Source organism: Plasmodium malariae (assembly GCF_900090045.1).
Source record: "Plasmodium malariae genome assembly, chromosome: 7".
Lineage (NCBI taxonomy): Eukaryota > Apicomplexa > Aconoidasida > Haemosporida > Plasmodiidae > Plasmodium > Plasmodium malariae.
In genome coordinates this window covers 928,374-1,166,838 of record NC_041781.1, presented here as the reverse complement: position 1 = coordinate 1,166,838, position 238,465 = coordinate 928,374, and the positions used below count along the sequence as shown (strand labels likewise).

The window sequence follows — 238,465 nt, the reverse complement described above, 5'->3', positions numbered from 1 at the left end:
TTCTGTTTTATTTTATTTCATTTTATTTCATTTTAATTTTTTTTTTTTTTTTTTCTAATTAAAAATATCTTAAAAAAGCCGTTTATGTTTTTTTTTTTTCCTTCGTTACTTAAAAACATTATTTACTCCTGCTTGATGCTTATGGGATGTGAATTCCTGTAAAAACGAAAAAAGATGAAACATAAAAACGCGAATAAAGAAAAAGAAGCCAACAATAAGTTGTAACTTAGCGTAGTTCATATATATATATATTTATATAATATGGTTGCCAGGTACGAATATACCAAAAAAAGGAAATTATATTATTAGTAAAATTTGTTTAGCTTAATATCATTCGCATTGCTTAAATGCTTTTATATTATCCGCGTTGTTCATATATTTTTATTTTGTTCGGGCTGCTCACTCTATTATGCTTGTCATTTCAATTAATAAAATACAATTGAGAGACTTTCGAAATTTTTGCTATATTAATATAAAAAAGAAACATACCCTTTTGTAAAAGCATTTTAAAAGCTGAGTGTTCACCTTTTGTTTTGAACTGTTTATTCATATATATTAACAATTTGTGTATCATCATATTCTTTGCATTAATTACGCGCAGACCAAAATTGCAATAGGTAATCTGCATATATTAAAAAAAAAAGACCTAATTTTTAAAGAAAATTGAAAGAAAATTTTTTTTCATATTGTATAAATACAACATCCACCCCCAAAAAAAAAAAAAATATTGAAAAATGTAGAATGTAATATGAAAAATGTAGAATGTAATATGGAAAATGTAAAATGTTAAATGAAAAATAAAATATAACATATAAAATATGAGTTGACAAAATTAAAAAATTACAGAAAAAAAGAGGAGACATAAAATTTAAGGAAGATGCTTATTCTCGTTCTAACGAAAGCACATAAAATGGCAATAAATGAACACGTTCAGGTGAAATATTATGAACAGGCAGGTATATATGGCCACGAATAATATGCTCATAAATACACACATACACTTGCATGTACATATGTCGGTTTGTGAATTTGTCAATATGTACGTGTGCCGATAAGCACATAGATCCATGGGCCCAAACGCACTCACATTTATATATATATATATATATATATATATATATATATATATATATATACAGGTCAAGCTGCACACGTGATGAAGCTCAAGTGAAACAGCTTCAATTGTAAAATTTGCGAAATTTCATTTTTACGAGAGACGAATAAAAGTTTTCCTTTTGGTGGCTACTCCATACATAAATGTTCAAATTATTTTTCATTTCTTTAACTAGGTCTTTTTTATTAAAATTTCTTTTTTCATCACGTCCATTAATCCTGTAATGAAAGGAAGTTTTACAATTATTTGGGCCAGCTGCTGCATTAACTCTATCTTGTACTTTTAAAAATTCTATGTACAAATTAGCCGCATGACAAAAATCGATACATATAAATTTCTTATTAATGAAGTCGTAAAATATGCTAGAATTAAATAGTATCTTTTTATATTTAAAAAAAAGATATAATATATTTTTTTTTTTTTTTTGTCTTTTATTATTTATGACCATGTTCATAATATTGTGAAAAGTATTTATTCGATGATTTAAAAAACTGACATACGCAGTGTAGTAAAATTTATAAAATGAATAATGTCTTGCCCATTGTACACTTGTATTTATATTTTTGATTATTTCATCATATATTGTAAAGGAACGTAAGTTTTTATTTCTCTTGTGTATTATAATATTACATTTATTAAAATGATTTCTTGTAAAATAAAACATATATAAACAATTATTACACACCATCAAATGTTTACCTCTGTTGAAGTTGTAATATTGACTTTTTGCACAACTGATATGCCGCTTTTGGTCTTTCCTTATTAATAACTGGGGAGCTTTTTTCATCCGTTTTCTTTGATATAAGTTTACGAATATATTTAAAAAACTCGCATTCTCTAAAAATATAGTTAACGAATTGTTATAATTATATTTTTCTTTTGGTAATATATCATTACAGAAGATAATGCTACAACATTTCCCTTCTTCATTTATTTTATTATATAAGTGTCCTTGTATATCTTCATCAGTAATATTAGTATTAATTAAATACAAGTTGTCAATAATTTTTTTTTTTTCATAATCAGCCAAAAAATGCAGTTTGGGTAATACTATATATAAAAAGTAGTGAAAATAAAAATAGCTAATTTCGCTCGTCGCAAAGTGTACTACTACACTTTTCTTCAGCTTCTTGGATCTGTTCTTCTTCTCATTTATAATTCTTTTTTGTAAACAAAACGCTTTTTCACAATTATTAAATAAGTTGTTCTTTTCGGATCTCTTCTTAAAAAAATTTGCTTTATTACAAAGGTGTAAAATGATGTACAAAAATACTCTGCTGAAGTGATGACTTCCCTTCAAATGGTCTTTATATATCCTTATCATGCTGGAAGCACTTCACATAATTTCTTCACCTGAGCGCAAATCCTGCCCGTAATACATGTACCTATACATATATTCAAACGTATATAATAGGTATATACATACATATGTAAATATATACATACATATTAATCAGTTTTCAGAAAAGGCTGTTCGTTTTCTGATTCTCCTTCTCTATCATTCCCTTTTAAGTGAGTTCTATTTTTTTAAAAACGCGTCCTCTTTTTTCCACGCACTCGTGCTATTTAGAAGATTGGTAATAATCATGCAAAAAAAATAAGGTGCGCTATTTATTACCTGTACAAGGGAAACAAAAAAAAAAAAAAAAAAAAAAAAAAAATTCTGAACAGTTAATCTTTTAATTTCTAAGAAATTTTGACTTATTTTGATGCGCATATTTTATATGTACAAATTGGGGAAAATTTATTGTATTTCCATTTCATTGCTAGAATTGATATTTTCAGTTGTATTTATTTGAGGAGATATAAGTACATATACACACATACATACGTACCTACAAGTACATGTATATGTAAATGTATATACATACGCATACGTATTGGGTTGTATGTATGTACATATTATCCTATAAGCACATATATATTTGCCCACACACACATAAACATCTGCTTATATTCATATAAGTGCATTAGTGTCGTAAAAATGAACCAGCTTTTTTTCCTCGTAAAGGTACTTTTTTTTATGTACAGCCTCAGTGCAAAAAGCATAAGCAGCTTGAAACACACGAAAACGAGTCTTCTTTTTGTACACACAAATCAAGATCTCCTTAACAACGACACATTAAATATATTGCGGAATAAAACAAATATACAAAATAAAAAAAAATTTTCCAAATTCAAAATATTGTCATCGGGAAAGGAAAATGATGAAGGGTTGCATTACCAGTTAACCCCAGAAAATGTTGAAAAGGTATTAAATTTAATAAGACCAAAATTACAAATAGATAATGGTGATGTTGAATTAGTAGACATAAAAAATAATGATCTGTATATCAGGCTGCTGGGGAATTGTGTTACTTGTAGCTCAAATAGTGTTACTGTTTCTCAGGTTATTAAAAAAACGTTAAAAATGTATATCCGGAATGAAAAAAATGAAGAGCCAAATGTATTAATAACCAATTTTGATGAAATAAATAAGGAAAATGTGCAGAATTGTTTAAATGATCTAAAGCCATATTTTGATTTTCTAAGTAAGTTCGTAGTTAAATTAAACAATCATTACATTCATACTTAACTGCCTAAGTCAAAGTTGCTGGAGGGGCAACAAGGGAAAAATAGTATTACCTCCTTAAGTGTCGCTTTTTGAAAGCGTTAGTACTGCAGCATGGGCACACGCCCACGTATATACGTGCATGTCCATATATATATATATATATATATATATATATATATATATATATATATATATATATATATATATATGTGTACATATACATACACATATACATATATATGCAACGTAGCAAAATGCGTACAGGAGGAGCCACGAAAAAAAGGCAATTTAAAACATGGTCAAATTAAACAATTACAAATTGCTATTAATTTTTCTTATCCTTTTTTTCTTTTTTTTCATTTATTGCAGAAGTGGAAGTGATAATTAAAAATGTGGTGCACAACAAGGAACAAATTAACAACTCCATTTCCCTGTTGTTCAAAAATGTGGACAACGAAAGTGAAGAAGTAAATATACCATTCAATATCAGAAGCGAAATAACAGAAAGACTAAAGCAAAAATTCCCGTCATTGACTGTTAATTTTGAAAATTAAAAAATGTCCCCTTTGCTATGAGGCACTAAATGTTGCAATAGGGGAAGTACTCTTTATTTTTTTTTTTTTTTTGTAAAATTTGATTTATATATAAAACGGTGCAAAATGTTGACCTATATATATATATAAAACGGTGCAAAATTTTGACATACACATATAAGGGTGCAAATTTTTGACATTTATATAATGATGTAAATTTTTGACATATATATATAAAACGGTGCAAAATTTTGACATATATATAATGGTGTAAATATTTAACATATATATAATGGCGTAAATTTTTGACTTACATATAAAACGGTGCAAACATTTAACGTTATTTTCATAAGAAAAATATGTACAAAAAAAAAAAGGACTATGGGGATCAGAAGGAAGAAAAGTCATAATGAAATACGCAAAGATATAAGCTATAAATGAGCCTTGGTAAAAGCTAAATGGAACCCCATAAATCTATGTACATCATCGTAACATGAACGAAGAAACGAAAGTAGTAGTTACAAGCATAAGAGCTCTGGTTATCGGGACTAGGTCATGCAGATATGAGTACCAACTTGATTGTATTTTGTTTACCCCGTCAAATTGTTATGTTTTCAGGTGGCCATGTATGAAACTTAATCCGTTTATGTTTCAAGTGCAGCAAATCTGAATTGAAGTATTTGTCTTGATAGAGTTCTTTTGCATTATATCTATTCTTTTCTTGTTCTTTTTGAAAAGCATCTAAAATTTTTATTAATTGCAATTCTTTCTGCTCATTGGTTAGGATGTCCCAATAACATTTATGAATATTGACAACATTATAATTTAACTTTTTAAAAATTCGATTTTTTAATGAAATGATACCATTAATTAATGGTCTGTTCATACCAATCGGGTGAAAGTAGTCATATTCAATACATAAATTTAAAGGCTTGTAAAAGTGAGATGTAAAAAAACAATGCTGTTCATCTATTTTTCTTCCAACTGATAAATTAATAAAAAAATTTTTTAGATGCAATTTCTGAATGATGTTTTCCATTTCTAGTTGAATTTTTTCCGAGCCTTGATTTTGAGCAGTTATTAAAATATTGTCTAACCATTTCAAATGTAAATATTCTTGAATAAAAAAAGGAATACTTTCTTTTATTTCCAACTCGTTACTTGGTTTTTCAATATCACAACAGTACAATGTTATATATAAAAAGTATTGTACCCACCCGCTCTCTGATATATTCTCTTTTGTTAAGGACATACATGCGTTTTTTAAAACCTCAGGTAAGAAGCTACTTCCACGAGTGCTACCCTCATCACTGATGTTATTGTCAGAGCTACTCCTTAAAGGAAATGTATACAAATTATTTATGACTAAAACGTAGGCTAATAAGGACCAACAGAAATTTGTCGTGTCTTTCTTCGCTTCTTCTCTTCTTTCATATATATTGTTCATTACATTTATTATTACATTATAGCTCCTTGATAAGTTGTTAACGGACCCAAACTGTATATCCTTATTTATTAATCCTAAGTAAGATAAGGAAAAACTAACCATACACAATGTTGGTATTCGGTACTTCTCTATGTTCATTTCGATTATTTCTAAAATAGTAGGTAGCATAAAATAACATCTATAATCTAAGCAACACATAGCATAAAGCAATCTTGGGCAATGTCTAGCCTTTATTAGCTCTTTCCGTTCAATTAAATCATACACCAAGTATTTAAACAGCTTCAGCTCATGTATTGCCTCTTTATCCTTAACACTCCAGAAGGAGTTGAAGCCGAATACATTAGCTAGCTGGCAAAAGCATCTGACTAGCCAGTTGTAATTTGGATAATCCTCCTTCTCAATGTACTCCTTGTACAGCCTGTTAGAGGAAAAGGATGATTGAAGCGTCAGTGCGCACCGTGTACATGTATATTACATGCTACCGTAAGTATACATACATATATATATATATATATATATATATATATATATATATGTAAATGTGCACGTATGTATGTACGTGGGTATAAAGCAAAATGACCACTAATACGAATTACGCAGCACAGACTAACAGTAAATATTAAAGAAAAAAAAAAAAAAAATTCATAGGACTTACCGCAATATTGATCGAGGATTCGAATAACATTTATCCAGTTTTTGAAAATAAGACGAAAGGAAATTTTCTGGAGGTATAAAATCAAAAAGATCAATTTTTTTTTTTTTTTTGGCTTTGTCATAATACTCTTTTGTTAAAAAAGAATTTTTTATAAGAGACTCAGTGGCAATAAATTCTATCCTCTGAAAGAAGAAGCTGTAACCTCCAATTACACTTTTCGCTATTTTTACATTCATTTTATTTTTCTTTCATGCTTTTCATTTTGTCATTTTTCTTATTAACTGAGCTCTAAAATTATATACATAAGTATAAATTATAAAGTACTGTATTAAATTTACTGAAAAAAAGTCGAAAATTAGTTAACGTGCATACTTCAACAAATTAAAAATATATACACATAAAAATATACTTCTGCTGTATTAGCATGAGTACACTCATATCATTTTCCTGGTATTATAAATAGCACACAGTATATCTTAACAGGATGTAAAAGATGTAACACGTGTATTCTTCGTAATAATAATCTTAAAATGGTTAGCGTATATTTCTACAAAATAGCAAAGTCATTTTTTTACGTTATGTGCAATGTTTGTTCGTAAAGAAATAAAAAGGGGAAAAAAAAAAAAATTTACAACATTAAATTATTGCAAAGTTACAATATTACAAAACTGCAAAATTGTAAAGTTGCAAAATTGTAAAGTTGCAAAATTATAAAGTACAAATTACAAAGTACAAATTACAAATTATAAATTACAAATTATAAATTACAAAATTATATTCTGATCAAGTCAGGTAAATCAAATTTTAAACGCGCCAAAAAAAAGGGTCAAAAAAGGGAGAAAAATGAGCCAGAAAAAAAAAATACAAGCATACGTGAATACATACGTACATACGTACATACGTACATACGTACATACTTACATACATACATACATACATACATACATACATACATACATACATACATACATACATACATACATACATACATACATACATACATACATACATACATACATACATACATACATACATACATACATACATACATACATACATACATACATACATACATACATACATACATACTTACGTACATACATACATACGTACATACATACATACGTACATACATACATACGTACATACATACATACGTACATACATACATACATTTACAAATTTACATTTGCACGTTTACATTCGCATATGCATGTTCACCTTTGCGTAGACTTCAAGCAGGAGCTACATCGTTCTAACTTTTTTTTTAGGTTAACATATTGGGAGAGCCATAAGTGCAATAACAAAGATTAACAATGAAAAGCAAAATTGTATACGACCTAATACTTGTTTAATAAATATAATTATGTATGAATAAGAACATAGCGGGATTTCTACAAACTTTTGATCGCTTCTTAAATATGAGAAATGGGAATATAATATTAAAATTGGTACGGTTTAAAATTTTTCATTTGTCATTTTTAACTTTATTTTTAACTTTTTTAAATTTTAGATTTTTTTAATTTTAATTTTATTTAATTTTAACATTTTTTAATTTTAACATTTTTTAATTTTAACATTTTTTAATTTTAACATTTTTTAAATTTTAACGTTTTTTAAATTTTAACTTCTTTTAATTTTTAACGTTTTTTAAATTTTAACGTTTTTTAAATTTTAACTTCTTTTAATTTTTAATATGAGCATCCTTGCAATTTATATCATTTTTTGATGTTTTTTTATTTGTTCTTATTTGCTTATAATTAATTTGTTCATTATTTTAGCATCATATTAATTACATGTATATTATGGCACAATAATATAATTTCCATTTCATTATGGACTTTATTTTATTTGCATGTAGTGAATAGCTATTTTACTTTTTTCAAAAAAAATAAAATATGAGCATCCTGTTATTATATTATTTTTGTTTTTATATAAAATAATTTTTATGCAAAAAAATATGCTTGAATGTACTTAAAGGTATTATGTTATTTCGTCCGACAACTAATTTGTTAATCAACGGACTCGATCGTCTATTTGCCAAGTGGACGCTTTATTTGAACAACTGTAAAGCGCTTTTTGTTTGATTTGTTTTTCATTTACGTTATACCTGTCCTTGTGTTACATGTATATATATGCGTGTGTATGTATGTACATGTATATGTACATGTATGTGTACATATATATATATATATATATATATATATATATACATGTGCATAACACGTACTTATGTTTGCCTTTTTCGCTCTTCCTTTTTGTGTATATTATAGAAAACATGAATGACCTAAGTTGCTACAATTCACTGGGGGGATATCCCATTGAAAATTTACTAAAAAATTTCAAAGAAAAAAAAAAGTCCATGGAAAGAAAAGATGTAGAGAATAATGTTGAGTACTACGTTGGAATATTATCAAGTATTAATTTAAAACTTGTATACAATAATAATTATAAATTAATTTTGAAAATTTTGCAAATATTGACAAGTAATGACATAAGTGTAGAAACTATAGTTCTAGATAGAATTTTAACTTGGTTAAATTTAAATTATATATTAGAAAAAAATGATAAGATAAAAATAAAAATTGTCAGCAATATACTATCTCTAATTAGTAAGACTGGAAGACCCAATTTAAATGTAAACATTTTATTTAACATGCTGTTTGATGCCGTTATTCTGCTTATACGAAATTTCTGTAATATAAATATGTATTGCATTCGGAGGAAGGTGGTCTACACACTGGGTAGTGCTGAGAAGCGGAATGATGAAGGAGCTAACGGGGGAAACGATCATCAGATTGAGGAACAAAATGATAGACTAAGGGATGGACAAAGCGATGACGAGAATGATTACAAACGTGATAACGAATATGATGATGATGATGCAGACCCAAGTAGGCTGGGACAAGCTCCGCAACGCGTGCGATTAAAGAGAAAACGTAAAAAAGGTAAACAACTGCCAATAGTTGATAGAAACTATAAAAAGGAGGTTAGCCCACTGAATGTTACAAATTTTAATAAAAGGAGGAAAAAGGGACAAGATAATGTTGAACAATTCTGCTCAAGTGAGAAAACATACAACTCGAACAGTAGAATACACGATTTAGTTATATATATAAATAATATATTTAGTTTATATTTTAGAAATTTAAAAACGTCATCGGATGATATAAAAATATATGCCTTTTACAATAATTTATTTGCATTGTACTGTTATGTATGTGATTATATAGAGGCTGTTGGGGGTCCACATGGAAGTAGGTACGTAGGACGCACCAGTAATGTCCGTACGAGTAATGCACGTACCTCCCTTATTGACAACTTATACCAGATGAAGTTTAATATAAAAAGAATAGTTGTTATGAGCATAGAAAATATTGATGTATCTTATTTTAAAAATATATATTCGTCATACATATGTAGTAAATATAGGTTTAGAATGAATTACTCCTTTTTAAATTTTTCAGAGAATGAAAAAATAATTGAAACAGTTTATTTACTTTTAAATAAAATATCGAATGATAAACCATGTTTTTCTTTTGATTATGAAAGAAATAGCCTTAATTGTTCATTTAATATAACACAAAATAAAAAAGAAAAATTAAGATATTTTTTTAAAAATGACAAAGAAATGAATGAGAGATACAAATATCTAAATATTTCAAAAATTAAAGGATGCATTAAATGTTTTATCATAATAATGAAATATTTTTTTATGACATATAATAGGAAATCTACTTCACCATATTTGGAAAATTATTTTTTTTTATTTTTATTAATACCGCACTTCGAATTAACCATATATACAAAATTGTTAAAAAATTATTATATGAAATTATTTAACGCTAATGTCTTTTTTTATAACAGAGGAAAATGTGTTCACAATACTGTTACAAATACGATACAGCAAAACACAGATGGTACCTGTACTGCAAATATAATGAACAAGTCGAAAAAAAACAAAATGGAGGAAAAGAAAAAGGGAAAAAATGATAATATCATGCAAGTAAATGGAGACATCGGTGCTTCCGTGGACTTAGAATTAGTTCGAAACGGAGAACGTGAAGAAAAGAGTGAAACAGATTTAGAAGTAACCACCATAGCTGTAGATGTAGAAGCAGAAGCAGAAGCAGCAACAGAAGCAGCAACAGAAGCAGCAACAGATGCAGCAACAGAAGAAGATGCAAACATGACGCAGAGTGCTATCCGCACAAAGGAAGTGGAATATTTTAAAAGCATTAATATGAAAATACCGTATTCCTTTTGCCATTTTGAGGAAGATATTGATTTAAACCAAAATAAAGAAGTGTATAGTAATATACACATTTTAATAGACTACTCTAAACTAATTTATAAATTTTTAAATTTTTTAAAAAAAAAAAATATTATAAAAAGAGATATATTTCTATTTGTTAATCTAGCTCACTTTGTTAAATATATATTTGTATGTTCAAGCATTGCATATCTTTCGCTGTATGAAAAGAATAAACAAACTATAAAAGAATGCAAAGAGAATAATAATGGTCAAGAACATATTGCAAATTCAGGTGATAAATATGAAAAAATGTACATAAGAGGAAAACCACATCTATTATTATACAACTACAAACTAAAGAATGTTTTTAGCACATGTAAAAGAAATCGAAAAAGAGGAAGTAACAATCATAATGATGATAACGAAGTAGTTCACCTTTTCTGTTTGTTCAACAATAATAGGCAAAGGAAAGGAAAAAAAAAAGGAAAACTTGTTATATATATAAACTATTTAATATACACTTGTCTAGTTAATCTAATGAATATAGTATACCTGGAAACAAGCACTCGTACTTTTATCTTTTCAACATTCTTTTCATTTATTAAAAGGATAAACAGTTACAGTAGATGCACAAATATAAATGTATTTACAAGTCATTACATACTTAACATGAGTAACCACGTTATTAAAAATATAGTATGTTCATATATAAACACATCTAATTTGAATAAGCTGCTAGAGTTTCTACATAATCATGTGGTGAGTGGGGGCACAAACGAAAAAAAGAGGAATGAACAGAAGGCGCAGCAACAGAAGCAGATGCGGACTCAGCAGAGGAATCCCGTGAGAACAATTAAATTTTTGCTAACCCCAGTGTTTGTACACGTATTCAGAGATAACATGGACAAACTGATTGACCAATCTATAAACTTTTTGTGTTACTTCGCTGAACTATATGAATATCACATAAAGAATTTGGACAATTTATTAAGTCAAATTTTTCTTTCTCTGAAAAGTAATTTGAATCCTACCAAATCGATCGAAGTATTGCATGTACAAAATGGTCAACAAACTTCAATGCTGTATCCTTCGACGCACGCACCGACGTATACAATGCAGCCGTCCGTGCTATCTTCTCCTGCAGGTGGTAATGAGGAGGATCATTGTTCATTCGCTAGTTTAGTACAAAAATATAAAGCTGCATTTGTAAATATTGAAACGATGGAATACATATTATGTTCCTACCTGATGTGTATTTATAAGAACAATATAAACAATAGTCTGTTAAATTTTATTAAGAAAATAACAAAGCTGTATCTACAGAAGAAAAGAAATATAATTATTTTCCATGAAGAGATTAAGGGAAATATTATTAATGTAAATTATTATGATTCTTTCTACAGTCTTTATATATTTATTTTTGTTAATTACAGTATAAGTAGACTAACCATGTATACCTTGTTAAATAGTTCGACAGATAAAAGCATAAACACAGGCACAGGCACAGGCACAGATATAGACATAGACATAGACACAAACACAGCTAAAGAAAATATTCGAGTAATAATAAATATGTTAGAGAACTGTTTTTATAATATTGAACAAACTTACGATGAATATGTTAAGGATAATACAGTGTACAAATTTTTTGACCTACTACAGATCCTTTTGGAGACGATGTATTTCTATATCTACTGTGATGAGGTGCACTTGACAGGTAACAGCTAGCTACGACTAGCGAGTGTAGGGGAGGGTACATGAAAAGCGGACAACACTTAATACATACATGTATACACATATATACATATATATATGTTTGTATATGGATATGTTTGTGTTAGGTCCCGTACCCCCTGCCCGTTTGAACAAACACAGTGTTTGTTTACAGAACGGGCATAGGATTGTGTTTATGTTATCTCTATGGTATGTACGTATATTCGTATATCCCTCTGTATGTGCTACGTACATTTGTATATCTGTACATATTTCTATGTCCGGTCTTCTACATAATTTCTTTTTTTTTCAGACAAGAGAAAACTTCTTACTTACCTGCAGGAGCTCACGAACGTGTTGAAGAAAAACGCCCTTTCCGAGTATTCATATGTAATGAAGAAGAGAATTTGCAAGTATATATCGTACTTCTTTATATACAATTACATATACTTAATGAAAAGATTTAATCGAGAAGAGGAGTTAGAAAATGTTTACTTAAATTTTATAAGCATTTTATTTATTGATATTAATATAATAAAAAATGAACGAGATTATAGCTTTTTTTTTGAATTCTTTTCTATGATTCAAGATAAGGAAAAATTGTGTAAACTATTTGCTGAACTTTTTACGTTGCATTACATTTTACTTATAAACAATTTAGAGCATAATTTTAGGGAAAAAAAAAAAGAATTAAAATATTATAAAAAAAGGTTTGACAAAAGGAGGGAAGAAACATGTTTAACAGCATATGTTAATAAGTTAATTAAAAAGAATAAAAAGTATATTGTTAATAATAAATGGTATGAGATATTCAATCTGAGTAATAAGGTGATTGTAAAGCAGGAAAATTATTTTGAACATGTTTGCACTTATTACAACGAAATGATGTTAATATTTTCTGAACGTTCAGAAAAAATTAAAGTGCCTTTCGACATATATGTAAAAAAAAATAATAATAAAAAAAGTAAAGATGATAGTTATTTAAATAAAGATGTATGCATTTTAAGTAAATTATTTTTATTATTTAATGATATAGAAAATATGGAAGACAATTTATATACACTGTTATGTAAAATTTTCGAAAATTTTAAAAATTATAATATTTATTATGAACATATTTTGATTAATATTTTACATTGCTTTGTTAAGAATTTACATTCTATAAAAAGAAGAGAAAACAAAGTCACATTTTCTCATTTTATAAAATTTTCTTTTAATATTTTTAAAAAGCAGTTAGAGTATATATCAAACAAAAGACATATGAGTAGGAAAAATTTACTTGTTTTAAAACTCTTTTTTCATATCTTTTTCATTTTTATAAATAAGCAAGGTGAAAGAAATGATGAGAAGGAGGAGAAGGAGAAGGAGGAGGAGGAGGAAGAAGCTCAATTACATGTTGAACGACCATCTGCCGAATTCTGCACGTGTACTCAAAATAGTAAAAAATTAACGAAAAAGGACGAAAAAGGGAAAGAGGAAATTCCTCAAAAGAAGAACACATTACACTATTCTAGCAGCGATTCTGATGCTGACCACTACAACAATACGCACAGTAATGTAGGAAAGAAATGTAAAAGGGAAAACTCGAATATGGTAAAAAATAGGAACAAAAAAATAAAAAATTGCTTTATTTTTTTTATCAAATATTTTTTGTTAATTCACGAAAAGCTATTGACAGAGGCAGAAGAAAAAAAAGACGAGGTCACTCTAGACGAGGACGACATATCGTATCTCATAAATCATATACAAAAAAGCAGCGATAGGAGGGGCAGTAGCAATGATAGAATCATGGGTCCTTCCGTCCGCAGTGTACAAAACAACTTCAATAAATCGCTAAAAGTTTTTAAGAAGTTTGTCAAAAAGTTACTACTTAGCAGTACTAACAAAAACAGCGGTGTCGTACCAATAAATATTTTCTTTTTAGATTTAATAGAATATATATTCGTATCGTTTTTAACGAATGGAAAGTTTTCCATGTATTGTAACAATCCAGTTCTTCGAAAAATTATTAAGACTCTTCAAAACATTAAGGTCCATCGTATATTCTGTCAAGTCAATGACGAATGCAAATTTTTTCTCTACAGTATTTTTATTTTGAAAATTTTCAATATGAAACGGGAAAAAAAACAAAGAGATCAGATGAACGGTGCAGTAAGTGATAAGATAAATGGAGCTAAAAATAATACAAACAAACTAACGGACAGTATATATGAACGCACTGGCGATAACGAAGATGTGCATATCAGCTTTTCTGCAAATAATAAAGAGGGGGAGAAGGTCTTGCTAAAAATAGAGGAAAAGAATAAGGAATGTAAAATGAAAAGAGGGGTGAGGAAAAATAAGGATATAATCAATATATCTAATTTAATTATTTTCTTTAAATTATTTTTGTCTGTAAATTTAAAGAACGTTATTTACAATTTTAAAGAGGAAAATAATAAAAGAAGTTGTATAATTATATACGATTTTATATTTAACTATAACAAGATATTAGTAGAATGTGATCATATGAAATCAGTGTATATATGTTTGAAATACAAAAGTGTAATTCAAAATATATGTAGTATACTAGATTATTTATATGAAGATGTAGCACACATATTAATATATATCGATAACGTTATTATTAAAACATATAAAGAGGAAAAAGAAATTAAAAACTTCATATACCTAGCAAACATATATATAATGACATTAATATATTTTGTTTGTAACAACAAGAAATTTTTATCACTTATAATATTACGAAAACAGAAATTAAATAACATTTCTCATTTTACTAATATATACATTCATTTGATTAAATATGTTGACGGGCTTTTAGACAATGCTTACATATATAGTAAAACGCAAATAATTTTTCTTTTATTTCATCTCATTTATAAGCTGTCACAACTTTTATCCTTTGTCTTCCGTAAATTAAGGATATGCTCAATAGGTACTTAACAAAAAAAAAAAAAATTTACACAGTTTTATTATTATTTTTTTCTCAGCCCTTTACGCATAGCGCTGAGTATGGCATCGTATCAGCCACCGCAAATGCACAAAATGTTTTTCAATCATTTTCCAATCATTTTCCAATCATTTTCCAATCATTTTTCAATCATTTTCCAATCATTTTCCAATCATTTTCCAATCATTTTTCAATCATTTTTCAATCATTTTTCAATCATTTTTCAATCATTTTATTTTCACTTTACAGACAACAGTTATTCATCCTTCCTTGTCTTTGTATGCAACTATTGCAGACTCTTAATCAAAACAATGGATATAATGTAATAAGAAGAGGCATAAAAAAGGGAAAGAATATTTTATAATTGTGCAGTACGAAACTGCTGTTATGATTTTTTTTTTTTTTTTTACGTGTACGTATCTATGCATACAGGACATTTATGCGTAATTTTAATTTATTTATTTGTTATTTTTATTTTATTTTATTTATATTTTATTTATATTCTATTTATATTTTATTTATATTTTATTTTATTGTTCTTTCTCCCCATAGGAAAAGGCAGATATTAAGCAAAAACGAGAGCGATGAAAAACTGGAGATCAAGGGCTTTATAACTCATTTCTATATTTTAAATAATGCTAATTTATTTGAACGGAACAAGTTTTATTTATATTTACTGAATCATCAGCTTTTTGCAATTCTTTACGAATTCTTCAGCATAAGTAAGAACTCATATATGTACGCGTACAGGCATTCTTGCACACATACATACATAATACGATTTCCACGCATGAACATTTGTGAAAGCGGAAAAAAAAAAAAAAAATTGCCACACGTCATAACAAACTTTTTAACTTTTTTAGAAAAAAACGAGCATGTGATAAACTCCCAAAAAATGATTGTTGAGATTATGAAGAAGAGCGGGTATGCAATAAAGTTCTTGTGTTCATATTTGGACTCAGTGTTATACCTTGATAGCAGGTTAAATTTAAAATAACTTTGCGGCAGTATGCATTCATACATATATGCAAGTATGTTACATACATATAAATATATATATATATATATATTTATATATTTTTATTTATACATACTTGTGAATAGCGAAGATGCGCATACAATAATATATCGGGCTTGACGAATATTCACATGAATAAATTTTAACTATTTTGTTTAATTTTTAGGATAAATAAACTATTATTGCGGGATGCAAATTTTCTTTTGTTGCTTTTAAAAAATAATAAAAATTTATTGAACTTATCGAGAATTGCCTTTCCTATATTAATTAAAGTTGTTGAAATTTATGAATTAATTTCTAAAAATTACATAACAAATGAAGAAGAATACGAAGAAAAGAAAATCCTTAAAAAGATTTTTCAAATTAGTTTATCAATACTTGATGATAGCTCCATTCAGTTTTCATATTCAGCGCTGAATGAAAAAAGGAGAGAAATTTTTAATTCCCTGTCCAGTTAGGCTATTTTTTTGAAAAACATAATACTGCTTGACCTGTTAATAAAAAAAAGAAAACATAAAACGTAATAAAATAAAATAAAACTTAAAATACTACAAAATAATAAAATAAAATAAAACTTAAATAAAATATAACAAAATAATTAAATTATGCACAATAAAATAATAAAACACACGTGTACACATATATGCATGCATTTCAGTTGGAAATGCATTCCCCCTATTTGTTGTTTTCCCCCCTTTTGTTGCTTTAACTGAATAAAAATCCAAGGAAGCTTTTTCTCATTTGAGTTATTCTAAGAAAAATGAAAAATAACAAACATGTGGTAAACAAATGAAAATAGAAGTAAAATAAGGTAGTACAATTATATAACGGTGAGAAAAAAAAAAAAAGATGGTGGAAATTAATGAAAAAAGCGGACGTCCAATATTTTTAATATGAAAAATGATTTAAATTAAATATATAAAAAATACAAAATGCAGTAAAGCTTTATATATATATATATATATATATTTTTTCCGCCTTACAACGAACGTAACATTTTCAAGAAGAATGTTCTCCTTATAATCAAAAAAAGCAATATGTCCTATTGCTACATTAAAATTTAGCATGCTATTTTTCTTATTTTTTATACATATTTCAATTTTACATTTTTCCTTATATATCTCTGAAATTTGCTTATGAAGAATACTTTTCGTTTTAAATTTTCCTAGAGAAAAAGAAAAAAACAAGGACAAGCAAAATGTGAAAAATGGGGAAGAAGCACAGGATATGGTCATCATAAAATAATGAGTGAAAAATACAAACTAAATGAATTACAAATGAAGGATAAGAAAACAAACCTGTGTATTTTTTTATAAAACGATCAATTTTGTACTCGGTCAATTTCTTTTTAATGTTGAGTTCTCGCAAAATGTCTAAAAATGTTTAGAAAGGGGGGGGTATATTTCTGTATTTTAATTTTGCACAACCATACATGCATGCATACATACATACATATATGCCTAAACGAATTATGGCAATTTCTCATGCACATTTTCCATAACATTTTGTATAATATCAAAAAGGATAAGTAACTGTAGTGTAGTACTTTGTTTCTTGCTATTTTTTAGATAGCTGTTTTTGCGTAGACACATATTGGTGTTGTTTGTTTTGGGCTGAATACAGTAAGGTAAATAGTATTTTACATAATTTATGTTATTCAGTTTTTTGTAATTCGTTTTTGTATGTGTTAAAATTTTGGTCTGCTTCTCAATTAAATTTTCTTCATATTTATTCAAGTCTTTTTTTTTTTTTTCTGATGATAATATGTAATCGTTGATATCACACATAAGGTGTTTTCTCTTATCAAAATTTTTTTTTAATTCGTCTAAAACGTAATTCATGTCAAAGTTTTCACAAAATAAGTTCATTTTGTTGTAATTTATTTTCCCATAATTCGTATTGGCGCATTCAAATTTGTTGTAATTCATTTTATTGTATTTCAGTTTGTCGCGATTCATTCTGTTCTAATTTTTTTTTTTTTTTTAAAACATATTCTCTACTGGCTATTTTTTTACTTTCAAATTTAAGCAGTTGTGTTCTGCACGAGTAGTAAGAAGAAAAGAACAAAGATGAAAGCGTGGATTAAATAAAACGTATTAAAAAAAGAATATGCCATTGATACAAAAAATAAGTAAAAAAAAAAAAAAAAATATATATAATAATAAAAAAATAAATAAATAAATAAATAAATAAATTAAAAATGAAAATAAAAATAATGAATATGAGCTTATAGTACAAAAACATATATAAACTGGTTATAAAAGAAGTAAAAATGAATATGGCACAAGTTAAAAAAAAATATGTTTATAAAAGTGTGTAAGAGAATGAATAAAATATTTAATAGTTCAAACGTGAACATTCAACTACTTCGTTATTTTATATTATATTTTGTTTTATTCTGTTTTATGTTATTTTATTACAGTTTATTTTGACATATAATTTACTTGTTATATGGTATTTTGCTTTATTTTGCTTTATTTTGCTATATTTTGCTATATTTTGCTTTATTTTGCTATATTTTGCTTTATTTTGCTTTATTTTGCTTTGCATTCCATTCCTTTGCTTTTTTTTTTTTTTTTTTTTATTTTGTTTATTCTGTATAACTTCTTATTTACCATTTATAAAAATGAGGAACATAAAATTATCATTAGGGAAATATGATTTTATACAATTCGTAGCTTACATTTTTTGCATAATTTTAGTAAGCGAAAAAAAACAAAAAAACAATGCATATATCAAAAAAATAAAACAATAAGACACTAGCATAAACATGAGTTCCTATTTTACATAAAAACACATATAAACTCATGAGGGACAAACACCCAAATGCTCAAATTGTATCTGTACAGATTAATAGCTTACTATTAATTTTCTTATTTTTACTTGTCAAATTTTCTCATTTTTTTTGTAGTTCAAGGGAGTTATAATAATGTAGAACAACTTAGATGCATATTTTTATTTCCCATCTGTCTGTAATTTTTGGTATTTATGACGGTAAAAGTGTATCTATCTAGATATCTATCTATCTATATATCTATATATCTATCTAGATATCTATATATCTATCTATCTATCTATATATCTATCTAGATATCTATATATCTATCCATCCTTTTATTTTATTTAATTTTTTTTTTTTTCATCATTTTTTTGGTGTTATAAAAATTACTTATGTGTATTACTAAGTTGAGGCTAACAAGTGCTTTGAAGTGGAAAACGATGTAAAAAAAAAAAAAAAATATTGCCTATTCAATATACTAGAGTAAAGCTTTTATGAATTCTTTACTTGTTGTGAACGATGCTTCCGTTCGAGCAATGAGTCTTTTAAAAGAAAAAAAAAAAAAAAAAAAAGAACTGCGATTCATTTCAGAAACATCCTAATGAATATGCTGTTAGAAAAATTTCCCTTGTAAATTATTTTGTATAAAATGGTATTATATGTATACCCTAGGAAGTATACGAATTTATCTTTTTTCTTTTTTTTTTGGTTAAACTTTGTAGGAGAATAACTCTGAAGGCATGCACTTCTATGTGCGTAAATGTAATTGTATATGTATATGTATTATATATATATATATACACATATATATAATGTTTGCAATAAATGAATATAATATTGCCTTTTTTTCCACTTTTGCAGGAATACGCGAAACCATTTTTTAATCATTACTGTGGATGATACATTTATAAAAATTTTTATACGCTACTAAAACAGCCTGTACATATTTTTATTTGTTCCTTTTTATTTTTTTTTTTTTTTTTTTTTTTATATCCTTTTATGTCGGTATGTTCGAGTTATGTGGTTTCCGTAGTTTCACGTCTATTTATATGTTTTACTTTTGATGCTTATGCTTATTCAGAAGAAGAGTATAACTCAGTGTGTTATATGGCTGATTACAGAATTTGCTAATTTTTAATTTGTTTTTTATCTCCTTGGGGGTACTCCAAAAAAAAAAAAAAAAAACTAAATCAACAGTTCATCATGACAATCATTATGCCAGCATTTTTTTTTTTTTTTTTTTTTGCAATGCCTAAGCTTTTATAAAAAATCGTAATTATACATTCATAGAATAAAACTTCCTTTACCCGAACACAAAAAGGTAACAGAAATGAGTAAATATATTCACACACGAACAATTGAGTATGTACGTACGTGTGCTTAGGTGTACATATGTATACTTAGCTGTAGATGTGTATACATAGCTGTAGATATATATACTTAGCTGTAGATATGTATACTTTGGTGTAGATATATGTACATAAGTATATACGCATATCTTAAGCGGCCTTGGCCTTTTATAACAAGCAAAAACCAAGCCAACTTGACTCAAAGAAATATATCATAGCAATTAAGTTAAATTCATAAAAATTTATCGGAGTATTAAAAGAGATAAGGTAAAGAAAAGAAATAACTGTATGAAACAGCGAAAATTGTACTCATACTAACGCACAATAAATAAAAGAACGAAAAAAAAAAAAAAAAAATAAATTTAAATGAACGATCAAAATAGCACCTATCGCTACACTACGCTATACGTACACATATTTTGTATAACCATAAACAGCTTTATAATTAACGCCCAAAGATAATTTTTTTTCAAATTTGTTTCCCTTTAATTTGTTGTTATTAATATTTTTATTATCATTATTATCATTATTATCATTATTATCATTATTATCATTATTATTATCATTATTATTATCATTATTATCATTATTATTATCATTATTATCATTATTATCATTATTATTATTAGAATGTACAACATATATAAAATTAATTTAATTTTACACGTAAAAATATATCAGTGAAAGAGTGTTATATAGTGTGAAGGAACAGAAAAACTATAACATTCTCTTTTTTTTTTCCTTTTTTTTTATTTCCCCCAATGCTTACAATTACGTGAAAGGTAGGAAACTGTAATTTTATTATATTTTATTATATTTTATTATATTTTATTTTATGGTATTCATTTATTTTTTTTTTTAATTATGTATTTTTACATCTTTTTCTTTTTCTTTTTTTTTTTTTTTTTTTTTTTTTTTTTATCTATTTGATTAATTTTTTTTAAAAAGAAAAAAAAATACCTTGCCTTAAAAAAAAAAAAAAAAAATACAAAGTGGTATATATAATAATATAACATGAGAAAAAAAACAAGCATAGATAAATGTAAGGATATACGTACGTATAAACATAGGTAGTATATATATACATACGTACATAAACAAAGTGGAAAAATTATAAATTATTTAAAATTTGTAAGCATATAGATAGAGTGAGATATAAACCAAGTGGGACACCTTTTTAGTTTTTCATTCTCAGTTTATTTAAAATACTTAAGAAATTAAAAATTTTTTTTGAGGAGTTCCATATTTAAATTACAAATAGCAGCAATTCATAAACACAGGCTTCATGTATTTTGTGTATATACATATTATATGTATTCTTCTTAAAATATATGTTTTATATATGTTTGTATCTATAGTTCTTTTAAGCATAAATTCGGTAGGGGCATTTTGGCAATTCACCAATCCATTTTTTGGAAAAAAAGAAGAGCAATATATTTATAGATTTTTTCCCATAAAAAAGAATATTGTATTTGTGTAAAAAAAAGATACACACTGTATTTTTTTTTTTCCTTTTTTTTTTTTTTTTTTTTTTTTTTTTTTTGTAAAAAGATATTTTTTTATTTAAAAAAAAAAAAAAAAAAAAAAAATGACAAATATAGCTAGGGAACTCCTAAAAAAGCAATTTCTAGGTATTTTTTTTTTTTTTTTTTTTTTTTACGTGTAATCTATTTTTCTTTTGAACATTAATTTGATATAAGTGAATATATATATATATATATATATATATATATATATATATATATAATACATAGGTGTATTTTTTATGTGTTTGTATTTTTATATATATATTTTTTTTTATATGTATGCTAATCTTTTCCCATATTCTACACATGTTCAAATGCACCCAGTGCAACTTGTGTACATGTGTATATATATGTACATTTACATCTACAACTCTACGCATATGTGCGTACGCAATACATATATACTACAATCTTATTATGCAAAAACAGAATTAACACGAGATCATAACGCCGGTTTTTCCGTCGGACTAGTAGACGACACAAATTTCTTTGAATGGAACGTGTGCTTTGAGGGCCCTAAAAATACTCTATATGAAGGTTGCAAAAGGAAAAAAAAATATAAAAAAATATAAATATATTAAAATATGAAGGCATGAAAATTATTTTTTCACAGTGCAGTTATTATTATTCATTTGTTCATCCATTCATTCGTGCTTCCGTCCATCCATCCATTCATGCTTCCATCCATCCATTCATGCTTCCATCCATTCATGCTTCCATCCATCCATTCATGCTTCCGTCCATCCATTCATCCATCCATCCATCCATGCTTCCGTCCATCCATCCATGCTTTCCATCCATCCATGCTTCCGTCCATCCATCCATGCTTCCGTCCATCCATCCATGCTTCCGTCCATCCATCCATGCTTCCGTCCATCCATCCATGCTTCCGTCCATCCATCCATGCTTCCGTCCATCCATCCATATATTTGTTTATTCATTTCATTTTTCCCTGTTGAAAATACTGGGAACAAAAATAAACAAATAGCCTTTTGCGCACCATTGTAATGTACTATGTGAATCCATCTATATGTACGTCTATCTACATATATATATATATATATATATATGTATATATGTATATGTAGATATATGTACATATACATACATACATGTGTAAATATGCTTATGTGATAGTGGGTCGGATGCATGAGAGTAAACGAACCTTTCCTTTTTGTTATTGTAGGAGGTATATACAATGCTACCCTCTCATTTCCTTCGGATTTTCCGAACCATCCACCTCAAATGAAATTCACTCAAGAAATGTGGCATCCAAATGGTTTAAAATTTTTTGCGAATATTGTGCATTACTTTCTGTACATATATTTACCCATATTAGAAGGGGGTATCATCTATGTAGAACTACATAGATTCGAATACACACCTACTCGTACATTAGTGCACATACATATATACACATGTGTAACTCCATATGTACAGCACTACTCGACTTTTCCCAATTTAGTTTTTCCCGATGGAAGAGTATGCATAAGTATATTGCATCCCCCTGGTATGGAAATAACTATAGACATACACTAAAAACTTTTATAAAATAGAGATATGGATAGCACCACATATACAAGTATTTACGCACATACTTATGCACTTATGTGTGCATATACTAATACAGATTTACCTGATGTTCGAATTTTTTTTTTTTTTTTTTTTTTTTTTTTTTTGTCGTATTTTAAACAAAACAGGAGTTGACATATACAATGAACAAGAGAAGCCAGAAGAGAGATGGAGACCAATATGGTCAGTTGAAGGTATTTTAATTAGTGTAATTTCAATGTTAAATGAACCCAATCTAGAATCCCCTGCTAATGTAGATGCCGCGGTACGTTTTCTATTTCACAAGGCTGTTTATTTTGTTCATGCACGGTATATGTATCCTCGATATATGTACACATATATATAAGTATATTATTATTTTATTTTATTTTTTCTCCTTATTTATGAATAAAACAAGAATATTTTTGTTAAAATGTGCAAGTGTTTATATGTAATTTTCCTTATTCGTTTTACATGCAATATGTTCTTAGTGTTTATATGCGTTCGGATCATACACAGACACATATGCATTTACATAAGCTTATACTTAAGCTTATACATATAGATATCTATGTCTATATATCTGTATATAAATATATAAATATATATAAATATATACATATACGTATGCACTTACCCAGTTAATGTGCAAAAATGGCACATACATACAGTTATGCATATATGTGTGTACCTGCGTGCGCACATATAAACGCTCATGTTTTCTTGCATTTACAGGTACAATTAAAAAACAATCTAAACGAGTACAAAAGGAAAGTTAGAGCTCTTGCTCGAATGTGCTAACCGTAAAATGGCAAAGCTAAAATCAAACAGTGCAAAAAGAAGAAGAAAATTCATTTACGTTACCTTCTTATAGTGCTATACAGGTTCACGAAAGTCCATACATATGCAAATCTTTACATACATACATACATACATATATATATATATATATATATATATATATATATATATATACATACCTACGTATATATAAGCGTTCATACACCCACTCACGTACACTCTTTTAAGCGGATAAACTTATGATACATTACAAAAAAAAAAAAAAAATTATTTAAAAAAAAGTTTTCTAAAATCTTCGTTTGTCATGGGACCCGTTGTTTCATCCGTCCTTTTGTCCACTGGTACATTAGTATTAATGGACTTACTTAAATTAATTCTTTTTTTTTTTTTTTTTTCTTGAGTAGCCATTTCCTTTTTATAATATATATATGGATTTTTTTTTTTTTGTATGTGTTCTTCAGTTGTGTCTACATGTAATTTTTCATTCTCCTTACCAACCACTTGCATTATTGCTTGATCAGTTTCATTTTTTTTAATTTTATTATCTTCAAAAAATTTAGATATTAGAATATTTCTACCATCTATAATAGAATCATTTAGTATTAAAGAAGATGTTGCATCATTAGCATTTTTAAAAGTAATAAACGCATACCCTTTATTTCTTTTAATGTTCTTCTCGGACACCTTCTTACTTAAGTATATATTTTCTATTTCACCTATCTGTTCAAAAAAATGTTTTAGTTTATTTTTTCTAGTATTATAATGTAAATTCTTTACTACAATGGTACAGCTGTTTTCTTCTCTTTTCTGTTCTTCTTTCAACTGTTTACTTTTTTCCTTTTGTTCTTTTATTTTTTCTATATTATATATTATCTTTTTCTTAATTATTGGTATGCAGTACTGTAAGCTAAAGTGAGTATCCTCTACTCTGCACTCTTTTATAGTCTCTACACATTTTATAACACTCTCGTTATCCTCCACCTCTAGGTACCCGTGTCTACAACAATTGCAAAAATGATAACATAGATGTTAGTTGTCAGCACGTATAAAGATGTGCATAAGTGTAAATGCACAAGCATATATCTACATAATTACACAAACGTATATGTACATAAATACACAAACGTATATGTACATAAATACACAAACGTATATGTACATAAATACACAAACGTATATGTATATAAATATATGTACCTATAAGTACGTAGACATATACACTTATGTGTATATATGTACATACACACTCACGTACACACTCACGTACACACTCACGTACACATCGACGATCAGCTCTTCATTGGGCACGCGAATTTTATCGCTTGGTCCGATGCCTCGGTGCTTACTTGTCAACGCCTTCCCCCAGAAGCCTAATATCAGTTACTCTAACAGAATGATTCGAAAAAAAGTGTAAAATTTTTTCTTTTAAGTTTTCCTCATTTTGAATATCGCATTTTGTAAATTTCATGAATAGCTTTTTTTCTTCATATAAGGTTTTCTGTGGTTTAGATATCGATGTATACAGATTTACATTTTTTATGGTAAAAGTTTTATAATTTTTTACATTGCTATCTTGTAACATATTTATAAAATTATTTGCACTTTCTTTGCTATCAAATTCTATATAAGCAAATCTTCTAGATACTCCTGAATTATTAAATACAATTCTTGTTTCTACATATCCATCAATATTTGCAAAATATTCTTCTAAATCTTTTTTTGTTATATTTTCTTTTACATTTTTAACATACAATTTATTTTCTTCAATCATAGTGAGATCATTTAATAGTGCACTCTTATCTTGTAAATTTTGTATTAAATAATGCTTTGATTGTCTACTTTTATCTTTATTAATACTATACGAGCAAATGCCCTTTTCATCAACCTGTTCGTCTTCTTCGTCCTTCTCAACTATTAATTCATTTTTTATATAATTATTTAACTTTCTTTCGTTTTTATTTTTGTTTTTATGTTTATTTAGTTTATTCCTCTTAGCACCGATGCTGTTATTGAGGGCTTCTTTATTTTGCTCACTCGTATCAATAGCATTGTTGCTATAGTACGCTTCCTTATCTTTGCTCTTTTTATCTGCACATTCGCTGTTTTCCTCTATTCCATTTGCATTCTTTTCTCTGGAAAGATTATGTGCATTACTAGGTACTTCTCTCATTCCCTCCTTTCCTTTGGATGAAGCTACCAGTTCATTTTTATTAAAATCATCAAATACGTAAGTGCTTTTTCCTCCCTCATTCTTAATATCACTATCTATCCTTCTTCTCTTACTATCAGAACTTTGATTCATATCTTTTCCCCTTCAAACGTTTTAGAGTGTTTTGTTGTGTACATATGGACACAAAAAAAAAAAAAAAAGGAAAGATGTTTAATGTTGATAGGGAGGGCTGGGGGATAATCCATAGAATTTTTTCTTCGTCTTGTTTATGTTTTTTGCCTTATTGGCTTTATTTGCTCTGTTGGCTTTATTGACTTCAATAACTAAAATGACTTTATTGACTTTTTTTTTTTTTTTTTTTCTTGTTTCCTCCGTTCCTTTATTTATCCCTTTTTTTTATTTTGAAAAGCTGGAAACAAAAGCATTTACTCAAAAAAATTGTACAAATCGAAAAAAAAAAAAAAAAAAAAATTGACATAAAACTATGGTACACAAAGAGTAACACCACAACAAGTCTATTTCACATAGCGCGGAAATATATATTCTTAAAAAGTTCAGCATATAATCGTGATCCTATGCACATACATATATACGTACGTGTTATATGTGTATACGCATGTTATGCCCTTATGGCCAAAATTCATTTTCTACGTACCTTGTGAAGGAGAAACATTGCACCATTTCTTTGCTGATATTTTTCTATTATTTTTTTTTGTGCACATTTTTTACCTTTTAAAATGAGCGAATTTTCTTGTACATACGGAACATACGTATTGTACAGGTATTATATAAACATACAATAAGTACATACGTAATGTACATGAATATATACATATACATAAGTATATGTTAGATATACGCTTACATATATATATATACATATATACATATATATATATATATATTTTTTTTTTTTTTTTCTCCCCCTCTCCTCTTGTGGCATTATTTTTAAGGCATGTAATTCATCGAACAAGATAAAAACATAAAATAATAAATTATGGAAATATTTATCACGTGCAATAATTTTAAGGGTAAAGAATTTTATTAATTAGTTATAATAGAGTTCGAACCTTAAATGTAGAAAGAGAAAACATAAACGTAAATGCACAGTACGCCCATACATACATTTATTCGTCCATTAGTCCATCCAACATATATGCAGTGCTGAAAAATTATAGAAGTATCTCTGTGGGAGATGTTATTCCTGCTACAGTACGTCCGATGCTTCATTAAAATTATTTATAGCTTTAAAAATTAGTATATTTTTAAACTCACCCTTTACATATATATATATATATATATATATATATATTTTTTTTTTTTTTTTCTCCACTTTCGAATTACATAATATTAAGGATAAGAAAACCATTTGACTATTCTTTAAAGAAAAAAAGAAACAAAAAAGAAAAAAAAAAGAAATATAAAATATTGAATATGAAATGAGAAATATAAAATATTGAATATGAAATGAGAAATATAAAATATTGAATATGAAATGAGAAATATAAAATATTGAATATGAAATGTGAAATATAAAATATAGAATATGAAATGTGAAATATAAAATATTGAATATGAAGTGAGAAATATAAAATATTGAATATGAAATGAGAAATATAAAATATGAAACACTACATTGTAGATATCCTTTTTATCATCTTTCTTGTCAAGCTTCCATAATTTTTAACAAATTAAAAAAAAAATTTGTGAGAAAAGAATAAAAATCCAATAAGCATAGTAGCTACGTTTAGCAGAAGCTACTAGTTCAATAGGGACGTCTGGAGAAGGCATAGAAGTATAAGCCGAAATAACAAATTTTGTTTGTCCAATTTCGCACCACGCTGAGCGAAGTAGGGGCCTATACCTGCATAATACACACACGCAAGCGAGTCCAAGCCCAAGCCACAGCGCATGCACACGCACAGATACAGGTATACACAAGCACCTATATATATGCACATAGCTCCATAAACGTACGCCTGTACACATCTGTTCATATTTGTACATAGAGGCGGAGTTATACAGGCACCTACTCAAAGAGACAGGCTAAAAATTTCACCCCTCTTCCCCTCATCCTTCCTTCCACCGAACGTATATATAAGAGAAAAATGGCTAACGGATGGAAGGCAGAGAAAATTTTTGGTGATATAACATCATATACATATGATGATATAATATGTATGCCAGGGTATATTGATTTTCCGCTAAATGAAATAGATCTATGTAACAATTTAACTAGTACCATATCTTTGAGAACACCCATAATATCATCACCTATGGATACAGTAACAGAGCACAAAATGTCCATTTCGATGGCTTTATGTGGAGGACTAGGCATTATTCATAATAATATGAGTATTGAAAATCAAATTGAAGAGGTGAAAAAGGTAAAAAGATTTGAAAATGGGTTCATATTTGACCCATATACATTTTCTCCTGAACATACAGTATCTGATGTACTTGAGACGAAGAATAAAGTCGGTTATAAATCATACCCTATAACAGTAGATGGAAAAGTGGGTTCTAAATTAGTAGGAATAATAACAGGGGTTGATTATTTATATTTAACGGATAAAACAAAAAAAATTAGAGATGTAATGACAACAGATCTAGTTACTGGTAGCTATCCAATTACTTTATCAGATGCCAATAATATTCTTTGCGATGAAAAGAAAAGTGTATTACCAATTGTTAATAACAATTTTGAACTTATAGCTCTAGTGTGTAGAAATGATATGCATAAGAATAAAATTTTCCCACATGCATCTAAAAGTAAAAATAAACAATTAATTGTTGGTGCTTCAATATCAACTAGAGAATATGATTTGGAAAGAGCAAATCAATTAATTAAAAATATGATAGATGTTATTTGTATTGACTCGTCACAAGGAAATAGTATATATCAAATTGATATGATTAAAAATATTAAAGCAACTTACGCAGATTTACCAATCATAGGTGGAAATGTTGTTACATGTGATCAAGCCAAAAATTTAATTGATGCAGGTGCAGATGTTTTACGTATTGGAATGGGAAGCGGATCAATATGTACTACACAAGATGTATGTGCTGTTGGTAGAGCACAAGGTACTGCCGTTTATCATGTTAGTAATTATGCACACACAAGAAATATTAAAACTATAGCTGATGGTGGAATTAAAAACTCAGGGAATATTGTCAAAGCATTGTCTTTAGGTGCTGATTTTGTTATGTTAGGAAATTTATTAGCAGCAACAGAAGAAAGTTGTAGTGATTATTACTTTGAAAATAACGTGCGTTTAAAAATTTACAGAGGTATGGGTAGTATGGATGCTATGTACAACAAGAGCTTTAATTCGAAAAGTAGATATCTAGTAGAAGAAAATAAAAATGATAACAGCAATGAACCACATGAAGAAGTAAAAGTGTCTCAAGGAGTTTCGGCTAGCTTAGTTGACAAAGGATCCGTTCTAAACCTAATTCCTCATCTTGTAAAAGCTGTTAAACATGGTTTCCAAAGTATGGGAATTAGAAATATACCAGAACTTCATACGAAGTTATACGCAGGGGATCTCAAATTTGATATAAGATCATTTAATACGATAAAGGAGGGCAGAATTAGCGATAACCTTATATTCAGTAACAAAAAATTTTCCCAATAAAAAGGTGGAAGTTTAATCATAGGACTCTTTTTTTGATAAATACAGGACTTTTTTTTTATAAGCATATCACTTTTTTTTTTTTTTTTTTTCTTTTTTTTGGCGGAGATATGTGCAAAAAATAATATTTACTGGTTCTGACTGTTTAGTTAAGCTTGTTCGTGTGCATATGTCTACAAGTGCTCATTAGGCGGTACCTTTATCAACTGCACATGGTTTCATTTAGTTAAAAATAGCGAGCGTGATTAACGTGAAGGTATTTTCGACTACTCGTGTTATTGTTTACCTTTTTTTTCATGTAATACATAAACGTAATTGATAAAATATTTGAATTCGGTAAGCCATTTTCCCCTCTTAACACATTTTATTCGCATATATCAGCAATTAATCACAGCGATATCTTAGTTTTGATTGGCTTAATTTTCTTTTAATTTATAAAACGTGTACCTTGCAGCATGTAACATATATGTAACATATAGTATAAAATGTGTAACATATCATGCATAATTCATTAATTTAATTTATTTTATTATATTTTATTTTACTTTATTTTATTTTACTTTATTTTATTTTACTTTATTTTATTTTACTTTATTTTATTTTACTTTATTTTATTTTACTTTATTTTACTTTATTCTATTTTATTTTATTTTACTTTATTTTATTTTACTTTATTTTATTTTACTTTATTTTATTTTACTTTATTTTACTTTATTCTATTTTACTTCATTTTACTTTATTTTATTTTACTTCATTTTACTTTATTATATTTTTGGAATTAAGTGTTGTTTATATTTGTAACAACATTTATTTGAACTGCTACTCCTTAAAACATTTTTTTTTAAGCGGTGCGTTGAAATGTACATATATGTAATATTATGTGCATAGAGATATATAACTTGGCTTCATATTTTTTTTTTACCCACAAAATCGTGGGTCATCAATCTTTATAAAATATTCAATATAACATGATCATAAAGAAGAATTGAATATTGATAAGTCACCTGTGCAAAAATAAAGTATTTGCCATTTTGTTTCGTTTGAAAGAAAAAATATGAAATGCCGCATGGTGAAAAAATTAAGATGAGTAATTTTTGCTTTTCACATTTTTCACTCCGTTTGTTTTGTTTGCTCATTGTTTGATTATCCGTCCGTTTATCTGTCCGTTTATCCGTCCGTTTATCTGTCCGTTTATCCGTCCGTTTATCTGTCCGTTTATCCGTCCGTTTATCCGTCCGTTTATCCGTCCGTTTATCTGTCCGTTTATCCGTCCGTTTATCTGTCCATGCATCTGTCTGTTTATATGTCCATTTATTTTATTATTATTATTTTTTTCCCTTTTTATGAAAATTTTGAGACAGAATAAATGTACACACATTTCTCCGTTTAGAAAAAGACAAGACACATCTTACAAAACTGAAATGCACACTTTTCACTTCAGTGCATATTTGTGCTTTGTTAATATTTAATTGCGCTTATTATTAATAATTTCGAAAAAATTGCTTAAAAAGAAAAAGCTTCTACACAATTGGCACAGTATGAAAAAATAATATATTTTCAAAGTTATATGTACAAATTTTTTTTTTTATAATATACCACTTGCACTATTTTCTGTGTATCATTATCAATATTCATTGGTTAAATATAATACTTAATTTTTTAAAACTACTGTCTTATAATTTTTGGTATAAGACTGCGGGCATTTGTATATATGCTTGATGTTATATTTTATTAAAGTTTCATAAAATATGAAAATAATGAAATAAAGTAAAAAAGGATAAAATAAGGCAAAAAAGGATAAAATAAGGCAAAAAAGGATAAAATAAGGCAAAAAAGGATAAAAGAAGTGAACGGAAAAAACGACGATGCGCACAAAATTTGTTTAAAAAAAAAGGGTTACAAATTAAAATAAGATTATTTTAGTATAAATTACAATATAAAACAATTTTTAAATATATGGAAACTACTAAAAATGTTCAAAATAAAGGAAAGGAAAGGAAAGGAAAGGAACGAAAAGTAAGAAAAGAAAAAAAATTGGAGAAAAAAACAAATCATACTTCATAATATTGATTCATATTATTACAATTATACATTTTAATTTTTTGGTAACCAAAACAAAGTAAGAACACCTGGGGTGTGCCTGAATGTGTACATATAAATGGGCGTATAATACATGAACCTAAATAAGCAAACACAGGTGTATTCATCTACACACATAAAATTGTATACATGTACATACATATACATACATATATATATATATATATATATATATATATATATATATAATATACATGCTGAGGGAAATATGCTTAAACAAATGAATGAAACATACACAGCAATGGTGAGCAAAAATTCCATAATTCAACGGGGTTTAACTATATTAAATATACGAAAAAGGGATGAAAAACTAATATGGTCTAATAACGCAATACCATAATGTTAATAAAATTATGAACAAGCAAGAAAAATTGATAATGCAACACCTTTACATTTCTGCCATTTTAAACTTTACAAAAAAAAAAAAAAATAATAATAAAAATAGCTAGCTAACTCGCCATTATATTTATTCATCCATTCATCCATTATTTTTTTTTTTTCCCTTATTCCTCTTCCCTCCATTTTATTCACCTTAGTTAATTAGTGATTTGCTTTTACCATTTTATCAACCCACGTATTAACATAGCTTATTAATTTTTTGTAATACATTTCATCATATTTATAATATAACGAATTCGACGGAAAAAATATGGAAGAATTTTCAGAACTTTTTTTATCCAGATTTTTATCAAAATGTTTCATAACATTTGTGTCAATATGATCATACATCAAATTGATATTTTTTTTATTTATAAAAATAATTTTTTTTAATGTATGATTATCAATAAACATATTATACACGGACCATACCTTTTTAAAAAAGGAAGGAATGTTTATGACATATATTCTAAATAAAACATCCGTGTAAAATTCATTAAAAATGTTAATAATTTTTTTAATACAATCAACACTTAGCATATTATTTAATTCAAATTTTAAACAGTCTACAACTATTACCAACTGTAAGGTAGTCTCATCAATTTCCTTTTTTTTTTCAAAGTCATTATTATCTAAGGTATTGATTTCTTGGAAGCATTTATTATAATTGATACTATTTACACACATATCAACATGATATACCAATAATAAAAATAATTCGTCTTCTTGCATATTTAATTTTTCCTGTATGCGTACATACATCATTGGTCTTAGTTTTTTATCATAACCACATCGAAAAATATTTGTCTTCATTAAAATATTCTTAATTTTTGAGGGATTAATAAAAACAATGCTGTTATCGCAGTTGCTGTTAGAGTCTAAACTGTTTACAGTGATGAAATCTTTGGAACTATTGTTTATATCACTGGTATTTATACCGCTGGCGTTTGCACCACTCATATTTGTACCTCTACTGCCCATAGCGTTATCGCTGTTTATGTTACTACTTGTGTTTGAACAATCCATCTTGTCTGAAGTATTTTTATTGTTATTAAAAAGTTTGATACTCATTTGTCTCCATAGAATAAATTTAATTATTTTATTCAAGGATTTTATCATATTATAATTATAAGTATCTAGGAACCGTATTATTGTTATATCACTCACAAAATATAAATCTTTGTAGAAAATTTTTAAATATTTTTTTTCATCATTTTGTTGACTATTTGAAAAAAAATTTCCTAACCAATTCACACTACTTTTAATATCATTATACGTGTCTTCTAATTTATTTCCTAATGCTAAACCGATGTCATTATTTAATAATTCGTATATTTTTTTATTTTTTTCTTTACTTTTTGTATTCCCATTTTTTGCGCTCCCATTTTTTGTGCTCCCATTTTTTGTGCTCCCATTTTTTGTGCTCCCATTTTTTGTGTGCCCATTTTCTTTACCCCCCTCTTCTTTATCACTATCTTCATTATCCCCCTCTTCTTTATTCCTTTCCACTTTTATTGATTTTGGACTTGTATTATCTATTCTTTTTTTATTTGTATCATTTATCAAATCATTATCGGTGGCTGCACGTGGAATATTTTTTAACTTATTGTTATGATTTTTAAATGCTATACCATATAGTTCTTTTTTTAATTTGTGGAAAATATCTACTTGTTCTTTTTTTCTATTATATAAAGCAAAATTTTCATAATTTACATTATTTTCTTCTAAAAATTCAATTTTCCCGTTTTTAATTTCAAAATAGTCTTGTCGTTGTACAATATCTGTACCTATATATTTATATTTCTCTTCATCTTTCATATGTTGAAAATCATAATCTAAAAAATTATCTAAATTCATATTATGCTTATTTTCACCATATGATGCTTCACTGTTATTACTGTTTTCAAATGAAGCAAAACTATCGTTGTCATCCATTTTTTGATGAAGAAAAAAAAAAAAAAAAAAAAAAAAAATATCAAAACAGAAATGAAGAAAAAAGAAAAAGAAGCAAAAAGGAATTATGCAAAATAACAGATAAAAGGGTAAACAGAAAAAGGAAATAAAAGGAGAAGGAAAAGTGAAAACAAAAATAAAGATTAAAATGTACAAAGAACGGAAAAGGAAAAAATATCCACAGAAAGGAAAAGTTTTTTATTATACATTACGTTATTTTAAATTTTTATGTTACAGTCATTTCTTATTATATTTCTTTTTTCTTATGGTTCATTTTCATTAACATTATGTGCAGCGATTAAATGTATTTCTCCTTTTTGTGCTTAACATTGCTGCAGTGAATTTCGTTTATTTTGGTATATTTGTTTATTTTGGTATATTTGTTTATTTTGGTATATTTGTTTATTTTGGTATATTTGTTTATTTTGGTATATTTGTTTATTTTGGTATATTTGTTTATTTTGGTATATTTGTTTATTTTGGTATATTTGTTTATTTGGTATATTTGTTTATTTTGGTATATTTGTTTATTTTGGTATATTTGTTTATTTTGGTATATTTGTTTATTTTGGTATATTTGTTTATTTTGGTATATTCGTTTATTTTGGTATATTCGTTTATTTTGGTATATTCGTTTATTTCGTTTATTTCAGTTTTGCCTCATTCTTCTTTCTTCTTTGCTTTTTCCTTTCCTTCTTTGGCTTATAAAAAGGGGTTAAATGCAAATATATAAGCTGTGCTGGCGTACGTAATTGAAATGAAAAGCTGACTAAAACAAATAATTCATAGAATTGTCACACTGTATACATATATATAAATGTGCGTATGGACGAATGTATGTTTGTACTTATGTACATATATGTAAATATGTATATGTTTGTGCATATGCATATGTTTATGCGTATGCATATGTATGTACGCGGATGTATAAATTAAATACGAAAAAAAGGCTCTTTATGTGGAATTATGTAAGTAAACTTTCATACGTTTAACAAATAAAATGAAGCCTCAAATTATATGTATAAATTATACAATTCCACAATGACAAAGCGTTTATTTTTTCCTGTATTTATTTCCTTATTTATTTATTTATATATTTCCTTATTTATTTCCTTATTTATTTCTTTATTTATTTCCTTATTTATTTCCTTATTTATTTATTTATTTATTTATTTATTTCTTTATTTATTTCTTTATTTATTTCTTTATTTATTTCCTTATTTATTTCCTTATTTATTTATTTCTTTATTTATTTCCTTATTTATTTCCTTATTTATTTCCTTATTTATTTATTTATTTATTTATTGTTTCGTTTTTCTTTAAAAAATGCTAAACGCTTAGAACAAAATTTGCAAGAAGAAAAAGAAGGAAAATTTCAAAAACTTAAAATATCCTTTTTTCGAAGTCAAATGCATTTTGATTTTGAATGTTCATAAATATTGTGGTCTAGAAAGTGAAATTAATTAAAATACGTACATACATATGTACATATATATATAACGCATATACATATATGTATATATATGCATTACTACTATTATATATACATATATATACGCTATTGCACACACAGAAAAAAGATAAAAAAAGATAAAAAGAAATAAAAAAAGAATGAAAGAACGAAAGAACGAAAGAACTAAAGAACGAAAGAACTAAAGAACGAAAGAACAAAAGAACTAAAGAACGAAAGAATGAAATAACGAAAGAACGAAAAAAAAATATGGCGTACTCTAAACACGCAAAGAGAAAGCCTTATATTTATAAAATTAAAAATATTGTTTTTTCTTTTTTTTTTTTTTATTAATAGCAAATTAACACAAAAAAATAAAAAAATAAACATATATTAAAATTTAAATAAAACGAATTTAGCAAAACGAATTTAGCAAAACGAATTTAGCAAAACAAATTTAGCAAAACGAATTTAGCAAAACAAATTTAGCAAAACGAATTTAGCAGAACGAATTTAGCAAAACAAATTTAGCAAAACAAATTTAGCAAAACAAATTTAGCAGAACGAATTTGGCAGAACGAATTTAGCAAAACAAATTTAATAGAGTGCATATAATAAAATAGTTTACATAAAACTCAATAAGCAAAATAAATTAAAATGTAGAACTACAGAGGAGAGAAAAATTGTTTGCCACTGAAACATGTATATTTGTGTATATATGTATATACACAAGCATTACATATATATTTATATTGTATACATTTACGTACCGATGTTTATTTCACGTGTTCCATTTGGGATAATAAACATAGCGTCAGATGTTAGGAACGGTTAGTTATATAAAATGTTTTTATTAATATTTTTAATAAAATTATTGAAAAAGGGTATGACGAGTAAATATTTATTTTAGGTGGCGCTTGTTGATTTTCCCATTTATGTACATTTTACATTCGTAATGTGTGTAGTAAAAAAATGGGGGTTACAAATACATGTTTCTGTAAATGCATATTCACGTTTACACATACGTGTACGTATATATATATATATATATATATATATATATATATATATATATATATGTATATATTTATACATACGTATATACATTTATTATGCACCTCTACCTTTATGCACGAACTCATATATCCACACCATTATGCGAACGAAATAAATTACAACAGACCGGTTAAAGAATAACTCATAATTTAATTTTTCACTTTCTTTTAAGGGAATGATATTTTATTGTTAAACTAAGTTTGAAGTTGGAGGAGGAGTAAAGAAATATGTTTAAGTATTACAGAACGCATGTATAAAATTACACAAAAAAAAAAAAAAAAAAAAAAAAAAAATTTAGAGACATGCGCAAATATGCCGTAAATGTGTATGCAAATACGTAACTGCGTACGTGAACGTGTAATATCAATATTCAGCTTCTAATATATGAACATGCAACTATGCAATGAAATACATGTATACGTAAACATGCAAGTAAGAAATTAACGCTTCATAAGAATACACAAGTTTTTTGCCAAATTATTTTGGGCTGTTGTGTAAAGGGAAAAAAAAAAAAAAAAAAAAAAAAAAAAAGAGCAGGGAACTTGAAGCTGGGTTTAAATTACGAATTCAACATACTATTGTATGGTAAATTGAAAATACTTCCGAATGAACTTCCATACATTAATATCTGTTATGTGAGTGAATTTTGAAAAGAAGCTTTTGTTAATGTTACTGCCATTGCTACTGCCACTCATGTAAACCCCTTGAATGCGTATTATGCATTTGAATATGTTAACAAATCTGCGCATTACGAGCGAGTTGTACAATTTTTTTTGAAGAATAAGACGCAAGAAAGACAAGTATTTATTCATTTGTGTACCAAAGACATAATTGTTATGATAGTAATATTTATTTATTTCCATTTGAGAAAAAAACATTTCACTATTCCATAAAATAAAATCAATAATTTGCAAATTAAATTTTTCTTTATTTTCATTACAATGAGTTAAAAAAATTTTAAGGAATATTCTAATATCCTTAAAGTTGTAAATATAATTATTCACATTTTTATAAATATTATCTAATTTATTATTTTTATAATTTTGATATTTTTCATTACTCGTGTCGTTGTCTATCTGCGTCTTTACAGTTAGATGTTCTATAGCTTTCTTTTTTTCGTTGTCCTTTTTTATTTCATCGTTTTCTCGGTTGTTCGTCTGGGTATTTTGCGGCTGGTCCTGTTGTCTATTTGATATGATCTCTATTTTTCTGTATATGGAGTAGAAGAAAAAATCAGCAAAGCTTACCACGTGCTCATTCGTATGGTCCCTTATTAATCGAAGAATGTTCAGAACGTATGTATGCGGAAAGGTATTGAACTTTTGCATATCCCAGTTAAAGAGAGTTTGTATTATCTGTTTCATCCGTGTTGTTAATAATTTGAGCACATCATAATTTTCACAATTTAAATTTGTCAATTTTGCAATATTAATAAAAAAAAAAATATCATAAATATTTTCTAAATTTAATGCATTAACAAAATGGTGAAGAAGAAAAAAGAATTTTCTCCATACTTCTGGTAAATCAATTGCAAAGAAAGATATATATTTAAACGATTTAATGATAATATAAATATCGTCATATAAATAATAGGAGTATTGATCAATAAAAGAAAATATATTCGTTTCTACTAAATCATATGCTAGGTCAGTAACTATGCGAATCACATCAACATTTTTGTAAAATAATAAACTTAATAAATATAAATTATATATAAATTTCAATAAATGGACATTACGAAAATTTACATATATATGAATATCATGTGTAAAATCATACAGGAACTGACTATCCGAAAAGGCCCTTTTGTTCAATATATAATTCTGTTTATATAATTTTATATTTCTCCTCTTTTTCAATGCTTCCATTAATGTAACAGAGTGAGCATTATTCATGTTAATGGAAGAATCCCCTTCACTTTCACTATGACTGTTACTGTGAATTACATTGTAAATGGCATGGTCATCATTATACTTATCTGTGTTGTTATCCCATCGGTCATCACTGCGTTCCTTATTGTTAATATCTGGTGGTAGAATGTTCCCTCTGTTACTGTTGCTCAAGTGGTTGTATGTAGAATGTTCATCCTTGTGCTTCCCTTTTTCCATCCTTGTCCCTACTTCTAACTGTGCTGCTTCACCCGGTTCTTCTGCTTGCCTTCCTTTTTCCCTTATTTTCAACGTTTCAACACCGCCTGTGCTTACAGCACTCCCTACCCTGCGTATGGTGTAGGTCCTATTTTTAAAAAAGATACCATAATAATCGCGCAAGATCATGGCCCTTCTATAGTTGAATATAAAAAAGGACAGCACTTTGTTTATTTGGAAATCTTGGAGTAAACTTTTTCTATGCAATAATTCTTGTTTACAACGAAACATGATATCCACTTTTGCATGTTTAAACAAGTCGAAATTGTAAAATATGGCTAGTAAATCATCCACATGGAACAGATTAAAATTATTTATAAATATGTGTAATAGGTGAATAACTATATTGTCATTTTGATTAAATTTAGATATCATTAAATAATGCAGAAATTGTGCTAAAAAGTGTAGATTTCTTTTTTTTTCTTGAATGTTTTGATATTTTAAATAGGAAAAATAATTTTCTTTATTTTTCTTTTGATCTTTATTCTTTGCATCATAAAATAAGGTGTTACAAAATTGGCTATCTGACTCTGTGCTATCACGTATAATAAAATCTGCTATTTTATTTATATCTTTCTCAAAATAATGATATAATTTTTTAAAAACAATATTATGTACATATTTATATTTTATTAACAATGGTACTAATATTTTAAAATGACCAAAACTTAAGTTTGACGATTCAACGGAATTTTCTTCCAAAAAATTAAATAATCGATCCAATATAGACTTGTTAATTTTTTCATGTATATGATTACTAAAATATGTATATTCATTTAGATAAGCCAACAAAATAACAAACGAATCGATGGAACACAAATGAAAAGATTTAGATAATATTAACAAAAGCATGTTGTATATATTTAAATTTATGTAAAATACTTTTAAGCGGTTCATATATTTTATTAAAAAAATTATATTTTTATCATTAAGAATTAATGTCCTCGGCTTGTTATCAATACTTATTAACTTCTTCTCGTTAAGCATATATAAATAATACTTTAAAATCTCTTCAAAAGAATTAGTTAAATAAGCAAATCTTCTGTCATATATATAATCACTCACATTTAAATTACGCAGTCGGTATATATACATAAAAGCATACATAATATTAATCATGTTCATATTTTTATTTTCCTTAAATAAGTCCAAAATTACACTAATCTTTTCACTTTTTTTAATTTTCTCATTTATTCTTTTTACTTCATCATTCACGCTAAACATGTCTATGAATTTGTTCCTAATGAGTTTATGTACATCCTCGCTCGTTGCATAATTCTTTATTCGTTTCTGTACATACGCAATGAACTCTTTGTCATTCGGTCCGTCACGTTGGAAGCCACTTCCGCAGTCATCTTCTCCCTCACTATTACTATCACTTCTACTATCACTTCTACTATCACTTCTACTATCACTTCTACGATCACTTCCATTTTCACTTCCAATTCCACCATCCCCCTGAGCGTCAGCGAACTCCGTTTCAATCTGCTGCACGTAGTCGCTTACGAAATTATCCCTTTCAAGGTGAAACTCCTTCCTTATATTCTTCAAAAATTGAATGCTCTCTAGTTTTTCCCTTATAATGTTTTCCTTTTCATTCGCTCCTTTGTCAGTGATAGGAACTGGGGTAACTTCTTCAAATATGTTTCCCGTTTTTTCCTCATCCTTAGCTTTTTCAAGAGTTTTTGACTCCTCATCATCCGACTGCAAATCTTCTCGACCGAAATGCTTGTCTCTTCTTCCTTTGTAAAAGGAATCAGAGAAATCATTTCTATAATCATTCAAAAAGTTATTCATCCTGTTAATATCAATACGTTCGACTAATTTCTCTTCATCCTCTTTTAACGAAAATTTATCTTTATAATCTATTTTTTCTTCAAGGAATTTTTTCTTTTTTAAAATTCTATCATAGTCATAACTATATTCCAAAGTCATTTTTTCATTTTGTTTTATTTTTTCCTCTTCAATAGCTTTCTCTTTTTCTATTTCTTCTTCAGTTTTATTTTTAACAAGGTTAGCTACACTTCTAGGATCATTTTCATAATTACAAAAATTTATTTCTAATAAATCCTTTTCTGTTATTAAATCCATTTCTTCTTCTTTTTTTCTTTCCTCTTCTTCCACTTCTTTTTCATCATAGTCACTTTCGTTAAATATCTTATCAAGTTCCTTGAAATATTCATCATAACTCTCTTTTACTTTTTTCTTCCTTCCAAAAATTTTATATATCTTTCTACATTTATTCCAATAATTATTAATTAATGGAAAATTTACAAATGCGTTACAATAATTTTGATTTAATTTTGCACAACAGATACTCAGTACGAGCAAATATACGACGACAATAACAACATTTGCGCATTTTAGCATTTCCAGCTTTGGCCTTAGCTAAGCATATACATACATACAAACATGCATGCAAACAAACATATATACATACAAACTTATATACATACAGACATATATACATACAGACATATATAAGTACACCTATACACATATTCATGTGTGGGGGTATAATTGTGTATACATATGTAAATACGTACATACGTACATATATTTATATATATATATATATATGTGTGTGGGCATGTGTACCTGCTAAATTGAAACGCTACTCACTAGAGGCTAATTCCTGCTGGAGCAAGCTCACTTAAATATGTGCACCAAAGATGAGCTTCTCTTCATACGTACTTAGCCTCGATCATTTTACCGTTCCTAGGGTTAATTACTCGTATTTACTTGTTTTTCATTAATTTTACTTGTTTTTACTTATATTTACTAATTTTTCTTTCTTTTTTTTTTTTTTTTTTTTTTTTTTTTTTATTTGTTCTTCCTGCGCACAACCATGAGAAATGCCATGAAAATTCCCTTGAGGAGGAAAACAAATAAATCAATGTTGCGTTAAAAATTATATAAATGTTTCATAACAGCCCTACGAATATGCTAATATTCCTATTTTTGGAGTTAGCGAGCAGAGCATTTTTTTTTTTTTTTTTTTTTGCACATTGTGTAAATTTTTTTTTCTTTTTTTTTTTTTTTTTTTCTATATCATTTGTATCTTTTTTTTTTTTTTCTATTGCATTTGTATCTTTTTTTTTTTTTTCTATTTCATTTGTACCTTTTCTTTCTTTTTTTTTCTATTTCATTTGTACCTTTTCTTTCTTTTTTTTTCAATTTCATTCGTACCTTTTCTTTCTTTTTTTTTCTTTTTTAGTTTTTAGCCCATAGGTGTACCTCACATTTTAGCATGTCCGTTGGGATTACGTATGCCACTCAGAGGTTGCACAAATGCTTAATTTATTTTGAATATTTTTGAGAAAAATTAGTATATATTGGACATGTACAATTGTAACAAAATGGTAAAACAGTAAAATGGTAAAACAGTAAAATGGTAAAATAATAAAATAATAAAATGGTAAAATAATAAAATAAAAATAAAAAAGAAACAACATCCCCGAGGGGTTATAACTATCTTCAAATAAATACGTAATAATAAATATTGAAAGAACGACAGTATAAAATAAGAGGAGTACAAAAAAGGGGGGAGTATCAAAAAAGGGGGGAGTATCAAAAAAGGGAGGAGTATCAAAAAAGGGAGGAGTATCAAAAAAGGGGAAGTAATAAAAAAGAGAAAATATTAAAAATAGGAAAGTATTAAAAAAATGACCAGAAAAATATATGTGCAGGTGAGAAAAAAAATCATCATTTAATAAAACACAAATTTTTTCGTCTTCTCATCATCAGCTGATTAAACAACCAGTTCATCGAGGTTTCTACTCCAAGCCCTGTTTTGGATGAGCATTCTACCAAATGGCTTTTTGAAAAAAAAAAAAAAAAAAAAAAAAAAAAGAGAAAACCGTGTTACGTTGGAATGGGAGCGCAGACACTAATTTGTACACACACAAATACGTACACACACATATACGTACACCCACATATACGTACACACACATATACGTACACACACGTACATTCACATATACATATATACTTAAACATGCTAGAATATATATGCGTGCGTTTATAAGACCACCCTCGATGAGTAAGTAGTAGCCCACTAGGAAACCTGTTCCTGCTATTCCTGCATTTCCTTACCAATTTCTATCGACAATTTGATCAAGCTTTAGCTCACTCCTAACATGTTGTAGTAACATACAATTTTTTTTGTCTTGTTTACTTGCTATTATTAAAAAGTCTTCTATATGATTATAATCTTGTAGTATTTTATAAAATCCTTTTCTCGCTGCAAAAAAAAAAAAAAAAAAAAAAAAAAAAAAAATAAAATAAAATAAATAATATAAATAATATAAATTAAAATAAAATAAATTATAATAATATAAATTATAATAAATAAAAAAAATCCGTTAAACAACAATGTGGAAACAAGACTTTCAGTGTCTCTGTTAATCCCATGCAAATATCTTCACTGAGTAATTACATTATTTCGCACTTACAGCTTATCATATGTAGTGTGCTATTTTTACATATATAACAGTGATCAATGGTATATATGTACATGTGTTTATGTATATGTATATGTATATGTGTATTTATGAATATATCTATGTATATGTGTGTGTATTTATGAATATATCTATGTATATGTGTGTGTATTTATGAATATATCTATGTATACGTGTGTGTATTTATGAATATATCTATGTATACGTGTATATATATCTACATGTACATATATCTTTTAAACCTATTTTTAGTCTTCCATGATCTGACAAATCGATGAAATAGATAACGGCATCCATATCTAGCCTGTTAATAGACGCCTGAAGGGAAAAAAAAAATAGAACACAGTGGTGGATATATATCAAAATGTAGATGGTGGGAAAAGTACGTACAGAAATGTTATGGCCAATAGGTAAGTGGGTAAATTTTTTTTCTTTTTTTGTTTTTATTTTTCTTCCTTTTTTTTTTTTTTTTTTTTCGTAATACATCATCTTCTATGCTATATCGAGAATCCCATATGATGATCGAAAATTCTTCAAAGTCTATTTTTTCAACAAAAAGACCTAAAAAAAAAAATAAAAATAAATAAATAAAAAAGAGACGTAAAATACACACGCATATGGGAAAATGGATTAAAACGAAACGATATATATGTATACTTTTTATTTTACTGCACGAACGAACCTTCGGTTGGCTTTACTTTCAAAAACTTATTGTGCAATAAATACTTGACAAATGTTGTCTTTCCACTTTGCGCAGGACCACAAATTCTTATTTGAAAAATTATTTTTTTATTAAAAAATTTATTACAGCAATCTCTAAAAATTGATGATATTGCATTACCCATCATATATACACATTTACATAAGTAAGAGCAAAAACCGATATTTTCGAATATGTTCAATTTTTCTCATATATATATGCCCAATGAACATATGAACAAAATATGTGGTATGCTGTATTAATTTGAGCGTTCCTGTTGCATATTTTTTTACCAAAATATTTTCAATTTTTTTTGTTCGTTCTTTGAAATTTTAGCTCTACACATTTATTTTGCTATTATTTGTTATATATTATTTTTCTTTATTTTGCTCTCCTTTGTTTTATTTTGTTCTCTCTTGTTGCTTTTTATTCTTTTTATTCTTTTTTTTTTTTTTATGCTCCTATCAGTTACATTATTATTACTATAACTGTGGTTATTCTACTATTCCTTTGGGATGACTGACAAAACCACTATTGTTTTACCAATTGTTTCTATTTTTTGCTTCCCATGTAATATATTAAGAAAGACTTTAACAAGAATTAGTTTCAGTACATGTAAATAACCATTATATGCTATATGGAGAAAAAAAAAAAATAAAAAGTCTACAACATTAATTGTCAAAAGGGGAATATATATATATATATATCCACACATATCAAATAAATTCGATAAGGCGAAAGCATTGTGCTTTATGTAAAAACTTTTATATGTTTGTAAATATACACATATGTACATCATTACACACATGCGTACGCACATACTTATGCTGATATATACGCACATACTTATGCTGGTATATACGCACGTACTTATGCTGATATATACGCACGTACTTATGCTGGTATATACGCACATACTTAAGCTGGTATATACGCACATACTTATGCTGGTATATACGCACATACGTATGCTGGTATATACGCACATACGTATGCTGGTATATACGCACATACTTATGCTGGTATATACGCACCTACTTACACACATGTTTTCTTACACACTTATGTAATAGCATTACTCTCTCTTTTGCATATTATACCTGTATATATGAATAATATAACATCTTACGCATTCCTCGACGGAAAAACATAATTAAAAAAGTAGGTATACATAGCAGTGTAAAAAAAAAAAAAAGAAAGCAGTAACATCCATCATCTTACATAAAAATAAAACCAGGATACAAACATATGTAAACCTATCTACACCTGTGCATATTTAAATAATTGCACACATATAGGTGGAAGGGTAGGAAAAGAAAAAAAAAAAAAAAAAATGAGTAAAAACAGATAAAAAAATAGGGAAGAAAGAGGTAAAAAACTGGAAAAAAGGGATAACAAAATTGGCAAAAATGAGGTATAAAATGGGTAAAAACGATAAATTGGCAAAAACAGGTAATCATGTGTTATGCACATTTAAAAAATGGAGCGGTTTCTACAAAAAAATTATGTAGAAGTTATATAAAAAATAAGGAAGACCAAAACAAAGGAAATAATGCATATTGGGTAAATTTAAAAAAGAAAAAAAAAAATATACATATATACACAAATTTATGTGTACGTAATAGTACGCATAGAGTTATGTAGAACAATTATTGCAAAACGTGGAGTAATTAAAATTTGCTATTAAGTCAGCGAAATTAAAAAACTGTATGTTCATAGAAATAATTTAATAAATCAAAATAGTAGAAAGCAATAAAGTTTCTTTTTTTTCTTTTTTACTAAATAATGCACAAAAGGAATATAAAAATAACTACCTATAATTCTAATTGTCCAAAAGTAAACGAAAAAAAAAAAAAAAATAAAAAATACTACATATATGCAATGAAAATTAATTTTTTATCATTTTTCCTATTTAACTGCACGATGTAAAAAAAAAAAAAAAAAAATAAATAATAAAAATGAACTGAAATACAACATAGAAAAAATAGTATGTTTTAACCGTTTTCTTAATTCCTTTTCGTAGCTTTTCACCATCGACTGAAGTTAAACTGAAGTGATTTACTAGAATGCTTTTTAGATCTTGCTTTTTCCCTTTTGTTTTTTTTCTTTTTATTTTTTACTTCTTACTCTGTACTCTTTGATTATTAATTTTTTTCTTTTTTTTTTTTTTTACCATTTTTCCGTATGCCATTGCGCGCACATATACTTATTTAATATTAAGATTTTGTGGTGAAGGAAAATTAAATAAAAATTAAAAAAAATAAAAAAATCTAAAAAACAACAACAAAAATAATAAAAATGATGAAAAAACGTGTTTGTTATAGGTTTCCCCCTGTGTGCATTAAATTGGGTTTCACCTTTTTCTTTTTTTTAAACAATTTCTATTTATATAAAACTTTCCTAATTATCTACAAAATGATGCTTCAAATAACATTGCAAAAAATTTCATTTTTTTTTTTTTTTTACCTATTTATGGTATGATATGTTATTAAATATACGCAAAAAAAAAGAAAAAAAAAAAAAATAGGTATAACGAAAAAAAAAAGGAAGCAAATAGACTAGCAAAAATGTGTGCATATGGAGTATTCGTACATATGCAAAACACTCACACAGTAAGCATATCCAGTACAGCACGAATAACGCACATATACATGTACATACCATTCACCTACTAATCAGCAGGTGAACGGATGTGCGAATGAAGAACGAATAAATGGAAGATGAATAATCAAAAGGGCGTGAAAAACATAAGTGAAAATGAAGTATCCCCCCATGGAAGGAGGAATAATTATGCCCCCTTTTTTTTTATTTCAAATGTTAGTCCACTTATTAAGATCTACAAGGAGTAAATTCGATAGGTTTTCAACGTCCTGACCATGTAAGCTATATTTTTTTAAATTTTTTTGAAAGAATTTTGAAAGCTGATTTTTTAAATAAAAATTTGATAATGAGTGAGAGGTGAAACTGTTCTGAAAAAATACATTCAAGAAGTTACTTCTTTTCATTTGAGATAATTTTATATTTTCCTCTCTCTCTCTACTACTTGACGCGAAGTTTGCAAAATGGGAAAAATGCGCATTTGCTACTTCCTGACTGTTCAGGTAATCCTTCCCATTATTACAAAAAAAAAAATCCAAAATTGACAACATTAAAAGTTTAAAAGGTGGGGAATATTTACCGTCCTGTTTCAATTCATTACAAATCTTTTCGTAAAATATAAAGAAATTCGTTTCATTTTTTAATATACGAATATTATTTTTAATTAGTGTAAGCATAGATGACAAAAACATATAGGGATATTCCTCAAGGAAAATTATATACACCTTAAGAAGACACGATAAAATACTTAAGTCTACATCAGCTGTGTTCATACTGTTTCTGTTTTTTCCAATTTCAGTATTTTCCATATTGTCGTTATACTCCCCTGTTCTTGCACGATATGTTTTGTTATTCTCGTCTGTTCCTCTAATATTGTTATCTGTAACCTGTGGATGAAGCACATCTTCCGGTGGAAGCCCGCCCCTAGGATGAATCATATTGTTGTTTTTCTGCCTTTCATCCAAACTTTTGCACGTCATTGCTAAATACATTAACACTAAGAGAGATTCAGATAAGATTTGAACATATGCGGAGTTATTACAAAGTGTGTACAAGAACTTATTGCTAAAGAAATTTTCATAAAAACGTACAACTATTATTTTTGGAAATGACTGAGTAATATTAGTTAAAACAAAAAATTGGGAATACGATATTAAAGAAGACATTATCAAAGGGAAGTATATTTTTGCGCTATTATAATAAAATTGCTGATTAGTTCTTTTTAATTTATTAAGAAGTTTTATATATTTATTTTTTTCACTTCTTTTTTCAAGTAAATTATATTCCTCGTTTACGTAAATGAAAAAATGAAAAGTACTTTGGATTTCATTCTTTAAATTTACTTCATTATTGCAATCAAAAAATAGCTTTGGGAATGCTTTAATTATGTCGAAGTAGACAAAAAGGGAAATTACATTATCCTCTTCGATGGTGTTCCCTTCATCAGAAGTGTTACCCACTTCATTGGTGTTTTCATTACGATCGTTCTTTTTTCGCTCAACTGAGTTACTACTCTGTAGGGGAGCGGGCATTCCTTTGCTGCAATCATTTTGAGTGTTCCTTCTATAAAAGAGGTCATCCTCAACCATCTGCTTGATGTTTACTTTTTCTTTTTCTTTTCTAGCTCCATCATCTTGCACACTAATATCAACCTGGTTCTTTTTGCTTTCCTCCTTTTCTACCTTCTTTTCATAAGCATTTAAAAATTTTAAAAGGAGATTCAAAGTATACTGTAAATGAACATGAAATGTACATAAAAATATTCGTATAACTAGAGCCACTAATTCTTCCGCTTGTATTCCTTTCAAGAAGGTGTGAAAAAAGAATAAATAATTTTTACCACTCACATCTACAACTATTTGATTTTTTAAAAATACATATAACAAATACTGCTTATTATTATTACACTTAACTTTGTTCTTAAATAAACGATTGTTTCCTTGAATAACTGAACCCTTCTTTTTATTGGAAATTAAATAAAATAAAATCTTTATTAAAGCTGATAGCGATATAATATCTTCATTTTTGTTAATATATAATGCTATAATTTTCCATAATTTTTTTGCAATATAAAAAAAAAAAGGGTTTACGGATGAACTCATATAAAATAGTAGTTCAACGGCACTTGTACATATTTTGTAATTGTTTAGAGTGTTGTTCATAAAACATTTTAGTTGAGATATAATAATTAACGACAACAACTCATAAGGGAAGCAAAAATATTTATCTACGTGTATTCCTGCGTCACTTCCTCCTATCTCTGTTCCGTCAACCTTGTTAAGCGGTTCTTTATGTATTTCCTTATGCAGCTCTTTATACCGCTCTTTATATTGCTCTTTATACCGCTCTTTATATTGCTCTTTATACCGCTCTTTATATTGCTCTTTATACCGCTCTTTATATTGCTCTTTATACCGCTCTTTATATTGCTCTTTATACCGCTCTTTATATTGCTCTTTATATCGCTCTTTATATTGCTCTTTATGACAATCTTTATGCCATTTTTTACTACTAACATTACAAACGCTGCTGACCAGAACCAATTGCAACTTCTTTACAAATTCCACATGTACCAAGCATTTTCTAAAATAAACAAATTTATATTTATCGTTGGTTATCTCCTCCATTATGCTTATGTAAATAAGGCCCAAAAAGTTTAGGAGCATCATGTGGGATGGAAGGGCGCCCCACCTTTGTCCACTACTCTGTATATGACGATGATCACATTTGATATCACAATGTTTGGGAAATTGAACCTTGGATATATATTCGAACTTCGGTTCATCGCAATTCCCCCCTTTCATTTTGTAGTTACCTACTTTGCTACTTTCATAATAGTTTCCTTTCCCTTTGTAAAAATAGGTATATATTGCTTCATTAAATCTTCTCTTGTCTCCTTCAATGCTCCTTTGTTCTGTATCCCCTTGATGAGAAGCATGTCTTAGCAAATTTGTATCATTAAGTGGTACACCGTTCGATAATACTTCTCTCCCCTCAGCATAGAGTCCATCTGGACAGTATAAAATTCTGTTGAATGAAACAAACTCGTCAAATTTGTCATACTCGTCAGACTTATTACACTCATGAAACACTCCCACATCCTGCATCACCATCTTTAACCTATTTGCCATATATATGTCCAGTTTCGTTATTATATCATTAGGGCAATAGGGTAGCATTGAAAGAACAACTTGCTCAATGGATTTCATGTATAAATGAAACTGATCAAAGACAGACACGCCCGTTCTCCTCCCCATATCAATACCCTGTTTTGAATATCCTTGATATATTAACAATAATTTTGTGTATTTAACAAACATGTCAAATATGACATATTTTATTTTTTTTAATACTAATTGGAAATCTCTCCGTACTTTGCATCTGTTCTTTTCTAGCCCCTTTCTAAATTTTACCCATATAAAACAAAACATGTATTTGAAAAAAAAAAAAAATTTTGTTATCTTCTTTTCAAGGAATATAAAAATTGTTATATGTTTGTTAATATTTTTGCCCTTCATTTTTTCTTTGTAGCTGTTTAAAAAGCTACTGTTCATATATAGAGGAGCGTCCTCGAAATTGTGCAGTTTGGTATTCTCTGCATGTGTTATTAGGTTTTTACCCACCTTTCCAATTTTTCCATCTGGTCGGTACTTCTTCCCCTCTGCTGCTTCTTCCCCTTCTGTTGATTCTTCCCCTACTGCGCAGCAGAAAAATAGGAAAATTTCGTTGTTAATACGGTTCGTCTTTGCAATAATTGCGTAAAACAAGGAAAATAGCTCATAATACGTTTCCTCATAATTGTGTAAGTATTTTTGAACATGAGCATGTTCGGACTCTATACATATGTCCGAATATATTTCAAAAAAGAGATTCTTATTATGTAGGTATTTACATATCTGATCAATAAGTTTATTAAAACTTTTATAAAATAACATAGTTTGCTTTGGCGATTTTTCAATTTTTTCATTATAATATAAAATCATCACATGGGTAGTTTTTAATATATCTGTAAAAAAGTAGTTTAAAAATAGTATGTCATTCTTTTTATATAAACATTTCATCAATCCAGTGAACATTTCGTTAAAAATGAGAAATATTTTTTTATAAATCGTCTCGTTCAAATAATGTGTTATTTTCATTGCTTTCAAGAGAACACACAAACTGTTTTTCAAGATATTTAAATTCATGTTTGTAGTTTTTATTTTATAAGCATATATATTTTTTTGTCCTATTTTGCCTGCACAGTTCATGTGGTTCATGCTGCTCACACAGTTCACGTTGTTCATGAGAGCATTCTCATTTCTGTCACCTCTCAGTAAAACAACATTTTCTTTACAGGAGCAAATGAACATACAATTGAGTAGGTTTATTGGATCATCCCTTATCTCTTTGTGATATTCGTAACTACTCTCTTTCTTAATATCAGAGCAATTTTCAAAAAAGTCGTCGCACCGTTCCTTTTTCCCTTCATCCGTGTAATGAGTGCTGCTTATTAATGAACTATGCTCCTCTTCTATGAGATCTTCTTTCTTATAGCAATGTCTTTTATCCACGTGGCTGCATTTGAGTATGGGTTCGTCAACACTTTCGTATCTACGTATGGGCTCGTCAACACTTTCGCATCTACGTATGGACTCGTCAACACTGCCGCATCTACGTATGGATTCGTCAACACTGCCGCATTTACGTACGGGCTCGTCAACACTGCCGCATCTACGTATGGACTCGTCAACACTGCCGCATTTACGTATGGGCTCGTAAGTACCTTTTCCTTTAAGTATAACTTCTTCAGTACCACCACACTTAAGTATGACTTCATCAGCATCCCCGCATTTAAATACCTCCCGATCAGTACCTCCGCACTTAAGTAAGGCCTCGTCAGCACCGCCACACTGAATTCCCCTCTCGTTAGCACCACCATACTTAAGTACCTCTTCGTAGAAGTCCTTTTTCACTATGATCATTTCACTTAAATAGCTAGCACCCTCGTTTTTGATACTTATGAAAAAGTTCATAATATTTTCTGTAAGGTTCATACAATAGTTCAACAATAAATTTAACAAAGAGATGTAATTACTATTATCATCATTTATATATTTATGGATGCTACTAATTTTTTCCTCACATATATAATTTAATTTATAATTTAAAAAAAAATTGTGTAAGAATTGTGTACTAATTTTATTCTCTTCTTTAAATGTATCATATATATCTATTAAAAAATTGGTTAGATCAAATAGGATATAGTATATCTTACTGAGTTCAATTAAATTTAACTCGTTGTACGAAGACAACAATGATTCAAATAAACTTTCATTGGTAAAATTAAAAGAGATACATAATTGTATTATATCTAAGGAGTTCACCTTTTCAAAAATTTTTTTAGAAAAAGTGTAATCGTCTGAAGCGTTATATTTTGTAGCATAACGGTAGTAAGAAAAAATTAAATTGTAGTATTTGTTTTTCTTTTTCAAATTATTTAAATAAATCATTATATTTTCAACTATATTTGCAAATGCATTTTTTTCATTGTATATGTTATCAAACAAGTACCCTGTACTTTTCACTAAAGTCACGTGTTCATCTTCTGGGGCTTCACCTTCATCTGCAGCTACGTCAACTATGTTAACTTTTTCACCTTCAACTTTTTCACCTTCAACTTTTTCACCTTCAACTTTTTCATCTACAACTTCCTCATCTACAACTTCCTTATCTACAACTTCCTCAATCGCAACATCCTCATCTGCAACATCCTCATCTGCAACATCCTCATCTACAACTTCCTCAATCGCAACATCCTCATCTGCAACTTCCTCATCTGCAACATCCTCATCTGCAACATCCTCATCTACAACTTCCTCAATCGCAACATCCTCATCTGCAACTTCCTCATCTGCAACTTCCTCATCTTCAACATCCTCATCTTTTTCTTTTTCCATTTCTCCTTTGTGCGGAACATCAAGGAAGTAGTTGCCCTCCATCCACATAAAAACTTTGCTCACACTTTCCTCATTATTTTCGCTATTTTCGTTGAACATCATATATATATAGCACAATGCGCATCGTTCAAAAATGGGGGGAAAAAAAGGATGAAGCAAAAAAATATGAGCATATATATATACATGAATATGTATATATGTTTATGTACATGGTACATGTACGTACGCATATATATGTATGTATCTATTTATACATGTATATGTAAGCATCAAAATGGAACTCTAAAAATGCTCACAAAACACTTAATACATTTTAAAAAATCCTTAATTTAATCTATATATCGCATTTGCATTTTTTCATATTTCCTGAGAAAAGAAATTTTTACCTAAAATTTTATGCAAATTATTTCCGTTGTTAACATGTTATGCGAAGAAAATTTCTTTTTTCGAAATAGCAAAAAATGGCTAGTTAAAAAAAAAAAAAAAAAACACATACATATATATATATATATATATATATATATATATATATATATATATACATACATACATACAATACATTTATACAAAATAGGTACACATATTTGTACAAAATAGGTACACATATTTGTACAAAATAAATACACAGACTTGTACAAAAAAGAGATGATATTTCTTTCATTAGTAAGAGGATACAAAATACACATTTCTATTGTTTTTTTTCCCTCATTTATTAAGGAGAATAAGCAAAATATACATCTGTGTTATTGTTAATATATACATACAGCAATACGAACACACACAGTTACCAAGTTTTATTTTGTTGGTCCCTTAAAACCTAATTCAGAGTAACCCCCCCACCCCAAATGAAGAATGTTAAGTTGTTTTCATTCAATATATAAAAAAGAACAAAAATGGAAAAAAAAGGGAAAATGAAGAAATGATGAAAGGGAAAAATGAAGAAATGATGAAAGGGAAAATGAAGAAATGATGAAAGGGAAAAATGAAGAAATTATGAAAGGGAAAAATGAAGAAATGATGAAAGGAAAAAATGAAGAAATGATGAAAGGAAAAAATGAAAAAATAAAAAAATAAAATAATAAAATAATAAAAGCATAGAAGGATAAAGGAATAAAAATACAAAAATACAGATAGACGAGCGTTAACATTTTTGTTCTATTTGAGTCTCAAAAATTTACGTGCGCACTAAATTTCTATAACAAGCTTTTACCAAATGAGAAGAGCTATCACAAGATAAACCAACACCACATAAGATAAAATCAGAATAACAAAGTACATTACGTTCTGCGATATTCATTTTACGAAAAAATGTAAAATACATAAGTTTTAAATATTTTATTTTTTCAAACTCACTGTTTCGTGGTTAATATGTGAAAATTTAGCAAAAGAAACATAAAACAAGCACAGACAAGCATAGACAAGCATAGACAAACACAGGCAAACACAGGCAAACACAGGCAAACGCACACACAAAAAAAAAAAAAAAAAAAAAAAGATATGAAAATATATATAAATAAATAGAGAAGCTCCCAATATGGAAGATGATAAAATAATTCATGAAAAATCGAACAAGGACATTTTTTTTTTTTTTTTTATTTTATTTAAAAAAAAATATATAGTGTTATATAGATACATACATCCATGTATACATAGGCAGGTCTTCTGACGAACGCGTATACAAAAAGGAAAAAGCGTAGTAACAAATACTAACATATTTGATCAGTGGATAAAATGGGGTTAAGTCTTAGTAGAATAGTTCTTCATTATTAACACTTATTAAGTTTCCTACGTCATGTTGAATCTACGAAAAATATACATACAAGCAAAATGCGTACAAGAAAAACAAATGTAAACAAAGTACATGAAAGTAGTAAATGAAAGTACGCCTACACAATTACATTACAACATACGGGATATGGCAATATAATGGTAAAATTATTTAAATATACTCTAACCTCAATTAAATCGTAAAAATTTAGTGATGGTATTTTAATTACGACTAGCGGTTCCCTCATGGAGTCCATAGAAACTGTGTAGAACAAGATGAAAGGGGCATGTTCACACGGGATAAACCATACATGTGTATATATATGTATATGTGTGTGGGTATGCACGCTCATCTGTGAACAGAGAAGCAGGCTAACATATGCACCCACGCAAAATGAGAAACAGGAAAACTTGTTCCAGCGGGTAAACACGAAGAAAATGTATGGTTTCATTAGTTACCGTCTATGTGCGTGTTAACATCAAAAACGTGCCCTCCTTTTTTCGAGTTTTGTTCTATGCCAGAATTATCATTTTTTTCCTCGTGGTCATATTTAACGGACATTTTTCGGTCTATAAAAATATATAAATCAGAGAAAGCAAAAAGCGTTATGCAAAAAAATTTTCTTAACATTGTTCAATTTTTTTTTTTGTTCCTTTTGAGTATCACTTTTTTTAAGGTATCCCCTTAACTCTTCTTTAATTATTTTGGATAAATTTGTCTGTTTGCTCAATAAGTTTTCTAGGTCTTTTTCTTTTTCATATATTTTTTTTATATCAATAATATTTTCCACTTCATCCTTTTCTTCATTATACTCATTATTCAAAAGGATTTTCATTAATTTATCTCTCTGCTCATTTGGCAAATGTGCAGAATAATCTTTATAGTATACATTAATCGGACGATGTATTACTTTCGCGTTTAGGTATTTGTTCTCATTAAGTGAGCCCAAAAGAAAAAACGAGAAGAGCAAATAGAGGGCGGTCATTGTGCTTTTATTTATAGTAGTGTGTATGCATATATATATATATATATATATTTTTTTTTTTAGCTAGTTAAAGTATCTGCAAATAATTGACACTTATTTTAAAATCTTAAATTTTAAATTTAAACATATACGCGTATGACAAATGAGAAAAGGAAAAAACATTGCACGGTGTAATACCTAAGGGAGGACGCTCTTCTAAGAAACGTTCTGTTACTGATATATTTATTTTTGAATTATATGGTCTTAAAGGACAGCGTATGTTTATCGAAACACAAATATGTACAACCCTTTGCAGTTATAGATGATAAAATGTTTGGTAAATGCCGTTTTTTTTTAAAAATAGCAAATAGAAAATAAAAAAAAAGCAGTATTCCCCTGTTATGGATTTTCATACAATTAATCTGCGTGATAAGTTGTGTATGTACAAAAAGGGCGAAAAACAGACAAAAAAAAAAAAAAAAAAAAAAAAGAAGAAATGGAGAAAATAAAACTTCAAGTAATATGAAAAAGTAAGAAAATAACGAAAAAAAGGAAATTTTTTTTTTTTTTTTTCTTCTTTTTTTTTTTTTTGTGTGTGTACAAATTTGTTTCTTTTCCATGTTGTGGATATAAGACCAATTTAACCTTTCGCCCAAAATGATACAATTTGAACCATGCTTTTTTTTACTTTTTTTTTTTTTTTTTTTTTTATTATAATTAATTAGCATTTTCTCAATTCTTTGTCTAAATAATTTAAGTTGAACTCTCACTGTATGTTAACCTATTCAGCTATGATACCACACCTTCTTAAACGTTTGATCAAAATATACTTATTTCAAAAAATTATACACAGTTTATCCTCTTTCCGCAAAATGCACAGTTAACAAAAAATGAATTGAAGCAACAAAGTCTCAGTATGATCATACGTTAACATGAACAGCAACGTGAGGAAAACAAGCCTTTAATCTCAAAAAGGGAAGCATTATATATACATACGTACATACATACGTGCATGCCTATATATATATTATATGTGCATGTGCCAGCTCATACATGTATATATAATTCTTTCATGCACTGAAGTTTATATCCTTCCTTTGTATATAAAATACCTTAAAATTTAATGCTGTGAATTAAAAAAAAAAAAATGTAAAATAAAAAAAAAAAAAATTCCTCGTTTAGCCAAACATGTACCCTTTATATTATTTTATACATGAAATTTTTTATTTTGCTAAATGTTAAGATAATTGCATAATATATGGAAAACAAAAAATTTGGAAATAAGGAAAGTAGATGAAAAATAGTGATAGGTGTGGGTTGAAGTGAAATGCAGAAGGGAAAGAGAAGAGTACAGTAAAAATTAGATCCATTTACGAATAACCACTTTAGCAATATTTTCAAAAAGCAGAATGAACAGAAAAATTAGGAATAACGAAGGAACGAAGAGCACACAGGAAAAGCAGTGAAATACGCAGCAACTGTAGTGAAATACTTAGGGGAAGCAGTGAGATATATCGGATATTTAACTTGCCCCTTCTTTTCGCTTCCCCCTTTTTTGAAGCTCATCAGTAATGTATGTGTTAACGAGGCAGTTTAGTTATATACTCTATTAAGATGACAAAATGGGGTTTATGGCAAATGCTTATGCTAATTATTATGGTAATATTTCACCTTGAGTATGGATGCTCAGTTAAGATAAAAAATAAGCTCATAGTAAGTAATAGTAAAAGGGAGAAGGCAAAAAAATTGTCCTATTCAAGGTATTTTATAAATAACTTTTTCCATTTAAAAAAGAAGTGGAAAAAAAGTGGGAATGATTACTTTCGCATATTTAGGGGAAGCGGAACAACGTGCTCTTACGAATGGGTTGAATCAGATGATAATATAGAGGTGAAAATAAGATTATCACCAGATGCAAGTCCAGGTGATATTCAGTATAGTTTAAAGAATGATTATATATATGCAAAATTGAAAGATAAACCACAATGCTTAATAGAAGGGAAATTAAAAGGGTTTGTCGATACAAATCTATCTACATGGTTTTTAGAAAAACATGAAGATTATTGTATATTAAGTATAGTTTTAAAAAAGAAACATAGAGGGATGAGTGAATGGGTAGGTGTAGTAGAAAAAGAAAATATTTTACATATATCATATGATAATGCATCATCAACACATGATGACAAGAATTCTATATCACAAAAAAGTGTAGAGGAAAATGAACTATTACATACAGAATATTTCGAAAATGCAAAATATGATGATGTAAACACCTTTTTGCTCAATTGGGCGAATAAAAAGTCATATAACCAAAATGAATTTGGTATACCAGTAATGAAATTAAAAACAATAGTTATGAACAATAACTATGGGATAGAAATTCTCATATCAGGATATGATTTAAAATGGGAAGCTGAAGATAGTCTAGTTCTAAAGTTAAGTTCATTTCAAAATGGAATAGTGTTAAATATACATAGAGGTAAAGTTGCTAGTGGTATTAAAGGACTACATGGAAATATGGTTAGTTATCTTGTAAAAGATTGCGAACAAAGAATTATAAAAAAGCTACAACATGATTTAAAAGGAATTTTCTATTTAAATCCTACTTCTAAAAATGTGGAAAAGATGATGCATACGCACTCACCTCAAAGTAATTATAGTTACATTACAGAAGAAGGTGGTACCCCAAAACATATCTCTATACATAATGATAATGTAAAGAACTCAGGTGAGGAAGAGGAGCAAAAAAGAAAAAATAAAACAGAAAATATAAATAGTTCAGGAAATTCAGAAGAAAATTCAAATAGTAGTGGAGAAACGTATGATAGCAGAATAAAAGAAATACAAAAAGATTCCCCAGAAGAACATTTAATAGTTAAAGAATTAAGAATAAACTCAAAAGTAAAATTAACATGTGATGATAAATCGAAAGAACCTGAATTTATGAAAGATTGGTCAGAAGAAAAAAAAGTAGAATTTAGAAGAAATTCCGTTTTACAGTTAAAAGCAAATTTAGAATTATCTCAAGAACAAAAACTAACTTTGAAGTTAGAAGATTATATTAATTTTATGAAAACATCCTTTGATTTAACCGAAGAGGAATCAAAGATGGTATGGAAAAAGGCGGCTATCAAATCAGATGAACAGAAAAATAGAGAAAAATTTTATAGATTCACTGAAATAGAAAACTTAACCGATAAAATAAGTTTGTATAATATAGATGAATATTCAAATGCGTATGTGCGGAAGGAACAGGGAGGTACTGGGCATATATCTGATAGTAACATTTTGAAAAATTCAGCAAATAAAAATGATGAAAACAATGTAGATGTAACGGACAGTACGTCTAATGAAGGACGGGAGGGAAAAGGCACCTTTATAGATTTAAGTCCCTGCTCGAGCGGCATTAGTGATAGCAGTGTTAGCAGCTATGGCGGTAATATCAGTGATAGCGGCACAGATAACAACATTAACAGGCGCTTTTTTAATTGCTTGGAGAAGGAGTTGCTCGACCATAGCGATAAACCGAAATTAACACTTTACGAAATTTACATGAAGAGCAGTGAAGAGGAGAAAAACCAAATGAGAGGAAAATGGAAAATAAACGAAATGAGGTTAAACACATTAATTGAAGAATTACAATATTTAGAGGATGATATGATTCCAACTGTTTGTAATAATTATCGGGATGTTTTACTAAGTGATGAATATATATGTTTAATGAAAATTAGACTACAAGAAAACCCACCAAAGAATAGTGAAGAGAAAAGAATTCTACAAATAGTTAATTCGTTTGTTATGAGTTTATATGATGATATAAAAATTTTAATGGAACATGAAGAAAAAGAACATTTGAAAAAGATTCAACTTATATGTGAAAAGGCTGTACATGATGAGAAAGGGTTAAATGATTTTATTGAATCAATGAAACCTTTATTAGACTATGCATTTCTTGGATATATTAAACACGCTATACAAATTGAAAAAAAAAATATAAAAGCTCAAAATAGGGATTTTAGGGAACATCCTTCTGACTGGTTAATAATTTTGATGATTATACAAAAAGGAATATATTCTATTTTAGAAAAAGATATATGGCAGGATGTTATTAACATTACTACAATAATTTGTCATGAACAACCAAATGTAAGAAAAACTATTTTAACAACTATGCTTGCATCCATGCCAAAAGCTGATTGGATATTTTTTAAAGATATAATTAAAACATTGTTTAAAAGTGTTCAAGAAAAAAAATTAACAGCTAACCATTTTCCAAATTTTCCCCATATCCCAGAAGCTATTTTTCAATTAAATTTTGATATTGAAAGAATTTTACCTGACTGGTTCATACGAGAAATGCTAGACGAATATGATAAATCCATTGTTGAATTGATGAAATCCAAAAAACCCTTATTCTGGAAGATGAAAGAAACAAAATGGGATAAAAAATTTGTGCAAAATTTTAAGGAACAGCAAGTGCAAAAGTACAGGGAGTATGAAAGAAACAGTAGAAGTTGAACAAAAACGCATGTACTCGTGCGCGCACACATGTTGTGTGTACGTACATACCATGCGTGTATACTGTGTCTATGGTTATACTATGCTTACGTACGTACTACGTACCTGTAATCACATATTAATGAAATACCAAAATGAGAGGCATATAAAACATTATGGAAAAGAAATAATACCATTTTGACAATTAACAAAAAAAAAAAAAAAAAATTTCCTGACTTGTACATGTTCGACTAATAAAAAAACTCACACATATGAGGGTTACACATTATGCATTATACACATATGTTTATATATATATATGTAAATATATATGTTCCTATGTAAGTGTAAAAATAAATGAAGTCCTCCTGTTTTGTAAAAAAATGCAGAGCAAGAATGAAAGTCTGTTCAAAAGTGGAAGTACATTCCAAGAGTTAATGTACATGTGCCATATATTCTTCCGCGTTATGAGTACACATAAACACATATGTATATACATATATATACGTAAACATATACATATACATATACATATACAGACATATATATATATATATATATATATATGTGTATACATATTTGTATTTACATATTATGGTTTGTGTGCCCCTACGACGTTGTTTCCATTTAGCATTATGTGCAGGTAGGGATTTTTAAAAATGTTTTTGTATATAGGGCTTAAACACGTTTCGCCCAAAAAAAAAAAAAAAAAAAAGTAAAATATATAAAAACAAATAAAATCGAATAAAACTAAAAAAAATCAAACATAATTAAATAAAATCAAACATAATTAAATAAAATCAAACATAATTAAATAAAATCAAACCTAATTAAATAAAATCAAACATAATTAAATAAAATCAAACATAATTAAATAAAATCGAATAAAACTAAATAAAATCAAACATAATTAAATAAAATCGAATAAAACTAAAAAAATAAAATATAAATAAAATCAAACATAATTAAATAAAATCAAACATAATTAAATAAAATCAAACATAATTAAATAAAATCAAACATAATTAAATAAAATCAAACATAATTAAATAAAATCGAATAAAACTAAATAAAATTAAACAATATTAAATTGCGTAAAAATACATTTACAAACTGAAGAACAACTGTACATGTTATATTGCTTTCATCCTTTTTAATTATTTTTTTTGTTACTTTTTGCATTTATTTATTTTTTTTTTTTTTGTTTGTTTTATAACTTGATCCTAATTTTTGCAGTTACTTGTTTTTTCATACGAATTTCAAAAGATTATTTCAACGGTAAAGTGTAGATATACACTATTACCTTATAAAAGAGTAAAATATAATATAAAAACATACTATGTGACAATAATAAACTCAATGAACAAAATCAAATATATATCTTTATTGTGGAAGCACAATGCTGTCAATAATACAATATCGTGTAAACCTTATTCCAACAAATTAACTAAACGGCTGTTCATAAATGGAAATAATAAATGTGTGTAATAAAGAAAGGAAAATGTTTTTATACATTACATGCATCCCATTAATGATGAAGTACACATATGTCAAATGATCTAAAATTTATTTCAAAAAATTTAGAGAATTGTTATATGTATACCATTTTCTTTTCTTTTAATAACAGATAATAATAAATATGATATGTTAGATTTTAATAAAAGGAAAAATATTAAACAAGTAAAATGCTACAAATGTCACAGGGATATAAATGTTGACAATGTTCCGTTCAGCTGTCAAGTATGTTGTAATTTTTTCAGTATAACGCATTAGAATATTGTGAAAAGAGAGGATTTATAACGTTACAAAGATACGAGACTTATGTATATGTACATGTATATATGTATATATCCTTATGTATACATAAAAACGTGTCATTTCCAACATCGTTGTTATATTTTTTTTTTTTTTTTTTTCGATTAACATCCTACCCTTTTAGAGTTGTAAGGCGCTAATCAATGTCGATGTCTTTAAAATTTTTAACTTTTTTGAGCTTTTCGGCTTGTATGAAAATTTAAAAACAAATAAAATAAAAATTAATAAATAAAAATTAATAAAAAAATAAAAATTAATAAATAAAAATTAATAAATAAAAATTAATAAATAAAAATAAATAAATAAGCATATGGTAACAAATTAAACAATATATTTACCATTAAGCCACAATATTCAATACGTGATAAAATACACAAAATGATGATTAGGTCAAACATTACTTATTAGCTGCAATTTATGTGTAGTCATCTTACTTATATCTCTTTTTTTTTTTTTTTTTTTTTTTGTTCATAAGCAGAAAAGTTAGCTATGACTTAGACAAAAATTATTTAAAGAAAAAATTTAATGATATACAAAAAATTTACCACCCGGATAAGAATGCACAGAATTCCGAAGTAAACGCAATTTGTTACTGATAGCACATATACATGGCGCATGCTCCCTCACCACATGCATACATATATACATATATACTTATACTTAAACGAGTACACTCATATACACAAACTCTTTCATCAGCGTAAACACTTCTACCATGAGAACCCTCATGAATAAGAGTTTTTTTGTATAATGCATCGAATAATTTAATTATTCCTAATTCAAGCAATAATATTACAAAAAAAATGCATATGAAAATAAAAAATAAGTTCGTTATTACATTATAATTACAGTTAGAAAGAATAAATGAAGTCTCAAGTTATTTAAACAACGCATATGGAATTCTACTGAATGATATAGATCGGGCTTCCTACATGATAAACATTCAATATAACTACAAGGTAAACATGTTCAAGGATATATTATACATTTCATTTATGTATTTACAGTTTGGACTTTGCATTGTCTTTTTCTTTTTTGGTTGAATATTTTGCCCTTTTAACAAATTAAATATAAATATACATATGATTATTATTTTTTCTTTTTTTAAAGATACCTGAAGATGAGAATCTAGAGGATGAAGAATTTTTGTCTGAAATTATAAAGGTATAATAATTTTTAAAAATTTCATGCACTTATGTTCTTTTGATGTAAGAGCAGTCAGTTTTGCACTTATATACATGTTCATGTAAAACCTTGCTTGTTCATCCATATTTTTTTTCTATTTCTTATAAGATTAATGAACAAATAAATAAGCCTGAAATGGACCTTTTATTATTGACAAGGTAATAACAAAATAGGAAATATAATATTTATTCATTCCATTTCTACTAATTTTACCCATTTCAAATTGATATTTTAAAAATTGCCGTAGGGAATATAAAGACAAGTACGAGGATCACGTTAAAAGGATAAAATTACATTTCGAAGAAAAGGTAAGTCATAGGAGTCATCAATTTTGCGCATATAGGTGGACATGGAATTTTATATTAAATTAATTGGCAGCTATTTTTCTGCTATTTTTCCCCTATTTTTCTGCTATTTTTCTGCTATTTTTCCCCTATTTTTCTGCTATTTTTCCCCTATTTTTCTGCTATTTTTCCCCTATTTTTCCCCTATTTTTCTGCTATTTTTCCCCTATTTTTCTGCTATTTTTCCCCTATTTTTCCCCTATTTTTCTGCTATTTTTCCCCTATTTTGTCATTATTTTCCCCCTATTTTGTCATTATTTTTCCCTAATTTTGCTGTCATCCTCTTGTTAATTTTTTAGACGACTAAAATATATGCTTTTTTAAAAACATGTTCTCCATCATTTGTACATTTGTATACGTTTACTCTGTTAACTAAGCTGTTAGTTATATTGTTTGTACCACCACTTTTCCTTTTTCTCACAGGATTTTGAAAATATAGTAAATACTTTAAAAAAGTTAAAATTTATAAATAAAATTTTAGAGCGATTAAAAAATTTGTGAGGACGATGACCAATTAGAGTTATGTAAGGATTCCTCTTTTTTTTTATTTTTTTATTTTCTCTTCTTTTAATTTGTGCTTCATTAAATTTTTTCCATACTGCTTTATTTTTCAAGTTTTTCCTGTTATTTTATTCTATTTTATTTTCAATTTATCTTAGTCTTAATTTAGTTTTATTTTAGTTTTATTTTATACTTCTTTTATTTTATACTTCTTTTATTTTATACTTCTTTTATTTTATACTTCTTTTATTTTATACTTCTTTTATTTTATACTTCTTTTATTTTATCTTCTTTTATTTTATACTTATTTTATTTTATACTTATTTTATTTTATACTTCTTTTATTTTATACTTATTTTATTTTACACTTATTTTATTTTATACTTATTTTATTTTATACTTATTTTATTTTATACTTTATTTTGTATTTTTCTTTTTCCTTTGTTTGCGCACGCTTTGCCTGAAGAGTTTTTGAATTAACTCTTAAGCAACACAATCGGTATTTCTCGTTTTATATTAACAATTGTTTAGTTGAAAAAAAAAAAAAATTACAAAACGGCTAAAAAGATAAACGACAAAATGACAACGTTCCTCTTATTGAGCAGTCTTTGCAAGGGATTGTATCTGCTAAACTACTTATATTTTTAACAATGAATATTAAAAAATTTATAAGTTTAAATAAGTTCTTCAATAAAAAAAGCAGAAAAAATTGGCGTGGACATATAATATATATATATATATATATATATATAAACAAGCAATAAGATGATGTGAAAAAATTAAATATATCATGCGCCCTGTTATCAGGATGGGAATGGTATGCCACGTGTGTGTAAAAGTATATATACGAACTAGCTAAAAAGGTGCAATTTTTTTTTTTTTTTTTTCATGGTTGATAAAATTGTATGCCTATTTTTGTTTTTAACTTTATGAACAAGTTATTAACAAGAATATATTCATATATTGGTGTAAATGTAAACAAATGAAATTGCGGTTTAAATACACATGGGATGTAAAGAATTACACAAGTGAACACACTTCTTGTATCAGTGGTAAGGTCATCAAAAAGATGGAGCGGGTTCGTATAATTCGTACACAATAAACGACATACCAATGTATGTAAATATATATGCATGTATGCTCTTGTGAATAGCATATGCAGTATCAGGAACTCACTCTGCTGTTTAATTTTGCTCTTATATATACTTCCCACTTAAAAACAGTGGAAAAATAGAAGATGCAGCAAAATGTGCATGGAGCCCCAAAATAAAAGATACTCTATTTTTTCTGCTTTGCTATGTGTTCCTATAATGTCTACCTTATTTTCCTTCGTTCTCTCTTGCTCCATTCGCCCTGGCTCCTGTTACCTGTTCCTCGCTTTCTTCATTTTTCTTTTTCCGGAAAATGCGTTCCTCGCTTTTGTCATCTGAAACAGAAGAGAGCGGGATAAACTATAGCAAAGGATTCCATGAATATCTTACGTGCGCAGTTAATACGAATTGCACTTGCTGGTTTTGTTAAATATTTTGGTTGAGTATATTTCGATGAGCCACCTTAATGCTCCGTGTACACACAAGCCTAGCACAGCATCGTTGTAAACTTTTAGTCCATAGTATATTGGTAGTATTAAACAGAGAATGTATAATAAATAATTTTGAATGGTTTGTTTTATTATATGAAAAAAGCTGTTATTTGCATATATTGTTGAACGCTCAGATGGATGTGTTATAGTCTTTTCCATATTTAAGGAAATATTTTCGATGGGCGATTTACATATGATATAAGAAATTATAGATGAACTGTACAGATCTTTTATCAGCATAAATAATTTATGAATGCCGCTTTTTTGCTTACCACCGCTGCTATTACTGTAGTTACTGCTATTAATAATATCATTTTTTCTATCATTTTTTCTATCATTTTTTATATCATTTTTTATATCATTTTTTATATCATTTTTTATATTATTATTTTTGCTATTATATATGATTTTACGCAAGTTAACGTTATTACAGCCGCGATTATAAACATTACTGCCACAACTATTGCCATTACTACTGGCATCATTACTGAAATGCTTATTAGTGTCAGAATTGGCATTATCATCGCTTCCTTTATTGCCCATATTATTTATGTTACTATTAGCCTGCTCTGTTGCTACGTAGGATGAGTTCAGTCGATTCTGTTGTGTGTTTCCATGACGATTTATAATAATTTGTTCATTTGGTTTTTCTGGGTTGTCCATTTTCGAATCATTTGTCACTTTTTTAATTTTTTCAGAATAAAAATTCACAAAAAGAAATATATGATCATGTGCATATGTTGCCAATCCGTTAAAACATAATAAACATGTCTTTATCATATTAATTGTAATTTTTTTTTTTAAAACAGCCATATTTGAATAATATTTTTTTTTGTATTTGTTAAAAAGATCTCTTTGTTCATAAAAATTGTTTTCAGATATTTTATTTCTTATCACTTTATAATAATGCTTATTAAAATAAAATGAAAAATTTAACAATGTTAATGTGAATATGCATCCTATAATAACTTCTATAAATAACCTTAACATATCATTACTCTTACATATCATTATAAATCCTATAACACCCATTATATGTATACTTATAAGATAAGTAGCTACATTACTTTTAATATTACTATAATAATTAGTAAAATAAAAATTTAAAAATAAAATTGCATATGTAATATATAAAGCAAAACTTGCAATGGCATTAGTAAGATATACCTTATTTTCCACATTTTTCATAGCATAATAAGATATAAATATTCCCATAAGCATTTGACATATTTGTAAATATGTAATAAATTTTCGTATCTTATAAATTTGTCTCGGTATAATATATATAAAGCCAAAATAAAAATACATAATACTATGAACGATCAGATTTAGAAAAACAAAATAATGAGCATGAGACACCAGTTCTTTTTGAGAATATAAACAATATATAACAACACTTAAATGATGATAGAAATGTAAAAATGTTAATTTTTTTTTTTTCAAAACTAAAAATATTGTATCCCCATATTCTACAATTTTTGTAAGAGTAAATATTGCTATTACTGCTCTTGTTTCTGGGCTGTATTCATATTCTTCTACAATCAAATTTTTTAAAACTTCTTTATCATGTATAGCTATCAATAACGCTCCAATAAATGATAAGAAAGATAAGGTTAAATTCCATATTATCTTTATAAATTTCACTTCAATTGCATTTCTTTTTTTCATATAATTTTGGAATATTAAGATTGCGGGTATGTATATCAACGAAATCATGATTATGCTCTTTTCATACTTTTCCGCAAGCTCTCTTCCCTTCCCAGGTGTCCAGAATTCTCTATTTATAAAATTCATTTTAACAATAACAAAAAAAAAAAAAAAAAAAAAAAATATTTGCCATTGCATGTGCGAATAGTTTCTCCTGTTCAGAAGCATTCATGTATGTGAGAGAGTACGCATTTAGGCGTGTACGTATGAGGGTATGTACATATGTAGGCGTATGCTTATCAGATCACGTGCAAACACGTACAAGCTATACGTGTTGTAATCACTTTGTTCTGCCCAAATATACTGATTAACAAAAATTTAAAAATTTAAAAATTTTAAAAATTTTTAATTTTTTAATTTTTTAATTTCTTAGTTTTTCTTTTTTTTTTCAGTGTTGACAACTTGTGATATTTAAAATAATTTTTTACTTTTTGGTATACTTTTAATTTAAAAACGTATGACATATAATAGATAAACGGATATATGGGTAAATCGATATACGGATAAATGGATCACATATAAATATAAATATAAATATATATAAATATAAATATATATAAATATAAATATATATAAATATAAATATAAATATATATAAATATAAATATAAATATATAAATATAAATATAATTATATATAAATATAAATATAAATATATATAAATATAAATATATATATATATATATATATATATATATATATGCGTTTTTTTTTTTTTTTTTTTTTTTTGTTTACTCAACGTACGTTCTACGTAAGTATACGAAATCAAAATTTTGCCATTTTGTTATCTTTACCTTTACATGTTCAGGAAGAAAAAAAAGAAAAAAAAAAAAAAAAAATTCCCCTTTGTACTGTAAACTTTCGCACGTACCAGTTTGCATGTATGCGTACGAACGTATATGTACATATGTATGTTTGTAAAGGTAAATATAAGCAAGTATATATATATAAATAAATAAATATATATATACATACATATACATGCATGTACTAATAAATGGAATGGAAAAATCTGTATGTCCCTATAGTAATTTTCGAGGCTCGTTACGTTCTATAAAATGAAGTATGCCAATTTTTTTGTTATTTTTGTATTCTTTATTTTGTGGTGAAATAGTATTTATTTGACCCTTTGTATGTTGCAATTTCCATCGAAAATTTCAGCAAGTATTGTAAAGAAGGAAGAGAGAAAAAAAAAAAAAGAGAATAATAAGAAAAGCGAAAGGCGAAAGGAGTTAAGGGCAAAGAAAAAAGCGAAAACCCCTTCCATGATAAGAAGCACAACACCTCGCCGATCAAACGATATATGCTTAATCATTTTTGCTCATTTTAAGAGGGGAAATATAAAAACATAGATAGTAGCAATTTCAAATAATTTTTTGGAATGGGAGATTACTCATATATATACATTAATAATACATGTATATATGTAAGTGTACATATGTATACATATCTACACGTTTTATATAGTTCTTACAATGAAAAATTCCGACTTGCTTCGCCCGTCTGTTATTTTGCTTTTTTGTTATTCTTCTTATTTTAATGTACATCTCTCTAGGCAACAAACGTACAAAGTTTTTTCGATCTTTTATTAGTATTAGAGAAAAAAGTGCTTACCAATTTTTCTATGGAAGTGGCATATAAAGTAAGAAACTCAACATATATATATGTGTACCGTTGTAGTGGGATGAAAACTTGTGCACCTTTTTTATAACAAGCAATATATATCTCTATTTGCAAAAAGAAAAAGTGGAAGTAACTGAAAAATATACGAATGATTTAACGGTACAGTTGTGTACTCAGTATTTTACCTATTTTAAGTAAAAGGGGAGGAGTTTTACTGCACACGGGAGAAATGGAAATGTATATTTTTGCGCTTAAAAAGTGGAAGCGAAATATTAATATGAATAAAAATATAAATGTAAGTGTAAGTTTAAATTTAAAATTTTTTGAATATATATTTTTTTTCTTTTTGATTTTTTATTCCGTTTATTCGTACTCTCAGGAAAGCCCTTTTTACATATAAACTCAAAATCCGCACAGATAGGTGTCTACATATCTACGCATATATATATATATATATATATATATATATATATATATATACAAGTACATATACATGTACATATATATAAGTAAACACAAGGGTACGTGCGGGGATTTTTATAAAATATATACCTTGTTAATCCTCTTAAAAATACCCAAACAGTTCGAGCGCTAAGTGTAGGTAGTCTTTCCGTTGATAAAAACAAAAGAACAATATTGTTGTAACATTTAATCTGTTCTGTACATATCACAAAGGACATATGTACATGTATGCGCGTACGGTACATGTGTATACATATACGCACCTTTGAAGTTGTCGAAAAAGTGAAATAATTCAAAAATACAAATAAAAATGGTTGTAATCATTCCGCGTTATTATAAATTACACCAAAGATACAATGCTATATTATTTTGAAAAATAAAATATTATGAATGCATATGGTAACACACACTAGTAATAATTGCATTTTTAGACATAAGGAAATAATAATAAAATATAAATAAATAAAAAAAAAAAGAAAAATGAATTGCCATTTTGTGTATCTTAAATTTTAATCGTGTTAACAGGATAATATGTAACATATATCTTTTTTTCCGTGGAAACTCTTTTTCAATTTTTATTTTTTGTTATACATTTTTATATTTTTTCATAGTACAAAAAATTTTCTTATCGTATTTACGTTTGAAAAAAAAAAAAAAAAAATTTTACTACCATAAAAAGGCTGTATTTTTCTCGCACTTTTAAAAATAATTTCCAGTACATTGTTCTGTTTTAGCATTTATCTAAAAAATAAGCATTCTGTATATGTATATATGTTCGTGTTTGTGTATGTGTTTGTGTCTGTGTGTTTGTATTTTTTTTTTTTTTTTTTATTCTATTTTTCGTATTTTGGAAATTAAGAAGATTTTTATATACCCCAGTAGGTGTGTATTCCCCTATGTGCATATCAATATGGAAGTTTTATTTTTACCTTTTAATCGAAATTTTAAAAAGGCAGGAAAAGTGATATTAGTAAACGTTAAAGTAGCATTTACGCATATGTATACATGTGTATACGTATAAATGTATATATATGTGAATATATATATATATATATATATATATATATATATATATATATATGAATGTATTTATGCATTTTATTTATTTTTACGTTTTATTGTACCAAAAAAGTGCTACTCTTTTTACTTTTTATTATTAGTACACGTGTTTTGGTGTTAAGTATTATTTTATTTCATATTATTCTGCCTTTTTTTCATTTTCTTTATCTTTTACTTTTTTTTTTTGTTTTTTTTTGTTAAATGTGAAAAAAAGGAAAATATGGCATCTCCAAATTTTTCTTTTTCTCCTGTATTTTTTAAGCAATAAGCTAGGAAAAGATAAAACATTCCATTTTGTTTTATTTAATATAACATAAATTAATATATGCATATGCATATATGTATGTATATTTGTATACGTGTATATTTGTGTATATGCATACGTGTATATGTATTATATGCATACATATATTTTGTTTTTTATACTCTTCATACTACTCAGTTACATGCCGTAAAAGTTCTTCGTGTGTAATAATTTACTCAACACACTATACAGTCTAATTATGCTATACATATATAAACATGTTACTCCCATATGATGTAATACTGTGTTATATTATATCGTATTACGTTATATAGCGCTATGTTTTATTTTATTTTATTTTTCGCATATCTTCACTTTATGTATATTCTGTTTCGTTTCCCTATTTTTTACATTTTAAAGTGTAAAATATGCATTCATACATTTTTGTTGTCTAATTTTTGAGCAAAAATATTTAAGGAGATAGCACAATTGCACAACTTTGTTTTTTTTTCTTATTCTTTTTAAATTTGCCTTTCCTTTAAAAATAAGAAATTTGGACGTTGCACGTATATACAACTTTGGTTTTATATACATATCTTTGTAAAATTTTATGACAATTTTTGTTTTTTTCCATTTTGCATTATCCTCTTTTCTTTTTCCTTTTTCCTTTTTCCTTTTTCCTTTCTCCTTTCTCCTTTCTTCTTTTTTTTTTTTTTTTTTTTTTTGTGTCTCCTTCCTAATAACGCCTTTCTTCCATGCGCAAATGTAAACCATTTGTTTAAGATTTCCCTTACCTTTTTTCGTTCTTCTATTTTACTTTTTTGAATGTGAAAAGTACATACATTCATATGCCTATTTTTTTTGTATTACCTTATTTTTTTTTTAATATAAATTAAGGGAAACATGGTACATATGTAATATGTGAGTGTACCATATATCATGTGATTGATTGATTCTTTTTTTTTGTAAATTTTTTTTTGACATTTTAGCATTTTTTGCAATAGTGTTTTAATCGTTTAGTCAGTTTCGTTTCGCTTAAGTCGTTCACTTTTTCAACTATTGGGGCATATTGTGTTTCCGTTTGCTCAACCCTCTTTCAGTTAAGTCTATCTGCATGCGCTTCGCTTCCACATCTTCAAGTTTATCTGTTTATGTTTAATCTGCTTGGAAGAAATTTTTTATTTTTGAACTTGTTCATCTGTAGGTGCGGTGCTTTTTGTGGAATTTGTGTTTGTGTTTAGGTTTTTGCTTTTGTTTGTTAGTAGGACTGATACTGTCTTTGCTTCAGCTTCCACACCTGTCGCTATTAACACTTTTTCCGATACTCTCACCGCTGCTTCTAATTTTCTCCTATTTCCGCTTGTGCTTTTTATATGCTCTTATCTCCACTTGTGTGTCAAATTGGCTAGTCCGCTATGAAAAAACGGCTACAGAAAAAGTTGGGGTAAAATGGCGTCAAACGAAAAACATGGTAGTATAATTCATGTATTTGTTATAAATGATCTTAAAAATAGTAAAAGGAAAAGGAATGAAAGTTCAACATATGTAGAGAAAGATGCAGAGAGAGAAAATGAAGAAGGGAAAGAAGAAGGGAAAGAAGAAGGAGAAGGAGAAAAAAAAGAAGAAAAGTGCTCCGGAATAAATACTGATAAAAAGAAGCAAAATGAAGACGCGAATAATTCAAATTGCACTAATTTTAATAAACAGAAAAAAGATAAGAAAGATGAAATGATAACTCATAAAATATTTTATCCACAAGTAAAGATAGCTAAGGTAAGTTGTGGAAAATCTATTATAGGTTTCTTATCAGTAGTGGGTAAAATTTATTGTTGGCGTATAAATAATTTCAACGATTTTGATAAAAACGTCCCCTACTTATTATCAGATGGATTGTTAAAGAATAAAATTATACATGATGTGAGTAGTGGGTATCACCACATTTCTTTTATTTCAAAAGAAGGAGAATTGTTTACTTATGGAGATAATACATATGGTCAATTAGGAAATAATACAGTGTCAAGTGAAAAAGAGGTACCCTATTCATCGGGGGTTCCAGATAATGATTGTGCATTTAACCGTATAGGCAAGGTTACCAGCGGAAGCAGTGCAAACAGTGGAAAAGAACAGAATTTGAAAAGGTACAGTGTCCACAAAGTAGACGTTGAAAATAATATAGTTAAATGCGTGTATTGTTCAGAAAAGTATACCTTATACATAACCATTGATGGATTATTATACGGCTTTGGTATAATAAATGAGCATTTTATAAAAAGCAAAATAAATAGAAATAAAATAAATAGAATTTTATCAAAACCTCATCTTATACATACTAATAATATAGCTTTTAAAAAATTATCTATTGGTACAAATTTCATATTAGGCATAAATTTTAATAATTTTGTTTATTCATGGGGAGATAACACAAATAATGCTTTAGGGCATAACAACTGCATAGAATGTCTTGAACCCAGAAAAATTGAGGGTCTAATAAACGTTACTTTAGTTAGTGCAGGTAAAATTAGTTTATGTAAAACACTAGAGGAAGACATATATATATGGGGGGGGAATTATGGGAAAACACCCAGTTTAATTAAGAACAAATTTGATGATATGCATATTAATACTAATTTTATTATCGGTTTATGTGAAAAGAAAAATATATGGGTTAAAAACATTGATCAGTTGTCTCATGGCTATTATATAAATAATATAAAAATAGGTCTACTCAGTTCATACGAAAACTTAATTATCGGTGTAGAGAACTATGAACACGATGTTCAAAGGAAAAAGTCAAACGAGATAAAGGACACAAATGAACATACTAAGTCAATTGACGACCTTCTAAATGATGGCAGAAAGCAGGTAGGCACTATTACTGCATCAAGTGCTGAAACAGGCCCCATAGATCTTGTTAGTAGTACTAGAAGTGTTAAAACTGATAGCACTGTTAGCATTGTTAGCATTGTGAACGGTAGTTCAACTAGTGGTAACGGCAATGATATTAACAGTGGTAATGGCAATGATATTAAAAGTGGTAATGGCAATGATATTAACAGTGATAATGGCAATGGTAGTGGTAACGGTAATGATATTAACAGTGGTAACGGCAATGATATTAACAGTGGTAACGGCAATGATATTAACAGTGATAATGGCAATGGTAGTGGCGATGGCAGTGGTAATGGCAGTTATGATGCTCTTGCCGATTTGGCGAACAACATAAACACACTGAACGGCTACCTCGGTCAGAATAAGCTTACCGAGTTTGATAAGAAGGGAAGCAAAAATTACACATCTTTGGAAGAATATAATGTCGTTGTTGAGGAGGAGGAGGAGCGCGACGAAAATCGTATGAACAAGTCAGGTAATAATTACAGTCATAACGAAGAAATTAAAAAAAATAATAAAACTATTTATAATTATGAGTATAATAGGAAGAGAGCAACAGCAGAATACACTATACGTGATGAGGGGGAAGCTGCTATAGTAGAGAAAATATCATGCTCTAATAATAGCGATAGAGTTAATACACTATCACATGATGACACAAATAGTGGTATAATAAATGATAGCACGGGCAAAGGTAGTAATAAGGGGGAGAAGGTAGCACACAAGGAAGAGTCTAGGAGTAGTATCCCACTGCTGAATGTTGAGAAATGCTCAATGATTAGAAATATTGGTAATGTTGGCAGTGTTGGCAGTGTTGGCAGTGTTGACAGTGTTGGCAGTGTTGGAAGTGTTGGTAGTGTTGGCAGTGTTGGCAGTGTTGGCAGTATAACCAAAGAAGCAAAGAAGCAGTGCTTAGATGAGACTATCGTGGGGGAGGGAAGTATTGGTAATGATGGTAGCATCAACCGCAGCAGTGGCGATAGAAGCATAATTAACACCGTAAACGGCTTATTGAGCGGAGAAGGGGGGAGTGCAGAAGGCAGAGATGAAAGGAACGAAAATGCGGATAGAAGCAACATGTGTAAAGCAACGAAAATGGGCTGCCATGATGGGATAAGCTGTTCAAATGATGTTCATACAGTAGTAGATAACAACCATTGTCGGATTGTAAAATACAACGATAAGGATGAAGATAACGATTATGATAAATGTGATGATAATCATGGCGATAACGATGAAGATAATCATGGCGATAACGATGAAGATAATCTTGGCGATAACGATGAAGATAATCTTGGCGATAACGATGAAGATAATCTTGGCGATAACGATGAAGATAATCATGGCGATAACGATGAAGATAACCACAATGGCAATCATGACGACGATGATGACGATAACAATGATGTGTATAGGTTACACACGGAAAACGATTCCTCGGATAATATTAGGCAAAGAGAAGATATGGAAGAGGACGAATATTATAATGATGAATATGACGAAGATGATGATTTTTTGGCTACTAACTTTTACGGGGAACGACCTAGTAGTAGTATGAAAAATCATAAAAATGTTATCATAATTAATAATAGAGGAAATGAAAAAGATTTATATAATATCAAATCGTCTTTAAAAAAATTTCCTAGTAGTGAAGGAATTAAAAAAACAGTGTCCTTTTCAAACTATGTATATGATTTGGCTAAAAATAATTACGAATTGATAAACTTGAATTCGAACGATGAAGATAGTGCATCTGAGAGGGAAGATCAAGGGGGAAAAGAGGAAGGGGAGGAAGAGAACAAGAAGAAAGGAAATAGGGATACAAACGTAGAAGAAGCAGAGAAACTGGAAGAAGAAGAACGGGAGGAAGAGGAACGGGAGGAAGAGGAACTCGAGTTAGACAGGGGACAAAGGTACCAATTCCAGAAGCATGAAGAGAAGGAAAAATCGAAAAACTCGGTGAGCACTAGTAATAACTACCATATTCTTAACAGTCATTATGATGAGAAAACACAAAATATTAAAGAAGAAGATGACATATTATATTTTAACATGCAAAAAAATTGTAATAATTATAATGATTATTACAGAAAAAAAAGTGTTCATAAAGAGAAGTCAAATGTTATAGAAACTTTTAAAAATATATCAAAGGAGGAAGTAATTACAATAAATAACATACACAATACTATCAATTTTGATGAATCGGATAATGAGTATATAAACAGTGATATATATAACAAAAAAGTAAGCCTTATTAATGGGGAACTGTTACACTATCAAACTGACAACACACTAACACGGGTGCAAGATAACGTTAAACAGACTTGTGCTTATCATTATGGGGAGGTTAGAGAACGGGAAGGGAAAAAGGAACAGAAGGAGGAGAAGAATAAGAGGGTAACGAAGGAGGAGGAGAAAGGAATGACAAAGGGACACGTGGGAAAAGACGGGGAAGAAGAACAGAAAAACTCAGAGGGGAAAATAACAACAGTAACTAATAAAAATAATGAGGAGAGTAGAATATTAGACAGTAATATATCAGCAGAAATGTCTACTGAGAAGGAGGAAGGAAAAAATAATAGCACGAAAAGTGAAAGAGAAGAATATGAAAAAGAGGGGAAATGTGGGGGAGTGGAAAACTGCGAGTCTCTGCATAATTATGAAAAATCAAAAGGCGAAATGGAAAAGAAAGGAATGGAAGAAAAAAAATTTGTGTATAAAAAGATGAATGAATGTAACATTAGTTTAAATAAATTGCATAAGGGTTCTGACTTTGTAAAATTCAATAGTGAACGAAATACGGATGACGACAAAAGAGATGCACCTGTGAAGAGTAAACATGGTTATAGCATAATGAAAAGGTTAATTAACACGAACCATCCTATTATCAGTGTCATTAACAATAATAGAAGTTATTGTCTAGGGAATGATAACATGAGTTATGAAAATGTGCAGATAGAAAACAAAGAAAAAGGTGAAATTTTGGAGGATATCAAGCTTTTTGAAGATAAAGAGAATAGGAATAGTAGTACTACAAAAAATACGTTCAGCTGTGTTAAGGCGAATGATACGTATGATAATGTTGAGCATCCGAGCAAATACAGGTCTATGGATAATAGCACGTTTAGCGAGATGGTTAGCAGCATGCATAACGGCATGAATATAAGCATAAATAGCAGCATGAATAGCCGCGTAAATAGTAGGGTCCATTATTCAAAGACCCCCCCGAATGATGTTAAAGCTATGAAGCTTCAATCAAATGGAAGTAGAATTTTATTTGGTGAGCATACAAATATAAGGAGAAAAAAAAGGGGGGAAATGAAATGTAATAAATACTATTACCAAGACAGGAAGGAGTTCAAAATTATTTCGTGTTTGCGTAAGGGAGATGGAAGAATAAAAGAAAGAAAGAACCTTAAACTAAAGCATAGGATAAATAAAAAAATGAAAAATAGAACAAATAATAGAACAAATAATAGAACGAATAATAGAACAAATAATAGAACGAATAATAGAACAAATAATAGAACAAATAATAGAACAAGTGGTATATTTAAAGCTATAGCAACATGTAATAAGAACATGGATTTACCATATGGACATGAAGTACTACTAAGAAAGGAAAAAATGGACAATTTTAAAAAAAATGTTTCTTCCTTCAATTCTGCAAGTAGAAAAAGAGGGTATAATCATGGGGGGGTAAAGAAATGTAAGCTATTTTTCGGCAAAGAAAAATCTTTTAGTGATGTTAGCGGTACCAGTGGAAGTAGTGATGGTGATCCTACCATCTGTGGTAGTATTCCCCCCTTCCATAATGCAGTCTTACAGCTCGATGAAAAAACTTGTGTGATAGAAAAGAGCAATAATAGTAATATAACACATACTAACGAGTTAAGGAGTAAAATCAGGAATGACTTGTTATCCATTGTGAGTTATAATGATGATGATAGCTGTGATGAATGTGCTAATTTTAGTGGATGTGATAAGGATGAACATATTTTTACTAATGACCGAAAATATTCGAGCAATAGTAACCATAGTATAAAAAGTTGTAGTATGAAAAGGAATTTAAGTGAAAGTAATTTAACAAAAATGAGAAAGTGCAAAGAAGGAAAGAAAAAAATTTTAGTTAGTAATAAAGATAAAATATTACGAAACAGCAAAAATGAAAATAGCGAATTGAGTAATACAAGTATATGCGTAAAAAATGATAAGAAAGAAACAAATAAAAAGATAACAAAGATATTACCCAATAAACAATTCTTTATGCCTTGTTTAGGGGTGAATAGTTTAAATAAAAGTTATGCACAAAGTAATAACAACAAGAAAAAAGAGAAACAAGAAATATGCACTTCAACATATATGAAAGAAAATGCATTCTCATCTAACATATGTAATTGTCTAAGTGATGATAAAAATGTTTCATCATCTCATAACATAGTAAAATCGCAAAATGTGGAATATTTTTCTGACTCAGGTAAAATTGCAAAAAATTGTGATCATTGTACAGGAAATTTTTTAAATACCTGTCCTGTTAATAATATTTTTGATACACCACACAAAGGTTGTAAGAATAGTTTTTATGTTAGTTGTAATGATAGTTATTATAATAGTCGTTATAATGACGGAGAGTATAAAACGGAAGAAGAAACATATAAAGTCAATTTCTCATCATTTGACGAAATGAAAAAAAAAAAAAAAAAAGAATTAGTCTTTTCATTACATCATGGAAAAGCTAATAATTTGTGTAAGAATGATCTTAATTCTGAATATGCTGAAAAAAATATAAATAATAAAACAAAATGCACATTAGGTAGTGTGTTGAAATTGAAAAAGTTAAACAAAAAGGAAAAAAATGTATGCATAAATTTGCCAAATGTTTTAAATACTTCTTTTGAAAAAAAAGGAGAAATCATAAAGTTGTCTCATCTTAATGTGAATCGTAGTAACACAAATGATAAAACGAAATGCTGCAGAGTCACAGAGAACAATATGTACGATAGTCAGGAAAATAAAACAAATCATATTTGCAATAAATTGGTAAAAAAAAAAAGAAATAAAATTATGAATGAACAAAAATCCCAGCATTTGAAACATTCTAGCGAATGTAAAATTGCGGGTCATTTGAAAAAAGAAAATATGAACAGTTCATGTTGTAACAAAAGAGAAATAAATGATAAATATGAGCTACATAAGAAAAGTGGTGAACCAAGTTCTATTATGAAAAAACGTAGTAAAGCATTGGTCGATCATACATTTGTCAATAAAATTGCTAAAGGAGTCAAACAAAAAGGAAGCGAAGTAGAATGTGTCTGTAATAGTAGTACTAGTAATAATAAACATAAAGCAGGTAATAAAAGAAGCGTGAATAGTAGTCCTAGCTTGGACTTGTTAACCACTGTTAACAAAGGGGACAACCAGCATTGCTCCAATAGCATAAATACAATAATGAAAAAAAAAAAAAAAAAAAAAAATGAAACAAAAAAAATTGATAACATTCCAAGTATAGAGAAGAGTGAAATTATCGAAGAAAATGCAATTTGTTTAGAAAACATACACAAACAAAAATTGAAAAATGACAAAATGGTGCTCTTAAAAAAGCTGCAGCAAGAAATTAACTATATGAAAAATGATATATTAAGGGGAAAAAAGAACGTAGAAAAAAAGGAAACTATCCTCAATGTGAAAAAAGACGAGCAGAACAATTGGGAAGGTTTTTCCGATTGGATGGTGGATGGGTCTGCCGCTAAAACAGCAGATGGTTCTGTTTTCAAAATTGGGGATAGTATCGCGTGTGTTTTAAACCAAATGGTGGGGAAAGAAAAAAACATTTCACTTAATGTACCGAAATGTGAAAAAGACAAAAAAAAAAAAGATGATGAAATTGAGCAAAATATTTTGGTAAATATAAAAGAAAAAATGGAAAATAAGTTCAATCTGAAAAAAAAAAGACATAAAAAGTATGTGAAGCGAATTTCTAAAAGTATGAAAATTATTCTTAAGGAATATAATGACATCAAAAGGGAAAAGGAAGAAGTAGATAAAAAAAATGATTATTTAAAATTCATGTTAGAAAACACTGTTATAAAAACTAATGAAATGTTAAGAATAAATAAACAGTCTTTTCAGAATTATATAGATAAGATGCAGAAAGAAAATGTTTTCCTCAAAAAGGAATTAGACGAAGAATCACATCAACATCATTATGATTTACAGCAGTTAGTTAATAAAATAACAGATATGGAAAAAATAAAAGATTATATTGTCAATAAGAATGAAGAATGTAACAAGAAAATTATGTTTCTAACTGTACAATGTGATAAATTAAAAGAAAAAGAAGAGGAATTACATAAAATAGCTAATAATTATAAATTAAATTTAGAAAAAGAAAAAAAAAAAAAAAAATATATTTTAAAAAAAATTGAAAATTCAATTAAGGGAAGAGAAATAGATTATAACGAGTTAAAGCAAAAGCATCATGCTCTCCAATGTACTAATGATGAACTGTCCAAAAATAACACCGATCTAAAGGAAGAAATAGCTAAATTAAAAGGTCAGTTATGTGCTAAAGATAACATTATTAATAAAAGTATCGAAAAAATTAATGATTTGCATAGTAAACATGAATTATTAAAAAGCGAGTGCAGTAGTAATAAAACCATTGCACATGATGCTGTTACGAGGAGTGATAACAAATTATATGGTACAGAAGCACATGATAATCACGAGTATGATGGTCATGCATATGGCAGTCCTGTCTATATTTGTGAAGCCTTGGAGGAGTCATCTTATTTGGAAAAAATGAAGGTGGAACGAAATAAAATTTTAGATAAGGAAAAGGAGGTATTTTATGTCGAAGCGAAGGAAGAAGTAGTACTAGATGCAGATGTGAAAAAAGGAGGACGTAAAAAAAAGGGTCCTACGGACGACCAACTGACTAGCGAAAATGGAAAAAATAGCAGCATATGTGAAGATATATCAACAAATTTTTTAATTCTTTTAAAAAATGAACTCAGAAAAAACTGGGAGATTTATAGAGACAGTGATTCATCACTAGAATTGTTTTTGGAAGATTCTATTAAAGCAACTTTTGAAAATTTGGAAAACGGAAATGAGTCAAAGGAAAATGGTAAATTATGGGGTAAATTAATCGGTGTTCTCGAAAATTTTATGAACAGTCATACTAAAAATTACACTCAGAAGAAAACACAAAATAATGTATTCCATAACAACATTATGAATAACATTCTTACGAACGAGTCACGGGAGACGGATGATAGTACGAATGATAGAACAAACGACAATACAGTTAACTACACGAACAACGAAGATGAGGTAGACGTACACAAACAAACAAAAGATGTGTTAACTGAGGGAAATTTAAATAGCAGCAACAGTAATAATAGCAACAATTACAAAAACAACATTAACAAAGGTAATAATAAAAACTGTAATAATAACAAAGGTAATAATAACAAAGGTAATAATAACAACGATAATAATATCAACGGTAATGATATCAACGGTAATAATATCAACGGTAATAATATCAACGGTAATAATATCAACGGTAATAATATCAACGGTAATAATATCAACGGTAATAATATCAACGGTAATAATATCAACGGTAATAATAAAAACTGTAACATCGATTATTTAAAAAATGAAAAACTTAAAAAAACCGTCATGGAACAAATGGAAGAAATACTGTCGTCCTTGCAAAAAATAAAAGGAAATAACACATACGAGGAAAAAATGAATAAAAAAAATTGTGAAGAAAAAAACCATATAATAAATTATGAACAGGTCAGCACTAAAAAGAGTCTCAATGAAATGTCGTCACGTGCGAGTGAGGATAGTTCACTAAGGAACTTCCTTCATAAAAAAAATGTGATTGTAAACGTGAACAGAAACGTGAACAAAAATGTCAACAAAGGCGCGAACGAAAATATTAACAAAAACGTGAACGAAAATGTCAACAAAAGCGCGAACGAAAATGTCAACAATTACGTGCAGAAGAGTATGAACAGTGCATGCAAAAATGACCAATTTCAAAATGAAGGGAAAATTTTTTTAAAAAAGAAAACAGATAATAATAGTCAGAAAAAATTAAAAGAAATGTCCATTCTCGTTGATAACACACAAGTGATTACATATCCAGAAAGACGTAAAATTATTGAAACAAAAGAACTCAATAAAAACAATAAAATGAAAAATAAGGGTGAAGATAATGCAGAAATGTGTGTAGATGAAGATGTGAAGAAAGAAGGCCAATACGAGAATAGCGTCAAGGCAATAGAAAAGTGTGTGAGAAAAAAAAATAAAAAAAATAAATGCGCTGATAACAGTGATACTAATGACAGTAGTAAAAGTGAAAATAATAACGCTAATAATTATGACGATAATAATTATGACGATAATAATTATGACGATAATAATTATGACGATAATAATTATGACGATGATAATTATGACGATGATAATAATAAAGCTGAAAATTATGATAGCGATAATAAAAAGGATAATCTGGATTATTCCGACAAACCATATTTAAAAACAGAAATTACAGATTTGAAAATGAATGGTGTAACAGGAAAGAATTTAAAAGGACACTCAAAATACTACGCAAATGTAAGGAGTACAACAGGATTTAATTCTTCTTCAGTATGTAACAATGGCATGCAGCAGATGAACACATGCGATCCTTTGAAGGACGAGAGTAAAAGCAATAAAAGTACATTGGAAAAAAAAACATATTTAAAAGAAATCGATAATGACAATTTTTTGTCATTACATCAATATAAAGATATTACAAAAAATAAAAATGAAAAGTTTCAACAAGTGGCAATGCTCAAGGATGCAATTATTAAAGAAAAAAAGAATACTAGTAATGATATAAAAAATACAAAAGAAATAAACTCAAATGGTTTAAAAAATCAAGAAGGCATGAATAGCATCTCAAAAAAAAAAAAAAAATCATTCAATGAAATGATAGATAATATTTTTGACACATCAATTGACCATTCATGTTCAGTCAATGAAAATATGATAAATATTCAAAATTTAATTGAGAATAATATTAAAAACATTTTTAGTGCTCAAGATACATAAAATTGTTGTGTAAACAAATTACCAAAATATAGGAAGCTTTTTTGTGCGTTACACGGACCTAATGCAAATAAATAAAAATTCAAGAAGTTTATGCAATTTATACAGTTCAATGAATACCAGAGTAGGGTACTTTTTTGCCACTATTTTTTTAACATTTTTGCCACATTTTTTTGTTATTCTTAAAAAATAATATAAATTTTTAAAGTGTAAAAATTAATTTTGTTCTATTTTATTTTTTTTTTTTTTCCCAGTTCTTTTTGTAATATGATGAAGAGAAATAAAAGAATTACAACATCAAAAAAAAAAAATTCTGTTACAATATTTTCCTTTAAAAACTACATTTTTAGAACTATTTCTTTTTATAAAAAACAAACATTTGTAATTTTCAAAAATTTTCATTTATATTAAATTCCTTAACGAATTTTTTTTTTTTCGTCACACACAAAATTCGGTTCTGTCGTATAACCCATACAACAATTATGCAAAATTGATGTATACATACTTATATATATATATACGTACAGTATATATGTATATTTATATATGTACATGTATATATGTAAATTTATAAATGAACATATATATATATATATATATATATATATATATATATATATATAATTACCATGGCATTTTTCCTTTAAAGTATATTATACTATATTATGGATACTCTTTTTTAAAAAATCAATGCGATTTGTTAACATTGCAGTTTAACTGTTTAATCCTTAAAAAGTAAAAACACTACAACACCTTTTTTTTATGCAGTTTTTTTTTTTTTTTTTTTTATTTCATTAAAATGCAACAGTAGTAAAAAATATCCTTTTGAATTTTTTTTTTTTTTTTTTCCATTTTATTTTTAGTAATTGTATTTCCTAATAAATGGTTAATTTTTAAGTTTTCTTAATTTTTAATTTTTTTTTTTTTTTATCCTTTTAAATGATTTTAAATCAGTATGATAATATAATTTAAGTGTAAAGAGTAAAATTTCATTTAAAAGGTTGTATTTTTTGTTTTTAATTACACAAAAACTTGAGAAATTATAAGTACGTTTATATGTATATATATTTTAAATGTATGTATACAAAATATACGAATATGAACTAAAACAGGTTAAATAGTTTAAACAAATATGCAATATTAACCCTTTCTACTGATTTTTGTTTGTTTATTTGTTTATTTGTTTGGGTTTTTGCTTATTTGTTTGGGTTTTTGCTTATTTGTTTGGGTGTTTGCTTATTTGTTTGTCTGTCTGTTTTTTTTATTTTTTTTTTACGATTATTATTATCATTATCATTATTATAACTATAATTATCATTATCATTATTATAATTATCATTATTATAATTATCATTATTATTATCTTCATTATTATTACCATCATTATTATTATTATCATTATTATTGTTATCATTATTATAATAACTATTATTATTATTATTATTATTTTTTTTTTTTTTTTTTTTAAACTATTTAAATCAATTTAAAGCAATTTAAACAAGAAAATATTTATAATTTTTTTTTAATATTTTATAGAGCATATAAAATTTCAAATAAAATAAGACACCTTTAAAAATATGTACATATAATTACAAATTAATTTAAGAGTTTTTTTCCTTTTTACGATTTACGTCCAAATATTTTTCATTACATTTACATTTATTTTACTTTCATTTATTTTTTGTAATTTTATTTAATAAATTTTATGCATTTTAAATTGATTTATTCCAGTTAATTCCAGTTAATTCCTGTTAATTCCAGTTCATTTCAGTTCATTTCAGTTCACTTTAGTTAATTTTAGTTAATTTTAGTTTATTTTATTTTAATTTATTTTTTTTTTCCTTTTTAAAGTTACTATTGAAATAGTTTTTAACTTTTATGTATAATTGTTTTCTTGTGAAAACGCAGAAATAATAATATTATTTTTTTTACTTTAAATTTCAATTTGTGTTTTTACAAAATTTAATAAAAAGAATGTCAATGAAAAATGTAATAAATTAAACAAGAAACAATGGATGAAAATCAAACAAAAAATAAAATAAAAGTGTTAAACGTTTTCCAGAATGAAGGCATAACAGAAAAATTGCAATATTCCAATAAATTTGAAGTAGGAAAATGGATATTATACACAATTAAAAAATAAAAAAAAAAAATATTTATTAATGAACTTTTGATTATATAGACCATATACTTTTTATGACTTGTACATAATTTTTTATTTTATTTTATTTTAGTTTACATTATTATTATTATTATTATTATTATAATTTTATATTTTTTTTCTTTCCATTATTACGCATATGTAACAATTTTGAGTATTTAAAGTTGTCCATTCGTCCAATTTACTGCCAGCATATTACAAATGAGTTATTTTTCAGTCTGTGTGCAACGTATCTGTGTGTATATATGTGATCTCGTTTTAAATTTGTCCTTGCCTGTTCATATATGCACACATACATGTATGTATTTACACACGTACGTATATAAATACATATACACACGAATATATATACATTTAAACACACATATATATATATATTTTTTTTTTTCCCCTCCCTCTTCCCCATATTTTGGCTAGTTCGAAAAAGGAATAATACGCAATGCAATAGTTTCAACGAACATAAATAAATACACGAAACTGGAGGATAAGGATAAAGAGAGAAAAAATTGTATTTTATTTCGAGAACAGTGTGAATATTGTTTAACTAATTTTTCCATAAGTGGTCACCTAATTTTAACAAAAGAATCTTTATTATTTGAGCCTGATTTGAGAGATAAAAATGTAATTAAGGATGGATTTGGAACATATCAAATATTTATTGATTTATATGATATTTATGAATGTGCTCATATTGTTGTGCCAACAAAAGATACTTACTTATGTAATAATGAAGACACATGTGGTTTTATTCAAGTTTTATTAAAAAGTATTTATAGTAGAATGTGCAATGATTCTTTAAGTAAACGAAATAGTACTAACAAGTTATATAACATTAATAGTAATGAAGGAAATAATAATATGGATGAAATAAATAAACAAAAAAGTATATCATACTATAAATATATAAGCAAAAGTTTATCTTACGTATTTAATTTAGCCAATCCGTTAGTTCAAAATATATCATTGAAAGATTATAAAAATAATCAAATTGAAGAAACGAATTTTTCTACAGATATATCAAAGCAAAGTGAAAATAATGACAACGAAAAGATGGAGCATGAAAAGGGTGAAAGGGGTGAAAGGGATGAAAGGGATGAAAAGAATGAACTAATGAAAAGGAAAAAAAATAATTTCCATAATTTTGATATCACATCACCGAAGAATAATATTGTTGACCATTTACAAGATAGCGATTTAAAAATTTATCAAAAAATTAATGAAACTGATTATAGTAAGGTCATTTCTTCTCATCCAAGTATAACATATAAAAATAATTTAAATTTAGCTAATTCTAATTACTCCTTTAGGGATGAAGATAATTCAATCGTATTTGGAAAAACAAAAAGAAGATTATCGAATATAACCAAAGAGATTAAATCAAAAGGAGAGACGATTACTGCAATGGAAGAAGATATAAATAAAGATGATGAAGAAAATACATCTAGCGCAAGTGGAATATATTTAAAAAACGACCCATATAAGCAGCCAATCACAGTTAATATTAACGAATCTATTATAAACGAAGCTAGTGGTAACGACGTTAGCTTTAATAAAAATTTTAGTAAAAAACCATATCCTGAGGAAAACGATATGAAGAGAGCATCCGGAAAAAATGGCCACTCTATTGAAAATAATAAAAATGATGAAAGTGATATATATAATAGAAGTGGTAAAAAAAATACAGACACGATGAAGAGAGAAGAAAGTAGCAATATTCTGAACGCATCACAACCCTCGTATTCCAATAGATTAAAAAATATTTCCTTTGAGCTTCATAATAAGAGCATAAACAATGCATTGCATAATTATACTAATATAAATGATCATTTTAGCAATAAATTGGATGACCATTTAGAGAATGGTGAGTTAATGAAACGAGTACATAAGAAATATGAAGAGAAAAGTTTTATACTATTTAGATTTTTTAATAATAATAAGGCATATGAAACAACTACAAAAATAATAAAAGAGATAGATGAAGTAAGAAAGTCAGAGAATAAAATAAAAAAGACAATCACATCAGTACCATTCACATCGAACGAATTGTTAAGAAGTATTATTGAACAATCGTTAATTGCTAAGGAATCCAAAAAAAAATTGCAAAGAACGAATTCAATGAATGATATGAAAGATTTAAAATATTTAGACTTAACACCAAAATTGGAGTATATTAGCGGTTCTGTAAAGTTATTAAGTAAAGAAATGACCAAACAAATCAATTATTATTTACCACCTACCTTGAGCATTAAAATATGGAAATTGGCTTTTTGCTCAAGCATACATGGAGTATCCTTAAAAACATTATATAGAAGTGTTCTGAATAAAGGATGTGTAATATTGCTAATATGTGATATGGATAATGTTTTGTTTGGATGTTTTTTAGACAAATTACATTGTGATAATTGTTATTACGGGTCAGGAGAAAATTTTTTATTTACTTTCAAAAATTCATGTAATAAATTAAAAGATGGAAAAATAAAAAAAGTAAAAGAAGTTGATTGTAGTAGTACATATAATAGAAGCTCAGATAATTTATATACATCGGACGAAAATATGGAGTGTACAAAAAGGGAAAATACGTCCATAGAAACTAATGATATTAAAGTGTTCAATAATAATTCGTATTGTACAAATACACATGAAAAACTGTCATGCGATTTTGAAGATAATACACAGGAATTAACAAAAGGTTATTGTAATGAAGCAAGTGATGAACCTAGAGCTACTGTATATATAAATACATCCAAAACGTATATACACGATTATAATTATGATGGTGTAAGTTCATCTAAAGAAATTAGCAGTTTTAAAGCAAAAACCATAAATGAGGAGAAATTTAACTCATTCATGCATCAAAAAAATGATGAATTTTGCGATATTTCCACTCCGGATGTGGATAAATTGGAGCTAAACGAGCAGAACGACAGTAGCAGTAGTAACAAAAACTGTAAAAATGACTATTCTATAAATAATAATTGTGGAGATAATAATAAATGCGGTGGTAATAGTAACTGCGGTGGTAATAGTAACTGCGGTGGTAATAGTAACTGCGGTGGTAATAGTAACTGCGGTGGTAATAGTAACTGCGGTGGTAATAGTAACTGTGGTGGTAATAGTAACTGCGGTGGTAATAGTAACTGTGGAAGTAATAAAAAAAGTGGTGAGGGCATTTCAATTCAAGTGTATTCATGGACAAGTAGAAATAGTTATTTTGTGTACTCAGATGAGAGATCAATAACAATTGGGGGTGGAGATAACTATGCTTTAGTTATTAATGATGACTTATGCAAAGGTCAGACCAACAAAAGTAATACATATGATAACGATTTATTAACGCATGACGATGAATTTGAAATTCAATTTTTACAGCTATGGATATTTGATGACACTTAGTATAAGTTGCAAAAATAGGGGCCAAAAAATAGAAAGCACAGGAAGGGACCATATATTATATTTCTTTCTCTACCTATGTATGTAGCTATTATTTGATTTATTTGACAAGATGATGGACTTCATTAGCAAATCATTTGGATGATTCTTCTTTAGATGGATAACTAACACGACGTAGTTGGCACGTGTAGTTAATATAGCAAACAAAATATATACATATGTGTATATATATATATGTATATACATACACACATGTTTACATTATATGTATTTATTTGAATTTTTTATTCGTATATATAATGCGAGTTACCTATTATATTTTTTGTTCGGCTATCCTTATAAAATGATTATTATATGTGAATACCTATTTTTAAATATTTCATTTTTATTTTTTCTTTTCTTTTTTCTTCATTTTCGTTTTATGTATATTTTCCAAATTTTTTATAATACTATGAAAAAAACGGAAGAAGGCAAATATTTTTATTTATTATTATATTTTTTTTTTTTTTTTTTTTTTGTTAATAACGTAAGCCTCTTAAATTTTACCATTTAAATATGCATTTATTATTTCGTTTTATGCCACTTAAATTTTACTATTTAAGTAAGCATTTATTATTTCGTTTTCCTTTTTTTTAATTTATAAATTTTATGTTTAGTGAACATAAAAAAAAAAAACAAAGGAAACAATTTTATTAATTCGTAAATATTTAAAAAATTAATAACAAAAAAGAAAAAGAAGATAATTGAAATTGAAAATGAAATGAAGGGAAAAGAATAGCACTATTGTAAAGTTGTAATAACGAATAAAAAATATTTAAAAATTATATACATTTCCCAATTCAAGCCAAATACAGATGATATCCGAATGTGCACACATGTGTAATATAAGCGCATGTATGTACATATGAATATATATATATATATATATATATATATATATATATACATACACGCATTACATATATGCACATACGTACATATTCACCTATCCACATATTCAACCTATCCACATATTCAACCAATCCACATATTCAACCAATCCACATATTCAACCTATCCACATATTCAACCTATCCATATATTCAACCTCTCCTCATATTAAACCTATACACATGTCCACGCACACACACATTGTAGATACGAATAGCGGTAATTGATACCTAAAATACATGAACAAGTCAGAAAAAAAAAAAAAAAATTAACTGAAAAATTACTCAAAGTTAAATGCGAAATAACCACAAATTCAGAGAATAATAAATGCAAATTGAGTGAAGGTTAACTACAAATTAAGCACAAAATAATCGCAAATTAAGTCAAAAATAATAGCAAATTAGCTGAAAATTGCTCGTCCAACCCTTAGATGAGTTGCATGATGCTTAATGGCTAGCTCAAAATCACCAGACATTCCCATACTCATATGAAATTTTTTATTCTGAAAATAATTACTTACAATTTGATTATTTAAAAGTCTCTTTCTTATATTATTTAAAATAATAAATGAATTTTCTCGTGTATTTATTTCTAAGGAAGATATAGTCATTAACCCTTTAAATATTAAGAAATTGCAGTTGGTAATAATGTATACAATGGTATTTTCAATATCCTCATAATTATTATGTAACATTCCTGTCTTATTTGGATCATCAGCAGTTTTAATTTGTATCAGTACACGAATTTTTTTTAAATTATCACTATTATTCTGTTCATTTTCATTCATAATTTTTAAATAATTATTTAATAACATTGCTTTTTTTTGTTTATCTAATGATTCAATCATATACAAATTTTTTATATTTAAAACATATTTACATTTTTTTGATTGTAAATTACCTATGAAATGCCATTTTATTGTACCTGGTAACTGTTCAGATTTTTCTGCTAAAACATCAATAGAGTTTTCCCCGAAATGGTATTTTTTATCATAGGTGTGAATGTTGTTTATTTCCTCTATTCCTACATTCTTAGTTACTATTAATATTTTTGGTGGGCTAACAACAGAATAATTATCACATATTGCTTTTATCTTATTTTCCAGTTCCTTTAAATTGTTTAAGTATTTCATTACTGCACAGTGTTCATTTAAAATACCAAAAATATAAAATAAAATAAAAAAATAAAAACATAAAACTGAAACGTAAAATTAATGTGTGAAATTAAAACGTAAAACAGACTTCAAATTAAATCTTCAAATTAAATCTTCAAATTAAATCTTCAAATTAAAACTTCAAATTAAATCTTCAAATTAAATCTTCAAATTAAAACTTCAAATTATAACTTCAAATTGTAACTTCAAAATGAAACTTCAATTTTGTCTTGCGTTCCTGATGTCGGATAAAAAAATATACAAACCGCAAATAATAAAAAAATATACAAACCGCAAATATTAAAAAAATATACAAACCGCAAATATTAAAAAAATATACAAACCGCAAATATTAAAAAAATATACAAACCGCAAATAATAAAAATATATACAAACCGCCAGTTTAGCAAGGAGAATTACGATTCTTTTGAACTGTCAAATTCGATGTGATAAGATGTTTTAAAATTGTACGAAAATTTTATTAAATCGGTTCAAAACGAAATGCACTCTAAATTATTTATGCATTAATTATGGAATGGAGTAAACTCAAAAGGACAAATTAAGTTAATTTTGTACAAGTTATACATAATGTGTATACATACGTACATTCATGCGTACTTACATACACACGTACATTCATGCGTACTTACCTACACACGTACATACATACGTACATTCATACATATGTACATATATGCATACATAAATGTATATGTACATGAATTCTTGCGTGTGTTATATGTGCATTTTTTACCCATCTTTAATTGAACAATTTTTCCGCGCATAAATGTTAAACATATTATGATTCTGCAAACGCACTATTTTACAATGAAATCAAATATGAACATTAAAAAAAATTGTTACCACAAAAAAAATAAAAATAGAAAAAACCAAAAAGAAAAAAAAAAAAAAAAAAAAAAAAAAAAAAAAAAAAAAAAAAAATAGATAAAATGGATAAAATAGATAAAATACAAAATATAGAAAAGTAAAAAATTGAAAGAATATAATTGAAAAAAAAAAAAAATTTGCTAACCAGTGGCAGCCTTTTAATAAAGAAATAAATTGGAACGCCTATGTTAAAATGGGTGGGAGAAAAAATAATCATCAGTGTGCACATCTGTGTACATAGTATATATATATATATATATGTAATGCATATTCATATGTGGAATATTTAAAAATAAAGTATAGAACAAAAGTGAAAAACAGCTGTAATATGTCAGTGCGAGCTATGAAACTGTATGTGGGAGTGCAACGACAAAGGTGTATGTATAAACAAGTACACATGTAAATATGTACATACGCACGTACCCACGTACACATATATTCTTCTACGTGCCATACGGACTCGTGAAACATTCTACTTATACCCATTTGTATGACAAATATTTAGGCCATTTTTTCTTTTTTTGCCTCCTCACTGGTACACCTCGAATCGTCAAACAAAATTATCAACGTGATAATAAAAAAGCAAAAGAGCGATAAATAAATGTAAAAATAGAAAGGATAATTTTTTAGTTTTACTTTTTTACTTTTATCATAATGTAAAAACGATCTAACAGGTATAAAATATTCCAAGTTTAAAATATTATATCCCTTTCTCAAATAATAAATATGTAATTTATAAACCCCATGTTCTTTTGGTAAATTTATATATTTGTAGTACGTTGGACTGTTGATATATTTATTTGTATAAAAAAATTTTCTTGTTATAATTTCCATTTTAATCAATTCAAATTGTATGTCATTTTCTTTATAAGGTATCCAATAACTGTTATTTAATTCATATAAATCAATAGATATAAGAACAGAATCATCTACAAAAAAATCCTTTTTTTCTTTATCTCCTTTTTTATATAATTTAAAATTATTATATCTTAAAATACCAGTCATTTTTAAATTCCACTGAATTATATTATCAGCAAATTTATAGTTATCTTTATTTAAACTAAAAAATAAGTCTGAAAATATATCAGAGGAGGAAGAAAAAATTAAACGAAAATTATTTTCTAATTGAATGGATGATACTAATAACAAATCTGTTCCTTGTTTTCGTTTTTTCATAATATTATCATTCTTATCATATAAGACACATGTTTTGGGGCATGTTAAAACGTTTAGATAATATTTGTTTTTTAACAAAACAGAATGTGCTGTTCCTTTGAATAATATACATTGTTTTCTCTTTTTTAATATGCTTACTATTATGGGCGTATTTTCTATTATTTCAGTTGAATAAAAAGCTTTTCCCACTTTTTCTTTCCCATCAAAATATCCTCTTTTTAATAATATACTATTAAAATTATCATAAACGTACGAGTTATTTCCATGCACATTTAGGTTCAGTTCATTTAGGAAATCACTTGCAATTTTTCCATTCACTCGATTTAGGCTTAAAAATATATGCTTCTTCTTTTCTATAAATGATTTTACATAATCAATATTTAATTTTGTAATGATATCGTCATCCAGGGTATCCAATATGATTACTAATCCGTCATACAAGGAGTGGTCTATTTTTCCGAATAACTCGCTTTCTCCGTTCTTTGTTTTTCCATTCACACAACCCACTGCTTTGCCATCCCCACCATCCAGTGCTTTACCATTCCTATCACTCGTGCTACCCTTATCAATGTGAACGACCTTTTTCACGTAGTTTCCTTCTTTCCCACTTAACAAACTTAAAAAGCTCTTGTGTGTTACTTCTAAATTAGTTATATTCGTTATTACCAATAATTTTTTCTGGCTAAACTGTTTCACATTATTTTTTATTTTCCCTTCAATGGATTTTTTGTCAGAGTCAACAATTTCTAATTTTATTTTTCCACATACATATGTTTTTATTATTATACTGGCAAATGAGAAAAGTATTAAAAAGAAGTAAGCGCTTATAATTTTTTTTTTTCTCATCGTATATTTCGGCCAAAGAAAATAAACAATCTCATTCTACGCATATCTTTTTACTAGAGAAAATTTTGCCATTTCTGAGAGCATTAACAGAAGAAAGTATTGTCAAGGATTTTATAAAAAAAAGATAAAGAAAAAAAAAAGGAGGCAAGATATAAATAATTTAAATTAGAGAATATTAAACCGACAAAATTAATAAAAACAATTCAAATATCATACATTCAAAGAAACTATAATTTGGAATATTTTCGGAACCTTAATATATAACTTGTTATCATCTCAACTGAGGGATCTACAAATGTATCTTACTCGGAAAGGTAACACCCAACTCGTGTTAAAACATGTTGGCATCATGTACTTATGCATTTATGTACATATGTATATATATATATTCATGCAATAGTATTATATGTATATTTATTTATGCCCAAAACATATTCTGCCTCATTAATGCCGAATGTTATCACTTTTTTTTTTTTTTTAACTTCAATTTTATTTATTTATTTTTTTTTTTTTTTTTGGCTAGATAAAATTTAAAATTAACAAAAGCAAAGAAGTGGAATTGAAAAAGATTAAATCGTAAGAGCATACATAAAAAGGATAAAAACATAAAATAAAATAGAGTAAAATTTAGCAAAACTGAGTAAAATGAAGTGAAAATAATATTAATGATAATCACAGCACACTGTGTAAAAGGGAAAAAGTATGAACTGAGCTCTTGGCGAGTAAAAATATGGATAATTAAAAATTGACTAAAAACAAAAAACTAAAAAAAAATGTTTGTTTTTTATGAAAGTTATTACAGCAGAAATGAAACATAAAATGGTATTAATAGACTTAAAAAAAGTCAAGTGATACAAAGGGTGAATGAAATGTGGGAGAAAAAGGAAAAGTAAAGGAGGGAACTCGTAAAAACATACAACTCAGAGACGTGTTCTCATACTGTGTTTAAGAATGTAAACATATATACGCATTTATATATGCACTTAGATATGTATTAACGCACGTAATGATGTGTGCACTCATGCATGGTGTGCGTGAGTATTTTTGTTTGTATACTTCGTCTATTTTCAGATTTGTGCTTTCATTTCATTTCCCCTTTTTGGTACCCATATATTTTTTAATGGTAATACTGAAATTTCGCTGTATTTTGTTTGATAAAATCCTTTCTCAGTTCGTGAGGTGGAAAAATCTGTTTGATGTTGTGGCTTAGGAATTCAAGGCGTCGTCATTTGTTTTTTCGATTAGTATTTGCCATCGCAGGAGCAGGCAGGTGAGTATATATTCATATGTGCATGTACATGTACATGCACATGTACATGCACACATATATATACACATGTATATACACATGTATACACTAATGTGGACCCACCTATTCGCAACACGGAGAGCTTGCTTCAGGCCTGCACTGAATCGTGCCTCTTGATGACCATGGAATCTTCTTCATAAAATGAGTTAAAAAACAAAATAGACAAAAGTAGCGATACGATAAATGTAATAAATAAGTAGCAATAATATTTCATGCTAAGGAATTCTAACAATATGGACATAATCAGAGCAGCAATAAAAAGAGAGCTATATGAACAGAAAGCGGCTACACTTTTACTCTCCTTGGGAAATAATTCATAAATATGAGTCCATAAAATATGTCCAAAGCCTAAGGATAAACCAGTAAAATATATTGTTATAGCTGCTGTTATTACAAGTTGATTGAAAACGTTCGTAAATTTTAAAAAGTATGAACCAACTATACAAACAGATGCTATAGTTTGTAGTAGAAGTCCAGTTATTAATAAATCCTTCTTTTGAAAACGATGTGATAGTACAGTGACTACAATAATAGAGCATATAGCATATAGGCATATAAATCCAGTAGAAATAAATGTGTTTGCCATTGTAGAGGAGAAAATTTTATAAAATAAGAACATCTTGTTAAAAAATAAAAAGGAGCCACTAAATGAGTATAAATGGCATAGAAGACATGATGTTAAAGATAATTTTCTTAAATCTTTATTTTTAAAAAAATCATATATGGCAATATCATTACCTAGTAAACTTACTTCTTCTGTTTTTTTATTAGTGTGGTATTCTTTCTTTTCATCAAAATTTTTTGAGTTAATTGTTGTTTTTAAGGTTTCAAATTTATCATATTTTTTCGATTCATATAGATGTAATGGTGTATCCATAGTAAATACAAAATGAAATAATATTAATGCTATTATACTGAATATGATAGGTAAACACATATGTGTCTTATATAATAATAAAAGTACTATACGATTAGTCTTTGGATTTGAAAATCGTATATTTTCATAACAAGCTCCAAATATATAACTAATTAATAATCCAATGGAAAAAAATACTTGAATAATATATCCATAATAATTTTGATCTTCTTTTGGAGAATATTCAAGTACATAAAAACATACAGTAACAACTGAGCATCCGATAGCTAATCCAAAAAAGGCTTGAGAAAATAATGTTATAATAACATGAGGTGACGTATAAAATGTTAATGTACTTCCAATAATAAATAAATAGTGTATAGCTAACATTAATTTCCTTCTGTTTGCGTTCTTAAAATATAAAGATATAAAACATCCCAAAAACCCACTAATATATATCATAAAATAAAATGTTGCAAAGTACCATTTCTCTTTTGGACATCCTCTGTACCCATGCGGGCATATCTTCATATCATCGATCAACATTTTTCTTGCCAAGCTTGTTGAAGACAGACACAGGCTACAGTTAAGGATAGCCAGACACGCGTTGAAAATAACTTTAGTTAGGTACATCATTTTGTCGAAATGGGGGTACGTACAATGTGTTCCTATAGTAGCTATATATATAACTGTCCTTTGCTATATTTGTAAATTTACGAGCCGTAAAACTACAGTACAACGCAAATAGGAAGCTCGTAACTTTTTACAAAAATTGTAAAAATAATTTTGTTTTTTCTGTTGTCTTTCTATGTCTTTCAACTTTCTTCTACGTCTCTCTATTTCTTTTAACTTCAACTTCTTCCCCCTTTTTTCTCTTTTTTTTTTCCAGCCAATTTGTTATTGCTTTTTTCTCCTTTGTGTTGTCTCGTCAATTTAAGGAGGCGAAATTAAGTGAAGCGAAAAATGAAATTAATCATCAAATATTGTATACATGCGTGTGTTATTTGTGCGTGGATGTATATATATGTATATGTATATGTGTATGTATATATCTATATCTATATATATATATATATATATATATATATATATATATATATATATATATATATATATATATATATATATATATATATATATTAACCCGCTTCCTTTTTTTGTAAACTACTGACATCTCATATATGCAACAAGAAGAGAGTTAAAAAAATATAACAAAAGCAAAGGAAACAAAGTTGTAAAAGTGCGTAAACTGTATATTTATAAACAATTATACATGAATTAAAAAAAAAAAAATTATTATACACACGTATAGTAATAAAATAAAAAAAAAAAAAAAAAAAAGCATAAGACACGCATGGAATTTCAGCAAAAAAGACGCAATTACAGAAAAGTCGTAACAACATCCAATCTGATGTTGTACATGTAAGTACAACTACCCAAAAAAAAAAAAAAAAAGATCAATTATCTTTCATGTTGTATTTTTACCAAGTGCATGCATTTTGAGTGAACTGAAAAAGGGTCAACAAGAAGGTGTAAAAATGGGTACACATAGGGGAACATGTATACAAGCATATAAATGTATAAGTACATATACACGTACATATATAGGTACACATATACGTGTGTACGTATGCGCATGCACACGCGCACATAAATTTATCCGCGTTCATTTGAATGTTAACCAACTCATATTTTATTTTTTTTAAAACTGTCCTTTTAAATGAGATACATTTGTCTCTTAAAATTTTCGAAAAGTGGTGCTCATTACACAAAAAAAAAAAAAAAAAAAAAAAATTAAGTAAAATGAGCGAAAAAAAGATGAGGAAAAAAGAAAAAGCAAAAAATAAAAAGAAAGACAAATATATAACTTGAGGGAATGAAAAAGATATGAAATGAATACATTTATACGGAGTGAATAAAAACTAAATAAAAGTATGCGTAGGAAAAAAAAAAAAAAAATAAAACAAATAGAGAACACGAATGAAAAAAAAAATAAAACGAATAAAGTACACGAATGAAAAAAAAAATAAAACGAATAAAGTACACGAATGAAAAAAAAAAAATAAAACGAATAAAGTACACAGAGTGAATGAAAAATAAAACGAACAGAGAACGCGGATAAACAAAAAATGCACAAACGTACTCGTACAATATAATGGCATAACAATTTTATAGGTCTTCTGTTACGTCCTCTAAGAGCTCATCCACTATGTCTATTAACGTGTCAAGCTTGATAGGAAATAAAAGGAACTTCCTTCTCCTCAATTTATTTTCGCCTATGAAAAAGAAAAGGACAAATGTACAGTACAGTGTAGCACGACGTGGTTCGACACAAATGTTCGTTGGATAAATTCTTTAAACACATTATAGCGTTAATTAAACACCCAAAAATGAACAGTCGAACATGAAGGAGAGTTTCTTTTCCTCAGTCAAATTTTTGTATAACCTTTTGGGTATATAGCTACGCTTGGGTAAAAGTCTATTGTTTCATCGACCATATCATTTAATTTTGCATCCATTGTAGCTACTAAAATATCTTCGTATTTGTATTCCAAATGAAAATAATTTGCTACACTATTCCAAAAGGAGAAAAGTGGTGTGCATTCTTTACATCCCTCGACATGATAAAAAACTAAAACTATTTTTTCAGGAGCAAAAACAAAAGATTCAAAATTATTACCACATAATATTTGGAACTCTTGTTTTTCCCTCCTTTTTATAGCTTTCTGCGATTTTTTAAATTGTGTTATTTTATTGGTAAAAAAATCATCCAAAAATGTTGATACGTCATCTACTTTAATATTTCCATCTATCTCTTTAATATATTTTTTTGGTCTTAGGGAACTGTAAAGTATATCCATTGACGCGTTACTGTAATCCATAATGCACAACAAGTTTGCGTGGGTCTCTATCCCCAAAATGTCGGTAATTTCTTCGCTCTTCGGAAAGACAAACTTAACCTACGAAGGAAAAAATGCACACGGGGGGGAAGAGCACCCACATAGATACGTAAATAAATACATAATTACGTATATATACACATATGCATAAATACTTGTGTGTACACCTACACACATATATACGTATATGCATACATGTGCGCGGTCGTACGCAGCGAGAGGGAACCCTCACCATGTAGTGGGAGGCGGATGTCGAGGTAGTATTACCTGAGGGTTCGCTTTTATAACGCTATACAACTGGGAATATAAAGCATCTGAATATTCACCAGGGTATATATATATATATAAATATAAATCATTTTGCATGGGTTTAATTATTTTCCTACTATAATTAATTATAATGGGAAACTGTTTCATGTATTCACTAGCAAAATTTAAAATTTCTTCTGAGCTCCATATATTATTATCAGGTTTATAAGTATCTTTATATTTAATTTGGTCATTTGGAACAGTAACACCTGGTCCATTTGAAATATCTATTTTTGTTTCTTCTTCCTTTTTTACATAAACTAAACCAACAGATAAATTTTGCAATTTATGTGTTTCTCCAAAATGCACAAATTTATGTAAATTATCAGAACCCTTTATACAATATGCTATAATACTAGCATATCCTTTTTTCTTTTGCATGTCTACATATTTGTCTACATTATTTTCATCCATAATTTCTATTGATGGTACCGGTAATAATTTAAACCATTCAATTATATTTTCTTTTGTATATGGTTTACTAAATGTATATCCTTTTTCTGGATCAAAATCTCTAAATGTTAATATTTTTGGAATTGATTTTATATCAAAATTATCAGCTGTTTTTTCTAATGTTAATGTGTCCACATATACAAAAATTATATCTTCTCCTACCAACTCATTAGAAGCTTTAACAAATTCTTTGTACACATTTTTACATTTTAATTCTTTATTATTACAGAATAATGCTATACAATTGGATGTATGTTGACTGTATATTTGTAACTCTACATCATGCGTCAAGTGCTTCACATGCTTCACCTCCTCATCACTTATCCCCTCCCATATGGCACATTCCACATGTTCATGCGTAAAAATGGAAATAAAAAATAAACACAAAAGGGAGAAAAAATATACACGAAAAAAGGAAGTGGACTTCATTATCGTCGTTATCGTTGTCATCATCATTGTCAGTATCATCTTAATTTTTTTTTTTTTTTTTTTTTTTTTTTAATTTGAAGTTTCACAAAATAAATTCCTAATTTATGTATATACTAACGTGAAATTATTAATATTAGCCCCAAATTTTTCAATTTACATGATTACCAATTTTTTGCATATACACGTTTTTATAGCGCATGTGGCAAATTACTCATTAAGTGAGTAGAACACTAAATAGCACATCAAGCAAGTTGAACATCAAGCGGGCATGGCACTAGGTGAAAAACATATTAAATAAACAGTGTATCAACTGAGTTATGTTTTATGCGCTATGCGTTATGTAAAGGTTTGTCCAGAATGAGGATTCGTTTAACTAAATCAGATGTTCCAATTTTATTAATTGCTGTGAATTTAGTGACAAAAAAAAAAAAAATAAAATAAAAGGAAACAAGTTAAGAATTAAAGAATTAAAGAAACAAAGAAATAAAGCAGAATATGCACAAACAAGCTCAAATAGTAATTAGCACATTTCCTATATAAGCCTCTCTAAGTTGTAACAAGAAATAAAATTTCATTAAGAGAAAAAAAAAAAAAAAAAAAAAAAGGGGCAACATGAACAAAGGAACATATATATATACACATATATGAATTCTATCACTTTCTAATTTGATTATATTTTTATACTTCCCCATATGCACTACAAAAAATATCGTATCACATTTTTATCAAAGGTCATAATATTTAAAAATTACGAAATTTATTCTTTTTATTCTTAAAAGTTATTAATTGCTACGTCATTTAGTATAATTTTCAAACTCAGGTATACAAATATACATATATATATATATATTTTATTACGGTACATGGTATAAAAACATACTCCACACTAGAATTATGGGGATGTTGCACACCTACCTTATTTTTACTCTTTCTTAGCTGTTAATCAAAGTGTACATTTTGGTGCACCGATTTATAATTCCCCCTTCTTGCTTCCATTTCTAAGCCTATTACTACGGGCACTACTAATGTATTAGTACGCGCATTACTACAAGAATTACGTGTATTACTACGTTGATTCCTAATTTTATTTATATTTCTATTCCATTCCTATTTTTACTCGTATTTCTAATATATTTTTACTCCCATTTCGTTTTTTTTTTTTTTTTTTTTGTTTTTGCTAGAATTCAATCCAAAATAGCAATTTTTGTCTTGAAGTTTAATTTAATAGTTTTCACAAATCAGTAAATTGCAAAAAAACAAAAAATAAATAAATAAATAAATAAAAACAATACAAAAAATATTATTAACAAAATATTATTAACAAAATATTATTAACAAAATATTATTAACAAAATATTATTAACAAAATATTATTAACAAAATAATACTAACAAAATAATACTAACAAAATAATACTAACAAAATAATACAAAAAAAATAATACAAAAAAAATAATACAAAAAAACGTAAAAAATTATATTCAAAAAGAATTCAAAATTATAAAAATTAAGAATGGGCCAAGCACAGGATATGCCTTGTACAAATAAGGAAAAAATTAATAAAAAAAAAAAATAGCAGCTGGGATGAAAAAAATATTACATAACATGGATATGCGCATAAGCGGTTATTCACGTATGCATATAAGTATTTATGCATGTATGTATGTATGTAAGTAGGTAAGTGTACAGGTCTATGTGCCGTTAAAAATAGTATATGAACAAAAACGTCTTTTTATGCTCGTCTGTTCGATTAAAGATTTTCTGAACTTACACATATGAAATATCAAATAGGTAAGATATATATCTGCTTATGAACATATATGATATGAAGACATCGGAGTGTGTTTGAAAATAAATTTTTTTCTTTTTTTTTCTTTTTTTCTTCGCTTTCATATTATTAGCCATGATGGTAAACTACTTACTAAAATGATGACTCATTTTTATTCAGCGAATAGACATTATTTCTGTAGTCCCATCTTAATATACCTTTTTCACCTTCATCCCTTCCACTGCAAATATGTAAAAGTTGAGCTTCTCTTCCATCACTTCCAATAACAACTAAGCAAGGTACATCACTTCTTGGCCCTGATCCATAAAAAGGAACTTCATGAAAATTCATAATTCTAAAATGTTTTTTCAATATATCTGTTAATGGGTCAGCAATATCAATATATAACCAGGGCATATGCTTTTTGTGGTCTTCGAATGATGTTCTATCGGGGTCAGTGCTAACAAAGATGACTTCTATTTTTTGACGAGACCCTGCTTCGTTTATGGTTTTATAATACTGAATAGGTTTTTGAGGAAAAGTACAAAAAATTGTTTCATTGTGTATAAATTAATGTAAGTGAATAAAAAGGGGTAAAAAGAGAAAAATTTTATAAATAAGTCTTCAAGGCAATACACGAAAGAGGTTTTCTATGCAGGAACGAGCATGCGCAAGTTCGCATGTGCATATATATACTTATATACATACACGCGAGAAACACTTGGACATAGTACATTTTCGTGTATATAGTTTGAAAGATAATTTTATTTAAAAAGAAAAAAATTGCACTTGTGTATAAATTAAGAATAATGGAACAAAAAAGAAAAATTAAGAACCTGTTGTAAGAACGGTAAAAAAGCTCTACATTTGGGGTCACTTCCGTTTGAAAAAAACAAAGCAACTGATTTTCCAACTAAATGTTTCTCGTTTACTACGGTGTTGTTTATATTCTTTAATGATCCTTCGGGAAAAAGTATAAGATCTATAATAACAAAAAAAAAAAAAAATAAAATAAAGTAATAAAATAATAAAATAAAAAAAAAAAATAAATAGAAATGCATTTTTACTTAATTTCACCAAAATTTGTACAGTAGTAATATTCCACAAATGTAGCTATTACATTTTTTTGGAAAATTTATTTACCCATATCAGCATAATTAACAGCGGTGCTTACAGATTCGACATTTTTGTTATCCGTATTTTCTGATGTTCTCCTTTTTTCCGCTTGGTAGGGAGAGTTGAAATTTGCACAGGACATTTTGCAAGTAGGAAATAAAATGTGTTAAGAAGTTTAATGTAAAGGAAAAAAATGAATATTTTACGAAAAAAATGAAAAGAGGAGAAGGCGGAAGGGCGGAAAAACAAAAAAACAAAAAATTTCTGATATAACTAGGCATAAGATAACCCTAGGGAAATAATATTTGCCTACAAGATTGTTTTTAGGAAAAAAGACTTAAAAGATTTATTTGAAGTTTCAAATTTTTAATGTCAATTAGGAGGGTTGTTATTTTTGTTTTTAACTCTATTTATCTCCTTTTTTTGTTTTTAAAATATAATTCATTACATAATTATTTGTTATGTTATATTAAAATGTGTTATTTTATTTTGCTTCATTTTTATTTATTAATTTTGTTTTACTTTATTTTATTTAATTTATTTTACTTCAATTTGTTTTTACTTTTACTTTTACTTTCATTTTACTTTTTTTTTTTTTTTTTCTCTTATGTGCTTATTCAGAAAATACACGCTTGCTAACCAATTAATATGTTATGTACATAATTTATTAACAAGTTGCATAATATGACATTTTTTAAGTGTATTTAAAAAAAAAAAAGATACTTTATTTTGTTTTCCTGTCCTTTTTTTTTTTTTTACTAGCCATTTTGATACAATCATACGCAAAAATAAATGTCTGTTCATATATTTTTGTTTTTTTTTGGTAAAAAATATGAACAGCTCATGCTAAATAACTCTCTAATTTTCACAAATCAGATATATTCGTACATACATTTTATGTAACAGTATATACATAAAAGCTATAATACACATATTTTTAAAATCATTTTGATGTGTTGTTAAGAAATGATCAACTTTAAAAAAGTTCTCTATATATGTTTAATAGTTATTTACCTGAACAAGCAATACATATGTACATACGTATATATATATATATACACATAAGTACATATATGTATATATTAAGTAATATAAATATTATAAACATTTTTCCTTTTTTACATGTAAAAAGCCGAAGAAGTAAAGAACATTTTATAACACTTATGGCATTTTGGAAATTTTAATGTATAGTCTTTTTTGTCTATTTGAAAAATAAAGACTTAATATTTTCTGCATTTATTATTACTATAACAGTCGAAAAATTAAATGAAAACTAACCGAAAGAAAAAAAAGTATTAAGGGAAAAGAGAACACTTCTTTTATTGTTTTACAAAAATGCCCATATATTTGTGTTGCATAGGAACAAAAAATACTGAGGCTTACATTTGATATGGTTATATAACATGTGTTATTAAAAAAAAGAAAATGTATAAATCTCTTAAACCAGAGAGTCTTATTTTTTCTTCCATAATTCTTGAAAAACAAAAAAAAAAAAATTTAGTTGTTCGTAACAAAAACATCTCCCTTTTATGTTTACAATAAAAAATAAAAAAACAAACTATTATGTGTATGCTATTCCAGTATATTTTTTGAACTTGTTACACTTTTTAATTTATTGGAATTTTTTTTTTTTTTTCTTAACAAATAGAATATATTTTTGTGAAAATATGTAAAATCGAGTAATAAAAATAGTTACCCTTATTTAATAAAGTTCAAAAAAACAAACATGAAAAAAAAAAAAAAAAAAAAAAAAAAAAAAATTAAAAAAAATGCGACACAAGTTGGTTCAAGTGTTAATTTTTATAAAATTAAGAAAATATGAATTTCGTTTTTATTATTTTCCTTTTATTATATGATTTTCATTAAAGGATAAATGAAAAGAATTTTTATTGATATATAACTTTCTACGGAAAATGTTTTGAAATTTTTTTTTTTGGGTGTTCTCTTAATACATATTTTCTATATATAAAAGTTATATTTTTAAGAAATTTTATACGTGGGATAAATTTGGGGATCATCCTGTTTCAACTTAATTTTTTTTAACTTAATTTTTTATCAACCTAATTTTATTTCAACTTAATTTTTTAGTAGCCTAATTTTATTTCAACTTAATTTTTTATCAGCCTAATTTTATTTCAACGTAAATTTATTTCAACGTAAATTTATTTCAACCTAATTTTATTTCAACCTAATTTTATTTCAACCTAATTTTATTTCAACCTAATTTTATTTCAACCTATTTTATTTCAACCTAATTTTATTTCAACCTAATTTTATTTCAACCTAATTTTATTTCAACCTAATTTTATTTCAACCTAGTTTTATTTCAACCTAATTTTATTTCAACCTAATTTTATTTCAACCTAATTTTATTTCAATTTTTTTTTTGTTCTTGCAGTAAATACCCTTTTTAACTTAGTATAATAATGGTGCATGCTTACTTATGAATTATACAAATACGCATATGTTCATATATATACACAAGTGTACCAAATAACATTTTCGCAATTTCACCAAAGGAGGTATAAGTTTCCTATTAAAATTTCCATTTCCTATACTTTAAGTTTAGTTAATGTTAATTCTCCATTATGAAACACAATAAGTTATATATTAATCTCTGTCATTTTTACAACGTTTTCTAAATTGAACTTTTTTTTTTTTTTTCATAAGAAATTGTTTAAACCCATGTATATTTAAAAAAAGAAATTCCCAAAATAAAAAATGGTGGAAAATTGACCAAAAAAATTTCCCTATTTTACACTTGTATGTGTGTAAAATAATTTTATACAAGATTTATTATAAATTCTTAGATAATGTACTAAAGTTAAAATAGAAATCAAAAAAAAAAAAAAAATAAATAAAGACATAAAAATATATTTTTTTTTTTCAATTATAAACATGCCATGCGAAGAGAAAAAATTATATAAAGGGAAATTTTATTACTAAACTAACATACATTTTTATAAATATATATTTGGGTACATAATTTTTCTTCCCCTCTCTTAATGAAGGCGAAGATTTGATTGTGGAAGTACTTCCACCATATATTTATATTGTATATTATTAATTATTCATTCTGCAATACATAATAGTACAATACTGCAATACTTCAGTACTTCAATATTACAACACGTCAATACTGAAATACTACAATATGACAATACTGCAATACTACAATACGTCAGTACTGCAATAGTATTTTTTTTTTTTTTTTTTTTTTTTTTCTTCTAAATATGAATTTTACCCAAAAAAAAATTAGTACAACGTGTGACTAAGGTAACTGATAATTAAGGCGATAATCAATCGAGGAAGGGTTAACATAAAATAAGTTTATTTAATTTTTTTATTTTTTCATATTTTCATATTTTTTGAAATTGCTGCAAATAGATTGTTATTTATTTCAAATGGGGTGCATATAACGTGTGCGTAAGAACAGTTCTATAACCCTGACTTATTTCCCTCCCCCCCTTTTTATTACACACTTTTTAGGTTTAATTTCATTTATCAAAATAATAAATCACACTATATGTTTCATATCGGTACAACCCACATAGCCTAGTATATGTATACGTATATATACATATATGTAGAAGGATAAACAGAAATAAATGAATGTGTGGTTGCATACCTACACCCTTGACGTTCCTTTTTTTTTGAAAAATGTTCGTCATACAGGTAAATGTTAAATTCTTTAAAGTATATAATTTATATTCACTGAATAATGGGGTGAATTCCTTTTATTTATTGAATATAAATTTGAAAAAATAAAAAAATAAAAAAGGAAAAGTTTCACTTAAAATTAATACGTTGAACAATTTTGTCGAAATATGAAATGTGCTTTTTAGAAAAAAGCTAAAAGGCGCTGTGTCGGTGTAAAGATAAATATGTGTATATACATATATGTATATATATATATAAGTTAGTATGTATATATGGCCATGTAAACATGTATACATATGTACACGTATATAACCGTATGTCCACGTATGTTCACGTACAAACATGCATGCACACTTACGCGTTTTCGAAGGAATTGAGTTGTTCGGCCGTGAATACACCTTTTCCATGGACGGAATAATAACATGCAAACCAAAGAATTCAACTGTTGGACAATATTGTAAAAGTTATGAACTAAAATGTATAAAGTTAAGTTACTCTCAGTTTTCAGAAATATTAAATGCTATTGGAAAAATTTATAGACCAAACACTTATAATTTTATATACAAAAACTGCAATCATTTTTGTGATGATTTATTTGAATTATTAAGTGGGAAAAGATTATTTCATACGTTTATGTTTTATTCAAGATTAGGTAAAATATTTGGTAATTTCAAAAATGTAGCTTTGTGTGGTTATATTAATTCTATGGAAATCTCAAGGAACGATAAAACTTTATATATTTATGCTTTAAATTTATCAAAATCAATTCTCAAAAAAAATAAAAATAAAAGAGCTGTATTGTATATTAATGATATTAATGATACTAATGATTTTAGTGATATTGATGATATTAATGATATTAATGATATTAACAATTTTAATGAAAATTATCATCAAAATTATGTTACTACCCCTTTATATGTTGTTCCATATAGAACATATGCAAGTTATCCTTGTGTAAATCAAAATATATATTACACTGAAAATTTCGTAAATAACTCAATGGATGATTTAAATGATGGCATGCACAACATTTTCCATCATAACAGTCTATTCGACAATATGTATTTCTTTAGAATACGTGGAAACTTTTCAATGATATGAAGATACACCCATTCCTTTTAAAAATGAAGCATATCAAATGGAAAGACTTTTCATTTCAAGCGCAAAACTGTGTACAAGTGTGGGCTGACTGAAAATATTCTTACAATTAATCTAGCTCTCATGCCTATGCTTGAGCTTATATCTCTACCTATAATTTTTTCTTTGCACTTATGGTCTGTGCTTGACATTTATTTATTGTTATTTGCTTTTCGCAGTATAGAGTCCTATGTACAGGTGGAATTATATACATACATATGTACATAATATTTATTTTCCTTGAAGACAAAAAATAAAGTGTTGTGTGTGATATAAAATTAATACTCAAAATAACAAAGTTCTCTTACTCCTTATATTATAACTTTCTCGTACAATTTTTTTTTTTTAATTTATATTAAGTATTCACTAATGATCAATTTTGTTCACTTACGTAAACTTTATTAATTTCATAATAAATCCTTTTATATCATATCATATCATTTTAAATCATATCATATCATTTTAAATCATATCATATCATTTTTTTTTTTTTTTTTTTTTTTTTTCTCTGTTTCTCAAGATTTTTGAGAAATTTTAAGCACATTTGGGTATACCCTTGTGGAGCGTAATATGATTTACCCTTGCTTACGTAAGAGCAAAAGTATAGTTATTGCTCCTCCTTCGATTCCTATTAACCTGTTTTTATATAGATAGATAAATAAAGATACACATAGAAAATATGAATGTAGCACATTTTGCTTTTTACACAAATACGTTTACAGTCTCATTATTATACCTCCTTTTTTCATATGTAAAATAAGTGCCCTTTAAAAATTTACCTTAAAAATTAACCATATATTTCTCCTTTTATATATTGTCTTTTAATTTAAAAAAAAATAAAAAAATCTTATGCTATTCATTATAATAGTTTAACTTAAAAATAGGGAGTCTTTAAATGTTCCGACATAATGTAAAAATACACATGTATATATATACATATAAACATATACACATACATACACACATATACATATATTACTAAAAATAAATAGCATGTTGATTATTATATTATCACCAAATTGACAAGGTGGGTATATTTTTGTACATGTAAAAATACAAAATGGGGTTTACAAATAAAGAAAAAGCAAGTTTTTTTTTTTTTTTTTTTTTTTTTTTTTCTTATTTTTTACAATATTTTTGCAATTTTCAGCATTTTCCAAAATCAAGAACAAAAAAGAAATATTAGTTACAGTTATGTACATATTCAAACGAAAAAATGGTTTTTGAAGTTTAACTATAAAGTTGGGGGATATTTAACAATATTTCGCCTTATGTTCCATAATGTGCACCTGGATATATACATATACATATATAAATAAACACGAACATTTATGTTTTACAATGGTACATCCTTCCATATGAAATGCTTACAATTACTTAATTCGGGATGTATAAGCCCTGTCCTCTCCTCCTTCAGTGTTTTACAGTTTGAAGTGTACGAAGAATTTGAGAAAAATACATTTTTTTTGTTACTATATTATTATATTACTACATTGCTTTATTATTTTTTCCTTTTATTATTATATATTGTTATACTGCAATGTCGTTATGGTTACTTACTATATTACTTTTTTTAGTTGATCATTTTGTTACTACATATTTAGTTCGTTATTTTATCATCTTCCCGCTTTCCTTTATATATTTTTTTTTATTTCGATGTAAGCCATATATATACGAATATAATTCCAAATATCATTTGCATGGAAAAAAACTCAAACCAGGATTTTTTTTTACTTTTTTTTTCATTCAAATTTCTATTTTTCAATAATTCAAAACATTTTTCCAATAAACTCATTTGCTGTGAATCTAAGGTTAATGAAAATTCCTGTACATTTTCAAGTAATTTCTCTTCAGATTCTTTCTCTTTTGAATCTTTTTTTTCATTTTCTAAACAACTCTTTTCATCTTTGTTATCCTTTACATTACCTTTTAAATTAAATTGTGAAGAGATATCATTTTTTCTCATTTGTTGTAATTTTCTAACCAACCCTTCTCCTTTTGTTTTTAAATAATTTGTTGAATCAACAACATCATTTGATCTTTCAACAAGTATTCGGTTTGTTGATAAAATGGAGCGCATTAAATAAATTAACGTAGCATTCCTATCTGTATATGTATATGCCGATGAACATATACTAATGAAAAAAACCACTGGAAATAGCATCCTAAGTAATTTTATTTTTTCATATGGCAAAAGATATCCTATTGATGGCAACCAATCGAACGTTGTGTCATCTTCTATAAATCGAAATTGTAACTCGAAACAAAAACTAGCTATATTGTATACTAAAAATATCTTTAAAAAAAAAAAAAAAAAAAATTATATATTTATATATAAAAACAATTTGCATACATGTGCCATTAATATATTTCAAAGTCAGAAAAAAATATTAACATATGCAATATTCTTCATACGTAACAAGTTTCATAAATTTGTCTAATATTTCATAAAATAAGCGTTAAAAAAAAAAAAAAAAGTAAACAAATTAAAAAAAAAAAATAAAAAAATAGAAATGAAAAGGAATACAAAAGGAAAAAAAAAAAAAAAAAAAAAAAAAAAAAAAAAAAAAAAAAAAACGTAACAAAAAAAGATTTTTCAATCTTTTTATTCCTGGAACAAGTATTAATGTACCTGCCTCGCAAATTCTAATTTTCTTGGATATGATAAAAAATATCCTATTATGAAAAACATTGTGTGCTGAACTAGTGAAAGGCATATTAATATGGTAGCTGTATTGTCGTCTACTTCTCCTTTACAATGGGGAAAAATAAAAAAAATAAAAAATACAAATGTTCGACATCATACTAGATTACACTTACACACTGGCATACATACATATTAATGATAAAATAAAATAAAAAGGAGAAAAAAAAAAACAAGAACAAAAACAAGAACAAAAGCAAGAACAAAAACAAGAACAAAAACAAGAACAAAAATAAGAACAAAAATAAGAACAAAAATAAGAACAAAAATAAGAACAAAAATAAGAACAAAAATAAGAACAAAAATAAGAACAAAAATAAGAACAAAAATAAGAACAAAAATAAGAACAAAAATAAGAACAAAAATAAGAACAAAAACAAGAACAAAAGCAAGAACAAAAACAAAATATTTTAGTATAAACATCGAATAACAATAAAATGCGAAAAAATATTAATACTACCATTCTTATAATCCCCAAATCGATTGTAATTGCTTCTTCGCACATCGTCCGTCAAAATATCGTACGCTTGTTTTAATTTTATAAACGATGTATTCGCAGATTCGTCTGGATTTTTATCCTAAGAAATTCAGTTAAATGATGTTGAGATTAATTTACATAATTCGCTCAGTAGATCACAAGTACATACACACACAACATTATTAGGGGTTAATAAAATATTTTTTGTAATTTTTTTTTTTTTTTTTCCCCTTCCATCTGTTCATTTTCTGCGGTATGTTTTAATCTTACGGGATGGTAAATTTTAGCTGCCTGCCTATAAGCTGTCTGTATTTCTTGTTTTGTAGCATTTGGAGCGATATTTAAATAAGTGTAATAATTTTCCCTATTCCATGGAATTCCTTTATATAATAAAAAGGACAATATTAATACGTAGATGGCATACCCTACAAAGAAAAACAGGAAAAACATTTAAATTTTTTTTTATTCATTATCGGGAATAAGTACATATATGTGTTACTATGTAGAAGTACGAAAAAGTAAGTAAATAAATAAATAAATAGGTAGATAAATAAATAAATAAATAGGTAGATAAATAAATAGATAAATAAATAGATAAATAAATAGATAAATAAATAGATAAATATATAAATATAAATATATATATATATGTATGCACAAATGCATTATAACAGGAACTTCGCTGTTATGTTAATAAAGGAGAACATTCATTTATGCGAAAAAATGATATAAAAATTTATAATAGCGTTTTCAGGTCTATAAAAGCGCAAAGGGTTGAACATATGTACATATAAATATAAATGTATATATATTTAATCTTATTAATAAATTTAAAAATTAAGCATAAAAGCAATCTCTCTTTATCCTCAGGTATGCATAAAACATAAAAAAAAAAAAAAAATATTTCATTGCTATGATCAGGATAAAATTACAACAATGATTTTTATAACCCACAGTTTGCCTGAAGATGAGCTACATTTATTCATATAAGCGTAAATAGGTAATTATGCGTACGCATATGTAGACATATATACACATACATAACTTACAGTTTACAAAATATGCATTAACATATACAAGAAATTCAAATTTTGTTTAAATAATTAAAATATTCGTTCTCACTAAGTGAAATATAACGCATTTATTTTACATGCGCTGTACAGGCAATATTTATTAAAAAAAAAAAAAGCAGAGCACCAAAATATACAAAGCAGATATGCGAATGTAGGATGAATATATATATACATGTACATTCAAATATATATATATATATATATGTGTGTGCGTGTGTATGGATGCTTAGTTGTAAGCGCGTAAGCCCATGCAAGTGTTGTTCTAACTGAATTTTTGAAGAAATTTTATTTTATCGCTATTGACTATAGTAACTCCAACTGAAGATATAACTACTTGAAATATAATTTCGTTTAGCATTTCTAAGAGAAAATGAATTTTCCTATATTTTAAATTATTTTATTTAATATATTTTTTTTTCTGGTATATTATATTTTAGTAATAAAAGCTGAACTTTATTTTAGTCAAATTCATTGGCTAAAATTTATATTATTATAATTTAGCGGTCATTATTTAAAAGTTTACGTATATCAAAACAATTCTTTTCAATCATCAAGTATAACGTAAAAAACGATTGCTCGTGTATGTTATAACAGTATTTGTTAAGTGAATAGTATAATTATATATACGTGTATGTATATATACACAAAACGATGTATATATAATATATATATAATATTTATATATATTTATATATAACATTTATATATATATATATATATACTGTGTACATATTTTTTTATTTTTCTTTCCTCCTGGCAAATTTGCTTGTTTCCCCGCTTTCGTTGTACGAAAATATATACTGAATTTAACTTATAACAAATTAACGTATGAATTGTACTTTAATCAAAATTAAAATATACATTAATTAAAATACCAATTAATCATTATAAATTTAAAACTAATATATAAAATAAATAAATAAAACAAATATATAAAATATAATAACAATAAAACTGAAGCATTTTTCAAAATAATTTTGATGAATTATTAATTTTAATTCTTGACATGGTGTATGCATGAATCTTTTTTTTTTTTTTTTTTTTTTTTTTTTTCTTTAAGAAAATATATATATGGATAAAAACAAAAAAAAAAGCATTCAATGCAGTCTCACGAAATATTACCTACATACACATATACATAACGGCAAAAGATGAAGGACTGACAAGGAATATATAATATATATAATATATAATATATAATCCTTTAATATGAATATTAATTTCGTTAAGATAATATTATTATATTTAAGTGTAAAAATTAATTTATGTTAATGTTCCCTTTGCAGGTTTAAAAAAAAAAAAAAAAAGAAATTTTTTTTTGTATTTTACGTTAATATACTAAAGTATAATAATAATATACGAAAATTATTCAAAAATGTATTTAAATATAAATTTAATATTTTCTTCCTTTTTTTTTTAGTACCATTTACAATTTTTATAATTTATAGTAATTACACAGTATTTTAACATTTGTTTTTAAGTTAGTACATGAATAGGATGGCTGTTACTTGAGTAATTGTTACGTATACCGTGTAGCTGGTTTTTACCGCAAAACTGAAGCCAAGTTTATGTGGCTGGAAGTATATACAGTAGGACAGGTGTATATATATTCCTGTATGTATAATATATATATATATATACTCATGTATGTAGCGTATGCATACACATATACCGTATATGTATGGGTTTATATTTTTTTAACATATCCCCTGAATAAGTAACACATGTCCATAATAAGCGTTACCTTAAAACAGAGTTAGTACATTGAGTTAGTTTTAAAAAATTATTAAGCTTATTTTAGTATGGTTGAGGGTCAAAATTTAAATTTCCCTTATTTTAACTACCGCGGGAGGAACAAACAAGCAAATATAATTTTATTAATATTCCGTTCTGCATAAAATGGAATAAACTTTTAGAGTTAATAGAAGTTATGGTGTGTGCTGTTAGTAATTTGGGGGTAAATTTTGAAAATGTTAAATGGACATATTTAAGCATTTACGACAGCAAGGAATGGCTTTATTGTGTTTATAATTATGTATCACATAATATATTGGTATGATATAAATATGTATATGTATGAGTAATACAGGTAACAAAAATGTGCTATATAAGCAGAATTACAAGAGCTTCTCTGTACATTTATTCAGCTGTATATTTGTAATAATTAGTACTTAAAGATAAAATATAATTTCCATTATGTGAGAAAATTAAAAATAACGTATTATATATATATATATAATAGCACGCTTTAGTTTCATTAAGAAAAAGAAAAGGCGAATACATCCGCATTGATTTTTTTTTTTATTATTATTTTTTCTTCATTTAAAGCTTTTTCCTTTTATATATAATAAGACGCCATTGGATGGAAAAATATTATAGGAATATATTTTTTTTTTTTTTTTCGTTTTCCCCTATGAAAAGTTAGCTATAAGGAATTTCTTTTCAAAAAAAGGTTGAATAAGTGAGTAAAATAATAATATTAAAAAAAAAAAAAAAATAGTAAAATAAAAAGGAAAGAAATTTTTTTTTTTTTTTTTTATAATATTAAAATAATACACATAGGAATGATATAATTTTCCTATTTTCTACAAAATGCATTTTATTATTTTATTGTGATAACGAATATAACAAATATTAAAAAAAGAGATAACATTAGGTATCAAATGTGTGCTCTCATATGTACATATGTGGACAGCATAGAATTGATATAAGATTTGCAAAAATATTTATTGGCGTTAACGAAGATTATCATATAGCAATTTGTGTAATACCTAAAAATTTTCTAATTTTATGTACGTGTATAAATATAATAGAGTGTTAAAAGGAGAGAAGAAAAAAATAAATTGCTTTCTTACAAATAATTTAAGCAAGTTGATGGAGTAAACATATGCATAAATGTATATATACATATATAAGCATACGTATAAGCTTAATTATAAACATATATGTTTATATGTATATATGTACAATACGTACATAAGAACTGCCATATGGTAAAACAAAAAGGTAAAAATAAAAAAAAAAAAATTAAAAAAAAAATTAACCATGTTACTCTTTTGCAAATATTTTTTTCATAAGAGTGTAGATATATAATTATTTGAAAACATAATATTTTCCACATACATTTAAGTAGAATATTATAATTAACTCCATATTTAATATATGATAACGTTATATATACTCCTTTCCTTGCTACTCATATACATTTATTACATAAATTATTATATTCAAGTGGAAAGTACATACCTATTATAACTAGAATTAAATGGCATGAAAATATTATATGGATGATTTTTACATTTTATTATTAAACAGCTAATACGTTTGTGCTCCTATATTTATGTTATTTTATATTTCGTATGAAATATTACACAATACTATCTTATCGCATGAACACCCATCATTACACATACCACTATATGTATATACATATACATATACATATGAATATGTAAAAATAATAGTAATAATAATAAGGAAGCCCAGAAGAGTATGAGTTTAAGTTTGAAATTATATAGAACTACAAAATTTAAGGCAGCAATAAATATTTGCGTTTCATCTCTAGTCCTTCTAAAATTGTTATGCAAAAACTTGTAGGAAATAAATAGGTCCTCAGATTAAATACTGAAAAAAGTTAATATTTCCTGTTATTATCTTATTATTATGTATCATGAGAATTTAAAGAAATTATGTACAATATAAATAAAATATATGTAAGTACAAACATGAAAATGATATTATGATATATATATATATGTATATGTACACAATAATGGAACTTCTGTACTTATAAATATGTATATATTTATGTATGTGCTTACACATGTATATGAACGTATATGTACATATATGTAATATGTAGATTATGTTTAAAAATATAGTCATTTTTTATTTCTCAATTCAAAGGAAAGAAGCTATAAAAAATGAGCGCCGTCGCACGCAATGAAATATAAAACAATATATTATAAGTACACGTACATATATAAATATATTGCTTGTATATATTTTATATATATGATTTGTTCATATTACATGTACCATATGTACTTATATGTAATATAAATACATGTAATTTAAATATATATGCAAAGTTTTTAAAAAAGGAATGTATATAATTACTCGAATGAATAAACGAAAATAAAAATATTAGTTGTATAATTCCAAGTTAAAAAGTTTTATAAATCTGTATTACAACTGAGTATTTTTTATATTATAATTGCGTAAAAATATACCATTTAATATTATTATTATTTATTTTTTTTTTTTTTTATTGCTATCATTGCTACTACCTACTTTTTTGTTTTGTGGAAGCTATACATAAGATGTCAGTATTTTCACATGGCTCTTTTAATATTATGGCGAACCTGATCATTCACCATATTTACTTATGCATATTATATGCACATGGATATGTTCATATGTACTCATATACCTACAAACATACATAAATACGTATATACCTATATACATTTATACATAGTTGTATACCTATATAAATACATATGTATATATCTATATAAATACATAGGTATATACCTATAAAAATACATATGCATATATCTATATACGCATATATCTATATATACATACGTACATACCTACATACATACATACATACGTACAAACGTACGTACATATACATGTACTGCAAATAATTTTTATAATTTTAAAATTAATTTTTATTTTTTAATTCCCTTTTTTTTTTTAAAGCAGTGGAATCGACTCCTTTATTTATCGAACATAAAACAAAGTTCAATAAAGAAAAAAATCGAAAAAAATAAAAAATAAAAAAAAATAAAATAGGATTCTATTTCTCTTTATTAAACAATATAATTTAAAGCCCTCCTTGTGATTATAAAATTTAAAAGCTTTTCCCTTAATTTAATAACATATTTTACTATTTATAAATATATATAAATATATATATATATATATATATATATATTTATATATTTATATATATATATTTATATATACATGAAAGCATAAGAATATAGTAACTAAAAATGAAGAGAGATCGCTCAGAAAATTCCGTTGAAAACACAACAGAGCCCAAGCATACGTAAGCACATACATATGTACATACATATATATAAATATATACATATATACTTATACATGTACATATATTCATATACATATATGCTTATAGATGTATATATTTGTTATTTATCCATATAAATGTTATAATTAATCGCATACTTATATATGGATATATATGTTTATGTATCTATATCTATATATCTATATATCTATCTATCTATATATATATATATATATATATATATATATATATATATATATATACATATATATATATCTTTATATGCATATGAGAGTATTTACGTGCGTGTATGTATACATATTCGTGCACGTAATAATTTGTACGTTTATTTGTGCATATATGCGTGTGTATATAAAGAATTAATCCATGATAAGGATGTAAAAAACGTTTATATGCTACTTCTTGAAGCTTATACATATGATGTTTTAAATATAAAAAGAAAAATGAATTGATTAAATATTTTTTTTTTCCAAAAAATATGTCAACATATATATATTTAATATTATAACGAATACACGAAGAAAAGAAAAATCATTAGAGAGAAAAAAATAATTTTTTCATTATATTATATATATCACGAATTCCGAAAGGGGCACTGTTCTGTTTGTTGCATATATATTTTCCCATACATATGCATATATACACTTGGCTTAATGCACATTATATGTGTATATATACATGTGAGCGTATACATGCATATGAGTGTATGCGTATATGTGCATATGTGTATATGTACTAATACAAACTTCCCAAACTTATAACGTTGTCTTCTTTTCCACTCCTATTGTACAGCAAAATTGACAATGATGATCCATTAGTACCTTTTATGAAAGATTTTGAAGACAGTAAGAAAAAAATTTTTTTTTATTAAATAGTTATTAGTGATATGAAAAAATATAAATGGAAATGCATAACTAGAAATACAAAATTGTGTGTGTATGTATGTTTGTATGTGTGTATGTATGTTTGTATGTTTGTATGTGTGTATGTATGTTTGTATATATGTGTGTATATATGTGTGTATATATACTTACATATTTTTGTATTACTTCATTGCATTGTCATTTCGCGTGTACATGTACATTGCACATAATTTATGAAGAGAAGCTGGTGTAACGGTGCAGTATGCTCAGTTTCCCACAAAAAAATAATTGCATAACTGAACGAATAATTGAACGAATAATTGAACGAATGAATGAATAAGTACATGTAGTAGTTGGCTGTATCACGTAGGTAGAACAGCATATATGTACATTTTCATTCCCATGTGTGTTTATATTCTTTTTTAACATGCGTACTTTCCATTTTTCCCCTGTTCCTGCAGTTCAAAAAGATATTGAACAGCTAGACATAAAATGTGCGCATGAGCAAATGAACATACAGAAACAGTACGATGAAAAAAAAAAGCCAATGTTTGAAAAGAGAGATGAAATAATTCAAAAGGTACCTGGATTTTGGGCTAATACGTTAAGGAAACATCCAGCATTAAGTGACATAGTACCTGAAGATATTGATATATTAAATCATTTAGTTAAGTTAGACTTAAAAGATAATATGGATAACAATGGTTCATACAAAATAACGTTTACATTTAGTGAAAAAGCAAAAGAATATATGGAACCATTAACTTTAGTTAAGCATGTAACATTTGATAACAATCAAGAAAAGGTGGTAGAATGTACAAGAATAAAATGGAAAGAAGGAAAAAATCCAATTGCAGCTGTATCAAATAATCGATCAGATTTAGATAATGAAATGCCCAAATGGTCTTTATTTGAATGGTTTACAACTGAAGAATTACAAGATAAACCAGATGTTGGTGAATTGATCAGAAGAGAAATATGGCATAACCCTTTGTCATATTATTTAGGACTTGAAGATTTTGATGATTTCGATGTAGATTTTGACGAAGAATTTGATGATGATGATGAGGAGGAGGATGAAGATGATGAGGATGAAGAAGATGATGAAGATGACGATGATAAGGATGATGATGTTGAAGGAGATGAAGACAACGATGATTGAGAAATGTGTCTGGGTGTCACACACACCAACAAGGAAAAATGAAAAAAAAGAAAACAAAAGCAGGAGGAAGGAAGAAGGAAAAATAAAAAAATAAGGCATTAAAGAAAGTATAAAACAAAAAGTAAAAATGGATATACCAGATGAGTTCAATTCTATGTAGTCCATTTTGACTCTTCTTATTTTAATCCAGCTTTATACAAAAAAAAAAAAAAAAAAAAAACAATTTTTTTTTTTTCTTTTCAAACTGTTCTCATTTTTCCCCTTTTTACACACACATATACATATGCACCACATATATATATATATATAAATATATATATATTTATATATTTATATTTATGCGTATTTTATGCATATAAATATTTAATTATGATTTAAGAAAGAACTATTTATGTCTTTTCATTTTTTATTGAAAAAATAACTAATTTTATAATTTTAAAAAAGCAAAAAAAAAAAAAAAAAAAAAAAAAAAAATTATTCATTTTCACGTCTTTTTATTAGGAAAGAATTAAAAAGTAAATTATTTGGCGTTAATTTGGTGTACATATGGCATACATTTGACGCACATCTTGAACACACTTGGCATGTGTTTGGGGGTATATTTGGAGCACTTTCATATCCGTCTCTCCATTTGCATCCGTTGAGCATGTACGCATAAGTACGCGTGGATATAGCAATATCATACAAATATTACTACAAACACTTATTACTCTGCATACACATATTAATATACATATATACGCGCACACATAATTATATATTTTGGCTCCATTAAGCCACAAAAACTACATATACGCTGGACTGAAAAATAAAGAGAAATGATAGACCTTTATTTACGGGTAATGCTCCTAATAGCCTTAAACATCTAACTGCGCTATGCGCTTAATAGGTACAGTTTCTTTCCAAACTCAAGTGTATGATTATCCGTAGATTCTTCATAATTTGTTCTTTTAGTACAAGTGTAATAGTCTTGGTCATCCTTAATAACCTCACTAAGAAGAAGGTACTGTGTATAATCCTCTCCTGATATAAATTTGTAGGCTAATGATTTAAGATACTGACTTTCATTAATTTGTCTTAAGTCACTTTTTATTCTTTCTTTATATGGATCAACAAAAACACCTAATAATTCTTGTGGAATTATTAAACCTTTTCCTATATCTGCTATTAATTTACATATATCATAATTTATTTTACTATTAATATATGAATTTTTTTCATAAGAAGGATGGTTCATAATAAAATTTCTTAAATAAGCTGCACCTGTACATATTTTCCCACAACTTCTTAATTTTATAAATTCAATATATTCATCTATTTTATTTTTTGCTGTCTGTGTTAATGCGCCTTCATTATATTGTTCTTCAACATATTTGGAACATAAAAAGAATATTCCATTTTTTTCATTGAAAAATATATCGTATATAGTTTTTTCCTCTATTTCATTATCTGTTGTATCATAATTTAAATTTGTGCGAAAATAAAATTTTTCTTTTATTATAGCATCTCTGTGTGCTGATCTGAACAAATTTTCTTCTAACAAAGACATAGGAATATATAAATTAAGTCTTTTTTTTAAAATAAATTTAGACAAAACCATAATTAAAGTAACAACAGAAGCATTTTCAAAATCTGTTATTTGAATATCTGGTGTTCTAAATTCTACTCTCCATCCAATAGAGCTTGGTCCATTAAAATGATTATCAAGTATAGGTGGGGGTTTAAATCGGACACTATTCCAGTTGGTACTTTGAAAATTTTCAAAATGTTGATGGGATGAAAGTACTTTTTCTTCATAATCTTCTAAAAAGTTGAAACTATCACTTAGATATATACTGTTCATATTACTTTTTTTATTCTTATTTTTATCTACCACCACATCCTCTTTTTCCTTTTGCATTCTTGTATAAGTTGTTCTTTTCTTCCCTTTTTTAATTTTATCAAATTTTTTTTTGTTTTCTTGGGGGTTGGGGGGCATAGACATATGATAATCCAATCTCTTTTCAATGGATATAATGTCCTTCTCACTGTAAGATCCCTGAAATACAACCATTGGATCCCTTACAAATAAGGAAGAAATATGTCTTGATAAATAATCATCCACATTTTCTTTTCTTAATTTGTCGTATACATTTTTATCTAGAACTACATCTATATCATTATAAAAATAATAATTCCTTTTTAAAGGTAATTCATCTGATATATATAAAGATATTCCTGAATATCTAGGTTTGGATATATAAGCTAACTCTTCTTCTGTTCTACAATCCACACTATTTGAAATTACTCTCCATCTTGTATCTGTCTCAGTGAGATACCCGCCTAAATATGGAGTACATGCAGTAATGGCTAAAAATAAGGGTGCTATTACAGCTAGCTGATCATATACATATTTTGCATCATCAATTGTTGGAAAGGACATAGTTAATTGTTGGCAACACATGCTCATTCCAAAAAACATGGCATCTAAATATACATAATTTTTTATTGGATTTTTGCATATTTCTGAATATTCTTCAATAAATTTTCTATCATATACATATATATAATCTTCTTCATCGTCTATATTGCTAAACAAGCTATTTTTCATAGCAATATCCATTAAATTTTCCTTTTCATCTTTTTCTTTATAATTTAAATAGCTATCTATATCCTTTTGCTTCGTATCCATTCCGCCATATACAATACTACCATTATATTTTTTTTCATCTATTTTTAATTCTTTTTTTGAGGTAGTTTCTTCGTTTATGGATGCACTTAAGTGGTCAAGCGTGGTTTCACCACTTGCATGAACATTTCCCTCCCTCTTTTTCCTGTTGGACATGGATTTATTCCAAATCAAGTGATCCTCTAGAACATACTTTTTTTTTATTTTTTTAAAAAGTCTGTTGTCACTTTTGTCTAAAGCTAATTTCCAGTTATCCATTTGTTCTGTATAAATATCCATATAAATCGGATTAAAAGAAATAATTTTCGTTCCTCTTCTTTTTCTTATATTTTGTGTTAACGTGATATATCTAGCATGTGGACTTATCACCATATCTGTAATTAAACAACTATTACTATAATTGTTTATATTTTCTGGTTTGAATAATTCACATTCAAATATAGAATCTTCTTTTAACGAATTTATGAACATAGTCTGTTCATGTTCTTTCATTTCTTCGTTTCTTCCTTCTTTTTCATCTCTTTTTTCTTCTTTCTTAAGTTCCTCTACATGTATACATTCTCCTTCATCCGCATATATATCTTGCATTAATATATCATCATTTTTTTGACAAGTTATATCTGAATTTACAAAATGTGTTGATTTATTTTCATCCATATCAATTTGATTAGAATCATTAAAAGTAATTTTATATTCACTATGCATGTTTGCGCATTTTTCATTTTCACTATTTTTTTTTTCTATTTTTTTTAAATGAATGTTTTCTATAGCAGGTGGTTCTACCAAATCATTTTTATTAATCCTTTCATTTTTCTTTTTACTATTTTCCTGGTTTATTCTTTTAGCCATAAGAAGACTATTATTCAAAAGGCTGTTAGGGAAACATGGTAATGTAACTGCTCGAACTCCGCTGATTGCACTTAGAACGTTATTTAATTTACTTCTCCTTATTCTCATACAGTCCTCAACAAATGATGAAGAATTAATATCAAATTTAAAAGGTACGGATGGTGTCCCTTCAATCGTAAAGGATGAGTATTCAGGTGTCCAATGAGATCCATATTGACAATCAGTAACACTTTCTAAATTCATCATTTCATCAATTAAATCTGTAGCACATAAAAGAGCTGATGATTCTTTCAATGTTTCATCATTCCTTATAATGATATATTCTATTTCATCCCCAAACATTATATTTTCATCTTCTCGATCCTTATTACACTTGTATGTATGAACAAACTGCAGTATACCATACAATCGTATAAGAGATTTTACATGTTGCACTTCTTCCCAGCTTAATGGCGTTCCAATTTTGAGGAATCCCATTTTGCAATTATTTTGCTTTTATTTTGCTTTTATTTTGCTTTTATTTTGCTTTTATTTTGCTTTTATTTTGCTTCTATCTTGCTTCTATCTTGCTTCTATCTTGCTTCTATCTTGCTTCTATCTTGCTTCTATCTTGCTTCTATTTTACTTCTAATTTATTTTTATTTTATTTTTATTATTATTTTTATTTACTTATTTCTTCTTTTTTTTAAATAATTTCGCTATCTTTATAGAGTACGTGCACCAAAACCGTAGTTTTGTCATTCCATGCGCACATGTACGGTTTTACACGTAAATATATGCGAACGGGTGTGTATATATATATATTTATATATAGGCTTGTATGTATGTAAATATTTATGTGTACGAATGTGCGTGCGTATATAAATATGTATGTTTATGAATATGGTGGTGTATATAACTATGTATATGAATGTTCATGCTTTTTTTTTTTTTTTTGTATGCTCTTTAACTTTCCAGCTTCACCGCTGCGTTGATTTTTTATATTTTTTTTTGCCATGCGTTGTATGGTAGTGAAATTGATAAATTTTGAATTAACCTTATTAGGATTGAGATAATATTTATTTAATTATTAATTTTATTATTTTACTATTTTACTATTTTACTATTGTACTATTTTACTGTTTTATTATTTAATTATTTTATATTATATTATATTATTTTTTTTTTTTTTTTTTTAGAAACCTTATTTCTGTTTCCTTTTTTCCTTTTTTTTTTTTTTTTTTCTTATTTGTGCAGATCTTAACACTATACTGGGAAATTTTGCAAAATTTATTAAGATCACTCTTTAAAAATTCAAGTAACAAGTCAAAAATGAATATGTTCTATATCTGAGTTGCTTGAAATAAATTTGGTTAAAAAAAAATATTGCCATGTCATGTCGAATAACTAAAAAATTATTACTTGTGCAGGTGATAGAAATTTCAATGTACAAAAAATTTCAAGAAAAAGTAATACAAATAGGACATTACTGCTACAGTGTTAGGCAAATAATTCAGATATATGTACATATATATATATATATAAATATCACGTGTTCTCTTATGCGTTTATTGCAGTATGAAACATTTCTTCCTTTTGTATCTTTTATGTTTACATATTAATTATGGTAAGACTGTTTAACTCGGAGATCCGTTAGCAAAATATTTTAAATGCATTTAAACTATGTGTTTCAGCGTGACTATTTTTGTATGTGCGCGTAGATATACATTTGCACATATACACATTTAGGTACACGTACGAATATACGTATATATATATATATATAAATATATATATACTTTTCATTCTTAATTTGCTTATTTAGGTATAAATTAAGGTGAAATATTGGTTTAATGTGTAAATAAACAAGGTGATGCGGTCATGCACACTTAAAATTTTGAGATTTAAAAAAAAAAAAAAATATATATATACATATATTTATACAGTGTACATGGTAATCATAAAAAAGAACCTATTTAAAAAAAAAAAAAAAAAAATTATATCAATATATTTTAAGAATAACTAACCCATCATATATTTTTCTTTAATTTTTTATCTAATGGAGTGTTTTTCTCTTTTTTTTTTTAATTTTTAATATAAGTCTCCAATGTGTACAGAAAAAAAAAAAGGTGATCACAACATGTGTACAATAATAGGAACATAGTATATTAAAATGTATATATTATATATATAGATATATATATATATATATATGATATAAGATACAAGAGAAAAGTTTCGCTTTTACTTATATATAAAAAAATGTAGATAGAAAAAATTTAAGTTCAATATATCTCAACGTATGGAAGGAATGAAAAAAAAAGCAATAAAGCAAAGCAAAAATGCAAAAAGGCAAAAAGGCAATAAAGCAAAAATGCAAAAATGCAAAAAGGCAAAAAGGCAATAAAGCAAAAATGCAAAAAGGCAAAAAGGCAAAAAGGCAATAAAGCAAAAATGCAAAAATGCAAAAAGGCAAAAAGGCAATAAAGCAAAAATGCAAAAAGGCAAAAAGGCAAAAAGGCAAAGAAAAAAAATATAAATCCAATAATAAATTACTTAAATATGTTACAAAAAAAAAAAATATAAAAAACGAAAAAAGTTATAACAAAAACGAATTTTTAAGCAAAAATTATTTTATGAGTTAAGATTTTATAAAATATGCATAATGTATATATATATATATATATATAATATTATGGAAGCCTTGGGCTTTTTCTTTATTAATTTCAAACATATTACATAAACATCCATAACAAAAAAATGAAAAAAAATTATAATTTCTTAGTATAAATTATTATATTAATTCCTCAGACTGATATGTAATAAATATATTTATATATTTTGTATAAACTTGAATCTTGGCAAGAATGAATAAAATATAATTTATAAAATAAAATAAAATGACCTCAAACATTTAACATAACACTGTTATTTTATTATACAAATAAAATCATGAAAAAAAAAAAAAACATGTTGCTCTCAGAAAAAAAAAAAAAAAAATGGTTTAGTCAGTGCCTTTTTTTTTTTCTTTTGTTTTTGTTCTTAGTGACCACTATAAAACTATCCCATGTAAAAATTTCAAAAATTGTATTTTTATTTTCTTAACTGTGAGATTTTAAAATAAATATATACTTACATATATATTACATATATATAAATATATTGATGTATCTGTATTTTTTTTACTTCAAAAAAAACAAGCTTTATAATTATTTTCCTTTCAGTTTAAAGTGCTTATTTTAAGGAGTACATTGGACATATATTATTTAAAAAAAAAAGAAAAAGAAATATATACAAGTATTTTTTTTTTTTATATGTATTATATAATAATTACGTTAAAAAATTAAAGTATCTAATTTGTTTACTACCGCACAAGTGGCATAATATTATAAAAACCTTATATTATAAGCATATCCTTTTGTATATTTTACGTATGTATGCGCAAGATCATATATATATATGTGGGTATACAACTCATTAACAACTTGAAAGTTCTGTATTTTTATAAAATACGCGTACAAAAAAAACAACGCATAAAAAACACATTATGCAGATCACTGCTGGTCATCTGTATTTTATTATTAACTTAATCCGTATAAGTTTATGCCATAAAAAGAAAAACAAAAAAAAGTAAAGAAATGAGCTTAAAAAATATTAATATAAGTCAATTGTTTGGTGAAATATAAAACAAAACATTATTTTCCTATACAATATAATAAAAAAAAAAAAAAAGGAGATAAATATGAGCATGTAAAATAAGAAAAAAATATATTTTTTAAAAGTTATATAATTTAATAAGTGAGAAAAATATATGTTTTCTTTTTATTTATATATACATATACACCACTATAATTATATTTCGAATGAAGTTCTTTTTTTTTTATAACTGGCCCTTTGATATGGTGAACAATAACTTACGAGCTATAAAGGCTATAAGAAAAAGTAATAAATAATATGTGTATATAGCATAAGGAAAAATGTATAAAAAAATAGATAAAGTGCATATAAGAAAATGTAAACATGTTAACTCTACATATACGTGTTTCTCTGTAATCTTGTTTTAAGGACAAACAAAGTAATAGAATATGGTTAAAAATTTGACATCGTAAAATTGTCTATATACGCATGTATGTATTATATACGTGCGCGCAAATTATACTACAAAATAAAAAATACAAAAATTTAGTTCGCACATTGGCGCTAAAATGGTTATGAATAACACATATATGTATACATATATATATACATACATATCTATTTAAAGGTTTTAAAAAGAACGTAACATAACCTAATAGGAAGTACCAAAATAAAGGCTCATCATATTTTTTGAACACAAACAGTTACACAAAATAAAATACTTCTTTTTCATCTGCTTAAAAAAAAAAAAAAAAAAAAAAAAAATTGTACTCCCGTTTGAGGCCTAAAGGAAAATATGTAATTCCTTCAATATAAAATTAATACCATACAATAATGAAAAACTTGCGGATATATTATTCAGATTTATCCATCGAACTATTGAAAGTTAACAAAAAATTTTCAAGTAAATTCTTTTTTATTTTTTTTTGAAAGATTATTTTACATGTTTATAGTTTTTGTAAACTTTCCATTATATTCAATTTAGTATAACAAAGGTCAAAAAAAACAAAAATAAATAATAAAATAAAACATATTTATAAATTATGTTAATTATTTTTTTTCCCTCCCAGTTTCCCTGTTCGTTTTCAATCCTTTTTGAACAAGTTAAATGCAAATAAAACTTCTAAGAAGTTTGATCATAAGCATATACTTTATCTATTTCAAAAATCATGGTAAAACAAAATTGAACGAAAGAAGATATACTCTCGTAAGAGTATATTATTTTTTCATAGATAAAGAAAAATTTCATAAAAACAAAAAAAAAAAATTATGGTTTTATACAAAGGGTAAAAGGGATTTATTATATGGTTTTAATAACAATAGTGTGAATTACAAGAATACAATAAGAATAAATGGGAAAAAAAGAAAAAAAGAAAAAAGAGGAAACAAAGAAAGGAGAGAAAGCAAAGAAAGCAATATGACCATGTTAATAGAAAATAATGTCGATGAAGTGTTACGCCCATGTGAGAATGTATTTAAATTTGAAAACATAAGTACATGTTTAAATGATGCCTATCGAAAAGGTAGAAGTGAGGCAATACCTTTTATACAAGTAGCTCCTATGATTAATGTAACGAATAGACATTTTCGAGCATTGGTAAGAATTATAACGAAAAAAGCACAACTATGGACAGAAATGATAGTTGACAATACGTTATTGTATAACTTAAATAAATTAGACGAATATTTAGGTTTTAACAAAAATGAGCATCCAATAGTTTGTCAATTAGGAGGATGTGATGCAATATCGTTATCTGAAGCAGCTATTTTAGTAGAACAAGCAGGATATGATGAAATAAATTTAAATGTTGGATGTCCAAGTACAAAAGTAGCTAATAGAGGAGCTTTTGGTGCATATTTAATGAAAAAACCTGAACATGTTAGAAATATTGTATATGAAATAAAAAAAAAAGTACAAATTCCTGTATCAGTTAAAATAAGAACAGGTGTTGATGAATATGATTCTTTTTCTTTTTTAAAATCATTTATTGAAACCGTATCATCAGCAGGATGCAATCATTTTATTGTCCATGCAAGAAAAGCATGGTTAAAAGGTTTAGACCCAAAACAAAATAGAAGTGTACCCCCATTAGAATATAAGAAAGTATATGATTTGTGTAAATTTTATCCTAATATAAAATTTACATTAAATGGAGGTGTAAAGTCTATACAAGAAGCAGTAGCTTTATTAAATGGCTACATCCCACAGAGTAACAAATTAAATGGTGCTAATAATGGTAACAATAAAAATAATAATAATGATACTACTACAAGTACATTTTCCACAACAACTACCACGCCCACTACCACGACCACTACCACTACTACTGATAGTACTACTTCTACTAATAATAATAATTGTTATGATAATAATAATGATAATTACGAGTTAGTTGAAAATTATCATATAAATCCGTTATATGGCGTTATGATAGGTAGAGCATGTATGGAAAACATCACTATTCTATCACAAGCAGATACGTTGGTTTATAATGAAAAGGCTCCAAGTAGTGCATATAGTAGGAGATCAGTATTAGAAGCATATAAAGTGTATTTAGAACAGAATTCCATTTTTTATAATTTACCAAGTGCGTTTGAATTATTGAAACCTATTTTAGGAATACTTAAAGGGATGCCAGGTCATAGAATATTTAGAAACAAATTAGATGTATATATTAGAAATTACGCATCAACTATGCAGTGTTCTGAAATTTTAGAAAAAGCTATCATAGATGTTGATAGTGTTGCTCCTGGTTGTTTAGACTTACCCTTGAATGATTATAAAATGCAGCGGGAATACGTAAAAAATTTTTAACTATTTACAAATATGCAACTAGAAAAAACAAAAATAAAATAAAAAAATTAAATAAATAAAAACAAATAAATAAAAATAAATAAATCATAAAATAATAAAATAAGGTAAAAAAAAAAAAAAAATAGCCTCTCTCCTTATGTGTTTGTATTATATGGTATAGTTTTTCCTTTTTTCTTATCGCTCATGGATAAACCCCTTGCGAAATAATGATTTGTTTTTTAAACGTTTTTATGTTATTAATTAAAGTTTTACGATAAAAAAAGTCTTTGTTTATAATTCGGGATTAACACGTAAGTATGTATGTATGTATGTATGTTTGTATGTATGTATGTATGTATGTATGTATGTATGTATGTATGTATGTATGTATGTATTGAGTACCATATGTATTTTACTTGAGCTACGTTTTATGCGGCCTCATTCGTTGTTGTTAATTTGTTGCTAGTAAATTTGAATTGTCATTTAGTTTTATTTTATTCTTTCTTATTTTACTTTATTTTGTTATTTTGCATTTTATTTTATTATTTTGTATGTTATTTTTATTTCATTTTACTATTTTGTATTTTGTATTTTATTTTTATTTTATTATTTTGTATGTTATTTTTATTTTATTAGTTTATTATTTTATTTTTTAAGTTACTATGTGCTTTAAAAATAAGTGAAATATCACGAGTATCACAACAGATTTATTTTCGTCGTTCTGCTATATCTTACTCTGTTCGATTTTGTTTTTTCGGTTTAATTCCCATTCTTTTCAAATATTTTACTATATACTTCACTATATCATAATTTGTGTTGTATTCTCCTTCGTTTTTGACAACGTAATTATCATGAGATTGTTAAATTTTATGTGTTATTGATTTTTAACGGTCGTTAATTTTTAACTGCTAATTTTTAACTTCTAATTTTTGATTACTGCACATTTTTGATTACTGTACATTTTCGTTGACTGCCTTTACAATTTCGTTCGCTTCCATTAAGTATTCTTTTTGTAATGACCTACAAAAAAAAAAAAATAATAATAATAAATAAACAAATAAATCTGTAGGGCAGTAAAGCAACGAAACAATGGAGCCGTAAGCCAATAATTTATAAAATTTTGCTCGTAACACACAATAATAAATATGTATGTTCAACTGTCCATATAGTTCATAAAAGAAGAACTTTATTTAAAATTATTTCTCCTGCATGTATATTTTAATAAATTTATTAACAGGAAAAAAATAATGGCTTTATTCTTACGTATTTTTATTTAATCTGGAAACAACGGAATCCTCATTTCCATTTAAAGCGTCCAGGGTTAATCGTAGCACATTGGAGCTCTGTGAAGTTTCAAAAACATAACAGAACAAAATAAAACAAAACATAACAAAATAAAACAAAACATAACAAAATAAAAGAAAATAAAACAAAACATAACAAAATTGATTCAATGGAATTTCCATGCGTAAATGCATTCACATGTGCCTATGTGTGTGTGAGCATATATATATATATATATATATATATATATATGTACATGTTTATAGCTCAATACGCACGAAAAGAAATATTTTTCTTAATTTCCCCATATTTTTAAGAGGCTGATACCTTCTGACTATTCTCTTTGCACAATTTTAGTTTGGCAATTGTTTCTTCCTTGCTATTTTTACATACGGAATGAATCATATCGATTAAATCTTCAATATTTGAAAGGAGACTGCATTTTAAAAAGAATAGAAAACATTTAATACATAGCCATTATTGTAGTGCTGTGTATGAAATGGTATGAACAATGAAAGTATGAAAATTGATAAATAGTAAGTATTGTTAAAAACGATATACTTTAAAAAAAAATATGCAAATCGTGCATATCATACAGTTCATATGTGTCACTGTAAGATACATGAAAAAAACATCTACACAGTGTTTGTAAAAATAATGAAACACAAGAAACTTCATATAAACGAAACTGTTAAATAACAAATCAGGAGAGATGATGAGATGTTTAATCCTTAATATGTTCAGCGTTCACCAAATTATGACAAAAACGTACAACACTCACATTGCACACCTCTTAACATTAAATTGGAATACTTGGAAACGAGAAATGCAACAACGGAAAAAGTTTTTCTTTTTTTTTTCTTTTTTTTTTTTTTTTTTTTTTCTTTTTTTTCTTCTCACTTCTTCCCTTTTCTTTTCTTTTATATATATGAATTAATCATTTACAAAAGTGTAGATATATACCATATGGCGAAGGCATTTTCACAGAACAGCAGAGGGGGGTCAACATTGAATGTTACTTGCGCATCCATAGTTTCTTTGGTATCCTGACGGTGTATATTTTCTGAGTTATTATATAAATTTACCAACTCATTTGGTGTACCTTTTTGTCTTTTTGCAATTAAATTTGCCCTTTCAATAAGATTGTTTTTCCTCATTTTTATATCATCACTTGTGACAATTACCATATTTGAATTGCATTCCCTATATTTATCACTTGGGCTACTTGAATTATGCTCTACATCGGAATTACTATTTTTTCTACTCATTTTGATATTACTCTTAATCGAGTTAATTGATTTCATTTGCTCACTTGTTTTTTCATTTTTTTTCTCAGGTTTTATAGCTGTACTTAATTTACTTAACATATTAAATTTTTCAAAAATTTTCGAAAATTTGCTTTTTCCATTATTATCAAAAGCAACCAATATACTACTATCATCATTTTCATTACCGTCTTTTTTTGTTTCAGTTGAGTTTTGTTTTTTATATTCATTATTATGGCCTTCTTTGTTATTTAAAATAATATCATTCATATGTTTGCTGGACTTGTGTGATACGGGTGCCTTTACAATATTTTCTACTTTTGACTGTTTTTTCTCATTTAAATTTTTTACTTTTGTAGACTCAATATATGTATTATTGTTTTCTTCTTTTTCAGTAATCTTACTTAACGAAGTAATGCTATTTTTACTGTGCAACTGGACATTGTTATTATTCATATTGTCATTATTCGTATCATTAATTTCATTTTTTAATTTTGTACCACTTTTGTAAAGATTGCTCACGCCTTCATCTTCTGTTTTTTTTAAGTCAACTGATTTACCATACGAATCATCTGCTTTGTCATTTGAATCCACCAATTTACCATTTGAAGCGTTGTGTATAGTATCCATTTTCCCATATTGACCCTTTTCCTTCAAATCATTGTTTGGTATCTTTTTTGAAGTTAAATTTTCCTCTTTTGAAGATGTATGTGATGGTAAAGAAAGACCCAAATTGTTTTTTTTCTTTCCTTTTAAAAATCTGAATTTTTCTTTAACTTCTTCAAGAACTTCTTCTTCTTCCTTTATACTATTTCTTTCCATTTTTGAAGAATTCTTCTTTTTGGATCTACTGAAAAGCTTAAATTTTCTAAAACTAAAAAAAGATGTACTCTTCTTATTATTTGTATCACTTGAACTGTCACTTGTAGCTGAATTTTTTTTTTCATTATCCTTTTTTTTTTTACCCCATTTTACTTTCGCCTGTTTTTTTAAATTACCTAACTTGAAAGCGTGCAACCTTGTACTTTCAGGCGTCTTTTCGTCGCTCATATTGGAGCGGAAATGTTAATTATGTTTATTTTGCTAAAATGTGCTAAGGTGTGCTTTATATTTTTATATTATGCTATATTATGCTATATTATGCTAAATTATGCCAAATTATGCTATATTATCCAATATTGTGCTAAATTTTACTTTATTTCTCTTTGTTTTACATTTAATTTAAAAGCGGTTTGACCACATTTTAAGGAAATAAATTCCCTTTTACTATTCGGTAAAAACATACCTTTTAATGAATACTCAAAATTTTCCGTGTGTGGTGTAAAATGATAAAACGACAAGTGTTTGCGAAAAAAAATTATACAACAGATTATATATGCATTTCAAAAAGCAGAACGAACGAAAAAAAAAAAAAAAAAAAAAAAACAGTTAAAAATGTGTAAAAATTGTGTAAAAAAATAACCAAAAAATGAATAAAAAAATGAACAAAAAATGAATAAAAAAATGAACAAAAAATGAGCAAAAAATGAATAAAAAAATGAACAAAAAATGAGAAAAAAATGAGTAGAAAGTTCGTCAAAAGGATTAAAAAGGCGAACAAAAATTATTAAAAAATAAAAAACCTGTTAAAACAACGGTAACCATAGAATAATTCCTCTCTATGAATCAGATCTGTTTGTAACAGCTATAATTAAAAAGCATTTGAAACACCAATAGTGCTCCACATATATATGTAAATTTAAAAAAAAAAAAAAAATATTGCAGCAATAGTGAATATGATAATGCAACCATACTTTGACAACTACTAATTTATAATATATCATAAAAAATCATTTAGATATTTCTTTTTAGTTCATTTTTTTTTTTTTTTTTTATAATTAAAAATAAAGATAATTAAGGAGATTGGTTTCAAGTACCCACCTATTGTTTTTTTTTTTTTTTTTTTTTTTTTTTTTATTATATATATCATTCATATGATTTATATGATTTATATTATTCATATGATTTATATTATTCATATGATTTATATTATTCATATGATTTATATTATTCATATGATTTATATTATTCATATCATTTATATGATTTATATGATTTATATTATTCATATCATTCATACGATTTATATGATTTATATTATTCATATCATTCATACGATTTATATGATTTATATTATTCATATCATTTATATCAGTTATATCATTTATATCATATTAGGCATAAATTGATCCATGCACCACAAAATTAACACATTATAAATGAAATTTTTTTTTCCTTTTTACGCAAAGTCTATTTTGAGAAGTATGGACAAATTTGACACTTAAATTTTTTTTTTTTTTTTTTTTGTACATTTTGAAAGTTATTGTATTTATATTTGTACGTGATTCGTAAGAAATGACTATTCTTTATTGGAACTGAAAAGACTTCATATTTTTTTTAGATCTCTTGAGATTTTTTCAGTTTAATTCAGTTTTCTTCAGACTTTTTCTAGATTTTTCTAATCTCTTCCAATTCAATTACTGATGTGTGGGAGACGGGGAATTTTAAAAATTGGAATTTTTTTTTTTTCTTTTTTAACAGCTGAAACTTGTTACCGCTATCAGATTTTGCGCATGTAATTAAATATTATGAACAGGAATATTTTTTTTTTTTCTTTTTTTATTTCAATATTCTGAACAAGTCAGAATAAATGCGAAATGTATTTCGAAGCAAGTAAACCCGTCGGTATGTTCACACATCACCTATTTGAACGGCACACACCGCACAACATATGAAACCGTACGAATTACTTAATGCGCAGGACACTTTTACAGTGTTCCAGTTAAAGCGTTAACAATTAAATTTTTTCCTCAACTTCGAACTTTTCAATGTTGGACATTGTTAAAATATTATGAGTATGTGTGCGTAATGGATTTCACATTTTTTTTGCATTAATTTTTCTCATGAACAGTTTTTTTTTTTTTTTTCTCTTTTTCTTTTTCTTTTGGCTTGTTAAATTATACTACACAAAAAGAGAAAAAAAAAGTTCAAAGTGTCTCATTTTAAATGATTGAAGAAGAACATGTTAAATGAAAAAATGAGGAGCTTCAACAAATAGTAATCCTCTAACAAAAATACGATTCATTTTGCTTTGAAACATGTAATTATATAAATAAAAAAAAAGAAAAAAAAATACGCAAAAAGTTTGCAAACAGCTTAGCTATATAAAATATAGTCCATTATTTGCATTTGCAAAAATGTACCTAACAAGCAATTTCTTTTGAATTCTTAAAAAATAGAAAAATTTTCACGCATTTTTCAACGGTTATTATGAGAACTTGCAGAAATATCAATCATTATAGAAAAAAAAAAAAAAAAAAAAAAAAAAAAATAATAATAATAATAATAATAATAATAATAATAATAAAACAAAATAGAATCAAATTGAACAACTAAAAATATTAAGGCAATAAATTGAGTAGCATTTTTAAAAGCATTTACTGGGTAGCACAGTGTGGTACATTTTTCTGTACATATACGAAAAATAAAAAAATGAAAAAATAAAATAGAATAAAAAAACACAAATACGTTCATAATTTTTTCTTTCTTACTAAATAGCTTCATCATTTTTTATAATTATAGGGGAAATTTAATGTGAACTCTTTTCGAAGTTAAATATTCTAAAAGACATGTAACGCATTTTTTGCACTTAAATTGGTACACTTCCGTTTTGAAAATAATAAGATTGTTGACTTCGTTACAACACTGTACGCTACACACGGATAGGCGAAGTAAAAAAAATATGAATTTTAAACTATACATATTCTCACAGAATTAATAGTATACTTAGTGTTTTACTCCTATTTAGACAAAAAGGGGAAAAAAACAAAGCAGAAATGCACAAACGTAAACGTTAGTCACGTATAACCGCGAACATATGTACATATATACGCGAAATGTGAATTATACTTACTAAAAAATTGCTGAAAAGGTGTGCGTTTTCATGTACAAAATTAGAAAAAATTTTTGTGCATTTGTAGTTCATCCGTTTAGCATATTTAGAGTACGTGAAAAGGTTTTAATACCATAAAAATAGTGTGGCATTCGGGGATCAAATGGAACAGTAATATTTGTGTAATATATAAGGGGATGTACACATAGAAACATGGGAAATTGTCTGCACACATTTGTAATTACAAAAAAAAAGGTACTCTTATGTAGAGCCACCACGTAGATAAAAATTGCGCGTAAACGATCAGCATAAAATTGCATTTGCTCTTTCTCTTTCTCTTTCTTTTTTTTAAAAAATTGCTGACCACATTATATTTTCCTGGGAACTTTGAAAGATGAAAATGTGGGCTTCCTTCTAAAATTAACGCAATGTAACGGTGTGTTATACATTTTACTTTTATCTTTTGATTCCTGTTCAAGTTTATTTTCCATTAGTTCCTCTCTTCTTTCCAGTTCTTTCATTACTTCAATAATTCCCTTATCTCTTACTTCCTTCGAGATTATGGATGATGCACTTTGAAAGGGAACAAAACCTTTAATTTTTTTGTTGGTTAATTTATATTCATTTAATTCCTGTTCCTTGTCTGAATATGAATCATCACTTAGTATATGTTTCTTTGGGTTCACATTTGGATTAATTTTTTTGCTATTATAACTTTTCTCCTCCTGTGCAAATTGCGCATTCAAATTTTTTCGCTCATACAACTTTAACACTTGTTGAATTTTGTCTTTTGATCCTCTTATGTCGAAGCAGTATGAACAGCAGTAGGTTTCATCCTTCTGCGTATTTCCCAGTTCGTTGTGTGCGTTCCCTAAATAGTTGCGAGCTATATCATTACTGAAGTTATTTCCACTACCATTGCCGCTGATCCTATAGCCGTTACCACCACCGCCATCACCCCCGTTTCTGTCGCTATTTTTATGGCGTGTCTCCCCAAAGTAGCTAAGAATTTGGGACCTGATGCATTTTTCGTTAATGCACATATTATGAACGCATTCCAATTTGTACATTTCTTTTTCGAATTTTTTTTCTACATCGATATCATGCATATCCAAATTGGCGTAGCTACATTTTATGATATATGATAACTTCTCTACATCTTCTTTGGAATAATACAAATAACAAAAAGAAATATTTCCATTTCTACCTGACCTACCTGACTCTTGGTAATAATTTTCTATAGACTTGGGTAGGTTAAAATGTATAATATATGATACATCTTTTCTATCTATACCCATACCAAATGCTATGGTTGCAACTAAAATTTTTGCATTACCTTTAACCCATTTTTCCTGTATTCTTTTCCTAGCATTGTTTGTCAATCCAGCATGGTAACTCAAAGCTTGTAAACCTTTTTCTCTTAAATATTTGGATATTTCATCACATGTACTTCTTTTAAAACAGTATACAATACCAATTTTGTTCATATTTTTTTTTTCATTAATAATATCTAACACACTTTTCTTTTTTTCTATTTTTAATAAATCACTATATACTATGACGTATTTTAAATTAGGTCTATTAAATGGGGTTCTAACAATTCGAAGACTATTATTCTTATCTTGATTCAAATTTAAATTAAGTATAATATCATTTTCAACAGACTTAGTAGCCGTAGCTGTACAACTATATATCCTAACAAAAGGGCAAGTTTTCAAAACTCTGTTTAAATTCCTATAGCTTTTTCTAAACTCACATCCCCATGTACTAATACAATGAACTTCATCTATTGAAATAAGTGAAATTTTTTGATTCATATAAAGCTCTTGTATTAACATAATAAAATATTCACTTGTTGCTGTTTCGGGGGTAATGAATAACACTTTTATATTACAATCATTATAACTTTTTAACAAAGTTAATATATTTTCGTTTTCTTTTTTTTTCAATGAACTGTTAATAGTTTCAGCCATAATATTTCGTTTTTTTAAAGATAGTATTTGATCTTGAATTAATGAAATTAATGGACTAATCACTATACTGATACCTCCAATAAGTAAAGGAATAACTTGATATATTAATGATTTCCCTCCCCCTGTAGGTGTTATATTTAAAACATGCTCAAAATTCTTAATTGCATTTAAACATTCTATTTGTTTTGTTTTAAACTCATTAAAGGAGAAATATTCTTTCAAAATGGTTGTTGCTTTAAGGATGTCTATATTAGCGTATTTGTTTTTGTACTCATTTAATAACCTATTTGACATCTCATCCTCCTTATTATCAAATGTGCCTTCTTTTATCAGGTTTATTTCCCCCATGGTTTTTACTCTTTGTCCTCTTCGATATTCATGCTTGTAAAATTTGGCTATTTTGGCAGGTCACTATATGGGGCATTACGGGTTTCTTAAAATGAGTACTGTCAAGAGGGGTATTTACAAATTGTGTCAAATTGTAGCAATTTTTGGCAATTTATATAGACTTATATCAAATTATTTCGAATTATATTAAATTAATTCAAGTTATATTAAATTAATTCAAATTAATTCAAATTAATTCAAATTATTTCGAATTATATTAAATTAATTCAAATTATATGAAATTAATTCAAATTATTTCAACCTGCAACATATTATATCAAATTAGTAAAATTGTATCAAATAAGGTCAAATTATGTGAATATATATATATATATATATATATTTTTTTTTTTTTTTTTTTATTTTGTTTCAACCCAACTGCTTTATAAATAAAGGATGTAAAGAAAAAATTGTTCAAGGAAGCTTCCTGGTCATATGTTAATGAGAATGATTATATTTGAAATTTTATACCTCTGAATAAAGAAGTAAAAACAATTAAAAAAAAAAAATAAAAAATATTCCATATTTTACGGGCTATAAACATATATAAAAAGGATCATTTAATTGAACTTCATCATTTAAACCTATTCCGGAATTAATCGATCGTATTTTAGGGGACAAAAAGAAATAACAATTTTTTATTTTACGTACATTTTAGGTACCATTCACATACCAATTTCTCATCATTTACTTTTTCCCCGTTTTTAAAAAAAATAAAACAGAAAAGCGCAAATGTTGACTCTTGAAGGGGGCACATACCATACACCTGGGTATATATGCGGACATGTGTGAACTATGTATGTATGTATATGTGCATTATAGCTGTTTAATTTATGTACTTCTATAAGATATGCATAATTTTTCATTAACACAAAAAGAATGCTTTATAAAGGCAAAAATTCCCTTTCGTTTTCTTTCCCATTTATATACTTACCTGATTTGACTGATTTGTGGTACATCATTTTAAAGAAAGAAAGACTAACATGTTGTTATTAGGTATGTTCACTATTTACGTCATAACAAGTGGTACCTAGTCATTTCTTAAGATCAACGAAAAACAGTTAAGAGGGAGCAAGTTTCCTCAGTCATAATTTATTTTATAGTATAGCGCTATAACAAAAAGGACAGAATAGAATATCTTTTCTTTCGTACTTCTGTCTTTTCTTTTTTTTTAAAAAAGCTATCTATTTACAAGTTTTTAAGACCATGTGATATTTTCCTCTTTAAATTTATTAAAAACAGCATACTGTTCCCCCTCACAGATTAAAGGGTGTACAACAATATATAAAAAGAAAAAAAAAAAAAAAAAAAAAAGCAGAAATGCTTTTTCATTTTTTTTTTTTTTAGGAATAATAAAGAAAAATATATCATTAATGTCATTTTGTAGTTTTACTAAAAAATTAAAAAAAAAGGAAAAATTTACAGTTTTGAAAAAAAATATATTAATAATAAAATGAGAAATGTTACAAAATATGTAAAAGGCCAAAATAAAAAAAAAAAAAAAAAAAAGGATAAACTAAACAAGTTAATATATTAAAAATTTAAGGTAAATCCGTACATATATTGACACAAAAAGGTTCTGAGAATAATTGGTTACACTACTATCATCAATGGGGAATGCTCTACATATAGGCTAAAACAACAATAAAAATTATTTACACACTGACTGTATATATTATGTATTACATACATATAAACACATCTGCAAAAAAAGAAAAAAAAATATATAATCTTCTTCTGGATTAGCATATATTTCATATGCTTAAAAGACGCGTTCTGCCTTCTTAAAAGTGAACTAAAAAAAAAAAAAAAAAAAAAAAAAAAAAAAAAAGAGATAAAGTTTATTATCTCCCAGTTCCTTATTTTAATATATTCCTTTACAAATAAATCTTTACACTGTAATAGAAATGTATTTCAATATAAAACTACTTAACAGCATCATGTACATATTATTATTATGTTCATAAGTTGTTCAATAAAAAGAGGTGGTTATCGCTTCACATAAAGAATAGATTATATATGAAGGAATACCACCACTACAACCCCTCCCCCCCTATAAAAAATTAATTTTTTGCACAACAAAAAAAAAAAAAAAAAAAAAAAAAAAAACAGAGGACGAGAGAGACAGAAATAATTCCATAGTTATATTTCATAATAAGTATGGAATAATTTCTCTGCTACTACTCTTTGTGGCAAATCCAAATTGCATTATTTTTTTATTAAAGTAAAAGCAAATTAAAATTTTATTTATTCCAATGAGGATAATAATTAGAATTTTATTTATTCCAATGAGGATAATAATTAAAATTTTATTTATTCCAATGAGGATAATAATTAAAATTTTATTTATTCCATAAGGATTATAATTAAAATTTTATTTATTCCAATGAGGATAATAATTAAAATTTTATTTATTCCATCAGGATAATAATTAAAATTTTATTTATTCCAATGAGGATAATAATTAAAATTTTATTTATTCCATCAGGATAATAATTAAAATTTTATTTATTCCATGAGGATTATAATTAAAATTTTAGTTTGCTTTTTTTTTAATAAATAATTTAACCCTTCTTCCCCTTTTTCTAAATAATGTGCAATCTATTCTAAGAAAAAATATTTATTTTTAGAATTTATTTATAAAGGTACAGCGAATATCGATAACACCTCAAATATGTAGAGTTGCCATCTGGACCTTTCTAGTCTACCGTGTTCATGCCTGGAATGATACAACCTGTAATTGTATTCACGCAGAGTTAACTGCAACATGAAAACAAAACATTTTTTCCTTCAAAGAATATATTTAAAAAAATAAACCCTTTGAAAGAAAAACATGCCGATAGATTCCGACCATTAGTAAAGGAAAATTTTACAAGATAAATATATATGTATATATAATTGTCTTGTAAAATTTTCCTTCTTACTTCGAACAAATAATATAAAACGCTTATTAATGGGAATACATTCGGTGTGCGCACCACCAAATATATACTCATAAAACAATATGTAATATATATATTTTATTCGAGTGTGTGTACTTTTTCTTTTACCAAATATAAACCTCAAAATATATGCGTCGACCTTCATAATTTTGAAATTATATTTGAATAAAAGAAAAAAGTAGGTCTATCTCCTGGTCGACACGAGAGATATAATAGCGCATCATTAAGTACACCGATTGAGGTATATGGATCTTTCTGTTTTCTTAATTTAACAAAGAAAGCCTATGAGCTTCAAATGATTGCGCACTGTTGGTTGCTAACTTCCGCCCTAATCCAATATACGACCTCATGTTCGTGAATAATCACTACGAAAAAAATAAGGAATCAAACCATAAGCTATCGTTTTCTTTTCCCTAAATTTTTCATTATCGCAATTATTCAGTTACTAATGAGCACACAATCGGTTACTTCGAGGGTTCAGGGTGAGAATTCCTTCCCATGCAAAACAAGGATTTCCACATTCATTTTTTCTTTCCTTTTTATTTTTTTTTAAATATTTCTAAAAAGAAATATTCTCCCAAAAAAAATCTTCAAGAAAAATAGAACTACATCCCCTATATAAACAAAAACCACAAAAAAAAGGGATATCATTTGTAGGGGGGGGGGGCTTAAAAAAAAAAAAAAAAAACTAACAAACAAACGAAAAAACAGTAATACAATACAGACATAAATGACAAATGTACATGTTCATAAATAGTTATCAAAAGGTTAAAGACATTTTTACATAAACATACATACATACTGATGTAAACATAAACTAGTATTTACATATATATAAACATATGCCCGCATAACAAAAAAGTTCGTAAACACAAACATAAAAATACACAATGCGAAATGTGAAGACCAATCGATACACAACAAAAAAAAGGATTAACTGAGAGAGTAAGTACTAGAAAAACGTGACAACAAAACGAAAAATAATAAATTAAAAAGTCAAGCTAATAAATAGGCAAATAAGAATGAAATTAACAAGCATATATTAACAAACAAATGAACTAAGATATACAAAACACATAAGAAACAAAAAAATTATAAAATTAAACAAATGAACAATTAAATAAACAAATAAAAAATTAATTGGTGTACACAAAAAAAAAAAAAAAAAAAATTACAAAACAGAATACTATTTAAATAATATTTTAATAATAATTAAAATATTTTTAAATTTGTTTTTATAATTATTTATATAATTATTTATATAATTATTTTTATATTATTTATGTTAATTTATATGTTTTCATTTATTTATTCATTTGTATGCTCATTTTATATATTTTTTTTTCGCTTTTTAACGGGGCTAAAATTGTTAAAATTATTCTTAGCTGTAAGTGTATTGTGTCAGCATGCAGTTAAGGCAATATGTTTATGTGCATATGCTTCATTTTCTTGGCTATATTATTTAAAAACAGAAAAATACGTAAATAAAAGGATCAAGAATTAGTAGATATGTGTGCATGTATAACGGTTTAATTTTTAAAGCAATGATAGAAATAAAAATATGTATTTTTTTCTTTTTTAAAGTTAGCACCTTATGTTTCTATTATAATGGCTATGTGTTATGTATTCCTTAATTATTTTTGAACAATGCAGGGGGGCGGTTATATATCTTATATGTTTGTTATGTGTTACCCTAGCTGCAAGTAAACCCTTTTTCTTATTGAAAAATTATATACTGCATCTTTTCCGATGCTTCATATGTGATGAGCAAATAAAGATGCGGAAGGGTATTACCTCTCATTAAGTATAAGAAGAAAAAGAAGATGAAACTTAGAGTAAGCACAAAAACGTATGCACAATACTTCTTATATATATATTTTCATTTTTCTCTGTTGCATGATGTATTGTATGCTTGTTTGTTCCCCCACCCTCGACTAATATACTGCAAAACGGTCAGAGACAAACCATCACTGGAGTTAGCAGCGTAACCGAAAATTGATTACAGTGAGATGATTAATGCTCATTAACAGGCTCAAAAAAAAAAAAAAAAAAAAAATATATATATATATATATATATATAATATTTTTGTACATGTTAATATAATTCGAAAATGTGTTGAAATGGTGGAGCTTTTGCATTAAGCAAAGAAGAAGGGGGGAAATAATGCACCAAAAAATGATCGAAAAAATGATCAAAAAAATGAACGAAAAAATGGTCGAAAATATGAATGAAAAAACAAAATGGCATAAAGTGAAACATGGTAACACTGTTTGCAAAAATATGTAGATCTAGAAAAATTGCACATTAAAAAGAATAAATGCAAGTTCACATTTCTTCATTTTACATCTTTTTTATATAACAAATGGGGGGGTTACTCGACCCTGAAGACATTCTACAAAAAGTAAAAAAAAAGTCCATTCACACAAATATATACATATGTACGCTTGTATGTTCACACGTATGTATGTTCACATGTATGTATGTTCACACGTATGTTTGTGCACATGCATGTTCGTTCACATGCATGTATTTTCTTTCTCTCTTTAAAATTTGCCAATTTGTCCATCTTGTTGATAGTTTGTATCCTACAGTGAGGTGCCCCCTTAAAATGCCTTCACTCGTTCTCTTTGAATAAAATTAATTTTGATGAACAAATATAAAAAATAAAAGAGTACCATACAAGCAACAATAATTAAAATAACAAAATTGGTACAAACAACAACTGATATATTGTTGAAGGTATCTACTTCGAAAATTTTAATGAAAAAGTTAGGTAAGTAGTTCATGAAGCTGTCATAAAAGGGAGAAAGATCATCATTCTTAGAAAAAGATTTTACGTATTCTATATAAGTAAAGCGAGCAAAATAGGAATAGAATCCATTGTTTAAGACAGATGTTGAATCACGAAATTGATTCAAAAAAATGCTAAATACTTCAATGGGTGTCGGTTCAGTGGGGTCATTCCTTTCATTTATTATTATCGTTGCCTTAATTCCGTCTTTCATTTTTCTAATCGGCATGGCGTACATCCTTGGCTTGAGGTCGTGTTTCACGGTCTGCGTGGAGGAGAAAAAAAGGGGAAAATAAAGTAATAAAAGTAGGAAAAACGAAGTAAAGACGAGCAAAAAAAAAGAGCAGTTCGATGTTGATAGGATAGAAAAACGGTAGCAAAGCTATAGCAAAACGATAATAGAGCTAGCGCCTGCATAACCGAGTTTCCTACGCGTTAGTAAACGTGTGCCACGCGCTTGCATATGTTTCGCCTTTTGGGAAGTACACTATCAATGGTGGCCTTGATATACTCAGATATAGACCCGAACACATTTGTATAAAATTTTTCCTTTTTGGAAGCATCGTCCTCGTCATTGGAATGGTCACTGTCGAAATTACTGAAGATTCGTAAGCCTATTATAATTCCTTTGATGGGATGAAGACAATTATTTAATATTCGAACGTATGGAATTGGGCATAAACAGATGTAACGATTATTGGTTAGCACACATTTGCCTGGACCTTTACAAGTCTGTTGTCCATGAAGAATACATTCATTATTTTTTTCACATAAAAAACTCATGGGGTTTCTTGAGTAGCCTTCAATGCAAACGCATTTTCCATCAACACATTCTTCATTTAAATAGCAGAATTGTTTACTTTGTTCACAAAACGGATATAGACAATTTTTATTATTCCTATTTTTTTTTGCTAAAATATCACAAAAACATAAAGTTTGACCATTAAATTGAAAGAAATGACCTTCTGAGCATTGAACATGTTCATTATATTTTTTACTAATTCTATGATAGGTAACAAATTTTTTGCCCTGTTGTTTTATGAAAGCCCCTGCTATTGTAATATGTGCATTTTTTTTTATCTGATCATAATCTTTAAAACTGTAAGATATGATATTAATTGGGGTATAAGAATTTCCTAAAATGAAATATTCATTTACTATTTCTTCCTTTATATCATATTCATTATTTTTTGAATAATCTAATATATCAACTCTTTTGATTAGTGGTAAGATGAGTAGCAGATTACTTTTACTTATGTTTTCCATGGTACTACTAATTTTTGCTGTGACCACCAAATTACTTGTTTTATTTCCAGATGATATAAAGTGAGCAAATGCATAATTAATACATATTTTTGAGCTTTTTTTATAGAAATATCTATTTTTTAGCATATTATTTAATACTAATGGTATATCATATTGATCACAATATTTTTGGGGTTTTATAAAAACAAGTGGACTAACAACATAAAATATGTAATCAGGCCATGTAGATAGTAAGTACAAATAAGTTAATATTATCCTCGACTTATCAAATAAACATAAACCATTTTTCTCAAATTTTATATCTTTACATATGTCTATTAATTTTTCCTTTTCGAAATTTCTTGTTTTATAAGATATCTCTAAAGGGTCGTTAAAAAAATTATAATTTTTCATCTTTTCATATAACTCTGTATTACTTCTTTTTATTTTATTCATAAAATTCGACCTCAGTTCTAAATATTCGCTTACTACAAATTCTCCTTTTGGCTTGTTGATCATGTTTTTGTCACATAAGCAGCTATGGTTTTCAGCGGAAAAGTACTTCATTAATTCCTCGTTGTTGTTCAGACTTCCCTCTTCACATTTATCACCAGAATTGTCACAATGTTTTTCCGCTTTGTCTAGGTGTTTTCCTGTTTTTGCCATTTTTTCCGTTTTTCCCCCTTTCATGTTATTCAACCTTCCAAACTTTTCCAAGTTGTTTTCCCTGAGCGAATCGCTAATATGTCTAGTAAGGTTGTACTTTTCATATAAGTTGTATTTATTAAACAAGAGCACACACTCAGGTTCATATTGGGCAAAAGCGTAAAGCCTGGTGTTCCAGAAAGTGTAATACTTGGTAATATTGTGCGTATAATTTTTTATGAATATATTTTTAAAAATTCTGTATACATAGATTTTTTTCATTTCTTTATGGAGCTCACCTACAATGAATACTACAGATGTCATAAAGGAAACTAGAAATATTCCTAAGGTATAATGCTCATAAGATCTTATTGTAACATGAAAATCACCAAAATATTTATTATTAAATTTTTTTAAAAAGTTATTCTCCAACTCATTCATATTGCATTTACTTGTACATGCAAATTTTAAATAAACATTTTTATCTTCAAATGTTTCATAAGGGCTTAATGAATCATTTTGTAATGTTTCTTCTCCTATCATATTCTTTCTGGAACACAGTGTACCAGCTTTTTCTTCCGAGAGATAAGCAACTATTATTGCATGAAAAATATTCAAATGCCTCAGTTCGTAGATCAGTTGTATGTATATTGAATTTTCCTTTTCTAAGCAGAACATCTATTCAGAAAAGAAAAGGTGGAGCAAGCGTGCTTGAGGCATATAGAAGCGTAGGTAGTTTACACATACAAGTATGTAGTTTTGTATGCATGTATTTCTTTGGGTATATGCGATGTAGAAGCAATGCTTCTGTGTGTGGATATAACTATGCATGCGGTTGTAACTATTTATGTAATTTCTTTTTTTTCTTTTTCTTTTATACATCATTTCCAAAGTAGAGGATAATAATGAGGTACTTGATCAGCTTCTTATCTTCATTGAAAGGGATCAAATTATTCATCTCCTCGAGTGTCAACTTGATCTGCGTAGTTGCGTAATTGTTTGTTCACAAAAATGAAAATAAAAGTGCAATTAAAATGCATGTACAAATGTGATCATTGAGGAGTGGGGAGTAGTAGCCATGGGGGTATCCCACCTCCATAATGTTAACAGGCATACTAACAGGCGTATAAACAGGCAAGCATTCGTACACGCGCATACAAACAAACATACATATACTCATACTCATACACATACATATACATATACATATACATATACATATACATATACTCATACACATACATATACATATACACATACACATAGCATACACATACACATAGCATACACATACACATATACATACACAAGCACCCATGCACGCCCACACGCAAACATAGATGCCCATCTATGTGAAAAGCCCCCTTACGCTAGCTTCGCCCCCTTTACTTACCAACTGTGTTAATATTCGTTGACTTTCCTTAAACAGATTGTCCAGGTCCGTGTACTCATAATAATATTCATGTAAATCTAAAAGATTGACCAAAAAACTGTACAGCTGATAATTGTAACAGTTGAAATTGTATAACATATCGTAATGTGACCTCAGCACGACTATTTTTATCAACTTGGAAATATGTTTACCCCCACAATCAAATATTGCTTTGAAAAGTTTTGACAGTACATTTTGAAACCTCACATAATTATCAGATGGAATAACAAATATTTCGAATACATCCATTCTTTTGATTTTTTTTATATTACTGATATTCCCTACTTGCTTATTTGTAATTTTTTCAAAGTACATTTTAAAATTTGTTAATTCTTCATTTGTAAATGTACTCATTATGTTTAGTAGTACAGCCTCGAATGTTATGCTTTTGTGTAATGAATAATCTTTCATAGGATTATATCTACCAAATAATACATATTTAAATATTGAATAACTCAAATACAACAAATAGATGTTTGATATGATCTTGTTTTCTATAGAAACCACGTCATAGATTTTTTTGGAGTACATGGTGCTTCTGCGCGGTGGGAAAAATAAAACAAAAAAAAAAAAAAAAATATGAGTAAGGAAGCAGATGGATAATTCGACTCATAGGTGCATAAATGAATAAGTAAACGCTTTAGCAAATGCTTATGCAGTTGCTCCTTTAGAGGAGCCATCGCTTCGGTTCTTTTTCTGCGAATGGTGGAAACAAGCTCGCTGATTATAAGCCTCAGAGTAATAGTAAAGAGGACATTTTTATATATATGCCTTATATATATTCCTAGTATATATACATGTATATAATTATGTATATATATTCTAAGCATAGGTGCAGACGAAGAGACAGCATAGCTCAGACTGCCCACACACAGATGGCACAAGCCGAGGTGATAATATTGCACACATTTATTCGAATAAAAAATGCGCGCATGGTAAGTGTTGTATTGCACTGTATTTTGTCATGTTACACTGTGGTGTTCTGTGGCGTGTTGTGCCCCGTTATGTTGTATTTATTTTTTTTTTAATTTTTTTTTTTTTTTTTTTTTTTCTCACTCCCGAATGTAGGAGAAAACTTTGCGTATAGTTCGGACGTACAGCATTTTACTTTTCATGATCCAGCCTATTAAATTGTCTTTCATAAAAAAATGAGTGAACTGAGAAAAATAAGAATTGGTTGTCAGGAAGAAAAAGGGTATACTCAATTTCATAGGGTGACTAATGCCTCTAATATGATCAATTAGAATCAAATGTATTTCATCTTGATGATATAAAACTTTTAGTAAAAATACTTGATTATTTGCATCATTAGACATGTATATATTTTTTATTTTTTCATATTCTGTAATGATAGTATTATCATTTATATATGAAATAGCTGATTCTTTGTTGACGACAATAGGGGAACAAAAAATAATTTTTTTTAAAAATTTTATTTCATCATTAGCTATTAAAATGAATACATTATTATTTTTTAAATAATCTTTATTATTTAAATCTAATGTAATTGATATAAAATCATTAACTTTCTTTTCTTTATAATTTTGATGAAAGGAATAATATTTTAATTCAGCATAGGTCCCTCTGAACTTATCCATATGTGACAGTATATTTATATTAGTAAATGAGTTAACGAAAATAAGATTACTCCAAATTTTTTTTTTATTTATGTCTTCTTTAAATACATTGCATTCTTTTTCCTTAAAAACAAGATTTGGTAAATCTTTTAAGTGTAATATCTTTTTATTAGTAGATACAGTACCATAATTTTTCTCTCTTTCATTGCTTCCTATCACGTTCAAGTTTAGAAAAAAATTGTCTACCATTTCGCCATTTAAAGAATTACTACTCTTACTATTGTTATCGTTGTTAATACTGTTATCGTTGTTACTACTGTTATCGTTGTTACTACTGTTATCGTTGTTACTACTGTTATCGTTGTTACTACTGTTATCGTTGTTACTACTGTTATCGTTGTTACTACTGCTGTTGCTGATGAAATCATTATTGTTGTTGCTATTGCTGCGCACCTCTACACTGGTGCCACTATCGTACCGAAATTTATTCTTCCCTATTTCATCGTACGCATAATGTATTCTGTTCTCTTTTAAAAAATTTTGCAATATCGTATTTTCATAATTATTAAAAAAGGATGCATCATTTTCTGAACTTTTTTTCTCTCCTTCGTTATGCTTTTGGGTTGTCAACTCGCGTTCCTCCTCGTCCTGTCCACTGTACCTACTGTAGCTACTGCTCGTGTTATTGGTGTTACCACTTACACTGCTGAGAACGATTCCGTCATCATCATCTCCATCATCTGGGCATCTGTCGATATCCAGCACTTCCTCTACGAATGGTTCTACTTTGCCTGTTTCCTCGAATGAATCATTATTCGGAGGTAAATGTGGCAAATTGATATTTTCCTCCAAATTATAATGCGTGTCGATAATTTTTTTATAGTAGTTCTTGTAATCAACCTCGTCCGATTTGTTATAAATGAATGTGTATCCATATATACTTAGTAAATTTATTTCGTCGAGGAAGAGACAAGTTATACATGACCCAACGGCTAACTGTGGACTTATTTTAGTTTCAACAAAAGATTCTCTATTCTTTATGTAAGACAAATAATAATCATCATGAAATTTATAGGTGGAATTAAAAGAAAAGCTAAAGGTATTTTGAGGATCACACTCATTATCATAGGTATAGTATATTAAATGGTTGTATTCTTTCTGAACGCATACTATCCTATTATTTCTTTCAGAAGTATGTACAAGGTTTTTATAATTTTCATACTTTTCGTACTTATCGTACTTTTCATCTGTAGATATAGAATTAATAGTCGAATCGGATGGGTACGATTTTGTTTCTTCTATGATATTCTGATTAGCATCACTCTTGTTAGATGATACTAATTCAAATAATAAAAAAATGAAAATTGCAATTACCATCCTTGAAAGGTAAACAGAAATTTTTTCATACTGAGAACTGACAGTAAACCTCTTAATTTATTTTGGAAAAAAAAAAAAAAAAAAAAAAAAAAGAAAAAGAAATTTGAAAAGCAAAGAAAACCGTAAAAGGGAAGAGTAGTGTGATAATCTAACAGTAGGACATCATTTCCATTTATTCTATTTTGTTTGCTCTACTCTATTTTATTTATTTATTTATTTTGCTTATGTATTAATTTTGCTTATGTATTAATTTTGCTTATGTATTAATTTTGCTTATGTATTAATTTTGCTTATGTATTAATTTTGCTTATGTATTAATTTTGCTTATGTATTAATTTTGCTTATGTATTAATTTTGCTTATGTATTAATTTTGCTTATGTATTAGTTTTGCTTATGTATTAGTTTTGCTTATGTATTAATTTTGCTTATGTATTTATTTTACTTATGTATTTATTTTATTTATGTATTTATTTTTTTTTTTTTTTACATTTTTAAAGGGTGAATCTAATTAAAATTAAAAACGAGATAATGTATGTTTCCCCTTTATTTCCCTATACTTTCTATTTTTCCCACTTCCCGCTGGTACATTATGTACACGTCTGCATATGTGTATATATGTGTATGGGTATATAGGTGTATGTGTACTTATGCATATGCGTTTATATATGCACACTCGTTAGTAAAAAATGAAATGCCAAAGCGAAAACGAAAAAGGAAAAGGAAACAGAGATGTGCGTAGATTACGCTGTATTCAGTTATTGATGTTACCTATTTATAATATTGCCTAAAAGTGGTATACGTTTATGTGCATATATTTTGCGCATATATTGAGTTTTTACTGTTATTAATTGATTATTTATTAATTTACTACTATTGTTATTCTAATTTTTTTTTTTTCTTCTTAAAATAGACAGTTATAAGCACGGCTTAAGAAGGATAAGCAGCTAAAGTACCTTTTTTTTTACGATATGTAATCTTTTCTGTTAGTTTTAAAAAGATAAAATTATACCACTTGAGGGGAAAGGCACCATACCTCAACGGGAATAGTCATAATCATTATTATTTACAAATGTAGCAATGTTAAATATTGCTTTACATGTATCTGCTCACCTATTTTTTTTTTTTTTTTTTTTTCCTTTTATTTCAATTATGCAATATATGGTACATTCGAAATAACTGAGAAAATATTAATTTCTTATATGATCGATTAAAGTACTAGGGATAATTACAAATTCATTCCATTTATATTCCATTTTTCATATTTACCGCACATATTATTGTTTCCTAAAATGAAAAAAGGGTCTACCGTGAAAAGCAACGCTTTTATTTTTTTAAAAAGAATAAAAAGCAGATGATAAAAAAAAAAAAAAAAAGGATATAAAATAAAATAATACTAAAGTAAAAATGATGTATTTTAACTAAAACTGTTTTTGTATTTTCTTTAGTTAGTTTTATTAACTTTCCCAAGCCCAGATCACTTTTTAATGAATTATTCAAAACGTCAAGTAGTGCCCTACTTTTTAATTTATATTATATGAATGATACTCCTTTTTTATATATTATATATTTACATGTATACGCAGTTACCCAACATATGGATTTGAGAAGCACTCGAATATATATATATATATATATATATATATAAAATAACAATACATTATTTTAACTAGTCATATAATACAAAAAATTTCATCTTACCGTACGAAGATTAGCAAAATAAAATAAAAAATTAATAATTATTTGAACTTCGATTATCACCAGTTAAAATCAAGTTTTGCCGCTTTATTTATTTAATTTAAAAATACGAAAACAAGTGCATCCCACAAATTTATGAGAATTGCAGCACGCAGATATATAATAAGTTAAGAAAAGAAATATTTTTTCTTGCAGTTCTTATTCTGTTAATGTTTAACTTGCTACTGTATGTATTTACATGTATTTCTTATATTTATGTACCATGTATATATTATTTATGTGTTACATAAACAAAATTGTAAACATGTACCCTTGCTAGTTTATACATGTTTTAAATTTTTTAACGGTCATTTCGTGTTTTATTTATAGGCTTTTTATAATATTTAAAAATTTGTATTTTACTGAAAAAATAAGCATATATATATATGTATATACATACCTATTTTATGCTTCAGAATAAAGTTTTGATTAAAGTATAATTCTTAAAATAATTGCATTTCGTTAAGTTGTGAGGTACAGGTTACTTAGCTATTTGTTTTGCCCACGTACGTACATACATATGCACATAGATACATGCATATGTACATAGATACATACATATGTACATAGATACATAAATAGATACATACATATGTACATAGATACATACATATGTAAATAGATACATACATATGTACATAGATACATATGTACATGCATACATATATACACGTAGCATAAGTATACCATATATCTAACGGAGCTAAAATGAGCGTTAATCGCTACAATTTTAAAGCATTAAGTGCCATATTAAAGGATAAAATTCCTCAGCATTTTGACATTTTGCCACATACCAGTATCAAATGTATTATCCACCCCTCTGTTATATTTACAATCTTGGATGCATATTTAAGAAGAGATGAAGATCAAACGCATGTTATTGGTACTCTGATGGGGTCTGCCATTGACACAAATTTAATCGAAATTTCGGACTGCTTTGTTGACAAGCATTCATTGAATGAAGGGGTAAAAAAAAAAAAAAAAAAAAATGCGTGCATTGTTTAGTCGCATTAGTATGATTAAAAACTAGTTATATGGACAATGTTTTTGTAAATTTAAAAAAACGAAAGGAAAAAACGCAAGCATGAATATATATGTGTCTGTGTATTACATGTGTATGGGTATATATATATATATATATATATATATATATATGTATATGCGTATGCCTGTGCATGTACATATACATGGGTATATATATGTATACAGCAATACCACGGGGAAAATTTACCTGAATTGTGCATGTAAATTTGCTCGTGAGCTAAAGTTCACATTTATGCAATGCGTACAACAAAAATTTACGACTTTTTTTTTTTTACAGGGATTTTTGCAAATAATAAAAGATCATCACGAAACAATGTACGAACTGAAACAGAAAATCCGTCCAAGAGATCAGGTAGTGGGTTGGTTTTGCTCAGGTTCAGAACTGTCTGAATTATCATGTGCTGTACATGGATGGTTTAAAGAACATAATTCCATTTCCAAATTTTACCCTCATTCACCTTTAAATGAACCAATACATTTATTAGTTGATGCAGCATTAGAAAGTGGTTTTTTAAATATTAAGGCATATGTACAGTTACCTATTAATATGGTTAAGGAATATTTTGTTCATTTTCATGAAATACAAACAGAACTATTACCATGTAATGTAGAAAGAGCAGAGGTACTACAATATCGAGAAAAAGGAGCATCAAGTAAGGATAAAGATACCAATAGCAGTATTGGTAATAATAAAGATAATGCAATAAATAATGATATGAATGAAATATCGTTAAAAAAATTATTAATTATGTTAAAACATTGCAAATCTTATGTTCAAGATGTAATAGACAAAAAGAAAAAAGGAAATCCAGGAGTAGGTAGATATTTACATAAGGTTTTATCAAATGATACATTCTTAGAACTAGAAAAATTTGATTCAATAAATGAAAGCATATTACAAGATAACCTTATGATATCTTATCTTTCGAATTTAGCCCACTTACAATTCTTAATTGCTGAAAAGTTGAATGCATCATCTATGCAATGATGGAAAGGTCTTGGTATTATAAGTATCCCAACCCTTCATCAACTTCTTTACCTATGCAGTATTTATCTACGTGTATTTGTATCCTTTTTTATTATTTTTTTTTTTTTTAAAACAAAAATTTAAAATTGTTAAATTTTATAAAGTAAACAATAGTTATTTATATGCTCCAATTTTAATCATTTTTATCCTATTTTGAACTTGTTTTTTTCCTATGTATTTTTTTTTTATGATTTTAAACAAATTTTTACCATACCATAATCTACTTATTTAAAAAAAAAAAAAAAAGTAAAGTCAGTACTTCTTTTATTTATCCATTAGTATGTATTATGCAAACATGATATAGTAGGAAAAGAAAAGGTGTTAATCCTACATAAGGCAGAAAATTCCCTTTTTAAAATTATTTTGCTTTTCGTTCCTCTTCCATATCAACGTTATCTTTGTGTGGAACGTGCAGCTGTCTTGTTCATGTAGTCTACGCGCGTTAGTCTGCGTGAATGAATGTAAACAATTAAATTAACATTTATATACATATTTAAGTGTACGCATACATATGTGTATGTACGTATGAATACCCGTACAATGCTGGGGTAACTCGCACGTCGGTTTGACCCCTTCTCATAAAAACACATTTATTACAGCATTTTCTTAATTGTAAAATAACGAACAAAATAATATATATATATATTGTTTATTTGTTTAAAAAAATTCTTTTTTTTAATCACTACCTAAGAGAATATATATTTTTTATGGTGTTTTTTCTGTTTTGAATGATGTGCAAACATAGTGTATGTTCAAATTGTGTACATTTTTAAAAGGAATAACAAAATAAAGCAAAAGTAGTAACTTGCTACAATTATACTTTTTTTTCGTTTTTTAAAAAAATATACAATTTTCATTTAATTTTAAAATTATTTCGGAAATAAAATATTATTTTTTTTTTTTTTTGTATATTTTACTAAGGCTGTAATGTTATATATTCATGGGAACTGCATGTAGTTCATATTATGTAGTTTGCGCCAACAAACTTCTTGGGAGTCGAGCGGATGAATTGAAGCGCGCTCGTACGTATATTCGCACCTTTATACATTCCTGTGTTCATATATTTATATGTATCTATTTAATCATATACATTTATACAATCAAGTATGTATACAGCCATACGTTCACGCATTGTGCATAATACAAATGTATGACATTATTGCATAATTTTTTCTTTTCCTTCAAGTATAGTCGTAACGATACGTTAAATGTGAAATTATATAAGGAAATTTTGTTTTTTACTACAAATGAGCATACCTATATATATGTACATGTATATATACATATACACGTACGAATACGAATACGCAAGCGTAACATGTGAACGTCATCATACCGCAACGCGGACTTGTTTGTCACTCAAAGAGGATAATGATGATGAACTGAGGAAAGGAGATTAATTTTTAAAAAAAAAAAAAAATTTATAAGATATGCACAAGTACAATAAATGTTACATGTAGCTCCATAAGAAACCTACTCAGAAATGAAAATATATAATGCTTTTATACTTAACTTACTCCATTTTTTTTTTCCCGATATTATTTCAATGTATATATAACTACAAATTTATAAGACCTTTTAACTCCTTGGAAAAAAGTATAAAAAAAAAAAAAAAAATCATCACGTCTCGTTGTTTTGTCGTTATTTATGTATTTTTTTGAGTATTCTTTGTGTATTAACTTATTTATTTATTTTTTTGATCTGAGTGGATAATACGTACTTTTATTTATTCACTCCTAATTGTTTCTAAAAATTCCAGACTTTTTCGATAAAAATGGAAGCACTATAGACCTTGGCAATGGGGCACTTAAAAAAAAAAAAAAGGTAAGAGCATTTCTTTTTACATATGCACAACTGTCCCTGTGTATGTGTGCATATGTTGTATATATATTCACGCGGACGATACTACACTGAGTACTTACATTTTACGAATGCGCAGATCAAGGGCAAAAGAACTTTTCAGTTTAACATGGTAAAGAAGTTTACTTACGCAAGGGATCCTTTTGACCCCCAAGAGTATTTGAAGGACATTCCATATAAGGATGAATTGGACAGAGTAAGCGATGAAATAAGAAGCGTTTCGCGGGCATGCATAACTGCATTTCTATACATACGTTCGTACAGCATATATATTACATAAGCAGAACAAATATATGTACTTCCGTACGCATACGCCTGTATACCCACTTTTGATACTCCGTTCAGATACAAATTAGAGGAAAAAAGATTGAGATGCGGTCTATATTCTCACCTAACGGTCACTTAATGCCTGCCACCTTAATTGAAATCATACCAAATATAATATATAGATTTTTAGATTTTGGAAAAGTTGGCATTGCATATGGTAAGCCATTAGATGAAAGTAGATGGATATTAAAACCAGAAATAGGCCAGATTGCTAAAGTAGGCTGTAATTTTAAAAATACTTGTAGCTTAACCTTAACACCTCCTCAGAATTTTGTACTAGGTCAAATTATCGATGTTTCTTATTTATATAATTATAAATATGTAAATGTCAGAGGGTTATCAAAAGGAAAAGGTTTTTGTGGAGTCGTCAAAAGATGGGGCTTTAGTAGGTAATCATTCCTTATATAAACATTTTCGCGAGGGGGGAAATTATTCTGTATAGTGATATGTGCATATGCATGAACATACATACATGTATATATATATATATATATATATACATATACATATATGTTCATATTATGAGCGCATGAATGGCTGACGCAATTTTAATAAGTTGCATAAAAAAAAAAAAATAAAAAAAAAAAAAAAAATTTTTTGCAAATACAGCTATAAGATACATGCACATAAATGAAAATCCAAATGCCCCTATGCTGAGCATGCATATTTATATATGTATAATACAGTTCATATGCATATTAACAAAATAGACAATTTTTGTTTTAGTTTACGGAAAGAATTATTAAAGCATAAAGTCTAATAAGAAAGTACTAATAGTATAATATCTTAAAGAAACCCAGATATATGTATGTATTATATACCATTTAGATGGTAATAGAATACCAACTAAGTGTTAATTGTGCACTAATAAACTATCATCTACATGTTAATTATGCACTAACAAACTATCATCTACATGTTAATTATGCACTAACAAACTATCATCTACATGTTAATTATGCACTAACAAACTATCATCTACATGTTAATTATGCACTAATAAACTATCATCTACATGTTAATTATGCACTAATAAACTATCATCTACGTGTTAATTATGTTCAAACACAAATTATTGTACGTAAAACAAACGACGAAATATAATTTTCAAAAACACGTAAAAAATGAAAGATGCACATTTTAAAAAAAGACAAATATATATATATATATATATATATATATATAGAGAGAGAGAGAGAGAGAGAGAAATATGTTTATATGTACATATGGACGTAGCAGTAATATGATTGGCTTTTGGAGAAAAATACAAATTTTTAATTAAAAATAATGTTACAAAAAACAAGTCTTAAAGTGATTAGATGTATCATTCTTCGTTGTTCACGCAGTTTTGCATTTGCATCTACTTTTGCTTTTGTTTTTTCATTTGCTATTTCTAAGCCTATTGCTGTATCTACATTTACGTATACTTCTACTTGTTCTTCCACTTCCATGATTTCCATCACGTAATCCATTTCTATTTTTTTCCCGTTTTTTTAGAGGTCCAATGTCACATGGAAGTAAGCACCATCGTAAGACTGGGTCAATCGGGGCGTCCACACATATTGGTAGAGTCCTGAAGGGAAAGAAGATGCCAGGAAAACACGGAAACAAATTTAGAACTATGATAAATTTAAAATTATTAGGTTTGAATCTAGAAAGGAATGAGATATTGGTAAGTGGGTGCATTCCAGGAAATAGAAATTCATATGTAACAGTAACAGCATCGAAAGATAACAAAGTTAACAAATATAAATACATACTTGATTTGTTATATGAACAAGAAAAAAATGTAAAATAGATTAAGCACTTATTGCTTCTCCTTGTTTGTCTTATAGTATATAATACAACACATGCATGGTACGTACGCGTGTATACACATGCTTATATATATATATATATATCGGCATGCTTATTTGTTTAATCAAATTTTAGCTATTTATTCGTCAATGTTCCCTAAAAAAAAAAAAAAAAAATATACGAATACGTTGTTATGTCAGTGGCTTGGCACATAAAATGCAATATTGTGTAATTCAAAAAGAAAAGAAATAGAAGCAGAAATAGGAGTAGACGTATATATATAATTAGAAGCAATATTTGCAGTTTCGATAGCAGCTGTAATATTTGACAGTGCTGTGAATAATGTAAAATGTATTAAGGGAGTAAAAGAGATATTAAATGCAAATGCATATTTTAATAAGACCGAATATGTTTATATATATTTTTATCTTATTAGCAAATTTTTTTTTTTTTTTTTTGTTAAAAATAACGCCCAATTATTGTCGTGCTTTTTCATTTAATCTCTATACAGTATACTTTGTACTCCATACTCTATACTATTTATTCGTCTCTTTTTTTTTTTTTTTTTTTTTTTTTTTTATCACATTTTGTGCCATTTTTCCAATTCATTTTTACTCTTTTTTTTAAATTTTATGTATTTTTCTTCCTTCGACATACTAATATTTTTGTTTTATAGAAGCTTCTTTAATTTTATTGTCTTACCGATATATGTATTGGCTAAAATTCTTTCGACATTTACCCACGGGTGATACTGAAAAACATAATTGGTGATATCCTTTCCCGCTTGTTCCAGTAAAATATCTTCTCCTGTTATTAACACAATGTAGAAATAAACCATGAAAAAAAAATAAAATAAAGAAAGAAAGAAAAATAAAGCGAAATAAAGCACAAAAAATGAAGGCACGATGCAGTTGTATGTGTGTATGTGTTTGTAATTTTTTTTTTTTTTTTTTTTTCACAACGATTTAAGAAACGTATATATATATATATATATATTTCAGTAAGAGGAAAGCGAAATGGCAGTAGTACAAATTTTTCCTTTTTTTTTTTTTTTCATAACACTGCCGCTGCTTGTTATATATGGTAATATGGTAATTTATTATTTTTTTTTTTTTACCTCCCGGATGATATTTAATATAATGCGTTATATCATAAACTTTCTTATTGTAAATTACCCATGCGTCCTTTTCTGTGTTATGTTTCGCAACCTGAACATGAGTGTTAGTATATTTTAAAATGATGAGATAAAAATGGAAATATTTTCAAACGACGGTATTGTCATTATAGGGAGAGGAACGTACTTAAATTTATTAACTTATTATTTTTTATACATGTATATACAAACACAATGTATATATATACACGTACAGATATATATATATATATGTATACTTAAATATATATATGTATACTTAAATATATATGTAGGGGGGCAAGTGACTTCACCTACACCCCCTTACCATCTTATAATTGTGTTATTAAAAACACTTTAGTGAAAAAGTTATATGTATAAAAATACCTCCTCTACGGTAAAAGTCTTTGTACTTGGGTCCTCCTGCTCATCATTCTTAAAACCTTCAGATAAATTCGCATACAGCATTTGATTTGCACCTAAAAAAATTTATTTTAACATTTTGTAATATTAAAACATGAATAGTACGTAACCATATAATTTAAAGGAAAAAGAAAAAAAAAAAAAAAAAAAAAAAATAATACTATGTTTTGTACTACGGAGGCTCTTATGTAATAATTCATTACAGCTATTTCCATCAACATTTACGGGCTTCAACTTATTATTATCCTCCATTTCCTGTTCGTGAGAATTTTGAAATATATATATATGTTCACAGCAATGTTTGCGTGTCTTATATATACGAACACATTACGTGCATGTACCTACGCGTAGTACGCTGTATACATATATATATATATGCACTTTTGTATACATGCATATATATATGCACATGTGTATACATACAATATATACGCCCATGTGTATACCTACAATATATACGCCCATGTGTATACATACAATATATACGCCGAAGAGTATACATACAATATATACGCCGAAGAGTATACATACCATATATACGCACTAAAGTATACATATGTACTGTATGTATGCCTTCATTTTGTATGGTTTTTTATTAAAGTGCACTTAACACAATGTTCAAAAATTTATCCTTACTGTCATTCGCCCGCCACTTATAATTAAGGCTAATACCAAGAGAAGGATTTTGATATGTGTAAAACTATATTTCTTATACATTTGTATAAACAAAGTTTTGAAATTCTATAATTTTAAAAAATTAAAAAAAATTTCAGAAAAATCCTGCTCGATAATTACGTCTGGTGAATGAGATAAGTTTTATTTTATTATTCTTTTTTTTTCTGTTGGTCGATTCATACAAGTAAAAATAAATACGGGGGGTGGGGGGCTTTTTTTTTTTTTTTTTTTTCCCCTTATACAATGAATGATCTTAAAAGCTATATCTGCAATGTAGTGCCTAACTTAGTATGCTAATTTAGTAACTTGAACAAATATATAGTTTTTTTTTTTTTTTTTTTTTTTTTTTTTTTTTTTATGGTTGCTTTAATTAATTTTATTTTTATTACTTTATTCTATTTTATTTTTGTTGCGCCATTTTATTTTTATATTTTGGTGCTCCATTTTAGCTTTTTTTTTTTTTTTAGTATATTTTAGTTTATATCTTCATGATAGTTTTGTTTTTGTTCTATTTTTTGGTAGCTATATATTTCAGTTCTATTTTTTAGTAGCTTAGTTTTTTTGTTCTAATATTTGGTAGCTTTATCGCAGTTATTTTTACGGTTGCCCTTTTTTATTTGTTTAATATTATTTTTTTTTTTATTACTATTTCGGTTATCTTATTTTTTTTACGGGCATATTTTAGTTTTATTTTTACCTTTTTTATAGCTCACATATTGGCAACATAAAAATGAGCAAAATCAGCAGCAGTTTAAAGTTTACCAACATTTTTTGAGTATCTCTAATCTTTTGTTACTACATGAATTATCTAGAACAAAAAAGAACATTATAATAAAATTTATTTTCTTTTTTTTTTTTTAAAACACATTTATTACTAATTATTTTAGAACATTTTCATTACCAGTTCTTTTTGAACATTTTTATCACTAAATATTTTTGAACAATTCTCTTACTCGTTCTTTTAAAATGTTTAAATAATTCTCGGTGATATATTTTATTGAGCAGGTCTTTATTAATTGTCGGTACAGTAACAGCGTTTTACATATCTATAATATAAGTGGTTCTCTCTCTCTTTATATATATATATATATATATATATATATATGTATATCTATAATCTTTATAACACTGTATAAATTAATTTTTTAAAAGTTGTTATTTAAAAAAAGAAAAAAGTACACCTTTTAAAAAGTTGTAATACTGTTTAAATTATCGACATTATTTTTTCTTTAGTCCAACATATAAATATATAGCAGTGCTTCATAATATATATATATTTATGCATATTTGTATACATGCATATGCATTTTATATTTTAAGTGCACATAGAGATATATATTACAGCTACAGAGAATTGTATTATTTTATTTTTTTATTTTTTTATTTTTTTTTTACGAATTAGTAACAGCAATATCTATTATTAGTGTAAATTATTCTCCTATAGTTGCTGCATGTGTACTTAAGCATCAAATAGGGTATTCATAATTCTTTCACTAAAGTTGTACAAAGAAATAAAAAAAAAAAAAATCTTTTTTCTATATGTACTAAGTCATATGACACAGTCATTTGAATTTTTAAATAATATGCGATATGAAGAAATCAGTCTCTGCACTTTTCAACTAAATAATAATAAAAAAAATTAAGTAGTTTAAATTTTGCTAACATAAAAGAGAGGGGTTTTAAGTTTCCAATGTGTATGTCCTTTAGAAGTTTATGTCTTATTGATATTTGTACCTGATTTTTGCTAAAAACGTTTTTATTATTGGAATATTTAAAAACAAAATAAAACAAAATAAAAACAAAGTAAAAATAAGACAAAAATAAAAAAAAAATATGATAAAAATGGCAATATTTGTACGATTATTATTATATTTGCAGAACGTGAAACCACGTAGAAACACAGCTAATATTATGTTATTACTAAGAGATTAGGGAAATAAAAATAAATAAATAAATAAATAAATATATATATATATATATATATATTCTTCACTGAGCAAATTTGTTCGCACTGCAAAAGTGTTTAAGTGTAATTGCATTGTTGAATATAAAAATAAAAATAACTGCTTTTTTTTTTTTTTTTTTTTTTTTTCTTTGCTTAACATGCAAATGGCATGAAAAGATGAAAAAGAAAAGAAAAATGTAAAACCTTTAGTCTCGGTAAGGATGTGCATTTATGCAAAAAGCTACATGTACATTTTTAAGAACGCTTGAAAACCTATGCAGACGTAAATATATCAAAACGTATATTATGCATACATTTATTGTATATTATGTATATGTGCGAAAAAAATATATTTCCAAATTTTTGCTTCTTTTACCTGAACGTGAACTTAAAATATTTAAAAAAAAAATAAAATAAAATATAAACCAATATATGCTTCTTTTTGTCTATCTGTTCAAAAACGGTTAAATTATAAGACCTCCTCAAGTTGAAGCTAATATATATATTATATATATAACATATGAACATATATATATTTAACGTATACTTAAATATTTGAGAATTTTTTCATTTTACTTCTTTTCATTTCTGTCGGTATATTTTATTGTAACAAGTTTTAACGTGTTCATTGGTAGTGCACTATTATTGCCTATAACGCGTAAATTTGTTTTCTTTTCATTTTTTCAGTTATTATACACTTAGTATATTTTTGTAGAAAAAATTGAAACACACTAAAATATAGGAAAAAAGAAAAATTTACAAAGAAATACAGAAGGGAGTGAATAAGCAAGGCAACATGAACAAAACAATTAAAATTTGTATTAGATTCCTTTTATATTATTATTTTACTTTTTTTACTTTTTACGTTTTCTATGAATTCCCAACATCTGTGTAATTGTAAACTTTAATGATGAAATTGTTACAAATAAATCATATTCCTACCCACATTTCCACCTCAGCTATTATTTCTTATAATAAACTACGTAAATTTGTATCTGTAAATATATGCATGTGTATATATATGTATGTGTATACATTCGCGTAAATGAGGTAGAAAAATAATTGTGCGTCTGGGGCACTTTTGTGTGTGAAAGAAATTATTAAAAAAAATAAAATTATATTGAAAAATATATAAGCTTGGAAAATTTTAATATTAACATAAAAGGTGTAATCACATATATATATGTATACGTACAACTTGTGTAACACGTACAATATGTATTTGTGTATTCCAACAATGTGCGTATATAATACACAAGTGTATATAAAAACATCAAAGTGTACAAAAAAAAAATAGTGGTAATTAGTTTTGTAAAAGGTAGTTAAAAAGTAGTTTTACAAAATAGTGTTACGGACTAGTGTTAAAAAGAAGCGTTAAAATGCAGCGTTGAAAAGTAGTGTAAAAAAATAATGCCACAAAGCAGTGTAATAAGATAGTGTCAAAAATGTTGTGTTATAAAAAATGAATTAATTATTTACCCATAGTGTACATATTAATTTTTCCCACATTTATTTAAAAATTTTTTTTTTCTTTTTTCTTTTTTCTTTTTCCTTTCTTCATTTTTCATTTTTCATTTTTCTTTTTTCATTTTTCTTTTTTCATTTTTCTTTTCTTCCTATTTTGTGTGTACAATAAATATACGCTTATGCAAGTATTTATTTTTTTAAGAATTCCTAAAAAATAGTGTTAAAGGGTATTTTTATTGTTCCATGTGTACAAATAATTAGGTTATTAACGTGTATATATATATATATATTATATGTATATATGTATATTTGTATATAAATGTACGCATGTTCACAAAATAAAAAAAAAAAAAAAAGAAATCTTCTTTTATATTTCAATATTTTTGTATTAATTTCACACATTTCTTGCATTTTTGTTATTTCTTACACGTGTAAAATTTTTTTTTTATTTTTATAGTATACCATTTTGCGATTTTTTTTTTTTTTTTTGGTTTTGAATGATTTATTATTCTGTGATATATTATTTTGTGATATATTATTTTGTAGTATATCACTTTGAAGTATATAGCTTTGTAGTACATAATTTTGTGGCATATCATGTTGTGTTACATTAATTTGCGGTAAATTATTTCGCCCTATGATTTTATCAGTGAGAAATATTCGTTACGTGTAATATAGCTGCGCGTGCACATACATGTGTAGATATAAATATACGTACAAATATATGTATGAATGCATGTGTAAGTATATATATGCATAGATATACATATATATATATATATTTATATGTGCGTACGTACGAATGTGTATTTCTTTTTTTTTTTTCTTTTTTTTTTTTTTTATCCTATATAGTTCTCACCTACCTGTTCACCTTCTCCCCGTACACCCGCTTCAATTTTAAAGTTACTTAAATATGAATTTTTGTAAAACAGTGTTCAATGTTTTTTTTGTCTTGTTTTTTATAAGCAGTTATACAGTAAAATGTCAGCTGCGATTTGCATCCTTGGGGGATTGGGGAAAAGAATCAAAATCTCAACTATTAAATGCGAAATATTTGAAACAATATATAAAAAATGAAAGAGTAACATTTATTGTAAGTCCAGGGTCTAATTTCTTGGACGGAGTAAGAGGAATGAATGATCCAGCATGGAAAAGTTTATATGAAGATGTATATGCAGAAGAAAAAGGAGATATGTATATGCCATTTTTCACAGTTTTAGGGACCCGAGATTGGGCAGGTAATTATAATGCACAAGTATTAAAAGGTCAAGGAATTTATGTACAAAAAGAAGGAGAAACAACTATTGAAAGAGAAGAAGATAAAACAGATTATCCTAAATGGATAATGCCGAATTATTGGTATCATTATTTTACGCATTTTACTGTTTCAAGTGGACCATCTATTGTTAAAACTGGTCATAAAGACATGGCCGCTGCTTTTCTATTTATTGATACATGGATATTATCAGGAAATTTTCCATATAGAAATATTCATGAAAAAGCATGGGAAGATTTAAAATTACAATTAAATGTTGCCAAAAAAATAGCTGATTTTATAATTGTGGTAGGAGATCAACCTATATATTCATCAGGTTTATCAAGAGGAAATTCTTATTTAGCATATTATTTATTACCCTTATTAAAAGATGCACAAGTAGACTTATATATAGCTGGACATGATAATAATATGGAGGTTATTGAAGACAATAGTATGGCTCATATAACATGTGGATCTGGTGCTATTTCTAATGGTAAATCTGCCTTAAAATCTTCCAAGTCTCTTTTTTTTAGTAGTGATATAGGTTTTTGTATACATGAATTAACATATAATGGTATTCTTACTAAATTTGTAAGTAGCAAAACAGGAGACGTTATTTATACGCATAAAGTCGATATAAAAAAAAAAAAAACTTTGGATAAGGTTAACTCCTTACAATATTTTGCATCCTTGCCAAAGGTACAGCTAACTGATGTTCCTGCTAGTGGACCTATGGGAAATAAAGACACATTTGTCAGAATTGTTGGAACGATTGGTATACTCATTGGTTCAGTAATTGTTTTTATGGGTGTATCGTCTTTTTTATCAAAAAGTATGAAATAACCCTATTTTTATATGTTTACGAGTTAGCATGTTTCTTTTTACTTTTCTGAAAATTTTCACGTCTCATGCGTAAGTTTCGTATATGAATAAGAAGGAAAAAAAAAAAAATAAGAATATAAAATCAAGCAGAATGGAGAAGACCTGAGCGAAGCAGAGCGAAATAAAAATGTGATACTCCATGTACCTCAATTCTTATTTAAGTTGTAAAAATTCGACAGTACAATATGCTCTTTTTAAGAAGCCTAAGCATATACCCATGCATATGTAATTATTTATACATACATATATATATATATATATATATACGTATGTATGTACGTGTAACCCAATTTTTGAAGTGAAAATATGCATAATAAAGTACATACAAAAGATGATGCCGAAGGCTATTATTAAAGGCTCCTATGTAGCTTATCTAAGCATTTGTCAAGCTGGTAGGGAAGGCATATATGCTAAATATACATACATATTTATTCATAGTTCCTCCTACATTCACGGTTACACACTTATGTTTTCTTTTTTTTTTACGTATAACTTGTTTTTATTTTAGTAGAATTTTTATAAAAAAAAGAATAAAATTATTGTATTGTAATGTATTTATTTTATTTTTTAGTTTTTTCCATTTCCTTTTCTATTTCTCTCTCTTTTTTTTTCTTTTTTTTTTTTTTTCTTTTTTTTCTTTTTTTTTTTTTTTTTTTTTAATAAAAAACACTTCGAACTAAAAAGATAAACATTATACAAAATTTTTTATTTCTTCCCATTTTTAATGAAAACACAGATATATACATACGTACATATATATATATATATATATATATATATATATATATGTATAAGGGTGAAATATATCTGTTATTGGATATAACTTGTTATTCTTCAATTTTTGTACAATTATTTTTGCCAATTGCGAGAACATATTAATGTAAAAGTTGTTTTATATTGTCTTTTTTATGCGATGTCTCAATTAATTGAAGGACCGAAATGTAAAAAAAGAAATGTATATAATATACATACACATATATATATATATATATACATACATAAATGTACATATATATGTATATAGATATATAAAGAATAATGCGATTCTTTTAAAAAAAATAGTGTATGTTATAAAAATATAAATTTACTTTTTAGAAATGGTGAGTTTAAAACAAAAAAAAAAAATTAAAATAACAAAAGGAAGGTATATACACAAGGGTGAGTTAGTATGCACCGCAGTCGCAATACATACACAGCATACATATATATACCCAAACATATGCACATATATGTGTGCGTGCGCTTACATGTTTGTATGTATGTAAACTGGCTGCTGCTTATTAAAGCGATTTTCTTCATGCGTATGCTTCCCTAATGATGACAACATAAAATATATGGCTACAACGTAAATATGTACACAAGTCCTCCAACACGTTTTGTTCGTTTTTCTTTCATTCAGATAGACTGTTTTCAGTAAGATCTTATTATTCCAAATATTGCAGAGTAAAAAGCTGTCTAATATGCAAAAATAAAATAAAACAGAACATTTCTTTTATGTGAAATACCATTAATTCCACTTCTTCCCAGCTTGTCATAATATAAAACATGTAGCAATTATAAAACATACTACACTCTTGACGGATGATATTATAGTAGTGTGTGTTACAACTTTGGTACATGAGAAAAATCCGTTCATATATTTTTCAGTTTATTAACATATTTTTTTAAAGATTAGTTTGTCTTAATTTTAAGTTTATATACATATTTGGCTTTCTCTAAGGGGTAATAATATATTACTATAAAAATCGTAAACGTGAACTACATATGTCAATATGCGTATACACATACATATATATATTAACTATTCTATCTATTTTCTCTTTTGTACTTCCATCACAACGACAATGCAGCACTGAAAATAATTAATTTTTTGGTATGCACATTATTCCTTTTTTTTTTTTTTTTTTTTGAAATATTCATCAAATTTTAGTAGAAAATCTCCCGATAAATCAAAAAAAAAAAAAAAAAAAAATAATAATAATAACAATAATAAAAATAATAATAATAATAATAATAAAAATAATAAAAATAATAAAAATAATAAAAATAATATAACACAATGCATTACAATACAATATATATACGATATAATATGATATAAATATAAAAAGAGAAATTTAAATAAAATAAAATAAATTTAAATATAAGTATAAATAAACGTATAAATGAATGCATGAATAAATATATGTGAACACACCCATGTGAGATTAATTTATGTGGAGAAAGACGGAATGAACTGATACATGCACAATGGTACGTAGAAGTGCACTTAAAAGGGGCAGTATATGTATATATAAATATATATATGCTATATACGTGTATGTGTGTAAATATGCGCATGTGTACATATATATATATATATATGTTCAAGAAACAACATGTGAAGACTCAGCTGCACAACAACGCGAAATAAACATTTATAGCACATACAAACTTATTTAAAATGATTACACTTTTTTTAAATAATTTATTCGTGCAGAATGATAAAAAAAAAAAAATGGCACGTATTCGAACATGTACATATACGTGCATATGAATATACATATACATATATACATGTACGCATAAATGTCCCTAATCTTGTGAATCCTCTTACGTGAGTAAACTACAACTCATCACTGTCCACATCTTCGTCTGCACTTGGAGGAGGGGAAGAAGCACCGGGCTGACCGTACAACTTGACAATAATTGGCTGGCAGACTGCCTCCACATCCTTCAGCTTTTGCTTCAAGGCTTCTGCATCAGCATTTGAATTGTTACTTAGCCAATTTTCAGCATCTTTTACAGCATTAAGTATAGTAGTTTTATCTTCCTTTTCAATTTTGTCTGCTAATTTATCTTTATCTTCAACTGTTGCTTTCATACTTTGTAGATAATTGTCTAAATTATTTTTTGACTCCACTTTTTCTCTTAAATTTTTATCCTCGTCAGCAAACTTTTCAGCGTCGTTAATCATCTTTTCTATCTGTTCCTTTGATAATCTACCTTTATCATTGGTAATAGTAATTCCTTTAGACTTACCAGTTCCTTTGTCTTCTGCTTCAACATGTAATATACCATTCTTATCAACAGTAAATGTGACTTCAATTTTTGGTACACCTCTTTGTGCAGGTGGAATACCAGATAATTCAAATTTTCCTAATAAATGATTATCTTTTGTTAATGCTCGTTCTCCTTCAAAAACTTGAATTAAGACAGCTGGTTGGTTATCTTGATAAGTAGAAAATGTTTGTGATTTTTTTGTTGGTATAACTGTATTTCTTTTAATAAGTTGAGTCATAATCCCACCAACAGTTTCAATACCTAAAGTCAATGGAGTTACATCTAATAAAACTACATCTTGTAATTCTTCTCCTAAAATAATACCTGCTTGGATAGCAGCACCATAAGCTACAGCTTCATCTGGATTAATTCCTCTATTTGGTTCTTTACCATTAAAAAAATCTTTAATTATTTGTTGAATTTTAGGTATACGTGTTGAACCACCTACTAAGACTATTTCGTCAATTTTACTTTTTTCATATTTTGCATCATCTAATACTTTTTTAACTGGTTCTAAAGTTTCTCTAAATAAGTCATCATTTAACTCTTCAAATTTTGCTCTTGTTAATGTTTCTGAAAAATTATGACCCTCTATAATATCTTCTATTTCAATTTGAGTTGAATGAACAACAGATAAATTTCTTTTTGCTATTTCTACTTCTTTTCTTAATTTTTGAATAGCTCTCTTATCAGTTCTTAGATCTACATTATTCTTTTTTTTAAATATTTTTATAAAATAATCCATTACCCTTTGATCGAAATCTTCTCCACCTAAATGTGTATTACCTGCTGTTGCATATACTTCGAAAACACCATTATCAATAACAAGAATTGATACATCAAATGTTCCTCCACCTAAGTCGTATACTAATATACTAGTTTCTTCCTTCTTATCTAAACCATATGCTAAAGCAGCAGCAGTTGGTTCATTAATAATACGTACAATATTTAAACCAGCAATTGTTCCTGCGTCTTTTGTAGCTTGTCTTTGAGCATCATTAAAATATGCTGGTACTGTAACTACTGCATTTTTAACTGGTTTTCCTAAAAAGGATTGAGCTATTTCTTTCATCTTTTCTAATACCATAGCACTAATTTGTTCAGGTGCAAATGTAGTACTTTTGTCCTTTATTTGTACTCTAATATTTGGTTTTCCTTCATTGTTCACTATGTCATAAGGTAATAATGTTCTATCCTTTACTACTTCTTGATCATCAAATTTCCTACCTATTAATCTCTTTACATCAAACACAGTCTGTGTTGGGTGTAAAGTAGCTTCTAACTTGGCTGCTTCACCAACTTTTCTTTCCCCATCAACAAAAGATACATAGGATGGAGTAATACGATTACCTAACTCGTTATTCAATATTTCCACTCTTCCATTTTTGAACACACCAACACAGCTATAAGTCGTTCCCAGATCAATTCCTATAACCGGACCTTCAACTGCGGAGGAAAAATATGTACAAAGGTGTGTGTGATAATGCGGCTCTGGGCGTATACTATGCATATGCATACATGGACAAATGTATAAATACGTACACGTATAAAACCATATACCAGTACTTACATATATACAGACGCATATTTACAATGGGAGTGTATACAAACACATGTGTACATGCACACATTCGTTAACAGACATGTGAAACGCATTAACAAATTCAAAACGCAAAAAAAAAAATAGGATAAATCTTTCCATTATTCATAAATGTAAACACAATAACATTAAATATAATATTTTCTAAAAATAAATGTGCGAACTTTCATTCATTTCATTATTGCTTTTCTCATTTCTCAATAAAATAATCCTTTCCGTATAGAAATCATGCGCACTTTGGTCCCAATGCTAAGTGTGCAAAAAGGAGGTCTATGCATACGTTTAAGTATACTCATATATGCGTGCATGGGGATAACACATATGTGGGTATATTATATATATATATATATATCATGTATAAGTACACATTAAGTACATATATATGCTATGTACATGTTCAAATTATATGTATATATAATACACACATGTATTATTATTACGTACTTTTAGAGTCTATGGCTCTCGTTAATTTTAATAATGAAACAATCAGGAATATTATATATGACCTCGTATTCACCATTTTTAATTTGCTTTTTGCATATACAAATACGTTAAAAAAAAAAAAAAAATTCCTTTGTTCTTATTTAAAATGAATAAGGTTAAAAATTCAAAAACTTTCTTTTAAAAAGAAGAAAAAGTTTATATATTAAACAGTATATTTAAGAATGCTAACTGAAAAAGTATTATACTTCATACATTAATATGTACACAAAATATAAACATACATACATATATATATATATGTTCATGTACAAATGTATATTTTTTTTAAGGCATATTTCACAAGCATGTTTTTCTTATACAAAACTTATTTTGTTCTTAATATTACTGAACTTTATGTATTTTCTTTTATTACACTTTATTTCGCTTTATTTCGCTTTATTTCACTTTATTTCGCTTTATTTTTCTTTATTTTGCTTTATTTTGTTTTATTATGATTTATGTTTTTCATACGTTTTTACGTTTTCATGTTTTCTCATTTTTCTTACACGTGTTTCTTTTTTTTTTTTTTTTTTTTTTTTTTTTTTTTTTTCGTTATTGTATTTCAGATGAGCAACGTTTTGTTTATTATTTTATTTTTTTTTTTTATTTCTGAACACACATATATACATTTATATATATATACATTTATATATATATACATTTATATATAATACATTTATATTTATATACGTAGTACATTTATATATATATACATTTATATTTATATACGTAGTACATTTATATATATATATATATATATATACATGTTTGTATATATGCCCCATAAGCAAAATAAAATATGCATTACTTATTTTTTTTTTTTTTTTTGGCATAATTTAAAACTTGGATATGTGCGCAAAACTATTAAGAGAATTACGACCAAAGTTTCAGTAGGGACATTATTCTATTCGCTCATAATTAGCACGAAAAACAATATTTCATTGGAACGATTTTTCATTATACCAATTTTAATATAATTGCAATTTATTTATACACATATATATAATATATATATATATAGCTGGTTTATATTAGTAAGCACACCCTTAATAATTACGCATAATTATATAAAATTTCTTAAACATAATTTACCATTTGTCGTATCGTTTATTTTCCACTTCTTGTTACTTTTCTTATTTTTTATTTCTCATTAAAAGAGACTAAAATGTAAAATAAAAATAAAAAATTATCAAGTTGCACATCAAATACTGTATCCTAAAACGTGAAAAGAAAAAATGAAAAGAAGGCGAGAATATAGGAAATAAAAAATATAAGAAGATAAGAAGAAAAAAAAAAATGAATATAGGAAGAAAAAAAGAGAAAGATAAATATATACCTTAAATATAATAAGAAAAATACGGAAAAAATTATTGCTCACCATTTTTTAGGTGGACTACCTCACTTTAAAATTTAAAAAGTACACATAACAATTTGTACAGATGCATACCTTGTATGTAAAGCTTAATAGCATCATGAAATAAATTACACGAATACACCCGTACACACATATGTATATACGTAATGCATATATTTTAAAACAAAAAAATCATTCTTGTGAGCATTAGAAGGCTATTTTGTTCGCACACACATATGAGTTTAAAAATGCAGTCATTAAAATTTACCCCCAAACTATTCTCAAAAACAAAAGAGAACTTTTATATTTCCTAAAACGTTGAATCAATGAATGAAAAAAGGTTTAATACGTGATATTACTGTTCTTTCCATTTTTTCTTTTTTTAACCAGTTGAACTAGCGATAATTATAAATCGAAAAATAAGTTTTAATAATTGCGAATATTAGGGATATTACGCGTGCTACTACAAAACAGCAATATTAAGCTTATTTGACTGGCATAGGCTTATTATTATATATGATGATTCCGTGTATACAAACATACTTACAAAAATTCATACACACACATGTGAAAGCATATATATATTATATGCATAAAAATATTAAGCAGGTGTCTATGTGTGCGCCGAAACGCCGCTAATCTGAATGCGTTTATTCCATTAAAATAATGAATTTGACATTTTGTGAGCGGAAATAAGATATACTACTCAGCAAAAAATAAAAGAAAAATTACACAAAAAATGAATTATACCGTGAGAATAAGTAAAAGGCTTATAAAATGTTAATGATGTGAAAATGGCAAGAGAGTATATGTACGGGTCATGAGTCACTTGTGCAGCTGAAACGAGAACACATCTCCATTTCTAACTGTTCCAACACTTACAAGCAAAAACACTGTATCCAGTTCAAAGAAAAAATATATATCCTATATGTGCTTAAACTAAACAGCACAGCACCATACATGTTTTTATATAACAGTTCTACGTTTAACTGTATTTGTTCGGTAGGTAAAATTTATGCACAGTGTAATATCGTTACACAAAGATGTGAAGACAATTTTATATAAGGGGCAGAAAAAAAAACAAATTCCATTTAAAAATACTCGTAAGACAGGGGGGGTCCGTCGGTATTACGCAAACATACTCTTATATACATATATGCATATGCGTGCGAACATACACATAAACATATGCGTGCGTATATGCACATACAGATATGTCTACATACATATATATATTTATACCTATGCATGACCTATTAGCTAATGTGCGCTGGTTAACATATTAAGGCTTATCCATATTTTTTATGACAAAATAGGCATCACAAAAATATTCTTCAAACAATGTCATTCAGTCAGTTCGATAATTAAGTACTGATAAAAGAAGTTTTTTATGCTTTTGTTTATATCGTTGCTATTATGCTGATACACACTATTTTGTTCATTTATTTTTTTTATGTCAATTTCATTATCATTGTAATCATAGGTGGAATTAGATGAAACTCCTATATCTTCAAGAATGGATGAAGACACACTAATTTTTTTTTCGCTTCTATTCATTTTTTTTTTGTTAGTTGAGCTATTTTCTTCTTGCACATCAATGCTATTTGCATTGTAGCACCTATCCTTTTTTAACTCCTGTTCATCTTTATCCTGTTGAATTTTCTCTTCCACACTTTCTCCACCTTCCTGTTTCTGAACGTTCAAATTGTTATAAATGGAGGTGGAATCGCTCCGCTTCAAAGACCTACAAACTGAGTCAACGTCAAAGAAGTTTAAGTTTACAAAGTGTTTATTACCATACTGGTAATTACCTTCGAATAGGTTACCACTTCCGAATAGGTAGTGATACCTGTCCTGTTTTAACAATTCTTTGTAAATGTCAAGGTAAAAATTATCAGCAATTAATTCTTCATCAATATATATAATGTTGTGACAGTTGTACGATAAGTTAGTATAATCCTCTGTTATATTAATAAAGTACTTTATATTACTTTTTAGAATAATTATATTATTGTATACAGTTACCTCACATGGAGATAAAAATGAAGAGTTTGGAATAATATGAGAGAAATTATTATTTTTGTAAAAATATTCTAAAATGTATAAAATATCAACACTGTTATTTGTTCTACTCATTATACTTAATAAGAAAAAACTTAACAAGAAATTTCTTAAAGGACATTTAAAATGTTTATTTAACAATTTATATAATAATAATAATATACCTTCAAAACCTATACTTCCATTATATATATTCCCATTAAATGAAAAGACATCTCTAGTAACATCTTTAATAATTTGTTTTATATCTGGATAAATACTTCTGTTCTTAATTCTTCGTAATATTTTTAAAAAAAAATATTTATTTTTTAATAAATGTTGTTTGTAAGCAAATAGAGACTTCTCTTCTGAACTCTTTTTAATAGTTTCATCATTATTATTCTGAAAACTAAAATTTAGGCAGTCCTTTATAGTCTCCACCATTTCCGGGTTACTCTTAACCTTGTTTAGCTTGAAAAAAAATATTAAATTATTTATTACATTGACCTGTATTTTCTCTACCTTGATTGCCATTTTTTTGTATTCCTTTTTTATATTAAAAATAGAATAATAACTCAAGTTTTCATCATATAATGCTTTCCCTTTAAACTCTTCACATTCATCGAAGTTGAAAGGAACAAACTCCTCCTCCTCACCTTTGTTTTCATCCTTCAGCTCATTTTCTATTTCATTTAAATCGGCTATCAGATTCTCGACATTCATGTTCCACCACCCTCTCTCAAAAGGAAGTCCTAAAACGTTATGTGCTCATATGTGACAAATATGTGTTCCTATATACATATATACATACGTACATATGTACATAAATACGTATATATTTATGTATGTATATATATATGTATATATGTATATACAGCTTAGCAAGAAAAGGCATTATATTGGGTAATGCCATCTATTATAATTTTAAATGCTGCGATGGAAGTGATAAAGCCAATTAATAAATCTTAGGTTTTTTTTTTTTTTTTTTTTTCAAATTCTTTTATACGAAAAAAAATGCTATAACGTGAAGAGCATTGCACCACAAAAAAAAAATAAATAAATAAATAAAATGATAAAAAATAAAAAATTAATAATAAAAAATAAAAAATAAAAAATTAATAATAAAAAAATAATAATAAAAAAAATAAAATGAAAAATTCTAACAGCTCAAATATTAAAGTTAACATATAAAAGGTAATCCTTTCGCTTATTTTGTGGGGAACACTCCAAATTAGTTCTCATTTATTGTATATATGTGAACACACATATACATAAGCATTTACATACAGATATAAGTATTTATAATATACAAGTGAACGCATAAAAGAATAGTAATTTATACCAATTTAATGCATGGAAAATAAGAAAGAAAAAAAAAAGGAACAATAAAAAATAACATGTAACAACTTCCTTGCACTCACAATTGTTTCACTGTTTTTATCAAAAACATTGTTGACTTCAAATTATGTATTTTTCAATATTCTGCGCAACTGTATATTTATATGTAAACATACTTATAAGTAAATTCAAATATATATGTACATATGTAAACGTACACATATATGTACATATATTCTTTCAAATGCTGATTTTTTTTCCTCAAAAAATAGCTCTTTTTTCAATTGTTCCATTTGAGCTCAATTATGCCTTTCCAAGAATGATATAACATATTATTATTTTACATGCCCATTTATTACTGCTACAAAATCTAATAAGGCATATTATTTATTAATTGGGAGTAACGCCATACCAAAAAATATAGTTACACATACGTCATGCATATATATATATATATATATACATATATATGTATGTATATGTGTCTAATACACATGCGTAAAAAGTTTGGTCCATGCGCGTAAATACGTAGCCCACAATCAAACGGTCAAACAAATAGACCATGTGCGTATCTCACTTTATTTTCAAAAGTAGTTCTTTTATGCACTGAAACAGTTCGTCAGTAAAACAAATAGCCCTTTTATGTGCCCCACTTTTTTTTTAAAAGTAGGTGTTTTACTCACTAGAACGGTTCATGGGTAATGTTTTCATAATCTCCTCATCCGAAACGTCAATCATTTTTTCTTGAATGTCATCACAGTCATATTCAATTGATTCGACGTACGTATCAAATAGTGTATATTCTGAGTAAATAGAACTATACCTAAATCCATTAGCTCCGTCAATTATTTTTAATAATTTTAAAACACTATATTTATCTTGTATATCTAGCAACGCAAAATTTATTATGTTATAGTCTTCCACAGTTTCACATATATATTCATTTAATTTTAAAAATTTATTTGAATATTTGCAATAATTCTTTTTAACGTTTTTTATATGACCATCTTTTATATCATTTTTTATAAGCACAAAGTTGGTATCTGCCCCTTTTTTTTCTTTATCTTTACCTTTATCTGGTTCTTCTTCCGAATCGGATGAGGAATAATTTTGATATTTTGCATAAAGCATAAGCTGGCTCAAATTTTGTGCTTCAACATAATAACTTAATGGAAAATTTAAATCCATTTTAAAATATTTTAATAAATCAATTTTTGAAAAAACATTAACATGTGGTAGCTCTAAATGTATTTGACTACATAAGGATAACAGTAAAGAGCTAATATATTTATAATTGTCTGCACATAATGTACTATCCACAATATGAACAGATGTTAACCTACAATTCAGTTTACTTAATTTTATAACAATATTTCTTAAGGCATCATTATGTGTATATAATTCTACTTGACCTGGGGTATCGATAAGTAAATAACTGTCCTTATGTTCATTTAATTTTTCTTCTAACCAATCAAAATTCGTTAAAAGATATTCCATACAATATATTAAAGTGCCATTCGGACCTAACCCTAACTCAGTAAACACTTTATTTATATCAACTAAATTGCTAATATTTACATTCGCTTGGTATACATCATTTTCTATAAACGGATCTAAATTTATTATCAGTAATTTTCTATTTATCTGTTTTAATATATGTTCAACGCCAGCTATATATGTCGATTTTCCAGATCCGGGTGGACCAATGACGAGTTGTCCAAACCACATACTTACTTAGAGTACTGGCGTTATGCCAAGAAAAAAAAAAAGAAAAAAAGCTAAAAAAAAAAAATAAAGTACAAAAAATAAAAAGGTATTATGTGTGGTTCCTTTTAAATTTGCCTTGCTCCTCGTCGACAAAATGTGTACACCGTACTGCATTCCCATACATACATACTATATGCATACATAAATATAAGTACGTACGTATAAGCACATATTTAAATGTATGCACACACATACATTTACAACGGGGGGAAAACTACAAAATAGTGAAAGTGAAATAATGTCGAAAAAAATTTTTTTTCGTTCATGGCATTTTGTTACGTGTTAACCTACATCACTACTATTATTCCTTTTCTTTTCTCATGAGGAATGTTGTTACCAAGCAAGGGAAACTTACTATTTTTTTTTAATTATTGCAAGTTATATATATTTCAAGCGTAATATATAAAAATAAACAAGCAGATAAACAAATAAATAATAATAAAAATGTTGGGTGGGGGGAAAATTTTTTTTTTTTTTTTTTTAAGGTAAAATATATCAAATATATTATACAAGTATAAATTTAATTTTTAATATATTTCAAAAATGTATATTTACAGTTTTTTCTACAAGCACAAATGTTAAAATATATATTTAAGAACTATTTCCCGCTTTTTTGCGGAAAAATAGTATATGCAGATACGTGGATATATGCATACGGGAATTCATGCATATATACATACATAAACAGATAAATAAACAATTAAATAAACAAATAAATAAACAATATTTGTAGGAATAAAAACTATGATGGGTAGGTTTTTTTTTTTTTTTTCATTTTAATACTGCTAAGTAATTTGTTGTGTTATATTTAAAAATATATGCATTTATGCATATATAAACATGTATAAGTTCAAACAATTTTAGCAGTAAAATTTATATAATAAATTTATGGCATCCTCCCCCCAACTATTAAATTACTCTCTTCACTCTTATCTTAAGCTGCAATATTATGTAGGATAAGATCAAAATAGTGTTACATTATTTTATTTTAAGGAGGCATAAATGCTTTTACTACTTTAAGTAGTGTTTATATGAACTCAACTTATCTGTAGTCTCATATATATTATTGACCCCTCTTTTTATTAACTAGATATAGCAAAAAAGAATAACAAATTTACATAAACGTAAAAGTCCGTTCTTATTTTTTGCAATATACATATATACCTATAAATATGTACATATACATGTATGTATGTTTGTATGTATACAATTTCAGTGTAACCCTTAGAAGACCATTTCACAGTAACTAAAAAAGTTTGCTTTGTAAGGTAACAAAAACCAAGCAGTTACTTGCACTTTTTTTTTTTTTAGTACCTTTATAGAATCAAAGGAGAAATAAGAATTTAAAATTTTTTTTTTTTTTTTTTTTTTTTTGCCCCATATACTTTTATTTACATATATAAAGTTTCACTATAGTATATTTACTTGTAAAATTTTGGCTTATCGCCTATTTTTTACTCAAATTTTAATGAAATAAAACTGTTTAACGAGCTGATAAGAGTTATAATAAAAAATTAAGACTATAATTGAAATGAACAATTAATTAAATAAATAAACAAATAAACGAATAAACAAATAAACGAATAAACAAATAAACGAATAAACAAATAAACGAATAAACAAATAAACGAATAAACAAATAAACGAATAAACAAATAAACGAATAAACAAATAAACATATAAAGAAAGAAAGAAAAGAAGGAAGAGAAGAAAAAATGTCCTTCCTATTTTTGGATATAGCAAAACGGCATCGCTCCTTTTAAGAGGGTTCTTCTTGTTATCTATTTGAGTTATAATATTACATATATATATTAACAATCCTTTTGAAAAAAAAAGAAAAAATATATATACATATATACCTATATATATATATATATATATATATATATAGTTACGTATGTTGTGCATATTCGTGGATGGATACTTAAGACAAAATGAACGAGGTAGCAGATAGCGAATCCGAAAAAGACTGCGAGCGCAGTAGCCTAGTGGAAGATGTACTAAACCAAAATGAAAAAATCAAAAGGAAAAACATAAATAAGTCACATGTAAAAAATAATAAAAAGATAAAATTAAATAATACAGTTAGTAAAGATATAGAAAGAGAACTAACATTGGAAAACCCATATCAAGTTAATACAGATGTTAATTTAAAATATGAAAGTAACAATGATGTGCCAATAAATAATAGCAGTGACTACTCTAATGTGATTGATGTTGTATACAGCGCTAGTAAGGTCAACATTAGTAGTGATCTCCATGTACATAGCGGTAGCAACATTAAGATGTCCACTGCTGCAACGAAGAGTACAAATAGTAATGATAACAATGTCAATAGTTATTATAGTACTACTACTACTACTGCTACTACTACTACTACTACTACTAATAATAATAATAATAATAGTAATAATAATAATAGTAATAATAATAGTAATAATAATAATAATAATAATACTAATAATAATAGTAATAATAATAATAATAATAATACTAATAATAATAGTAATAATAATAATAATAATCGTAGCAGTGCTAATCTTGATGAGCAGAGAGGGAAAACCCCCCCCAATATTGGAGTTACAAATATCTATGGGCATACCAGCAGTAGTAGTAACAATAACAGTAACAAGAACTGTAATGGTACTAGTATCCCTTCGAACTACTTGTTAAAGAGCGGTTACGCGACCAAGGAAGGAAACAAAGATAAACAAGTGGACGAGGTAGCGGAGGGGGAGTGCACCATTATGAGTAACAATGTTAGCATTAGAGGTACCAATAGCGGGGCTAATTGCAGCACTGAAGAGCCCACACTGATAAACAAACTGACGAACAAAAGATACAGCGATAGGTACCTTCAACTGCTGGAGGAAAAGAAGAAGCTACCTGCATGGGGTGCGAAAAAGAACTTTTTAAAATTATTTAAAAAAAATAATGTGTTAATTATTGTTGGTGATACGGGTAGTGGTAAGACAACACAGATTTCTCAGTTTGTATTAGAATCAAAATTTAGTGAAAAAAAATCGATAGCTGTAACTCAACCAAGAAGAGTAGCAGCTATGAGTGTAGCAACAAGAGTATCAGAAGAGTTAGATGTAGAATTAGGAACATATGTAGGATATACGATTAGGTTTGAAGATAGATCAAGCAGTAAAACGATAATTAAATATTTAACAGATGGAATGCTATTAAGGGAATCAATGAGTGATCCTTTGCTTAAAAAATATAATACCATAATTTTAGATGAAGCACATGAACGAACATTAGCTACAGATATTCTATTTGGTGTAATTAAAAATATTCAAGAAAAGAGAAATGATTTAAAATTAATAGTTATGTCTGCAACATTAGATGCAGAAAAATTTCAAAATTTTTTTAATGGTTCAAAAATATTGAACATCCCAGGTAGATTACATCCTGTAGAAATATTTTATACACTTGAACCAGAGAAAGATTATATCAGAGTTGTGATTAGAACTGTATATGATATACATGTAAATGAAGAAGAGGGTGATATTTTAGTTTTCTTAACAGGTGAAGAAGAAATAGAAATGACAAAGAAAGAAATTGAAAAGTTGGTTTCAAAAAATATGAATGCAGGGCAATTAGTAGTTTTACCGTTATACTCTTCCTTACCTCCAACACAACAACAAAGAATATTTGAACCAGCACCAGAGCCAAGATTTAAAGGAGATAAAAAAGGAAGAAAATGCATATTAGCTACAAATATAGCTGAAACGTCAATAACTATTGATGGAATTGTTTATGTAATAGATCCAGGTTTTTCAAAACAAAAAGTGTATAATCCAAGGGCACGAATAGAATCATTATTAATTGCTCCTATATCGAAAGCATCAGCTCAACAAAGGGCGGGAAGGGCAGGTAGAACGAAACCTGGTAAATGTTTTCGCTTATATACTGAAAAATGTTTTGATCAAACTTTACCTGAACAAACATATCCTGAAATATTAAGATCAAATTTAGGTTCAGTTGTATTAAATTTAAAAAAATTAGGAATTGATGATTTAGTTCATTTTGATTTTATGGATCCACCTGCTCCTGAAACTTTGATGAGAGCCTTAGAACAGTTAAATTATTTAGGTGCATTAGATGATGAAGGTGATTTAACTGAAAAAGGGCATCTCATGTCTGAATTTCCTGTAGATCCACAGCTAGCCAAAGTATTAATAGAATCCCCAAATTATTCTTGTTCTAGTGAAATACTAACTATTGCTGCTATGTTATCTGTTCCTCATTGTTTTCTGAGACCAAAAGTAAAAGGTAAAGAAGCAGATGAAATGAAAGCAAGATTTTCACATTTAGATGGTGATCATTTAACTCTACTAAATGTTTTTCATGTATATGTAAAGTATGCCTTAGTTGACATAAATGCATCTAAGAAGTTCTGTTATGAGTACTATCTAAATCATAGAGCTATGACATCTGCTCAAAATGTTAGGAGTCAATTACTTAGAACTATGGAACGATTAAATTTAAAAATTGTGTCTATTAATCCTTCTAATCCGGATTATTATGTTAATATAAGAAAATCAATTTTAAGTGGGTTTTATCAACAAGTCGCATATAAAACTAGTAAAGGTTATTATATAACTGTTAAGGATATTCAAATTGTTACCTTGCACCCGTCAACCGTTTTTCAAATAAATCCTGAATGGGTCATATATCATGAGCTTATACTAACAACCAAGAATTTTATAAGGACAGTTACGAAAATTGACGGAAAGTGGTTACTCGAGATGGCAAAGGACTACTATGCGCTGGATGATATTCCAAACAGTGAAGCGAAAAATGAGCTTAAGGTACTACTCAAAAATGCTGCTTAGACGACGCGCTTAAGAGAGTATATCTTACCAATGCAACGTCAAAACATATAGCTCCAGAAAAGTAAAAGGAGTGATAATATATGTCCTTGCGTATGAGTGTGTTATCCATATGATCTTTCAAACGAAACAAGAAGGTTTTGATGTTACAAAGTAGGATTTGCACATATTGTGGGAACTGCAGGTAAGCACGAGTGTAATTAAGTTAAATGTTAAAATTTTGTTTTCATTTGTAAAATTGGAAGTTGGAAGTTGGAAGCTGACAGCTGGAGGTAGAACAAAAGGAGGAATCAGTATGGGTATTAAATGCACATATAATTTTAAATTTACAAAAAAACGCATATGTGATTTAAAAAATTTTCTTATTTTATTTATTTATTTATTCTTTTATTTTATTTTATTTTATTTATTTATTTTTTTTTTTTTTTCAATAAGGAATACGTAAATATGCATAAAATTATGTTGTACGCATGGAATTTGTTTTAACAAGCGATTGATAAAAAAAAGAAAAAGATATGAACGAATAAATTTAAAGTATAGGACGCGAATTCGCAGTTGCATGCCATCACATTCTTCTCTTTAGAAGCGTTTAAAGTCGGATCCGAAGTTATGCATACGCGCATGTGTATATGTAAGTGTATACATATGTGCACCTGTATAGGTATGTGTACGTATAGAAGTATGCGTTTGTACGCATGCATAGGCATGTGCGTGGGTATGCGCTTGCTGTGTGAGATCAAAACTGCATATCATGCGCATCATACATGTTATAATAGGCATCATAGTTAAAAACATGGTTTTTGGATAAAGGAGCAAAAGATGCCCAAAATTTTATTTATACCGTTTGTGCCCATATTTTAGCTGAAGAAATACACTCATTTAAAAATCTTGTCATCTCTTCTTTGTTATCATTAGACAGCGCAGAATTTAAATGAGCTTGATTAATAAATGGTGCATTTACAAAAGATGATAACAACTTTTTAATAATGTTTTTATTACTAAATTTATGTAAAGTGATATTAATAGAATTCCAATTAATCATAGTATTACCCCTTTCTGCTATTAATTGTATTCCTATATAATATTTTGTAGAAGAAGCAATTTCTAACGGTTGTACAAAATCGACTCTGGCTTCTATAGATTGATTTAAATTTTTTACATTAATATTTTGTTCTTTTTTATAGGATAAAAAAGAGTCTTCAGGAATTAAATTCATGGGTTCATTTCCATAAATAGGTCTATGCACATATAATATAACCTTTTTTATTAAGCCTAGTTGAACAGGACATTTTATGTCAATAAGGATGGTCCCTATTTTCTGATCCACACATTTTAAGTCAAATTTGGGGTAGTAGGCTTGGGTTGGGTAGTATTGAGGGAGTGAACCGTTACTCTGAGATGTGTTATCAGTTTGACCGCTTTGGCCACTCGGCTCCGTGCTTGAGGTATTTATCTTTTCTCCCGTTTCTTCTTGACATATATCAATTTTAATTAAGGACAAATATGGAGCAACAGGTCCTGGTTCAAGATTCCTGAGAACCTTAGTTTTGAACTCTTGTTGACAACCCAAGATAGCTAATGATGCTTCCTTAAAAGCAGATTCAGCTTTTTTTTTCCATTCCTTGTTAGGTTCTTTATCCGGATGTAGTATGTGTTTTAATCGTTTACCAAAGCTTTTTAGTTGTTCTTCTGTTACAACTCTAGGGTTTATACCCAAGATATAAAAGGAATGTTTCTTAGGAGAATTTTTATCAAACCATGAATATTCATTATATCTATCTAGAATAAATTGTACTGCTTTTCTTTTATCCTCTAATTTTTTAGTCATCTCCATTTCTTGTTGTAACTTTCGTTGAACTTCTGCATCATAACTAGATTTTAATCTTTCTAACTTTTCCTTTGCTATTAAGAAATCTTTATTTTGTGTCATTTTTTCACTTAATAATAATATAACATCTGTATAAACCTGTTCAATTTTTTCATTTTCTGCTTCTAAATCTAAATTTAGTATAGAATTTATGCTGTCATATTCTGACTTGTTCAGAATATTTTTATACCAAAAATTTTGCTTATATACTATAGCTATAATATCAGGTTCGATTGTCTTTAATTTTTTGCTCATTTCATCAATGTATTCATGTACACTCTTTTTATTTGTATTCCCAGTAATATCCTCTAAAAATTCATCTTTTTGAAAGATATTTTTTCCGATGGTTAAAATATTCTTTATTTTTTCAATACGACTTTTAACTTGTTCCGTCTCAATTACATTTCGCATTTTTAAAATATTTTTAACAATAAATAAAAAATCCTCGGAATTGGTTTCACTGAAATTCTCATCAATGTTGTTTATGTCTTTAAGTAATTCTTCTACGTACGCTTTGGTTACGAGATTTATAAAAGAGTTACCATTGCAACTGCTGCCATCAACATTGCCGTTCACACTGCCATTCACAATGCTATTTACATTGCTATTCACATTACCGCTGTTATTACCATCACTGCTGTTCATTCCATACACATCATCAAAATCAAGTCTTCTTTTTTTCGAACCTAAACTACTCGTGCTGTTACTTACATAACTAGCTTTCACATTAGTAAAGTCTTGTTCAAATAAATTTGGATTAGTAAGAAAAAGTTCATCAATGAAACTTACTAACGATTTTAAAAACATATCAACATTTTCCTTATTTAACAATAAATTTGCCTTTTTTATTATTGAATATATAAAACCAAAAGACTTATAAATACAAAATAAATCTTCGACAGCCTTTTTATACATTAATTCTTCATCATTCAGTTCATCAATAAAATGCTCACAATATACTTTCTTCAACTCACTTTCATTCATTATGTTTACCTCCTCATTATTCACTACCATTGTAAGAAAAATGTTTGTTCATACTAAGCACTGTTCGATTATTTCCCTTCGTAAAGTTCGCTCACTACTCACTTGTAAACGGTAAAGCGCAATATGTAAAATGGAAAAGAAGTTAGTACGTGTCGTACTTACGTGGTCTTAAAGGAGCAAAATAACAAATATGTGTAAGTGAATGGAAGTACAGAAGTATGCACATACAGAGGTATATACAAATATATATACATATATATACATATATACACGTATACATATATATATATGCACACACACAATATAACTTTGAATACCTTTTTATTTATACGAGTGATACTGAAAAAGTATGTGCTCTTGTTTTATTTTATTCATTTTGTAATTACACGCACTTTAAAATATTTTCACTATTATTGTTAAGAAAAATGAATTTTGTATGCTCAAATGTATATATATCCCTCTCTTTTTTTTTTTTTTTAAATTATTGCCGTTTGTTCAATATGCATTCCACAAAATGTGTTAAAAATGCTTATTCGCACAAAATACATTTAACGGAAAGAGGCAAAAAAAAAAAAAAAAAAAAAAAAAGGCATTACATGTAAAATGCAAAAAGCACACAAAAAAATTAGTAATAATTAAAAATATATAATACATTTAATATATATAATATGTATATAATATCTAGGATATAATTTAATCCCTCTGGCTTCTTTTGCATATGATGCATTTTTCTTTTTATGTTATTAAAAATTTGTCATTACGCACAATAATTATGTTTAAGTATAAAATATGATTTCAAAATAAATTTTTTTTTTTTTTTCTCCTATTCGTTAGGGAAATATTTCAAAACATACATTATAATACACATATATAGACATGTTTGTTACAACTGCAAAATGTGTCATATATGTTTGTATATGCATATATACATATAACTATATATATGCATGTTTAAAATGATTTTTTTTTTTTTTTTTTTTTTAAAGAAATGACCCATGCTTTTACATACTTAACATATAAGAAGGTAAACATATATTTGATAAGGCAAACTCTTGGCGGCTTAAATATTAGGAACACCATTTAATAGTTTTAACTATTACATTATTTGCATTACTATTTTTGATGAAAGGGAAATAAGGACATATAGCACACAAGAAATACGAAAAGGGAAAAAAAGAAGAAAAATGGAAGAAGTAAAAGGTAAAAGGTAAAAGGAAAAAGGTAAAAGGTAAAAGCTAAAAAGCAAAACGAAAAATGGAAAAACAAAATGCGGAAAAATTTCACAAGTTTATTACGCGTGTCTAAATATTTTAAACTGGTCGCATTTTAACAAATCCCCGAAAAGGTGTAAATATTATAATACCGTTTTACACATTCATATATTTTAATAGTATGTGATCAAGTAAAAAATTATCTTTGAAAATTAATAGTATATTCAAATAAATAAAAAGGGGAATGTGCAAATGCTTCGTCATGGTAAAGAGTAAATATGTAGCACAAACAAATGAACATCTTTTCGCAAATATTTTTTATTTTTTTTGATATTTTCACACGAATTATTCAAAAAAAAAAAAAAAAAGGTTAAATAATTTAAGAATTCATTATTTTTATATTTTGGATATTTTCGATTTTCTTGATGCTTTTGTAAATTTTATCCAATTTCACATAATTTTGCAAAAGTTTATTTTTAGCAAATTATAATTTATCAATTAACACACCCCTGATGGTAACAAAATATGGAAGCAACTATGAAATATTTATAAGATAGTTATTAACTAACTATTAAACTGTTATTAAACAACTATCAAACAATTATTAAGCAACTATTAAACAACTATTAAACAACTATTAAGCAACTATTAAACAACTATTATACAGTTATAACTTATTTCAAAAGTAGCCAAATGAAAAATGTGTCCAATGGACAATACTACTTGAAAGTTTTATATTAAAACAAGGAACAAAAGAATATGGAAAAAAAAGTCAAAAAAATCGAAAAAATTATGTTCCTCAAAAAAAAAAAAAATAAATAATAAATAATAAATAAAAATAAGTGCATATTCGTATTATCACATTTCAGTGTTAAAATTTACCTAAAGAAAATCTAAATGAGTAATCGCAAAAAAGGTTTTTAAACAAACCTGCCTATACACATTGTAAATTTTATTGTAATGTAAAAAGGGTATAGTACATATTATATATACCCCCGTAAAAGTAAAAAAAGATATAAGGAAAATGTAAATGTCTTTATCGAACTAGTATAAATTAAGCTAGATTAGGTAAAGTAAAATTACATGCACGTATACATGCGTACACATGTGTACACATATATGTATATGTATTTATTACATGTACGTCCTTGCATATATATATATATATATGTTCAATTACGCAAAGCACTAATGTATACAGAACGTGCTGAAGTAGCTCAAAATTCACCGCACGCTCGGAATTGCTTTGTATATTAAAGATGCTCACCCCACACACGCATATACATACACGTACACATATACATATACACTCGCATACATATATGCACTCACATACACATACACATACATGTATATATATATATATATATATATGGGTGTTCACATATAATTGTTGTTCATTTAAGAGTAATCAGCGCAAGTACTAAATGGAAAAAGTACATTACTCTCTTAAATATTAATAAGGCCTATCACCACATGTAAACACAATGGAACTACGACAATGTAAATTGCTTATTATTTTATATTTTTTTATTGAATTTGATTTAAGATGGATATATATGATTAATACAAGTTGTATCCCATACCTTTCATCTAGTATGTGTACTATTTTTTTCAAATTTAAAATAAGAAAAATGGTTTAGCTTAATAGTCTAATTAATATAGAGATAAAAACAGTAAAGCAGTTTTTTTCCCCTTTTTAAGTTACTCATGGAATGTGCCATCGTATTTATTCCCCGCTATTAAATGAGCTGTTTTATTGCTAGCATATTTCATCATTATATTTTAAAATATTTTTTTTTTTTTTTTTTTTTTACTAAAAGTATCATATTGAGTATACTTCATACATTTGGTTTACAACGACTCTAACCCATGATAGGGATGTGAATGTTTCATGTGGGAAATTAATACTTCCAAAAATTCCCTTTCAAGGGCATACTTCAAAAGTATAAGTAACATCATCATTAGCATTAAGATTACCATTAATTACTGTATTATCTCCATCATTTTGTAAATAAAAGTCATGTAATGCTTGAAGTACTGTACCTTTCCTCCCTTGACTCTTCTGAAAACTGTTATAATTTTTTTTTTTTATCTTTCCGAATTTGTTGTTAAATTTAGTTCTTTTAATATAAAAATACACATGGTTAGCAAAATCACAAACAGTCATATGATCTAAACGATCTATAGTTAACGTGTTATCATTTCTATGAAGATCATTCATCAGGGATAATTCTTGATTATATTTCTTCAGCATAGCATAATGATAATTTGGCTTCTGTAATATTTCATCATTTTTACAGGATATAATAATACTATTTAAGAAATGGTTTAATTGCTGTAATTGTTCTGTTTCATCAATGTAGTAGCAGTTGTTATCATGCATAACTTGTGCTTTTTTTTCATCATCATGTTCGTTATTAGTAGTAATAGTATCGGTAGTGATAGCAGTGGTAGCAGTAGTAGTAGGGTGCTTTGTTTTTATTTTATCCCTGCAAATATCTCTATTCCTGTAACTACCTATATCAGTCTTAAACTTCTTTCCTTTTCGCTTCTCCACGTATGTAGCCTTTTCGAAATTGTCAACATTATCATGCTTGTGAGTACTGCTATTAATGTCATCATTATTGTGAAAATTATTTTCAAAAAATACCTCTAAAATTTCTATTATTTGTTGTTCTAATTTGTTTTGCTTTGTCTTAATAGATTTTAATGTTTGTATATAAAGAAAGGTTTCATTTTCTTTCATCAATAGATTTTTCTCCTCATTAATGTTTACTATTAATTTTCTAATATCATTAACTGCATTTGTTCGGTTTTTCTTATTAAATGGGATATATTTGTTTACCTTATATATATATCTTAACTTGTTTAAATATTTCATCAACAAAATTAAATAATTCATTTTATCATTGTTATACCGTGTTAGCTGTAGCAAGTTTATCTTCAGAATTTTCATTAAAATGTAAGGATCATTCAAGTCCTTAATGCTGCTATTATCGCTACTACTTCTGTTTTTATTGCTGTTATTATTGCTACTTTTATTCCTGTTTCTATTACTGTTATAATTACTATTATTATGCATGTTGGGGCTTTCCAACTTTTGGTCATGTTCCATAGGAATCAGGCCATGGTATACATCTCTTCTAATATGCTTATCTGTATGTAAGAAATTCATTTTTTTTAAATATTTTTCATTTTCACCTAAATGTGTTTCTATTTTTAAGTTCATGTTTTCCTCGTTTTTAGAATTCGCCTCATACTTTTTGTTAATTTCCTTGTACAACTTCTTCCAAATGGTACTCCCACTGTTACTGCTACTACTGCTACTACTGCTACTACTGCTACTACTACTACTACTACTACTACTACTACTACCGCTTCTTCCTGTTTCATAGAATGATGAACATGGATGAAAAGATTTCTTACCCGTACTTTCTTCGTTCTTTTTATATACTTCATTTATTTCTCTCTCTGTAAGTACTATATCAGTGAGTAGCTTACTCGTTTGTTTTACGTCACACACAGAAACGGTTTGTTCAAGATGATCACAAAAACGATAACACATTTTCCATGGTTTTGACAATGATGAAATAGATAACGATGACGCAGATAACGATGATGCAGATAACGATGATGCAGATAACGATGATGCAGATAGTGATAATGAAGAAGCAGATAATATTAATGATGGCGAAGGTGAAAGACACTTAGAACCTGTTCTACTACCCTGTTTCAGTGAAGACAACAATGCCGACATTTTGAGCAACTCAATAAAGTATATTTTTATAACAACCAATTCAAATTTTGTAATTTCAGCTTTTCTGGGAAATTTCAGTATATTGGTTTTAGCCCTTTTTAATACTTCGTTTATTAAGGTTGACACTCTTTCCAAACATGTAGAAAAATTATTAGTCTTAAATTTTTCAATTAAATTAATGAGACAAAGCATAAAAAATTTAACTTCTAAAGAGTAGAAATTTGCATATCCTCTCTTGATAGAGAAATTTAGCAAATTTTTTAGTTTATTAGAGTAAAATATGATAGAATTTAGTATATAAACCACCTGACTTACATACGTTCCTTGCGCCATAAAAAGGGAGCGCTGATGCAATAGATTTGAATTAAATAAAAACATATTTTTATTATTATCCCTTATATTTCTTCCTTTACCCAAAAACTTGAGAACCAAATTTGTGTGCTCTTCATTTGTGGTAAAAAAAGTTCTGCTAAAAAAAGAATCACAACTTTTGCTTTTGACATAATTTTTTTTTTCCCTTTTAGAATGAAATAAATTACATTCCTCACATTTGTCAAAATTACCATTTATTGATATTTTTTCTTCTAATTTTTTACTACTCTTGTTTATGGCACATTTGTCATGTTTTTCTATATCAAGCTTATTCGAATATATATATTCATCTCTATCACTCAAAATGTCAGCTAGCTTTTTTAAAATCCTCAGTGTTAACTCACCACAATTTATGTTATTGTTATATTCCTCTTGATATTTGAGTAATGCTTGTTCTACATTTTCACGATGTACTTGGAAATTAGTTTTGTCACTGTCATCATTACCATTACAGCTGCTACTGGTGCTACTATTGTTTCTAGTAGGAGTTTCTTCCAAATAGACCAAATTTTTTTTTTTAGATTCCTCATATAAGTTACTCTGATGAGGGTCGCATAAGTCATTCTCACATAGTGCTTTTATATTAATAAAATTTTCAGAATTACTACTGCTTGATTTTGTGTTGCAGTCATTTTTATTTGTGCTTCTATATTTTTTTTGGAAATACTGACTGTTCCCATTCTTCGTATAACTAACATCTTTAACGTTCACGATATAATCATTGTCATTCGTGGTGTTAGAAAGCTGAATACTCTTTTTAGATTCTGAAATATTTCGTTCTAAAGTAAATATTCTGTATGAAGTATCCTCAATTTTATCATATAAATTTGAATTGTCTAAATCGTTCTTATAATTTTTAACAAACATTTTATCATTGCAAGTATAGGTTATATTTCTATCCAATGCAGCACATATAGTGGAACTCATTTCACGTTCTACACTTAATAAATTTTTGCTATTGCTTCTACTGATGCAATTTTGTGTTACCAGCGTATTATTAATTTCATTCAACTTTTCTATATTTATCTTTGGTACTATATTGTATATTTTGTTATTACCTTGTTCATAAATGTTTTTCATTTTTTCGTCATGAGTATTTGAAATTTTATTAGTTAATTTTTTTAATCTGTAGGATTCATCTTTTGTATATTTCTTTTGCTTAGAGGTATTGTCATTCTTAGGAAGCAGATTATGCTGAAACATGGTGGAATTCTTATTCTTCTTTACGTTTGATATGACTTCTTTTCTTGTCTTTATATTTGATAACTTTGTTGCATGTACCCTAGATTTTTTTGAGCTTAATTTATTCCTTTTTTTACTTTTTTCTCCATATATATAACTCTCTTTTAGGTTATTTTTGATCTTTTGTTTTTTCTTTTGTTTTTTCTGGTAGTCACTTTTTTCGGAATTTTTTACATACTTTGTCTTTATAGACTTCCTTTTTCTAATTCCTAATCTTTTCTTACTATAGTCTTTTGTTCTTTTTAAATTAAATTTTATAATTTTATTATTTTTATTTTTTCGAAAAAGTTTGATTCCTCTTTTTATTTTAATCCTGTTTTTTTTTTTTCTTCTTATTTTTTTCCCCTTTTTTCTTCGAATCGTTTGACAGAATTTATCAAGGAACAATAATTTTTCTTCTGTTTTTATAATTGGCTGCAGTACGGTAGAACAGTTAATTCCTTGATCATTTTCATCATTGGCTATTATTGAATTTGAAGGAATGAAGCTTGTTTTTTTATATGTACTGTTAAAAGATTTATCTACAGTTAAGCATTTTTCATTTCCATTACTTTTCCTCCCTGATGGTGAACAGATGAATTTCTTTTCGTATGCTCCATATTTATCATTACGAACTATAATTGAATCTTTTACCAAATTTTCTAATTTATTGTCCTCCTTGTTGTCTTCCATTCCAGTTGATGTGTTTATTTTACCAAATAGTAACTCCTCTTTCGTATCATTACATTTTTTGATTGAGTTATGTCCTACGGTTAGACCGTTATAAACAAATTTTTCTCCATTATGGATATAAGTTCCCCTATATACATCTTTTTCTCTTTGCTTACATATTCTTATTTTGTCCATACAATAGTTTTTTTTATATTCATTGCTTTTACTGTTAATTGCCTTTGATTTTTGGCACTTGTATTTTGAAATAGTTTCCTCATTTTTATCTTTTATAACGTTTTTGTTTATATAAATTCCATTATTGTGTAGCTTTACAGTCTCGTTGTTAGATCCCCTTTTTAACTCTACTTCATCCGATATAGTATCATTAGGGATATGAACAGGAATATTATAATAAAAAGAGCTATTTTTTTTAATCATATGTATGGGTTGTTCACACGAATAAATATAATTATCTGTTTCATTTTTAACGTATATCTCTTTACAATTATTCCTGGGCTTTTCCTTCAAATCAGTCATTAATTTTGGTGGTGTATCGCATTGGTTTATATGTTTTCCTTTATTACTTAGATTAAAATTGCTTTTGCCTAGAAAAAAATCATCACTGTATTGATCTTTTAATTTATCTTCGCATTCATTATTAGTTGGGTCTTCATAATATCTGTCACTAATCAATTTGATATATCTTTCATCAACAACCAGAGAGCTAGAATAACTTCTATTGCAACAAAATTTTGTTATATTGCTAAAAAGGTTATAAGAATTCTTTTGCTTTTCGTTATAGCAACTTGTATAGGTACTGTCATCCATATTCTTTTGTACGAAGCTTACACTATTATCCGTTTAGTTATTTATGTGTATAATCTTACAAATTTCTATGTTGCAGTTCTGATGTGTAGTTTTTTCTGTGTGTTTAGTGTTATAGGTAATCATATGAATTCTTTTCCTTAGTTGCAATTCATATCTAAAAATGTTTTGTAAAGTATGCCTATATCAGTCCTGAATTTTTTTTTTTTTTTTATTAATAGGAATAATTGGTATATTTTTAATAACTACTAACTATTGTTGAGAAAACAAAATGGCTATCTGAATAAACGTCATATAACAAGTTTATTTAATGGACAATATCTAAGTGGAGCTACTCAAATACTCAGATGTCCTAATGAGATTTAAAGGGTATTAACAAAAAAAAAAAAAAAAAAAAAAAGAGCAAAACAACTTCTTACCGTTTCATGCACTTATATTTTGTAATAATTTGTCATCTTTTTATTTTTTTTTTTTTTATTTGGAATTTCGATTAAAAGTGTGTTGTAAAACTTTCCGAAATTTTTAAAGACTCTTTCGTAATCTATCCTTTTAAAAGAATTAAATAAAACGAATATGGAGAAAAAATTCTTTAAATAAACTTACGTTCAAAAAAAATTTATTTCAAGCACATAAATACATTCATACATACACCCACACACATATTTGTATATATGTTTATATGAACAGGCAATAAAAAGTTAAAAGAGACAAGCAAAAAATATATTACTGCTCATATAATTTTTAAATTAATTCAGTTTTTTATTATCAATTCAGCATAAATAGCTATTTTTTTTTTTTTTTTTTTTTTAAAAAAGCAATAATATCAATAACTCTAAAAAGTTGTAACATATATAAAATGATAAGCGTTGTTATTATTCTTATTATTTAATAAATACAGCTGTCGCTAGCAGGTTAACACTAAGCTGTGTATTTTACTCTATAACTGCTAATAACAACCTTAAGAAAATTAAAAAAAAAAAAACTATGCAGAAATTTTAATGCATTATATTCTTCACAAATATTATATGAAATTGTTCTTATTTTTTTATGTAATTATAAAATATGAATTATTCATAAATTAATTAAAAAGAAGCTAAAATATAGAAAATAGCCAAAATATACATATAAATGGAAAAAAAAAAAAAATAATAATAAATAAAAATAATAAAAGAAAATAAAAAAGAAAATTAATAAAAAAAAATAATAATATTATAAAATAAAATGGAAAAATAAAGTATATGTGTAAATATGATAAAGCTCTAAAACATAAAGCTCTCCATTAGTAAGATTTATTCATCCAATACACTATTGTGTCTATTTAAAAAATTAAATTTTACATAGGATTTTTTTTTTTTTTTTAAAGAATTTTTTGTTGACATAAAAATCTCACAACATGGTTGCGCCATACGTATCATGAAAAATTAAATGAATGGAAGAAAAATATCGCTATCTCTTCACCTTTATCAAAAATTTAATTATTTCATAGTGTACCTACTTTTGCATAAAATATTTCTAGGACTAATTGGGTATACATTTTTGTTTTTCTTACCTCTTTCACTTAAAAGGATTAATAAAATTTTAATCCAAATTATTATCAAAAAACCGCAAAAATGTATTATACTTTCACAAAATAAAACATATAGGAAATATCTTTACACATGCACAAAAGTTTAATAACAATCGTTGTCTTCATAAAGAAAAAAGATGGGACACATTAATTACTTTAATATACTTATTCCTTTGTGTATGTTCCTATCTTTATAAAAATATATTCCCATGTATACACAACAATTGGGGATATTCTCATTATATAATTAGATCTAAAAATGGAAATAATAAAAATCAGTCTTCAGGTCCATGGGGTTAAAGGTCGTAGAATGCGTAATATATATATATCGGAACTATCTATAGATTGATAAAACAATCCATCAAATTGTGTTGTACGTTTTACAAAATAGAAAAAGAATATAAGAAGAAAAAAAGTAACATTACTTCCAACAGTAAATATTTGAGAATATTTATATAAATCACTAATTTCGATATTATTAACATAAAATTCTTGAATTTCTGATGGAGGATTTTGTAAACATCCTTCTATTTTAAAACTTTCAGCTTTTTCCATTATTTGTTTGTTGTTCCTTAAATTTCTGTATAATGTACAAATATTAATATTATTGAAAGTGCATTGCATATAATTTTTATTATCCAAATCAGGGATGAACGTAAAATAATTATGGTTTTTTAGATAATCTAGATCATTGCATTTTCGAATATTGCTTATATTAGTACTACCACTAAGTTCTTGCATATCATTTGTACATGCTGCAGTTCTACCTTCAAACATTCGGCAGTTGTTAACCACATGTGTCGCTAAGTCGTTTAAACGTCTTTTGCACCACCAATTTGGGGTAACATATATAGTAATTAAATTAAATACATTTAAAATAAACCATAATATAAGTAGGATTGCTAATAACCAAGGAAACCATTTAACAGTGCATCCTATTCTTTCAGTCCATTTTCCTAGGGACATAAAATCATTGATTGTAAAATTTGAAAGCAGTGAACATATTCTTGATAAAAAAAAGGCGAAAATGGTAATAAAGCTAGTCAAAATAAGAAAAATTAATAAATCTGTTAATATAAAATTAATATGTTCATATTCACATGAGTAATTTATAAAGAAATTGAAAGACTTGATAAGTTGTTGAAATATCAAATTAAGTACGATATTAATTGCAGTTACAATTGCTAAACAGTTGTAGTAAAAACTGATTCTCCAGCTCTGCCTTCTGTGATTCCAGTTTATATAAAATTTTTTAATTATTCGAGCTGTTCTGGTTTTTTTGCCTTTCGTTTTATCCATTTTGGAAATTATATATATGTATGTATGTGTGTATATACATATATGTACACATATATATATAAATAGCTATCTTTTCTTATCTCTTAAAAGTTATCGTTATTAATTTTTAATTTTTTTTTTATTTTATAATTTTTTTTTTATAGTTCGAGTTTTCACGCAAGACAACTCCAAGATATAAGGAGGAATTATTCAATGACTTGTTATTAATGTGTAAATGTCTTTTATTTTTTTTTCGCGTAATTTAGTCTCTGTAAGTTCCGAAGCTTTTTTTGTGATATATTTGTACTAAATAATAATTTGCCATATTATCAGTATTTCCACGAGTATCTATTTAGGTATTCTCAAAAATTGGCGTCTCAAAAAAAGAGCAAACTTTCAATGTAAATGTTTCGTTTACGTAATGAGTCCTATTTTACAACGGTGCATAAAATGTTGAATGGGTACGTATTTATATATATATATATATATGTATATATGTATGCACGTATGTATGCATGTATGTATATTTTTTACCATTTAAGCAATAAAACTAGAAAATATCCTGATACATGGAGGAATAATAGATAAGTAGGACGTATCAGAAGGAACGTATGAACATGTATACTTAATAAACAGATCGATACAATTTGCATGCTTAGAATAGAATAATTCTACATAAAATATATGCGTAAAAAATTAATTTCACATATCCACGCACCAAAATAAGTAACAAATAAAAATCACATGTACAACAAGCACCTAAAATCCCTGTTTTTTTTAATGCAACAGATTAGTGCATATTTGTGCATAATTAAACGGATAGTATAATTTGCTTTATCATAATATTATTTGTGAATATTTTAATTATTTTATTTTAAACCCATTTAAAGTGTTCATGTAAGCAAGTATTATATGTATATTTTTTTATATAAAATAAGTGATTGCACGAATGTAAAACTTTTTAAATCAAATATTGTTTGAACGAAGGGGGTTTTATGAGGTTAATAAATATTTACTATATAAAATTTTTTTTTTTTTTTTTTCTTTTTCTTTTTCTTGGAGAAACAATGTATTTATTGGGAAAAAAATACGTACATTAGCAGAAGGAAAAAAAAAAAAAAAAAAGGTGTATATGCCAAAATTAAATAAATATACAGACGATTTAACTATTTTACAACATATTTTAACGAGTTACAATTTGGGTAAAACAGTATATCATATGAAAAAACATTGTTAATGAACATTTTATAAATTTCTCTTAAAGTGAATATTTGTAACAATGAAAAGTGGTATAAAACAAATTACAAAAAAAAAAAAAATAAAATAAAAGAGAGAAAAATTGTAATAAAGGGTATATGTAACATTTTGACTTTATGAGAAATTTTTTTTTTGTAACACTTTACTGTCACATAAAGAAAAAAGGAAAAAGAAAAAATTAAACTTTTTTATTTTGCTTAAAGGTGGTAGGTATGGGCTTATACTTATGCACACATGTATGAACATATGTATATCCTTATGCATGTAGTCACGCATGTATTTATGCACATTACAAATACTTACACCTCTCTAATGAAAATGAAGAAAAAAAAATTACACAGGTAAGAGTTCATGGAAATACAGCATCATCTCCATACGTCCAGAATACGGGTAAATTTAAAAAAAAAATTTAACCTCTCTTCATTGAGAATAAAAGAAGAATCTATAGGTGTGTTTACCTTTATAACCACAAATAGTGTAAATAATATAACTGTAGTAACAAACCAGAAAAAAACAACAGACACTGAAAATAAGTAAACATCACTTTTCATATCGGAAGTATCTAAAAAATGTTGTTCTGTGAAATCATCTACATTTCCGACGCAATTTGGAAAGGATGTCCAAGAAGTTTGTTTATTTTTTATAAAATCAACAAAAGAATCACATAATTTCTTATCTTTTAATGAACATACTACATTGGGTGAAGAACGCACTAGAAAGAGAAAGCTTCGTGCTTTTAAAAAAATAAAATCGTTGCAACTGTCTTTTGTCTTCAAATTAATTACATCTTTTGTAATTTCGCACCCTTAGAAAAAAGTCAGCGGGAGAGGGGAAGCAGGAAAAAAAAAAAAAAAAAAAAAAAAAAAAATTAAATTAAATGAAAAAAAAAAAAAAAAAAAAAAAAAAAAAAAAAAAAAAAAAAAATAATAATAAAATGAAATAAAACGAATATTAAAAAAATATAACTAAAACGAAATAAAATGAAATAAATTGAAAAAAAAAAATAATAATAAAACGAAATAAAATGAAAAAAAAAAAAAAAAAACAAGAGAAAAAATAATGAAAGGTAATGATACGGGATGGAATGAATCAAAATAAAGGACAGCAATACGTAGTAAAATATACAGTATAACGCAGCAAAACATAACAGTAACACATGCTAAGTATATATAGTGCCTAGCCAATAGGTGAACTTTGTATTCCTAACACAAGTGGGGAAATACATATTATGTAAGAACGGAAAAGTATACCTGTGTCCTTATTTTTAGCTAAGAGGCAATTGTTCACTGCGTCCATTCCATAAGTATTATACTTTAAGCTACACCACAATTGTGGGTTAAAAAAGACAGTAATAATATTTATTATGAGAAAAGATATCCAAGAGATATATATTAAGGACAAAATCCAAGAAATGTATTTTATTAAAAATCCCACAACTTTATAATAAATTCCTAAATTAAAAAATTCGCTATTTGTAAAATTCGAATATAAATATGTTAAACGAGAAAAGAAGAAATTCAAAAATCCCATTAAAATTATAAATGTTAATAGTACCATATACATTCTTTTCACTAATAAAATGGTAGATATAGAACATGAATGATTGCTAAAACTTTCGCTTGAAATTAAAAGCCTAACAATTAATGTATAGGACATTCCACATAACAGTAATATGTAAAAAAAACTAAAATATAAACTATATCTCCAAAGAAATTTTTTCTTCTTCCAGTTAGACAAAGCATACTTATTTTCTATAAAAGAGTTTAACTTTTCCAAATATAACATTTTTTCTTTTTTCGTTTGGCAAAAAAAAAAAAAAAAAAATATATATATATATATATATATATGTATTAGAAGAAGTAAATGTATTGGAAGTTTATCACCTACATCTTAGCTTTGAAGGAGTTTAAGTATTTTGCATAAAGGGGAGGAAGAAAATGAATAAAGAAATAGAAGAAATAAAAGAAAAAAAAAAATATAGCACAAAATAGTAAAAAATTAAACATATTTTCTGTTAATTGCGCAAGTGTATATTGTACTTAAAAATAGTATACACTATTGCGTATAAAACTAAAGAAAACAAAAAAGAACGAAAAAAAAAAAAAAAAAAAAAAAAGGACGGGAAAAAAAATAGCCCTACAAAAATATAAAGCATAACATAATATGCACATCAAGTGAAATTTTCGGAATGATATCATCATAAGGGGGACGCCCAAAAATAATTTGTCAAAAAACGCAGGAACGTTTTAATTTTTCCATATTTCGATAATAGTTTTGCTTATTTTGTCGTATTATACTATTTTCATTTTACGAAAATCAACTTTGAATTTATGTTACATGGTTCCAAAAAATGTTTGCTCAAAGGTAAGACATATTTGTGCCTTACTAATGAAAAGCACGTTTGTTCGCAAAATTTTTTTTTTTTAATTTTATTCATTATATTAGAACAATTGTGTTAATAATTTTTTCAAGAGGTTACAGATATCTTTTAAGCGGTAAAAAATATTTATTCAGAAAGCTAATGGAGTTAATGAGTAGAAATATTTTCGACCTTACTTAGAGATAACGCTGCTATTTTGTAAAACAGCTCGAAGTCAATGAACAGGGGAGTACGCACAAACGAATGTGTACATGTGCTCATGTATACTGCATATAAATGAATATATATATTTCCTTTCGCATACATATATTTATATATATATATATATATATATATATATATATATATATCCATTTTAGAGATACACATATAATTTAACTTTGCGCAACTTCTTTCCCATAAATGCGAGTACCCACTCACCGGTTTACTCTAGCCCCCTGTAACATTTTTCGTAAAAATGAAATTGCATATAAAATAAATAATAGTTAGGTGTATTGCTCCTTTCAAAAGGATAATGAAAATTTGTCATGTTTTTTTGATTTTGTTAATGAAGCATATTTATATTTGTAAACATAACAACAAAGTTGAGCATATAGGAATAAATAAAATGGGTACCATTACAAAGAGGAAATACAATTTAAAAGTGGAAAATAAAATAACGAAAAAAAAAAAAAAAAAAAGTTCAAATGGAAAAATTATGAACTGTTCATACATTAGCAGTACTAATAATATTGGCAGTATTAATAATATTGGCAGTACTAATAATATTGGCAGTACTAATAATATTGGCAGTACTAATAATATTGGCAGTACTAATAATATTGGCAGTACTAATAATATTGGCAGTACTAATAATATTGGCAGTACTAATAATATTGGCAGTACTAATAATATTGGCAGTACTAATAATATTGGCAGTACTAATAATATTGGCAGTACTAATAATATTGGCAGTACTAATAATATTGGCAGTACTAATAATATTGGCAGTACTAATAATATTGGCAGTACTAATAATATTGGCAGTACTAATAATATTGGCAGTACTAATAATATTGGCGGTACTAATAATATTGGCAGTACTAATAATATTGGCAGTACTAATAATATTGGAAGTACTAAAAATGTTGAAAAAGAGGTGGGTAAAAAAAAGGATAACAAACATATCAAAAGAAGAATTAAAGAAGAGAAGAACAAAATATGTAATCCCCATTCAAGTATCACAAAGAATTATTGGGAAAGAAAAAATTTAATTCATGTGGATGAGTCCATCCATGTTATAAAAAATTATGAGAACAATTGGAAATTACTAAATGTTAAAGCAGATGATTTACAGTTAAGATACTGCTTATTAATAGGTCAAGAATTTTGTTTTAGTGAAGTGGAATATAACACATATATAGGAACAATAAATAAAAAAATATATCTATTTAAAGAAACAGACAGCAATATATTTTATCAGTGTGTTTATGATAGATATAAAATATTACCGTTAGAAAATGAAAAAGGGAATATGAACAGTACACGCAATACATATAAAGAAGATTATTCAAGCAATTATTATCAGGATGTACATGACTTCTTTAATTTGCATTTTCCTTTAAACAAACATGTTGATATTTGGAGAAAAAAAGATAAAAGAATGAACGAAATTACTAATAAAATTAAAGGATTAAGGATATTAAAAACGGATTCTACTGAATCTTTTTTCTCCTTTTTGTGCTCAACAAACAATAACATTCCGAGGATAACTTTGATGATTGACTGTTTGAAAAGACGCTATGGAAAATTTCTTGCCACTGTTATATTTCAAAACGAAGATATAATTATAAAAATGATAAATAAGGAGAAGTGTGCACAGGATTACAAGTATGACATGAGGGAAAATTCCGAGCAGCGTTATGGTACAAAAAAGGATTGTCAAAATGGAAACGTGGAAGAGCGCACTTGCCAAAGTATGAACACGGAAGAGCGTGCCTACCAAAGTATAAGCATTCAGAAGGAAAACTTGCAAAGGCTGAAAGATGAAAAACTGAGAGAACAAAAATTAAAGGTGAAGAAAGAATTCCAGAGAAACAATCATACTGATGAAGAAACTAAAGCGGAAAAACCCCTATCAAACAAGGGACAAAGTAGAGGTAATAATTCTATAAATAATGATAACAAAATATTTTATGAAAATTTAAAAACAATGATAAAAGAAGAGAGAGGAATGAAAATGTTTACTTTTTATGAATTCCCAAGCATACAAATATTAGCTAAATTAAAAGAAGAGGATTTAAGAAATTTAGGTTTTGGTTACAGAAGTAATTATGTTATAGAGAGTGCAAAAATATTAACAAAAATGGGCAGCGAAAAATGGATAGAAGATTTAAAAAAGGAAGACAAAACAAAAAATTGCATAAATAAATTAATACAATTTCCAGGTATAGGCTTAAAAGTAGCCAACTGCATTTGTCTATTCGGTTTGAACAAATTTGATTGTATACCTATAGATACACATATATATGATATTATTTATAAATATTATAAAAACATCATAGGTGATGATAAAATCGCGCATTCTTTGAGTAACACTGACAAAAATGGCAAAAATGGAAAAAATGGCAAAAATGGAAAAAATGGCAAAAATGGAAAAAATGGCAAAAATGGAAAAAATGGCAAAAATGGAAAAAATGGCAAAAATGGCAAAAATGACAAAATTGACCAAATTGGTAAAAACAACGAAACTGACCAAATTGGAAAAATAGAAAATATTATCCTGGAAAAAAATAACGCAAAAAATGGAAAACACTCAAATAATAATAACCAAAAAAAGAATTCCCAATTTTGTGATAATTCAAAAATGAAAAGGCAGACAACTGTTATACATACTCAAAAACTTCAGAAAAAAGCTTTGACAACATCCTTATACATAAAATTATATACGAAGCTAAAAAATCTATTTGGTCCAAACTGCGGGTGGGCACAAACAATTCTTTTCGCATCTGAATTGAAGAAATTTAGTTACTTGTTTGAATGAACGCTCGACGTGCAGGTGTTATAAGCACACGTATATGCAGTGAAACGCGTAGTATATCTATACTAGACAGCTGGGGGAATATATACTTATTTTTAAACTACCGATTAAAACAAACAGTTTTTACTTAAAATAGAATTTAAAAAAAAAAAGAAAGGCTTTCATTATATTAGTTTATTAAAATGCATTAAAATTTTGCAATGTACACACCTCTCTATTATTCTGTATCTTTTTTTAAAAGTCTATCTTCAGTTATGTTTTTAAAAAGTAATTTTTCAGTTCATGATATAAACGTACATGGAGTAAGCTCATACGTACGTATGTTTATGTCTATAAATATATATGTATGTATATATATGTATGTATATATATGTATGTATGTATTTATATGTATGTATGTATTTATATGTATGCATTTATATGTATGTATTTATATGTATGTATTTATATGTATATATTTATATGTATGTATATGTATATATTTATATGTATTTATGTGTATATATTTATATATATTTATATGCATGTATTCGTATGTGGATATTTATACATCCGTGTGGTATGAAAACCCTTTTTTTGTGTACAACTATGGCATTTTTTTTTTTTAATTTGTAAACGTTTTTTTTTCCCATAAAAAAACACACGGGAAAGTAATGAATAACTTTTGTTGTGTTTTCATGGAAATATGTATAAATGGGTATACAAAAATGGGTATACATAAATGGTTATGCATATATATGTACATATATATGTATCTTATATATATACATACTGATATAACATCTTTCGCGTTTGACAATCAGCGCAATTGCTTACCTAAGCGCCAGGTACACGTTTATTATGCATACGTTATGCACATAAATACGTATATAACAAGCTGATGAATTTGCATTTAACTGCCACATACATTATACATTCGATATTTTTGTCATGTGTTTTTATATAAAAAAAAGAAAAAAAAATCTGTTTTTAAATAACTGATTAAATAAATTAAAACTGCTAAAAATAAATTAAAAAAGCGAATAGTAAAAATAGCAAAATTATTGCTAAGGATTACCAATTTTACAAAAAAAAAAAAAAAAAAAAAAAATGAAGTTTTAAAACGCGCGCATACGCATATATATGCACATATATATATATGTACAGCTTAAATTTTTACTTCTCCTTTTTTGTGCATTCGATTCATCATTTTGAAGAGAATTTAAATTTGAGAATTTGTAACGGACAAAAGTTAAAAAATAGTCTCGTACGCATATACATACGTATATTGTACATGTGCGTATGTATGTAGTGTAAAGTAATATATGTGCGACGTATGAGTATTATAAACGTTTACATTTATACATTCATAAAGTACGTGTGTACATGAGAATATATATACATATATATATATATTTACATGTATATATTTAAATGCGCTAATTTTTTGCCGTACTACGAAATTGTAGGGGCCTTTTCTTATCCCCCCTGTACTATACTGAAAATGTGTAAAATAATTTAGCTTAAATGCATTTAGAACTCCGCTGGAATGTACGCATAGATTTATACACATATATATGTACATAAATATATTTGCGTATATGCTGGCTCCTAGTATGTTATATTTGTTTTTTTACCCTTTTTTGTAATTCAAATCGAAGTTTGCTCTTGTTTTTACCATACATGATAATTAAAGGTAACGCCCAAAGGGGCAACGATGAAAGGATGTGCAGTAGAATAAGCGTGAAGTAGTTGTGTTATAGCGTATTTATTTGTACTTATAGATGTACCTATACACGTGCGTATATATGTGCATGTACGTGTGCATATATATATATACATATATATCTGCTTGTTCTCATGGCCACTAGTTTATAAACATTCACAGACACAATCACCATCGCAATCGCAGTTTTATTGAGTCGAAAAATTGCACTACTTTTCGTTCGAGAAAAAAATGAGGCAAAATGATGAAATCGTATAAGCTGAAAAAGACGAATGAAAGAAATCAAGAAGAGAGATTGAAAGGAGCAAATGACCGTAGTGTGCCTAACTTGATGAACTTAAAAATTCGAAATGAAAATATTCACATAAAAAATATCATAAGAACAATACATTATGTGTATACAAATAAATACGATAGTGAAACCGGATTTTCCTATATAAAAGATATATTAAAAAATATAATAAAAGGTAATATATATGATATTGAATATAAGAGATATATCAACGAATACTGTATATATGAATTATGCTCAAGGGTTCTTTTAAAGATTATAAAAAGTAATGCTAAGGATGAAAATTTTAATAATATTATGGACTTCTTATTTGATATATTATATTACTGTGATATATTACTATGTGAGAGTAGTAGAAAAAAAAAAAAGAAATGTACGAACTATAGTGATAACACTAATAGCAATCAAGAATATGAACTCGTTACAAAATTGTGGAATAGATTATTAGATAATATATTTCTTAAAGACAAGAAACAACGAATAAATTTATGTAAAATTATAAAAGCATTAGTTAAAAAAGCATGTGCATTACAAATTGATGTTTCAAATAAATTATGCAAAAAACATGTGAATATATTTTTATCCTTACTAAATGATAAGGATCATAATATTCGAGTGTTATGTTTGAATATACTAGAGCCCTTTCAAGATTTTAATACAAGAGCTAGTTACTTGAAATGTTTAGACGACTCTCATAATGTTGTCCGAATTAATGCTATAAAAAATATATCAATGTGTGTAGAAGACAGTAATGTAAATATGAATAATACTGCTACTACTACCACAACGAATAGTACCAACACTAATAATAATACATATGAATATTTAATAGTTCTAAAAAATTTTTTAGTTAGAATAAATGATATAAATCATAATGTACGAGTAAGTGTATATGAAAAATTAAAAAATTTTTATTTTTATATACCCTCGGATATGAAATTTGAGTTATTACTTTGTGGACTAAATGATAAAGACAAGTCAGTAAGAGAAAGCTGCTATAGCATGATCATCCACTGGGTTCAAATGTTTGATGATAAAATTGAAAATTTATTGTTACACCTTATAAATAGTGATATAGATAATGATATCATAGTAGAACAAATATGTAAAGTTCATTTGACTCATATTAGAAAAGGGATTATAAGAAATGTATCCATAGATTTTACTGATATCAAAAAGGGCTCTGAACAGATTGGTTTCGTGGATGAGGATGAGCAAGTAAAATATGGGGTCCACGATACCTGTGCAAACATAAAGGATAATGCACATGATAGAGATAATTATATAGAGAAAGACAGTGTTAACTACAATTTGAGCAGTAACACAAAGGACACAGGTGACTATAACATGAATGTGAGTGCTAACGATAACGTTGATGAGAGCCCCTACAACGACGTGTGGTTTAACTACTGCATAAACAATTTATTTTCTCTGAATGCTGCAGAGCTATATATTCTGAGGGTATATGTTCAACATTTTTCGGACGAGCAAGAGAAGGAAAAAATCGACGCGTTACAAGTAATTAACTGTATTTATTATTATTTGCACCTTAGTAAATTTAATGAAAAATTATACTACAACAGAAAGAATTATATCAACTGTGTTGAGAATAATGAAACTGATCAAGCGGACAATCAGAACTTGTTTTGTTCATGTGGCAAAAATAAGATCGACATGAAAACATTGGAAGAACAAAGGAAAAAGAAGTTTATAGAAAGCTCTATTTTTGATGACGAGTACTGTGATAAGTGCATATACTATAGTACAGTAAAGGTGAGCAAGTTACCCCTAGAGGGAGTAGACAAGTCCGTTCGATATGATGGCTCAAACACTAGTAGTAGAGGTGGAAATAGCACAAGTGGAAATGCGAATGATGACGCAAACACTCTGGAGAGCGTGCTGATAAATGAAGATAACATAAACGAAAACTACAATTACATATGCAACATTAAAAATTTATTGCTCATATGCAAATACTTGGATATCATAGAGACATATCAGGTGGATAAAATATTACAATGTTGTTCAACAGTCTTGTTAAGAGGCCCATTGAGGGAAGTTATCATTAAATGTATGTTGAATAATACCGGTGTAAATTATTACAAACTGCAAAAGGGGCATGTGACATGTGCATATTGGTTAAGTAATAGTTATATATATGCTTGTTTAGAGTTATTAAGACAAATGATATATATTAAAAACAAAAATGATGATAGAAATGATATAGAAATTAACTTAACCAATCAAATACTAAGTATTATATCTGATATAAAAGAGCCATTTGAAAATACAGAAAATGAAAATGAATTTATACATACGAATATTAACTTAATGGAGGAGGAAAAAAAACTAAATAAAAATATAATGAGAAATGAGAAGCAGGATAAGAATCCTTTAACTTTAGTGTTTAACAACATAATGAATGTAGAAAATGATACAATATTTGACATAATAAGAAAAAAAAATTTAAATACCTTATCCATTGAGCATTTATTAGTTTTGTGCAAGAAAATGCAGCATAAGTTGGATGTCACTGAGGCCAAGATCAAGGATCTAACTGAGATGGAAAAGGAAAGGGGAAATGAGACTGTTCCGTGTGGGTACGAGGCTACTACGCCTGTGGATGCATCTGCCCCACACATGGATGAGGTTTGGTCAGGAGACGGAACAAAAAACGGAGGGAGTATCAACAACATCGAAACATATGGCAATGATGAATCCACCACCATTTCAGCGTTCCACGAACAGATACGATTGCACACAGAAATATTTTTAAAACAAATAACTATGCTTAGTTTGCTTCGACTTGAGCTAAAAAGGAGGTGGCTTCGTATATTATTCATATTAGAATGTTTCTTATGTAAAAGTAAATCTCATTGTTCTTTCGACTCGGCACTTAGGGAATTTCCAAATGAATTATTATTACCAGCATTAAATTTCTGTTGTTCTATTATGCCAGAATGGGATGATAAGGAAATAGAAGATCAATTTTATGATATCATTGTTTCTAAATGTTTAGGAAACTGGTGTATGTTTATCAGTAATGATGATGAGTTGAAGAAGCAAATTTATGCATACAAAACTGCAATTGTAGATACATGTGAAGTTTTAAATAATTGTCTTTTACATATTGAGCGTATTCATTCGAATGTGTATCCTAGTATTTATAGTAAAGCAAATATTGATTTGGTAGTAGTAGGTGATAAGGGGCAGATTGGTAACAGGAATATATCAAATGAAGAGGGGAATTACGGGAAAGCTGAAAATTATAATAGTAATAGTAATATTAACAGTGGTAATACTTATAAATGTAATAATAATGAGGAGGATGATGGTATTAGTAGTTATATATTTTATGACTACAATCCACCAAATGAATGTTTGTTGAATTACTTTGCCACTAATCAGAACGCATGGTATGAATATAAAGTACTACTAGAAAAGTTAGAAATAAATACATTAAGATGTGAGATATATATATGTGTGTTAGGTGATCTTTTAATGACTCATCCTAATTTATATAATGATGAACTAATAATATATGCTGTTGAAAATATATGGAATTATCTAATGGGTACAATAAATACAAGTAAATACATCCAATCAATATGTTTAAGAGTTTTTTGTAAATTATTGCTGACTGAATATTTAGGAAATTATATCTACAAACTGTCTAATGAAGAAATATATAAATTAATGAAGATTTCATCAAACAGATTAAGGGCTTTATTTGAAATGTGCTTTCTAATTTCACCATCAACATATAATTGTGTTCAAGATTTTAAGAAAATTAGCACATGCACTATTACAAATATTAATTCCCATGACAAATTATTTTTATTCTCTGTCTTTTCTATGTATCCTTCTATGAGTGAAACGAACTTACTAGTCTTTCATTATACTCTTGAAGAAGTAATTTTGAAAACGTGTGAAGGGGTTTTAAAATATAAACTCAAAACCATTAATTTTACGAATATCTTAACATTTATGATTTTCACTATATTACATAAGGCAAATATTCAATTCTTAGTCGCTAATTTTGTAAAGTATATTAAGTGGATCCTTTTAATTATAATAGAAAAAGGAGTAGCTCTAACAAACAAGTCTAAGATTATAGAGCTTGTTTTTAAAATTATTCAAATATATCTTTTTCATGATTTGAACGATTTAAAAAATTTTGAAAAAAACAAATCCTACGAAAATAAGGATATAAAAAAAAGAGGGAGGAAGAAAAAAACAAACACACAAGATATACAAAATGATAAAAAGGAACAAATAGATAGAGAAATAGAAAAGGAGTATGAAAAGGAATTTGAAAAAGAAATGGAAAAGTTCCAAAATAATAAAGAAGAAGGTGAACATAAAACTTTTACCATATTTCTTAAGAGCATACTTACCAATGTAAATACAACCATTAAAGATTTGAAAATATTCTACGTCTTAATAAATTTTTCTATGCATTCTCCTGATATCATTAAGTCAAAAAATGAAATAAGATACTGTGAAATGATTAAAGAATGTATAGACAAAAAAATTGAAGAAATTAAAAGTTACTTTATTAAAAAGGGGTATATCGTGAGAAACGGAAACGAGGGGGAGATCCAGGGTAAAGAAGACGAAAATGGAAAAAAAAAGGAAAATGAAAATGATATCGAAAATGAAAAACAAACTCAAAGCAGTAGTCGTACAAATGGAGGGAATTTGCTCAATGTAAAGGAGATAGAGGAATTAAAGGAGGAATATATCTACGAGGAAATCATCGAGGATTACGCTAATTATATCGGAACACTACCTTCCAGGAGCTTTTCGTATCCTTTAATTCCGAGGGGTATAGATAATGAAGGGGAGATGACCAAGCAAGAGATCCTCGACCAGATAAACTGTAACAGTATTAGCAATATTAACAATATTGACAGAGTTAACAATATTGACAGAGTTAACAATAGTGACAGAGTTAACAATATTGACAGAGTTAACAATATTGACAGAGTTAATACTGACAGAGTTAATACTGACAGAGTTAACAATATTGACAGAGTTAACAATATTGACAGAGTTAACAATATTGACAGTATTAACAATAATAATAATTGTAACTATGCAAGCTTGCGCGCTAGTGAGGTTAGTGTAGGCTTGCAACGGGGTGAAGCTAATACAGACTTGTGGCGGAATGGCGGCAGTGCAAACTACAAGGGACTCGTTAAAAATACAGCTAGACGGAGTAACGAAAGTGATGGCTATAATAATGCACAGGTTAAAAACATACTGGAAGAATTTGCTGATGCCAATGATAGTCTACTCGATATTAGCCGTAATAGTTGTATGGACAGAGATGAAAATTATATTAATAAAAATAAGACACATATTAAATCGATTCCCAATGATAATAGTGTTATGAATAATAACCATGCGCTTAACTTTACTACAAGAAATAGCGATGAAACGGTGTTATATCACGATAAAGATTATTCCACATATGTAGGTGATAGTGGGGAACATATCAAAAATGCGGAAAAGAAAAATGATCATCATGACTATGTTAATACTACTACTAATAATAACAATACTGATATCAAACATATGTTAGAGAAATTAAATATAACCTCAAGTGAAGACAGCCCAGAAAATGAGCCTTCTTCATCTAGTCTAAATGATTATGAAAGTGCAAAAAATTACGCAGATCTCAATGATGACAATAGCAGTTGTAGCAGTTTCAATAGTAATGACTCAACCGCCATGGCATTTAAGAGATTGAACAAGTTGAAAAGGACAAGCTACACAAATGTCGTTTCGAAGTAGTGCTAATAATATTTCACTAGTTTCGTAATATGTGTTCATCGTATTTTTCCTTCGTTATTTGTGTCTTTTTTGTTTATTTTATTTTATATATTCCATTTTGCTTTGATTATAAAAAACTTATTTAAAGAAAAAGAAATGTTTTTAATAGACGCAAAAATGTATGTAAAGACTTATGTTTACAAGTGCGCGTATTTCTTTTTTTTTTTTTTATTTATTTCTAATTTAAAAACGCGCATTTAAAATAAAAAAAAAAAAAAAAATTAACAAATAAAAATTTAATGAATACGCAAATGTGCTTGCACATGCAGACAGATATGAGTCACGCTTGGCATTTATGGGCCTCTGTCTTATTTACGCATCTGTCCATTTTCCTATATATCTGACTACCTGCTCCTTCATTTACGCGCTTCTTTACCCCTTTTCTGTGGATTAACTTTCGATCGTCTTCATTATTTGGTCAATCACTTGCACAACTGTGGGATCATTTATGTAATGGGAGAGATAAGAGATCTTGTCATTTGATAAGGAAAACTGTTTAAAAACTGAACGCACGTAATTGTTTTTTAGGAGTAGTTTTAAAGCTAGGTCTTCCTTTAATTTGTGCTTTTGCTCGTTAGTAAGGCATTCACTCTGTATATAATCTGGACATGGGGACTGCTCATTTTGTTCATAATAGGCAAAAAAAAAATTATCGTTATTACTATAAGTTGTCGCAGCAAGAGTAGCAGTAGGAGTCGACGTAGAATCCCCATTCATACTTTCTACCTGTAACATGCACAGTTTTTTCCTTCTCTGGTCCAAACACTCTTTCTGATTGTGCTTATTGAAACAGGGTACTGAACAATAATATTCATAGCAGCATGTAAATTTATACTTTCTCTCGTTTTGCATACAAACTATACACAGGTCATTTTTTTTTAATTTTTTATTGCCTTTATGAGAAGAATCATTAATAACTTTTCTTTTCTTAAAATTTGAGCTATTATTATTAGGAGAGATACTTAATTCCTTTGAAATTTTTAAATTATTCTGATTACTTTTTGTATTTATATATTCACAATCTTTTTCTTCTTTACTATCTTCTTCTATAGTATCACCAAAGAAACAGAAGTCATTTTCAAAATTATTGTACTCCCTATTTCCATTAACATAATTTGATTCATTGTAACACATAATATTCTCACCAAAGTTACTGCTATAATTTTCTAGGTCGTATCTGTAATTGCATTCATAATCATCCATCGTAACGATTTCTAGAAACAGCGGCAACGGTACTCGTCTTACTATGCGTTTTGTACATGCACATGAACATAAAGTGATACATACATATATACGTGCATAAATATATACATATATAGGGCATATAAATGTGCGCGCGTTTATATACTTATCTTGAAGGATAGGCAAAATTACTGTATATGGATAACAGTTAAGCTAAACTTCTGTAATTAATATGCCGTCTAAACTCAATTTTTTTGTGTATACATTGGAATGGATGAGCTAATTATGTTTCTATGCATAAATATATATGCACATGTACGTATATACAGGCATACATACGTAATATATATATTTGTGAAAATGCAAATATGTAAAATACACTTGCACACGCGTGCTGTGAAAAAGCGCAATTTGTTTTTACATTATTGTGCTTTTGCATGTACACTTCCCATTTTTATATTAACTCGTTCATAATTTTGTGTCATCAATTTGTATCTTTTTTGGGAATAAATCTGTTAACCTACGTTACTTTTGCATATCTTTACTTAAAAATACAAACAATTCAAAATTGCATTTAAAAAAAACAATTTAGTTCAAAATAATTTCACCAGTAAAATACTCATTCTTAATTTACTGTTAAAAGTTAAAGGTCAAATATAGAGAAAAACAAAAAAAGGAGTTGCTACACGTTGCAGTATTGATTCCCTGTATTTATTGTATATATAAAATTCGTTTAAATAAATGTTTATATATATATATAAAACATATTCATGTAATATATTTACAAATTAATATATTATAAAAATCAGAATAAATTAATATTCAAAAAAAAATTATAACAAATTTGCATAATTATTTATGTACAATATTCTCACAAAATTAAAATTAATATTTTCTGTTTTGTTTTTCTAATTTGTTTTTTCACTTTTATTTCTCAGTTTTTCCGTTTTTCCGTTTTTCCGTTTTTCTGTTTTTCTGTTTTTCTGTTTTTTTGTTTTTCCTTTTTTTGTTTTTTTTCTTTTTTTTTTTTTTTTTTTTTTTTTCTTCTTTTTTGGTTTTTTTTTTTTTTTTTTTCTCTCCTTTCGGGTTTTATTAAAAAATATAATTATGGCGGTAAACACAATATGAAAAAAAAAAAAAAAAAAATCATAAAAATAGTGGAAATATTTTTATATATATCTTTTCTCATGCAACTGTTACATATGTATTATGTATATACGTGAAGGTAAAATATAAAAATGCACATGACGATAAAATAAATACCGTATGAATTATAAAAATGTATTGAACATAAACACTTGATTGTCCCCCTTCGTCTACTCTTTAAAAAAAGCCTATATGTAACTGAAGTGCATGAATGTTATTTTTAACTCTAATTTTACGTAATTTTTAGCGCTAATTTTACATAATTTTTAGCGCTAATTTTACGTAATTTTTACGCTAATTTTACGTAATTTTTACGCTAATTTTACGTAATTTTTACGCTATTTTTACGTAATTTTTACGCTATTTTTACGTAATTTTTAGCGCTATTTTAACATTATTATTAACGCTGTTTTTAACGTACTTTTTACTCCATTTTCAATGCAACTTTTTAACAATCTCGTTAAAATAAATGCATGTTATATAGAATTATGCGCATATATTTAAGTCTTCTTGCTTTCACTTAGATATAATAACATACCTTTTCTCAGCATTCATCTTTCATTTCAAATGTATAAACAAATAAACACATATAAATGTATAAATTTACGCATACACTTTTTACCTAAAATTTTATTAAAAGGGCATGTAGCTATATACATATATATAAATACGTATACATATAAGTATGGTAAACAGTACAGTGGTATCTATCTACTTTTGTGTATACGTTCATTTTACCATTATGCCGTAATATGTAGCCTCAGAGCTGCAGCTTTATTTTGTTTACTTTATGTTATATAGCTTTAATTTCTTTTTTTTAATTTTTTTCCTTTTTCTCCTATATTTTTTTTTTTTTTTACCCCCTTTTCAATCTGCTCTCTTGCTAAATAAACTAATGACCATTGGAACTGACCTAATGACAAATACAATGCCTGCTAAAACCCTAACTTTATACTTCAACTCGTTTAGCAATATTTCTTTGGGGGATTCCTCATTCGTGTTATTTAACAAAAACATTTTTGAAAAGGAGAAAATGTGATAACAAAAGCAAAAATAAAAACAAAAAAAAGTTTAGTTCATGCGCGAATATTTAAGTATGAATTTTACTTATATATATGCATATATATTATATATACATACGTATGCATATTTATACGTATACTCTCATGTATGTACATATATATATATATTTACATAGGCTACACTGTTAATGCTATGCATTTTTTTAAAAAGGAAAAATAAAAAAGATTATTTCCTGTAAAAAGTAAATATAGTATCTTTTTATTTTTTTAAGTGTTTAATATCATAAAAAAATTATTCTTCTATTATTTCTATATGTTTACATACGTATACAATTTTAATAGGATTTTTTTTAAACAATTTTTTTTTGCAAAAGATCAAAAAAATTATTTCGCAAAGATGGGTTATAGTGACGTGAACATGCGCGTAATTTTATATATACATATATATATATAATATATGTATGTTACTATATATGTATACGAATCATGCTCATAAACGTAGCTATATAGCACATTTTAAATATATGTGCATATTTAATTTGTTGTGAAGAATAAAAAAATTGTTTAAGTGCTTAATGATTAATTGTAATGTTATGAAAATTTTTTTTTTTTTTCTTCCCATTTTTACGACATTTAACAGATTAAGTAGAAAAATATAAGTGAGAGATCCCATTATTTAAAAAGAAATGAAAAAAAAGCGCTTTCAATTCAAATTGGTATAAATATATATATTATATATATGTATATGTTTATATATGTAAAAATATATGAGTATATAATCAAAGAATGGGAAAATTTTAGAAATTCTTGTTTGTTAATAAAAACATTTATGGCATGAAATATATGTTCATTTTTATATTTACATTACGCTTTAAAAAAGGAATTTTTTTTTTTTAACAAAAAGATAGGTTAGAATACAAAGCCCGAATAAATAAGAAAATTTCGTTTTTCAACAATTACCTATTTCTACAGGCAACTACATGTATATTATATATATATATATATATACATGTTTTTGTATATATATACGTATATGTATGAGCGCGTATGCTTTGTGCATATATGACGAAGCCTATTAATCTCCATTTAGGAAACAACATTAAAATATTATTTCGCCCTGCAATATATAATAGCAGGTTGCCAACTTTTCGAAAATTATATATGTGCGTGGCTTTTTACCAATATGAGAAGAGCACAGGTAAATAACATTTGTGGGTGTACTAAAAAATTAATTTTTACATCTTTTTTACGATATATTGTTTGTGCATATAAATATATTATATGTGGGCATTACATATACTAATTAAACAAAGTAGTTATTTACCAAATGGAATGACCCATTTTGCAAAATTTTTACAGTAATATATTTTGTTAGGATTATTTGGCTTCATAATTTAACATATATGTTTATATGTATGTCGTTCACCCGGGAAAAAGCGTATAAGAGAACAAAACGCTGTAGGTATGAAAATGCTTTTTTCTTCAATTATTACATTCATCTTTTGAAGATGAATATAGAATAATATTATGTGGCCTTATTATTTTTTTAAAACTTTAAACCACGACAGTGTGTATATCCATTTGAAAAAAGAAAAAGGATTTATGGTTAAAAAAAAGAATATCCTGAACAGTACATAATTATTACGAAACAGTTCCTTTTTAATTTGTGTTTACTCTTCCTGCATAAGTACTTCAATGACAACATAAGTTACGAGAAGGTTACGCCTTTTCATATGTCGACGTTTAAGATTTCACGATAAACTTGGTGATAAAACGTTTCTTATATTTCGCGTGAACCTTTGTACATGTAAACACTATTATATACACACGTATATGCATACATATACACACACAAATATACGTACTTATATACATATGTATATACACACAAATATACATACTTATATACATATGTGTACACACACAAATATACATACTTATGTACATATGTATATACACACAAATATACATACTTATGTACATATGTACATACACACAAATATACATACTTATATACATACGTATATAAGCACAAATATACATATATATATTTACGTTAAAATACATACGATGAAAGGAATGCACAAAAAAACACATGTTAATTATATTAAAATTACGCTTTATCATTTTAGCTTCAATTTGTACATATAATACAATTTTAGCGTATTTTTTTTAAGCCCATAAAAAACATTTATGCTGCTAATTTATTTCATCTGTATTATTGCTTTTATTTGGTCACTGTAAACACAAAGCTAAGTTTTTGTTAAAACAAAATTATAAAGGAAAATTGTTTATTCCTTAACTTACAGTATAAATTACATTCCAAAATAAAAAAAAAAAAAAGAATAAGGAAAAGGAAAAAACGGTAAATACGTTACAATCATTTGATTATTTTTTTTGAACTATAACCTTATATCATTGAGTTTTTTTTTTTTTTTTTTTTTTTTTTTTTTGCTTATAGATTAAAAACTATTTTATTTACGAAATGTGTTCAAAAATAAGCTGTGTGCGAAATTAAACAAACAAAACAGTTTTAACAGACCAATTTTTTTAGTTTTCTTGTTATGTATACATAACAGAAACATAGTATTATTTTTTTTTTTTTTTTCTGCGTGTTCATATGCTTACCCTTCTTATAAAGAGAATACACTTGCACACACAATAGCCTAAAAAGTTCATGTAAATATATATACATACAAAATACTTATATATATACAAAATATATATAAGATACTCATTTGTGTATGGTACGACTCGTCCTGTATAAATTTAAATATTTGCCAAAAGAGGCATATATATTTAATAAATCATAATAAGCATACACACATAAGTATATATATATATATATATATATGTATGCATATATGAATATAATTCTTAATTTTTTTTTTGGTTTTTTTTTCTTTAGAGCGTTCATGAAAACGATATTCCTACAAATGTTGAGTTAAAAAAAAAAAGGCCTCATGAGTGCAGAAATAATAGGCAATTGAACCATTTAATTCTAGTTCTTTTTTATAGCCTATGTTGTGAATGTACATTTTTTATATAGCTTTTCTATATTAGCGCAGGAAAAAAATGACATACGCACACACATATGTGCACTTAAGCGTGTATATATATAATACATACATATATATATATATATATATATATGTATGTATATATATATATACGTACACATAAATATAAAATGACTAATAAGGGCAATGGATTTGCACATACGTAAAGAAAAGGACAACCCGAAAAAACGCCGTTGTTAACATTCATAGCCCAATATAATTTTAAAAATATAAAAAAATATGAATATTAATTTAGTGCATATACTATTTATTATTAATAATTAAACATCTTTGTTCCATTAAGGATAAAACCCCTTCTATTTTTTACCTTCATGCTCATAGTGCCTATTTCATGTATCACATTATTATGCTTTATCAATATATTTTTTTTTTTTTTTTTGCTTTAAAGCATTAATTTACGTATAAAAATTAAAAAATAAAAAAAATTATCCGCATGCAATTAAGGGGTCTTTTCATTTCTTTTTTTTTTTTTTTTTCATGTTTTTTCTCTTTTTTTCTTTTTAATAGCGTGGGAAAATTTTAACAAACAAAATTGTTCTGAATAAGGGGAATGTGTCACTTGGTATTAACTCATTACATAAGATATATCTTTTGCTCATAAGCTTTCTTCTTACACACATATATATATACCCATATAAGTACATATATATATATATATTATACATATTAAGCTTTTATTATTACAATGGCATTTTGCTTCCCTTATTTTATATAATATTCAAAATATAATTCGATTAATTTATTTACTTTAAAATTTTATTATCTCTTAATGAATTTACTCTTTTTTTTATATAAAAAAAATTAAAAAAAAATTAAAAAAAAATCAATTTCTAAAATTTTAACCAAAAAAAAAAAAACGTATAAAAATGTAATAAAATTTCTATTTTGACTAATTTTTTATTTGTACATAAAATATGTTATATACATATATATATATATATATAACTCTTCTTTTTTTTTGTTTAAAAAAATAAAGATGGAAAAATTAATAATATTAGAAATATTGGTAATTCTTTATTATTTTATTTTTTTTTTTTTCCATTTAAAAATCTTGGAATATAGTATATAATTTTTATTTTTATAATAATAATTTAGTTTTATATGTATTTATAATACACCGAAGAAAAAAACAAAAACAAACTAAAACTAAAACATGCAAGCACTATTAAAAAAAGGGAAAGTAATAAAACATGTAACTGCTATTAAAAAAGGAAAAATAATAAAACATGCAACTACTATAATTAATAAAGGAAAAGAAAAACATGTAGCTATAAACATTCATTTTATTACACCTAAATAATAAAGTAATATTTTATAAATATATATATAATTTACATATATATATGTTATATATATATATTTTATTTATATATATATTTATATATATATTATTTATATATATATATTACATATATAATATTTATATATATTATAAGCGTAATTGTATATATAAAATTGATGAGCAAAAACCAAAAAAAAAAAAAAAAAATTGTAATGTGCAATAAATATTTTATATGTATTATATATTTATATAAATTTTTTTTATTTCCATATCTTTTAAAATATTTTGTTGTTATTATAGAAGAAAATGTTTGTACTTTTTTGAAATTATATTACTAAAAAGTGAAATGAAAGTATTAATAATTCTTTTTTTGTAATTTATACTTTATTTTTAAAACGATTTTTTTAGAATTACTTGAACGCTTTATTGTATATAAGTAAATAACCGTATTAAATATATTATTGTATGTATATATATATATATATATTATTGTATTTGAGAGTTTTTTCTAGAAACTTTAAGAAAAAAACGAATTGAACGTGACATCATATTAACTGCGATTAGTTTTTGTTTAAGAATTTTTCGAACTTATTTGAAATATTTTTCTCTTCGTCATTTTTTCTTTTTTTAAATTTAATTATAGAAAAAATTTTAATACTTGAATGTAAAAACTTTATTTTTTTTTTTTTAACGAACTTTTTGTTCATTAACCAGATATTATTTATGTACATATATATATATATATATATATATATATATATATATATATTAACTTATTTTATTATGTTTACCCATAATTAGTTTTTTTAAAGGTAAAAAAATAAAAACGTTTGAAAGGAATTTGCAGTCTGTTTTGTATAAGTAATAAAGATATATATATATATAAGTATAATTTTGTATAAAGGTGTGCTAGCGAATACGTATTATACATATATGCATAATATTTTATGAGCAATTCATAATTTACATAATTAGTAACTAGAGTAAGATAGTAGTTACGAATAGTTGTTTTTGATCTGTTCATTACTTTTCATTTCTTTATTTTTCGGTTTTTTTTTCTTTTTTTTGACGTACACGATTATTACATATGAAGATATAAAGGAGGTTTTCTTACATAATTTAGTTTACAATTAATATTTTTAACATTTTGTCCTTGTTCCACATATTGCAACATTTATTGTGTATACACATATGTTTATGTGGTATGTCATATGTAAATATATGTACACACATACTCATATATATATATACATATATGTATATATACATATGTTTATATACGTACATATGTAAATATTTGTACCTTGCGTACATTTACGTGTTTAGGTGCCTATGCTTACCTAGATATACGTAATATACACTTCAAAGGTTATATATATATATATATATATATATATATGTATATATATACATGTATACATGTATGAATATTCAAAATTAATTGTATGCTGTTTGCGTAAAACATGAATTAAATTAAAAGGAATAGAAGATATAACAAGATTTTTTTATAAGGGGTAAATTGGTGAAAATTTAAACTTTTTTGTTTTCCGTTACTGCTATATAAAAATATAACACACATTATTGCATATAATTTTATATCCTTTTAATTAATTTTATCTCATTTTATTTAAAAAATAAAAAAATTAAATTAAATTGTACTTAACTATATCATACTGTATTGTTACCCTACATTATATCACGTTATACTATAATTTATATTATTATATATATATATATATATATATACATATACATATACGTATACATATACACATACATATATACCGTAATATGTATATATGTGTATACGTATAAACGAACATATATATAGAACAAAGATAAGTAAGAAAGAAGCAGCAAAATGACATCAGAAGAAAACGTAAACTACAACTCAATGAGATCAAATTCACATTCATCACAGGATAAAAAAAGTGTTGAACATAATTCGAATGAAAAAGTTTTAAAAGAAGATGAATCAGAAGTAGAAAAATTAAGACGATTAATTGCACCATTATCTAAAGAACAGTTAATAGATATATTAGCTACATGCGCTTTAACTCATCAAGATATACGTGAAAAGTGTAACGAAGCAGTAGCGTCATCACCTTCAACAAGAAGGCTAATGATCAGAAATATTCCATTTAGTACAAGAGATGACCAATTTTTAAAATATTTTGAAGCTTTTGGTGAAATTGAAGATGGTATAATAGTTAGGGAAAAAGAAGGTAGATCGAAAGGTTATGGTTTTGTTACATTTAAATATGTCGAATCTGTTCAGAAATGCCTAAAAAGTAGTCATACATTAGATAACAAAGAATTACAGGTACGTTTAGTAGCTGACCCTTTTACAGATCATTATCAAAATAAATTATTTGTTCGAAATTTATCTCAAAAAACGAATGTTGGTACATTACGAGATATTTTTGAAAAGTATGGTAAATTGGAAGAATGTGTTATAATACATGATAATGAAGGAAAATCAAAAGGTTATGGTTTTTTAACCTTTTCTTCACCAAAAGAAGCTTTTAAAGTTATGCAACAACCTGAACGCATTATTGATAATAGAGTAGTTTTCTTACATTTTGCTGTGTCCCAGAATTATAAAAAATATCAGAACAATCAAAATTATATAAAAAAAAATCAAAATTATAATTATTATCAAAAAAACAATATGAATAATCGTAACAATTTTGTTAGAAGAGCACCAGTGTATCATCACGATAATGATTCGCCAAATACTTTTAATTATCCGGTATCATTTGTTCCAAATGTATATACGAATGTTCCACAGGGGTATCAGCTGAACTATCCAGGTAATATGGATTCTTTTAATGCCTTCTATAACAATCCAAGATATTAAACTTTTTTTTTTCTTTCATTTTCATTCTTTTTTATCATTTTTTTTTTTTTTTTTTGATATATTTGAAAATATAAAAATCCATATATTTATTTAATTGCTATTTTAGCTATAATTATTTGATATTTTTGCCTTAATTTTATATATATTATGTATTGAATGTGCATGAGCCTGCACATATGTATGTATACGTATATATGTATATATATATGTATATATATATGTATATATATGTATATGTTGTATATATATGTATATGTATGTATATGTTGTATATATATGTTATGTATGTTGTATATATATGTATATGTTGTATATATATGTATATGTTGTATATATATGTATATGTTGTATATATATGTATATGTTGTATATATATGTATATGTTGTATATATGTATGTTTAATTACATAATACCTTTTTTTTTTAATAATTTTTCATCATTTATTATTTTCAAAATATGCTCACTTTATTTTTTTTTTTTTTTTTTTTTTTTTTTTTTTTTTACCTTGTTCTTAATTTTTCTTTTTGTCTACTTATTAACCCCTTTATTTATTATTTTAATTTTTTTTTTTTTGTAAGTATTTGCCTATATATATGTATACACACTTATATAAGCAAACAGTATGCACATGTATATATATAAGCATGTATATATTTGTGTCTTTATGTATATACATATATATGTATTATATATATATATTGTGTACATAATATGTCAATAGGGTCTACATATTATATGTATATGCATAAACAAAAAACGTTAATATAAAATAAAACTTGTTTTTATAATAAATAATTTTGACATATAACAGGAAAAATGCATAAAAAAAAGAATTTTGTTACATGTTATAAGTTGTAACATATATATATATATATATATATATATATATATATATATATATATATATATATATATATATGTATGTATATATATATAAGGTTATTGATACATGCTTTTATTTATTGTACACATATATTATATATATATATATATATATATATATATGAACATGTACATAAAATAAAAATCTGTTTGTGCAACATTTCTATGTCAACATATGTTTTTCGTTATGAACATAATAAAATTAAATAGCCTTTTTATTAGTATCATGTTTTAAATATATTTTCAACCCCATATTTTTGCAAAGATATCAAAACAGTTATTATACTACAAAACAAATTATAATATGAATTACTTGTTCTTTCAATACTATAAAAAAGAAAAAGAAAAAAAAAGATCATTAAATGATATTTTCCAATGAATTAATATCATTACATGAACATTTTTTTTTTTTCATTTTATACATAGAAAACGGTTAAAAAGTTAGAACATCATTATATGTTTTGATTTATCTATAATATATTGTTATAATATATTTATAATTGCTGGGGTGGATGGTGGAAAAAAATAATAAATAAATAAAAAAACGAAAAGATAAAAAAGAACATTTACACATTTTGATAATTTGTTATCACATCAGTATACATATGTAAGCTATTATATGTAAACTTAGTTTTTCCTTTTTTCCCTTTTGCTAAATAAAAGCAAACATTTTAAAATTTAACAAAAATTGCTTACATTTTTTCTTTACACCATGCCTAACTTACTATATTATAATAATTACTAAATTATTAGTAATTTTCGGTAATTCTTTAAAACACAAAAATGAATGAAAAAAAAAAATTGCAAAACAAAATAAAATGTAAAATTTTACACCTATCCACACAAGATGGCTGTAATGTAAGTTAGAAGCAGAGACCTCTTTTTTTTTTTTTCTTTTTTTTTTCACTTTTTTATTTCACTTTTTTATTTTACTTTCATAAATTTTTTATTACATATGGGAAAAAAAAAAAAGGAAGAGAGAAAAGAAGTAGCAGCTATGAATGTCTATATGACAAAGGGGAAAAATTAAAATAGAATAAAATAAAATAAAATAAAAAAAATGGATAGGCATACAAGTTGCAGAAAATTTTTTTCATTGAAATGTTACAACGTTATACATATGCATATACATCTATGTACGTACATGCATACCGCCATGAATGCCTCCTTGCGTGCATACATACACTTTTTTTCCCAACACAAGGCGGGAAGAAGGATAAAATATTAAAAAAAAAAATAATAATTTAAAGAGAGAAAAACAATTACTATTACAAGCTACTAACTTAGGCAAATGTGTTAAAGCGCCCTAGAGCTTGGATATATCTAAAGAATAACATTTAAGAAAAAAAAAAAAAAAAAAAAAGAAAAAGAAAAAAAAAAAGAAAAAGAAAAAAAAAATTGTATCCACATAAAGCACATGAAATTAAAATACGAGAATGTTTGACAAAACAAAATATATCAACAATAATTTTACACTACATCAAAAGAAAGGGGAAAAAAATAAGAAAACAAATAAATTGCAAAGTGAAAATGACTCCATCCAAGTTACATAAATTGAGCTACTGGGAAGAAGTTTATAAAAATGAATTGGAAAATTACGAAGAGTCAAATATTGAATTAGAAGAATGGTTTGAGGAAAATTGTGATAAAATAATTAATTGGATTGACAAAAATTTTAAAGAAAAAAAGAGTATATCAATACTTGATATAGGCTGTGGAAATGGATTATTCTTACATAAATTATATAATAGAGGTTTTTTAAATTTATATGGTTTTGATTTTTCAAATAGTGCTATAGAGTTAGCCAAAAAATGGTTTAATATTAATAATGCGAACAATATATATGTACAAGTGTTAGATATTTGTAATATTGAAAAGGAGTTAAATAAAAATTCGAAATTAATGAATGACTATAAATTATTAAATGATAAGGGAACATTTGATATATTTTTTATGAATAATAAACAGAATGAATATTTTAAACAAATATCATTTTTCTTTCGATGGCATACACTTTTATGTATTACATCATGTAACGCATGTAAGGAGGAAATATTATATATTATTAACAACTTCAACAAGAGCTGCTCAAAATTTAAATTATCTTTAATGGATGAAATATTCTATGAATCCATAACATTTTCGGGAAGAAGCGGTCAGATTATTACTACATTGATTTTTAAATGTTCCTAACTTTTGAAACCCAAATTTTATGGAAATATTTTAAGCTGTACAAGTTAGGAATTCCTTAATACTATATTATTAATAGCATTTTGGAACGGTATGTTATTTGTCATTTTTTCCTTAGCAAAATGAATAGAATGCTGAATTTGGAGAAAGGACCCATATGCATTTGTATATACGTGAACGTGTTAGTAAATATTCGAACATGTATATATGTGTACATAAATCTAAATACATGCACATGTTTCTAAATAATCAGCGAATTGATAGCTTGGTAGGACTAAATGAAACAAAAAAATAAGGCATATCAAAAAGGATTCGTTTGTACATTCTTGTAATTATTCCTTACATCATTGTGTGAAATATAATTGTGTCTACATGAGTCGTTCATGTAATTTATAGTACTTCAGATGTTTATTCCTGTAATTGCTCTACTGATAAAACATCGATAATGTAATAATAAAGTAATGGTGTAGCAACAGTAAAGTAATGATAAAATGAAAAAATTAAAATCAAATGTTTACGTTTTGATGGGAAGAATTAACGTTGTTGATTTTTTGTTCATTTTTTGTTGATTTTTTGTTCATTTGTTCATTTTTTGTTCATTTGTTCATTTTTTTTTTTGTAATTTTTTTTTAATTCTTTAATTTTTTCTTTTTATTTTTTCTTTTTATTTTTTCTTTTTATTTTTTCCTTTTTTTTTTTTTTACTTTTTCCGATTCGTTTCCTTATTTGCGAGTCGTTCTTTTTTTGAACTGAAATTGTTCGAAACAGTGTGCAAACAAAACAAAACAAGCGTATTTATAAAAATATAGAAAGCCGCGAAAAGTATTTTTTTACGTAAATATATGTGCTTCACAAATTATTTGAAAAGAGGAAACTCTACATGTTACGGAATTTTTCAATAAAAAAAAGTATAATTAAATACAACACAAAAAATTAAAAAATTGAAAAAGCAGGCGCCTGTTTAATTTCCTTTTCCTATTTTTTATGTTCAGTTTAACCGACAAAAAGATAAAAAAATAATTCTACTAAAAGTGTGAATCCTCAAATGACAGTTGTGCACACATAAAATATTATGTGTGCATATATGTATATATATATATATATATATATATATATATATGAGTGTTACGTTCGGCCTTATAGATGAAAAAAAAAGGTTAACATTTCACGTTTTAAGTTAACTCAGGTCATTCATGCGTTTCATATATTTTATGTATTTCATGCAGTTCATGTAGTTTATGTATTTCATGCAGTTCATGTAGTTTATGTATTTCATGCAGTTCATGTAGTTTATGTATTTCATGCAGTTCATTTAGTTTATGTATTTATGTTTCTCCTTCAATGTATGTACCTATATTATGTAAGCATATGAGTTTTATTAGTATTTTTTCTTTATTACATTTATTTTTTTGTTCTCTCATTTTATCTTTCATCTTTTTCTTCATGATTTAGTCATGTTCTTTTCACTATTTCTTAACTTTTTATAAACATTTTTTTTATTTATTTTTTTTTTTTATTTTATTCTTTTTTGTCGTTTCTATTATTTTTTATAACCTTAAGGAGAGCTTTTTTAATGGCTCTTTTTGCATAACACGAATATACCGCATACTTTCAAAAAGAAGATAATTTTAATCTCTTTCAAATAAAAATCGTTCGTACATTTTAATGAACGATAAGCTAACAATTTGTTAGAAGATGTATTATTTGAATTTTACGTATAGCTATAATTAATACTCCTTAGTAAACATAATGGACCAAAAAAGGGAAAAAAAAAAATACAACTGATTATGACACAGTAAAATACAATACAGTACAACACGATAAAGTACAACACGATAAAGTACAACACGATATAGTACAACACGATATAGTATAATACAACATATTAAGTGTGGTTTACCTTTTTCGAACGCCCTAAGATGATTAAAATTATTTTATGTGTCCTTCTAACTTTTGCATTTACTATGAGTATGTTATTTTAAGCGCAAAAGGATGAAAGATTAATTATGTGAAAGAAAAAGAAATGTTGTTTGAGAGAATTTGGAATGGGATGTTTTTATTTTTTTATTTTTTTTCAAAGTCTGATGAAACTACAAAATGTTCATTCGTACTTTTTTCTTTTTCTTATTTTTTTTCTTTTCCTTATCCACTTTATTAATTCTTCATTTTTTCCTTTTTTTTTTTTTTTTTTTTTTTTTTTCTGAGTATAGACACCAGTGTTGACTCGAAAAATGCAGCTACAAATAACATATCTTACATATCGGCAAAGCATAACATTCGTAGATGCAAGCCTTATTTATCCATTTTTACAAGAATGAAGAATTACACTATTAAGACTATATATAAGACAAAAGTTAATCTTAAAATGTGGAAGAAGCTGTACACACAATATATGTTATCGATATCTGACGCAATGATAAAATTTTTTTTTTTTGTTTTTTCTTTTATATTCAATTTGTAGCTTTTAACATATGTAAATGATATAAACAATTTAAATTTATTAAATGACAAGAATGAGTTTTATTTGATCTCCCTACCACTTAGCGATAAATTTAACCCGTTCGATGGTAAGTACGTTTTTGTAAATTTTGTATAGTACCTTCCCATGTATGCACTTGTGGAATGTGCACATAAATCATATACTGACCAATTGAAATACGTATAAATAAACATGTACACGTAGAGGAATTATGTGAGCTTATCAAAATTTTTTTTTTTTTTTCATATATTTATTTATTTTATTGCATTCTTGAAACTTACTAAAATGATTTAGGTACATTTTGCCATAACAATATTCAGCATAGTGATAAAGCCTCCTTACCTTTATTTATATACGATCTAGTAAAATTAAAAAAAAAGAAAAAAAGAGTTACATAATTTTGTGTTATATGTGCACACATTGTTATAGACAATATAGTACAGATCATTTGCACATGGGTTTGAATAAACGCTCTTTTGTTACTTCATCTCTTTTGTTACTTCATCTCTTTTGTTTACATTTATCTATGCAGCTACTTAATAAACATATTGAAGTTCCTTGGAATTTTGTCATCGAAAAAGTTGATATAAAAAAAAAATTAATTTATCAAAATATGAGCATGCTCGATGTAAACAAGCTGTGTGAGTACCAAAATATTAACAGTAAGTGAGAAGAAGTGTGAAAGGATGGAGGGAAAGGCTGTTGACTCTGTCTTATAAAAGACTATTTCCTTTTGTTTTCTTCATTCTGTTTTGTTCATTTTTATTCATCTGTTCATTTTGTCTCTTTTTTTTTTCTAACCTTTTATGCTTCCTTTATAGAACTAGACAGGGTTTTCATCAACGTTTTGGATTTCAAAGCAAAAAAAAATTTTATCTTTTTGCCAACTTGGGTTATGAAATCGTTGCAGCTGAAGTTAGGCAGGAAAATGGATAAAACAATAAATATATAAAAATAGAAGGCGCTTGAAATTTAGATAATTTATTTATGTATTTTCTTTTCACCATTATTTCTTTTTATTACTGTGAAATTTTTATTCTATTATATTTCATTATATTTTATTATATTTCATTATATTTTATTATATTTCATTATATTTTATTATATTTCATTATATTTCATTATATTTCATTATATTTTATTATATTTCATTATATTTCATTATATTTTATTATATTTTATTATATTTCATTATATTTCATTATATTTTATTATATTTATATATATATATTATTTTTTAGCTGCTTCGACGTAGTAAGACTAAGATTCGTAAAATTGGACACAGCCTCCAGTGTTATTTTGCAGCCACACCATAAAAAGTTCTTTGAAATGAGCGAGCCAAAAGTTAAAAAAGGAAAAAAAAAAAAAAAATAAATAATATAATATGATATAATGTAATACAATATGATATAACAAAATAAAAATGTAACTATAATTAACATTATAATTATAATTAAAATATTTAAATAATTATCGAATTGTAGTATTCACGAATTACGCATTTATTTTATTTTATTTATTTTTTTTTTTTTTCTACTTAATACATCTTATTGATAGAAAAAATTAGAAGAGAAGTTAAGGTACTATTCTTGCCTTACAAAAAACAGCACAATACGTATTAACTACGACTCCTTTGACTACTATTTTGACATTATTAGACTTGACACTGGTAAGGAATTAAAATTATAAAGGGATTGGCAAATCTAGGTGCAAAGAGCACATAACGATTTGAGATTTCATCATATATACATCCCGTTTGCTCGTTCGCGTTTTGTATCTATCTATAGATATATCTATCTATTTATCTATCTATTTATCTATCTATTTATCTATCTATTTATCTATCTATTTATCTATATCTATATATATATATGTGCACAGCCTACACACATACATAACGTGTTTCTTGTTTCCGCTTTCCATTTTTGCAGAAAAAAAGAAAAATGTTGAAGTGGCTTCTATACAAGATGCGGATGTGGTTTTTGATTTCGTAAAGGAAAAATATAATACATAAAAGGAAACAGCTACAACTGCAACTACAACTACAACTATATTTGATCGTTTAAAAAAATTTTTTTTCCCCATTCTTAGCTCCCAACCGTATTTGAATTTCCAAATCCTCCTGTTACCGTCATGCTTATGTTTTTAACTGTAACTTTTTCAAGTTTATTTATTTTGTAAAAATCTCATAAAAGGTTGTATATTAGCACTGTTTTGTTTTGTTATATATATATATATATATATATATATATATACATTTAAGAATTATATACATATTCGAATTATACACATATTCGAATTATACACATATTCGAATTATACACATATTCGCATTATACACATATTCGAATTATACACATATTCGCATTATACACATATTCGCATTATACACATATTCGCATTATACACATATTCGCATTATACACATATTCGCATTATACACATATTCGCATTATACACATATTCGAATTATATACATATATATATAATAAGAAAACCGTACAGGAGGTGTTTGCTTGTTAATTCATAAATAAAAAAGATCATAAAGAGAAAAAAATATAATAAACATTGAACAGTAAGCAGGAAAGAGTAAACAATAAATAAATAAATAAGATATTTGATGACACAAAATTAATTTGAAAAAAAAATGAAAACAAAGGCATAAACAACCAGATGATGTATAATCAAAAAAAAAAAAAAAAAATAAACTAAGAATGTAATGAGGGTTTTCCATAAAAATCGGAAAATTAAATTGGTAGTTTACTGTCATACATTAGGCACGTGAAGATGTGAATTCTTGAAAAAATAAAACAAAATAGGATAACAAAAGGGAATGGGAATGAAGGAATAGTACGAAGAAATGATACGAAGAAACGGTAAGATGATGTAACAAGACAAAGTAACAAGACAAAGTAATAAGATAAAGTAATAAGATAAAGTAATAAGATAAAGTAATGAAATAAAGTAATGAAATAAAGTAATGAAATAAAGTAATGAAATAAAGTAATGAAATAAAGTAATGAAATAAAGTAATGAAATAAAGTAATGAAATAAAGTAATGAATAAAGTAATAGGACAAAGTAATAGGACAAAGTAATAGGACAAAGTAATAGGACAAAGTATTAAGACACGGTAATCAGACAAAGTAATAAGATAGGGTTATCAGAAAATGTAAAGAAACATAGTAATAAGCTGATGTAGTATGACGAAATAGTAAGGCGAAATTAATTTTTTCTCCTCAGGGGAATTAACGCAACGTGAAGGATAAATTAACATCAAAAAAAAAAAAAAAAAAAAAAAAAAAAAAAAAAAGAGAGAAATATGTAGAAAGGTAGAAGAAGCGAAGGAGAGAAATGAAATTATAAAATGCAAAACAAATACAAAATGGCAAGAAATTACACTAATGCAGTTAATAAAAAAAAAAAAATAAAATAAAACCAATAAATGGTCGTAAAGCAGAAAAATGGAAACACCTCTAATCGCACGTTTCGCAAACCCCGCAAAGGAGATTCTTATCTTTTAAACATTTCAAATGGTAAAGATGATTACAAAAAAAAAAAACGATAACATTATTTTTAATTTCTTTTTCTTCATTGAACGCATTAGAATCATGATATATGTTATTTAAGCAAAGGGAGCAAAAGGAGGAAAAGTTTGAAATATACGGGCTGTTATTATAAACTTGATCATATAAAAAATGGTTAGCTGGCAGATGTTTTTGAATATGAAATATGTCCTTCTTGGTATTTTCAGAATTATTATTGTCCTTTATATATGGTAATAACATATCTGCTTCTCTTGAATTATCATTTAAAAAATAATAATCATTGATGTCTAATAATTTTAAGTCGTTATTTTTAATTTCTTTTTTAATCTTTCCATTATATATAGCATAACCTCTTTTTTTTATTTCCTTAAAAAAGTTAAATGTCTCTGTTTTTTCGCTAACTAATATGTTGTTGTAGTTTTCACAAAGATCGTTTTTATAAAATAATTCCTGTAGTAAGTTAATCAGCATCATGTAATTCATGTCATAATATATGTCATAATTTATGTTATGAACTAAATAGCTCTTAATTACGTTTTCCTTAAATGCATTTAGTTTCTCTGTTTTTTTCCAAAACGATAGATAATAATTATTGTACGTTATGTAGTTCTTGTAGGTGTGAGTTTTGTTTTTATTTTTATTATTTTTATATTGATTTTTTTTATTATTTTTATATTGATTTGTTTTATCATTTTTACATTGATTTGTTTTATTATTTTTATATTGATTTGTTTTATTATTTTTATTATTTTCATTTTTGCTATTTTTATTTTTATTTTTTTTTTTTCCTTCATTTTGCTTTTTCCCATAATTATTAATATCAACTAAATAATTTTTGCCTTTTTTGTCATTCTCCTTATTTTTTTCATAATACAACTGATACATAATTTCCTTATCTAAGATATCACTCTTTACAAATTTGTGTACATACGACTCTATACAGTCATAAGACCTGCCTCTGTTTCTGTTATTATCCACTGTTTCATCATATTCCTTCTTGTTCACGCTCGTATGCGCACTTTTTGGAACTGGACTTCTCTGTTTTGCTATGTCATCATCTATCTTTTCAACTGCTTCCTTTTGCCATTTATTCTTCATAGAGCTATTATGGTAAAGCTCACTTGTGTTGTGATCACTTGTGTTGTGATCATTCGTGTTGTGATCACTCGTGTTGTGATCATTTGTGTTGTGATCATTCGTGTTGTGATCACTCGTGTTGTGATCACTCGTGTTGAGCTCACCTGACCTGTCATTATTATTCTTCATTGGACAAACTACTTTTTTAAAACCATAAGTGTTACCGTCGAAGTTGCCTTTCATGTTGACTTCAGAACTTCCTCTAAATTTTCCTTTATTTTTTTTAATTTTTCGATTTGTCTTCAATCGAAAGTTCTTCGCTTGTAGCGCAAGGCAATACGGGATATTAATTTCTTTTCCCTCTGCTCCATCCATTCTTTTAGCATTACTTCTGGTATTTATGTAACTGTCGATACGTTGACTGCTCCTAGGACGAACATCACTGAATTCATTTTGTCTATGTCTGCATAGACTGATAGTACTTCGATATGGGGAGTTAACGTATATATCATCATCAATTAAAGTGTTTCTACTAGTACTACTATGTATTACATTTGTTGAATCTCCTTGTGCCATATGTATATTATTATTACACCATTTTTTATTTAATTTTATGTGTTGTACATTTCTTTTGGTAGTAGCACAATCTGTTGAAGCCATGTATTCATATACTTTCTTCTTAATATCTTCACTAATGGTTATATTGTAACATGTCATAATATAATATATTTCTGCATAATTGTTCATTTTTATATATATATTTAACCCTCTATTAATATAACCAAAGATTACATATATAAATGCTTTTACATGGAGAAAGAAGTTAAAATCATTTTTGCAATACTTGGACTCTTCTTTTATCAGATCAAATAGATTCATCATTTTTTCCTTTTTCACATGCTCATGTAATAAATACTTGTACAGTAACATAACATATTCATTCTTAAAATAAATTAGCCGACATTTAGCAGCTGTCCCTGTTTTCAAATTTGCACCACTGTTGTAAGGTACGTTATCTCCACGGTCTGTTTGGTTTGATTCTTCCATCCTGCTTGCCTCTTCTTTTCTTTTTTCTTTCTCCGTTTCGTTTGTTTCTTCTATTCTTTTTGCTTGTGCCTCAATGTGCACAACTCTTTGCCCTCCCGATAATGTCTTTACTGTGTGGCCCTCGTTCTCCCCCTTATGAGCTCCGTTACAACTATACTCCAACTTGTTGCTGTTTCCCCCCTCGAGCAAACTACTGTTATTTGAATAGAGGAGATTGAAAAAGGAAATTAAGAATAGAACAACCTTAAAGCTAATATAGGCGTAATACTTGTTTATGTAATGCATTAATAATGTCGGTTCAAAGATGAATATTAAAAATACAAATAAGTTAATATGCTTACTTAAATGTTTTATATCTTTTATTTTTTTTACATATTTATACAAAAAAAAAGGTTCTTTTTTTAATTTTATTATCATATCATTTGGATTAAAAAAGTATTCATAAATACCTTTTTCATTTACATATCTAAGAACTAATAATTTAACAGCTTTTTTTAAGCTTATTTTACACAATAATATTACACTAGTATCAGTTATTTCTCTAAGTACTTGTAAACTACACTGATTTAAGTAATCAAATACATTTTTTTTCTTCATATGAAGTAACATTCTTATTATCTCTACCTTCTTTATGTTATTACATTCTTTATCAAAAAAGGCGAGATTATTTGCAGAGCTGTCATTTGCAAAATCCCTGTTCATTGGAAAACACTTATTCGAAAAGTAATCATTCGCAAAGTAATCATTCGCAAAGTAATCATTCGAAAAGTAATCATTCGAAAAGTAATCATTCGAAAAGTAATCATTCGAAAAGTAATCATTCGCAAAGTAATCATTCGAAAAGTAATCATTCTTAATGCTCTTAAAAGTAGTAATCTTGTCATTTTTAAAACTGCACCTTTTTGTTCCTTTACTCCTAACCATATCACACAGTATCACATGGTTGTTATCATTATCCGGAAAGTATTTTTTTTTTTTTTTTTTTTTTTCTCTTTTTCTATTTTCTACTATTATAACGTTGTTTTTATAATGGTCAGACTTACTTTTTTCAAATTTACCCCTTTCACTTGTACAGTTATCCACTTCATTCGCTCCGTTATTCGTTTCACTCGTCCAGTTACCCCTTTCACTAACCAATTTATCCCTTTCCTCTTTTTTCTTTTTTTTTGCCATATCCTCTTCAAGCCCACTATGATAATAATCTATTTTTTCTTCATTCGACGTCTTCATGTTTAAGCTACTTTTCTTTCTTTTATTGTTATATTCATGATGATGCTGTGGGTGATTTTCAGGACTCATCGAGAAAGAAGTGAATACACTGTCAGTAATATGGTCATAGTAATATTTCTGCTCCAAGGATTTGTTTATTTTTTCTGTACATTTGTTCTTCTTCTCCTTGGAAATGTTGTTAACAATAATATTTTTTTTTTGTGTGCATTTTTTACTATTACTCGCTTCGCTGCTATTTGCTTGTGTATTACTTGCTGTTGTATTATTAATGCACCACGTAAAATTATTCTTTTTTTTACTGTTACTGCTGCATAATCGTACGTTGCGTGAGTATACACGTGGGATGAATATGTTGAACTTAAAAAGAATATCAAGGAAAATATCTAAAACGATTTGTTTTTCTGCGCTGCTCTTTTTCCTTCTTAGGACTGTAAGATCATCACCCGTTGCGTCGCTTCTATGGTTGCTGCAGCTACTGCTATGGCTGCTACTTCCACACGCATAATTGTTATTACCGATATCTCTACCTAAGTTACAATTGCTTTCTCCCTTTTTTTCACAAGGCTTATTCTTATTCTGACTCTTCTTTTCCTTTTCCTTTTCCTTTTTTTTTTTTTTTTTTTTTGATTTCTACTCAACGCGGGGGGCAATATATGATGGCGAGTGGTCAGTTTTTTATTTATAAGGGAAAAATCGTCCTTCAGGTAAAATATTATTTGCTCACTTAACATATAAACATTTAACTCATCAGGAGATGACGTTTCATAATTTTTTCGAAATTCATAAACATCAGAGAATAACAAAAAAACTAGAAATCTGTTAAATATATTTTTCGTTAAGAAAAAGAAAAAACTTTTTTTCTGTTCTTTCTGCACACAAGTTTTATTTATTTGTTTTTTTTTATGTTTACCAATATTGCTATTTTTACAACTTTTACGAATATTACTGTTTTGATTATCTTTACTATCTTTATCACTCTTTGTTTTATTGTTTCTACTGTTTTTACAAATTTTACAATTTTCGCAATTTTTACAATTTTCGCAATTTTTACAATTTTCGCAGTTTTTACAATTTTCGCAATTTTTACAATTTTCGCAATTTTTACAATTTTTGCAATTTTTGCAATTTTTGCAATTTCTACAATTTTTACAATTTCTACAATTTTTACAATTTTTACAGTTCTCACTATTTTTATCACATTTTGCTCCTGTGTTTTTTTTGCTAAGTTGTTTTATTCCTTCGAATTTTTTTTTTTTTTTCCTAGTCATCAAGTAATTAAGAACATACAAAATGCTCCTAATATTTTTTTTTTTTTTTCTCTTAACTTTCATTTTTTGTGATAACAATATTTGTCCTTTTCTACTACCTTTTACTTTATGCAGTATTGAACTATTACTGGTACATTTTTTGAGAATTTTTTTTTTTTTTTTTTTTTTTTTTTTTTTTTCTCCATATTCTTTTAGTTTTCTGTAATAGAGGGAAAGAATATATAACTTTCTATGGTGAAAAAACATTTTTATGATATTATAGATAACCTTATCTTTATTATGAAAATGTTTATACAAAGTAGCAACAATTTTTGTAGCAAGGAAATATTTTTTATATTTAAAACAAGAATGTATTAATAGTAAACCAATATCAGATAATTCATTTCTATATTTTTCATTTCTCTTTAATTCATTTAAAATAAAAAAAAGGTTCTTTCGATTTTTGCTATTTTTTACGATATATTCAAAAAAGAATTCTTTTACACTTTTTGCCCGAAATTGCAAAAAGGTGTTATTACCATATATGTATAGGAAGCTAGACTGGTTTACTGTATATTCGTTTACCACAGATTCATTTACTCTAGTATCATTCTTATCTCTTCTTTTTTTTTTTATCCCATTAATTAGCATTTCTTTATGAAGATAACTGTACTGATATATATTTAACTGGTCAGTGTTATTGAAAATGTGCTCACGGTGGAGCCTGGTCATGTATTTGCAGTTACTAAAGTATCTTGCGCAGCAGTCTCGAGCGCTACTTTCATCATGCCCATTCCTGCTTTTAGTGCCAATAAGATAACAACTGTGGCTATTATTGTTACTATCATCATTATTATTATTGTTATGATAATGTATAACAGGAGTACCTTCCTCATGGTTAATGCAAATCTTTTGCCCTTCTCCAGACCCCAAAAATGTATTGTCCAAAATGATGCTGCTTCTATACATTAAGTAATTATTATTTGTTAAGATAAGATGTTCTAGACATGTTCCCCACCCTTTAACTTTTTTCCCCTTCTCAAATGAGCAGTTACTACTAAAGGTTATTATTGACATGTAAAATGTATGATCCTTTAATGCTTCTATACTGTCGTGGTAATATGCACTTATGCTTATTATAAAATTATCTAATGAAAAATCATTCATAACACGAACTTTTTCAATTTCGTTTATTTTTTCTATTTTTATAATTTTAATATTTTTTTCCTTGGCAATTATAAATATATCTCTTTTAATTTCGCATATATGAATCAAATGATCATTTCCTCTTATTTTTTGACCCAAAGTATTTTGCTTATCTATATCATTCCGTACATTGTTTCTGCAGTAGTCGTCATCTGTTCCTTCTCTTGCCATTCCGTATCTCATGTTGTACTTCATTTCACTCTTCATGTCGCTTATCTTTCCATTTACCCCTTCATTGGTTCTGCTATACATCCTGTTAAATACCTTCTTCACATTTTCACTATCATATAATAACATACAATCACCACTACCATTTTTCTCTTCATTTTTATCTCTTTTCTTACCATTACAAAATTCTTCGTTCGGTGGAATGGCCAAAAACCCCATCCCACAATCCGAAGGAGGACAAGTTAAATTAATATTAGCAACTTTCGTTTTATCAAAAAAGTTTATGACGAAAACTGAAAAATGTGTACATATGAAAATATAACAATTATGCCAATATAAATTTAAAATTTGTCGCTCTTTAAAAATGACTGTGTTGTTTATGTGAAATTCATAAATATACATAACAGAGACTACCTTATTTGATGATAATATGCAAATATTATTATTATGGTAATTATCGAAGCAAGGATTTATTATGCTGCAGTTTAAGTATTTTATATTATAGCTAATAATCTCATTATAAAAAAATGCTTTTGTAAAAATTTTCTCTTTTTTATTTAATTTCATGTACTTTTCCTTATTTAGGTACCCATTAATTTCGTCCACACCTTTTTTTAAATTATAACCTTTTGCGTTCTGATTACCTGATCGTTCATAATTATTGCTGCAGATTTTTATGCAGTCACTATTACACATATTTAAATTATAACTTCTCACTACATTTGTTATATTTAAATAAATAAGATAAAGGTTATCCAAATTGTCGATAAAACACATGGCATTTTTTTTTTTATTAATGGACAAATCTTTTATAAGCGTATTACTAACTTTTCTGTTCATAACATTGTTAAAGTTTTTATCAAAAATACTTACAATTCCACCTGAACAAGCAATTAAAAAAATACTTTCGTAAATATGTAGACCTGTGATGAAGCAGCCTTTAAAATCATGGGTTGTAAAGTTATCTCCGCAGCTACATGGGTTGTTCTCGTCTTTACCTACTTCACCATTGTTCACGGTAGTGGCACTAATAGCAGCAACAGCAGTTGCAGTAGTGCAATTGGCAACACGTTTACTTCTAGTACTATCGTTGTTTTTATCTTCTACATCCATGCAGCAATTGTTTATTAAAATTTCCTTTAAATCTATGTACTGATAATAAATTTCCATATTTCTATACTGGTCATATTTTTTGAATTTTCTTAAATTTAAACATCTGTGAATGTATTTTTTTTTTTTCTTCTTTTTCTTACAACTTTTTAAATCCACATCCTCGAGTCGCTTTCGCCTATGTAGGGGGAGTAAGAAATTCCGAAAATTCATCATTTCGCTAAATAGAGATCACTGAGCGAAGATTTTCGAATTTTTTTTTTTTTTTCAAGGGTCTTGCCATATGCACAATTATACATATAATTGCAGTGCAGGTATTTATAGATTTCATTTTCAACTGTTTTCGTGAAGCATGTTCAAACAGGAATAAGAAGGTTCAAATATTTTGCAGGTAATTTCAAAATTTAACAAGAAATTTTCAAGCTTTTTTTTTTTTTTTTTCGCTATACATGTGATCTTTATTCCATTCTACATTTTATATGTTAACCTTTCTCAAAAAAAAAAAAAGAAAAATACGAAAAAAACGAAAAATGCGAGAAAAACTAAAAATTTGAAAAATTTGAAATATATGAAAAAAAATTAAAAATTCGAAAAAAATGAAAAATATTAAAAAAAAAAAATAATATATGCGCTTTTTAATTTATTATTTCCCCTTTCCCCCTTGCAATTTTTCGTATATAATTGCTTATATAAATATGTTTATAAAATGTTCTTGTAATTCTTCCTCAGTACACAAATCGGTATCTGTGGTTACTACAATTTTCAAAAAGGCGCAAGATTAGCCTTACATTTATATAAATCTAAATAATTAATATACATGTAATAAGGGATTGGCGTTAAAGAATTTGTCTTATTTTCGTTCATTTTATGAGGACTTTATTTTATTCTCTTGAGAATATCCTTAAAGGGGAATAACTTATTTTCGTTTTACCTCGTCCAATAATATCATTTTATGGATTTATTTGAACTTTGTGTCTTTTTTCCATTGGAATTGCGTTAATTTTTTATCAACATGGTATCCCCTTGGCAATTCATGTTATATATATATACATATCCTTGCTCATGTGGGTGTACACCCGTCATATGAGCGAACGTTTGTGTACGTTTTTCGGCTTACGTACATATTCACTGGAAATAAATAATACTTTTTTTTTGTTGTTGTTGTTGTTGCCTTGCATTATAATGCTTATATTATTTGGCCCTCTTTTTTTCATTGAAATAGTTTAAATTGTGAGTGATAACATATGCCTAATTTAACTATTATGAGTACAGATGAATGTTTTTAAATCATTATACCACGTTTGTATTTGTATTTTTTTTTTTTTTTCTAGCTTTTAGGAAATTATGACTTGTGCATGCAACTTTTTTAATCTAGCAAATGAATCAGTAAACTCAGAAGTCATAAATATTTTTTCTCATTTTTTTCCATTCCATCTGTGTATATATACATGTATGGATGTATGTATATGTGTGTTTATGTATGGATGTATGCATATGTGTGTTTATGTATGGATGTATGTATATGTGTGTTTATGTATGGATGTATATGTATGTGTGTTTATGTATGGATGTATATGTATGTGTGTTTATGTATGGATGTATGTATATGTGTGTTTATGTGTGTACGTCTATGCATAAATATTTGTAAATATTTGTAAGAATATGTACGTATGAACGTAGTTAAAAATGTTGTAACTGAGAATAAGAGAACTGTAGAACAAAGGAAGTATTATTGTTATACTTTAATTTACACATCGATCAAACATATATAACGAATTGAACTACAAAATGGAGGATGAAATTTTTTATTTCTTTCTTTCATTCCACAATTTTTACTTCAATAACCTGCGCACTAACCGTTTGAACAGAGAACTATGAAAAATAAAATTAGCATTTTTATTTTTCCAAAATTTTTTCACAATGTATTATGAAATTAAAAATGTTGAGTGTCCTTGTTATTTGTTGTCAACAAAGAATATAATTGTGTAACATAATTAAAAAATAAGAAGAATATTATCATACACATGTATACATATGTACGTATATATGCTCTCGCTGCAATGAAAAAATGATAAAAATAGAAAAACAAATATGATGAAAAAAAAAAAAAAATTAAATGATAAAACTATACAACTAAAACTTTGGATGTTCAACTATTTTCGAACGTAGAAATTTATTTTTTGTCTAACATGTTTGAACGTTATCAATTTATGGCTAGAAAATCGG

The 238,465-nt window shown here is 26.7% G+C and overlaps 51 protein-coding genes across 51 annotated transcripts; 20 read left to right on the top strand and 31 right to left on the bottom strand.

Annotated features, from left to right (window-relative positions):
• Positions 1-1,178: 1,178 nt before the first annotated feature.
• On the bottom strand, positions 1,179-2,438 carry PmUG01_07033000 (conserved Plasmodium protein, unknown function; the record flags this gene model as incomplete). Its single annotated transcript, XM_029004074.1, has 1 exon — positions 1,179-2,438. The coding sequence occupies one exon, from the start codon at positions 2,436-2,438 to the stop codon at positions 1,179-1,181; it is 1,260 nt and encodes a 419-aa protein (XP_028860800.1).
• Positions 2,439-3,098: 660 nt separating this feature from the next.
• Positions 3,099-4,222, top strand: NifU (NifU-like scaffold protein, putative; the record flags this gene model as incomplete). Its single annotated transcript, XM_029004073.1, has 2 exons — positions 3,099-3,645; positions 4,038-4,222. 2 exons carry the CDS (start codon positions 3,099-3,101, stop codon positions 4,220-4,222), a joined length of 732 nt encoding a protein of 243 aa, XP_028860799.1.
• A 577-nt stretch (positions 4,223-4,799) lies between these two features.
• Positions 4,800-6,539, bottom strand: PmUG01_07032800 (conserved Plasmodium protein, unknown function; the record flags this gene model as incomplete). Its single annotated transcript, XM_029004072.1, has 2 exons — positions 4,800-6,066; positions 6,304-6,539. The coding sequence occupies 2 exons, from the start codon at positions 6,537-6,539 to the stop codon at positions 4,800-4,802; spliced, it is 1,503 nt and encodes a 500-aa protein (XP_028860798.1).
• Positions 6,540-8,581: 2,042 nt separating this feature from the next.
• On the top strand, positions 8,582-16,700 carry PmUG01_07032700 (conserved Plasmodium protein, unknown function; the record flags this gene model as incomplete). Its single annotated transcript, XM_029004071.1, has 6 exons — positions 8,582-12,275; positions 12,585-15,113; positions 15,474-15,546; positions 15,777-15,946; positions 16,088-16,205; positions 16,409-16,700. 6 exons carry the CDS (start codon positions 8,582-8,584, stop codon positions 16,698-16,700), a joined length of 6,876 nt encoding a protein of 2,291 aa, XP_028860797.1.
• Positions 16,697-18,200, bottom strand: PmUG01_07032600 (conserved Plasmodium protein, unknown function; the record flags this gene model as incomplete). Its single annotated transcript, XM_029004070.1, has 5 exons — positions 16,697-16,733; positions 16,953-16,993; positions 17,226-17,407; positions 17,541-17,615; positions 17,789-18,200. The coding sequence occupies 5 exons, from the start codon at positions 18,198-18,200 to the stop codon at positions 16,697-16,699; spliced, it is 747 nt and encodes a 248-aa protein (XP_028860796.1).
• Positions 18,201-21,958: 3,758 nt separating this feature from the next.
• On the top strand, positions 21,959-24,248 carry PmUG01_07032500 (ubiquitin-conjugating enzyme, putative; the record flags this gene model as incomplete). The annotated part of the gene is made up of 6 exons (XM_029004069.1): positions 21,959-22,001; positions 22,326-22,433; positions 23,083-23,175; positions 23,362-23,406; positions 23,597-23,733; positions 24,183-24,248. 6 exons carry the CDS (start codon positions 21,959-21,961, stop codon positions 24,246-24,248), a joined length of 492 nt encoding a protein of 163 aa, XP_028860795.1.
• A 267-nt stretch (positions 24,249-24,515) lies between these two features.
• On the bottom strand, positions 24,516-26,550 carry PmUG01_07032400 (U4/U6 snRNA-associated-splicing factor, putative; the record flags this gene model as incomplete). Its single annotated transcript, XM_029004068.1, has 2 exons — positions 24,516-25,245; positions 25,595-26,550. 2 exons carry the CDS (start codon positions 26,548-26,550, stop codon positions 24,516-24,518), a joined length of 1,686 nt encoding a protein of 561 aa, XP_028860794.1.
• Positions 26,551-28,526: 1,976 nt separating this feature from the next.
• Positions 28,527-30,059, top strand: IMPDH (inosine-5'-monophosphate dehydrogenase, putative; the record flags this gene model as incomplete). The annotated part of the gene is made up of 1 exon (XM_029004067.1): positions 28,527-30,059. The coding sequence occupies one exon, from the start codon at positions 28,527-28,529 to the stop codon at positions 30,057-30,059; it is 1,533 nt and encodes a 510-aa protein (XP_028860793.1).
• A 2,637-nt stretch (positions 30,060-32,696) lies between these two features.
• Positions 32,697-34,469, bottom strand: PmUG01_07032200 (conserved Plasmodium protein, unknown function; the record flags this gene model as incomplete). Its single annotated transcript, XM_029004065.1, has 1 exon — positions 32,697-34,469. The coding sequence occupies one exon, from the start codon at positions 34,467-34,469 to the stop codon at positions 32,697-32,699; it is 1,773 nt and encodes a 590-aa protein (XP_028860792.1).
• Positions 34,470-37,568: 3,099 nt separating this feature from the next.
• Positions 37,569-41,510, bottom strand: PmUG01_07032100 (conserved Plasmodium protein, unknown function; the record flags this gene model as incomplete). The annotated part of the gene is made up of 1 exon (XM_029004064.1): positions 37,569-41,510. The coding sequence occupies one exon, from the start codon at positions 41,508-41,510 to the stop codon at positions 37,569-37,571; it is 3,942 nt and encodes a 1,313-aa protein (XP_028860791.1).
• Positions 41,511-42,845: 1,335 nt separating this feature from the next.
• On the bottom strand, positions 42,846-44,454 carry PmUG01_07032000 (ADP-ribosylation factor, putative; the record flags this gene model as incomplete). The annotated part of the gene is made up of 5 exons (XM_029004063.1): positions 42,846-42,957; positions 43,239-43,386; positions 43,849-43,924; positions 44,091-44,167; positions 44,289-44,454. The coding sequence occupies 5 exons, from the start codon at positions 44,452-44,454 to the stop codon at positions 42,846-42,848; spliced, it is 579 nt and encodes a 192-aa protein (XP_028860790.1).
• A 2,662-nt stretch (positions 44,455-47,116) lies between these two features.
• Positions 47,117-52,945, bottom strand: PmUG01_07031900 (conserved Plasmodium protein, unknown function; the record flags this gene model as incomplete). Its single annotated transcript, XM_029004062.1, has 1 exon — positions 47,117-52,945. The coding sequence occupies one exon, from the start codon at positions 52,943-52,945 to the stop codon at positions 47,117-47,119; it is 5,829 nt and encodes a 1,942-aa protein (XP_028860789.1).
• A 1,642-nt stretch (positions 52,946-54,587) lies between these two features.
• Positions 54,588-55,596, bottom strand: PmUG01_07031800 (conserved Plasmodium protein, unknown function; the record flags this gene model as incomplete). Its single annotated transcript, XM_029004061.1, has 4 exons — positions 54,588-54,644; positions 54,799-54,872; positions 55,070-55,180; positions 55,278-55,596. The coding sequence occupies 4 exons, from the start codon at positions 55,594-55,596 to the stop codon at positions 54,588-54,590; spliced, it is 561 nt and encodes a 186-aa protein (XP_028860788.1).
• A 1,593-nt stretch (positions 55,597-57,189) lies between these two features.
• On the top strand, positions 57,190-60,093 carry PmUG01_07031700 (CS domain protein, putative; the record flags this gene model as incomplete). The annotated part of the gene is made up of 1 exon (XM_029004060.1): positions 57,190-60,093. One exon carries the CDS (start codon positions 57,190-57,192, stop codon positions 60,091-60,093), a length of 2,904 nt encoding a protein of 967 aa, XP_028860787.1.
• A 1,338-nt stretch (positions 60,094-61,431) lies between these two features.
• PmUG01_07031600 (chaperone, putative) lies at positions 61,432-63,917 on the top strand (the record flags this gene model as incomplete). The annotated part of the gene is made up of 9 exons (XM_029004059.1): positions 61,432-61,552; positions 61,724-61,812; positions 62,012-62,076; positions 62,363-62,462; positions 62,739-62,846; positions 62,998-63,051; positions 63,181-63,230; positions 63,320-63,380; positions 63,840-63,917. The coding sequence occupies 9 exons, from the start codon at positions 61,432-61,434 to the stop codon at positions 63,915-63,917; spliced, it is 726 nt and encodes a 241-aa protein (XP_028860786.1).
• Positions 63,918-65,406: 1,489 nt separating this feature from the next.
• On the bottom strand, positions 65,407-67,293 carry ELO3 (long chain fatty acid elongation enzyme, putative; the record flags this gene model as incomplete). The annotated part of the gene is made up of 1 exon (XM_029004058.1): positions 65,407-67,293. One exon carries the CDS (start codon positions 67,291-67,293, stop codon positions 65,407-65,409), a length of 1,887 nt encoding a protein of 628 aa, XP_028860785.1.
• Positions 67,294-72,043: 4,750 nt separating this feature from the next.
• PmUG01_07031400 (regulator of chromosome condensation, putative) lies at positions 72,044-82,597 on the top strand (the record flags this gene model as incomplete). Its single annotated transcript, XM_029004057.1, has 1 exon — positions 72,044-82,597. The coding sequence occupies one exon, from the start codon at positions 72,044-72,046 to the stop codon at positions 82,595-82,597; it is 10,554 nt and encodes a 3,517-aa protein (XP_028860784.1).
• A 2,008-nt stretch (positions 82,598-84,605) lies between these two features.
• PmUG01_07031300 (TLD domain-containing protein) lies at positions 84,606-88,148 on the top strand (the record flags this gene model as incomplete). The annotated part of the gene is made up of 2 exons (XM_029004056.1): positions 84,606-84,701; positions 85,173-88,148. 2 exons carry the CDS (start codon positions 84,606-84,608, stop codon positions 88,146-88,148), a joined length of 3,072 nt encoding a protein of 1,023 aa, XP_028860783.1.
• Positions 88,149-89,475: 1,327 nt separating this feature from the next.
• On the bottom strand, positions 89,476-90,207 carry PmUG01_07031200 (pyridoxal 5'-phosphate dependent enzyme class III, putative; the record flags this gene model as incomplete). The annotated part of the gene is made up of 1 exon (XM_029004054.1): positions 89,476-90,207. The coding sequence occupies one exon, from the start codon at positions 90,205-90,207 to the stop codon at positions 89,476-89,478; it is 732 nt and encodes a 243-aa protein (XP_028860782.1).
• A 1,410-nt stretch (positions 90,208-91,617) lies between these two features.
• On the bottom strand, positions 91,618-93,138 carry PmUG01_07031100 (dolichyl-diphosphooligosaccharide--protein glycosyltransferase, putative; the record flags this gene model as incomplete). Its single annotated transcript, XM_029004053.1, has 1 exon — positions 91,618-93,138. The coding sequence occupies one exon, from the start codon at positions 93,136-93,138 to the stop codon at positions 91,618-91,620; it is 1,521 nt and encodes a 506-aa protein (XP_028860781.1).
• A 1,397-nt stretch (positions 93,139-94,535) lies between these two features.
• MFS3 (major facilitator superfamily domain-containing protein, putative) lies at positions 94,536-95,939 on the bottom strand (the record flags this gene model as incomplete). Its single annotated transcript, XM_029004052.1, has 1 exon — positions 94,536-95,939. One exon carries the CDS (start codon positions 95,937-95,939, stop codon positions 94,536-94,538), a length of 1,404 nt encoding a protein of 467 aa, XP_028860780.1.
• A 1,533-nt stretch (positions 95,940-97,472) lies between these two features.
• On the bottom strand, positions 97,473-99,421 carry PmUG01_07030900 (protein disulfide isomerase, putative; the record flags this gene model as incomplete). The annotated part of the gene is made up of 3 exons (XM_029004051.1): positions 97,473-97,579; positions 97,750-98,263; positions 98,471-99,421. The coding sequence occupies 3 exons, from the start codon at positions 99,419-99,421 to the stop codon at positions 97,473-97,475; spliced, it is 1,572 nt and encodes a 523-aa protein (XP_028860779.1).
• Positions 99,422-101,314: 1,893 nt separating this feature from the next.
• TrxL1 (thioredoxin-like protein 1, putative) lies at positions 101,315-102,419 on the bottom strand (the record flags this gene model as incomplete). The annotated part of the gene is made up of 3 exons (XM_029004050.1): positions 101,315-101,680; positions 101,998-102,122; positions 102,305-102,419. 3 exons carry the CDS (start codon positions 102,417-102,419, stop codon positions 101,315-101,317), a joined length of 606 nt encoding a protein of 201 aa, XP_028860778.1.
• Positions 102,420-105,885: 3,466 nt separating this feature from the next.
• PmUG01_07030700 (PPPDE peptidase, putative) lies at positions 105,886-107,041 on the top strand (the record flags this gene model as incomplete). Its single annotated transcript, XM_029004049.1, has 2 exons — positions 105,886-105,952; positions 106,308-107,041. The coding sequence occupies 2 exons, from the start codon at positions 105,886-105,888 to the stop codon at positions 107,039-107,041; spliced, it is 801 nt and encodes a 266-aa protein (XP_028860777.1).
• Positions 107,042-108,725: 1,684 nt separating this feature from the next.
• Positions 108,726-111,690, bottom strand: PmUG01_07030600 (DnaJ protein, putative; the record flags this gene model as incomplete). Its single annotated transcript, XM_029004048.1, has 5 exons — positions 108,726-109,373; positions 109,710-109,828; positions 110,239-110,359; positions 110,530-110,684; positions 111,600-111,690. The coding sequence occupies 5 exons, from the start codon at positions 111,688-111,690 to the stop codon at positions 108,726-108,728; spliced, it is 1,134 nt and encodes a 377-aa protein (XP_028860776.1).
• A 4,648-nt stretch (positions 111,691-116,338) lies between these two features.
• On the top strand, positions 116,339-118,422 carry NAPS (nucleosome assembly protein, putative; the record flags this gene model as incomplete). Its single annotated transcript, XM_029004047.1, has 3 exons — positions 116,339-116,394; positions 117,190-117,242; positions 117,722-118,422. The coding sequence occupies 3 exons, from the start codon at positions 116,339-116,341 to the stop codon at positions 118,420-118,422; spliced, it is 810 nt and encodes a 269-aa protein (XP_028860775.1).
• An 874-nt stretch (positions 118,423-119,296) lies between these two features.
• On the bottom strand, positions 119,297-122,416 carry PmUG01_07030400 (gamma-glutamylcysteine synthetase, putative; the record flags this gene model as incomplete). The annotated part of the gene is made up of 1 exon (XM_029004046.1): positions 119,297-122,416. The coding sequence occupies one exon, from the start codon at positions 122,414-122,416 to the stop codon at positions 119,297-119,299; it is 3,120 nt and encodes a 1,039-aa protein (XP_028860774.1).
• A 4,246-nt stretch (positions 122,417-126,662) lies between these two features.
• On the top strand, positions 126,663-128,369 carry PmUG01_07030300 (dihydrouridine synthase, putative; the record flags this gene model as incomplete). The annotated part of the gene is made up of 1 exon (XM_029004045.1): positions 126,663-128,369. One exon carries the CDS (start codon positions 126,663-126,665, stop codon positions 128,367-128,369), a length of 1,707 nt encoding a protein of 568 aa, XP_028860773.1.
• A 929-nt stretch (positions 128,370-129,298) lies between these two features.
• PmUG01_07030200 (conserved Plasmodium protein, unknown function) lies at positions 129,299-131,947 on the bottom strand (the record flags this gene model as incomplete). The annotated part of the gene is made up of 4 exons (XM_029004043.1): positions 129,299-129,368; positions 129,612-129,691; positions 129,960-130,068; positions 130,596-131,947. 4 exons carry the CDS (start codon positions 131,945-131,947, stop codon positions 129,299-129,301), a joined length of 1,611 nt encoding a protein of 536 aa, XP_028860772.1.
• A 3,249-nt stretch (positions 131,948-135,196) lies between these two features.
• RECQ1 (ATP-dependent DNA helicase Q1, putative) lies at positions 135,197-137,149 on the bottom strand (the record flags this gene model as incomplete). Its single annotated transcript, XM_029004042.1, has 1 exon — positions 135,197-137,149. The coding sequence occupies one exon, from the start codon at positions 137,147-137,149 to the stop codon at positions 135,197-135,199; it is 1,953 nt and encodes a 650-aa protein (XP_028860771.1).
• A 5,585-nt stretch (positions 137,150-142,734) lies between these two features.
• Positions 142,735-149,198, bottom strand: PmUG01_07029900 (conserved Plasmodium protein, unknown function; the record flags this gene model as incomplete). The annotated part of the gene is made up of 5 exons (XM_029004041.1): positions 142,735-143,187; positions 143,409-145,490; positions 145,693-145,791; positions 146,206-146,782; positions 147,301-149,198. The coding sequence occupies 5 exons, from the start codon at positions 149,196-149,198 to the stop codon at positions 142,735-142,737; spliced, it is 5,109 nt and encodes a 1,702-aa protein (XP_028860770.1).
• Positions 149,199-151,641: 2,443 nt separating this feature from the next.
• On the top strand, positions 151,642-152,965 carry EIF3F (eukaryotic translation initiation factor 3 subunit F, putative; the record flags this gene model as incomplete). The annotated part of the gene is made up of 2 exons (XM_029004040.1): positions 151,642-151,899; positions 152,255-152,965. 2 exons carry the CDS (start codon positions 151,642-151,644, stop codon positions 152,963-152,965), a joined length of 969 nt encoding a protein of 322 aa, XP_028860769.1.
• Positions 152,966-154,500: 1,535 nt separating this feature from the next.
• PmUG01_07029700 (50S ribosomal protein L3, apicoplast, putative) lies at positions 154,501-156,989 on the top strand (the record flags this gene model as incomplete). The annotated part of the gene is made up of 5 exons (XM_029004039.1): positions 154,501-154,600; positions 154,764-154,828; positions 154,944-155,060; positions 155,210-155,580; positions 156,689-156,989. The coding sequence occupies 5 exons, from the start codon at positions 154,501-154,503 to the stop codon at positions 156,987-156,989; spliced, it is 954 nt and encodes a 317-aa protein (XP_028860768.1).
• A 669-nt stretch (positions 156,990-157,658) lies between these two features.
• On the bottom strand, positions 157,659-159,185 carry PmUG01_07029600 (cytochrome b5-like heme/steroid binding protein, putative; the record flags this gene model as incomplete). Its single annotated transcript, XM_029004038.1, has 5 exons — positions 157,659-157,795; positions 158,106-158,196; positions 158,508-158,599; positions 158,747-158,852; positions 159,180-159,185. 5 exons carry the CDS (start codon positions 159,183-159,185, stop codon positions 157,659-157,661), a joined length of 432 nt encoding a protein of 143 aa, XP_028860767.1.
• Positions 159,186-163,543: 4,358 nt separating this feature from the next.
• Positions 163,544-164,731, top strand: GAP50 (glideosome-associated protein 50, putative; the record flags this gene model as incomplete). The annotated part of the gene is made up of 1 exon (XM_029004037.1): positions 163,544-164,731. The coding sequence occupies one exon, from the start codon at positions 163,544-163,546 to the stop codon at positions 164,729-164,731; it is 1,188 nt and encodes a 395-aa protein (XP_028860766.1).
• Positions 164,732-167,375: 2,644 nt separating this feature from the next.
• Positions 167,376-169,932, bottom strand: PmUG01_07029400 (heat shock protein 70, putative; the record flags this gene model as incomplete). The annotated part of the gene is made up of 2 exons (XM_029004036.1): positions 167,376-169,258; positions 169,857-169,932. 2 exons carry the CDS (start codon positions 169,930-169,932, stop codon positions 167,376-167,378), a joined length of 1,959 nt encoding a protein of 652 aa, XP_028860765.1.
• Positions 169,933-172,593: 2,661 nt separating this feature from the next.
• On the bottom strand, positions 172,594-174,012 carry PmUG01_07029300 (conserved Plasmodium protein, unknown function; the record flags this gene model as incomplete). The annotated part of the gene is made up of 1 exon (XM_029004035.1): positions 172,594-174,012. One exon carries the CDS (start codon positions 174,010-174,012, stop codon positions 172,594-172,596), a length of 1,419 nt encoding a protein of 472 aa, XP_028860764.1.
• Positions 174,013-175,302: 1,290 nt separating this feature from the next.
• On the bottom strand, positions 175,303-176,355 carry PmUG01_07029200 (XPA binding protein 1, putative; the record flags this gene model as incomplete). The annotated part of the gene is made up of 1 exon (XM_029004034.1): positions 175,303-176,355. The coding sequence occupies one exon, from the start codon at positions 176,353-176,355 to the stop codon at positions 175,303-175,305; it is 1,053 nt and encodes a 350-aa protein (XP_028860763.1).
• Positions 176,356-178,328: 1,973 nt separating this feature from the next.
• PRP43 (pre-mRNA-splicing factor ATP-dependent RNA helicase PRP43, putative) lies at positions 178,329-181,238 on the top strand (the record flags this gene model as incomplete). Its single annotated transcript, XM_029004032.1, has 1 exon — positions 178,329-181,238. The coding sequence occupies one exon, from the start codon at positions 178,329-178,331 to the stop codon at positions 181,236-181,238; it is 2,910 nt and encodes a 969-aa protein (XP_028860762.1).
• Positions 181,239-182,070: 832 nt separating this feature from the next.
• Positions 182,071-184,116, bottom strand: PmUG01_07029000 (conserved Plasmodium protein, unknown function; the record flags this gene model as incomplete). The annotated part of the gene is made up of 1 exon (XM_029004031.1): positions 182,071-184,116. One exon carries the CDS (start codon positions 184,114-184,116, stop codon positions 182,071-182,073), a length of 2,046 nt encoding a protein of 681 aa, XP_028860761.1.
• A 3,108-nt stretch (positions 184,117-187,224) lies between these two features.
• PmUG01_07028900 (conserved Plasmodium protein, unknown function) lies at positions 187,225-192,150 on the bottom strand (the record flags this gene model as incomplete). Its single annotated transcript, XM_029004030.1, has 1 exon — positions 187,225-192,150. One exon carries the CDS (start codon positions 192,148-192,150, stop codon positions 187,225-187,227), a length of 4,926 nt encoding a protein of 1,641 aa, XP_028860760.1.
• A 1,846-nt stretch (positions 192,151-193,996) lies between these two features.
• On the bottom strand, positions 193,997-195,013 carry PmUG01_07028800 (conserved Plasmodium protein, unknown function; the record flags this gene model as incomplete). The annotated part of the gene is made up of 1 exon (XM_029004029.1): positions 193,997-195,013. One exon carries the CDS (start codon positions 195,011-195,013, stop codon positions 193,997-193,999), a length of 1,017 nt encoding a protein of 338 aa, XP_028860759.1.
• A 1,601-nt stretch (positions 195,014-196,614) lies between these two features.
• On the bottom strand, positions 196,615-198,034 carry PmUG01_07028700 (conserved Plasmodium protein, unknown function; the record flags this gene model as incomplete). The annotated part of the gene is made up of 2 exons (XM_029004028.1): positions 196,615-197,054; positions 197,500-198,034. 2 exons carry the CDS (start codon positions 198,032-198,034, stop codon positions 196,615-196,617), a joined length of 975 nt encoding a protein of 324 aa, XP_028860758.1.
• A 1,109-nt stretch (positions 198,035-199,143) lies between these two features.
• On the top strand, positions 199,144-201,651 carry OGG1 (N-glycosylase/DNA lyase, putative; the record flags this gene model as incomplete). Its single annotated transcript, XM_029004027.1, has 1 exon — positions 199,144-201,651. The coding sequence occupies one exon, from the start codon at positions 199,144-199,146 to the stop codon at positions 201,649-201,651; it is 2,508 nt and encodes an 835-aa protein (XP_028860757.1).
• A 1,943-nt stretch (positions 201,652-203,594) lies between these two features.
• On the top strand, positions 203,595-209,444 carry MOP (merozoite organizing protein, putative; the record flags this gene model as incomplete). Its single annotated transcript, XM_029004026.1, has 1 exon — positions 203,595-209,444. The coding sequence occupies one exon, from the start codon at positions 203,595-203,597 to the stop codon at positions 209,442-209,444; it is 5,850 nt and encodes a 1,949-aa protein (XP_028860756.1).
• Positions 209,445-209,873: 429 nt separating this feature from the next.
• On the bottom strand, positions 209,874-210,686 carry PmUG01_07028400 (conserved Plasmodium protein, unknown function; the record flags this gene model as incomplete). The annotated part of the gene is made up of 1 exon (XM_029004025.1): positions 209,874-210,686. The coding sequence occupies one exon, from the start codon at positions 210,684-210,686 to the stop codon at positions 209,874-209,876; it is 813 nt and encodes a 270-aa protein (XP_028860755.1).
• A 1,992-nt stretch (positions 210,687-212,678) lies between these two features.
• PmUG01_07028300 (conserved Plasmodium protein, unknown function) lies at positions 212,679-212,828 on the bottom strand (the record flags this gene model as incomplete). Its single annotated transcript, XM_029004024.1, has 1 exon — positions 212,679-212,828. The coding sequence occupies one exon, from the start codon at positions 212,826-212,828 to the stop codon at positions 212,679-212,681; it is 150 nt and encodes a 49-aa protein (XP_028860754.1).
• A 6,228-nt stretch (positions 212,829-219,056) lies between these two features.
• On the top strand, positions 219,057-220,055 carry HoMu (RNA-binding protein musashi, putative; the record flags this gene model as incomplete). The annotated part of the gene is made up of 1 exon (XM_029004023.1): positions 219,057-220,055. One exon carries the CDS (start codon positions 219,057-219,059, stop codon positions 220,053-220,055), a length of 999 nt encoding a protein of 332 aa, XP_028860753.1.
• Positions 220,056-222,468: 2,413 nt separating this feature from the next.
• On the top strand, positions 222,469-223,131 carry PmUG01_07028100 (methyltransferase, putative; the record flags this gene model as incomplete). The annotated part of the gene is made up of 1 exon (XM_029004020.1): positions 222,469-223,131. The coding sequence occupies one exon, from the start codon at positions 222,469-222,471 to the stop codon at positions 223,129-223,131; it is 663 nt and encodes a 220-aa protein (XP_028860752.1).
• A 1,916-nt stretch (positions 223,132-225,047) lies between these two features.
• Positions 225,048-227,621, top strand: PmUG01_07028000 (ubiquitin fusion degradation protein 1, putative; the record flags this gene model as incomplete). Its single annotated transcript, XM_029004019.1, has 9 exons — positions 225,048-225,096; positions 225,339-225,481; positions 225,590-225,695; positions 225,902-225,969; positions 226,140-226,269; positions 226,429-226,522; positions 226,849-226,951; positions 227,165-227,276; positions 227,539-227,621. The coding sequence occupies 9 exons, from the start codon at positions 225,048-225,050 to the stop codon at positions 227,619-227,621; spliced, it is 888 nt and encodes a 295-aa protein (XP_028860751.1).
• A 1,461-nt stretch (positions 227,622-229,082) lies between these two features.
• Positions 229,083-236,452, bottom strand: PmUG01_07027900 (conserved Plasmodium protein, unknown function; the record flags this gene model as incomplete). The annotated part of the gene is given in 2 exon segments (XM_029004018.1): positions 229,083-233,117; positions 233,132-236,452. The coding sequence occupies 2 exon segments, from the start codon at positions 236,450-236,452 to the stop codon at positions 229,083-229,085; spliced, it is 7,356 nt and encodes a 2,451-aa protein (XP_028860750.1).
• Between the last annotated feature and the right edge of the window lie 2,013 nt (positions 236,453-238,465).